Raw genomic sequence first — 288358 nt, 5'->3', positions numbered from 1 at the left:
GTATATTCTTAATTATTAAGGTTTAGATTTTTTTTTTGACCTTTAGGAATTTCTGAACCTAGATTTAAATTTAAACCTACTTTAAGGGCATTGAAAGAATGCCTAAGAAATATTTTGAAATTGAGATCTAATATATATTACATCATTACGTATAACACAATGTGATTATTTTAAAACTGTACTTCTTTGATACACTTTTGGTTACAAATGCATATTGAGGTTAAAGAATGCCTTACAAAATGATAGGTATGTTCTTGAGTAAGAAAGAGATTTAGAATATTCCATTTCCACTGAAAGATGACATGAACTTCATCTTCAGGCTGTGCTCTTCTAATTATTTGTACCTAAATTACCTGGTCTTCCCCAATGATAATCCCTTAGAGCTTTAATTTTTTGACCACTGCTTTAATACCACTCTTTTAAAATACTACAATATGAATGAAAATAAAATACAGATTTACCCAGCATGTTAAACTACTACTTCCAAAATATTGTCCTATGAAATTACATGTATGATGATAAATATACATTTAAAAACCATAAACTTATATAAATGCTTAATAAATGCAAAATGTTATTAGACAGAAATCAGTCTGCAAAAATTCCCTTATATTTGTATCAAATTAATTATTGATTTTTCATCACAAACATGGCTACCTCTATCAGTCAGAGTTTCTCAGAGAAGTAGAATGAACAGGATGTACACACTCAGAAAGATCCCCTGGAGGAGGGCATGGCAGCCCACTCCACTGTTCCCGCCTGGAGAGTCCCATGGACAGAGGAGCCTGGTGGCTCCCATGGACAAAGAGTCGGTCACGACTGAGCAACTCACAGACACACACACACACACACACACACACACAGTAAATACTATTTATTTCAAGGAACCGGCCCTCACAATTGTAGAGGCTGGCAAGTTCAAAATTCTCATGGAAGTCCAGCAAGCTAGGAATTCCAACAGTATCTGAGGCTGTTGCCTTGAGTCTCAGGGCAGTCTGAATGCAGAATTCCTTCTTTTTCGGAGAACTTCAGTCTTTTTTTTTTATTGACATATATTTGATTTACAGTGCTGTGTTTATTATTGCTGTACACAAAGTGATTATGTTAAATTATATACACATTTTAAAAATATTACTTTCCATGATGGTTTATCACAGGACATCATAGGATATATCATAGCATAGAAAATCCCATGGACGGAGGAGCCTGGTAGGCTGCAGTCCATGGGGTCGCTAAGAGTCGGACACAACTGAGCGACTTCACTTTCACTTTTCACTTTCATGCGTTGGAGAAGGAAATGGCAACCCACTCCAGGGTTCTTGCCCAGGGACGGGGGAGCCTGGTGGGCTTCCGTCTATGGGGTCGCACAGAGTCAGCCACGACTGAAGTGACTTAGCAGCAGCAGCAGCAGACTACAGTCTCTGTGCTGCCCAGCAGGACCTTGCTGTTTATCCATTCTGTGTGCAAAACCTGACATTTGCTAACCCCAACCTCCCACCACAGCCCTCCCCCAACCCTGTGCCCTAGCCACCACTGGCCTGTTCTCTGCGTCCGTGGCACTGTCTCTGTTTCGTGCATAGCTTCATTCTGCATACTTAAGATCCCACATATAAGAAATAGCACATGGTATCTGTCTTTCGTTTTCTGGCTTACTTCAGCTAGTGTGATGGTCTCTAATGCATCCATGTTGCTGCCAATGGCATCATTTCGTTTGCTTTTATTCCATTGTATCTGTGTACCATGTCTTCTTTACCCATTCTGCTGACAGACATCTAGATTGTTCCCAGGCCTTGGCTTGTGCAGATACTGCTGCTGTGAACATAGAGGAGCATGGATGTTTTCTAATTAGAGCTTTGTCTGGATATATGTCCAGGAGTGGGATTGCTGGATCCTATGGTCATTCTGTGTTTCGTTTTCCGAGGAACCTCCATACTGTTTGCCACAGTGGCTGAACCAACTTACAGTCCTACCAAAAGCATAGCAGGCAGAGAACCTCAGTCTTTTCTTTTAAGGCTTTCAACTGATTGGATGAGACCAATTCACAGTGTGCAGGCTAATTTGCTTTATTCAAAACTTACTGATTTAAATGTTAATCACCTCTAAAAAAGGGCTTCACAGGTGGCTCAGTGACAAAGAATCCCCCTGCATTGCAGGAGTTGCAGAGATATGAGTTCGATCCCTGCCTGGATTGGCAAGATCCCTGGAGGAGGGCAAGATAACCCCCTTTAGTAGTCTTGCCTGGAGAATCCTATGGACAGAGGAGCTATGGTCCATAAGGTTGCAAAGAGCTGGACGATTGACACGACTGAGCATGCATGCACACACATCTAAATAACAACTCCACAGCAGCATCACCAGAGTGGTATTTAACCAAACAGCTGGGCACCGTGGATTAGCCAAGCTGACACATGAAATTAACAATCACACTAAGTCAGGACATTTTCCTGGTCTTCCTGAAAATCACACCAAAGCAACAAGGAAAGGGCATACCATCTGTGACCTCAATTTTCAGGAGAATCAGGACGAAGCTATAATAAGTTGCCTCTCTCATATATGTGAAAGCTGCCAAAAGGAGTTTAGATGGTTACAAGTCATGAAGGAAGAAATCAGGGTGAGTTGGTCAGGCTGTTCTGTGACAGCAACAGGTGAGGGGCTCACTCAGAAGTGCAGAAGCCACATCTCTTGAACAGGAAAGAGCATGACCTCTGCACCAAGGTTGACAAAAGAGCAGTAGACAGGGGACGTTTGGAATGTTGTGGCAGCACGCAGAGACGCACAGAGGAGCCAAGGAGACTGCCAGGTCGGAAGGGGTCTGTTTCTACAGCAGCAGGAGCAGAGACTTTGAGTTGTGGAGTCTGGAGTGTTGCCTGAGTTCTTCTCACACCCCACATCTACACGAAGAATCTGTAAATAGCTAGTTTAGACAAATCCAACTAATTCTGTGATATGTACTCTAAAAGTATATGGCCCAAATCAATATATGAATGTTGTAAAAAATGTAGTAAAGATCCCAAAATTAACCAGAAAATTTTTTAAATCTCAAATTCTTTCATCTTCTACTCTATATACTCAAGAGTGCTCTCTCCATCTCACTCAAGCAAAAGCTAAACTTTAAAAAGCCTAGAAGACCCTATATGATCTCATACCCCATTACCTCAGACTTCCAAATCTCTGTGTCTCTGGCTTTCTTTCTTTTCCAAGAAAATTTCAAGTAAAGTAGTCTCTCAGGGACTTTTTTCTTGCTCTTTTTCCTCCCTAGCACATTCTTCCCCAAATATCTATATGGCTCCCTCACTTAGCTCCTTCAAATTTTAATCAGCTATCACTTCCCAGAAGTGATTGTCACAGGTGACCTTATCTTATAACTGAGACCAACACATGAATATTCCTTATTCCTCTTCTCTGAGCTGTGTTTTCCTGCATAGCAGGAATTTGACATATTAAATATTTCAATTTGACATATTAAATATTTTCACAATTTGACATATCAAATATTTTCATCAGCTTTTGTTGGATTTGGTTTTATTTGCTGTTGTATCCTCAGTGCCTGCTTCAGTGTAGGAACTCACAATACATTTGTTAATTACTGAATGGTTGAATGAATGAATGGACACTCTTCAGAAAATGTTTCCACATAGCAGATAAAAAACATGGCCAAGTGTATTACTAAAAAATTAAGAAAACTGACTTAAATCATGACCCGAGAAAGGAAACTTACAAAGGACAAATATCAGAACTTAGAGCAGAAATAAGGGAACAATAGCAAAAGATGCAACAAGAACTGTTGCAAGAAAGGAATAAGGAGGGAAAAAAGAAACATCACATATATAAAAAACAAAATTGGAAGAACAAAGATAGACACCTCAGATAACCCAATAAGTAACATATGAAATAGAGATAAATAAAGCAAGGAAAAAGTACTGGAAATTAACTGTTTATATAGACTAGATAAAGAAAATGTGATATATCCATGCAGTGAACCATCAAACAGAAACACACAAGGAAAAAAACTATGCAGACAATATAGATGAAAGAAACCAGATCTAAAGCATAAAAACCATATGATTTCCCTGGCATGAAAATCTTAAAAAAATGAAATGCTAGTATCAGCATAGACTGGAGATTGCCTGGAGCCAGAGTGGAGGCAGGGACTGACTGCAGGCAACATGGCGGCAGTCTTCAGGGGTCCTGGGAGTGTCCTGAAGTTTCCAATTCCAGTTCCACTCCATTTGCCAAAGCTCGTGGAACTCTGTACTTATGCTAAAAGATATGCCTCAATGTATTCTTTCTGTTTTTGCATAAGAATGAGAGAGAAAAATAATTGACTTAGAAACGAGGCAAAGAACATCTAATACACACATAATTGAAATTCTCTGTGAATAAAATAGAAATAACATTTAAATACATAAAATCAAGAAAACATTTCTGAGATAAATGTTTATTTATTAATTTAACTAAATGATGTATTTACTATGTATTAACCATTAAGCATTCTTTATGGATTAACTCAAACTCATAACAACCCTCAAAGGTAAATCTTAATATTTGCCTATTATACAGATGAGGAGACTGAAGTGCATATAATTATATCCAGCTTCTCAGCTAATAAGTGGCGATGCCCTAGCTATTCACGCACTAAAAGGACACATTATAAGCCAAAGCAAACTGAATAGGATGCTAAACAGCCAGACATAGGCTGGCCAAATTATTAGACTTTAACTATAAAGCAACAAAGAGAAAATAAATAATATTTATAGGGGGTAAAATAAGCCTGGCTTCAGATCTCCACATAGATGCCAAAGACAGTGGAAACATAACAAAAAAAAAAAAATAGAAAAATGAAGAAAAACCATTTACAAGTTTAATAGTAACTATAGATGTCTTAAAGGTATATACTAAAGGTAATACTAAAAATGAAAAAAAAATCAGAAAATGTTGCCCACCTGGAGTTCATCTTACAGCTAAAAATTCAGCAAACAAAATGATAATAGGGAAGTGTAGACTAAAATGTTGGAGAAGGCAATGGCACCCCACTCCAATACTCTTGCCTGGAAAATCCCATGGAAGGAAGAGCCTGGTAGGCTGTAGTCCATGGGGTCGCTAAGAGTCGGGCATGACTGAGCAATTTCACTTTCAATTCTCACTTTCATGAATTGGAGAAGGAAATGGCAACCCACTCCAGTATTCTTGCCTGGAGAATCCCAGGGAAAGAGGAGCCTAGTGGGCTGCCATCTATGGGGTCGCACAGAGTCGGACACGACTGAAGCGACCTAGCAGCAGCAGCAGCAGCCTAAAATGTTGGGTGAGGTGTTAACAGAGTCCTCCAGAGAAAGTGGACCAGTAAAACTCGGGGATTTCTGATAAGGAACAGACTCACGTGATTTTGGAGGCTGAGAAGTCCAACATCTGCAGGGCGGGTTGTCAGGCTGGGGAACCAGGAGAGCCAGCGTTTCAGCTCAAGTCCTCAGTCTGTGCTGGAGAGAGTCTGAGTGCGGCCTGCTGGAGGATCCTCACTGGCTTGGGGGAGACTCTTCTGTCCTTTTGCTCTAGTCAGGTCTTCAACTGATTGAATTGTTGGATGAGACCCGCTCAAATTATGGAAGACAATATTCTTTACTCAAGTCTACTTATTTAATATTAATCTCTTTCAAAACTGTTTCAGAAATATTCAGAATAGTGTCTGGATAGTATCTGGGTAGTCCATGGACCAGCCAAGTTGATACATGAAATTAAGCATCACGGTTGGTAAAAACAATATTATGATAAATAGGCAATAAATTAGAAGTTAACAAAAAGAGTAAAAGTATGTATAAACCTGGTTACAGAAAAAAACTTCTCTTAACTCCAATTAAATGCTAATCAAAACTGTAAAACCTCTAAGAAAGCAAAGATAATACAAAATACTCTCTATTTGTGTATGTGAAATGTAAATATGCAATGCTCAGAGAAAAATGCACAACCTTAACTTTTATCAGTTAAAAAGAATGGATTAAGTAACATTATAACCACGTACAGAAATAAATTTAAAACAAGCATAAGGAAAGAATTAATAAAAATGAAGGAATTAGTAAAGACAAAATTCAAATTTAATAAGAAAAATAATCAAAATCCAAAAACTGCTTCTTTGAAGAAAAAAGTCAGCACTAAAACAGAAAAATCTAGTTAATTAAGATCACTTGGAAGAAAGCATATAACAGGAAGGCAAATGATGAAATGTCCAAAAAGACACAAAAGTAGAACAACTGATGACTGATAAATGCTGTGTTGACACTATAAAAACACATTCGACGCAGCCGTTAAAAAGAATACATTTGAGTCAGTTCTAATGAGATGGATGAAACTGGAGCCTGTTATACGGAGTGAGGTAAGCCAGAAAGAAAAACACCAATACAGTATACTAACGCATATATATGGAATTTAGAAAGATGGTAACGATGTATGCGAGACAGCAAAAGAGACACAGAGGTATAGAACAGTCTTTTGGACTTTGCGGGAGAGGGAGAGGGGTGGGATGATTGGGGAGAATGGCATTGAAACATGTATAATATCATATATGAAACGAACAGCCAGTCCAGGTTCGATGCATGATACTGGATGCTTGGGGCTGGTGCACTGAGACCACCCAGAGGGATGGTACGGGGAGGGAGGAGGAAGGGGGTTCAGGATGGGGAACACGTGTATACCTGTGGCGGATTCATGTTGATGCATGGCAAAACCAATACAATATTGTAAAGTAACTAACCTCCGATTAAAATAAATAAATCTATATTAAAAAAAAGTAAAATAAAAAGCATTTGAAATCTGAATAACAGATATTTTTCCTAACAAAAATAATTTGTCAAAACTGATGTTGAAAGCCAGAAAATCCAAAAAGGTTAATTCCCATAAAACAATTAAAGCAAAATGGTCAAAGATTAATCCTCCTAGAGAGCAGTAGAATCAAAGGGATTCATAGGAGAATTCCAACAAATGTTTAACAATCAGGCTATTGAAATGCTATTAAACTGCTTCAGGCATGAAAAAGAAAGCAAGTTTATAAAATGAATATGACATTGATACTAAAGTCATGTTAAGACTGTGCTTTAAAAACAAACTATGGAACAATGTTACTTATAAATATTGATGCAAAAATCCTAAATAAAATACTAAAAAAAGAAATTAGAGCAAAATTATAAGATAATTTTACCACGACTGACTAAGTTTTATCACACAAATATAATGATGTTTTAAAATCAGGAAATCTATAATATAAGTAATATAATCACCAGCACAGATAATAAAAACCATTTGAAAAAAAATTGAGCAACCACACTTAATTTTTAGTTATTATATGGAATGTCATTTTTGTAGGTGAAAAAATAAATGACATATTGTCCAACCTAATGATATCAAATGAGATAAAAGTCAATATATTAATCGTAAAAATATATGTTTCTGTTCACAGGTCAATGAGTTTAATAGAGGAAGAAATCAGAGGTAAAACATTTTAGAAGGAGCATGTAAAAATTTATTATTTACTAAGATATAATGGTTTATCAGTAGAACCCAAGAGAATAAATTAGAAAATTCTTACAAAAATTCATTAAATTTAAGGAATATTATTAATCAGTCAGGCAGTTCAGTTACTCAGTCATGTCTGACTCTGTGACTCCATGGACTGCTAATATTCAGGATCAAACAGCTTTCATATATGCAAATAACCAGTTAGAAAATATGATTCAAGGGAAAGAAACCCTATTTACAATATCAAGGTTAAACAGGAAAAAGTAACCATAACAAAGATGAAAAAGATTTCTTTCCAAAAAATTTTAAAGCAGCATTGAATGACAAGGCATAGACATTAGCAAGTGTAACAGCATACTGGCCATGGGATAGGCATGCTGAATATCAAAACGATCTTAACTCTATAATTTTTGATACAACCTGAACAAACATTGTTGTTTTCCAGTCACTACGTTGTGTCCAACTCCTTGTGACCCCGTGAGTTGCAGCACGCCAGGCTTCACTGTCCATCACTGTCTCCCTGAGCTTCCTCAAACTCATGTCCATTGAGTCAGTGATGCCATCCAACCATCTCATTCTCTGTCACCCCTTCTCTTCTTGCCCTCAGTTTTTGCCCTCTTTGCCCTCTTGCCCTCTCCTTGCTGTCCAAGAGACTCTCAAGAGTCTTCTGCAGCACCACAGTTGGAAAGCATCAATTCTTCTGTGCTCAGCCTTCATTTTGGTCCAACTCTCATATCCATGCATGACTACTGCGAAAACCATAGCTTTTGACTATACAGATCTTTGTTGGCAAAGTGGTGACTCTGCTTTTCAAGACAATGTCTAGGTCCAACATTGCTATTTTTTGAAGCAGCAAGCATCTTTTAATTTCATGGCTGCAGTCACCATCCGCATTGGTTTTGGAGCCCAAGAAAATGAAACCTCACATTGTTTCCACACCTTCCCCATCTATGTGCCATGGCGTGATAGGACTGGATGCCATGATCTTAGTTTTTGGAATGCTGAGTATTAAGCCAGCGTTTTCACTCTCCTCCTGAACCCCATGAACAGTAGGAAATAAATATAGTAAGTATGCATTGGGCTTCCCTGTTGGCTCAGATGGTAAAGAACCCGCCTGCAGTGAGGGAGGCCTGGGTTTGATCCCTGGGTTGGGAAGAGCCCCTGGAGGAGGGCGTGGCAGCCAACTGCAGTGTTCTTGTCTGGAGAACCCTCATGGACAGAGGAGCCTGGCTCACTGCAGTCCACGGAGTCACAAAGTGTTGGACACCACTGAGCGACTAACACACACACACAATATAAATTTGACAAGCTAATGATTATAATCACAACTAGCTAAAATGTTTAAATAGAAAAATATACAAAGAAACAGTTTTAGCAAAGCTATTTAAAGGGAAGGAAGACAATAAGGAAGACCAAGCTTATGAGATAGCAATTTATTTATCATACAGTTCATATTAGTAAAGCTTCAACATTAAAACAGTGAGGTATTGGCTCATAAATAAACAGCGAGAATAGAGCATCCAGAAATCTATACAAATATATAAATGTATATGTGTGTGTCTTTGAAAGATGATAAAGTTAGCATATCAAATTGGTGAATAAAAGATGAACTATTCAATAAATGGCATTGAAATAACTGGAGAAAATTAGGCTATATCCATACCTCATGGTAGATAATAAGATAAACTCCAAATGAAACAAATATTTAAATAATACATTAGCATACCTTTAAAGGAAAGATAGATATATTTATCCATGTAAATTTGAAGAACTTCCATAAGGCCACATAATGTATATAAGTATAGTCAAATGGGGAAAACAAAAACATGAAGAAATAATATTTGTTAAGTCAGGTCAAAAATGTCTCAACAAAAATGTCAATATTAATATTGAAGAATATTGTAAGAAAGATAACTTAATAGGTCTTCGATGTAAGAATATAATCAAAGAGTTCACAGGAAAGAAAATGCTCTTTTAAATGTGAAAAGCCAGCATAAACTCAGTGTTTAAACTCAAAGTTCAAAAAAATGTGCACTGGTGACACGGAAACGACACTTTTTTAGCCCTTTGAATTGGAAACCTGAATGAAGCTTTATTTCACACTGTTAGTGATGCGCTGCAGAAGTCAGACTCATGCATTTCCACAATAAGTGTGTGTTCAACACTTTTATTATGATCAGTTGATGTCCATGAAAAATGAAAATGTATATGTAGTCTGACCTGGTTAATCTTACATCTGGAAATTCTTCCATGGATATACCCTTGTTTTATTTTTTATTTTTTATTTTTTTAATTTTTTTTATTTTAAAATCTTTAATTCTTACATGCATTCCCAAACATGAACCCCCCTCTCACCTCCCTCCCCATAACATCTCTGTGGGTCATCCCCATGCACCAGCCCCAAGCATGCCTTGTTTTAAATAATATAAGTCCCAGGTTATTAATTGCATTAAAATTTGTTAAAGACAAATTTTCATCACTAGGTAGCTGTTTAAATTATGCTGCGTTCATATAGTACAAAAATGTGCAACTGATAAAATGAGAAAGCATCTAAAGTGTGGATATGGACAGATTTAGCGTTAAGCATCATGCTGTAGAGAGCGCGTATAAAATTCTACATTTTTGTGAAAATTGAAAAATGAAATGCATAGCATATTTACCTGTACATGCATAGAGAAACCGCTGATAACTGGCCCTCCGTGGGGCAGAGGTGATACCTGGGTAGATAGAGAATAGGGATATGGGAGGGTTTTTTTCTCTATAACTTACACTCAATATATTTTTAAAAGTTTTGGCCAGGTAAAAAATTTATCTAGTAAGATTATTAAATTTTTAAAAATATAAATTTTAATGCTGAATATTGTGTGAATATCCCTGAAACTCAACTTCCTATTAAGTCTAAGTCATAAATCTAGAGTTACGCCTTTGTTTTTACATATCCATGCAACAGCTGCAATTCTGTGCTTATTTCTGCATTGTTCTCATCTAGCTTAAATTGTAGATATCTCATCTTACACGTCTACCCAAATGGTTTATATTTAGCATGATGCATGCAATTTGGGTTCATATTGATTAGGGAATCTTTTTTTTTTTTAATGTTTTAAAACAGTTAAAAAAGCTTTAATCAAAGCCAATTTATTTTAATGTGAAAAATGCACCATTTAAGTCACCAAATTTACATTCCTCCTACTCTCCTCCCCCGCCCCACAAAAAAAAAAAAAAAAAAAGAGAGAGAGAGAGAGAAAGAAAGGAAAAACACATAATATAGGGAACTTATTGAAAAGTCTGCTCCAGCCAAGCCCCTTCTCTGCTTCCCACCTCCGCTACCATCATACACACCCATTTGGAAGTGGAACCCCAGGGTATACTTATTGGCAATGCCTTCTCAGACAGGAAACAAAACTGAAATATCGAGTTGTCCAAAAATATTAACTGAAACTTCTGTGTTTGATACGTGAAGAATATTTATAGTTTCGATGCCATGTTGAAATGGGGATTAGATGTATCACTGATACCAGCAATCAGTAATTTAGTAGCATCCCTCGGCTCCATTGGTGATTAACCGGTGTGTGCAGATATGACCCAGTGATGAGGCCAAGGCTCCATGGAGAAGGAAGAAGGCATGGGCCCAACTTCCACTTGTCCCCACAAGTCACTAGCCATCTTGGACCCTAGACTGGACAGGCCATATTCTAGATACTGCCAGGTGAAGCAGAACAGCACAATGCAGGATGGAGGAATTGCCCGACCAAGTCCTACCCAGGTTACTGACCCTAAACTTTTTGGGGTATAATAAAATCACTTGCTATTTTAAGACAGAGTTTTGGGGTAGTGTGTTACATAGTATTATATAGCTGCTGCAATGAATATAAAAAACATTATTAACTGAATTAGAGATATATTCAATATATTTTTAAATTTAAAAAAAATGTGGAAATTGTTTTCACTTTCCATTTTCGAATGAGCCAAAAGCCCTCTCCTAACAAAGTGCTATTTAACTAAGATCAATTTACATCTCCCTTTGAGTCTTTTGTGACTATTCAACCTCCACACAATTAGGCTACTATGTCTCATATCAGTTAAATGTGTATTTTTATAATTCAAAGAAAACTAAACAGTTTGAAAATTGAGAGATTATTTTCCCAGGGTTTGACTAGTTATTCACATCATGACAGTGTCAAAGATTCACAGTGAGCATGTTTTATTAAATATTAATTCCAGTCACTTCAACAATAATAATAATTTTTCAATTAGTCTAGTTCCTTTTCATTTTTCATCCTATAAATCCAATATTCCTAAGACTGAAGATCTGGCAAGCCCCTGGCAGCCTGACGAGGCCCCTTTAATAACTTCTGCTTGCTAGGAACAGCGCTGCTGACATGGGCCTGCCTGAAAAAGCCACGCTGAATATTAACTTTCCATCTCAGTCCAGGGATGTGACCGAGACTCTGGGCTACATCGCTTTAGGCCTGCTGGCAAGAGAAAACCTGTTTAATTACCTGCCCCAGCTGTACTTACTAAGTGGAATGATTATTAAATCTGTCTCTCTATTTCACAGTTTCAGCACACAATTCAAATATATGCCAAGAGAAATGGAGGACATAGCTCCTACAGGAGTAGACAGCTCATCGCGATAGGTGTCTTGAGTATTGTTGCCCAGGGCTCAGCCAAACCTCTGTTCTCTGATATGAAATTGGAAGGTTCTTAGATGCTCTGCCAACCCTGTAACTGAATGTAGCCTTTCATCATTTATCCGTATTATCATCCAGTTCATGCGCAAAGGAAGAGAATGCTTGGTCTTTTCCTTCTTTACCTGCTGGAGGATAATTTGAGTCCTTTCCTCTGAAGTCCAAAGACATGATAAAGCCACAAACTTGTGCTGATCCACTTTGTAAATTCTTTCCATCTGTTTCTCTGAGTTCACTGCTCTCCTACTGTTAATGACAGAAATAATACAAATCCTCAGAGACCCCTGAGTGACCCACTGTCATTAGAATTCTTGCTGTATCATAAAGAGTTATGCAATCTCTATCCATGTTCATAATAACCTTGCACCTTTAAATAGCCTCTGCACACTCCTCAGAGACAGGCACCAAAATTTGATAAGTACCATCTACCTTTCAGTCACCTTTTTCTAAAAGCATTTCTCCATTCATAAACGTCTTTTGTTGTCTAATTTCATAACTTGTATCTCTTTTTTGGTATCACGTATCTATTTTATAAATCACTGGTAGATTAAATCTCCTTTCTTGCCTGGAGACCTTACATAGTTTCTGTTAAATTCTACTGAAAAGTAAACTAGCTTGTACATTTACTCAATTTGTACCAGTGATTAGGCATCTCAACCTAAGTGCCCGTTTAAATAATTCACGTAACCTCCTGTAGCATTTAGTAATTAACATCCATTCTGTTTTGCAATTGTGTTTGGAATTTTGAGGCAGAAATTTATTTAATTGTGTGACGGTTATTAGGTGAAGTGGACATAGTAACCCATGAGAACAGAGGAATGCCGTCTTTCCTTCCGGTCAGAATTTGCTATGACAGTGTCAAACACAGCTCTGAATCATAAAGAGAGGGGCTTCGCTGATAAGCGTCTGTGGGGTTAGTCGTGGGGAAACTGCACTCTTTCTCACCGCACTAAAGCCTGTGGGTTTCAGTACAAATAATTCATTATCATCTGGAATATCTGTTAAACCCGCATGACCAGCCATGTGCTCCTGAGTAAATCATAGAGATTATATCAACATTTGAGAAAATGTAAAACTGCAAGTACATTCCTAGACTCTTCTCTTCATCGTATGCTCTTTACAGAGAGGTTTATAGCAGTGATTTTGTCTAACTCTACGACATGAGACAGAGCCTTCGTGCAAGCTTCGGTCTCCAGACCATGGAACATGGAGGAGAGTGTGATGAAAGAAAACCTCTGTGAGCTTAGAGTTCATTCTGAGCTTGATTCTTAATTCTGTGATTCATTTTTTATGTTATCTGAGACTCATCAATTAGCTTTTTCTCTTGTTAAATTATTATTATTTCTTTTGGATGAGTCTCTGTGATAAATAAAAATGCCTGGGTCTCCTGTTCATAGGATGGTCACTACTGTCTATCAGCCTGTCAACAAACTTGGTATTTTTTTTTTTGAGGGGGGTCGTATTTTTCAAATTGAGGAAAAATTGATGTAGAACACTATATGAGTTTCAGTACATAATACATACATATGTATTTAATACATCCAGTAAACTTCCATCACCATACATAGTTGCAAATATTTTCCCTTGGGATGAGAATTTGTAAGACCTATTCTCTCCCAAGGGCCTTATTTATTTTATACCTGGAACTTGTACCTTTTCATTTCATTTTTCTTAAGATCAGTTCTTCATCTGCAAACTAAAGGGTTTGTTTTAGAATAACCATTTGAATGTTCTCTTTGAACTTTAAAATTGAAAAAGTCATTAAGTTTTTTGTATTACTGGATGGTTATAAGGATGAACTTACTGAATGCTCTTGATATGCACGGGTTAATCACAAGCCCTGGCACAGAGCAAGTTGGCACAGAGTGAACGGCCGGAATATGGCCACACCTAGCCTGTCTTGTGCTGCGTAACTTTACGCCAGAATAGGTCACCATCCCTCTAGGTCTCACTGCAGCTCACTAGTTGTCATCAATATTTGGTTCTTCTTTACCTCTGGGAACCCTGAAGACTGCATTTAGCAGGCTTGTAAGGTGGGTGTGGCGCTAGTTCTGACCAAAGAAACACGAGCAGACCAAAGGTGTTACCTCGTGACTGAGTTAGGACATGTCTGCGTACACTTTTCCAGGCTGCCCTCTGCTGCTGGTTCAAGACTCAGCTGCGAGCACAAAATGAGCCCCCAAGTGCTTGTGTGGAGCAGAGACTCCTCACAATCCAGGGTGCGAGCAAGAAGTTAACATGCTGTTATGTCACTGAAGTTTGGGTTGCTTTACTGCAGTATAAAGATCCCCTGGAGGAGGAAAGGGCGACCCACTCCGTTATTCTTGCCTGGAGAATCCCATGGACAGAGGAGCCTGGCGGGCTATGGTCCGTGGGGCCGCAGAGTCAGACACGACTCAGCCTTTGTGCAGAGAGAGCACAAGTTGTTGTTCAGTCTCTCAGTCAAGAAGCTGAAGTTAAATAGTTCTATGAAGATATACAAGACCTTCCGGAACTCACACAAAAATAAAGATGCCCTTTCCATCACGGGAGACTGGAAAGCAAAAGAAGACGTCAAGAGATCCTTGGAGTAACAGACAAGTTTGGCCTTGGAGTACAAAGTGAAGCAGGGCAAAGGCTAATAGAACTTTGCCAAGAGAATGCATTGGTGACAGCAAACACCTTCTTCCAACCACAGAAGAGACGACTCTGCACATGGACATCACCAGATGGTCAGGACTGAAATCAGATTGACTATATTCTAGCAGAGCACAATGAATAGCACCCTGCGTGCCATTCAGATGTGTCCACGCACTTTCTGCCTTTTTCCATGACACTTAGATAGTTATCTGTTTCCCGTCTCTCAAGCTCATCACTAAGCTATAGCTCAGTTTGGTTATATGACTCACATATTTACCACCTAAATCTCTTTCAGGTATGCCCCTTGCTCTCAGTCCTTCAATGCCCCTGGGCCAGCCTCTCAGCCTTCCTCCCTAGGCTCCTGCTGCATCCTGCTGACTGGGTCTCTCTGCCTACAGATTACCTCGTGCACATCTCTGCCTTTGATTACATGTGAAGTGTAAATTTGCCTTATCCATCTCCTTTTAAAAAATACTGAAAATATCAGGAGTCACAGCCCAGTGGTGTGACAAACAAGCCTTTCCGATGAGTTAATCCCTCCATCCCCTACCTTTCTTTGCCCAGAATGCTGATGTTTAGCAAACACCGCGTTACCTGTAGCTCTGGGATACACCCTGCTGTTACACACCTTGCCGACATCTCTTATGTTATTCTTTTTACTTAGAATGACCTCCCCCCATCCTGGAAGATTTGCTCGTAAACCTCGTCCTTGAAATCCCAGGATTTCTGTGTTGCATCCCACTGTGTCACTACACTTGCTCTGTGTATACTCCTAAGCCTGTTGTTATCCTATTATAATGAAACCGTTGGTGTCTTTTCTGCCGGCTCGATTCAGAGCACCTCAAGGCAAGGCCATGCATGTCGTGTGTCTTTCTCAGCTGCCTGCACAGTACCTGCTGGTGCTTTGGAAACGTTGGTGGGATATTCCCAGCTGTAAGAGCCACTGTTCTGAACGCCTCCAACCCCTGTGCTGTTCTCTCCAATTCCGCGGTTGCTCGTCACCCCGTCTGCCATCGCTGGACCTCTTCACTCAGCCACCCTGCCGACTGGCTTCTGTTTCAGATTTTCTGATGAGACAGAAGTCATGCCAAGCTCTCTGCCCTTGGGCTGTCTAAACCCTACTCTTGTCACTTCCTCTTTGCAGAGCTAAACTTTGTTCCCCCCGCACCCTGCTAAGAGGAGGACTATCACCAGAACAAACCCATCTCTTGGGATTTGTGATGCAACCTTCTTTCTAATGTCAAGCTTCCTTTACCTGTTGTATGAAACTTTTCATATCTAGCTGTAACTCGTCAGGCCCAGAGGACCATAGAACCATCTTTTGCTTTTCAAAGGGACTCTTTCTCCTGTAACAGAAACAAACATTTTGAGCATCGGCTTTTGCCCCTGCACTTGACAAAAAAAGTTTAGCGGGTCTAAAAGATCTTTCCACTTTGGGGGGGGTGGGGTAGGAGGAGCAGTTAGAGGAGCAGTTGAAGTGGTAGTAGATGACACAGTGATATGGTTCAGAATAAAAGGAGTTTGAAGCAAAAACAAAAACTAGTGCATAGAGAAGCTGACATCAGCTAAATCGTGTATCTTTTCAAATTAAAGTCTTTTTAATATGGACAATGACCACTTTTTTCAGGTACTTCATGCTAAAATTTTTACAAAGAGGAATTTTATAATTAATAAATTTTATGATTAAAGTGCATTTATAATTAAATTTATAGTCCTAGTTTATGTCACAGAAATTACTCCACTGATCGTCCCTTTTCTCTGTACTCAGAAGGGTCCAGCATGTCTCAGTGATGGCTGAGCAGCATCGTTGATGATCCGTTAATGTTCACAATTCGGGCTCCCCTGAAACTCTTTCAAGAAGCGAACCCACTCTTCATCTGCAGTTCATCAACATCCATTCAAAAAAGAGAAATCCCAGGTTAACCTCACCACGGCAATATCAGGAGATAGGAGAGCCCCGACCTCATGACTGAGGGACATGTGAGACTCAGAAGTGCTCCACAATGTGTCGAATGCTCTGTTGCCAACCTCCTGAAACTCTTGCAATAGTTTTGAACCAAAGGTCCACATTTTCATTGTGCATCGGGTTCCACAAATTATATAGTTGATCCTGGCTGAAGCAGTGGTCATGGGTTTCTCATGAGACCTTTCATAAAGATGTCATTTATCATTTGCAAAGAGTCTACAGCATATGAATCCAGGAGTACCTGTGGAAAGTCAGAGTTAGTTCTTCCTTAGCTAGATTCTTGGATCTCTCGAAAACTCTCAGGAAATATGTATAAGCTAGACAAAAAGAAAAAAATACATGTTCCAGAAAACATAGCTGGTCTCATCGTCATGTGCGTGCATGTGTGCGGGCATCCTTAGTTGCTTCAGTCGTGTCTGGCTCTTCGCGACCCCATGGACTGTAGCCCTCCAGGCTCCTGTGTCCATGGGATCCTCCAGGAAACAATACTGCAGTGGGTTGCCATGCCCTCCTCCAGGGGATCTTCCTGACCCAGGGACTGAACCTGAGTCTCATGTCTCCTGCGTTGGCAGGCAGGTTCTTTACCTGGGAAGCCCCCTGGGAAGCCCCTTGTCATCATTATCTATACCGCATATTTAGCTTTATGTGTGTTGGGAAGGAAAAATAATTTTCCCTTTACCCTTCTAGGTTCTTGGCTGAGACCTGCCTCCCCACCCCCGCCCCTCCAAAAACCAGCACCACGTTATAAACATCAGATGAACGGGAGAAAAGCAAACAGAAGTTTAATAGCATCTATGCCTCCTGTATACATGGTGATCGATACCCAGGAAAACTGAGTAACTCCTAGAAATAACCCAAGCTTCTACCCTAACTACCGCCTCCAGCAAAAGACTTCACATGTTGGGAGTGGGGAGAAAGGTTATCAGGCCAAGCACATACACAAAGGTGCACTTTTAGAAGGCTTGGAGTCCAACTCTGTTGATAGGAATTTCTAGGGTTTCATCATCTTCCTCTTCCTGGTCCTGGAAAAAGACATTTTTACAAATGGAGATTTCCCTTATAAATGCAAATATCTCTTAGAAAGACCTCTGGTTTTCGGAGTTTTTCCTATGCCTGCTGTCTCTTAAAAATGATGAGCCCAAAATAATCCTTGGGCTTCCCTAGTGGCTCAGATGGCAAAGAATCTGCCTGCAATGCAGGAGACCTGGCTTCCATCCCTGGGTGGAGAAGGAAAGGCGTGGCAACCCACTCCAGTGTTCTCGCCTGGAGGATTTTATGGGCAGAGGAGTCTGGTGGGCTACAGTCCATGGGGTCACAAAGAGACAGGCACGACTGAGTGTCCAACTCTCACTTTTCAAAATAATCCTGATGACAATGAGACATATGGAGTTGAGTCGGGGGGGGGGTGTAAATTATGATATTAACAGAAGATTTGGTTAGGAAATTTGAAAAGGTAATTTCCAAGCTCAAAGACTCTTGTTTGGAAAACCTATAGATGAGAGAGTAAACAATTATCTTGACAACAGTTAATCTGCTCCCCTTCCTTTGTAATCTAAATTGGAAGAAGTGTTATTAAAACTTTAGTTACCATATCAGTATAAACTTAAACCATTTTCCTTATCATTCATCCAACTGCAACCCAGTTAAGAATTGTTGCATTGTGAAGAGCTGTACTTTGCTCACAATTAATTCATTGAGCCTTCCTTTTCGTAGCCTTGATCAGAACAATTTCATTTGTTATTCATTCTGATTTACATAAATACTTCACAGCATTTCACTATTAAAGGACACTTAAAATGAAGAACAACATTTATTTCTCTCCTCTTGTATGCAATTCTTTATTTCATGTTTTATTTGAAGAGGGTTGTTATGATCAGCAGACAGGAGCTAGTGAAAACATAATTTAAAGTCTTAAATGGTGATCATTTCCAGTCTTTTAAAAACTGCTAGCATTAATTGATTTGTCTCCAGTGTGAATTGAACTGTTATGTCTGAAAAGAAATGTCCTTTAATCTCTCTTATACTCTGAGGATCTAAGCATAATTAATAATTTGCTTTAAAAATGATATTAGTAACCCATCCATTCATTCATATAGTCGCTTGCTCAGAAAGTACTAGTTAGGTATCTGCTGTGTGCAGAGCCTTACCATTAGGCGTAGGGGAAAAAAAGATGAAAAAATAACAAAACAAACGAAAAATGCAACATGTTCTATAACCTACAAAATCAATTCTGGTGGAAGGAATAGCACATAATGAAGTAGTCATAAACATAAATGCAAACAGCGTCTGTGTTAAGTATGTGAAAAAGAGGTACCCAGAGTGAGGAAACATAGGCAAGAAGTCAGATGGGTTTGAAAGTAACATACATAAGTAAAGATCTAAACAATAAGTAGTGAATAAAGAGTGACTACATTTATTTACATCAGAAAAAGCATTTAGAAAGTATCTTTTAAAAGAAAATATTATCTCCAGTTGTAATCAAACCTAAGACAGACCTAGGAATGTTTCTGTAAAAAACATATGCAAGAAATTTATGGAGAAAATTAAACAATGAATTTAAATACACAAAATAAAAATTTTAAAATGTCCGTGAACTAAAAATCCCCTGTCAAGATTAGATAAATTTTCCAGAAATTTCAAATAGAGGTTTTGTTGAATTTTATAACCTAACTCAAAAATGTATATGAAAGAATAAAGGGCCAAAAATAGCAAAAACATTATTGAGTAAGAAGAAAACTTACCCCATCAAATATCAAAACTCATTTTATATAAAAATTCTAATATGTTGAGTATTGATACAGGAATAAATTTTTTAATAGATCAAGCATAAAATTCATGGTATGGGACAGATTTGATACTGTAAATTAGTGGGGAAAACTATAAACTACTTAATAGATGATACTTAGACACTTGTTTGCTTCTGATTGTAAAAATATATCCCTGTTTCACATAATACATGAACATAAGTTTTAGGTTTAAATCCAATATTAAAGCATGATTATGGAAAACACTAAAAATTTGACAATATGTAAGAGTGCAGCAGCAGCAGCAGCAAGAACGTGTTCTTACAACTTTAGGGTAAAGAGACACTTCTGGAGAAGAGACAGGAAAGGCAATCTGTAGGTAAAAAACTGATCAATTCAGTTATACTAAAATTTAAATTTTTGTTCAACGAAATATATCATAAAGTAAGCTAAAAGTGACATATAGGAAGAAGTTATTTGAAACCTATGTAATGACTGTATTTTAATATCTAGATATAAAGCATTTTTATAAATTAATATGAAAAAGAAAAATAGTCCCATGTAATTTGGGTAAAACAGGTGAATAGGCAGATCTAAAAAAATAAAACTAGCCAATAAAAATATTAATATACCTAATCTTGTTTATTATCAGGGGAATGGAAATGAAAAAATATAATATATGTTGATATGACCAAGTTTTGGAAAGCAAATAAAGAATTGTGAATCCCCATGATGTTCAAGCTGGTTTTAGAAAAGGCAGAGGAACCAGAGATCAAATTGCCAACATCCGCTGGATCGTGGAAAAAGCAAGAGAGTTCCAGAAAAACATCTATTTCTGCTTTATTGACTATGCCAAAGCCTTTGACTGTGTGGATCACAATAAACTATGGAAAATTCTGAAAGAGATGAGAATACCAGAACTGCCTCTTGAGAAATCTGTGTGCAGGTCAGGAAGCAACAGTTAGAACTGGACATGGAACAACAGACTGGTTCCAAATAGGAAAAGGAGTCTGTCAAGGCTGTATATTGTCACCCTGCTTATTTAACTTTTATGTAGAGTACATCATGAGAAACGCTGGACTGGAAGAAGCACAAGCTGGAATCAAGATTGCCAGGAGAAATATCAATACCCTCAGATATGCAGATGACACCACCCTTATGGCAGAAAGTGAAGAGGAACTCAAAAGCCTCTTGATGAAAGTGAAAGAGGAGAGTGAAAAAGTTGGCTTAAAGCTCAACATTCAGAAAACAAAGATCATGGCATCCGGTCCCATTACTTCATGTGAAATAGATGGAGAAACAGTAGAAACAGTGTCAGACTTAATTTTGGGGGGGCTCCAAAATCCCTGCAGATGGTGACTGCAGCCATGAAATTAAAAGATGCTTACTCCTTGGAAGAAAAGTTATGACCAACCTAGATAGTATATTCAAGAGCAAAGACATTACTTTGCCGACTAAGGTCCACCTAGTCCAGGCTATGGTTTTTCCAGTGGTCATGTATGGATGTGAGAGTTGGACTGTGAAGAAGGCTGAGCACCAAAGAACTGATGCTTTTGAACTGTGGTGTTGGAGAAGACTCTTGAGAGTCCCTTGGACTGCAAGGAGATCCAACCAGTCCATTCTGAAGGAGATCAACCCTGGGATTTCTTTGGAAGGAACGATGCTAAAGCGGAAACTCCAGTACTTTGGACACCTCATGTGAAGAGTTGACTCATTGGAAAAGACTCTGATGCTGGGAGGGATTGGGGGCAGGAGGAGAAGGGGACGACCCAGGATGAGATGGCTGGATGGCATCACGGACTCGATGGACGTGAGTCTGAGTGAACTCAGGGAGATGGTGATGGACAGAGAGGCCTGGCGTGCTGCAATTCATGGGGTCGCAAAGAGTCGGACACGACTGAGCAACTGAACTGAACTGAACTAATGTATTATAAGTGCAGGGTGAATTTGTAAATATACATTAGAGAGCAATTGGACAGTATCTTGTGAAACTGACGATGTTTAAGCCCTCAGTCAGCCATTGTATTCATAACTATATATCCCACTCTTACACTTAGGCATAAGTAAAATATGGAAAAATGTTCACTGAGCCATTACGTATATCATAAAATAGGAAGATAATGACAGGATGCATAATTAAATAATGAAGTAATTATACAATAATATAAACCAATTAAAGTAAATAAGTCAACATAGATAAATCTACAAAAAACATACTGTTTCTAACGTAGCAGAAGTCATGTACGCCACATGAATCATTCATTCATTTGCATTTTTAAAATGCAAATTATACACACACATATTCAAAAAATCCCTCCTTATCCAAACTCTTGTTCTTCAAACATAGGAACTGATGGATTCAGGTAAATTTTTATATAAAACTTTCTCTGTTTAAACTCTTATTGCTGGCTATTTGAAATTTCAGAACCAAATAAATTGAGATAATTTGCTATTCTTTGTTCTCTAACCTTCTATACAAATTCTCATTATCCAAATTCAGATAAGACCATGTAATTATATAGATAGGGGGACTCATTGCTCTAAAATCGTTAATGGGAATACATTAGGTTCAAAATAGTAGTTGATTTGAAGTTTAAAAGAAAAACAATGAAATAATAGCTATACAACTTACTTTCAATGTTTCTATCAATATAATCCAGTGGTTTTAAACATTCAGAAACAAATTTGACAAAATATTTAATCCAATAAGTAATGTTTAAACAATAATATTTGCTTTATTGCTCTAAGTATGTTTCCTAATGTTTAAAATAATTCAGAATGTGAAAAATGTAAAGAAATGGCTAGGAGAAGAGGTGAGCTAAGAACCTTCCAGATGGAGCAGCATGTGCAAGGCCTTGTGACTTGGGAGGAACACAGTAGCCAAAGGGACTAAGGCAGGCAGGGATTCCCGAAAGGATTATGCAGGAATTCCAGGGTCCACTAAGATCTGGGGGCTTCATTCTAAGAGCAAAAGAGGAGGTAATAGAGAATCTCAGATATGTGTATATGGGGCTTAGGGATGGTAATAATTTGGATATTTTTTAAAGTTTAATTCAGTTACCTAAGATATGAAGATGTTACCACCCTAAAGGCAGAAAGCGAAGCAGACCTAAACAGCCTCATGTGAGGGTGAAAGAGGAGAGTGAAAAAGTTGGCTTAAAACTCAAAACCCTAAGATCATGGTGTCTAGTCCCATCACTTCATGGCAAATAGACAGGGAAAAAGCGGAAAACAGTGACAGATTTATTTTCTTGGGCTCCAAAATCACTGCAATGATTGCAGGCCTGAAATTAAAAGACAGTTGCTCCTTGAAAGGAAAGCTTTGACAAATCTAGATAACATTAAAAAGCACAGACATAACTTTGCCAACAAAGGTCTGTATAGTCAAAGCAATGGTTTTTCCATTAGTCATATACTGCTGCTGCTGCTGCTAAGTCACTTCAGTCGTGTCCGACTCTGTGCGACCCCAGAGATGGCAGCCCACCAGGCTCCCCCATCCCTGGGATTCTCCAGGCAAGAACACTGGAGTGGGTTGCCATTTCCTTCTCCAATGCATGAAGGTGAAAAATGAAATTGAAGTCGTGCAGTCATGTGTGACTCCTTGCAACCCCATGGACTGCAGCTCACCAGGCTCCTCTGTCCATGGGATTTTCCAGGCAAGAGTACTGGAGTGAGGTACAGATGGACCCTAAAGACAGCTGATCACCAAAGAAATGATGCTTTCAAACTGTGGTTCTGGAGAAGACTCTTGAGAGTCCTTTGGACTGCAAGGAGATCCAACCAGTCCATCCTAAAGAAAATCAGTCCTGAATATTCATTGGAAGAGCTGATGCTGAAGCTGAAACTCCAATACGTTGGCCACCTGATGCAAAGAACTGACTCATTCGAGAAGACCCTGATGCTGGGAAAGTATGAAGGCAGGAGGAGAAGGGGACGACAGAGGATGAGATGGCTGGATGGCATCACCGACTCAATGGACATGGGTTTGAGTGATCTCCAGGTGTTGGTGATGGACAGGGAGGCCTGGCGTGCTGTGGTTCATGGGATCACAAAGAGTCGGACACGACTGAGCAACTGAACTGAACTGAACTGATGGATGTGGGTGGACATTTGGAAGACATTGTAGTTCTCCAGGTAATTAAGGAAAATAGTAAAAAGTATAACAACTTTAGCAGAAAAAACAACAAACTCTATGCGATATAGATGTACATCTTGACACACTGATAGGCTCCTTGGAAGACGGAGAGATGTATGCAAAAATAAATGGGTCTGAACCATAGAGTTAATGCTTCCTGCACCTTAAATTGGAAATTATTACCGAGAATAACATCTGGAACCCAGTTTCAATTCCTAAATCCCAAAGAAAAGGTGATAGTGTAGGGTAGTATCTCCACATAGAGGATTTAAATCAGACAGTGTCCCCAGATAGTTATTACACTGTTTATTTATAACTCACAGACCCTAAAATAAGTTTTTAAAGATCTGGTTTTTACAGGGATTGTATCTCATCATTGGAGTCTCAGTCTAAATAGCACCTTGAGCTTTAAGCTTACATGGTGATATATGTCAATTATTTCTCAACGATAGTGTTAGTGGCTCGGCTGTGCCCTATTCTTTGCGACTCCATGAACTGTTATAGCCCATCAGGCTCCTCTGTCCATGGAAATTTCCAGGCAAGAGTGAGCTGGGTAACCAGAGCATCTTTCTGACCCAGGGATCGAACCTGCTGCACTGCAAGCAGATTCCTTACCATCTGAGTCACCAGAGAACCCCTTATTTCTCAATAGAACAGTGACAGAATAGGGTTTTAACATACGACTTCCCCTAAGAAACCTTACTTGATCACATCCTACAACGCATCAACTTTATAGCGGTTATGAAGTCATCACATGTATTTATCTTGTTGATTGCCTCTCATAGAATATAAGCTCCATGAGAGCAGGGAAATTGTTTTTCAAATGTTCTGCCTCATTACCTGGCACGGAGTAGGTACTCAGTGATAGTTAAGTATATGAGCACGTGATGTCATTGGCATAAGGGAAGAGAGTACAATGGAGGGAATGTCTTTATGCCCCATGCACTTAAATTTTGAGAAAAAATAAAACAGAAAAAAGTGCTAAATAATGCCTTTTAATTCACTTACAGATTTTTTTTTTTTTCTCAAAAAGCATAGAGTCATTTTCAGAGATGTCAACTTTATTATCCATTACACCTCGATGTGTACGCTGGCATTCAGTACGGAAATTCCACATGCTTGTAGTCCATCTCATAAATTTTGGTGACATGCTTTACAATTAATAAATATTCACTACCACCATTGTCTACTTCAGATGCTGAAGAGCATATTTAAGACTCCTCGGGAGACATAAATATTTCATGTTAAGCATTCTATATGACAGGTACAAAATATAACAACAAAATTCAACGGGTGGAGCACATTTCACATAATCAGTCATGTCCTAAGACAAGTGTTACAAATAAAATGGATGAGTTCAACATTTTGGGTCAAATATAATTGCCACCACTCACCGACATATTGATAGCAGTGAAGTGAATAGAAACATTAGGTATAAAACATATTTTAGATAAATATAATAATGTATATGAAGATACATTATTAAAATTATCATAAATGTATGTTGAGAAGCACTTTTTTTAAAGTGGATTCAATCAAAATAGTATCTGAAGAACAATAACACATACATTCATAAACTCCCTATTGAAAAATAAAAACCAAATTTGGCAGATTTCTCAATGTATTTGTGAGAAGGGTCGGTGCTGCAGTAACAGAGGTGTCAGTAGGTTTCTCAGTCTCATCCGTGTGAAGTCTGTTTGGGCCCAGGCTACTTACCAGGGCACCTGTCCACCCTGCAGTGGCTCGGATATCCAGGGGCTTCTAATCCTGTGATTCTGACATCTCAGCTCAGGATGTCCACAACCAAAAAAGGAAGGAAAGGAAGACAGAGCTAATTGCTAGGAGGCTTTTCATTTCATTGCCTGGTGGTGCACACATTATTTTAACACACATTTTATTGTCCAAGGCTGAATATATGGTCTCACCTAACTTCAAGGATTTGGAAGCTATAATTTTTTGTGTGCCCAGGGAGAAGTGACAACCACACTTTGATTTTTTTTTTTTTAAGCTCTTAAAACTCTTCATACTTGGCATGATAACATATTACAGATCCATCACAGATTAAACCAAATAGATTTCTCATCTAAAAAATATATTCTGTATAATCATGGTAAATTATCATTCAAAGAGTTTACAGAATACAGATGGCAAGAAACAGTCCTAACATCTAATTTGATGTATGATAGAATTTAGTTGGCAGATGTGAGAATTACTTTTCAAGAGAACATTTGGTCAGCATCAAATGTAACCAAATAAGCAGGCTTTTACTTTGTGGCACAACTGAATCAATCTTCCAACAAAGAAAAAATTTAACGTCACTCGCTAGAACCAAAAGCAAATTACCACTAAAATGTAGAAAACGATCGGGGCAAAGAAAGATCTTTCAGCTCAGAGATAGAATGCAAACGTCATCTCATTATTCTAAGACACTAAAGACGAGGCGTGTCTCTGTTTTCAACACGGCTCTTTCTCTGCTCCCGCTACTCCCTCCCGCCCCTCTCTCTCACCAGTGCGAGGATGGTCCTAACACTGACTATGACTAATGGCGATTCAGCACCCGATGCCACCAGGACTTCCTAAGGAGCTTTATAAAATGAACGTCAGAACTGCCCACCCAGGGGACAAGTGAAAGAAGTGTTTATTAATCCATTGGCTCCTAGTCCCCGCTGACGAAGTGTTGCCCTGAGGAGGTTTAACGCTCCCACATTTCCAAGCCCTGCATGCAGAAAAGATCAAGGCTTCCCAGCCGGGTTCCTACACTGTGTGTTCAGAAAAGCCCCAGAGCAGGAAGTGAAACGGCGCAAGGAATGCAGATAAGGCTAGGTGCAGCCAGGTTAACCTGTGCAAAGCTTGGCACAGAACCAGTGCCTCATAGCTGGAATGGTTGCTAAGGGCAAGAGCTATGAAGTCCGCGCAAGAGCTCTTCAGATGTTCATTACTCTCCAGGGGTTAAGGGGGACATGGTGGAAGTGAATTCTTAGTATGTAGTTACTCTGCCGATATTTCCTTCTCTTCCTCCAAGATGCATCAGGTTGAGCCTTCAATATATCCTATAAATATCCAGACTTGTATAACGATTATATGGCAATGACAAAAAATATCACTTTAAGAAAATAAATGGCAATTACAAGAGACGTCTATGATATGCAGGTATTCTGAACTGTTTTCTTAGCCTGTGGGGGAATTTGTTCCACTAAGTTAGTAGATAACTTCTTTTCTTCTAAAAATAATATTAACTAGCCATGAAAATTGATTTATTCTCCCACATAAATATTTGAGTCTCAAAGCAAAGAATAAGAGGATGCCTATTAATTTAAGGGAAATTATTTGTTAAATTTTTATTTTTTTTCACCTTTGACCCTCGTTATCCAATTCTCCCACCTCTCCCTGCTTCTGGCAACCACCAATTTGCTCTCTGCATCTATGAGTTCAGTTTGGGGGAAAAGGAGTTAGATTCCATGTGTAAGAGAGGTCACACAGTATCTCTTTTTCTGTAAATTATTTCAGTTGGCATAATGCCCTCTAGGTCCATCCATGTTGCAAATGGCAAGATTCCCCTCTTTGTATGGCTGGATAATATTCCACTGTGTGTGTGCATGTATGTGTGTGTGTGTGTGTGTGTGTGTGTGTGTGTTTCTTTGCCCACCCACCCTTCAGTGGGCACAGGTTGCTTACACATCTTGGCTATTGTAAATGGTGCTGCAATGATCATGGGGTGCACCCATCTTTTCAAGTTAGTGTTTTTGTTTCCTTTGGATAGAGTTCCGAAACTGAAATTGCTGGTAGTTCCATTTTTAAAAAGTTCAGAAGTAAAACCAATGAACCACCGAAGTGGTAATTAGTAAAAGTTTATTGTACACACATCAGAAATACAATTTGCAAACCAGAAACACTCAGACCAAAACATGGAATGAGGTACAGGGGTATAATGTCATAAAGCAGCTTAATAGTGAAAAAGCAGTGACTGTTCATTCTTCACAGTGCCTGGTTATAAAATTAGAATTCTCTTAAATGATGGGGAATTAGTTAGTGGTTATTTCATATCAATCAACCTTGGGAAAAAGTTTTAAATTTTGCTTCTGATTTCTAGAGACGTAAGCAAGAAATGACCCAGGTCAAGTTAGTCTTTCAAAATAAAATGCATTTTAGTTCTGCTTGTATAACTAGACCAGTTTTCTCTATGCAGGGAGTTTTAAAGGCTGGTGTTCATTTGTTTTTGGTTTTAATAGGAACTTCCACAGTGGTAAGTATAATGCATGGCTGCACCAATGTACACTGTACATTCTAGTAACATTGCACAAGGGTTCCATTTTCCTCGCGTCTTCAGCAACACTTGCCTCGCTTTGTCTTTTTTATAATAACCATTCTAACAGGTGTGAGATGATATTTCACCTGGTTTCGATTTCTTTTTCGCTGATGATTATTGACATTGAGTATCCATTCCAAATACCTGTTGGCCAACTGTAATGCCTTCTTCAGAAAAATGTCGCCACTTTTAAATCAGATTATTTGCCTCTCTGCTATGGAGTTTAACAAGCTCTTTTACATTTTGGATATTGAGCCCTTATCATATATATTGGTGTGGCTCGGTCGCTCAGTCATGCCCGACTCTTTTTGACACCGTGGACTGCTGCACCCCAGGTTTCCCTGCCCTTCTCTATCTCCCAGAGTTTGCTCAAACTGATGTCCATTGAGTCGGTGATGCCATCTAACCATCTTGTCATCAGTCGTATCTATGATCTGTGAATATTTCCTCCCACTCAGTAGGCAGAGTTTTAATTTTATTCATAGTTCATCATGTGGAAGCTTTTTAGTCTGACATAGTCTTACTTGTTTATTTTTGTTTTTTAACTTTTATTTTTGGTGTCAGATTAAAAAACAAAAATCACTGCCAACCTATGTAAACGAGTTTATCACCTCTTTTTTTTTTTTTCCCTAGGAGTTTTATCATTTCAAGTCCAACATTCACGTCTTTAATACATTTTGAGTTAATTTTGTGTACGGTATAAGGTAGTGGTCCATTTTCATTCACTTACTTACATGTGACTTTCCAATTTTCTCAATACCATCTCTAAGATGCTCAAGATTAGGTATTTCCCTATTTTCCACATTAGTCTTTCTTTTAAGTGTTAGTCTCTCTTTAAATAACAGAAGTAAATATGCTCTTTAAATATCATCTGAAACTTGAAAATTGGTAAATTTGTTCTTTTTCAGAAAAAAGTTTGAATCCCCAGCAAATATTTAACATAACTTTTGACCAGAAATTTTAAATTGTGGAAGCGTATATAGAAAATAATTCAATTTTTATTTGACTTTTACAGTTTAATTTGGACTTCTGATTTTAATGGATTCCAAACAATTATTTCCACTTAGGAACTAATTGTTTTTAGGGCAGAGTAAAATGTTATTTTCATAATTTTAATTTTAAATGCATTTTTAATTTTATCAAAATGCTTTGTTTTTTGGACATTTATACTAGTTGAATTTATCTCATTTATATTTTAATGTTGATGGTATGAATTACAACTTGTTATGGCTTTTCTATCTTTCCAACAGTTATCATCTGAGCTTTGCTTTATATTACATTTCCAATAGACATATGAGAATGAAGTATGTTAGTCAGTGAATAGAATAATATTAACTTAAAAGAGATATTTAACATATGCAAAACAAATTTTAAAGCAATTATAGAAATTTTTAAACTCATGTAATCAGTCAAATAAAGAAGGTAATATATGTAGAAAAACAAAGAAAACAAATTAAATAATATGGACAATGAATTTAACTGATAATACATGTACATCTAGTCCCATCACTTCATGGAAAATAGTTGGGGAAAAAAGTGAAAACAGTGACAGGCTTTATTTTCTTGGGCTCTAAAATCACCGCAGATGGTGACAGCAGCCATGAAATTAAAAGACACTTGCTCCTTGGAAGGAAAGCTGTGACAAACCTAGACAGCATATTAAAAAGCAGAGACATCACTTTGTTGACAAAGCTCCATCTACTCAAAGCTATGGCTTTTCCAGTAGTCATGTACAGATGTGAGAGTTGGACCATAAAGAAGGCTGAGTGTTCAAGAATTAGTGCTTTTAAACTGTGGTGCTGGAGAAGACTCTTGAGAGTCCCCTGAACAAGATCAAACCAGTCAATCCTAAAGGAAACCAACCCTGAATATTCATTAGAAAGACTGATGCGGATGCTGAAGCTCCAATACTTTGACCACCAGATCCGAAAAGCCCACTCTTTGGAAAACACCCTGATGCTGGGAAAGATTGAGGGCAGGAAGAAAAGAGGGCAACAGAGGACGAGATGGTTAGATATCATCGTCAACTCGATGGACATAAGTTTGAGCCAACTCCAGGAGATCATGAAGGACAGGGAAGCCTGGCTTGCTTCAGTCCATGGGGTCACAGTCAGACATGACTGAGTGACTGAATAATAATAACATCCTATAAATAGAGAATACACAGCTTTTCAGCTATATGAAATGATTTTTAAAATTTACAACATTGTTGACAAAGATAAAACTCAGTGAGTACAAAGAATTTAAAATATGTAACCACATTTTTATCCTGTATTCAGTAAATCAAGAATTTAATAACAAAAATATAAATGAACATTAAGAAAATAAAAACTTAAAATTATTTAAGCAACTTAATTCATTTTAGCAACTAATTAGTGATGAATGTATTATATTCATATACTATTTATAAATACAAAAATTTTAGCATATTTTAAAAGTTTATGAATATGTGAAATGGGATAACAACTGGAGAAAATTTCCAAAGTTATGAAATGCTAATATCCATGAACTTATATTCATACATTTTCATCTTAATCTAAAGGAATTTTCTGACAAAATTGAAATTCCCATAATTATTTCAATAAGTAGAAAAATAAATTAAGCCAATGACATCAAATGAGAAAATCCAAGAAGGAATTATCCTAAAATAATATCTCCATCCATATATATTTTCTGGTGAATTCACACAAATATTAAACATTGAATAATTCACACTCTTATAGTGGGGATAAAAGTTGTATCCCCTGGTATTAAAAAAAATAGACAAGTTGGCATGAGTAAAAAATTATAGAATGAGACATAAAATATATGTAAGAACGCCACATAAAATACTGCAAATTGAATTCAATAATTTATTAAAAAATAATCCAATACAATCAAATAGGGTTTTCTCCAAAGTGCAAAAATATTTTTGAATAAATCATTAACACAAATCGACCCTAGACAAAAAACTACATGATCATCCTGAAATATCCAGAATTGATGAAATAAAATATCCAGGGTGATGAAACTTGACAACCATCCTAAGAAAGATTCTTAGTAAAATAACAATAAATGGACATGCCTTTAAAAATATATCTGCTTTAAATGTGCAAACATTAATGAATTAGCATTAAAACTAATGCTAATTAATTCATTAGCACATTAATGAGTAAGCATTAGAGGCTTTCCAACAGTATCTTCTTAAGTTTCATATTAAGGGTATCTGCTGTGCTAATTATTATTTAACCTCATTATATCCTATGCAATAAGACAAGAAATAGAAATAGATAAAAATTTTATAAAGTCAAAATTGTTATTTTTAAGATTCATGGTCTATGTGGAAGACCTAAGAAAACATACTAAAATATAATTATATTTTAAAATTAAGTTTATTAGAATATGGGCAAGAAAATGACAAGTTCCAAATATATCTAATAAAGCAGCAATAACAATTCACAAAGGACTTCTGTGCTTTCAATGGAGGGGACACAGGTTAAATACCTCGTTGGGGAGCTAAGACCTTACATGCTTCAGGGTTTTGTTTTGTTTTGTTTTGTTTTGTTAAGTCACAAAACACAATTAAAAAGATAACAAAATATAAAGTAAATAATCACAATAATGTATAGAGAAATGTATCACATCTTGCTAAAGAAATAAAAAAAACCAGGTTTGACTGTATGAGAGATACAGAAAGTTCTTGATGGGAATAATGAGTGTTATGAATATGGTAATTTCCTCCAATTAACATCCTCATTAAATCAGTTTGAATTTGATAAAAATCACATTTTTAAAAATGATTATGTAAAACAGAAGAATTTTGAAAAAGAAAGTCATAAAGGGAAATAAGAATCAAATTAAATCCCAATGAATTCATCCACATATTTCATAAAAAGAATGTTCTTAAAGTTTTAATTAAATTGTGCCTGGCGAGAAGACCAAAAAAATGTTCTAGGTCTTCTCTCAATTCATCATTTTGCTGCAAGTTGGTTTACTTCTGGGATATGTCAGTTGCTTTAAAAGAAGCATTGAAAACATAGCATGCAGTGATGAGAAACAGGTTTAGAATTTCATTAATGCCTACAGAAATTTTAAGAGCCTGCCCACAGAAATTAAAATTTAAGCCAACCATAAAAGACAGTTTAAAGTAAAAGAAATTGTTTATACCTTAATCAAGGAAAGAAAAAGTATTTTTCTCACAAAATAAGATTATTTTTAAAGATAATTGCTTAATGGTTTGTCACTGGTGTAACATGATTTTAACCTTTATTGCTCATTTGGAATAAATGCAAACTTTTATGAAATGTCTATAATTTTAATCACTTCCTTTGTAAGGTCTATATATTTATTTGCAATTTAAACATGAGTGAGGAAAATTTTAACAAATCAATCCACCAAGGAAAATGGAGGATCATATGGACTTTAAAATTCACTGTCCAGAGAATATACATTATATCATAAGCAGTATTCTCCTATAATTCTTCTGTCATTCTGAGAAATGATATTTCACAGACATAATTCAAATTAATATTTAGGCTGATCAAATGTATAATTACAATTTAAAAAATAAAATAGTACCTAAAGTCATGTGTAGCTAGAATTCCCTGCTAAGATTAACCACTTTCAAATCTTACCTATTATTTCTGCATAATGTTGAGATAGCCAATATAATCTATTATTTTACATTAAGAAAGCATATGTATCTCTTACAATCTAATAGTTATCTGCCACACTGTTTCAGATATATTTGCATCTATGATGTCTTCTTCAGTTGTATTACTTAATGTATACAGTGTCCCTCCTAACCCTCTTTAGTGCCGTTAACTTTAAACCCCAGCTTGATGGACAGTAACTTCACCATTTTCCCCTTTCTTTCAGTTTCCGATACTTGGTGTCTCTTTGTGCACTCTGTGTTTTCCCCTTCTTCGTCTCTGATTCCTTCTTCCCCTCCTTCTCCCCCTCTTTACTACTATTATTATCGTTTTAAGTATATTCTTTGGAAACAGCCTGTATCTGTGTTTTCTTTCTAGTCTAATCTTTGCCTGTCTTTTAATGGATGGTTTTAATCTATTGTCATTTAGTGTAGTTAATATCTCTGATTTTATTCATTCTACTTTAACCTGTTTATTATAGTCTACATTTTTTTTCTTTTTAGCCTATTTTTGTCAGCTGTTTTATTGATTTCAAATCTAAATTTGTTCCAATTAGTTTGAAGGTTTTGTATTTTTCCTTCCTTTAGTGATGATCCTTATTACTTTGTTAACCACTCATATTAAAGTCTATTATTATTTATTCTATTAACAGTTATTCCCTCACCAAAACTCACTGCCTCTCTCACCATGACTTCTAATTCTCATCTTCTTTTGCTTTCTCCTTCCTCCCATAAAATAAAACCTTTAAAATAGTACTTTTCTCTTTTTTTCCCCATTTTTGTCCTTCCCATGATGAGTGGAATCTTTAGGACATTTTTCTTTCCTCCTCCCCAACATCACGGGCAGGTGAAGTTTGTAGTTAGAATTCCTCTCACAAAATATCTCTTCTGTTTTAAGTGATCTTATTTAGCACTTGTTTACGTATTCCTGGTCTAGTGTTAATCAACATATTTCTTTGTATTGATATCTGTATTTTTATATTACTATCCACTGTTCATTAATATTGCCATTTGGGGGTTTCTGTTTATTTGCATTCTGGTTAGAGTCTTTGCTCTGACCTCAGATGGAGATGGCAACGTTCATTATCCATCCATTGGACCGTCTTCCTTCTCTCCAGGCACATGGTAGGGTCTGTGCCTCCCTCTCCATGCAGTTCTGTAGGATCTTGACACTGGTCTAGTCAATGAGCCATAAGCAGAAATGGTGTATTTCATCTGTTTTACTGTGAGAAACTCCAGGCATCTCTTGTCAAGGACATTAAACTTAGTCTAAGCAATGATCATACATACTAGTTTGACTCAAACTATTTTTTAACCCAAAATACACTTATACTTTCCTGTTGCTTGTAGTGTGTTTGAGTTTTCCCAAATGGATATATCAATTCAGCTATCCAGCTGTCTCCCTAGGCATTCTATGTCATTAGGCTTGTATCTAGGTCTTTCAAACTGATTGTTCTCCCTCTCTTAGGCTTCCTAGATGGGTGACTGATTTTCCGTGTCAGCTCAGTTTGGTATAGACCTCACTGTTGTAATATCCGAAATGCTGGGACTCCTATAGGTGTGAAACGTGAAATGGCATTCATAGACTCACCCCCATCCTAAAGGTACCAAAAGAAACCACCTGTTCTCCAGTGTCCCCACACTTTCTTGGCTTCGTGGGTAGAGGGAGCTCAGCCGTCTGGCTCGACTTTCTTCCAGTCCTCTGGAAATCTGTGTTATCCAGCACACTGACAGAACTCCACATCCACTCTCCCTTTGGGTTCACAAGTGGCTTGAGCAAAGGTTCTGCTATGAACTGCTGCCCTCAACACCTCATCCCTGGTCTCCAGCCCCACTGGCCACGCCAGTGCTAAGTTCAAAAAGATAGAGCCTAATCCTAGGATAGTGCAAAGTGTCAACAAAAGCCAAATATCTCATGCACAGGGACTTCGGGCTTGTGGAGTTGTCCGATGGTTTCAGGAAGGCATGTAGGTTGGAAGTGGGAAGTAGAAGATAAGGGGGACAACAGGAAGAGGCCAACTCCAGACTATCAATTCCAGAATTCCCTCCTCTGATGCCCTTTAAGCCTATTAGCTACCTCTTCAGTATTCATCACCGTTTTCTAAGTAAAATACGTAAATGTCGTAGGTCTTTATTTGGGGCCATAACTATTGACTGCCTCCCTGGAGAATGGAATGGTAACTCATTCCAGTATTCTCTCCCGAAGAGTTCCATGGACAAAGGATTCTGGCAGGCTACGGTCTGTGGGATCACCAAGAGGCAGAAACGACTGGGTGAGTAACACAGTGTTGACTTCCTATTTTAGCATTTGAGACTGAAGTTCTCTTATTCTGATACCTCCACTTCCATGTTTATTTCCCATTGTGTTACAATATGACAGTATTATTTCATTACATCATTATTAAATTTTATATAGTCACACTAGAAGAGCTACAGGCCCGCTTGATGACAGTGACAGAGGAGAGAGAAAATGTTGGCCTAAAGCTCAACATTCAGAAGCCTAAGGTCACGGCCTTCGGTCCCATCTCTTCACGACAAATAGATGGGGAAACAATGGAAACAGTTTTATTTCTACAACAGACTTTTATTTTATAACAAACTTTATTTCTTTGGGCTCCAAAATCACTGCAGATGGTGACTGCAGCCATGAAATTAAAAGATGCTTACTCCTTGGAAGAAAAGTTATGACCAACCTAAACAGTATATTAAAAAGCAGAGACATTACTTTGCTGACAAAGGTCTGTCTAGTCAAAGCCATGGTTTTTCCAGTGGTCATGTATGGATGTGAGAGTTGGACTATAAACAAAGCTGAGCACTGAAGAATGGATGCTTTTGAACTGTGGTGTTGGAGGAGACTCTTGAGAGTCTCTTGGACTGCAAGGAGATCCAATTAGTCCATCCTAAGGGAAACCAGTCCTGAATATTCATTGGAAGGACTGATGTTGAAACTGAAACTCCAATACTTTGGCCGCCTGATGCAAAGAACAGACCCATTTGAAAAGACTCTGATGTTGGGAAAGATTGAAGGCAGAAGAAGAAGTGGACGACAGAGGATGAGATGGTTGATGGCATCACTGACTCAATGGACATGAGTTTGAGCAAACTCTGGGAGTTAGTGATGGACAGGGAGGCCTGACGTGCTGCGATTCATGGGGTCACAAAGAGCTGGACACGACTGAGTGACTGAACTGAAATGAACTGAAAGCTTATTTACTGCTATACTGAGCAGTTTATGTTTCCTCTCAATACAACTGTTTTTACTTAGAATGCATTTCTGTTTTTCAAAAGTTTCTTTGGGGTTTGTGTATCTATTGTTGGTATTTGTCCAAATGTTCCATCAAAGCTATCAAATGCCTAGTAATAATTTTTCAAAATACCCAAATAATTTAGAAATCTTGAAATTCTTCCACATAGCCCTCTAACCACCTGCTCTAAAATGAAGGATTACTTCTTTCTGGGCATGAAACACAGCTGTTACTTGGAATTTCAATTTTTCACTCTCTTGTATTGTGTAAAATTTTTCCTGGATAGCATGCTTTTTTTGTGCATGAATGGGTTTATCATTTATTTCTCTTGGGTACATTCTCTAGAACCTACCCTAGATAGATTATATAAGAGCTAAATTATTGAGTCATTTTTGAGATTGTGTTTATACTCCTCTCACAATTGATTGGCATTTAGCCAGACGATAGTATTATAGGATGAAAATTATCTTTTCTTAGAATTTAGAGGAATCATTTCAAGGATTTCTAGGGGATGGGTTAGCACTGAGAGATGAATGACATTTTGATTTCCTATCATTTGGAAGGAGCCAGTTTTCCACTCATACAACCTTTTGAATCTTTAAGAAATGCCTCTTTAGTTCCAGCGTGCTAAAGTTACACTGATATGCCTTGAGAGTCCATATCATATACAATAATATGACTCAGTGTGTTTTCTTTATTTTACTGGACATTGAATGGACACTTGATCTGAGGACTGGTGTCTTTCAACTCTGGGGAGTTTCTTCTAAGATTTATTTGACACTATTCCCTTGTTTTCATTGTTGTCCTTTCACTAGAGCTCACATTATTTGCAAGAATATAAACCTTTTATTTCTACTGTCCAGAATGTTAAATGGTCAATTTGCTAAATCTTTGAGGAGACAAGCTATAGAATTAATAACTTTGATTATGGACAAGGATTTATATTAGAAAGCCTGGGAAAATAATTGAAGCATATAATTATTAAGCTATGGATGAAATATAAGATAATTATGCCAATGCTAAATAATTAATTTTAGAATCTAGAGATTACACAACATAAATGAAAATAAATATATTATAAGTTATCATAATTAGGCCTTAAGGATACATGAAATGAAGAAATAAGAAATATAGATTTGGTCTCTGCCCTCAGTTCCTGAATCACTGCTTCTAAAACCCTTGTAATTCCCTGAGTAATCGTCATGATAGTAGCACCTTACACAACTCTCAAATCTCCTGAAATTGTCTCCTTAAATTTCCTGGGTGAATGGGTAATCTTTTGTTCTAATTAGACAACACTGCTGGGCTTCTGGATGGAGAAAGACCAAACACGATTAGAGGTCTGGAACTTTCAGCACCATCTTCATTGCTCCGAGGGGGAGGGATTGGAGACTGGCCATGCCTATGTGATGAAGCCTTTATTTAAAAATAAAATAAAATCCTTGAATTATGAGGTTCAGAGAGCTTCCTGGTTGGTGAACAGTACATACGCTGGGAGGATGGTGCACCCCAAATGGACACAGAAGCTCCTGAGCTCAGACCTTGCCCTGTATTCTTCACATGACTATTCATCTGGATCCTTCCTTCACTGTATCCTTTAGGTTAAACTGGTAGATGTAAATAAGTCTTCTTTGAGCCATTATAGCAAATTATGAAACCTAGGAGGAGGTTGTGGGAACCCTTGACTTATAGCGAGTTGATCAGAAGTACAAGTTAAAATCTTGGATTTATGATTGGCATCTGAAGTTGGGAAGAGGGCCCATATAAGAGAGGGCCTTTAACCCATGCAGTCTGTGCTAACTCTGGGCAGTTAGTGTCATAACTGAATTGTAGGACAACTACTTGGTATTGAGTGACTTGGAGGATTGGTTGATGTGGGGAAAAAACATACATTTGCTATCAGAAGTGTTTGTAAGTAGAAGGAAAAAACGTTTCCCATCAATAGCACGTGTCACTTCAGTCATGTCCAGCTTGCAAACCTGTGGATTGTAGCCCGCCAGGCTCCTCTGTCCATGGGACTCTTCAGGCAAGAACACTGGCGTACGCTCCATTTCCTCCTCCCGGGGATCTTCCTGACCCAGGGACTGAGCCCACGTTTCCTGGACCTCCTGCACTGTCACGCAGGTCCTTTACCACTAGCACCACCTGCGAAGCCCCATCAGTAGCATTTCAGTTGAGTCAGTTCAGTCGCTGAGTCACGTCCGACTGTTTGCGACCCCATGGACTGCAGCACGCCAGGTCTCCCAGTCCATTACCAGTTCCCGGAGTTTACTCAAACTCATGTCCATTGAGTCGGTGATGCCATCCAACCATCTCATCCTCTGTCGTCCCCTTCTCCTCCTGCCTTCAATCTTTCCCAGCATCGGGGTCTTTTTAAATGAGTCTGTTCTTTGCATCAGGTGGCCAAAGTACTGGAGTTTCAGTTTCAACATCAGTCCCTCCAATGAACACCCAGGACTGGTTTCCCTTAGGATGGACTAATTGGATCTCCTTGCAGTCCAAGAGACTCTCAAGAGTCTCCTCCAACACCACAGTTCAAAAGCATCCATTCTTCAGTGCTCAGCTTTCTTTATAGTCCAACTCTCACATCCATACATGACCACTGGAAAAACCATAGCTTTGACTAGACGGACCTTTGTTGTCAAATTATGTCTCTGCTTTTTAATAGACTGTCTAGGTTGGTTATAACTTTTCTTCCAAGGAGCAGGCGTCTTTTAATTTCATGACTGCAGTCACCATCTGCAGTGATTTTGGAGCCCCAAAAATAAAGTCTCTCAGTTTCCATTGTTTCCCCATCTATTTGCCATGAAGTGACAGGACCAGATGCCATGATCTTAGTTTTCTGAATGTTGAGTTTTAACCAACTTTTTCACTCTCCTGTTTCACTTTCATCAATAGCATATTTCATCAGGATATAGGACCAGAATATAGATATAGGATATAGGACCAGAATATAGAATATATTACCAGTAGAATATATAACCTGAACATTATATCCAGGTATTAGGCTAAGTTCCTTAAGTAAGTTAAGTGTTACTCAGTTGTGTCCAATTCTTTGTGACTCCTATGGACTATTGCCCACCAGGCTTCTCTGTCTATGGGATTCTGCAGGCAAGAATACTGGAGTGGGTTTCCATTTCTTTCTCCAGGGGATCTTCCCACCCCAGGGATCGAACCCCAGTTGCCTGCACTGCAGGAAGATTCTTTACCATCTGAGCCACCAGGGAAGCCCTAAGTTCCTAACAGATCTCATTTACTTGAGTTAATACAGCCGTTTTAAAGATGAGATCATTAGAGAAGGTTGGAGAATAATGGCATGTGCTCATGGAATAAGCCACAGAGCTAGCAATGCCACCTAGGTCTGATGGCATGAAAGGTCTGTGCCCCACATACTCCTGCCTCTATGATTTCTGCGTTGGCCGTTCAGTAGTTTCTGTTATATGAGGATAACCTTACGAGTAGAATAATATTTCATATGTCACTACATGGCAGAACAGAAGCGGCCTAGTAATATTTTAAACTTGCTCGAGTCATGAAATGTAGTGTAAAAGAAATATACTTTCAGAATGAGGTATTTGAAGGAACTAATTTGAATAGCTTGGGCACGCCCCATCAGCCTGAGCCTTCAGACCGAGAAAGGTGAAGAACTACCCTTTTTGCTCACACAGTTGACATTTCTTTTCTCCTTTCTTCCATTCTTCTAACACATTTTCTTCAAATGCATATCCTATGCATTATGGGGGATGTAAAATGAATCAGATGGCGGATTCTGCCCTCAAAGAACGTAAAGGGCTATGAACTATCAATTCTCATTAGGAGGGTTCAGAGAAGGTGAAATGACTTCTGGCTGAGATTAGTTTGAGAAAGTGTGTAGAGCTGGGTGTGGAGGAAAGCAGACAGCGCCTTCCCTGTAGCAGAGGCACAGGGAGCATGAAAGAAGAGCTGAGGGAAATTATGATTGGAAAGCAGAGTGGGCTCAGATGCCAAAGCCCTAGTATGGAAAGTAAGGACTTTTGGCCTCCTTTTGTGAGTCAGGGGCCTATATACTTTTTGACTAAAGACCTCCTCTCAGTTAAAAAATAAGTTAGTAAGAATAAAATCAGACGCACTAAAAATGTTTAGCAATCAGTAAAAAATAGACTACCACTGCATGTACAGTGTGCATAATAGAGGATATAGAGATGGCTGTGACTATCACTTGTGCTTGCTCAGGCGCTCAGTCGTGTCCAACTCTGTGTGACCCTGTGGGCTGTAGCCCGCCAGGCTCCTCTGTCCATGGGATTTCCCAGGCAAGAATACTGGAGCAGGCTGCCATTCCCTTTTCAGTGGCTCTTCCTGACCCAGGGATCAAACCCACATCTCCTGCGTTGGTAGTTGGATTATTTTACCACTGAGCCACCTGGGAAGCCCATAGCTGATATTTAGCTGATGTATATAGGCAAATATCCACTTTAGAGTAAGGTGAAACGCTGAAAATAGTTACTGTAAATTCGTATTTCAAATAATCGTGATTGTTTTAATAAATACTTGGTAATTTCTCATGGTGTCATATTGAAAGTAAAAATTGCTCAGTCATGTTTGACTCTTTTGGACCCCATGGACTCTAGTCCATGGGATTCTCCAGGCCAGAATACTGGAGTGGGGAGCCTTTCCCTTCTCCAGGGGATCTCCCCAACCCAGGGATTGAACCCAGGTCTCCCACACTGCAGGCGGATTCTTTACCAGCTGAGCCAGCAGGGAAGCCCTTGTGTCATATTGGGGCATCCTTGTTTTCATCTGGTAGCAAGCCTGACAAAATGCCCATGAACAAAATGGAAAGAACCAACATCATCACACTTTTCGTGTGTATTTACAATATTTATGATTCCTTCCACCTGCAACTTCTTTTTAGGTGTATCTTAGCTACCTTAATTTGTGAAAGTTCACGTGGTTAAAACAATAGTATAATTGATAACTCCGTGAAGTCTGGCACAGAGAAGCTGCATTAGTAACAGTATGCCAAGAGCAAAAACACAAATTCATAAAGAAGACTCTACTGTGGCCCTCTATCCAATGCGCCGCTTTCATTCTTTCTTCAAGGCAGCTCTCAAATTGTATATGATATGTGATGTGCTGGAAAACTGACCCCACTTGTACACAGGTATTGTGTTTACATTATTAGTAAAGATTTGTTTCCTATTGGTAGATAAATATAATAAGGTTTACTGATTCTTCCATGCCTCGGTTTACTGTCTTTCAGATATCTAGAGTGTACGTGTATCTACTTTGAAGACTTCCGTAGGCAGAGATGAAGCAGTGAGGAGTCTGTCACAGGAGACATAGTGGAGCTATGGCTGAAACCGAGCAAGCTGACTGCAGAGTGTGCAGAAGTGCTGAGCAGGAATATGGGAGTGATACTGTTAGAGCCAGCTCGGGAATACAGCATCCAAATCTAATGGTGGTTTTGGTTGCGGCGGTTTAGCCGCCAAGTCATGTCCGACTCCTATGACCTTATGGACTGTAGCCCACCAGATTCCTCTGTCCATGGGATTTCCCAGGCAAGAATACTGGAGTGGGTTGCTGTTTCCTTCCCCAGGGCATCTTCCTGACTCAGAGATCAAACCTACGTCTCCTGCCCTGCAGGCAGATTCCTTACCTCTGAGCCACCAGGGAAGCCCAAGATGGTTTGACTGGTGTACAAAGAGACTGTGCATATCGAATGTCATCATTACAACTAATGTTTCTATTTGTTCTGATTTTCCCCTTTGAGATGAAAAATAATCCTGAAGTATCAAAAAGATACAACTAACAATTTTGAGGTGAGACAAATAATAATATGAAATCAAATCACTTCATATATGATGTTGACGATTCTCACAGATGGGTGTTAGGAGCAAATGACAAGCTCTCTGTTTTTTCAGTTGAGGTATAATTGACATACGTCATCAGTTATTATATGTATTATATGTATCAGTTTCAGGTGTACACTGTAATGATTTGATATTTGTATACACAGCAAAATGATTACCACAATCAGCCTAGTTACCATACCTTACCATAGTAACAATTTTTTGTTACAACTTTTTTTCCTTCTTGTGATGAGGACTTTTGAGATTTACTTTCTTAGTAACATTTAAATACATTTACAGTATTAGTAACTATATTGCTGTACATTATGTCCACATGTCTTATTTTATACCTGAAAGTTCCCACCTTTTGACACCACTTTACCTACCCCCGCCCACTTCGCTCTGGATCCTGCTGATCTGTTCTGTATCTGTGAGCTTGGTTGATTTGCTCTTTAGATGCCGCATGTAAGTGAAGTCATACAGTATTTGTGTTTCTGTGCCTGATTTATTTAACTTAGCATAATGGCCTCAAGATCCATCTGTGTTGCTGCAAAGAGCAAGATTTCATTCTTATTTTATGGCTGAATAGTATCTGAGTCACAGAAGGCGATGGCACCCCACTCCAGTACTCTCGCCTGGAAAATCCCATGGACAGAGGAGCCTGGTAGGCTGCAGTCCATGGGGTCGCGAAGAGTCCGGACACGACTGAGCAACTTCACTTTCACTTTTCACTTTCCTGCATTGGAGAAGGAAATGGCAACCCACTCCAGTGTTCTTGCCTGGAGAATCCCAGGGACGGGGGAGCTTGGTGGGCTGCTGTCTATGCGGTCACAGAGTCAGACATGACTGAAGTGACTTAGCAGCAGCAGCAGTATTTGAGTATATAAAACACATCATCTTTATCCATTATCCATTGATGGACACTAAGATTGCTTCCACGTCTTGGCTTTTGTAATTAGTGCTGTAATAAACACAAGACTTAAGTTCTTAGATTATTTTTGCTAACTAAATACTAAGTTCACTTATTCCTAGATGCAAGAATCTGTGTGTTGCCCAACACTAGCATTACAAGAAAGTACAGTCTTTTAAAAATAATAGTTCTAATGAGATGGATGAAACTGGAGCCGATTATACAGAGTGAAGTAAGCCAGAAAGAAAAACACCAATATGGTATACTAACACATATATATGGAATTTAGAAAGATGGTAATGATGACCCTGTATGCAAGACAGCAAAAGAGACACAGATGTGTAGAGTGGACTTTTGGACTCTGAGGGAGAGGGAGAGGGTGGGATGATTTGGGAGAATGGCATTGAAACATGTATACTATCATGTAAGTATCGAATCGCCAGTCTATGTCCGATGCAGGATACAGCATGCTTGGGGCTGGTGCACGGGGATGACCCAGAGGGATGTTACGGGGAGGGAGGTGGGAGGGGGGTTCATGTTTGGAAACGCATGTACACCCGTGGTGGATTCATGTCAATGTATGGCAAAACCAGTACAGTATTGTAAAGTAAAATAAAGTAAAAATAAAAATTAAAAATAAATAAATAAAAGAAAAAAATAAAAATAATAATTTTACAATGTCTCAATCTCTTATAATAAAATTGAGATTATTTGAATTACAATGAAAAGGATAGCTGACAAAATATAAACGTAAACCAGGAGTTCTTGAACTTTAGTGTGCATAGTAACGACCAAGAGGGCTTGTTAAAACAAAGAAGGCTTGGTCCCATACCCAGTGTTTCTAATTCAGCAAGCTTTGTGGAGAGGAGAGAGGGGGAGAATTCTCCTTTCTAACATGCTTCCTGGTAACACTGACTTTGCCGGTCCGGAGACCGCATTTTGAAAATCTCTGGTTTAAATTTGTCGGAGTCCCGGAGGCAGGTATTTTCTTTGTTGGCTCAGCCAGCAGTAACCGCGTCCTTGGCCGTATCCCATGCTTCCCATCTCTCCTCTCTCCGTTTCTCCTGGTTTCTGCCTTACTGTCACAAGACACCTGCTGTCGCTGTTTGCATCAGGCATTCATGCAACCGTCTCCAGAAGCAAGGGTATGAGGTGCTTCTCCTCTATCATCAAAGAAAGCCTTTCCTCATGACCTTCAACAGGCCTTTCCCCCTGTTCACGTCAGCCAAGGTGTGACGAATTTTATTGCCTATTTTTAAGGAAAACTGGTGAAGGAACTATCTGACATTTAGGGCCTTATATTTAAAAACCAACTTTCTCAGCGTAAAAGTAGAGAGGTAACCTTCCACAAGGTTACTACAGCCTTGCCTACCCAAGCTGCCTTCATATTAGCCCCAAGGGAACATTCAGCTGTAAAAAAGAAATTAAAAAATAAGACTGAGGTTTAAGGTAGTCTGTGTTACGTTAGCCCATGCCCTAAGAACCCTCATTATGAAAATCAGTTTTCTAGAAAAAGCAAAAAGTGTATCTCGTATGAGACACATTCATAAAAGAAAGTGAAAAAAGTCTCAGTCTAATTAAATAAATGCTAATTTTGTAAATTAACCTCAAGCCTATGGAATAAAGCATCCCTAGTGTCCAAAAACTCAGGGCTACAGGATATAAGAATCATTACTGCTATTAAATAGCTTTACACAGTGTTTGGTACATTGGTTCACACCTAGGAATAAACCTAAGACACTTGATTGGCAATACTTCACTATATTTACCTCAAGATTTGGACTAAATTAAAGAAAATGGAGTGTTGCTCTCCAGGACTGACTATATAATTTGCAAATCCAATGTTGTGCAAAAATGCAAGCCGCTTGTTTGGTGTCTCAGTGGTAAAGAATGTGCCTGCCATGCAGGAGACCTGGGTTCAATCCCTGGGTTGGGAAGATCCCCTGGAGAAGGAAATGGCAACCTACTCCAGTATTCTTGCTCGGGAAGTCCCATTTACAGAGCATCCTGGTGGGCTAAAGCCCGTGCAGTTACAAGAGTTGGACGTGACTTAGCAACAAAACCACCACTACCTGCTCAAAAACCATTAAGAATTTCAAGACAGTGACAGCAAAGCACTACACCAAGCATGGAGCCCGCTGAATGCCGCAGCTGTGAAACGGCCAGGATGCGCTCTCCTTCCTGAAATGCCTGGGAAAGCTCCAGCTTCTTCTCACTGTCTTATGCATTTTCTTATTTGCCCGCACTCAAGTAAGGGTATGTGTGAGCATGCTCAGTCGTGAACAACTCTCTGAAACTCTATACGGGGTCCTTTGTCCATGGGCTTCTCCAGGCAAGAATACTGGAGTGGGTTGTCATTTTCCCCTCCAGAGGATCCTCCCGACCCAGGGATCGAACCCGGGTCTCCTGCGTCTTCTGCACTGGCTGGCAGACTTTTTGCCACTGAGCCACTTGGGAAGCTGGGTCCAAGCAAGGGTAAGAAGCACTAATTGTGGCTCTGTGTCGTGAAATTTTAAATCATTATAACTAGACTCAAACAAATCTTTATTAATCAAAATAGGGGCCATTATGATCAACACATTTTTGCCAACAAGAAAGAAGCTTTTTTTAAAAAAAATTATTCCTATAGTGTAAAAAATCAGTGTTTCAGGATTCAACGAACTCTTGGGAAGTGTTTTCTGCCTCCTGCTGGTTGCGGAAGCATTTTCCCTGCAAAAAGTTGCTGAGATGTTTGAAGAAGTGGTCGTCGGTTGGTGAGAGGTCAGGTGAATATGGCGGATGAGGCACAACTTCACAGTCCAGTTTGTTCGACTTTTGAACAGTGACTTTTGAACACTGGTTTTGTGGGGAGTCGGGCCCATTCTGTTGCCAATACTGGCTGCAGAGGTTGCAGTTCTCAGTGTATCTTGTCGGTCTGCTGAGCACACTTCTCAGATGTGATGGTGTCACTGGGCTCAGAAAGCTGCAGTGGATCCGGTGGGCGGCAGACCACCAGTCAGTGACCACGACCTTTGAATTGTGCAGTTTTGGCTTTGGGACATGTTTTGGAGCTTCCCTTCAGTCCACCCACTGAGACGATCCTCTCTGGTTATCATTTAAAATCCCCTTTTCCTCAAACATCACAATCTGATTGAGAAATGGTTCATTGTTGTTACATAGAATAGGAGAAGGCACTTCAAAATGATGACTCTTTTTGATATTTGGTCAGCTCATGAGGCACCCACTTATCAAGATTTTTCACCTTTCCAATTTGTTTCGAATATCAATGACCTTAGAATGGCTGATGTTGAATTCTTCGGCAACTTCTTGTGTGGTTATAAGAGGATCAGCTTCGATGATTGCCCTTAATTGACCATTGTCAGTTTCTGATGGCTGGTCACTTCACTCCTCATCTTCAAGGCTTTCATCTCCTTTGTAAAACTCCTTTAACCACCACTGAACCATATGCTTGTTAGCAGCTCCTGGGTCAAACGTGTTGTTGATGTTGTGAACTGTCTCCACTGCTTTATGACACATTTTAAACTCAAATAAAAAAATCACTTGAATTTCCTTTTTGTCTAAAATCACTTCTATAGTCTAAAATAAGTATAAAATACACATATCAAGTAATAGGTCATTAGCAAGAAACCATAAAGTGAGAAATGTGCATTAAAACGATGTATAGCATAACCACATTTAAGAATATATTCCAATATCAAACAGCAAAGTTGAACAATGTAAAACCATGATTATTTGTGCACCAACCTAGTAAATCATCCCACGCAGAAAATGCAGGTGACTTTGGTTTAAACAGCTGTAGTTTTCCATCTCACTGTATATGGAGAGACATCTGGATGGACTGAGTGACCCACTCAGTAGAAAGATCTTGTCAGCTTGATATTATAGCACATATGTGTGTAGAAGGTGAAAATTTTGGACCTAGAATCAAAGGGGAAAAAAATGAAACAGGTTTATTTGCATTTGAAATGTGAATATCAACGAGGGTCATCAGTTATGCTGAGAGTTATAGAGCAGCCTTTTAAAAGTTAAAGCACTCCACCTCCATGTCAAGTTCAATGTAGGGGCAAACTTTATCAGTCTGGTGTCCTTGTAGCATCAAAGGAATATCCCTCAGTTCCCCTTTGTAGCACCAAGGGACAGGGCACGTTTTGCTTTTGTAAGGAAGATGAAATGCTGGCCTGATAAATCACTTGTCAATTGAATCGATGGAGATGATGTAGAAGCTTAATGTAGCTAAACTGAGAGAGGAGGAAGGCCTGAAAGGAAGAGGGATAGAACAGGCATTTGGCAACTACGCAAATAGTGCTCTTAGTAACTGGCTTTTTGCTTTAGGGAAAGGATGTATCAGTGAGTTCTCTGAGGTGTATTTTCTCTTCCTCCTGTCTCTTCCTTTAAAGTATCTTTTGTACAAGCTGCAATTTTCATATGCACTCAGCTTCCTTGAATGGAGTAGGAAATGGCAACCCACTCTAGTATTCTTGCTTGGAAAAGCCCATGGACAGAGGAGACTGGCAGGCGTGGGTGGCAAAGGGTCTGACGTGACTGAGCACAGACACACACACACACACACACACACACACATACACAGACACACACACACACAGACACACAGACACACACCGACCACACACAGCTTACTTGAAATCAGATAACTCCTATACACCAGACCAATCTCCAGTCTGCTTCTGAAGAATTAATGACACTGCCCTATTTTCGTACATCCATTACCTCATAGTACCAAACACAGTATTTACTATACCATCTGAATAGTTATGAGGGTTAAATCCACTTAATGACTTCTTAGAATATAACACCATTATTGTAAGCCAATAGATGATCCTTTATTATGCTACCGTGACACTTCTAAGAGGTAATGGTTTTTTAATTTCTGAGATAATTTTGGGAATTAGGTCTGGGAAACTAGATTGCTGAGTTTAGCTCTTATCCTGTACCCAACAGCTTGGAAAGAGGAGAGCTATATTTTGTTTTTTGTTGAAAGTAGAGACTTTGGAACATTTGTCATTCAGTGGTTTGAATGATTTTTTTTAAGGAGATATTCAAGAAACATTAACTGAATGCTTACCACATGCACAAGAATCAAACTGATTGTGTGGAAATGAACAAAAATAGTTATTTTCCTTAAAAAAGGTATAATCTGGCTGGAAATAGTAACATAAGAAAATTATCATGCAAAAAAAAAAAAATGGGAAGTATAGCAACTTTGAAGTTAACCAAATTGTACAAGCTAAAGGATGGTTCCAGGCTAGGACTAAATAGCATAAATTATGCCAAGATCCTCCTTTACTCCAGAATGCATATCAAAATTAAGGAAAGAAAAGGAAACAAAATTGTCCTTTGGAAAAAATTTAAAAAATCAAACATGGTCGAGTGAAAGATAAGCTACAAGTTAAGGAAAGCTTTATTACAGTTAAAAATTACTGCACTGGCTTAAACCACTGATAAGAAAAACATGCACAGAAATATTAGTTAACCAATTTTAAAAAATGGTTTCAAAATTTCCAAATCAAAGAAAGGAAAAAAATATATATATACATAGATCCTTAGTGTTTCAGTTCAGTTCAGTTCAGTCACTCAGTCATGTCCGATTCTTTGCCATCCCATGAATTGCAGCATGCCAGGCCTCCCTGTCCATCACCATCTCCCGGAGTTCACTCAGACTCACATCCATCGAGTCCGTGATGCCATCCAGCCATCTCATCCTGCGTCGTCCCCTTCTCCTCCTGCCCCCAATCCCTCCCAGCATCAGAGTCTTTCCAATGAGTCAACTCTTCGTATGAGGTGGCCAAAGTGTTTAAGTCATAAAATTATTTCCAGCTAAAGTAAAAAAAAAAAAAAATTTAAAGAAACATATTTCCACAAGGACTTATAAGTATTTGTAGTTTATAATGTAAGAGCATGATCTTAAGAAAGTTACACCATCTACAATCTTAGAGGCTTCTCTGTATACTAACCCTCTTTACGTCTTGAAACTTTATAAAAGGGCCACTGTGTCTGTTGAGAGAATTACTTGTTTCTTATTCTGTAGACCTAAATTGGATTTAATCATCACTTCATATATAACACATCCCTTTCCCCTTCAGCCCCCCACCACACACACACTCTAAATTTAATTAAAATAACTGAAATGAAACTAGAGATAATTTGTTTTTTAAATAGACTGCCACATGCTCCATTTACATAAAACCCATTAGTCTGCATTAAATACAAATTAGCTGCTGATATGAATTAAATCACATATAAATAGTTCAGAATAGCCACAGAACCAGGCATTTTAATTAATATAACAGTTAACCAGATTTATTTGTAGGGTAATCAAGACTGTTACTCATTTATCCTCCAGTACAATAGGCCAGGCGATACGGGCTGCCCTAGAACAGGGCGATCATTTTATAGGAATACAAATCTAGGAGGAAGATGGATTAGATTCCCTGACTTCAAAGTGTGCAAATGCTCAAATTTAGAAATTATGACATCTGAGAGGATGAATGCAGAATCCCCTCAAATAATTAACTCATACAAATTATTGATGCCCTGAAATACCCTACTTGTGTTTTTCCTTCCATACTTAGTTCTAGATTAATTTCAAGCGAGATATTTTTTTCAAGTATGAAATAAGTGTCTTTCGTTGCTATTCTTTATTTGACTAATTCACGCATCACTAATAAGTATTTCATAGTGAAGAAGAACTTTCCAGACTAATTAGAATTTGGAATTTAGCAAAAGTGTCTGTTACTCGAGACTCTTTTTGTACCAAGTAATTGTGCCTCAAAGTGATTCTCTCTGCACATAATTCACATAGATAGGTGCACAGAAATGAAACCCCACATGCTGACTTTAGGCACAGCCAGATCCAGGTCTCTAATCAGGTCACCAGAACGGCTATAGCTCTTACCATTCCCGAGAAATGCTTTTCTCTGTAGCTTCCTTTCCCTTTCAGACTACGCTGTCATAGTGGAAATATGGCTGTCAGCTGCTCCAGGTTTAACACAAGCTCTCAACAGCCCCGATTTTTTCCCAAAACTTTCAATGAATATCCCTCAAAATGAGACTTCTTTGCTTCAATCGTGTATGCCTCTGTCTATGAAAATCACTGTGAAAGAGAATAGAATGCCCTGATTGGCTTGAGTTACATGCTTGCCCCAGGATCTGGAGAAAGGACCAACCTCAACCAAATCATAAGAATTAAGAGTATGTGTTTATCGGCGGGGGGGGGGGGGGGGGGAGATATTTTGATAAAATAGAAGGTTAATTGCATTCCTACAAAAATGATGGGGGAGGAATATTGATTCAATAAGTGCAGGAAGGAGCAGCTATCCATTACAGTATTGTAATCCTTGCTTTGATGCTAAAATGTCAGGCTTCTTCAGTCACCTCATTTAGGAACTGATTTATCAATCAGTAAAAAATCAAAGATAGGCAATCAATATCTACCTGCAAAAATCCCTGATGCAAGCAAGCACAGCTTGTAAATAGCAGCCATAGATTTGCAGCAAATAAAGGACCTATATAGAAAGGCTTCATCAGCCTTAAACCATGCTGTTAGACATACAGTCTTAAAATATCAATGCTACATTATGCGTGCATTCTAACTGAAGTCTAGAGAGGAGTAATGAGACAGGTTTAATTGACTGTAACAAAAAGTCCTGGGCCTTTGTAAAAGGAAAAGGCCGCTTAAGTCATAATGTTAAAATTTTGACATAAAAAAGCAGTGTCTCATATTATTAATAGCTGCTGAATCTAGGTAGTTGCTTATATTTTCTGCCAATTTCAGTAACAATATTTCATTCCAATTTTATCCTCTTCCTTTCAGTCTTAAGTGTTACATAACATATGACAAATATTGACATACCAAAAAACAGGCATTCTTAACATACTGCAAGACATAAATACCTCTGGTAACTTTATGAAGCTTATGAACAACACAGAACTCTTCTAAAAATACTAAGTTTTAAAAAGGTTATAGAATACAGAGGAGGCCAATTATACTGAAATATAATTATCTCAAAAAATTAAAATTGTAATATTTGTTTTTCAATAACACATTAAACAAAAAGCAATACCATTGAATTATATAATACCTGATACTTTGAGATACTATAACTTTAATATGATGTGAAACTATCTAATATTTCAATTGGGTAAATTGTTACAAGAACTACTAATACTAATGTGGTCTGTGGCCTATAATCACAATTGAAGGAAATGTAAATTTTAGTTCAAGGTTACTGAAAATAAAGATGTAAATTTTCCCATCCTCAAGCATGGAACTCTGCCAAAGGACATTTGGTCATGACTTGAGGAAAAAACTGCAAATCATTGTAATAAGGCATGCTATCCATCAGCTCTTGGACCGTTATTGCAATTTTCTTATTCATCTGTAGTTGATTCCCTGCCATATTTTCACAGTAGCAATTCTAAACTTTATTACACATTTCTATCCCAACTTTTTTTTTTTTTTCTATGTGGTTAACTTTGCCTTCCACCTTACTTAGGAAGTGAAAGCAAACTGTCTCTAGTTTCCTTCTTCTGTATCCTAAAATGATCTGGATCTTGGTGTTTACCCTTTTCTTTAAGAATCTTACAGATTACAGAAAAATGCATGCCTGCCAGTTAATTGGTGCTTAATGAGAGAACAAAGAAGTGAAAAGAAGAAACCATTCTAGCCATACTGTAGTTAGGACTCATAAAGAAAGAAAGATGCTATTAAGGATAAGAGAGGACCTCTAGCATTCACCCCCTTGCTTGAAATTCAGTCCTGAGTATGCAGGGCCTCATTTTCTCGTGTTAAAGATAATAAGAGTGGGCCCACAGTGTGAAACTGTGATAGTTCATTTATTCAAAGATGGCAGATGAGAAACAAGAAAGAGAAACCATTTGGAAGATTTAGGGTGAAGCCACAGAGGAGATGTGCTTCCCCCATCCAACACCCCATCTCTCCCTGGAGGTACCCCTAGGTGACGCAGAAGCTGTGGGCGCACCTCTTCCTTCCTCATGTTGACTTTGAGAGACATAGTTCCACAGTTATGAAGTATATTTATGTTCTTTTAAATTTTTAACAGAATATTCATTTTATCATGAGTGAGTGAGTGAGTAAGTGAAGTAGCTCAGTCGTGTCTGACTCTTTGCGACCCTGTGGACTATAGCCTACCAGGCTTCTCTGTCCATGGGATTCTCCAGGCAAGAATACTGGAGTGGGTTGCCATTTCCTTCTCCAGGGGATCTTCCCGACCCAGGGATCAAACCCGGGTCTCCCGCATTGGAGGCAGACGCTTTACCCTCTGAGCCACCGAAAGAGAATGAATTTGTTTTATGGCCGTTTTTGCTGAGATGTATTTACTCACCAAGCAAAACCCCTATGGAAGTTTGAGGCTTTTCTTTCCCTCGAAGGGAAAAAGAATTGAATATTCTGAATTATGATTACTACATGACCACGTGGCTCTCTTGCTACCCAATTCCTTTGATTTTTAAATACAAAAACACTTAAGAAATCCTGATAATGTGTCATTGTTCTTGCCAAAGGTTTTTTGTACAAATAGAAGATTTTCACAGGCAAGTAACTGGAGAGAAAAGTTTATCCTATTTAGGAGACCTGTTTAGCCCAAGAGTACTGGAGTGGGTAGCGTCCCCCTTCTCCAGCGGATTTTTCTGACCAAGAAATCAAGTCAGGGTCTCCTGCATTTCAAGCAGATTCTCTACCAGCTGAGCTACCAGGGAAGCCCCTGTCCCATGTAACATACCTTTCATTCAAAGATCTGTTTGTCTCAAGTCTTTGAGCCTACTATGGGAGAAAGGCTATGCGAAGTTTTTATTTCTGTAGAAATACTGAGTGTGGTAACACAGCTTAGGCTTACTTCTTAATTAAAGTTGGTACCACCTGCTGCCAATGGATGCTTGAGGGTTGGCCTTCAGAGCCCCAGAGTCCTGCAGTTAAGATGACTCAGCTGTCCCTTGTGCCCGCTGCTGCTCCCAATAACATCCGTCTAACCTCCTTGTCTCTATTCTGCGGCTCTTCCTTGTTGATTGATCTGCCACCTGCCAGATTTTACTGCCTTCTTTTTCTTCTCACCCCGTGGATTCCACTGGCTGGTGGCATACCACCTTCTTTCAATGTAAGTACCATTTTTGCTGCCAGCTGCTACGTCTGTCAATATCTCCCATGGAAACCTTTCAAGGGAATGGTGCGTTGGGTCAGTGAGTCACACTTGGTTTAGGGAGCATTTGCTTGTTAGAGCTCTGGGGCCAAGCCACCTCACTGTCTTCCAAGATGGTTTTGGAGTCGAATTGCTGATCCAGTCGTCAGTTGCCGGAGTGGTGGGGTAATCTGGCACAAAGCAACGCAACCAGGGCACAAGGGGCTGCGAGGGATGGATAAGGGGTTAGCACGGCTGCTCAACATGTATGTTTTCTGATGATTTCATGGGACAAAGTTTGCCTGTCCTCTAGAGTTCAGCTTTTCCCTGACCACAGTTGGACGAGTTTAGGCCTCCCCAAATACTTGTTTTCCTTTGAAATTAAAAAGACTTATTTTCCCTACGTGTTCCTTACATGGATCCCTTCTAAGAGCTCACATCACTCATTCTTTTTCAGCACAGTTCTTTCAATATTGCTGCTGAGTCACCCTGATGAGAAAATATGGCAGCTTTGCAAACTAAACAGATTAAGTATTAAACTGGCAATTTGTTTTTGTTGTTTATTTGTTTGTATTTATTCTTAACCTCTGAACAATTACTCACATCCCATTTAAGTTCTCGAAATGTTTCTCCTTGGTGCTGTGCTTTCTCTGGCTTTAAAGCTCATGAGAAGACTGAAATCCATTACAGCTAGAGACTCTCGTGTAATCATCATTTTTATTTTCCAGTGTCTGATATTGTGTCAGATGCAGGGAATATTCACCATAAATATCTCATGAATGGGAATAAGCCTAAGCAAAATGAATTAGGATGGAAGTCTGTTGGTAGAACAATAACAAAGCCAAATACAAGTAACTGTCTGCAGTTTGGGATGGTCCAGCTAAGTGGTGGTCATCCGCTGAGCTGCAGGCTCTCTGTCTTTCAGAGACCGAATTGTAAGTTCACCTATGAAAATATTTGTGTCTCCATATGTCATCAGTTCCTGGACATATACTTTCTCCATCACTACTTTCTATACAGAGTACATTGGAAATACATTTGGTGTAAAAGAGAATCGTTCTTGTTTACCTGGCTAAAATAAATTCTACCTGTGGGTAAGGTCACTGTAATTTTTAGATACAGATCAGGGACATCTAATTGTGGGGTGTGTGTGTATGTACGTAGATGTACATAAATAAGTAAAAAAGGAAAAGATTGGAAATACTAAAAAAAAAAAGACTGTAAGATTGGCCCATAATAATGTTCATTTATTTTCTTTGATGCTTACATATGTACTATGTGATGCTAGTCCAACATGTTTTCTGCTGTGTGCGAGGATTAGTTAGGTCGCAGTATCAATAAGGGGATAGACGTAGGCATAGGTGCCTAGAAAACTCCATCCCTTCACAGTCAGCTGACCTTATGAGTTGGAAGGAAATCAGTCCAGTTACATAAAACATTGGCAGAGCATGTAATAACTGAAGTGGCACTAATAGTGAAATACAGCAAATGCTCCAAGTCCTTTTAATAGCAAAAGGAGGTCAAGCTTCCAGATGTTTCCACTGATTCATAAATAATTGACTACTGTTACTGTTACACTGCATTGTAATGGAGTTAGACCATGTAGCTAGTATTAGTTTGAGTAGTATAAAATAGTTCAACTGGTACTTAAGAAAAATGTTAAGCCAACTTAAATATCATTTATTTATAATGTCCTTAGCATCCAATTTTATACCAACTTATCTTTCCACCCAATGTAGTATTTATATAGTAAAGGCTTTCAAGTAATAAAATTATTAAGTAAGTGGAAAATTACAAGGTATCTCTTGATCCCAAAGATCTCTTGATCTGAGCATTGCAGTTCTTGTTGAAAATGTTTATTCTGTTAGCAATCCACACACAATACCTGTAGCCCCTCTCTGCGGCTTGCATTTATTTGCTGTCTGTCTTCCCTTCACTTTTTTAACCTAGTTGTTGTTCAAAGGACTCTGGAAACAAAAACAAAAAAAAAAAAAGAAAAGCATTTTCTTTTCAATAGACTAACTGCCATTGACTTTCTTAAAATCCATGCTCCACTAAACTATCCTGCCTTAGAATTTATCTGTCACACCCCTGACCACATCCTTCTCCAGCCAAGCCTTAATTAGCATTTTGATACTTTCTCTGCAAAGATTCAGTAAAGATTGATAGCAGCTGCCTAGATAGCTATTTTATATTGAGTGGTCAAGAAAACCTGCATTAACGTGAAGACATTTAAGCTGATATCTGTGTGATTAGAAGTCATGCAAGAGCAGGAAGAAGCAGAGGTCCCTAAGGAAAGAGCGATTTCACCACGATCAAGAGGCAGATGGAAATCCAGGGTGGCTCAAGAGCAGTGAGCGAGTGTCTAGTGGCAGGAAATCGGGACAGGGCGTGTGTGAGCCAACCATGACGAGCTTGGAAAGCCAGAGCAAGGCGTTCAAGACGCACTTCACAGGTGATGGGAAAGCACTGTGAGTCTAATGCAGTGGAATGAGATGGAATTATGCACATATATATATTTAAAGTATTCCACTGCTCAGTAGAGAATCGATTGTGTACGAGTAGAAGCAGGGGCGTCTATGAAGCAGTACCGTGGGAACTCAGGTTGGAGACGAAGGGATCTTGAACTCAAATATATGAAATGAAAGTAAATGGATTCCGGAAACACACACACACACACACACACACACACACACATATAAGAGATATAATCTCATTGCTGATTAGCTAGCCATGAGAATAGGGGAAGAGGAAGGAAGGATGATAATATGCAGTATTTGGCTTGAGCAGCTTAGAGGATGAGGATGTTGCAGTCGCTGTTTCCATGAGTCCAAAGGCAAGGAAAAAAAGAAACGCTTGTCCCCATCAAGGCAGTCAAGCAGGAGGGGATTCCCCCACACTCAAAGGCATATCAGCCTTTGTGCTCTGTTCAGGCCTCAGCGGACTGGATGAGGCCCACTCACATTGAGAAAGAACAGTCTGCTTCACTCAGTTTACCAATTCCTATCTCAATTCTGTCTAGAAATGTCACAGACACATCCAGATAATATTTGGCTACGTTTGTTTGGGCACCCTAGGGCCCAGGCAAGTTGACACGTAAAATTAACCATCACAACGGCTCCATATTCATTTCTCATGCCTTGCATTTCGTTGCTATAGGTTCAAGGAAGATGGTTCTCTCTGAGGGTATATATTCCACAGATGCACTGGGGACAATTCTGATTACCTAGTCAAGAATAGCTCTGTGTAAATAATCAGCAAAGATTTCACCCATCCTCTTCCGCCTTCCTTTGGTTATTTTCACAGTAGCTATTCGTATAGGGGAGGTGAGTATAGCCTGGACTCTAAGGACAACACTACCCAGTGTCTGAGAGGACCCCAGTACCAGGATACCTAAAATTTGACCGAGTTCTTCTAATTCAGTTCAGTCAGTTCAGTTCAGTCACTCAGTCATGTCCGACTCTTTGCGACCTCATGGACCGCAGCAGGCCAGGCCTCCCTGTCCATCACTGTCTCCCAGAGCTTGCTCAAACACATGTCCACTGAGTCAGTGATGCCATCCAACCATCTAATCCTCTGTCGGCCCCTTCTCCTCCCACCTTCAATCTTTCCCAGCATCAGGTTCTTTTCCAATGAGTCAGCTCTTCCCATTAGGTGGCCAAAGTATTGGCGTTTCAGCTTCAACATCAGTCCTTCCAATGAATATTCAGGACTGTTCTTCTAATTAGGTGGTAAGTTTATGGAAATTGGTTCATAAATGAAATTTGGACCCATGTTTCTTTATACCGGTTCTGCACTGTGGATGTATATAGTGGTGCTTGTGATTAGTTATTCTACCCTGTGGCTATTCAACTGGTCACCTGAGTATACATACAATCACGGCGTGTGTGTGTGTGTGTGTGTGTGTGTGTGTGTGTGTATGTGTGCATGTTGTAACTGGCAGAACTCTCCCATTGCCTCTCCAATTGGGGAGTAAGCATCATTATGGAGGAAAGTTCAAGTGAGAGATTCTGAAACTGCCTACTGAACCCACCTTGCCTTGGCATAATAGTAAATTGAAAGCAATAGAGCATCTCAGGAGGAATAGTGTTGCAAAGATTAGTGCCTCATTGGATTCAAGGATATTTCCCACCATCCCATTCAATTCACCTCTCTGACTCTTAAAAAAAACAGATGAAATGTGGCAAATGACAGTGGAGTAATGTAAACTTCGCCAGATAGCACTCCCAAGCTCCGCTGCACGCTAACGGTGTTCTCACTGGAGCAGGTCCACGGCCTCTGTCTTTTAGGAGGCTGTTGATCCAGGGGCAAAGGCTTTCTTCTTTAACCCAAACAAGAGAGAAGCAGAAATCAATTTGCATCCACATGGCAGTCATAGAAGTTCAGATTCAACGTATTGTCCCAGAGCTATTTTATCTTTCCTGTGTTTTTAATAGAAATACAGTCACAGGGATAAGATCATCTTTACATTCTATAGAATGTCAGCTAGCCCACTGAATTTATGGCATCAAACAAATTAGATCTGGCAAGAAGGAAGCAAAAAAATACTCTGGACACCCTAATAAAACACTTCCGTATCAGTGAGAGGGAAATAAACTCTCCAAAGGCCCAGGGGACTGCCATGCGTTAGAAGATTTTAGGGTCCAGTGTCCACTGGCATGCCAGAATATCCACTTGAAAGCAAAAAATAACAGTTGTTCTACTTTGCCCTTCCTACACTTCCTACTAATAAAAAAGAAACAGAGATTGGTGGGCTTCATTAGATTTTGAAAGCAAAACACATTTTGTAGAATATAGACATGGCTTAGATTCAAGGAATAAAATCAGCAGACTGTTATGACTACATCCTGGTCCCTGTCCGAACGTTGAATCACAAGTTATCATGAAGGCTTTAGGGTCAATCAACTCTCCACTACCCAGCCCTATTCTCTGCATTCTCCTGCTGAACTTTCTCATTTCCATCAGATACGTGTTCCCCAGGACCTGATGGTATGTAGGGATGCTAAGCTTCCTTAAGTAAATAGTTTTGATGCAGCAATGGCTATGCTTCTCAAAGTGGCTGTGCTGATAGAGATGACCTGCCTATTGGCTTGAAGGCAATAAATGGGAGGGGTATATCCTGCAGAGAGCAAGCATCATCTTGCAAGGTGCCTGCCTCAAGTAAGGCGATCGCAGGGTTTTCCTGGCAAACGAGTCTTCTTCTGCAAACAAGCCAGAGGAAAGGTGTTGCTTCTGCCAGCCAGAGGTTTCAGGGAGTCGAGGGATCCCAGAATCTCAGTCTTGCCCAATCAAATGGCCTCGTGATAAGTGTTGGAGTCCCTGTCCTTTTCTATTAGAGACCTGATTTTGACACGGAGACCTATTTAGGATGTTCAGTTGGTGCAGTCTGTGTTTTGGTTTCAGAATAAGGGAGTTTATTAAAAGCTGCAATAGAGGTTCTTGGGCTTCAGTAGGCATTTGCTGTTCTTTAGTCTATTGCTGTCTTCTGTCACAGATTCCAGTGCCAATTCTAAAAGCCAGCCCACTGCACAATTCTTATAGTTGTTTTTGCCCCGTTCTATTGAAAACCAACTGCCATTGTAAAATATAACACCATACCTTCTATCTGAACCTTATCTTATTTAAAACTGCAAATCAAACCCTTAGAAACTGCAAAGCTACTATACACCATAATGTATCGTTTTCCTGCTTACCATCAGTGAATACATCGTTACTGCTGATAGACCTATGGGTTTTGTCTTTGAGGGCCATTCCTGACACCAGTTTTAATCTGAGTTCTCCAGAAAGAAGGGCCTGAAACCTTGACATGTTACTTGAGTTTAATGCAAGACAGTTATAGAAAAGCATCTATTTCTGCTTTTGACTATGCCAAAGCTTTTGACTGTGTGGATCACAATAAACTGTGCAAAATTCTGAAAGAGATAGGAATACCAGACCACCTGACCTGCCTCTTGAGAAACCTGCATGAAGGTCAGGAAGCAACAGTTAGAACTGGACATGGAACAACAGACTGGTTCCCAATAGGAAAAGGAGTCTGTCAAGGCTGTATGTTGTCACCCTGCTTATTTAACTTCTCTGCAGAGTACATCATGAGAAACGCTGGGCTGGAAGAAGCACAAGCTGGAATCAAGATTGCCAGGAGAAATATCAATAACCTCAGATATGCAGGTGACACCACCCTTATGGCAGAAAGTGAAGAGGAACTAAAAAGCCTCTTGATGAAAAGTGAAGGAGGAGAGTGAAAAAGTTGGCTTAAAACTCAACATTCAGAAAACGAAGATCATGGCATCTGGTCCCATCACTTCGTGGAAAATGGATGGGGAAACAGTGGAAACAGTATCAGACTTTATTTTGGGGGGCTCCAAAATCACTGCAAATGGTGATTGCAGCCATGAAATTAAAAGACACTTACTATTTGGAAGGAAATTTATGACCAACCTAGATAGCATATTCAAAAGCAGAGACATTACTTTGCCAACAAAGTTTCATCTAGTCAAGGCTATTGTTTTTCCAGTGGTCATGTATGGATGTGAGAGTTGGATTCTAAAGAAAGCTGAGCACTGAAGAATTGATGCTTTTGAACTGTGGTCTTGGAGAAGACTCTTGAGAGTCCCTTGGACTGCAAGGAGATTCAACCAGTCCATCCTAAAGGAGATCAGTCCTGGGTGTTCATTGGAAGGACTGATACTAAAGCTGAAACTTTGGCCAAATACTTTGGTCACCTGATGCGAAGAGTTGACTCATTGGAAAAGTCTCTGATGCTGGGAGGGATTGGGGGCAGGAGGAGAAGGGGACGACAGAGGATGAGATGGCTGGATGGCATCACCAACTCGAAGGACATGAGTTTGAATGAACTCCAGGAGTTGGTGATGGACAGGGAGGCCTGGCATGCTGCGATTCGTGGGGTCACGAAAAGTCAGACACCACTCAGTAACTGAACTGAACTGAACTGAATGCCAGGGAGAGGGAGTGAGGGGGGGGAAGTGAATCAGAAAGAGATATCACCAGTAAAAGGATGTGTTGTTTAACTTGGGATTGCATTGTATTGTGTGACCTCTTGATGGATTTCACTGAGACTCTCTTCCAAAAGGCTGTATATAAACAACTGCTTCTCAGTACAGTCTAAACTCAGATGGAGAAAATGTATTAATTGCTTCCTAGGTCACTCCATAGACCTCCTGTCTCACTGGTTCAACCCACAGTTTTAATTTGCATATATCTGGCTCGTGCACGCAGGGACACTGAGGGGCCCTGGATGTCCCATGCTTTAGCGTGAGTGAACCAAGGATCTGCAGGTATAAGGCTTAAGGCATGCGGCCCAGACACGTGGTGAGGCAATCGGGTTATGCCATCGTGAGGCTGGTTGAAATTTGGGCAGAACTGGATTGTCTCAGCAGCACCCAAAGCAAAGACAAAAGGCTAGAAAAATAGGAAAGATTATATATAAGAAGTGTTTCTTAGATAGACCAAAATGTGGGCTGGAGAACCTATCGATGGCTAGAATAAGACTTACCCAGTACAATTTTGACATTCATATTTGTGTTGACATAGCTTATGAATATATATGTCCTGCTGTTTTTATTTGGATTTTCAATTTGCATATTAGAAGTACAATATAAGTAAAAAAGGATTTCTCTCTAGATGCATGAATATCTTCACAGTGGTGTTAATTTTTCCATTTTAAAATAGATATGAATCTACCTGTCAATAAGAAAACTAAAGAAAAATAAAGCTTTTGTTTTGCTCTCTGTGGTCACCCACATGCATGCGCGTACATACACACCCACAGAGAGGCAGATAACTGTTATTTCCACTAATAAATGAAAAAGTGTATTAAAAAAAGAGATAAACCATGAGCCATTCATATTTTCTATCGATCTCTTCCTGGATATCGTGGTTGCATAGACCATAGGGAGAAAAAAAGCATTTTTTAAGGAATTTTAAATTGCAGAAACACCCAAAAAATATATAGAAACAGAGGTAGTCAGCTAACTGGGATCAAAGGCATGTGTGTGGATGTGTCTGTGTGTGCACACATGCATGTGTGTAAGTGGAAAATCTGTTTCTTTGTCAGACCGTTGTTATTCTCCCACCTCATGTTTCAGACAACTCTCGAACAATTCAGATACAGGCTTGGATCCATTCTGGCAACTGACAGTAATAGCTATAGGTATTTGTAAGTACAGGTAATTATTGATTCTTGAATAATTAAAACTGATGGCATAAATACTGTGCTTGAATATATAGTAAATACTTTCCAAAGTGTAATACATGTTAAAAAGTATGGTGTTTGTATGTGTGCGTTGAGTTTGTATTGGATTGGATAGTACAATATCAAGTCAACATATTTTCACAAACAAACATCAAGAAATGAATAGAAAATGATGTCTATGTGGCGAAAATTGCTGGAAAAGTGGGTTACCAAGAGCAAACCATATAAGTATCCGAGAGAATTTTCAGCCCTTTGTGAAGGGTTTTTAATGTTTAGGTTGTCTATTAGACTTTTGAAATCAAACATGCTAGACCTCTCGGGAACATCCTGAGAATTAAAGGAAAGCTTTATTACAAACCTCCAATAAAGTAGAATTCCGCCTCAAGAGCTACGAAGTTTTGATCAAGATGGAGAAGTTAAAGTGAGCAAGTGTCAAAATGAACAGAAGTTTGTTGGAGTCCTAACTTCAACCTAGAGAATTAACAAAATCTACAGTACCATCTATAGTATATTTAGGATGCACATGTATTTTACAATAAAATTTTGAGTGATTTGCTTTAAGGGATTCCAAGTTACCTGTTATTGGAAAATTTGAAGCAAATAAAGTGATACCAAATTGTAAATGGTATTATTAAGTAGAGATAATCTAACCTGAAATGCAAATAATATCAAGGTCCATATAAAAATTTATTTATGACTCTGAGAAAAGTTATTAAGCTCTGCCATTCTCAGGTTGACATAAAACAAGTCCTTTGTCTAGACATTCTTGATATAACCAGAAGAAAAGCATGCTGGTTGAGGCAGATAATGGGCCATATAGAAGCTTCGGTAGTGTAACTGGGGGGGAAATTTGCCGTTTGCCTTCCATTGTGGTTATTATGAACGTGTAACTATACTCTGTACAGTTGCTTTTTCCAGAGAGTTAGGTAGCCACGAACAGCACTTCACTTATAGAAAAATTTAATAGCTTGTGTTCACAGGTGTCCAAATGTGGCATTGTGTCATGCCATCAGACGCATCGCAGTCTGAAACTGGTAGATCTGTTTTGTGTTTAACAAAACCCAAATGTATTTATCAACGAACAAGTGTTTGCACAAGGAAAGGTTTGTGTTTTCAAAGTTAAACCACCCTATGATTTTTCTAAACCAAAAAAAAGTAGACTTTTGATGTAATCTTGACTAACTATAATTAAATATTTATTCTTCTTTTAAAATTCTAAAGAACCTACGTTAGGCCAATCATCGCCAGTGGATAAAGTAACCATCATATAATCATTCCATGCTGTGCTCTGAATTGATAAGACTTTATCCTTGTGTTCTGCTCCATTCAACATCTCATATTAGGTTTGATGTCACCTCACTTTTCAACCAAAACTCTTCAGGCATCCGTTTTCCCAACAAATACAGTTCATATTTTTATAAAGAACTAAATATTTAAAATAGATTTACGTAAACTTATGCCTAATTGAGCTTCCCTGGTAGCTCAGTTGGCAAAGAATCCTCCTGTGGTGCAGGAGACCCCGGTGCGATAACTGGGTCGGGAAGATCCGCTGGAGAAGGGATGGGCCACCCACTCCAGGATTCTTGGGCTTCCCTGGTGGTTCAGCTGGTAAAGAATCCTCCTGCAGTGTGGGAGACCTGGGCTCGATCCCAGGGTTGGGAAGATCCCCTGGAGAAGGGAAAGGCTACCCACTCCAGTATTCTGGCCTGGAGAATTCCAGGGACTTTATAGTATAGTCTATGGGGTCAACTGCAGCGAGTTAGCAGCAGCATGGGGTTGCAAGGAGTCCGCACAACTAAGTGTATTTCACTTTCACTTTCATGCCTAATTTGTTAACACTAATGAAGTTTGTTATTTTTTTCTTTACAGCTGCTGTTAGTGAATTATTTGAAAAGAAGTAGCAAAAGCTGGAAGGGTGACATCTGTAATATCTTTAGCCTAGCAACTCTGTGAATATATACCTGAATAAATGGGAACGCGAAACTCATTTTTAGTCACGATGTTATACAATGACATATTTCAATATATTTATAGATAAGTATAAATGAAATGAGGATTAAGTATTTCACATGAAATATGAGTAATTAGAGTACATCTTTGGCTGGAAACGGTGTTGAGTCACCTTTCTCTCAGGTTTTGGGTTTATTGCTTTCTACTTCAATCGGTGGTTCCACTAGTTGGTGTGACTTTCCCATCAAATATGAATGTTATAGGAGCCTATAATTTTCTCATAGTTTCATGTTTTAGATAAATAGAAGTTCACAAAAATCTTCTTAGAAGGGAAATATGAAAATCCTTTCAACAAGTCTAAGCGAAAGTTGAGTATTTTACAATCCAGAAAATCAGAGCCAAATGTTTAATTACTGATGCTCACCACCTATTAATCACAGATGCCAGTGTTCAGAAAGAGCCCATCCCTGTCAGTAAGCTCACCAACCTTTAAGATTTTTCAATACACTTAAGTCTCCTGGTCTCCTGGCATTAACTCCGTAGATCCTAGTCCTTCAACTGAGTGTGTCACGAAGACTAGTTGCTAAATTATTACATGATATACTTGGGCATTAGCAGTGACTCATGTCATTAGAAAATGAGATGGAAGGGCACAAAGTTTTAAAGAGAAATACCATTCGATATTTCTTCTTTATTCTTCTCTTTCTCTCTCCTTTTCGCTTGTGTAATATTCCAGTAGCCCAGAGCTAGTCAGTCACTCAGTCGTGTCTGACTCTTTGTGAGCCCATGGACTGTAACCCGCCAGGCTCCTCTGTCCATGAACTTCTCCAGACAAAAATACTGGAGTGGGCAGCCTTTCCCTTCTCCAGGGGATCTTCCCAACCCAAGGATTGAACCTGGGTCCCCTGAACTGCAGGCAGATTCGTTATCACCTGAGCCACCAGGGAAGCCCACAGAAGACACAGTGACATCTAAAGAATTTCTCTCCATGTGTTTCCTCTATATCACCCTTCACACCAAGTCTCAGCATATATTTTTCAGCTGATTTCATAAGGTTTTTTAAAAATTATTTTCAAAATTCCTTTCTTGTTTCCAGTTTTATTGAAAAACAATTGACATATATCACAGTATAAATTCAAGATATCGTATGATGTTTTTACTTTCATGTATTATAAAATAATTGCCACAATAGATTCAGCAAACATGCATCATCTCATATAGATACAATCAAGAGAAAAGGAAAAAGGAAACAATCTCTTCCTTGTGATGAGAACAGATCCTTTAACTACTTTCCTATATTTCACACAGCATTGCTAACTCTAGGCATCGTGTTGTATGACAACCCTACCACTTACTTATCTTAGAAATGGAAGTTTGTAGCTTTTGACCATATAAGGCGATTTTTTTTTTTTTTTAGAAAGAACAACACAGATGTGTTCAAATGAAGGAAACAGTTGGAAGCCGTATCAGAATATAAAGATATTTCGATCTTACTTTAAGATCTGACCTTCTCTCCACCAAATATTTGTGAGTCCTTGCAAGAATTCTAATTCAGTTGACCTGTCACCACTCACTAGTAAATACATTATCTGCAAACCATACTGCTATCGATGCTGGAGCACTGCCCATTCCCTGTGGTTCTTTAAAAAAAAAAAAAAAAGACTATTTCCCACTCTGGGAAGTGCAATCATTTATTCTATACAGGTTCTAATTCTTTTTTTCAGCAACATTTTTGGGGGTTAAAGGAATGTAATGATTACCAGAAGAACCAGAAGTAGTAAAAAAAAAAAAAAAAAGGATAGAAAAACTCAACCACTTTAAGTAATAGATGTTCACTTTCTTGTGCGATTTTTGCAATCCAAGTTGCTTCATTATTTCTAGCATTTATTCCTTCCTGAGACCCAGCTGAAATGTTTGCCCCAGGCTTATTAAATATGGATTACTCAACTTCTGCATAATATCCCACCTTGTGAAAGAAATTTAGGCCTTCCCCCTCTTTCCTTTCGTTTCTTCAATTTCTTTTAATGCAGTGGTGATTAATTTGCATTCTTTCCTATTAGAGGTTTACACTTTTCATCCCTACTCATGCACATATTTTTAAAGCATTTATATTTATTTAATCCTAATTCAAGGCAAAGGCTTATTTCGAGGGCAATGATCCATTGCCTACTACTGAATGATAGAAAGAATGAGGAGGGCATGCCTTTCTGAAACACTGGAAAGCCTTTGCTCTAAACCAGGTACTATATTAGGCATCTGCAGAGACAATATCTCATTTAATCCTAATGTCACAAATATAGGAGTGTGCATCATTACACATAGGTGCTAATTTCAGAGAAGTTAAATACTTTGCCCAAGATCAGAGAAATAAATAAGTAAACTGTAGGTTTGAAGCTGGTCTTCCAGTTAAACCTTATGCTTTTATACTTAATAACTGGGCCTCTTGGTACCCAAAGTAGTTCCAAGCAGACAAAGCTTATTCATGACATTTCAGAGACTTTCGCTGAGTCCATATCAAAAGCTTTCCCTACCAGTAAGAATTTCAGAACGTCTTGGTTTAATGTCTATAGGATTTGAAGTAATAGTAACTATAGACACCACACACTTTCGGTTACTTCACTCCCACATTAGCATTATCAAAGCACCCTTCCGAGCAAATCTGGCTTCATAAAAATGACATTGTAGCTACACTTGCTTGGTTGTTGAACAGCAGTTACAGTATAATTAGGGCCACTTAATGGAAAGCGTTACTGAAGTGCATATCGTTATTAATCAAACTCCAATATAAAGCTGGCTACAGTAATAATGAGTGCAATTATGGGCTGATGAACTGTTAAACTTGAAAACTGACCCTAACCAAATTTTCTTTCTTCAGAAAATAATAAAACTCAAAGGGCTGAAAATCAGTTTATTTCTCTGGGCTCTCTTGCCACAAAAACAACCTGGGAGATACTTTCTCATGGTCCGTGTTTTATAATTTCATGCACACTGGAGCTTGTAAAGTGGTGTGAGAATTGGAAAATGTGACCCTATAGATAGGGTCAGCTCTAATCTGGACCTGACAAGATTTGATCCAGTCCAGACTCGTCACCTACCAGACACTGTGGAATTTTATCCAGCTACTTTGCAGAGTTTCACACACATCAATATTAAACATTAAAAAAATGGCCATTAAGCTTGAATTAGCCAGCAGGCAAATTCAAGTTCAGGATAAAATACTTGTTCCTTTAAAAATATTTGACAAAAATCCCTACAGACTTTTGTAAAATGAGAGTCCCGAGTTGGTCTTCTCTAAATCTTGGACGGGCTATTTGACAAACCGTTAATGACACCTGTATTTCTTAGTATCAGAGAGTGTGTTTAGAGTTTATATAACACTTGACGTGTTTAAAGCATGGTTTATTACCTTGCCTTACTTTAGCTCCACAAATCTTTCTACTTAAGCTCCTTTATAAATGAAACAACCTTGTTTCCCCCAGTAATGATTAGAATGTCTTCTCACTCTTAAGGCTTCTTTAGAGTTTTTTGCAGATGCATGGGATGGCTGTCTCATGTCATTTGATCACTGAAGAGGAAAGTTCCTGGTCTGAACCAGGGGCTTACATATTATATATACTGTCAAAACTGGCGATTTTATCAAGTTAATAAATACCAATAAGGAGAGTTAGGAGAGATTTGCTAAATTTACTAAATTAGGCATCCCAGTATTATGTCCCATTGACAGATGTGAACTAGATTTGAAACACATTAAAAATACAGAAGGGGGAGGGACAAAGAGAAGAGAAAACCAGAACATAAAAGCAACTGCACAATCTCCTGAAGATGGGGATGAAAAAGTTCCCCTAAAACGGAAGCAGAAGTGTCGAGGAGGAGCCTCGAGCATTCTATAATTGTTATCCCCATCATAGATGAAGGATTGAGCCAAGCTCTTTAACACCACTCACACAGCCTTTTGTGGCTTGGCAGCGGCCTCAACCTTCCTCCCATATGCATAAATGCATATTATTGCATGGATAAATGCGCCTTAAGGGATGCTTTCTTTGCCTCATTATCACACATTATCTCAAGTGTCTTTTCAGCAACATTGTTGATTCTGCTGCATACCTGTAATCTTGAGGATTCTGCTCGGGGCGGGAACATGGTGAGGGAAGAAAACTTCAGACCCGCCTGATGAGAGAATGCAGCTCGGTCTCTCTGATTCAGTCTCCTCTTAGCCCCTCTCACTACGCCTAAGCATAATCAATAATTCCAGATGTGTTCACCAATAATTTTCTCTCTCCAGTCAGCCCAAATGGGCACTATCTCCTTACTGAATAAAGAAATAGATGAAAAGCCTTTTAAAGACAAAAATATTAGCTAAATTACCACTATTACAACGTAGCTTTTTTTTCTGTCATGTTTCAAAATATGATGTTTTCCACTTTATGTATTGAGTTAGTTTGACTCTGAAATTATTCTTGGACAAAACCCTTCATCTCATTTAAGGCACATTCATTTCATATATTCAATAACCATCTATAAGTGATGCAGTTAGCAGAATATACTTTAAAGACCAAAAAGGGCTATTACAGTTTTATATGAGCCCTTTCAGCCATCTAACGGCACTAAAAGCTATCTGTATTTTTTTTAATAATTGAATCTTAACCAAAATATTATCACCACTTTCTAATTGCACATTTGCTATTTTTATAAATTTCCAACAATTTTAACAAATATTTTAATTGGAGTATTTTTATTTCTACTAAAATTTGTCAGAATTGCTTCATTCAAAAGAATCAAGTTATATATGAAAACCATCAGAAATTCTGCCTTTTTTGCAGCCGTCTTAAGTCTATTCCAACAGTGGAGTGTCCTCTAGGTACTCAATGAGAGGTTCCTCTAACTAGGTTTTTTGGTTGTTGTTTTCTTTTAATTTTTTTCATCTGAAGTAACTTTGTGCCAAATAAATACATTTGCTAATGGATGCATCATCTTCAAATTTGTAGTTAATATTTGTATTGTTCCTGTGCAACACATGCTTATGCTTAACTTCCCCAAAGCTCTGTTGCCTGGATGAAGTAATGCGTCTCTTCATTGCACTAGAGATGTACCCAAATGAAACTGCTGTAGATTACACAGAAACACCAGATTGCTTGGGATGAAAAATCACTGCTCAGTTGGCCTGCCTGGGTTTGGGGTTTCCAGTCAGAGGTGATTATTATATCTCATAAAGTAACCTTACTTTTAGCTACTTAACTTACTATTTTTCTGATATATCCTGCAAGTTTTAAATAACTGTTGTAGCTTCCCAAGCTTGAGGCTTGTCAAGCGATCACAAGATGAACAACTTTTACAGCTTTCAACTAAACTATAAAAATGGAAGAAAAGCGGCAGAAATGTGTGAAAGAGAAAGTGACGGTATAACAGTCGCCAAGTTTTAAGTAAAACCCCAAACACAGCTACACATACTGAGAGAGAATAGATAGATCATTGTACTTCATTGCATGAGGGGAAATCCGAGGCAGCCCATTCATTTTCCTTCCCACAAAGGACCCTCTCCTAGTCCTTGCTGCTGCTGCTGCTGCTAAGTCCCTTTAGTCATGTCCGACTCTGTACGACCCCATAGACGGCAGCCCACCAGGCTCCTCCGTCCCTGGGATTCTCCAGGCAAGAACACTGCAGTGGGTTGCCTTCTCCTCTCTTAGTCCTTACTAAGCCTGATAGGAAGGAAGAGGTGACCCGAGGTTACTGCTTCTCTAACTGCATTAAAGTATCAATAACCTCAGACATGCAGATGACACCACCCTTATGGCAGAAAGTGAAGAACTAAAGAGCCTATTGATGAAAGGCAAAGAAGAGAGTGAAAAAGTTGGCTTACGGCTCAACATTCAGAAAGCTAAGATCATGGCATCCAGTCCCATCACTTCATGGCAAACAGATGGGGTAACAGTGGAAACAGTGTCAGACTTTATTTTTGGGGGCTCCAAAATCACTGCAGATGGTGATTGCAGCCATGAAATTAAAACACGCTTACTCCTTGGAAGGAAAATTATGACCAAACTGGACAGCATAGTAAAAAGCAGAGACATTACTTTGTCAACAAAGGTCCGTCTAGTCAAGGCCATGGTTTTTCCAGTGGTCATGTATGGATGTGAGAGTTGGACCATAAAGAAAGCTGACCGCCGAAGAATTGATGCTTTTGAACTGTGGTGTTGGAGAAGACTCTGGAGAGTCCCTTGGACTGCAAGGAGATCTAATCAGTCCGTCCTAAAGGAAATCAGTCCTGAGTGTTCATTGGAAGGACTGATGTTGAATCTGAAACTCCAATACTTTGGACACCTAATGCGAAGAACTGACTCATTTGAAAAGACCCTGATGCTGGGAAAGATTGAGGGCAGGACGAGAAGGGGACAACAGAGCATGAGATGGCTGGATGGCATCACTGACTCAATGGACCTGAGTTTGGGTAAACTCTGGGAGATGGTGTTGGACAGGAGGCCTGGCGTGCTGTAGTTCATGGGGCTGCAAAGAGTCAGACACAACTGAGTGATTGAACTCAACTGAACTGCATTAAAAACTCAGCACTCATTATTCAGATAAATTAAAAAGTATGATGGAAGTTTTGTGTCTATACTGAAATGAGTAATCATGTCACCTACTCCCGAAACTGAACCAGTGCGTATATGTATATAAGCCTGTATGCGTGTGTGTGTTTTCTTCATTTTCCCATCTGAAAATGTTTACCACATATAACTACTGCAAAAATTAAATCAGTTTCTCCTGCAAGGGTCATGTGGGAGTTTGAGAGGGTACATCTCAGAAACCCTTTTAAATTCAGGCCTTATACGACATGGACAGAGGCTTTACAATAATCTTTACTGAGGGTTTATTTTGTGAAGACTCCTTTCCTTCAGGTAGAAGAGCAGTGTTCAAATTAATCCCATCAGTCCAGGGCCCAAACAATTGTTAGATCTAGCTGTAATTCCTAGAATCACTTTAACTGAACTGTTAGAATGAGAAAGTATCTTAAAAAGCATGTGATTCAACCACTTTATTTGTACAGAAGAAAATACTAAGAAAGAAACAGAAAAAGAGAGAGAATAGTTAACAGAAATGTCCTAAATCTGTTCCTGGTAAAAGTAAGGGCTAGAGACCATGTCCCCTGGAGGCTGCTTCTGAGTGTTTTCTACCCTTTTAGAAAATCAGTATTTAAATTATGTAATGCGTTATTTGCCTTTGAACAGTTCTTTGCTGGGGTCCTTTAAGCAACAGATTACTGCATTTAAAACACAGTTTGATATAAACACTTTCTACTCTCACAAGAGCAACATGATCTGAGCAGTGTGGTTTAGGGTAATGGCTTGAGAACTGAAAGAATCAAGATTTCACCCCAACTTTGCCAGTTATAAGCTTGGACTTGATCTTCAATGTGCTTTGGCCTCGATCTTCATGGATGCAAAATTAGGGATCTTTGTAAGACTGCATTTATGTCCATTCTAGTATAATTTATGTCATTGTTTATCTACATTTGCAGTCACTATTTGTTAAAGATAAAACTGTAACTAAAAGTATCTCAATCAAAACATAAAAGGATATTTGTTAAACCTTCATTGACAATTTTTACATAAAGACCGCAATTATTGTAATCATCATACTTAGTAGAGTTAGTATTTTCAGTCAAACATGATAATTTTAAAACAGTAAGATTCATCTTTTCCAAAAATTTTGGTGACATTTCTATGAAATATGGGGGCATTTTCCTCTAAAAAAATGTCCATAGACATTCGCACACACACACAAAAATTACCCTTAAATATTTAGTCTTTACACCTTAGAAAGAATGCAAATACTGAAATATCCTTTTAAATATAAGTTTGCAATGCAAGAATCCCAATTTCCTCAAATGCCTTACTTTAAAGTATTTTAGATTGTTCATAGTTTAAGTGTTATCTCACCAGGCTTAAGATACCACCTAAAATTTCCATTTCCTTGAAGATTTTATGAAATAATTGTTTTTGAATGTCTTAGGAGGGAATACTTTTTTAAATGACTTGAAGTTTTTTACTTGTTTGTTTCATTTACTCAGATTCGTTCGGTTAGGTTTTTTGGCTTTTTATTTTTTGTTATGAATATTAATGTAGGCGTTTTACAGAAGATTTATACATTACATTTATTCATCATTTACTTTATATAAGATGATCTTGACTTTTCTGCTTCTCTCATGGAAAACAAGCCACACGCATCACTTCATTTTTTTAACTTCAAAATGACTGCCTGAGATAGTTACAAAGAAGTATTCCTGAGAGCTGATGCTATGCAGGTTTTCTTTGATCAGTGCAGGCCCCGTTGAGTTGTAAATACCCCAGTGCTGTGAGAAAAAGATTAAATCATTGTTGTTTAGTCATGTTTCAAATTTTCATTGTTTCAATCAACTCAGGAAGTTGCTGCCACTTAATACAACCCAAATTTCTCTTAAACTAGGGTTTATCAGGGAAAATAATTCTATAATAACAGAAGAAAATCCTGAGCTAAGAAGAGACAAAAACTAAATAATCCCAATGAAATATTTCTTGGCTCCCTAGCAGTTTCTAGTGAGCCTCTCCCACCCCAGAACAGCAACGCCCTGAGAAGCCCCCATCTGTTGCATTGTGCTGTCAGTAAACCCAACATGCCCAAGACATTCCGAAGTACGCAAAGGACACGATCGTGTTCTATTTCACTTTCTGAGTTTTTCACACCAAGAATTATCATTTTCGTTTTGCCTCTCATGTTTTCTCAACCTGCTTCTGTGTTAAATTCTATTATTTTTTAAAAAAAAAATCATATTAATAACAGCATGATCCGAGAAACCAATTTGTGTCCTCAGAACAAAGTGAGATAGTGTAAACATTATCAGCTGAAGAGGAAAGAAACATGCTGTAAAATGAAGTTTCAGATTCACGTTTCTGAGATTTATGCTACTTACAACAGAAAAAAAAAAAAAAATCAGTGGAGAAGGTATCACTAACCTAAATTTTCAGTCCTATACAAAGGCTGCCAAAAATGCAAAAATGTTGGCATCCAACATTATAGTATGTTTCATATCACATGACTCAGATGAGTTGTGGGAGGCAGCCTCCTGACGCTACTCCCTCCCTTCCTTCCGTGACACATGCTACTTTGATTTTCCAGTTTGGCATTTAGCTAATTGGTGACTTGTGGACCAAGAAGGCAGAGACAGCATTGAAATGATTTGAGGGGACTGGCTAAAGGAAAAAAGGATAAATGCATTTAAAGTGGGCTGTCCTCTCTTAATATATATTGTTATTTTTCAGTCGCTCAGTCATGTCTGACTCTTTCTGACCCCATGGACTGCAGCACGTTAGTTTCAGGAGTAGGTGACATGATTACTCATTTCAGTATAGACACAAAACTTCCATCATACTTTTTAATTTATAATTTTAATAACGAGTGCTGAGTTTTTAATGCAGTTCAGTTGAGTTCAATCATTCAGTTGTGTCTGACTCTTTGCAGCCCCATGAACTACAGCATGCCAGGCCTCCTGTCCAACACCATCTCCTGGAGTTTACCCAAACTCAGGTCCATTGAGTCTGTGATGCCATCCAACCATCTCATGCTCTGTCGTCCCCTTCTCGTCCTGCCCTCAATCTTTCCCAGCATCAGGGTCTTTTCAAATGAGTCAGTTCACATCAGGTGTCCAAAGTATTGGAGTTTCAGATTCAACATCAGTCCTTCCAATGAACACTCAGGACTGATTTCCTTTAGGACGGACTGATTAGATCTCCTTGCAGTCCAAGGGACTCTCCAGAGTCTTCTCCGACACCACAGTTCAAAAGCATCAATTCTTCAATGCTCAGCCTTCTTCATGGTCCAACTCTCACATCCACACATGACTACTGGAAAAACCATAGCTTTGACTAGATGGACTTTGTCAGCAAAGTAATATCTCTGCTTTTTAGTGTGCTGTCTAAGTTGTCATAACTTTTCTTCCAAGAAGCAAGCATCTTTTAATTTCATGGCTGTACTCACCATCTGCAGTGATTTGGGAGATATATATATATATATATATATATATATGTATTTTAATATATAATGTATATTTAGTTATATATGTGTTTTAAAATTTTCCACTTTTGTTGATTACCACTTCTGCTCAAATTGAATATTGTGGCTCTGTTGAAAAACAAAAATCTGCTAACTAACCCTTTACTTCTATTGCCAATTACTTTTTTGTGTATATTTGTAATTAAACCCATTCTGGGATTCATGTCAACCCTCCAGCACAGCGATCGATGCTAAATTGTAACAAAGGGAAAGGGAGGATCTCTGTTGTTAGTAGGTTTTTGCCTGTGCTTGTACAAATAAGATTAGAAGCAGCATGTAGAGTGAGCTGTGAGTACATGACATTTTCCCAATAACCGTTTTCATTGTTTTGAAGTGTGCCTGAAACTCCTGCCGCTCTGGTCCTCTCGGTCTTTCCCACATGTCCCTGGGGATTCTGCTTTGGTTCATCTTCAAGTCTTTGACACTAAACAAGGACCCCTTGGCACCCACCATCCTAACCACACCAAAGGTCACTGTATTCCCAAAAAACACACAGTTACATCTTTCCAATATGAATACTTAAGAAAAGGATGAATGTACAGATATGATTATAATTTTTAAGTCATAAAATAAGACACAATACCAACTTGCTTGAAACATGAGTTCAGAAATCAATTCGGATAGACAGATGTCCATAAAATAAGACTGGCACAAATGCACTGAAAACTGTCTCTATCCTGTTATATTTTTGTTTCATGAGGATATTTCATGTTACCAAGTATTTACATTATTTGGGGAAAAATAATATTCACTGAAGGTAATCTAATATCCTGAATTTTCAGAAAGAAAAAGACAGATTTATTCCCCTTAACCTTTAAAAAAAAAAAAAGGCAAAATCTGTGGTAAAGTAGCTTTACTTTCCAAATAACAGCTGTGTTAAAATACCAACTATGGTTATAGCATAATGCACGAGGTCAGTACTCACTTTACAGTTACCAGAATGCATAGCTCACAATTCAGAAACCTTTTACTATCTATATTACATTATCTTGGGTTAAGAGCATAATGTCAGCTCCCTGAACTTTCCATTTCATTGCTTTTGTTCATTTTCATAAGGCTAACCCTTAGAGGTAAGGATGCTTACATCTTGAATTAAAAAATTTATGCTTTTTCCTCAGTACCCAAGATTTATATTCATCAGTGAGTGTTAAAGGATTTTAGATGTATAAATCTCTGAGGATCAAGGTAAGAACACATACCCAAAAGGGATTTCAAATGTCCTCTTTATATTTACTGCTAATGTCCTTATTACCACGGCTGTGTGATTTGAGTTTGTATGCATACGTATTACAAAGGAGAAATATTAGCTGTCACATTTCTTTCATTGCTCTTGAAACAAGATAAAAGGAAAAAAGTAAATGTGAGATCTGTGCCTAGGCAAATGTGCCTGTATTTCCCTTTGTACTATAGATGCCACTGAATCACACTCATGGCCAGAGATGCACTCCTGCCTTCACAGACCTGCCCGACATAGACAGTAAGGAGCTGTAGATGGAGCGATTCTGCGTTCATCATTCGGTGAACGACGTTGCTGAATTTAAAGCTTGCCCTGTAGCTTTCCCACGAGGAGCAATATGTTTTGCCTATTTGAAAAAATGGAAAACAATTGCTGACCAATGTATTCGGTTCTATTTCTATAAAAAGAGTTTCTTTTCTTTTAAAAGTCCACAATACATTTGATTTTGCCGCAATTCTTTTTCATGCTGGCAAAATATAATTCTATTTTCAAGCCAAAAGACACTTTTTTCCCTTTCACTCTTCATAGGCTTTCGATATTGTAATAAGGGTTTCAAGACGTAATTGTCTCCCACAGAGCATAAAGCGGCTGTAGTGGACATCATAACACCATTAGGATCTACTCACTCATCCTTGTTTTTTCAGTTCTACAAAATAATTTGAGCTGTCCATTTTTTATTGTCTGAGTTATTAGATGAAATATAAGATCTATAGTTAAATGAGTTCCAAATAAAGAAAGTATGTTTCATTCGATATTTGGTCCATATGTGTACTAAAAATATATATATATTCATTTATTTCAAATTCAAATTTAACAGGGTTTTCTGGGTTTTTATGTGCTAAACCTCACAAGCTTTTTCAATCACCTATAATTTTTTACATGGAGCAAGATTCTGGGGTGTTATCACATAGTTTATTTTCATTTGGTTTGGTTTTACAAATTTCTGTTGCAGTGTTCTTCAATTTTAATAATGTCGTACAAAATCAAACACCTAAAAGGACAAAACTGTTTAAATTATCAGAATTTTTTGGCTATCTGAAACAAGGGCAGTTTTTAAAATAATGTCACTTTTCTACTTGAAAAGGACAGTACCATGTGGGAGAAGAGAGAACTCAGGGGACTGATAATGAGATACAGGCCTTTCATTGGTTTGAATATAGCCCTAGGTGGTAGTGACTGAAGGTTTTTGCCATCTGGTACCTGATCAGTAGCTGATGTGAAGCTGTTGATTTCACTTAAAAAAAAAAAAAGTCAAGGCAAATAACAAGTGTTTAAGACGAAGAGTAATCTTACTGTCCACCACAACTCTATAACCTTGACCAAACCATTGCATTTCTCCTTCTGCCTCTCCAAAATAAAATATAATACTAGTCATCTGGTCATTCATCTTTGTATTAAAATATCAGTGGGTATTGAAGGAAAATTTAAAGATACATACTTTAGGAAGTAATTCTTTCATTTCACTTGGGAAGCAACTAGCTGTGCTGTGCTGTGCTTACACACTCAGTCCTGTCTGACTCTTTACCACCCCGTGGACTGCAGCCCGCCAGGCTCCTCTGTCCATGGGATTCTCCAGGCCAGAATACTGCAGTGGGTTGCCACGCCCTCCTCTAGGGGATCTTCCTGACCCAGGGATCGAATCCAGGTTTCCTGCATTGCAGGCGGATTCTTTACCAGCTGAGCCACCAGGGAAGCCCACGAATACTGCAATGGGTAGCCTGTCCCATCTCCAGGGGATCTTCCCGACCCAGAAATGGAACTGAGGTCCCCTGCATTGCGGGTGAAGTTTTTAACAGCTGAGCTATCTGGGAAGCTCTGGCAAGTAGCTACAGCTTTCTAAGTTGTATTAAATAGGAAAAGCCTCCCAAGTAATTTTAAAGAAGTATCTTTTAAGATTTTTTAAGAGCCTGTAGTACCCCTCAAAGTTGAATGCTAGAAATCATTTAACTTGTTATTTGGAGATGTTTTAAGGAAGCTGCTACGTGAGAAATATGGAAGTCTTTTTACCAGTGGGGCCCCAAACCCCTACCTTCGCCTCATGTATTTTTTTGTCCCTTCTCCCATTCCCTTGTTTTAAGAGCGCTTGCATTCCAGTTATGATGAAAGACAGGAGCCCTGTGTTTACATAAGAAGACCTGAATTTAAGATCCAGGTCTGCTTTTATTCCTTAATGGGCAACCTTGAGAAAATAAACTTTGACTCTCTGAAATTATTAGTATAATTCTTGAATCTATTTGTGGCAAGGTTAATTTTTTTCCCATCAAAACCTTATAAGGAACACCAACCCCGTGTCTATTGTTTAAGAAGAGAGATTTGGCAATATGTGGCAAAGGCCTGACAGTTTCTCATCTCAGGTGGAGCATGGACAGAGAGGCACAATGAAAGAACTAGGAGGTTATACACAGGAAACTGATATAATGTTTAAACCAATGTTGCTTCCGTAAAACAAAAATAGCAACAAGACAGCAACATAGTCAAATGTCAGGAAGGATGCAGAGAAACAAATCTTTGTGTTCGTAGTGAGAATGTAAGCTAGGATTCAGAAATTCTATTTCTAGTTAAAAACCCAAATAAATCAAAAACAGAGATCAGCTACTTGTACAGCAACGTTCATAGCAGCATGATTCACAGTAGCCCCACAGTGGGGGAAAACCCCGAATGTCCATCAACAAATGAATAATTACACAAAATGTGATAGGCACACACAATAGAATAATAACCCATCTTAAAAAGGAAGAAAATTCTGACACATGTTACCACATGGACGAATTTTTGAAAGCATTAGGCTAAATGAAATAAGCAAGTCAGAAAGGGACAAATATTGTATCATACTGCTTACATGACGTACATGCAATAGGCAAATTCATAGAGAAAGAATGTGTAATAGAGGACGCCAGGGGCTGGGAAGAGAGGCGATGAGAAGTTATCATTTAAAGAGTAAAGGGTTTGTTTGGTAGCTCAGCTGGTAAAGAATCTGTCTGCAATACAGGACCCCAGTTCGATCCCTGGGTTGGGAAGATCCACTAGAAAAGAGATAGGCTGCCCACTGCAGTATTCTTGGGCTTCCCTGGTGGCTCAGCTGGTAAAGAATCCACCTGCAATGCAGGAGACCTGGGTTCAATACCTGGGTTGGAAAGATCCCCTGGAGAAGGCAAAGGCTACCCACTGCAGTATTCTGGCCTGGAGAATTCCATGGACTGTATAATCCATGGGGTCACTAAGAGTTGGATGGACATGACTGAGCAAATTTCACTTTGTTTGGCACGATGAATAAGTTTTGGAAATGAATATTGCTAGTGGATGTATAACACTGGTAATCTATTCAATACCAATAAACAGTACACTTAGAATAGTTTTGTTTTTTTGTTTGTTTTTTTCAATTTTGAATTGACTTCTCTAAAAATACTGAGAAGCCAAAAGACAGACTAGGCGCCGTTTACCTTGCCTCTGAATGTGCATAATTTAGGGACCAAATATGAGGACCTCTACAAGAAAAACCAAAGGCATGTCAACTTTGCTTGAAGGGAAGATCCATGTAAATTCCACCTGAATCTACCTTGAAATGCTTATGTGGTGGGTTGACTTCACAGAAACTGTCCAAATACCTAGAGTTGCAGGAGTATTTGGGAAATACAGCTTTAGCTCTCCAGCCTGTAATCACCCCCTTTTAAACAGAGGATTGCACTGATGTTCAGTGAGTCTGTCTGCCACATATTTCAAAGAAAGCATGAAGATAAAAATGGTATTTTTAAAAAAATGGTATTTAAAGAAACTGTTGTGGATATCAATAAAAGACAATATATGCATTCGGAAAGAAGCAAGCAAGCAGTAAAGAAAAAGATGGCCAAGGACAGCAATCAGGAGAATATCAGCATTTAAAAAGTACAGAGAGAGGAAGGAGGTGAAAGACTGAGATAAATGTAAGGAAACTGGAGGGAGGAAAAGAGAAAAAAAAAACAGCAATTGGTGCCTTGTGTGTCAAAGAAAGAGACATTTTCAAGAAGAGAATTTTCAAGATGTATACTACATCTTAAAAGAATCACTGTATGTGTCTATTAGCGTGCTATTAATGACCTTTGCTAGAAGAGATTCATTAAAGAGGTGAAAGCAGAAACCAGACAGCAGGAGGTTAAAGAGTAAATTAGAGACGATGATACACAGACAGCTTAATTCTAGGAAGGAGAGAGATAAAGCGATAGATGTAGGAGAGAAGATAAAAAAGAGACGAGATCTTTGACGAGTGAAGAAAGACCTGACCGTATGCTTCTCTGCATATGTGAAAGATGTGGATAACAGAAAGATTTGAAACATAGTTCCAGGTTAATGATGGAATGAATGAAGCAGCCAGATCCTAAAGGCAAGAGAGAGTGTTTAAGAATTCACAAGATGAGTCACTTCTTCCTCTAAAACTAAAACCAAAAAAGAAAAAGATTCACGTGAGTACGGATTCACCCAGGTTTGAGAATAGGGATGTAATATTGAGGGATTTATCATAACACATTCAGCTAACCGCTAAGGGACAGAGCATTTACTTAAGTGACTTGAGTGTGTGCTCACACTCCGGAATAATCCTAATGAAATCGAGAGGAGACCCAGAAACATGTAAAGATATTGGCATGGAGCAAAGTGGCCCAGAGAACTAACGATGAGGAACACGGACTTCTGGTTACCTGGTCTCCATTATGATATGACTTATTCCACGTGCTATAGAGCAGATTGTCAAAACGACCCAAAATTGAGTTAGCAGAGTAATTGTAAAGGTCAGGAGAGTGAGAAAGTGAAGATGTTGGCAGAAAAGCTTTCATTATTATTTTTTTTAATGCAGGATTTCTTGAGAGAATAATACATGTTAGACATGATGCTGAGTATTCTAAAGTTATTATTTCATTTTATCTTGAGTAATATTATTATTCCCATTTAGCAGTAGAGAGAACTGACTTTATTGGATTTTAGAAAGGTGCATTTGTTATGATGTCATTTTAGCTACTGTAAATGAGTCATCAAGCTAAAAGGATAAAGGGTCATTTTTCTCTCTGATACAAGATAGTTGAGAAGTTCTCCACAAATTTTCCAAGAGACCAGCTTCCTTCTACCTTGTTACTCTGCCATCTTCAAAATACGGCTTCCGACTCAGGGTGCAAGACGGTTGCTCCTGCTCCCAACGTCTTGATCTCATTCCATTTAGCAGGAAGTCGAGAGCATAGCTATACGGTTATCCCTAACACAGAAAAAAGGAAAGCTGCAAAAGTCTAGTCTAGCTGGGTAGCCCAACTAAGACTGAGGAATTCTATTACTGAAAACAGAAAGTCAGCAAGTGGTTTGTACAGGAAAGTAGGACTCTGAAAGCATTTTTGAGGAAACGTAGCTTAGGATAAAATACTGAACATTTTTCACTTCCTTCCTAATTCCTATGATTTTATAGAACTTACTTCCAGTACTTTTGCCTGGAAAATCCCATGGACAGAGGAGCCTGGTGGGCTGCAGTCCATGGGGTCACGAAGAGTCAGACACGACTGAGCGACTTCACTTTCACTTTTCACTTTCATGCATTGGAGAAGGAAATGGCAACCCACTCCAGTGTTCTTGCCTGGAGAATCCCAGGGACAGGGGAGCCTGGTGGGCTGCCGTCTATGGGGTTGCACAGAGTCGGACACGACTGAAGCAACTTAGCAGCAGCAGCAGCAGCAGTATAGAACTTAACAATAGCATCAATGCCTCTTAAATTTTTTGAGGATGGGGTAACATCTGCAGAATAAAGAAACGGACTGAGCCCCAAGTTTATGCCATAACCAGTTGTGTGAGGCCCTTAGTCCCCTATTGAATATTTTTACTTTTTTTTTTTTATAAATTGCAATTAATGTAAGCCAAAAATATGAAAAGGTCACCCACTTTTCCAACTTGGTGGTAAACATTTTCTACATTCCCCCATTCTCTTTCTTCCCACTCCACCCAGTGAGAGAGTGAGCAGAGAGAGAGGGAAGGAAAGAGGAGAAGGGGACTATTTTTTGCTTGTCTCTGCTTGGGCAGACAGCGGGGCGTCCCCTGCTTTCAGCTGGTTCGTATCCCAGGGCCGTCCCAATTTCCTCAAGAAATTTCCAGCACCCAGTATTCTTACAGTCAGGAAGCTGTTCTGGAGACCTTTAGGACCACATTCATCTCACTTCCAGTGTTATCTTCAACCCCCGGCTGATTCTGCTGCAACACCACTCCTATGCAGACAGCCTGGCCTCTTTCCATGTTCCTCGTCCCTCATCCCTTACAAACTCCTCTGCACCCATCCATCATCTCTTTCTTTCATCAGCTCTATGTGCACACATCTAGACAGTCTGTCTGTATCTTTTGGATCCTGGATGGCCAAAGGAATGGAGACTTTTCTCACTAGTGTCGCGAGGAGAGGAAATCTCACCTTTCCCTCCACTGGCACTGTTCTCATTACTTCACAGGAGCTTTCCATTTCACTTACGAGTGAAGAGTGAGCATTGAAAACTGAGTCTGTGATAACAGGTTTGCATCATCTTTATCATTTCTCCTTTCTATTATCTGACAGATTGCATCTATACCAGTTTAAGGTATATAAACACTCTATATTATGTAACTTTGATTTGACGCCGCAGTTTCACTTATCTACTGTATGGTCAGTCACTCCTTTTTCTCTCCTTTGAATGCTCATCAGGAAAGAATACTGCCTCTCTCCCCAGCCTCACACCGCTGATGTCCAGGCATCTGCCTGCCTGATGGCACATTAAATTATGCTCTGCCAGGTCTGGATTCGCTATAAACTCTCTGAAGCTTCTCCTCATAGCAGGACCCCATACCCACTTAGATAATAGTTTTTATCTAATTGAGAAGGAGAACTAGATGTTCAAAAAACAAAAATCTCAATCCTAAAAAGAATTTTAATTCAACCAGAAGGTACCTGCATTCATATAATTCAGAACATCAGTGAAGAGCCTGGATACCCAGCAGAACCTCTCGTTAAGGGGAGTTTCAAAGCCCGAAAAGTAAGTGCCTGTCACATCGCTCCTCGTTAAACGTGAACTCCTGACAAATCTCATTTGCTCAGTCTCCGAAGGTTACACAAAGGATAACTAAATAATAAAATTAACGGTAGCAACAGTGGTGAGTAATACACAGAGTACTTCTACATGTCAGGCAATTCACATATTACGAGTCTCTTACTGTAAATATGAGGAAACTGAGACGCAGAAAAACTAAGTAACGAGCTAAGTAACCTTAGCTTATATGGCGAGTGGTGGAACTGTAAGTCAAAATCAAAATTTGACTCCAGAGTTTGTACTGTTAACCACTGTGCTGTCGAGATGCACAAAGATAGATATTTTCAGCATATTAATCATCTTTCCTTTGTGATTAGCTAGCTGTTAAGAAAAAGGTAGTCAAAAAAAAAAAAGAAAAAGGTAGTCAGACAGATGGAAGAAAGCGACTCGAGATGGTCATCCATTCTGTGTAGATGGCAAGGAAGACAAAGGAGTGCAAAGTCAGTCACTACAAAGGACACTGAGCCCTCATCTTAGTATTCAACACCATCTGTCTCCCAATAAATTGGTGATCACTTTTAAGTTTACTGACTATATAAATACTCTATTTTTAAAATAATTTTCAACCCATGCATTTTATAATGATAATAAAATTCCTCATATTTATGATGCTCTTGTTAGGTCAATTATATTTCTGTTTCTTGCAACACCTTCCGGTCTAGCTCAGGCTGTAAAGTTCTTCAGTGTGCTAGTCACAGATTCTTTTTAAATCGCTAATAAATGATAAATGTTAAAAATGATCAGCCCTGACGCCACCTCCTGTAGCACCCCCTAAACGCCTTACAGGTGCATTTCATTGCCACTTTATTCTTATGCTTTATTTATGGTTTTGGAGCTACTTTTGAATCCATATGACTATTTTCACATCAACTCTAAATTTGAATCACTTTGGCAAATAACACTTTTAAAGTATGTCATCAATTTTTCCTATAATCAAAACATTGAATATCCTTTGGATTTACTTTAGCCAATATTTATTGGTATATCTTTTTTTATTTATTTTAATTGGAGGCTAATTACTTTACAATATTGTGATGGTTTTTAAATTAGAAAAAAAAAAGACATGAAAAAATGTTCAGCCTCTCATTCATAATATTTACTGAGTTCCAACCATTTCTGTTGAAGCATGAAGCTAGGGGCTAATAAAAATAATATTGTTATGGTAATATAAAAAATATTGTAATATTTTATACTTGTGTTCAACTATTAGGGTAATATATCCCCCAAATTCTGACCACCACACACTTAAAATTGGTCACATAAAACAGACAAGAAATAAACAGACTCAACAGCAACAGTATAAAATGGGAAAAACAGCTACTCATATGAGTATTTGACACCTAAAATATTAACAACATAAAAGAGGCTTGAATAGCAAAAATATGTGAATTATATGTGATCAAAGTGAACAAGATGATGAAAATGCGGTAGCGATTTTAGCTACAGAAATATCAACTACAGCTTCCGTGTCACCTTCTTCATATATATCGTAGTTACCGATTCATATGGGATGTACGTGTCAATACTTTCTAAGACTCTAAATTCTTACTTCAGCATGGCTTTCGTAGGCCCTCATCGCCTTTCTTTTTTAACTGTTGGTTTCATTAAAACAAAGTTTTTAATGGTATTTGGGGAATTGCAGTACTTTACATAGATGATGAAAAAAGGGGGATAATTAGCTAGAAACAAACATATTTAAATCTCAATCCCAACAAAACTCCCATCCATCAAAACCATTATAATACTGGCACCAAATAAGGATATGTACACTTCTGCTGCTGCTGCTGCTGAGTCGCTTCAGTCGTGTCCGACTCTGTGCGTCCCCATAGACGGCAGCCCACCAGGCTCCCCCGTCCCTGGGGTTCTCCAGGCAAGACACTGGAGTGGGGTGCCATTTCCTTCTCCAATGCATTAAAGTGAAAAGTGAAAGTGAAGTCGCTCAGTCGTGTCTGACTCCTAGTGACCCCATGGACGGCAGCCTACCAGGCTCCTCCACCCATGGGATTTTCTAGGCAAGAGTACTGGAGTGGGGTGCCATTGCCTTCTCCACACTTCTAGCTGTTCATAAAGGCATTTGTATAATTTTAGAGGCCAAAAGCCAATATGCTGACTAATCATGGAAGTTAAAGCTCAGAATCAGTCCCATCATTAATACTTTCATAATATCCTGTATTCTCCTTTGCAAAACACCCCACTATCACAATGAACATTATCTGTTACGTTACTCCCTTAGTATCTTCTAGCCTTAAGGAAAGTATAGGTTATTTCAGTGCTGCCCCAGTTGTCTAGGAAAGCCAGGATCTAAATAGGCCACAAAAATGGAAAATGACCACCAAAGACACAGGCCCTCTTTATAACATGGAAAAAAGGTAAGACTTCTCCTTAATTCTGATAAATATTTGTCCAGAGACTGAAACCCTCACACACAACACCAGGGAAATGTCGGTAAGAAAGATCAACGCTGCTCACACCACGCAGGAGGAATGTCCAAATCGTACTTGGCAGGTTCAGGCAGAGGCTTTGGCAGCTGCTTTTCGGTCCAGTCTGTAGATTCAGAGGGTCAGGCAGAGGGTAGAGAAGGTGCCGCCTCAACTCACAGAGTCACAATGGAAACAATGCCACCTAGCAATAGAAAATTAGAGCTCGGTGTATTTGCCTGCTCTCACTTAAAGATAGAAAATGGTATCTGATCAAGTAAACAGCATTCAGACTCTGTCTGGTTGCAAATACTCAGCCTTCAGAGTTTTCGTTTTTATTGCAGGGTAAGAAAAGAAGAAACAAAAGCATTGGGGAAAAAAAAGAAATGTCAAGATTTCACTTATTTACATTGAGGTATAGTTGATTTACAATCCTGTGTTAGTTTCAGGTGTACAACAAAGTGATTTGATTATATATATAAATACATATATATTAGTCTTAGATTGTTTTCCCTTATATGTTATTACAAGATATTGAATATAGTTCTCTGTGTTATACAATAGGTCCCTGTTGCATCTCTGTTTTGTATATAGCAATGTGTGTCTGTTAATCCCAAACTTCTAATCTCTCCCTCCCCGCCCCTCACTTTGTTAATTAAAAGTTTGGTTTCTATATCTGTGAGTCTGTTTCCATTTTATAAATAAGTTTACTTGCATCATTATTTTTAGATTCACGTGTAAGTGGTATCCTATGATATTTGTTTTTCTCTGATTTACATATTGTGATAATTTTTTAAGTCCATCCATGTTCCTGCAAAAGGCGTTATTTCCTTTGTATGGCTGAGGAATGGTCCTGAGTGTGTGTCTCTGTGTGTGTCGGTATACTCCTCATATTCCTTATCCATTCATTTGTTGATAGGCATTTAGGTTGCTCCTGTCTTGGCTATTTTGAACAGTGCTGCTATGAACAGTGCGGGGCACATGTCTTTTCAAATTAGAGTTTTTGTCTTTTCCGGATATATATCCGAGTGGGATTGCTATATCATATTGTAATTCTCTTTTCAGTTTTTCTTTCTTAATTTCTTAAAAAGTCATTTAGCATTTATCTATTCATACAGTAATAACCCAAATTTTAATAAATGGGATAGGATTGTGACGTCAACAGTAAAAAGAAATTGGTTGAAAAATTAGTATGTGTTATCATATATAATAGGCAAATGTTTAAAATTCTGGTTAAAAGTATAATAAAATAAAAACAAATGATAAAACAGTTATGGACTGGGAAAAATAATTATAGCAGTATCTAGTATTGCTGAAAAATGAAAAAAAATTGTATAAAATATGAAATATGAATAGTGAAAATGATATAAAAGTATTAACTCCAATATAAGCCATAATATGTTAGCATGTTTTTATCTGTTAAACCCACACTAGTGGTAATTCTGAGTGATGGTCCCTCATATTCTGATGTAGGAGAGTTTCTTAAAACATTTCTGGAAAGCAATTTGAGGTTGTGTATCACAAAGTCCTTCAAAAACAATGAGATATCACAGTCTGACCCAATGGTTTCTAAATATAGCAGTGTGATACATAGGGTGAATGCACTAATGAGTGAATATATGAATTCTCAACCTGATTATTGCAGTGACCCAAGTCACTGCAATAAAAACTCCCCAAACCATTAATTAAGCACCTACCTATTCATAATCTGCCAGTTCACTAAGAAACTAAATAATTATCTGTCAATAGCTATGAGTTACCTGGCTGCTGTGAGTAAAAATTTATCCAAATTTCATGACAATATACTTACATAACATTGCTACCAAATTGTTGCTTTGGAAATTGCCTCAACTTTATTTACTGAAAATGGAGTAGAATCTTTAGAGGTGACACTTGGTTTTAAAAGTCCTTTTCGTTCCACATGTTCTGACTCTAGAAAATTAATTCACTGTTAAGTAGAATTCTTTTTCAGGGGGAAGAGGGGATAGTATTTTAAGAGACACAGGCTTTCAGTTTACGCCCACAGAAATGTTGTGTTCAAGTTCAATCTGCCAGAGGGCAGGTGTCATGGTTTAACTTGTATTATAGTATGAAGTTTAGTTAAGAATGACAATTATTTGAAGATTAATTTTATTAGACTAATTAGTATACTAAATTCCTATTAGAAATCTTTCCCTATTATATATGCCTTAGGGGAAGTTTTTTCTGAATATGGTTGAATAATGTTACTTCAATGTTATCCAATGAATTGAATAATGTTACTTCAATGTTATCCAATGAACTGAATAATGTTACTTCTTGTGAGCCATGCCATACAGAAGATACTTTGCCATACAGCTTCAAAATAAGTTTCCCTTAAGTTCATGAGAAACCCCAACTTCACCTTTCTGGAAGAAATCATTATAGAAATTAAAAAGTTAAACTGATGCTAAAAAGCATGGATGAAGACATTTGGTTAATTTGAGCAGATAATGAATTTTTAATAAGAAATGTTTTGCCTACCCATTACACAAAGTCTTACCTTATCAAAGTTTCTTTGATTAAATGGCAGCCCATAGTATTCAAATTGGTTTCTGGACAGTTTCATTATCATTCCTTAGAACATTAGGGGATGTATTAGATGTATAATTCTTTGACCTTTTGAGTAACATATTGAATTCTACAATGAAACACAGTATAAGCAGCAATAATTTTCTTTCATATTATTTAAATTATATTGCATTTCATTTTTCTCCTTTTATCCTGATGAATCCTTAGGAAAAAAAGATGAACACGCTGTGTACAAAAGACAGGTCAAAAGCATTTCTCTTGAAGATAGAATACTTAGAAGTAAATCTGTAAATATCAGGCTTAAAGAGAGCCAGTAACTACGTATATGTGGCCAGAGAGATAAAGGGATGTGTGTTGGATGTTTAGACCACTGCTTCTCCAACTTCTTCCATGGGAAATACCCGGACTCTTGCTTAATATCTGATTCAGTGAAGCCTAAGGTGGGATCCAAAAGGTTCCTCTTCCAACGAGCTCCCAGGCAATGCTAATGCTCTGAACCAACAGATCATATTTTGAGAGTGACCGTTTTCACTCACCCGTTTACTGAATTTCAGCTCCATATAAAGACTCTTCAGACAGCAGAATAAGTGAAGCTCTCATCAGCATCCTTGTAAGGAAGAGATAGTTTCTAGATCCAGTGCAAAGGTTTCCCCAAGTCCCTGTCAATCCTGGAGAAGCTTGCTTTGAATCTTCCTGCAGGTTGTTGGGTTTTGTTTGTTTGTTTGTTTGTGTTTTTAGCACATTACAGCTCAGAAAGTCTCTCTTCCAGCCTCAATGCATGAACACTGCCACCAAAGTCGCTGTTATCAAGCACATATTCAGTGATCCCTGTGAATGAGGAATAATAACCAGAGCACAAGCAGAAAAGGAAGCTGAGGAAAGCTCTGCTCTTGGGTGCTTAATCCAGCTGCAGACATAGGGCATACACAAAAGGGAACAGCTGTCAATGTGAGACCACCAGCTGAAGAGGCACAGAGTACTTGAGGGTCAAGAGGAGAATGATACCTGGGGGAAGATGAAACTAATAAGGAAGAGTTAAAAGGAAGCGACAGGATACAGATCTTAAAGAAAGAGTGAGACTTGGTGGAAAAAAAATGCATCACTTTCCAAATACGTGTCTCCTTATAATGTATGTGTACTATTGTATTCTGAAAAACTTTGCACAATTGTGCAAAGAGATGCGCCTTCTCAAAAGGTCCTGCTGAAATACGGCATTCATTCTTTAACAGGGCAGCTGAAAAGGACAGGCAATCCAGACTTCTCGGGCAACGGGCACTTCAACAATCATCAGGCCTTCTCACTGGCCCAAAGTTGAGTCTCCTTGGAGCATATTGGTTGCTAAGTTGCTCCAGGCGTGTCTGACTCTGTGCGGCCCTGTGGACTGTAGCTCACCAGGCTCCTCTGTCCATAGGATTCTCCAGGCAAGGACACTGGAGTGGGCTGCCATGCCGTCCTCCAGGGGACCTTCCCCACTCAGGGACTGAACCTGCGTCTCTTACAGCTCCCACACTGGCAGGCAGGTTCTTCACCACTGGGGCCGCCTGGGAAGCCCCTGGAGCATGTTAGTCTTGCCTTTACGAGGGGAGAGGCAGAGACAGTATTCAAGGCAGACACAGAGATGACACTGTCGGTCTGCAGAAGGAGTCCAGATCCTTTAGGGGGAGGAGGAACCAACGGTGAAAGAGACCAGGAAGTGAACCAGCGCAACCTGATAGGAGTTTCCTGGCAGAAAAAGACCCTAAAATACAAAGATCAAAATCTACTCAGAAAACTTGAAATTGGGTCTGGAAACCTGGGCACCTCAGGCTACATAGTAGCTTACTTGTGTGGCTACTGATGGAATTTTTATAGACCTAAACACTCTGGGATAATGGTTTTGCTTGAAGGACAAATGGCTTCATTTAGGAAGATGAAATAATAATAGAAGCTATAATCCTTGCATCAGAGTGAGGTACCACTGCGCCCTGAGCAGCAGCAGAGGGAAGCCATTGTCCCCAGCTGTCCACGTGACCATTTTCCGCTCATTCTGTGTCAGCAAACGCAGCCTTTGTAGTTGCTCGTGCTCTTACCGTACCAACTTTCAAAAGCAATGTTTTACCCACCCACTTCCAATTAAATATGTTCCTCAAGTTTTTGAACAAATCAGAAGTTCAGGGGAAGTCATTAAAATGAAGATAATTGGACTTCCTGCTAGCATGTCATGTATAATTAATTAGAAAAATTACAAGGATAACACAGTTAAATAAGTTTATAGAAATTACAGTTCATTCATCCACAAACACATAGAGTGACAGGCTCCGTGCTAAGTACAAAGATGAAGCGGAGAACAGGAGAAACACAGGCCCTATTTGGACAGAGTTTGCTGTTGCGAGAACCAGTCTATAAGGCTGATCCCAGAAGAGCTCCAGAGAGCTTATGGCCACCTGGGCTGAGTTGCTCTGGGATTAAAGCAAACGTGCTCACCTCCTATTAACATTTAGAACAGTGGAACCCTCAAGTTCTTTATGAGCTTTCTCGATTTAGAGTGTTAGTCGCTCAGACATGTCTGACCCCTTGCAATGCATGAACTGTAGCCCAGCAGGCTCCTCTGTCCTTGGGATTTCCCAGGCAAGAATACTGGAGTGGGGTGCCATTCTTCCTCCAGGGGATCTTCCCGACCCAGGGACTGAACCCACGTCTCCTGTGTCTCCTGCACGGCAGGTCGATTCTTTACTCACTGAGCCACCTGGGAAGCCCCAGTTTAGAGTAGATTCTACTAATGTCGAAAAGGTTATATCCCATAAAGGAGAGCATAGACCCGCAGTCACTACAAGAGAAGCAGACGAGGGGGTGTTAAGGTGGACACATGGCAAGCAGTCTTGATTGCATGAAATACATATATAATATAAATATACATATATGATCCGTTTTTAAAGAATCAAGCAAAATCAGCATAATTGTCATCATGAAAACACCAGAAGACAAAGAATGCATTGAGAGGCCAGCTGGCCTCAGCGTTTTTAGCCCTGAGATAAACTATGCACATTAAACTCATTCACATTTGCTTTTCTTCGTTCTGTGGCTGCTGCCACCACATATCAAACGATTAGTGAACTCAAAGGCAGGTTTCAAAGATACGAAATATTGGCCACGAAAGCACTTAATGACTGGCAGATGCTCAAAACTAACAGCACACTTCAAGTTACAATTTAACAAGTTTAAAGCTAAATAAGCACAAATTATCTTCTGGGGGTGGTGTGTCTAAAAACAATTTAAGACATTCAATTTTTCATTTTCGGTGTCTGGTTTATATTTTCAAAAGCATATCAAGTAGCAGCTGATAAGGAGACATGATATGTACTTTGGGTAAAATATTTGTTCCATGCCAAGGTTCTACTCACTCTAAGTGACTTTCATAAAGGTATGTGCTGACAGCTGGATATTTATTTTACTATATTCAAACACAAGATTTTTTTCATTCAAGCTAAATACCGTAAACCATTCTCCAAAGAACCTAATATATAATCCAAGGAAAGTGGTGGCAGTGGGAATGAAGGGGTGGGGAAAAAATGGCAGAGAAGAAAAGAACATTTATTTAACTCCAAGCTAGGAAAACCATGGTGAAATTCTCAGACTCCTATGCTTATTAGCAAGTTACATAAAATGTCACTTATCAGCAACCTTAATAATCAGACCAGCTATGATAAGAATTCATTTCCATTGCCAGTAATCCCAACCAACATACTAGCTCTTTCATTAAGGGACACATTCTAACCATCACCTCAGAGAAGACTTGCAGGACATAGATGCAAGGTTAAGCATCTCTTCCTGGCCTCCAAGATGCTTTGTTTACATTGAGAGTAAATTCAGTGACAGTACACTGTTACTGCTTATTGACTTTAAATCTTGCACATTCCACACAGACACAACAGTCAGCAGTGAGCAATCCAACTGACGGATTATGAATTCAGCTTTTGAAGATTAGCTCTAATTTACATCGTCGGACTGGTTCAAAATTGGGAAAGGAGTACGTCAAGGCTGTATAATGTCACCCTGCTTATTTAACTTCTATGCAGAATACATCATGAGAAATGCCAGGCTGGGTGAAGCACAAGCTGGAATCAAGATTGCTGGGGAAAATATCAATAACCTCAGATATGCAGATGACACCACTCTTATGGCAGAAAGCGAAGAGGAAATAAAGAGCCTCTTGATGGAAATGGAAGAATAAGAGTTAAAAAGCTGGCTTAAAACAATGTTCAAAAAAATGAAGATCATGGCATCTGGTCCCAAGACTTCATGACAAGTAGATGGGGAAAAATGAAAACAGTGAAAGACTTTATTTTCTTGGGCTCCAAAATCACTGTGGGTGGTGACTGCAGCCATGAAATTAAAAGATGCTTGCTCCTTGGAAGAAAAGCTATGACAAACATAGACAGCATATTAAAAAGCAGAGATATTACTTTGCCAACAAAGGTCAATATAGTCAAAGCTATGGTTTTTCCAGTAGTCATGTGTAGATGTGAGATTTAGACCATAAGGAAAGCTGAGCACTGAAGAATCGATGCCATTGATTTGTGGTATTGGAGAAGACTCTTGAGAGTCCCTTGGACTCTAAGGAGATCAAACCAGTTAATTCCAAAAGAAATCAATCCTGAATATTCGGTGGAAGGACTGAAGCTGAAACTCCAATGCTTTGTCCACCTGATGTGAAGAACTGACTCATTTGAAACAACCCTGATGCTGGAAAGATTGAAAGCAGGAGAGGGGACAACAGATGAGGAGATGGTTGGATGGCATCACCAGTTCTATGAACATGAGTTTGAGCAAGTTTCAGGAGTTGGTGAAGGACAGGGAAGCCTGGCATGCTGCAGTCCATAGCGTCTGAAAGATTTGGACATGACTGAGCCTCTGAACAATAGCAGGGTTGTCCTGGACAAAGCTACTGTCAGTGGTATTTCTGCTATTCTGGGGTTCCATTCACCCCCTTTGACACGAGCAAGCCTAGTTCATCTAGCACTATAAGTTACCTATATTACTCAAGCCCTTCCACAATAGCCAAGAGAATAAGGAGTGTATTGGTTAAGAGCATATACTTTTCAGCTGAACTTCACTGTGTTCGGTGTTCAAAATTGAACTATGTTCAAATCCTGGCTAAGTGATTTTGTGTGACATTTAGTAACTCAGTTAATGCATGCATGCCTCGATATCTCAGCTGGAATAAAAGGAGTAACTGTATCTCATAGGGCTGAAATGTGGGTTAAATGGGACGAAATATGTGAAGCATTTAGCACAGTGCTTGGTACATAGTAAATACCCAAAAAATGGTAACAACCTTTATTACAACATGTTCTAAGCAGACCAAAGCCTCTAACAAAGTTTTAATTTTTGTACCGTCCCTTAACTTTCATTTTAGCCTAAGTTTTATGCTACTTTCCCCCAAATTCTTTTCTCTACTGACAAGAAAAAAAATTGCCTGATGATCAGAAAGAATGTCAAACTGTTTCGGTAGGCAATTTAGCAGTTGGAATCAAAATACTTAAAAATGTACATAACTTTGGATTCAGCAAGTTCATTCCTAGGAAATAAGCACAGGGGTCTATAAAGATTTTCTGTAGGAACACTTGTTTAAACATACTTATAATAGTAAACCTTTAGAAAACAACTAAATGTCCAACAGTGCATGCTACTTCAAATAAAAATGAAACACACAATGGCATAATTAAAATGATATAAAGAAGAATTATAAAGTGACATGGAAAGGTGACCAATAAATAAACAGCAAAATGGGACCACCATGATTCCAATTTTTTAAATAAAATAACAGGATGTGCACAAATATATTGAGCACAGAACAGGATTTATCTGGTTAAAGGATTTTTGGAAGTTCTGTGTAAAATGAGCATGTATTAATGTTTGGGTTTCCCTGGTGGCTCAGTGATAAAGAATCTGCCTGCAATGCAGGGGTTGCAAGAGAAGCAGGTTCGATCCTTGGTCGGGAAGATCCCCTGGAGGAGGGCACGGCAACCCACTCCAGTATCCTTGCGTGGAGAATCTCATGGACAGAGGGGCCTGGAGGGCTACGGTCCACAGGGTCGCAAGGAGTCAGACATGACCGAAGCAACTTAGCACATACGCACAGTGAATTTTTAAACTTGCAAGTTTTCCAGAAAGTCCTTGCCAAGCGTGAACCTAGCAGAGGTGTTATCAGGCCACTGAAAGAAAGACACTGCTTTGCTGCCCAAACTATATCACCCCAAATCTTCAGCAGCAGTCCGCAATCTAGCTCATTACTAGATGAGTCCTGTTGTCACCTAAAGTTAGATGAATCCTATCTGTATAAAACTGATATTCTTGGCAAACTTAACAAATGTTTCCAGTTCAGTTCAGTTTAGTCGCATAGTCGTGTCCGCCTCTTTGCGACCCCATGGACTGAAGCACGCCAGGGTTCCCTGTTCACTCATGAAAAAATTTCCTGTATATCTTTAACTTCACACATTTATTCTAATCACTATCTTAAACTCATTTGTATTTAAATATTCCTGTTATATTATTTAATCTAAGTTTATGTTACCATACAGAGAACTTTTTGAGAAACATAATGCAGCCAAGTTATAAAGCATATGAATGGCCATAATAGTTACCCACTCTGGAGGGTTTCGTATAATAGCAAACACTGTCTTTCATCTCACCTTGCCTTTTCACTGGGACATCTCTAATTGCGGCAAAGTTTCATGGGGGAGGAGAAGGATTAAGGCTTTGAAGGTCATCACCACTTTAAAATGTCAGTATCTCATGTACACACATGCACGCACCATAAATAAGTGTATGAATATTCAACCAACTTTAAAATTCTTCACAATGAGAACTTCCTTAGTGTGTCATTTGACATTAACTTTGTTTCAAAATACTTTTGAAATTGTTTTGTTTCTTAGTTCTGTTTTCTTATACTAACCCTACTTGGTTAATGTGCTAAATGTTTTCTCAGTTTACCCCTGGCAGAATCACGAGGCAGCCTAAACAATAAAGTAATGAAGTAATAACGAGCGCCGGGAGAAATGTCAATCACCTCAGATATGCAGATGACACCACCCTTACGGCAGAAAATGAAGAGGAGCTAAAAAGCCTCTTGATGAAAGTGAAAGAGGAGAGCGAAAAAGTTGGCTTAAAGCTCAACATTCAGAAAACTAAGATCATGGCATCTGGTCCCATCACTTCATGGGAAATAGATGGGGAAACAGTGGAAACAGTGTCAGACCTTATTTTGGGGGGCTCCAAAATCACTGCAGATGGTGACTGCAGCCATGAAATTAAAAGATGCTTACTCCTTGGAAGAAAAGTTATGACCAACCTAGATAGTATATTCAAAAGCAGAGACATTACTTTGCCAACTAAGGTCTGTCTAGTCAAGGCTATAGTTTTTCCTGTGGTCATGTATGGATGTGAGAGTTGGACTGTGAAGAAGGCTGAGCGCCGAAGAATTGATGCTTTTGAACTGTGGTGTTGGAGAAGACTCTTGAGAGTCCCCTGGACTGCAAGGAGATCCAACCAGTCCATTCTGAAGGAGATCAACCCTGGGATTTCTTTGGAAGGAATGATGCTAAAGCTGAAGCTCCAGTACTTTGGCCACCTCATGCGAAGAGTTGACTCACTGGAAAAAACTCTGATGCTGGCAGGGATTGGGGGCAGGAGGAGAAGGGGACGACCGAGGATGAGATGGCTGGAGCATCACGAACTCGATGGACGTGAGTCTGAGTGAACTCCAGGAGTTGCTGATGGACAGGGAGGCCTGGCATGCTGCGATTCATGGGGTCTCAAAGAGTCAGACACGACTGAGCGACTGAACTGAACTGAACTGAACTGAATGTGTGCAGAATCATAATTTTTGAAGGCAGATTTCTTAGGGCTCTGAAGGCTCTATTTTGAAGTTTGGATTTTTTTTTCTAAGTGTGATGTGAATCCATTTCAGACTATGGGGTTAAATTAGATCGTGTGTTCAAGCTATCTATCTTGCCTCATGCCTAAAATGCCAAAAGTCTATGGTTTTAATTACATGCTTAATACTCGATATAAAGAGATTTACATATTAATCTGACTCCAGTCTGGCCAAAAGATAATTACTGCAGGTCATCTGAGACCAAGAACCTCCAGACCCAAGAGAAAGTCCTTGGTGGCCTCTGAGCCACACAACACACAGCTAGATTGACCAGTTGCTTTCCTAACAGCAGTAAGACGTGGGGTGGTCATTTATCTGAAGATTCAGAGGTTGAGTTCAGGAAACCTGTCTATTTACAAAAGGTTTTTTTCCCAATCCTAGTACAAGCAAAAGTAAATTCCATAATACGAACGTCTGCTCCCTCAACATGAACAGCTCCACAGGATCAAATAAAAAGTGTTCTCTCTACTCAATTTTTTTTTTAACACAAAGTGCCTTGGGAATAGATTGGTGTTAGTGCTACTGCAAAGTTAAATTGCATTCCCATTTAACAAAAATGTGCCTTATTAAAAAGCAAAAGAATGGCTATTTAGAGTTATGCCAGCTACTGATGAAAAAGAAATTGTGAGCCCAGGGCAATCTGAGCCTGCTGCTCACCAAGTCTCCTCAGAAGCAAACTCCTCTGAAAGAGCCCCAGGCCTTCTGGACTGGTGATGCTCTGCACGTGAGCCACCAAGCCAGGGCCAGGGTGGTAGAATATGCCACGTGGGTAGTAGACACAGCCCTGTGTTCCCTCCAAAGCCAAACCTTTGAAACTCAGAAAGAAAAGGCAGCTCTGCATTGCAGTACTTAAAGCATACACACAGCATTTTAATATGCAAGTTACATGGAATCTGACCAGCATATAACCTGACAGCATTTCTCTCTAGAGGTTACAGAAGAGTGTGGCCTCGGGAACAATCTGACGGCTAACACCTAGCCCTTTATATAATATATGAACCAGGGTTCTGGATTACCAGTAGTTAGCAATGTCTAAATACAATCAATTCCTGTTACTCTAAAGAATAAGTTCCAGTGTTAGAGAAATGTAAGCCTTAAAGCTATCCAAAGACAAGCATAATGTAATATACAGATGAGAAGGTAATATAGATACTATATTTGTAAGTATGCATTCATCATATTTTGTTAAGTCTAAAACACAGGTTTAAGATTAGCCCATATCTTATAATACCATTTTTAGAAAGTATATTTCATTTAGATTGGAATAAAGGCAACTCTGCAAGGATACACGTTAAACTGTTAACTGCTCTTTTCTGTTAGAAATGGCATATCTTAGTTTCTTCTCTTTTTTTCTATTATGTGTGATTTTTGCAATGATATGTGTACATATTTATATGATATAGATAAAACTACAAACTCTCCCTAACAGGATAAAGACTAGCCTGAACCATCCAAGAATTTTGGAAACTGGAATTCTCAGAACAAAGAGATTCGCAATAGATAGAAATGCTTAGTTGCAGCATGAAAACATCTTCAGAATCCATTTAAGGCCATGCTGAATGCAGACACCTTTGCTTCTTATTCCTGTGCTGAGCCCAGCACTGAGCTGGAGAGGGCTTGCTGGGGGGAGAGGAGCATGCTGGACAGCATGCTCTTCTGACCATCTTTCGGGAAATGCTGTTCACTGACAATGCTGGAAACACGTGGCGTCTAAGCCCAGGCGAGAGATCTGGATCAAGGCCAGCACGTCCTTCTTCCCCTGATGTCCAGGGAACGCTAAATTAATGCTTGCTGAATGACTGGCTATTTAACCAAGATGTAATTGGAGAAACCTTAGACATTGCAACAGATGCACCTCTCCGGCAGGATGCCTTAGAGAGCTCTGAGATTTCACAGGCAACTGCTCACGCGTGGCGCAGTCACGTGCTCTGCACCTCGGCACCGGCTCCCCTCCGAGTGGCTGGAATCAGTCTGTTATTGGTGAGACACTGTAGTTACCTGGTGCATCGTTTAGAACCCCACCTCTGAGTATTGCTTACCCACACAAGCTGCGTTAATCCAAGATTCTGTGCACATTGTTCAAACACACTCATTTCTCCCCAAAACAGATTTCTGTTGCAGTAGAGTGAGAAGCTCCCTTTCAAGATTTCCAGAAAGGTACTGCAAATGTACAGCCGTATTATGGCTTTACGATATACCTCTTAGAAAACCAACTTTGCTATTTTCTACTCATAAATTTCTTGCCCTATAAATATAGAAAATACAAATTAATTTAAAAAATAAAGTAACACAGAAATGTATAAAGAGTAAAATGTCCCCTCGTTTACCCAGGACTCCCATGACCCTGTAAAGCGCCTTTGTGTGAATTTAAAATAGGCACCCCTTTTCTCAAGAAGCAAACATTTACATTAGTGCTTTTCCATGCACCTTGAACAGCACACGTATTTACGTGATGCCGTGTGGGGTTTGGACAAGAGTGTCCATGCCGACATCCGTGTCAGTAAGGACGCGTGTGTGCTATCCCTAGCATGTGAACACTCATACCAGGCTGGCTGTCCTCCACAACTCCAGCACTTGAGCAAAACACCCAGTATCTCCAGACGCTGCATCCTCCATGGATGCCCGTCCACTCTCCTCTAGGTTAAACGTGTGTGCAGTCTTGCTGATGGCCGCACAGATACAGCCCCCTCACAACTTGAACAAATTCAGGGATTCACACAGGACGTATCCAGTCTTCTTGGTCCCCCCACCCCCAATCCCGTTCACCAGAGATAACAGCACTCTACATGTGGCGAGAGTCATTTTTAATTTGGAAATTAATGAGAGAACCCGTTAGAGACTCTCTTTTGTATATGTAAAGTTCCTCTGGGCCTACCTTAAGGGAGGATGTATTCTCTACTACCATCTCTTTGAAAGTTTGAATGCCACAGTACAGTTTCAAGTGGCAGATGTTAATACAGCTTGTACTTTCCCAACTTACACTTGAAAGCACTCTTGCAAACTCAAGGGAAACTTTTCCATTCTATATTCAAATGGCAATAGGGAGATTTTGTAATACATGTCTGTATCAAATTTGGTGTGAAAATGTGTTTTATGGAACTTGTGAAAACTCACATTTGAGGCATCTTTCTAAATAGGACCATGCGGAGCACATTTTATACCCACCAGGTTCTTAGACTTGATCTCTCTAAATGACAGCATATGGGTTTCAGATCAAATTAAATAAAATGCTTAGGGTCTTCTTTTCATGCGTTCTAAGATACTGTTCTCAATAGGAGTACAAGAGCTTAACACTGCATTTCTATATGAATAAAACAATCTCTGTATGAATAAAACAGATAATAAATGTTTTGCTTTAACACTCTTTCCACTAAAACATCAGAACTGGTTTCAGATACATTTGACATGTGTATAGAATTACGGTCATACATTCTTTAAAATGTACCTCTCTATGTACTGAGTATAAAATCCAAGAATTTTTATTTATTTCTCTTTTGTTTTCTTGAAATAGCCTAGCTATCATCAACAGAAAAAGTCTTCGTTAAAACTCTGCAGAAATATAATAAACAGAAACCCATGCAATTAATTTTAAAGAAAGAAAAAAAAACTGGTTTTTTTTTTATAGTCACTTGTTCGCACCAGGATTGATCTTAGATCAAGTTCCGAAGGAGTCCTTTTTCGCCCACGGCCCCCTCACTAACTCCCCACATCATCCTTTCCGTGGCTTTTTGTTCTCCCCATCCTGTTCCCTGAGCCCTTCAGCTCACCCTGCTTTGCTCAGACATTGCTCCCTCTTATTTCCTGAAGCTCTCATTTCCACCAGCTAATCTGATAAACTAATGCAGATTGAGACAACCCTAATGAGCCAAAATATATTACTGTTCCAGCAACATTAGATTATATTTATCAGTGGCCAGAAATGGTTACCACCCAAAAAAAAAAAAAAAAAAAAAAGAGAGAGTAATGGCTGGAATTTGGAGTCTTCCAAAAGTCTATGAAGAGAGTGACTTAAGGGTGAGGACTCTTCAGTTTACACTACGCAGACACATACACAATTTACACCATCTTCACGGCTGTGTATCTTCCAGCTCAGCAAAGGCACTGCTACTTAAAAACCACAACTGGTGATTGATCTCCAGACCAAAAGCAAGACTGGGGGACTCGGAGGCATTGGAAACAGGTCTGGCAGACACGACTAGGGAAAGAAGGCTCATTTTCACAGGTGGGCCTGCTGCCCCAATTTTGGCTAGTAACCGAAATAGATTGAACTCTTTTTCTAACTCCAATGCTAAATTCATAGAAATTTGGCAACTCCAGTCTGAGTGCTGAAGAAGCAATTTACTAAACCGTGCCCCAGCAGCCTGGAACCACGGATGTTTTTCCCAAAGCCCCAAATTTGCATCTCGGTATTTCTTGACTCAGTATTTCTTGTTAAAAAGAGGTGATGGAAATGCCAGTTTCCCTTGGAATCCTAATATCAGTATTTCCTATTTAGTTTCAATTGTCGTTTGAGTGAATTTTCAATTCATTTCAAAATTTGACTACCAAATCTTAGAATTCAGTAATGGCAGCGGTATGTAAGGTTGAAACTGGAAAAGTCAAATGTCAGGCTCTGTATATCCACATTCTTAGTAAAAGTCTTATTCTTTATTTACTTACACATTTATAACTAAAACTTAAATTATGACCCCTGTATTATCCAGTCAGTGCATGGAGTAGGATTCAAGGGAGCAAAATCCAGCTATTGAATAAGTTAAAAGGAAATCCAATATTTATTTCAGGTTTTAAAAGAACATTAAGAGGGATCCAGTTTTTACCTTACGGAAACACTTTGTCGGATATCTTTTTCCGAGACCCGTTCCTTTGTCTTGGAACCGACGCCTTACAAACCCGGGATTCTCACACACCTGGTCTTCTGCTGTCTCGCAAGTCCCCTCTCCTTGCTCTCCGTTAGAACACCTTCCTCCCCGGATTAGTGACCCCAAACTCTAGGCCACATCTCTACTCTGGTTTCCCCTTCCCCTGACTGTGCATAAAAAATATTCAGAAACAAGGGTGTCAGAGGGTAGATATACCCAGAGGCTAAAAAACGATTGTTGTTATTGTCCAGTCACTAAGTTGAGTCCGACTCTTTGCGACCCCATGGACTGCAGCACGCCAGGCCTCCCCATCCATCATCAGCTCCCGGGGCTTGCTCAAGCTCATGTCCATCCAGTCGGTGATGCCATCCAAACATCTCATCCTCTGCCGTCCCCTTCTCCTCCTGCCTTCAGTCTTTCCCAGAATCAGGGTCTTTTCCAATGAGTCAGTTCTTCACATCAGGTGGCCAAAGTACTGGAGTTTCAGCTTTAGCATCAGTCCTTCCAATGAATGTTCAGTGTTGATTTCCTTTAGGATGGACTGGTTTGGGATACATATATCCTTTCTTTCATTCTTAAAAAGCATAAACTCAGTGCAATCAAAGAAACAAAGTCTCTAAGGGCAGAAATTTGGGTCAGTCTCTGTCTTTAAACTTACTCATTGTACGTCAGCCATTTGCTCCTAAATAAGTCATCCCATTGTATCACTATTTCCACTTACCCAGCACTTTTCACCCTACCAAGTCCTCTCTCGTCTCTGATTCAGTAACACTGCAAATAGCAAAAGCAGACGTTGTCGCCTGTGAAAGAGCAGACGACACCTGCACAGAGAGGTCCTACGACATTTAAGCAGACACAGACATGGGATCCGTATCCTGCCCAATGGGATTGCCCCTGTCCACTTACCTCTTATCCGGAAGTTCCTTCTGTTATTTTTCCTGCAAGGTTAATTTTACCCCACTCCTCATCAAGAAGAGATGGTGAAGGGAGCAAAGAGATACCGAAGGCCATCCTGATTGAAAATGCTAACTTTCCTTGCTAGAAAGAGACAAAGACTACTCAGAAATGCCATTGACATAAATCGCACCTGTAAATAAGTAAGCAAAATCTGAGAATGTTTTACTCAGAAGAGCCAAACTGTGCATGGCACACCAAAGAGCACCATCAGCTCCACAACAAAGCAAGAAGAAGAAGAAGGGCTAGAGTAGAGGAGGGTGTCTGACTAAGCCGCTGACGGCCCGCGGTTTCCCACCGATCCGTAATGGAAAAAGCATAGACATCGTCAGAACTTGAGTATATTGATTTGAAACAAGCAACTGTAGAGGTAACTAGCATCACTCTGTTTTTATTCTACAGTGTGAGTTCAGCCTTGCTATTTAATGCTTCTCTTATCATCATAAAGCTCAGAAGCAATGAATCTTTTAAGTTTTGTTTACGGTACGGTATCTAAACCAGATAGACTCCTCTTTATCAACCATTCATTTATTTACCGTGGACAAGCCAAAAAAGTATCACCTTTTGAAGAATACTCTTTCACGGTCTTTATTCCTGTTTGAGTTTTCTGCACATGGCAGAGTCATGACTCCAGAGGGAATTTATTCAACAAACACTTGATGAAAGTGCCAGGCCTTACGCTCTGTACCAGGCACACAGACAGGACTCCTTGCAGGGCTTACTGATTCTGGAGATAGACCTGTATGCAGATAATACAGGGTGCAAATTCTAAATGCTACTACTGACTGTAAAAGGCAAAGCCGTGGAGCAGACAGAGTGGTCGGTGAGAGAGTGTGGTGGGACGTTATTACAAAAGTCTGAATCAAGAAACAGCATCACCCTGCTTTCTTTTATCCACAGCACTGAGCATCAGCTTAAATTATTTTGTTCATTTTTAAGGATAATTTGTCATCTGTTTCTCAGCCCTGGATTTTAAGGTCCACGAGTTAGAAATGTTTCCCCTCCACATGTGTCCCCAGTGTCTAAAACAATGTCTCACACATAGTAGGGGCTTGCTTTATGTTAAACAGTGTCACACCATATATATATATATATATGCATTTTTTCCAGCTCCCAGTACCTCAGCATCTGCTCTTATTTGAGAAAGGATCTTTACAGAGCTAATCAAGTTAAAGTGATGTCATTAGAGTAAAACCTAATGAGAATTCGATGACCTAATCTAATATGACAGGCGGCCTTACAAAGCATGGAGATTTGGACACGGAGGAAAGGTGATCTGAAGAGACACAAGGAGAATGCAGCCAGCACCGGTCTCAGAAGGAACCAAGTCCACAGACACCCGGATTTCAGAGCTCTAGACTCCAGAACCATCGGACGGTGAATTTCTGTTGCTTAAACCACCCTGCTGTGTGTGGTACCTCGTGACAGCAGCCCTCCCAAACCAACACAGACCTCAAGGTGTGTCTGTGCAAGGAAGGGGGAATGAGATCAGCTATATCAGAGAAAACAGAGGACAAAAAAATAGTTCTGACCGGACTTCGTCATGAATTGGGTCTGGGAAGTAGGGAGGGTGAGGCATCAAAGCCAATTTAATGCTAATTACTATAGGAAAGATTAAGAATGCAGAAGAGAAATAAGTTTCTATTGAACATGGGCACATTTGTATGTGCATAGGAGGCAGAGCTTCCCAGGTGGTACTAGCGGCAAAGAACCTGCCTGTGGATTCAGGAGACATAGGAGGCACGGGTTAGATCCCTGAGTCCATGGAGGACTCATCCCTGCCACGCTGATTATACCCAACTCATCATCAAGAAGAGGAGGAGGAGGAGGCATGGCAACCCACTCAGTATTCTTGCCTGGAGAATCCCAGGGACAGAGGAGCCTTGTGGGCCATGGTCCATAGGATCACAAAGAATCGGACAGGACTGAAGTGGTTCGGTACGCAGGCAGGCACGTAGAAAGGTAGCGAGGTTCAATGCAGGAGAGTTTAGTTATAGGTAAGCGTCCACAATACCAATGCGAATATTGCCAGCAAGCAATGGGGAATGTGAGTCTGGAACCAGGAGAATCGGAAATGTATATATGAGCGTCCTTCAGAACTGTAAATGTTGCTTGACGTCATAAGTGCCAGTGAGAGATGCTAAGGAGAACATACCAGTTGTGGGCAGAAATTGATCAAAGGTGAATCTTTCTAAGGAAAAAAAAAAATTCTCACTTATGTATAATGAATAAGGATAAGATTAATCAAACATCACAAAGAATGGAGGGAAAATGGGAGAAAATGATTCTGTAAGACTCAAGTGAAGTGTGATTTTCAAGAAATTAGGTCTGTCAATTGTATCAAACCCTGAAGCTGAGTTATAAAGGATTGGGAGCGATAATACCCTTTTATGTTGGACAGTATGTGGAGCGTTAGAGTTGAAAGCCAGCATAGGGATGACTGAGAAGTGAAGGGCTTTGTAAAAAAGAAACCACATTTCTAATATAATGTTACGAGGGTTCTGAATGCTTTGACTGATGATGCCCAGGACCAATGCAACAGAGAATCTAAAACATTTAAGCAACTCTTCGTTACTGCAGGGTCCAATCTGAGGGATCCCCCAGAATTTAGGCTATATGGGAGGCACCGCCACTCCCCAGAATTTATGAACAGTTTCAAAATGCTTGGACCACATTTGCTCAAGAAAATACTTCATCAATTTTAATTCAATGCTGGAAGATGATTTTTGTTAATGGAATTAGAAATTTAATTGTCAGCAATATATGTATTTTGCTAATTTTGGAATACGAATTTTATTTCTTAAGATGCAGAATCTGATTCATCAGCAAAGTCTTAAAGCATGATGTCTTTGAGCAGGACATTAGGAAGACAGAATTTAAAAGATCCTTGATTAAAAAGAGCTTGCAGTACCTTTGGCTGACTTTAGAACAAATTATTTATTTCTAATAGCTTCCAGTAATGGTATTAGACAGCATGCTCCATGAAGACAGAAATCTCATCTGCTCAGCACATGTTATATCCCCATAACTTGACACAGAGCCAGGTTCAAAATGGGTACAAAATAAATATATAGTTAATATTTATAGTGCTTAACTCTGCTACAATGTTAATTTGTATGTGTATTCTCCTTGGACCAAACTATATCTAAATTCTTTTGTTTTGGAAAGAGGAAGACAAAAAGCTTCACATGTATTATATTAAAATTAATGTGTGTCCAGACTTATCTACGAAAACATCAGAAAGCATAAATGAGTATTTGCAGAAATGTTATTGGCATTACATTCCAGATAAAGTGTGCTAAAGCAGAGCAATGTGAATCTAATTCAATTTTTAAACTTCAAGTTTCAATAAACAACATTAAATGTTACTGCAACAGTATCATTCTCAGCACAGTATGACTTCTTACAGCATTGCAGAGAAAGATAACCAAATTTGGGGGCAGAGTAGGTTTGTTCTTATGTTAAGCTTCATAAAACTCACTTCTCTCAACACACTTAAGGTGGAGTTGGTTACTTCAACTACCAGGCTTCTTTCCTTCACTTCCAAACTTAGTAGAAAAACTTTAACTCCCAAAACCTTTGATCAGTAGGTGTCATTTTTACAGAGAGAGAATCTTATGAATATGAAACAAAATTTATAGAGACATTTAAATTTGCGAAAATGTTCAAATTTCATTCTGTATACCTCTGAAGCATCTTCAGAATTATAGGCTAGGAAAACAGTTCATTTTCACTGAGAGTTAAGGGCCTGGATAAAAACTTGGGGTAAGGGCACAAAAACATCTGTTTTCTTTACATTAGTTCAGTCCCTCATTGTTTGCCGGTAGAAAGGCACCAGGATAGTGAGAATTATTTATGAGAAATGATGTGTTAAAATTTAAAGCTTCAACTAGGTCTTGGAAATCGTCAAACTCTTCTTAATGCTTTATTTTAAATAAACTAATAGGACTACTCCCATTTAAATAAATGCAATGCAAAACTCTTATCTATTCAGTATGGAAAAGTATGTAGAGAAATATACTACCAATTAGCTTAGCTTATATACCCCTTTACTAAACTTACTTTAAAGTGAGAGGTATGAATAATTCTCCTGTGTGCACGCCTTCACACGCATTCACGCTGTCTTTTCTGTGGCATAAACTAGTATTACAGTATTTTCATGAATGGATGCATTAATAATAATGTGGCCATTTATATTCAGACTCCAGCAAACCTCACCTTGAGGGACCCTTTGTCTCATTGACTTGATTCATTATGAGTCTAACTAACAGGATTCCAGTTTCTCAGTATCAGTGTCCTATTTAGTTCTAATTTGTAACATCATAACCTTTGCTTAACCTCTCATTCAGAGAAGTCTTACAGTTCCTTTCCTAGACTGAAAAATTGCATAAATATTTAAATGTTAATTCAGAGAGAGTAAGAGTTATGTCAAAAACGTCCCTTAGAGCCAAAATTTCTGTGGATCTCAAATACTACCATTATATGACCTAAAAAATTCAAAAAAGTATCAATTTTTCCCCTCTGGCTTAAATATTGGTTGTTCATGAAAGATGCTTTAAAATACCTGGAGGGTCAGAGGTCATTCTCCCCATAGTCTTTTTTATTTTAAAGACAAATGGGAACTTGTCAAACAGCTCAGAAAATTCTGCAAATAATTATGGAAATGCCAGTCAAGAAAGCTGCATTTCCTTACTTCTAAAAATGTGGCTTTGATAAGTCAAAAAACTTTTCAACCTGCTTATCTTGTACATTACGCCCACAAAATCCCTGAACTAATCATAGCTTATGAAACCATGTTGTCAAAATAAAAAATATATATATACAGGTATATAAACTTGAGATTAGGTTAATTTCAGCAGTCATTCAAAGTAGTCATTTAAATGGAGAATTTAAGATAAATGCTTCCATTATTAGGTAGATATCTTATTTTAGAAGAGTAGTGTGAGTTTCTTGACAAGCCAAGAGATCAAATTTAAAAGTACTATATACATGTGAGAGCTTTAGATTTGGCAAGATTGTACACTCAAAAATAAATTGGCACTCCCCCTGAAAATGTATTCCAATAAAAATTGTATTAAACTCACCAATTTTCATCTTTTATTCTAACATTTCCTAGAGTAAAAACCCTTTTGATTCAAAATATGGAGAGGTAATCATTGCTCTTCCTTCCGTTTTGAAAGGTTACTTCTCTTTGTGTTTCCTTCAGGGTCCTGGATTCTTGCTGAGCTCCTTAGGACTGGCAGACTTGAGGATTCTGGTTTCTAGACTGTATAGCTCACTCTGTAATCCACATTGGTTGGCGTTCAGAGTGCCACGTTGCTGTGTCACTTAGAGAGCTGAATGAAAAATAACATAAATTCCCAAACAAAGTAAAGCATTATGACGACAAATAACACAAGTTCAGCCTAAAGTAGGCAGCATAAACCTTACACACAGACCAAACCGCTGTCTTCCCAAATGTTGATGGTAACTGACACCTCTTACGAGAAAGCCTCTCCTCTTACAACTGAGAGGAGAAAAATAAGTTCAGAGACCATGTGCTCAGGAAAATTCCTTAGTCCTAGAAGCAGGACTGATTAGAGAATAATAAGGTAGTATCGTAACTGTACGGGATGGTCGCAGAAGAATCAAGGAAGTTCCCTGTGGATTTCATCAAGCGGGACTGCAAGGTTTAAAGGGAAGTTAGCCCAGAGTGGCTGATTAATACTCTTTCAATCAGATGGCTTTAAAAATGAAATTAAACAATAGTTAGTGTAACATAATCCTCTAAAGTAACAGTGGCAGTTAGAGAGCAGGTCCTTGACAAAGACAAATGCTGTATCATTAATGTACTATTGTCTATGGACTTAATACAGGGCCCATTTTATAAACAAAGGACTAGAGTCAGACACACTCAAGAACACACAGCTATTAATTGCCAAATGAACCCCAGTTCTTTTGACAGTTAGTCCATCTTCATTGACAATTGACCACTTATACTCATTGAGTTTCATGAATTCAGAAACTTTCAAAAAGTATTTTGGAGGCCACTATAAGATTGCTAAAGTTTTATTTTGCAAAACACATCAAAACAAAAACAAACCCACATAACAATAATCATCAGTTCACAAAAGAAGGGGCATTTTATTCTTTAAACTGGAAAAAAAATGTTGAGAAAATTCATTATTTCCTTTTTTTTTTTTTTCACTTCACCATACGTGGGTGAAAAATTTGTATCAAAATGGTAGAGACCCCTGTTTAGAAACCCTGATTTCTGCCATAGCTGCATGTTAGTATCAGCCCAGGATATGTACTAGAATTTTATTATAGTTGAATCACCTGGAAATAAATTTTTGAACACTTTACAGAAGACGTAGCATATATCTTTGATCCTAAGGCACACTAAGCATTTTAATTTTTTTTAATTGGAATGGAACTAAAATGTTCAATAAAAATATTTAATATCATTATATCCTTTTTTCTTCACAAAAGCAGTATATAATTCATCGATGCATATTATAGTCATTGATAGCACAGTCTTGCATCCAGTACTGTAAGTTTTGAATGAGCTGATATACATTCAGATAAAGAATGTAAACATTATTAGACAATCCCCAATCCTCAATATCCAAGGACATGAAAAATACAGGCACTCAAGTGAAAAGAACAGGCAGATTTCTATGCTCTCAAGATAGCTTCACAGGATTTTAATTTCATAACCAACATCCTCCAAGAAATTGAATGCTAACAAGAAGTAGTTGAAGTTGAGGTTTAATTTCTTTATTTTTGCCTATAAGTAACTTTTATCTAGGGGATCAGGAAATGTGCTCTGGTTAATCAAATATTCTGGTTAATAGATAATTTCTCTACTTAGTTCTATGTATATATGATTGATTATGAAAAATTCAGTTCAGTTCGGTTCAGTCACTCAGTCATGTCAAATTGTTTGTGACCCTATGGACTGCAGTTCGCCAGGCCTCCCTGTCCTTTACCATCTCCTGGAGCTTGCTCACTCAGGTCCATCGGTTCAGTGATGCCATCCAACCATCTCATCCTCTGTCATTTCCTTCTCCACCTGCCCTCAATCTTTCCCAGCATCAGGGTCTTTTCCAATGAGTCAGTTCTTCGCATCAGGTGGCCAAAGTATTGGAGTTTCAGCTTCAGCATCAGTCCTTCCAATGAATATTCAGGACTAATTTCCTTGAGGATGGTTGGTTCTCCTTGCAGTCCAAGGGACTCTCAAGAGTCTTCTCCAACACCACAGCTCAAAAGCGTCAATTCTTCAATGCTCATCTTTCTTTATAGTCCAACTCTCACATCCATACATGACTACTGGAAAAACCATAGCTTTGACTACGGACCTTTGTAGGCAAAGTAATGTCTCTAAAATTCTGTCTAGGTTTGTCATAGCTTTTCTTCTTTTAAAAAGTGTCTTTTTAAAAGGAGTGTCTTTTATTTTCATGGCTGTAGTCACCCTCACAGTGATTTTGGAGCCCCCCAAAAATAAAGTCTCTCACTGTTTCCATTGTTTCTCCATCTATTTGCCATGAAGTGATGGGACCGGATGCCACTGGATGCCGAACTTCATTTTTTGAATATTGAGTTTTAAGCCAGCTTTTTCACTCTCCTCTTTCACTTTCATCAAGAGGCTCTTTAGTTCTTCTTCACTTTATGCCAAAAGGATGGTGTCATCTCCATATCTGAGGTTATTAATATTTCTCCTGGCAATCTTGATTTCAGCTTGTGCTTCATCCAGCCTGGCATTTCACATGATGTACTCTGCCTATGAGTTAAATAAGCAGGGTGACAATATACAGCCTTGAAGTACTCCTTCCCCAGTTTGGAACCAGTCCATTGCTCCATGTCTGATTCTAACTGTTGCTTCATGATCTGCATACAGATTTCTCAGGAAGCAGGTAAGGCGGTCTGGTAGGCCCATCTATTTAAGAACTGTCCACAATTTGTTGTGATCCACACAGTTAAAGGCTTTGATGTTGTAAATAAAGCAGAAATAGATTTTTTTTTTCTGGAATTCTCTTGCCTTTTTGATGATACACCGGTCATTGGCAATTAGATCTCCGGTTCTTCTGCCTTTTCTAAATCAGCCTGAACATCTGGAAGTTTGCACTTCAGGTACTGTTGAATCCTCTCTTGGAGAATTTTGAGCATTACTTTGCTAGCATGTGAGATGAGTGCAATTGTGCTGCAGTTTGAACATTCTTTGGCATTGCCTTTCCTTGGGATTGGAATGAAAACTAAGCTTTTCCAGTCCTGTGGCCACTGCTGAGTTTTTCAAATTTGCTGGCATATTGAGTGCAGCTCCTTAACAGCATCCTCTTTTAGGATGTAAAATAGTTCAGCTGGAATTCCATCACCTCCACTAGCTTTGTTTGTAGTGATGCTTCCTAACGCCCACTTGACTTCACAATCCAGGATGTCTGGCTCTAGGTGAGTGATTACACCACCATCGTGGTCATCTGGGTCATTATGGTCTTTTCTGTACAGTTCTTCTGTGTATTCTTGCCACCTCTTCTTCATATCTTCTGCTTCTGTTAGGTCCATACCATTTCTGTCTTTATTGAGCCCATCTTTGCATGAAATATTCCCTTGGTATCTCTAATTTTCTTAGGGAAATTTCTAGTCTTTCCCATTCTATTGTTTTTCTCTATTTCTTGGCATTGATATGAAAAATTAAACCACAATAAAATATACTTAGCACAGAAATTCTGCTGAAGGAAATTATTATCTTTGATGTCTCAAAGTGTACTTTAAAGTCTCATGTTTACATTGTGAAAAATCAATGCTGTGGTAGAGGGAAGAGCCAGGTAATAGAATTCTTTGCATAACAAGACACCAAGTAAACTATACTTTTTCACACTTAATCCAGAGTAACATTGTAATTGTAAAAACAACATGATCTCAAAACTGGCTTTTCTTCCAGTGTTGCTCTCCTTTCTATATGCTTTGCAGACACATAAGGATATACTTTTATCCCATTTTTTTTCACTAAATATTGCATCATAAGTATTTTCAGTTCAGTTCAGTTCAGTTGCTCAGCCGTGTCCGACTCTTTGCAATCCCATGAACCGCAGCACACCAGGCCTCCCTGTCCATCACCAACTCCCAGAGTCCACCTAAACCCATGTCCATTGAGTTGGTATTTTCTGTGTTTACTGGCAAAATCTTCTTAATAGTGAATAATGCATTCAAGGTGATTTACCATCATTTAGTTAAACTTTTCTCAATGTTAGCCATTTAGTTGTGCTAAGATTAACATGTTGTCTTGTTATATATTTCTTAAAAGCACTTACCACTACCTGAAATTGTTTGTCTAGTAAATTATTCTTCTCTTTCCTAATAGAGTTTTCATGAGAGCAGCAGCTGTGTATTTTTTCCATCACTGAATCCCCAGAATGTAGCAGAATACCAAGACCCATCATATGAGGCCATAAAGATTTGGAGGTTATATGGATGAATGTGTTCTCATACATATTTTAATATGCTTAGGAATCGTTTCCCACAATATGACTTTGGATCTTACTGGTTTTTGCTTGTGGTTGCATGAGTTACATAGAAAAACGAAGTCTACATAGGAAGGCAGAAAGCCTGACTGGCTCTTGTAAAAACGCTTGGGGAACTCAAAGTTGGTAATGGAAGTAGCATAAGAAGCAGACATAGTGAGTGTGAGAATGACAGGACAGGGTGCAGACATCCGAAGAAAACTTAGGACCCTGAGGGAAGCTATAGTGAACAAAGTGAAGAGAAACCAAGAGGCTCACAGACTGGGAATTCAGGTATTTAAAGTGTGATTTCTGTTTAGAATTGAAAAGTCTAGGGGGGAAAAGTGGGGAGCCTAAACCAACAATAGAAGATCTTCAGCAAATTAAGTTCAATGAACCCCCAAACTGAGCTAATTATCAGAATCCCCCAGAAACTTTTATTTTTCTTTTTAATAAAATTTCCCAGTTGTCAGTCCTGGAAATTCTAATTCAGCATGTCTGAGTTTTGGCCTGGTAGTTTGTGTTTTGAAAATTTCCCCTGGATACAAATTACATTCTGCTTCATTTATTATGGAACACAAAGGATATAAAATAAAAACTAACGTTCATTTGTCTATGGTTTAGTCATACTATACATAGATTCTGTATATTTTTATAAAATTTACAGAGTTCTTTAAAATGTTATATTTACTTTGATATCTGATTGTCTGAAATATGTCTAAATCTTTTATTCAAACTATACTACAGAGAACAATTTCTGTTAGTGTCTTCAGCATGTTTTTCTGAGCTCTAAGGCATATTTATTCAACTGACAGAAGAACCTTGATGTTATCAGTCCATCATCAAATTTTTATTGACTTCTTACTTTGTACAAGTAACTTCTATTAAAATCAATGGGAATCATACCAATGATGCCTCTGAAAAATCTGAAAACATTAATACGAAGTGCCTGTTAGTTGAACTGCCCCAGTATTTGACTGTTTTTAGTTTGTCGTAGCTTCAAACTCAAATCATCCAAATTACTTTCTGTAAAATATGACTTCTTGCCCAGTTCAAAATTATTGTCAGTCACAAACTGCGTTTTATTTATCTTCCCTAACACATCTAACTGATGAGAAGGTAATGGTCTAGCACTGAAATCTCTTAGGAAGGCTGCTCTCACAAGATTTGCAGTCCTGCTTTGTAGATCTATGTATTTGCCTTTGCCCTGAGTACACAAACCCCCAACCTCTTAGAACCTATAATTTTTGAAAATGGGAATCAAGCTTACATAGGAATTGTTTTGAAATGACACTAGAGCCTATGCTGAAGGTTGAGCTATACTTCAGGAAACATATAAACTCAATGCTTTAAACTAACCTTAGTCATTATTAGCCTCAGAAAGATTTTCAGCCGTCTCATTCATAAATACTTTGTGTAGCTTTCATTAAATGAGTAAAAACCATATTCAGTACTACAGAGAACAAACAATATAAGAAATTATAAAGCAATTTTCTTTCAAAACTAGAAAAGTTATCTTCTATTCGTCTTTTCATTTTTGATTATCAGAGTGACCATAAACTTGGAACTTTATATCTCTATGTGTCAGTGCCTCAAATGTAAAATGGGTATAATTTCATCTTCCCTACCCTAGGCCATGTCAATACAATGAAGATCAAATGAGCCAATATGAATGGAAGCACAATAAAAATGCAGAGAGTTACACAAATTTAAGAAATTGTTGTTGTTGTGTTCTGGAGTTTTATTGGATGTAAATGTAAATATAAATGTAAATGTCTGGAGTTTTATTGGATTTTTCAATATATTTTCACAGAAGATTTGATAGTGGAGGGTTTCTATAAGAGATTCTGGAATAAATCAAGAGTGGTAATGAAAGTGTTTCCATTAAGCATGTGTAGTTCATTAAGTTATTCCACATGGCACCCAAATCATTAGTATCTTAAATGTAGCAAAGAAGATTGTGAACCAGTGATGACAGGTATAAATCTACTCCAGAGAGGAGGTTACTTTCCATGGACTAAGTGTTCTGCTAATTCTTCCTATGACTATAGCACATGTCTATTTATTTGTTCTTTTACCAAGATTCCCCACTCAGTTCTGAAATCTTAAAGAGTTTCTTGCAAACATAGCTTGATTTATTCTTTATGAAACACGTCGTGCAAATTGACTGTTAAACTTCCACCTCTAGTTCATTTAGCACAGAGCACTGAATCACTGTCTTGGCAATAATGAATTTGCTTTCCAGATTAAATCAAACTAATTATATTCTGGCTACTTGACTGTGAAGTCATGTGATGCCATTTTTAATTCATTCACGCCATGTCACTTCTCGGTTAAGGGAAGATCTCTGCATACAGCGTTCAGTGGAGAAGGTCGCTACCATTATACACACATAGGCATGCTGATGATTCAAAAATGTTACTACTGATGGTTTTATTCCCGCCTGTAAGCAAGGTCTGAGATACTTATACCAGTGATACTCTTAACTGCATAATTCAAATATCACCACGTGCAAAACTGTAGCAATCTGAATGCTATAAACTTCAGTTAAACTTTGTCAGTGCCATTTTTAATTCATCTTTTAAAAAAAGAGAGAGAAAGAGGAGAAGAGAGAATTTATCATAGCTAATATATATGACATGAACATCTGCTCATAATAAGCTAGTCAAAATCAGTTTAAGTCTATCAGGCACAAGGAGAATATAAATAGCCCAAGACAAGGTATCCAGGCCGACAAAGAGACTGCTAAAAGAATATCACTGAGATTCTTCATTTTTTATTATCTGCCAGCCCTGGTCCTCTCCTGTCTTAAATCCTGGGTTCAGACTGTCACCATGACCTCCCAAATGCCTCTCTACTTCCTAGGCTGGCTACCAGACCCAGCCAAGAAGTGCTGCATAGATTTTTCTTCAGTACTCCTCTTTCATCTGTTTTTCCTTCTCAACTCGACTTTTCCTCTTTCTAACCCAATCCTATAATCTTCCTGAATGCCACCACAGGATTTGTCCCATCAATCCATCACTTTAAACAAAGCGGTAAGGCCACCATACTAGAAAGCGACAGGTTCTCGTAATTTGAGGGGACAGCTTTAGCGAAGCAAATATGCTTGCAAACTTCTTTTCTTCATAACATTTCTTCCACTCTCCCACGACTTCTAAAGGCTGTTTGCTGACGTTCAGTCACTAAGTCCTGCCCCACTCTTTGTGACCCCATGGACTTCCCTGTCCTTCACCATCTCCTGGAGTTTGCTCAAACTCATGTCCATTGAGTTGGTGATGCCATCCAACCATCTCATCCTTTGTTGTCCCCTTCTCCTTCTACCCTCTGTCTTTCCCAGCATCAGGGTCTTTTCCAATGAGTTGGCTCTTTTCATCAGGTGGCCAAAGTATTGGAGTTTCAGCTTCAGCAGCAGCCCTTCCAGAGAACATCCAGGGTAGATTATCTATAGGATTGACTGGTTTGATCTCCTTGCAGTCCAAGGGACTCTCAAGCATCCTCTCCAGCACCAGTTTGAAAGCATCAATTCTTCAAGGTTAACTAAAAGCAAAACAGAAGAATTTCAAATTAGCCTCATGAGGTTTAATCTGGCAATACCACTTGTTAAGTGTTGTGGCCTTGGATAAGTTACTTTCCTATTATGAATCTTGATTTACTCATCTATAAAGCCAAAGAATTGATGCTTTTGAACTGTGGTGTTGGAGAAGACTCTTGAGATTCCCTTGGACTGCAAGGAGATCCAACCAGTCCATCCTACAGTTGATCAGTCCTGGGATTTCTTTGGAAGGACTGATGCTAAAGCTGAAACTCCAGTACTTTGGCCACCTCATGCAAAGAGTTGACTCATTGGAAAAGACTCTGATGCTGGGAGGGATTGGGGGCAGGAGGAGAAGGGAATGACAGAGGATGAGATGGCTGGATGGCATCACTGACTCGATGGACATAAGTCTGACTGAACTCCGGGAGTTGGTGATGGACAGGGAGGCCTGGTATGCTGCAATTTATGGGGTCACAAAGAGTCGGACATGACTGAGTGACTGAACTGAACTGAAAGTTAAGATAATATCTACTTTATGAGATAGTGGTTTGGACTAAAAGTGATCATCTATGTAAAAAAATATCATAGTACATGACATTTAATATATACCCTTTAAGTTGTTTCTTTTGAATTTGAAGTTAATATCCTCTTTCACTTTAATTGTTCCAGTTCTCTTTAATTAATAATTCTAGAACATTCCTTACAATTTATCACACACTTTTTATTTCAAAATGGTAGTATGTTATCAGTCAACTTCTGCTGCATAACCGTCAACCTAAAACATAGTTACTTAAAACAATGATGAATAATTATTTCTCTGTATTTACCATAACCTTTTGAACTGGCCAGTCTGGTCTTCTAGTATAACCTCAGTAACACAGGATGGTCTCAACTGGAATGGCTGGATAGTTGTACTAGAACAGCTGGGGGTCTTTCACTTCTGCATTATCTTCCAGGAGGCCAACTCAAGTTTCTTCACATAGTAGCAGAAAGACTCCTCTGCGCAAAAAAAAAAAAAAAAAAAAAGAAATAATGCTTAAGTCAGCTTAGTGTCATAGCTTTAGGCACAGATGAAACACTCAGAAAAATGCAGGTTTTGAATTCTGACCGTGCCAGGTTGAAATTCAGTTTCGACTCCTTGTTCACTGAGTGATCTTGAGCAAGCTGTTCATGTTCTCTATAAATGAGCCTTCCTTTCCTGCAGTGGGTGTCAATAGTGCAGGGGCAGTCACAGAGTCACAGAAGACAATATGTATAATTTGATCCATTTTTCCCAGGTGGCTCAGTAGGTAAACAATCCGCCTGTTATGCTAGAGACTCAGGAAACAAGGGTTTGATCCTTGGGTTGGGAAGATGCCCTGGAGAAGGAAATGGCAACCCACTCCAGCATTCTTGGAAAATCCCATGGGCAGAGGAGCCTGGAGGATGCGGTCCTTAGGGTCGCAAAGAGTTGGACATGGCTGAGCGACTCGGCGCACAGCATCCAACAACTGGTGGAATGCGTGTTCCTTTCCTCCTGCCACCCCCTGTCCTTTCAGCTTTATCTGCTTTCACCACCAACACAATTACTACTCCTAAATTATACTACATAAAAAGCCCAAGACACCACAGAATTCCTTATCTGAGAATTAAATATTGCAACAGTTATTACAATATCAGATTGAAATGTGCATCTAGAACCATGAAATCCACATTTTGTTTTACTTAGAACAGGAAATAATATCTATCAGAACTACGGCTAATTATCAGCTGCTCTAAAGCAGGATCCACGGGTCAAAATTAAAGGATTCAGAGCACAGTGAAATGAGTCTAGTTTCTGTAATGCCTTAAAATAAATAGACTTTTTTTTAAAGCGACAACAAATAAACCAGAAAGATTATGACCAAAATTTTGAGAAATGTTTTCTTTACTAGAGATCCTTAAAGATACATTAAAATCCTTATTTTAGAACATGCTAAGATGTGTTCGATAAATATAGAAAAGTATTTACAAATAGAATATTATTATAAGGTATTTTCTGTTGACCTAGTACTTCAAGGCTATGTAGATTAATAGCAAAGAAAATTAATGTACACATGAGTAAGACTAATATTAAGAATATTTAGACCTTAGAAATGAAAAAGATAGTCCAATTCTTTACAATTTCTTTCAAGTACATAACATTGGTTCAGGCCATTGTACACCAGTAATGATCCAAACATCCAGGTGTTAAACTACTTTGTGTCTAAAAATATGATTGATCTCTTCAAGAGAACGCATGTTTTAGCTTCTACTGGGAACAAAACCCTGCCTTGTCACTTCTTAAATTGAAGATGGCTTTCTTCTCTCTTCATCTTTCTCCCTGCCCCACGTATCCTCAGAGCAGGAAAAGCTAATATGCTTGGTCACATTTAGGACCCTACCTCACTGGATGTACTACTGCATGGAAACCCACAGCCCTCCTGAGGGTGGAGAGGATAACAAGACCTGAAGTTCCCCAGCATCGTGTCACCTTGCTCTCTTTCCTTCTCCCATGAAGACTCGGACCTTCGGGAGTTCTCACTGATGTGGACCTGAAAGCTAAGTGGGAAGTTGCTCAAGGGAAAGGTTGTCTAGGCCATGAGCCTGAGCCTGATACCCTTGACACAGCTGAGCCAGAAAGCTCAGCTCTGGGGCAGGATTGCAGGTGAGCGCCCTGTAAACAGCCACACTCCCTCCTTTGCCACTGTGTCTGGTGTGCAGAGCTGCTTCAGGAACCTCGTTTAAAAAGAAAGAAAGATGGATGAGTCCTTACTCGGGCATATGCTATTCCCTGACTATAACACAGAATATCAGCACAATCCCCCTAGTGTTCGTCCATATGTATTATAGACGAAATTTTAACACTTCTTTAATTCAAAGTAGAGATAAAATGTTATCAGAATATCTAAATGATGATGCTCTATTTCCTCTGGAACTCTACCCCATATCAAAGGAAAAGTAACATTCTGTAGATAAGAATCAAAGGAACATACAGAGATAACAATGCCTGGCCTACTGGAACACAGAGGTAAAAATAAAAGTTATCTATGCCCAAGTATTCCATTATGATCATGGACGTATAGAAAGAAGTTAAAATCCCAGACTTAAGATTCTATCAGTGTAACTTGTTTGGCCAGAAGACAGAGGCAGGACGAAAGCAAACACACCCGGAGCATTGCCTCCGAGCTGGTGCAGCCCCAGGACAGCCGTTCACGCCACGCTTTATCCCAAGATGTGCATGGGGCCTCGGAGAGGTTTTGCGATTAATCAAGAAATGTATATTTTTCAAAAGACATCACATAGGAAAAAATGAGGGTTTTGTTTTGCAATAAAGTTTGCTTACTTTACAGTAGGTAGCTTGGATTCAGGAATTGAAATAAGCTAGCAAAAAAAAAGAAAAAGACAGTGGTGAAACCAGGATTCAGTACTGGTCTAACTCTACAGACTTTAATCTTCTCCACAGTGCTGCTGCTCATGAACATACATTCTAATGGATAATACTTATTCAATTACTGGAAAACGAGGACCTGCCATGTCCAAAGCAATCCAACAGATGAATCATCGAGAGGTATGGTTCATTAGTTATGGTGCCTGTCCTCAAGGAGTGCACAAACCTGTAATACACTGATATCTTACATCAGAAGCGTATGCAAGGGGCTCACCTGGTGGATCAGCGGTAAAAAATCCACCTGCCAAGGCAGGAGACACAGGTTTTATCTCTGATGCAGAAAGATCCTACGTGATGTGGAGAATGAAACTGACCTTTTCCAGTCCTGTGGCCACTGCTGAGTCTTCCAAATTTGCTGGCATATTGAGTGCAGCACTTTCATAGCATCATCTTTCAGGATTTGAAAGAGCTCAACTGGAATTCCACATCTCCACTAGCTTTCTTCATAGTGATGATTTCTAAGGCCCACTTGACTTCACATTCCAGGATGTCTGGCTCTAGGTGACTGATTACACCATCGTGATTATCTACGTCATGAAGATCATTTTTGTACAGTTCTTGTGTGTATTCTTATCACCTCTTCTTAAAGAATGCCAAAGAATGCTCAAACTACCACACAATTGCACTCATCTCACATGTTAGCAAATTAATGCTCAAAACTCTCCAAGCCAGGCTTAGGCAATATGTGAACCATGAACTTCCAGATGTTCAAGCTGGTTTTAGAAAAGGCAGAGGAACCAGAGATCAAATTGCCAACATCCCCTGGATCATAGAAAAAGCAAGAGAATTCCAGAAAAACATCTATTTCTGCTTTATTGACTATGCAAAAACCTTTGACTGTGTGGATCACAATAAACTGTGGAAAATTCTTCAAGAGATGGGAATACCAGACCACCTGACCTGCCTATATGCAGGTCAGGAAGCAACAGTTAGAACTGGACATGGAACAACAGACTGGTTCCCAATAGGAAAAGGAGTACGTTAAGGCTGTATATTTTCACCCTGCTTATTTAACTTCTATGCAGAGTACATCATGAGAAACGCTGGACTGGAAGAAGCACAAGCTGGAATCAAGTTTGCCGGGAGAATTATCAATAACCTCAGATATGCAGATGACACCACCCTTATGGCAGAAAATGAAGAAGAACTAAAGAGCCTCTTGATGAAAGTGAAAGAGGAGGGTGAAAAAGTTGGCTTAAAACTCAACATTCAGAAAACTAAGATCATGGCATCTGGTCCCATCACTTCATGGGAAATAGATGGGGAAACAGTGGAAACAGTGTTAGACTTTATTTTGGGGGGGGCTCCAAAATCAAACAGTGGAAACAGTGTCAGACTTTATTTTGGGGGGGGGGGCTCCAAAATCACTGCAGATGGTGATTGCAGCCATGAAATTAAAAGATGCTTACTCCTTGGAAGGAAAGTTATGACCAACCTAGACAGCATATTAAAAAGCAGAGATGTTAAGTCAAAGCTATGGTTTTTCCAGTAGTCATGTAATGGATGTGAGAGTTGGACTATAAAGAAAGCTGAGTGCTGAAGAATTAATGCTTTTGAACTGCAGTGTTGGAGAAAACTCTTGAGAGTCCCTTGGACTGCAAGGAGATCTAACCAGTCCATCCTACAGTTGATCAGTCCTGGGTGTTCATTGGAAGGACTGATGCTAAAGCTGAAACTCCAATACTTTGGCCATCTGATGCAAAGAGCTGACTCACTGATAGGACCCTGATGCTGGGAGGGATTGAGGGCAGGAGGAAAAGGGGATGATAGAGGATGAGATGGTTGGATGGCATCACCGACTCAATGGACATGAGTTTGGGTAAACTCCTGGAGCTGGTGATGGACAGGGAGGCCTGACATGCAGCAGCTCATGGGGTCACAAAGAGTTGGACACGACTGAGCAACTGAACTGAACTGGACTGAAGGCAGTGATTAAGTTATGCGAATTGTACAGGAGGGGCTATTGTCTGCAAGGAAAACCTTGGCTAAATTATCTTCAGGAATTCCTTCACTGTGATAAAGAAAAACTTACATAACAAGTTAAATTTTAGTACTCAGTTCAGTTCAGTTCATTTCAGTCCCTCAGTCATGTCTGACTCTTCACAACCCCATGACCTGCAGCACGCCAGGCCTCCCTGTCCATCACCAACTCCCGGAGTTCACGCAAACTCAAGTCCATCGAGTCAGTGATGCCATCCAGCCATCTCATCCTCTGTCGTCCCCTTCTCCTCCTGTCTTCAGTCTTTCCCAGCATTGGGGTCTTTTCCAATGAGTCAGTTCTTTGCATCACGTGGCCAAAGTATTGAAGTTTCAGCTTCAGCATCAGTCCTTCCAATAAATATTCAGGATTGATTTCCTTTAGGATTCACTGATTGAATTTCCTTGCTGTCCAAGGGACTCTCAAGAGTTTTCTCCAACACCACAGTTCAAAAGCATCAATTCTTCAGCACTCAGCTTTCTTTAGAGTCCAATGCTCACATCCATACATGACCACTGGAAAGACCATAGCTGTGACTAGACAGACCTTTGTCAGCAAAGTAACGTCTCTGCTTTTTAAGATGTTGTCTAGGTTTCTTGTAGCTTTTCTTCCTAGGAGTAAGTGTCTTTTAAGTTCATGGCTGCAGTCACCATCTGCAGTGATTTTGGAGCCCAAGGAAATAGTCAGCCACTGTTTCCACTGTTTCCCATCTATTTCCCATGAAGTGATGGGACCAGATGCCATGATCTTAGTTTTCTGAATGTTAAGCTTTAAGCCAACTTTTTCACTCTCCTCTGTCACTTTCTCATCAAGAGGCTCTTTAGTTCTTCGTCACTTTCTTCCACAAGGGTGGTGTCATCTGCATATCTGAGGTTATTGATATTTCTCCTGGCAATCTTGATTCCAGCTGTGCTCCCTCCAGTCCAGCATTTCTCATGATGTACTCTGCATAGAAGTTAAGTAAGCAGGGTGACAATATACAGCCTTGACGTACTCCTTTCCCATTTTGGAACCAGTCCTTTGTTTCATGTCTGGTTTCTAACTGTTGCTTCTTGACCTGCATACAGATTTCTCAGCAGGCAGGTCAGGTGGTCTGGTGTGCCCTTCTTTTTAAGGATTATCCACAGTTTGTTGTGATCCACACAGTGGCTTTGGCATAATCAATAAAGCAGATGTAGATGTTTTTCTGGAATGCTCTTGCTCTTTCTGTGATCCAACGGATGTTGGCCATTTGATCTCTGGTTCCTCTGCCTTTTCTAAATCCAGCTTGAGCATCTGGAATTTCATGGTTTACATACTGCTGAAGCCTGGCTTGGAGAATTCTGAGCATTTCTTTGCTAGTGTGTGAGATGGGTGCAATTGTGCAGCAGTTTGAGCATTCTTTGTCATTGCCTTTTTTGGGATTGGGCTTCCCTGTTGGCTCAGAGTGTAAAGCATCTGCCTGCAATGTGGGGGAACCGGCTTCGATCCCTGAGTCAGGAAGATCCCCTGGAGAAGGAAATGGCAACCCAGTCCGGTATTCTTGCCTGGCAAGTCCCATGGTTGGAGAAGCCTGTAAGGTGCAGTCTATGGGAGGCTACAGTCTATGCGGTCGCAAAGAGTCAGAAAAGACTCAGTGACTTCACTTTCACTTTTCACTTTTCTTCAGGGTTGGGATGAAAACTGACCTTTTCCAGTCCGGTGGCCATTGCTGAATTTTCCAAATTTGCTGGCATATTGATGCAGCACTTTCACAGCATCATCTTTCAGGATTTGAAAGAGCTCAACTGGAATTCCATCACCTCCACTAGCTTTCTTCATAGCGATGCTTCCTAAGGCCCACTTGACTTCACATTCCAGGATGTCTGGCTGTAGGTGAGTGATCATACCATCATGATTATCTGGAACATGAAGTTCTTTTTTGTATAATTCTTCTGTGTATTCTTGCCACCTCTTCTTAACACCTTCTGCTTCTTAGATCCATGCCATTTCTTTCCTTTATTGAGCCCATCTTTGCATGAAATGTTCCCTTGGTATCTCTGATTTTCTTGAAGAGATCTCTAGTCTTTCCCATTCTATTGTTTTCCTCTGTTTCTTTGCATTGATCACTGAGGAAGGCTTTCTTATCTCCCCTTGCTATTCTTTGGAACTCTGCATTCAGATTAATATATCTTTCCTTTTCTCTTTTGCCTTTCACTTCTCTACTTTTCTCAGCTACTTTTAAGGCCTCCTCAGACAGCCATTTTGCATTTTTTCCATTTCTTTTTCTTGAAACAGGGCAAAAGCGAATAGAGTTTTACCAGGAGAATGCACTGGTCACAGAAAACCTCTCTTACAACAACACAAGAGAAGACTCTACACATGGACATCACCAGATGGTCAATACCGAAATCAGATTAACAATACTTTTTGCAGTCAAAGATGAGAAGCTCTATACTGTCTTCAAAAATAAGACCTGGAGCTGATTGTGGCTCCTATCATTAACTCCTTATTGCCAAATGCAGACTTAAATTGAAGAAAGTAGGGAAAATCACTAGACCATTCAGATATGACATAATTCAAATCCAATACAATTATACAGTGAAAGTGAGAAATGGATTCAAGAGATTATATCTGATAGACAGAGTGCCTGAAGAACTACGGACGGAGGTTCGTGATATTGTACAGGAGGCGGTGATCAAAACCATCCTCAAGATTTTTGTACTCTACAAAAGTAAATGACATGGCTTTTTCTGTTCCACAGCTGTAGAGGATTTGTCAGGAACATGCTGTATCCCGATTGAAGTTAAGAAAAGAATAGCTAGTCATTTCATATTTAGATGTTTCTACATATGATGACCACATGCGTTTTGAAGTATTTATTAATCAAATGTAAATAAGTGAATAACATCAAACTCTTCACTAGCTACTTGGCTTTGATGACTTGTCATCACCTACTTCTGTTCTCTATAAATAGGTTAGGCGCAATGACTTCATTCCGTTGCAGAGGTATTCCACGTCTACTGTGTACAAGGCATGGTGGCATGCCTGGTGGCAAGGTAGTAGGGCACATAAAGTGAAACAGATCAGTGATTGCCTCAGGGGGATTACACAGTAGTCTAGATGGCTGGCAAGTAAATGGAGTCATTTTAAACATGACCAAAAAATGGGGAAAATAGTTCTTCAAACAGTTGGAACACCATCTGCCTGTATTCTTTTAATCTGGGCTGCAAACTTGAGTAATTGGTATTAATGGGGTGATCCTCAAAGCTCTTTGATCATACCAAGCAAACCATGATATGAGTTTAGTAAGTGAGCTCTGGTTATTTGTGTGAAAATTAAGGATGCTATCTTATATATAACTATTGTGATTTTCATAATTGTCTTGGGCTATGTTAAGTCATTATTATTTACAGTGCAATAGCTTTCTAAGAGTTTGCTTTTGTCTTTCCTTTGCCTTGGGGGTCCCAGTCAGCACTGTGATCTCCTCATTAGCTCTTTCTGCTTCTCAATAATTTCTTCCCATTTGTTGTTAAAATTTCTTTTTTTAAGTAATTTTTATTGCAGTGTAGTTGATTTACAATGTTGGAAATTTCTTGAGATTTAAATTTTCATCTTTCCTTTCCACATGTTGCCTATTGGAATGTTCCAGAGACCTACATCAAAATAATAATAACAGTAAGCTCTATTAAAAAAGCATTACTTAAATTATATGATCTTTCAAAGTTTTTAATTTCCCAAGTTTTTTCAGAAGTTGCTATAAAAAATCAGCTCAAAGGTGAAACAGCAAGTGCAAACTAATCTAACCTGGGAATACTCAAGAAGACATTTGCATAACTCTGGCAACCCACCATTAAAGAAGCGTTGCAAAAGGCAGGACAAGTGATCACACTTGACTACATGACTAGCGTTTGTCATTCTAAAATGCCTCATCTTCATGTTTCTTTCAGAGGACTGATAAAAGAAAAATAAAGTTATTAGTAGAACTTACGACAAGCTGTTCTCTCCTTAGTATGTTAATAACTAGCTCAGAGCAATCAATAATCACTCAATAAGAGAAAAGGAGGAAATGATTCCTGGTATTCTATGAAGGGAATGAAATCTTACACAAGGAAAACTATCAGCAGATTTTGCAATTTAGTGGACAGTCTGCTCCAACTTTTCATCTAAACATATGTTAAGCCCTGCGATTACCTTGGAGACAAAAGGAACAATCTTTCCTGAGTCTCCCCATCCATGGGGTCGCAAAAGAGTCGAACAGTACCCTGCAACTAACTAACAACAACAACATACACCTCCGGCTTGTCTTAAGTTCAATTTCATTTCCAGGGATAGCTAAGTCTTCCACTCAACTATCGCAAAGTGGGAATGGAAAAGAATTACAGAAATGTTTCTGAAACACTGCTATTAAGATGTAAAAAGAAGTCAGTATGACTTACTTTAATAATCAGATTACCATATGCCTTGATGAAGATCAGGAGGAGTCCAAACCTGGATTTTCCTTAGGCTAAGTGAAGTCGCTCAGTCGTGTCCAACTCTTTGCGACCCAACTCTTTGCGACCCCGTGGACTGTAGCCTCCCAGGCTCCTCCGTCCATGGGATTCTCCAGGCAAGAATACAGGAGTGGGTTGCCATTTCCTTCTCCAGGGGGTCTTCCCGACTCAGAGATCGAACCCGGGTCTCCCACATTGGAGGCAGACGCTTTACCCTCCTTAGCCAGTGACAAAACTGCTGTTTCTTTTAGACATGTGTCCTCACCCTCTCTATATTTTGTTTCAGGTGTACATATATTCACAAGTAACAGAAATGCAACTTTTAAAAAGCAGTGCTACAATAAAGAAAAACTAAACTCAGGAAAATCACTGATTGTCCATGAATATGCCTGAATCAGTACAGGCTCTTTAAGAGTAAACCCTGAATATGATCTATGCACCTTTCGGATATTCTACCATCTGATGTTTTCCCTCAATCCTTTGTTGTAGGGAAGGACTGCTGGCTACTCATTCCACTGCCTAGGATGAAAAATGACATCTGTTTACACCAAGAATTTAATCAAATGCAGTTTACACTGGATAATGTCAACAACAACAACAAAAAAAAATTGGCAAGGGATAATTTTAAGATACCTAGTGGGAACACTTTACACGGAAAAGGAGTACCTGAGATATAGGTCACTAAAGGAAAGTTATGACAACCAACCTGGACAGCATATTAAAAAGCAGAGACATTACTTTGCCAACAAAGGTCCGTCTAGTCAAGGCTATGGTTTTTCCAGTGGTCATGTATGGATAAGAGAGTTGGACTATGAAGAAAGCTGAGCACCAAAGAATTGATGCTTTTGAACTGTGGTGCTGGAGAAGACTCTTGAGAGTCCCTGGAACTATAAGCAGATCCAACAAGTCCATTCCAAAAGAGATCAGTCCTGGGTGTTCATTGGAAGGACTGATGCTAAAGCTGAAGCTCCAATACTTTGACCACCTCATGTGAAGAGTTGACTCATTGGAAAAGACCCTGATGTTGGGAGGGACTGGGGGCAGGAGGAGAAGGGGACGACAGAGGATGAGATGGCTGGATGGCATCACCGACTCGATGGACATAGGTTTAAGTAAACTCTGGGAGTTGGTGACAAACAGGGAGGCCTGGAGTGCTTCGATTCATGGGGTCGCAAAGAGTTGGACATGACTGAGCGACTGAACTGAACTGAACTGAATCATAAAAGTAATAAAGTAACACTTGAATTGCCAAGTATCACAACAAACTGGAGCTGGAGACAGGTTCAAGTTAGACAGCTTTTGACACCAGTTAAGGGTTGACTAGTTTCAATGTTGTTGTTTCTTAATTTTCTTCTTTTCTTCTTCATTGAAATAAGCTTTTCTGTTTGGTCATTGTCCTAAGATGACTTTACACTTATTACACTTAAGTCAATCAATCTTCTTAGTTCTAAGACAAATTACCAATTAACTGTGGACCAATGTGCCTAAATGATCTGTTAACCACAATAAACCTCCAGTCAAAAATTCTCCTTGTGATTTGTTTATGCCAATCCATACAGCTCAGATGGTAAAGCATCTGCCTACAATGCAGGAGACCCGGGTTCGATCCCTGGATCGGGAAGATCCCTTGGAGAAGGAAATGGCAACCCACTCCAGTACTCTTGCCTGGAGAATCCCCTGGACCAAAGTGCCTGGTAGGCTACAGTCCATGGGGTTGCAAAGAGTCAGACACGACTGAGTGACTTCACTCCACTTCATACATTTTCAAATAAAACCAGAAGTTTATAAACAGGAGAAATACATGCCTTGAAACTGTATGAGCAAAAAACTGAACGAGATTAGAATTACTATTTTGCCACAATACAAAGAGAATCCAGTCAGGCAGAAAACCTGGTCTCATATGTGCAGAAGATCCTAAGCATGTGTACTGACGAAACACAACTTCATGAAGTCAGGTCTGCATCCGACAGACACTAGGAGAGACCCTGGTTAAGGTTTGTTCCTGGAAGAATGAAGCAGAGCATTGCTTTTTAGAATACCAAACCTACACATTTCTGGACAAATTGCCTTCCTTTGCTCATCAGCCATACACAGGATCAGCCATAAACAGGATAAATAGGATCTTCTCATATCTGCTGGACCCCTGAGAATTACCCAAACTGAGCCTACAACAGGCCTCTCAAGACCTCCCAGCAAACCACTACCACCTGGGTACACACCAGAGATCCAGCTTTGGGACCACATCCATATCTACTATTAATAGGTCAGAAATCCTGAGGAATGGGCCCAGAAAGCTATATTTCCACGAGCACTCCAGGGGATCCTGGTGTTGAGATTTGAGACCCACTGAACACAGCGCAGTTTATCATTCAAAGGCAAACCCAGACTACAGTTATGTGACCTGCTGAGTCAGGAACTTAGTTGGTTTGGCTATCCCTCCCATAAATGTCCCTGGCATTTACCTTGGCTCCTAAGGATTCCATAGTCTCCTTGGCTCCATAATCTTTTGGTACAAGTGAAGATTTATACTGCACCATTTCATTTGCTTTTGGTCCTTTTTTACTTATGAACTAAGAATAATTTAAAGCAGCTTAAAGGAAAATAAAAGTTTCCATGCATAAATGGTGTCTGGCCAATCTAATTTTTTATATCTTTCTCTTAAGCAAAGAGCCTCAAAAATATTGTTATTACATTTAACTTAATTGGCATACATTCTAAATGAACAACTTACATATTTTTTTACCCCAAATCACAGGCCAGGCCAATATTTCTGGCTTTAAAATTATTCTTCAGCCAGAATAGAGTGATACTGTTTGGTTTTGTTTTACAGACATCACCCAAATAAAACAATAAGCTACATCATGAGCAACATTGAAAAGAGATTCTATGATTCCCGAATTACTCTTTCTTCAGAATATTTGCATAATCTTAAACTTCAAGAACAGCTTGAGGAAAACGCTGTGTAAAAGGAGGTGTGGCATACTCAACACATTTACAGCAGTGACTAGAATCACAGCCCTCTTCAGTGTATCTCAGAATGTGCATGATAGACACCGTGCATCAGAACATAATGTGCTCGGTGACTGAGGTGGGAAGCATGGTCCTAGGGCAGTGGTGCTCAAAGCATCGTCCTCAGATCAACAGCATCAGCATATGCAGGGAAGTTGTTACAAATGCAAACTCTACATGCCAGACCTCGTGCATCACACTCAGAGGATCGGGCCCAGTATACAGGGTGGTTTCAACAATCCTCAGGAGAGTCTGTGCTCACTGAAGTTTGAGAATTACTTTGATGTTGTTGTTAGTCAGTTTCTGAGTCATGTCCGACTCTTTACGACCCCATGGACTGCAGCACACCAGGCTCCTCTGTCCTCCACTATCTCCCAGAGTCTGCTCAAACTCATGTCCATGGAGTCGGTGATGCCATCCAACCATCTCATCCTCTGTCATCCCCTTCTCCTCCGGCCTTCAATGTTTCCCAGTATCAGGAGCTGTTCAAATGAGTCACCTCTTCGCATCAAGTGGACAAAGTATTGGAGTTTCAGCTTCAGCATCAGTCCTTCCAATGAATATTTAAGACTGATTTCCTTTAGGAGACTGCTTTGATCTCCTTGTAGTCCAAGGGACTCTCAAGAGTCTTCTCCTGCACCACAATTGAAACACATCGATTTCTTTGGTGCTCAGCCTTCCTTAAGGTCCAACTCTCACATGCATACATACTACTGGAAAAACCATAGCTTTGACCATATGGACCTTTGTCAGCATGGGATGTGATGTCTTTGCTTTTTAATATGCTGTCTAGGTTTGTTGTCTCTTTCCTTCTAAGGAACAAGCATCCTTTAATTTCATGGCTTCAGTCAGAGTCTACAGTGATTTGGGGATGCAAGAAAACATAACCTATCTAGTCCCGTGAAATCAGTGTTTTCTATGACACAATGTAACTTTCTTATGAATTATGATACCTCCTCTTAAAACAAAATTCCTGATTTTTTCATTCATTCAGCTAGCGTTGATTGACTACCCACTTGATGCCAAAGGCAGTGCTAGGCATCAGGATATGTTTATGAAGAAAACCACCCTTGTCCTTACCCACACTGAGCTTACAAACTATACTGTCTGGGGGAGGAGAGAAACACACACGGTAAAGCAGCTAATACTAACTCTAAAGGAGGATTACGATGCATGTGAACAGGGAGTAGGAGAAAGTAAAACGGGAGAGAGAGTTTACTGTAGATGCATAATCTGTTTGTCTGTGGAGGTGACATTGGAAGGAAGGCACGGCAGGAATGAGGGCCACAGATCTGGAAGGAGCCCGGGAGTGGTAGGACCTGAAGGAGGTTCAGTATGAATAAAGTCAAGCAAGTAGGAGGACAGTGGCACGATGTGAATTTGAAGACTCTTGAAACGAGTTTTCGTTTCGTTTACTGTGCGCTTGTTAATTGTGTAAGGCTTTATTACGTAAGCAGCAATGGTAGATTTCCCTTTTCAAAGATCACTGTTTTGTTAAAGGAGGAAAGAGCCAGCGAGAGATACGCATGGAGGAGAAAGAATCAGTTAAGAAGCTGCAGCAATAATGAGAAAGAGTGAGAAAGGAGGATGATGGTAATGGGGATGGTGATTGCTGAGCTGCAGTGATGGCAGAGAAGAGAAGTGGAGGAAGGGAATTTGCGCTCACTGATACCCCGTGTGAATATCTAATACTCTGGTTGTACGACAGCTTTCTAGTCACTGCTATTCAAGGGAGATGCAGAGGCTGCTGTCCCGGTCTTCCTGCCATATCCTCACCCTGATGGCCTCAATTTACCACCGCTGAGAGCACGAATGAACAGGAACACGTGTGAAAACTGCTTTTCCCAGATTCTCAGCCTGGAATACAGATATACCCATCATGATGAGGGTCGAGCAGTGTTTTAGGTAAAAGTTCACCTAGTTTCTCCAAAGTCAGAGAGAATCTAAATGAGAAATGTATACTTTTTCATTTTACCAGTCAAAGAGGACCTCACCTCCAGGAATTTGGATTAAAAGTCCTATATGAACGCTCCGTAAGGCTTCCGAGGCGTCCCAAATAGACATCCCTTCACTCCGAGTTGCTTCTCCCTTCCGCTTCCTGCGGTCCATTCCTTCCCCTCCAGTGGTCCCGCTGACCCACATCCTGATGCTTGGAGCGACCGAAATGTAGCGGAGCACCTAACAGAAGTCCGTCCTCTCTAGGAGTGACGCCCGGGGGAGGGCCTAATGGCCTCTGTAAGAACGCAGAAAGCTAATTAGTGAGGCGATGTTAAAGCGGATCCTTCCTTTACTCATCTTCAAATTTTTAGTAAAATCCAGTCACACCAAAGCCTTCTGTCGCTGGCAGGATGGTATCTAACGTTCAGCAAAATGAGGGCTGGTGACAACGGCTTGTGTGTGAATGCAGTTGGTCGTTCTGAGCAGACCTCGGGAAGAATGCGGACGTCACTGCAGCCGTCCCAGTAAAAGCCCGTGGCCACTTAAAGTCCCTAGGGCCCCCTCACACGCCGTCGTCAACACGGAGCCGTGGGATCTCTCTGGATTCCAAGCGCACCGGAAATGCGCTACCTAGACGCCGGAAGTGGGTTGAGGAACTGAGAGGGAGGAGGCAGAGGATGAGACTGGAAGTCCCTGGTCCCGCCTCCAGACAACGTGCGCCACGGCAGTAGCTGGGACAGTGTTGCTGGCTGATTCTTCAGAATCTCCAGGTATAGAAAGCACCATATTTGTGTGTGTTTCACTTAATAGATTCACTTTCCTTTTTCTCCGGGGCTTCCCAGATGGCACCAGTGGTAAGAGAATCCGCCTCCAATCCAGGAGATGCAAGAGCCGCAGGTTTGATCCCTGGGTGGGGTAGGTCCCATGGAGTAGGAAATGGAAACCCACTCCAGTATTCTTGCCTGGGAAGTTCCAAGGACAGAGGAGCCTGGAGGGCTACAGTCCTGGGGATCGCAAGGAGTCAGACGCAACTGAGCACGCGCACACGCATGTCAGGCGGATTTACAGAATTATGTTAGCGTCCATTTTTATAGACTGTACCCCATTTAACCTTATTATAAAATATCATCTGTGTATCCTGTGCTGGACACTATATCCTTGTTGTCTCTTTTAAGGCAGTGGTTTCCTTTGTTGTGCAAACACTTTCAAGTTTAATTAGGTCCCATTTGTTTATTTTGGTTTTCATTTCTTTTGCTATCAAAGACAAATCCAAAATACTATTGCTACAATTTATGCGAAAGGGTATTCTGCCTATGTTTTCTTCCAGGAGTTTGGTGGTTTCTGCTCTTAGAGTTAGGTTTTCCATCCCTTTTCAATTTGTTTTCGTATGTGGTTTGAAAAAATGTTTCAATTTTATTTTCTTACGTGTAGCCGCCCAGTTTTTCCAGCATGACTACTGAAGAGACTGTCTTTTCTCCATTATATATCCTTGCCTCCTTTGTCATAGATGAGCTGACCGTAGACATATAGGTTTTCTTCTGTGATGTCTGATCTGTTCCATTGATCTACATGTCTGCTTCAGTGCCAAAATCATACTCGTTTGATTAGTGTAGCTTGGTAGTAAAATCTGAAGTCAGGGAGCATGATACCAGAGCATCATATTTCTTACTGGGAACTTTGTTATTTTTATTTGCAAAAATACATGGCACAGCAGCTATGCTAGAAAGAGCAATTTCATTACTTCTTTCTGTTTTCCTCAGATTTTATGAGGATACATATGTATACATATAGGGCTTCCCCAATAGCATTAACGAATCTGCCTGCAAAGCAGGAGACATGGGTTCGATCCCTGGGTGAGGAAGATCCCCTGGAGAAGGAATTGGGAATTCACACCAGTATTCTTGCCTGGGAAATCCCATGGACAGTGGAGCCTGGTGGGCTACAGTCCATGGGGTCACAAAGAGTCAGACATGACTTATCAATTATACAGCAACAGCAATGTATACCTATACATCACATTATATATATATACATATATATATGTCCATATATATGCATCTACATATATACATGCATATATACTTGTACATTCTTTTCAATACCATGCTCACACTTCATAATGTTTGTATGAAAACAGTCAGTGAATTTACAGAATTATGTATAACTATTCACCCAGATTTGAGCAAGCTGGATAACACCATCAGTCATGCTAATGTCTAGTGCGGCCATGAACATTCAAAGTTATATTTTTTTATATCTTGCTATAATAAATGTTCTGCATTTGTGTTTTTAATTCATTTGCCATTTATCCATTGTTGTATATAGGCACACACACATATATCTCTCTCAAACTTCATATGGCCAAAAGTATTTAAATTCAAAAATAAATATATGCGACTTAATTATCCTGTCTTACTTGCTTTTCTCCTGATCAGCTTGACAAAGTAAATGACACCACTGTCCACTCAACTGCTGAAGTAAAACGTTATGTGTTTTCCCTGACTCTCTCCCATTAACCTTCTCTCCCTTGTATCTAGTCCATCATCAAATACTGAAACTCTGTTTGGAAAGATGCTCCTGAAAGGAGCCGTTCTAGTGCAAGCCTCTGTCGCCTCCCCCCGTGAGCTGGCGCAGTGGCGTTCTAACAGACCCCCTCCTTCTGTTCCTGCGGCCCATGCTCCGCTCACTACCCAGCAGCCAAAATACTGTTTTTAAGAAAAAAAGTAGATTATGCCACTACCTTGCTTAAAAGACTCCAATAATGCCCATAGCCACTTAAAAAATTATTAACTTTAATTGGAGGCTAATTCCTTTGCAATATTGCAGTGGGTTTCACCATGCATCAGCACGAATCAACCACGGGCACACATGAGTCCCCCCTTCCTGAATCCCCTCCCACCTCCCTCTCCATCCCATCCCTCTGGGTTGTCCCCGAGCCCTGCTTCATGCATTGAACTTGCACTGGTCATCTATTTCACATATGGTAATATACATGTTTGGGCTTCCCTTGTGGCTCAGCTGGTAAAGAATCCACCTGCAAAGCAGGAGACACTGGTTCAATTCCTGGGTCAGGAAGATCCACTGAAGAAGGGAAAGGCTACCCACTCCAGTATTCTTGGGCTTCCCCTGTGGCTCAGCTGATGAAAAATCCACCCGCAATGCGAGAGACCTGGGTTCGATCCCTGGGTTGGGAAGATCCCTGGAGAGGGGAAAGGCTACGCACACCAGTAATCTGGCCTGGAGCATTTCATGGACTGTATAGTCCATGGGGTCACAAACAGTCAGACATGACTGAGCGACTTTCAGTTTCACTCACTTAATACACGTTTCAAAGCTATTTTCTGAAATCATCCCATCCTCACCTTCCCCCACATAGTCACTTTGAATAACAACCAAGCTTCTTTCTTTCTCTTACAAACCCCTACATGATCTGGTCTCTACCTGTCCCTCTGACCCGTGGCCTGAGACTCACCGTACTGCTCACCTCGTACTCAATACACTTTGAATGTGAAGTGAAAGCATTAGTCACTCAGTTGTGTCCAACTCTTTGTGACCCCATGGATTGTAGCCCACCAGGCTCCTCTGTCCACAGAATTCTCAGCCAAGAATACTGGAGTGGGTTGCCATTTCCTTCTCCAGGGGACCTTCCTGACCCAGGGATTGAACCCAAGTCTCCTGTATTACAGGCAGACTCTTTACCAACTGAGCCACCAGGCAAACTCAGTGCACTTTAGACCTGTGCTGTTCAAAATGCTAGTTAGATTTCAACTTCAGTTCAAATCCATTAAACTTAAATAGAATTAAAAACTCAGGCCCTCATTTGCTCTAGTTACATTCTAGGTACACAGCAATCCTAAGTGGTTAGCAGCTATTCACACCGCACTGAACAGCTCAGAGATTTCTGCAGCCACAGGCAGTCCATCGCACAGTGCTACTTTAGACAGATTAGTATGCCCCCGTGTGTCCTGAACATATCAGGTGTGTTCCCACAACAAGGCTTTATCCTTGCTTTTCCTTCTCCGTGGACCTCACAATCCCAGTGTGTCTACCCAGTTCCTTTTCACCTATATCTCAGCGTAAATGTCATTGCTATAGTCTGAATATTTGTGTCCCCCCGATATTTGTATATTGAAGCTATAATCTCCAGTGTGCTGGTTTTGGAGGTGGGGGCTTCGGGATCTAATTCATTCATGAGAGTGGAGCCGTCATGAAGGCATTAATGCTCTTTTATACAAAGGCAGAGAGGTGATCTCTCCTCCATGTGAGGAGGGTTCTCACCAGACACCAAATCTGCTGGTAGTTTGATCTTGGACTTCCGAACCTGCAAACTGCAAGAAATAAATATTTGCTGTTTAAGCCATCCAGTTTATGATAATTTTTATGGCAGCCCGAGCGGACTGAAACAGTTATCTTCCCAGACCACTTAGTCTAAAATCACCACTCAGGCACTCCCTTTACATGACCGGATATAAATTTCTGCACAGCATTTTTAACTTTTTTCTAGTTTTCTTAATCATTTTTTGTTTGTATTCTGTCGGCCTCCCCTATGAGAATTTAGGCTTCATGGCGCTGAGACTTCATCTGCCTTTTGTTCACAGCTGTATCATTTACCTAGACTTGTATTTAGCAACTATCAAAAAATACTTGTGGAAGGAAGAAAGTCAGTAGGGAAAAATGTTACTATTCATTGTATGTATCGATTCCAACATATTAATATTTAGAAGAAAACTTCTCAGAGAAAATGAAAAGCATCCAATATAAACATAATAATGAAATTAGTAAATTCATTTTGAACTAAATTTAAAGTCCAGTGATCCTATCTAGCTCTGATTCTATCTTGGATATATCATTCTGCTTCTAAGAACTTCCATCTTATTTATAAAAGGAAGAATTAAGACTAGACTGAAAAAAATTTCTTACAGTTCTAAAGTTTCTGTACTTCTGAAGGTATTGAACCGAGATGTACTTCTGAAGGTACTGAACCCAGGAGAAATACTAAATTCTCTTAATATACTGAAAGTGCCTATTCAAGTAGCCTTTCTTATTATGTGAATATTCTGTAAATATTATACCTGCACTTTAAATCACCATCGTATTGTATGGTCTTGAGATGTCTAAGTGTTCATGGGGTGAAAAATTTAAAAGCAAATTTCATCATATAAGAAGTTTGTTATTAAGAAACTAAGCTAGTCATTAAGCCAGAATTTAGGGATATATTCACTTGAAGATATCAAATTAACTATAACCTGGGTGATTATTTAACAACTGATCACACCAAATTAAAACAGTTGACTTAAATTATTCTGCTGTAGGCATATCAAGTCATACTCATATAACACAAAAAAAGTGAAAGTAACCCTGTTCTGATAAGAACTCCTCTAAGTATGGAAACCACACTTATTTGTTCAAAGAGAACAGGTTTACATAGCAAAGATTTTATATATTAGGTCTTCTTAGGAGACAGTCCACTTAAAAGAAATAAATTCTCCAAGGAACATATTTAGCAGGGCATCCATGTCACAGTACTCAAAGTCCAACCTGAGGAGACTCCACATAGTTGATTCATATGGAGATTTTCTGAGGCCCTTGTAAGCCAGGGTTTCCTCATATTCCCATTTGTATCTTCCCCAGGATCTACATATCACATTGAATGCTAAATAGGCTACAAATATTTTAACAATCAATATTTAAAAGGCAAATGAAGTAAAAGAGCATACAGTTGTTTTTTAGATGAGGCTATATAGCTTTGATGAAACTTTTGGCCATTCATAAGGCTTCTCTTAATTTTTCATATCCCCCTTAGGCACTCAAGAAAGAGGCTGAGACTATTTTCAGAAAGAAATGTGGGCGGCATCTTCCAGTGCAGTGTCTTCAAATGAGAACATAGTGATGAGATAAGATTATCTTCATATCCAAACTGCTGAATAAGAACAAGCTCCAAAACCAGAGAGAGGCCCACACCGCCAAAGATAGCTTGTTACTAGGGCATTGTAATGCTTAAGATTTACTGCTTATTAAAATGCAAAAGGCCATTACTTCCCCCAGAACAAATTTTGTGAACAGAGATGAACCTAGGAAGCTTTTAGCCCATTTCCTGAATCATAAACAAAGAGCTCCATACACAGCAACTCTATGAGATCTAAAAGGGAGTATATTATATGATTCTTATTGAATTACTCAAAGCCTCAGTGAAGCTCCTTTCAGAAGTGATATAAATCAAAGCTAACTGCTTCCACAGAAAAGCAATCAAGTTTTTAAGAGAATATCTTTGTTCCTGGGGTAGAACAGTAAGATTTAAATGCTTCTATTAGGACCTTTGCTTTGGAGCATACTTAAGTAATTATAAAAATTCATCCTGGAAAAACACCTGGACAGACTCCCAAGGGAATTAAATCTTTTGGTTTCAAGTTTTGGATACTTTCTAGAAGTATTTCCCAATCTACCTTATGAAAACACTCACATACACAGAGACAGACACTTTCCTTGTATATAGCAAAGTAGTATATTAAATAGTATGAGTTATAGAATTTTTCAAATTTCATGTGCTTCTATAAATGAAGAAGAGCTTAGCATTTTGAAAAAAAAATTAAACCAAAAGAAAATTATTTTGGGGGAATATTAGAGAAGATGTTTTAAAATGTGAAATCATTTCTTCTCCAGAATCTCTTACATAATTCAAGATGGAATTCCACAGACTTACTGTGAGATATCCTTAAAATGAGACAAAACAATAGTGACATCCTGACTAAAAATAATTTCCCGCAAGATGTAAACATCACCAGGGCATCCATAAGAAGGCTTTCAATTCCCTATCACTGCCTTGGAGTTAAATATTTAACAACACTCTGGATTTAAAAGCACATGCAAATCTTCTTCTTCTTTTTAGCTGACTTTTGCCACTTAAAACCGTAGCAATCACTTTCCAGAACTGCAAGTTCAAAGAACTAGCTTTTTATTGGTCACTTACCTGAGAATCTGACCACATCAGAATACCTTCCAAATTTTGTCTTTTTCCAGAAAATATATCTGAAAAATCAAATATGGATTTTCCCATGAGGAAGTCTCCCGGAATGAATTATCGACTGGTACTTTTTTGCCTACAACTTTGCTAGATTATGAAAAATACAAAATAACCACAAGCCATAGTTTATGGCATCCAGGAGCCTGTAGTTTAGTGGAGTAAGATAACGTATGAAAATATGAGGAGAATATAAGATAATAAATATGTGTTAAATCTTGGCAAGATTATAGGTGTCCTAAGAATTCAGAGACCTGAAAACTGGAAAATTGATAGGATTTATCAGGTTTGGAGAATTTGTCAAGAAAGTGCATCATTGGTTGGACAGAGGGATTTATACTCGATGTGATGAATTGTTCAAGGTAGTTGCAGGATTTTGAGCCAAGAGTGACAGATGAAACCGACAGGGGAAGAAAATTTACTAGGTATCAGTGCGCAGGAAGTCTTAGATGATACAAGCGCCTATGCTAACTCCGAGCTGAACACCACGCCTCAGGGACAATATGCTAAAGGCCTGAGCTATGAGGTAGGTTGTAGGAATAGAAAATTGGCATTTGGAAGGAAAAAATGATAGGTTTTCATAACTAAGTGAAATAGTAGAGAGTGATTATTACTGAGAATATATATTACAAGAGTTAATAGCCAGGTACTCGTAAAACATAATAACCACTGTCTTAGTCTGTATTCTCCTGAAAGCACTCTCCTGAGGCAAGGGCATGGATGTAGTCATTTATTTGGGAGAGAAATTTCCAGGAGGGAAAGTGAGGAAGTGAGAGAGTCAGGGAAAGAAGAAAAACTAGCAAAGAGAACTTTTTAACGGGCTAGTTAACGGGGTGATGAACACAGCACTCAGTCCTGTTGGAGACCTGCAAAGACACCATAAGCATCATAATTCCGGAGCAACATCCCACCAAAAGCTAAGGAGGCTAGGGAATTTACCCGCTGACTTCCGTACCATTGGTGGAGAGTGGCTCCCAGTGGCATCAGCCGCCCCATGCTTACATTCTTCAGAGTTGTACCTACCTGGGGGCTAAACAGCCACTCTGCCTTGGAGAAAGCCCCGAGTGCAAAGCAGAGGGACTCAGTGGTGCAAACCTGAAGTGCAACACTAGCAATCACAACAGCTGCACTGAATCCAGGTGGAGACAGAATGCCACACGGGAGCAGCCGCTGTGATCACACATGCCATCAAACCCCTCAAACATTGAAGGGATCCGCAGGAAGAGATGAAACTTAGTAACTCACAACTCAGGTTCTGGATAAATAATATTATAAATATAGTTATAATTATTCATAATAATTCTGGATAATAATTCATTACTCAGGTTCTGAGTAATTCAGACTCAGAGATCTTTGGGTAGGAAATTGCAGTGCTCTGCTGTGAAACTTTGAATAAGTTCCTTCCTCTAACTTCCTCAGTTCTTACCTAACTTGTATCAGTGTTATAAGAACTGAATATGTTAATGCATATAAATTAATTCTGTCAGTGCAAAAAAAGGTCTCCAAAATGTTGGGTCTTAGAAATACTTTTAAATTGGAGTCCCTAGGAAATTTGCACAAAAACATTTAAATTAGTAGTAGTTTTCTATATAGGACACACAAAATTGAAATCAGCATTTTGTGATGCATTTTTATTGTAGTGACAGGATTGTTGATGGCCCTAATAAAAGTACTTAATAAAGCCCTGGAATAATACTAGTGAAGAATGTGCTTAGTAGCTGAAAACCACCTCATCCAGTTAAAATCCTCACTTTCATCGAATGATGGTAAAGAACACTCCACAGTCACTGCCCCCATCTCCTGTCTCTGACAAATGCTCTGATTTCTCCAGGGAACTTCGCAGGCAGTGCAACCGTGTCTCCTAAGAGGCTGAGATGCCGTCAGCACCAACCAGGGTAGGGTTTACTCTGCAAACGCTCCACAAAGACTTTTCCTAAAGTAAGCTCTCTGATTTTCAGACTTACCAGAGAACTGCTACTCACTCCAAGGATGATAAACGCATGTCACTCGTTCCGTGATACACTCCAACCTGCAGCAAATAGTACGAAGGGAACCAGCTGCAAAGCTAAGGATCAACTGAAACGCAGTCTGCTGCGCGATCACGGTCAGGGTCCGCCTCCTCCTCCATTCATGGTAAGTCTGGAAGCCAGTAAGTTCTGTGGAGGTGCAACAGCAGTTCAGCTGTAGGAGTTCCAGAGAAATATTCACAGACACACAAAGGGAATGGCAACCCACTCCAGTACTCTTGCCTGGAGAATTCCATGGACAGAAAAGCTTGGCAGGCTACAGTCCATGGGGTCGCAGAGAGTCAGACACGACTGAGTGTCTAACACACACACACGCAAAACAAACGTCCAGAACACAATCTTACGAAATATCGGGCCCCAAATGACCTGCGTCACACACACTGCTTGTTATAAAGGGAAACAGAAATCCTAACATGTTAAATTATTTACCCCTCGTCTCACACTGGTCCAGAACCAAAAAGACCACATAGACTTCATTCTACGTATTCTTCTGCCCTCCAAAGCCTCCTGTCCCGAGTTGAACCATAAATTTCTGCAGAGTACTGATAACTGTGAAAAGCTAGATTGAGCAAGATTAATAGAATGGCAGTCTCAACTTAATGCCAATCACTACTTCAAAAGCTTCAAGTAATGATCAAGTCCTAAACATTAACAGTAAAAGCAGATATTTCATATTTTCATCCCATAAGCACTCATCATGCTATTATGTCTGGTGCTGTGAGATATAGCACTGGATAAGAAAGTTACAGTGTCTAAAATCTATTTTAATGATTTTATTTTTATAACTGTGTACTATTACAAGTCCATGTCCTTATGAATAAGAACAAGAACAGATAAAGCTCATTGGATTCCAAATTGATGCTCCAGTATGCCTGCTACTGAGGCTTTTCCAGGCAAACCTACATAGTCACACAGTACAGAAAAACTGATAAAAATAATCTTTACAACTCAGTCAAAGTTTACCGTATGGACTATCCTAAATGTGTTTTATGTTGGTTACATAAAGCTACACTAAGTCTAACAACATTTGAACTTATGGTCCTTTAGAGATATTTTTGACAAAAGTATTCATCAAGTTATTTTTAAGATTATTTCTGAACTTAAAACCCTATACAAGTAGGAACATTTTTCTTTGACAAAATTAAAATATTAAATGAAAGGTACCTAACAGTGGTTCTAAATATATGTAGTGTCAGGAGGTTTTTACTTTCAAATCAATTATCCAAGTTTAAATGAGCTCTTTTTCATTAACTGGTCATTTTTCTAGATTATATATGAAAGTTGTAGAAAGTTATTACAAGAATTTTATTTCCTTTGGGGCAAGAAAATATTAGGAAATGCATTTATTAAAGATTTCAGAAAAAAACTGTGTTAATTTTGACTTTTCTTACTGATTTCCTTTAAAATTGAAGCAGTCTAGGAATCACTCATAATAACAGAAGGAGTAGTGTTTTCCCTTTTTTTAAAATTATTTTTCCTTTTATGCACAATTGACAAGCTGTTTCTAAAATGCGTAAGGAAATGTAAAGAACCTAGAAGGAAAAAAATCAATCTTGAAAAACAAAACAGAGGACATACCCAACCTGGTTTCAAGGCTTACTAAAACAAAGCTAGAGTAATCCAATAGGTGTAGTATTAGCCTAAAGACAGATAGACAAACAGACAAGAAGAACCAAATACAAATTCTAGAACTAGACCTGCCCTTAGGAAACTACTTGATTTTTTAACAAATGTGCCAAAGCAATTGAATGGGGGAAAGAAAGCTTTATGAAAAATAGTGTTGGGGAAAAAAGTGAACTGACACCATCTCACCCGATTTATTAATTCAATAGAAAATATAGATGTAAGTATAAAAGCTAAAACTCTAATACCTTTGGGAAGCAAACAAAAGAAAATATCTTTGCAACCTTGGCCTTACAAAGTTCTTTTTCTTTTTAAATACAAAGCACAGAAAATACTAAGCCATAAAAGAAAACAACTGATGAAATAGACTACACCAAAAGTTAAAAATCTTTGCTCATCAAAGTAAATGGTAAGTCACACTTGGAAAAAGGCTGTTCTCCAGAATATATAAAGAATTTCAGCAACTTAACAATAATTAAATACAAAGAAAGAAGCCAATTAAAATGGATAAAAGACTTGAACACTTTACAGTCCAATAAGCAAACAACAAAACCTCAGCATTATTAGACATCAGAGAAATACAAATTTAAACCACACTAAGATACCCCTATATACTCACCAGAATGGCTATTAAAATATTGAGAATGCCAAATGAATAGGAAATGGAACTCATATATTGTTTGCAGACATGAGAAAATGAAACAACCAGTTTAGAAAACTATTTGAAAGTTTTTTATAAAGTTAAAATGCACCTATCCTAGTAACTTCGCTCTTGGTAATTTACCCCAAAGAAATAAAGCTAATATCCACAACCAACAAGACAGATTAAAGAATGATCACAACCATTTCATTCATAAGAGCAGAAGTTTTGGGTTTTTTTTGTTTTTATTTTTTTAATGTCCATCCACAAACAAACTGTGCATTCAAACATTAGACTACTACTCAGCAATAACAAATGTATAGGTTGGTGATCACAACCACTGTATGAAGCCTGACACAGAAGAGTGTGCTCCATATAATTCCATTTATATAATGTTTTACGACAGATAATTAAACTATGGTGATAAAAGTCAAAACAACTGAGTATTTGGGCTGGGGAGGAGGATTAACTAGTAAGGAGACACAAGAATTTTCTTGAATGATAAAAATATTCTATACATTGTTATTGATGTGGCTTGCATAGATGTCTGCATTTGCCAACATTTATAACGTATTCTTAGAAATGGCAACGCACTCCCATATTCTTGCCTGGGAAATCCTATGAACAGAGGAAACTGGCAGGCTACAGTCCATGAGGTCACAAAGAATCAGACACAGTTCACAACTAAACAACAACAGACAACAGTGCCAACCTTTGGCATGGTTTTTCCTCATGTTGCTGATCACACTGCTGCTGCTGCTACTAAGTCGCTTCAGTCGTGTCCGACTCTGGACGCCATAGACGGCAGCCCACCAGGCCCCTCCGTCCATGGGAGTTTCCAGGCAAGAGTACTGGAGTGGGGTGCCACTGCCTTCTCCGGCTGATCACACTGGTACTGATCATATTGTACACTTAAGACATGCGCGTTTTGCTCTGTGTCAAATATATTCCATTTAAAAATGAAAAAAAAAAGGGAAAAAAGACGTGATGGACATTAGAGATCTCATTTTAATAGCTCACATCTTCTAAACACATATTAAACAAAAAAGAGTGGTCAATCTTTACGCGCCTGTTTTCGTCCCCTCCTGTAAAGTATAATTAGTCCTTCATTGCCACTCAGTGATCTGCCTCTAGGACTGGAAACCACTGAGAAGAGCTCTAAATGCTCTTAGTTCCTAAGATTTAATGGAATAAACCTAGCTTGGTATCAGGTGAAATATATTTGAATTTGTTTTTAGCCAAACAAGTTGTAACTTTCACATTATGCTCTAACGCTAAACAAAAATTTCATAACAGTGCTAAATTTTATGCCAAAATAGGTTTTAATAACTTAAAATATGATTGTGTGTTTCTGAACATCTTTGGCTAACTATTTACTAATCCTACCTTAAACGCTGACTACATTTACTTAGCATCTTTCATTTCCCAACTACTCCTTCATACCATTATTTGCAAAAAATTAGCCAATCATGATTTCCCATTTAGCCATATTTGGACACACTAGGTGATTTGGGTTGCCTTTACCTATGATTATCTATTAGAAAAGAAAAGAAAAGCTAAATTCAGCCGCCTCTTTTAGGGGCTTTCATTCTTACAGTCAGAGACCATTTGTTCATTCAGTGCTCCTTTCTTTCCATTCCATATTCTAAGGTGTCTGAGGGTGGTGATGAGACCTTTTAATATAAAACTAAGGTTTTTCCATCTGTATAACAGGAACAAATTAGGGCATTCATCTAAAAAAAGCAAAGTGCTTGAATAGTGCAATCTCTGATGAAGAATGGGCAAAAATGGTACTTGAGTCCTCTAAATTAGAGCATTAGTCCTTGTCCTTTGGAAGAAAAAAAAAAATCAGGAGAACATTAGACTGAACGAAATTGAACAGAGAAGTCAGTGGTGAAGAATAAACTGGAAGGTGCTCAAATCAGGGGAGTAAAGGTGAGTGCTGAGAACATAACAAGTTTCAGAGGCAAAATGTTTAACACCCAGGGATCTGAATCATATGACACGCTCTGTTCCATCTACCCCGATCTAAGCGTCGCAGTTTCTCAAGACAGAAAAACAGCGCTCCCCATTCAGGCTGCAGGTAGCCCAAGAGAAGCTGGAGCTAGGGCCAAGACCAACTGAGAAAGACACCCAGACAATTCAGGTTAGAAATAGGGTTTTGCGTGAAGTAGCCATACATTTGGGCAAAGGTACATTTTTGGCTCATGGTTTTATTTAAAAAAGGGGTTGGGGGGGTGCTATCAGCTTTTCCTCAATGAAATTAAGCAGATTAGAGGATTTGTGAGTCCCTTCTAATTACTAGAATCTATGTTTATTGTCTCAATTATCTGAGTATTTCAAGCAAAGCTGTTTGGGGCTTGGAATCTTCACATAATTACCACAAATTTTCATTTAATTTTGCATGTGTGGACACAATCTTAACGTGATTTGTATTCCATCTGGGGACTCAGTTTAGCGAGACTTTCCCCAGTGAATGCATTCTGTGGAAACCTGCCACCATGAGCCACTACCAGAGCTGGGCTGGCATGGAACCGTACAAACTTGAGGGCTATCTACTTTCTGTATAATCAAGGGCTGAGAGCTCTGGTAACCAAGATTTTGAATTTAAAACTCAAATATTCCTTGCTTTTAAAAATACTTCCCAAGCTGAGATTTTCAATATCAAGTAGCTTGATTACAAAGATAAGCAATAGAAACTTTCCATTTCTGAGAGAATTTAGGCCTTTATTTAATAATTCAGAGAATTATGTATCTCAAATCAAAACCTAACAGAGAAGCATAAATATTATGATTACACATTTAATAAAAATAATTTTATATTTGGAACAATATAAATCCAGATTAAATATAGAAAATACACAAAGCCAAGGAAAGAGACAGCTTAAACATTTTTTGAAAAACCAAGTGTTTGGTAATCAGTACTTTTAAATGTACATTTTGTAAAACCAGACAATCTAATCATAATGAGGTCTCCTAATAAGATGGCTAAGTAATTACAAGTAGTTTGAGAGATGCTAGAGGTGTCTTTCATTTACCAAGGGAAACTTTTTAAAGGCAGGGATCCAACTTTATTCCTCTCTGAACCTCCCATAGCACAGCACTTTCTCACAGGAACTGCTCAATAAATGATTGCTTATCCAAATAAAAGATGAAGCGTATTCCCACAAGGAAGAGAGACACTTGGCAGGTTGTTCAGACATACTCCCCAAAGAATAACTTAAAGCTCACTTTAAAGATTTAGAATCCTGGGTCCTCTCCATACAACTTCAAATCGGAATTTTTGGACGAGCCAGGAAATCTAACAAGCATCCTGTATGACTTTTATGATTAAACAAGTCAGGACATAGGACAGTGTGATATGAAACTGGGAGAATCAGAAGAAGACAACGGTCTATGAAATTCCAGCTTAACATTTTAAGGCTCTCCCTAGCTTAACCTCCCAATGTTAGCTCCCTAAATTCTCAAGCGAAATTGTTTTGTGACAGTGAGGCTGCCCTACTCACAGAAAGCATATTGGATTAAAAAAAAAAAAAAAATGATGGCACGACCATAAATATACTTTGGTCTGACTCCTGGCTTATACCAAAATGTGATTCTGGCATCATTAGTAACCTGGCTTGTCTCTGCTCACATCGGTTTGGCTGTTATTAATGGCTAGGCCATCCACCCCGCACTTGACATTTCAACTGAGGGAAAATGTCCTGGCTCTCATTGCAATTAAGACAACTAATCTAGGCTTGCCCTGCGGCCTGAAGTCAAGCCAACTGCTGCCTTCCCTTCCACCTCCCTTCTTCCTCCTGATGGATCACACGCTCATACTGGTCAAGGCTTACTTTGCTACTGGTCACATTAAGTGACAACCGCCTTAGTTTTGCCAAAACCAAGAACCTTCAAACAAAGAACCTTGTTATTTTCTCCTAGTTATGTAGAGACAGGTCGCCTCAGCACGACAGCAACAGTTTCTGATTTCCTACCCGTGGCACCATGCTACGCCTGGATGCCAGACTCACGATGATCACGCACTTCTGATACAAGAAGCATGAACTGCTCCAAGACGCACGAAAATCCCCAAGGCCACAGCTGGGATCTTAAATCCATGTAATGAATACGGCATGTCTCATGAAGTATTTCATACTTTAAATCATGCGCCCTCTTATTTAAGTGTCACAAAATTAGGATCACCAAACTCTCCAGTGAAAAGAAAAACGCGGGAACCACTAGGGAAGCCCCTCGGAAGAAGAACCCACTTCTAAAGCCAGCGCCTAATCACAGGCCTCCTGGGCTGCAGTTGAGGCAAAACATTTATCTGAAGAGATACCCGTTTGTGAGTCATAAGCAGATATGTTTGGGTAAGAAAGTAATCGAGTCTCACTGTGACCCCGTAAAGGGAGAATAAAGAAAGAAAGTGAAGTTACTCAGTCGTGTCTGACTCTTTGTGACCCCATGGACTGTAGCCTACGAGGTTCCTTCATCCATGGGATTCTCCAGGCAAGAGTACTGGAGTGGGTTGCCATTGCCTTCTCCAGATCTTTCCAACCCAGAGATCGAACCCAGGTCTCCCGCACTGCAAGCAGAGGCTTAACAGTGTTAATATGGTGGTAGTGTTGAATAAAATGCCTGTCATAGACATCAGCTCATAATGGGAAATCTGTAATTGTTAATTCCTTTCCCTCTTCCCTTACCGTATCCTAAATATGCCCTGCCCATTTCCCATTTTTGAAGATTTGCTCATACTAAGCCTATGTCTAGGCCTACCTCCATCAAGCCTATTCAAGTCAATTCAGCTTAACAACCAATTAAACCCTATAAGATGACCCCTCTGCTTATGTTCTTCACGTTGGGCCCCAAGAATCTTTCAATATTCTGTAATTCATAGTGTTATTGTTAGAAAAAAATAGATTGTAATCAAAGATTGATTTAAATGTCTGTCTAATGTATCATACATGTACGCATATTCTACTGAGTGAGTTTGTAAAGAAAGGGACAGGATCACATGCTTCTGTTTACCTCCCAAATGCAAGGACTACGAGCTACACAGGAAACTGCTGGCTGTTGTGCTGCATGGATCAGAAAGGACGTTTGCACCAAAAAGAACCCTTTCTTCTTCTGAGAGAACACTCAACTCTTCAGATGTTACTTGATCGTTGAACTGGTGGACAATTCTGTGAATATCTGGAGATCCTTCTAACGAGATCCTGAAAGACGCTAAAGAGATCCGAGAATCAAGACATTCTTATCTGAGGCATTAATCAGGCATGGACACATTCTCCCAACATCAAAAATAAATTAACAGAAATGAAATCCACTCACAACTGAGTAAAAATGTTCATAACACACAAAAGGCAAAGGAAAAAAGGGGAAAATTATAGCACTAAAAAGACAGAATCTTCTTTGGGAAAACGTTTACTAAGAAAGCAGATTTCAGATAATATCTGTTCATGTCCTCTTTTAAATTCAAGAGAACATTTGCCCTCTGAAACAAAGATTAACTGTAGAATATAAAAAGATAAGAGCTAAAGGGCAAAGAGAAATTAAAAAAAAAAAAAAACTAAGTGAAATGTAGCAAGAATGTAAGAAAACTAATAGTTCCAAAGCAGAATTAGAAACTGCAAAAGGCAAGACTTCACTGGCAGTCCAGTGGTTAAGACTCTGTGCCTACACTTCACCAGGCACAGATTCAACCCCCAGTTGTGTAATTAAGATCCCACATGCTACATGGTATGGCCCAAAAAAGTGCAAAACGCATTGACAAAGAAAAGTTTAAGAATGTAAGAGAAATCTGATTCATTTATCAGTTACATTATATGTGCCAGACATTACATGACCACCCTGCATTAATTATCTTGTGAATTTTGACAACAAGTTATAAATGAAGTGCTGTGTTTAATAATGAGAAAACAAAGGCTTAGAAAAACTATCACAGCATATGGTAGGCTGGCATTGATGAGTTTTTTTTTTCTTCTTTTATTAAATACACAGAAATGCTTAATAGAAAACACACTTTTGAAAGAAAGCTGAACACCCAGAAGTTAGAAATGAAGACAAAAATAAGGGAGATGACAAAGTGTGCAATGATGCCGCAGGAGCACAGACCAGGTTTCTACACAGATTGAGGCTGTGTGTTGGCAACTTGAGCTCCAAAATCCACTCAAAGCAAGGGATATAGAAGTCTGTATAGGGGTACAGAGTTAAGTCCCATAAAGAGAGCATAGTTCACCAATCTAGGGGAAATGGCCAGGAAGCTGACAAAGCTACTTGTGGACAGTAAAAAAAAAGAAAAAAAAATCTGCAAGAAATGTAATAACCAATGCATAGTTCAAAGACTATTCAACATAAACCATCTTTGCTCCCAAAGCCCAACCTAAGAAATTAAGATAAGAACTCAACCAAAAGTTTAATCCCATACATCTCCATCAGTATCCAACATAAAACTTCTCTCAAAGATGCTCTGACACCCAACCCTCACAAGACAACTCCAGAGAGCTGCCAGATAAAATACAGGGAATCCCCAGTTATATATGAATTTTAGATAAACAATGGATGAACATATACCAGATATTGAAGGTGGAAAGAGGAAACTACACTAAGATGAAAGAAACATTTACATGTGACTTACTTATACTGAAAAAGGTAATAATTGTTTATCTGAAATTCAAAATGTAACCAAGCACTCTGTATACTATTTGCTAAAGCTGGCAAATCTTCCAAAAGTGGACAGTATCTTTCTTAAGATAAATTCACACACACGCATATAAAGAAGGACAAAAAGAACAAAAAATCACACAATAAAACAAAACACAAACAATAGAAAAACAATAGCAAAAGCACAGATTACCAGTATTTACATAAATGGATAAAAATAACATTGTAAATGATTTTTTAACACAAAATTAAAAACTTAGGTGAAAATCTAGCTGTGGAATGTAAGGTTGAGTCAACATTTGAAAATTAATGCAATTCTCTGTTACTTAAAAAAAATAGCAAATAAAATCAATCATACTGTCATCTCCACAGATATAAAAAGCATTTGGCAATGTAAAACCTATTGGATACAGTTTGCTTCATATAACAATGTTGATATCTTGAACGTTTGGGTGCAAAACAAAGATATTCATTCTCACTCCATCTATAACATTGCAGTGGAAGTTGTTGTCACTATAATAAGGAAACAGTTCAGTTCAGTCTCTCAGTCGTGTTGGACTCTTTGTGACCCCATGGACTGCAGCATGCCACGCTTCCCTGTCCATCACCAACTCCAAGAGTTTACTCAAACTCATGTCTATTGGGTTGGTGAAGCCATCCAAGCATCTCAAACTCTGTTGTCCCCTTCTCCTCCCGCCTTCAATCTTTCCCAGCATCAGGATCTTTTCCAGTGAGTCAGTACTTCGCATCAGGTGGCCAAAGGATTGGAGTTTCAGCTTCAGCATCAGTCCTTCCAATGAATATTCAGGGTTGATTACCTTTAGAATTGACTAGCTTGATCTCCTTGTAGTTCAAGGGACTCTCAAGAGCCTTCTCCAGCACCACAGTTTGAAAGCATCGAGTTTTCAGTACTCAGCCTTCTTTATGGTCCAACTCTCACATCTGTATGTGACTACTTGGGGTATAAAATGAAGCAGGACAAAGGGAAGAGTGGGCAGTTGCATAGATATGGGATAGGAAGATATAAGTAGTAAACTGGGGGAAACACTTACATGACTGTTTTATGAAACTTTTCAGCGGAGAATGGTGGAGGAACGGGCAAAGTGACCGTCCTGCTTCTGCCATTTTCCCAAACTCCTTTGGCTTAAACTATTCAATATGCCAGGGGTCAATATTTTGGGGTAGAACTCCATCAAGACAAACTTGGGGGAAAAATTACATTAGTTTGCATATAATTTATTTAATATTTCAAGAGCAATTTCAAATATGACTTTTAAAGGATAAATATAACACATTAGAACAAAAAAAGAAATATTTTCCAATTACATGTGGGAAATGTTCAACCTAATTTGAAATAAATTAATTCATATTTTAAACTGCTGAGATATTTTCCACATCACTTCAGTTCAGTTCAGTCGCTCAGTCGTGTCCCACTTTTTGTGACCCCATGAATTGCATCATGCCAGGCCTCCCTGTCCATCACCAACTCCTGGAGTTCACTCACACTCACGTCCATCGAGTCGGTGATGCCATCCAGCCATCTCATCCTCTGTCGTCCCCTTCTCCTCCTGCCCACAATCCCTCCCAGCATCAGAGTTTTTTCCAATGAGTCAACTCTTCGCATGAGGTGGCCAAAGTACTGGAGTTTCAGCTTTAGCATCATTCCTTCCAAAGAACACCCAGGGCTGATCTCCTTTAGAATGGACTGGTTGAATCTCCTTGCAGTCCAAGGGACTGTCAAGAGTCTTCTCCAACACCACAGTTCAAAAGCATCAATTCTTTGGGCCTCAGCTTTCTTCATAGTCCAACTCTTGTATCCATACATGAGCACTGGAAAAATCATAGCCTTAACTAGATGGAACTTTGTTGGCAAGGTAATGTCTCTGCTTTTGAATATGTTATCTAGCTTGGTCATAACTTCTTCCAAGGAGTAAGCGTCTTTTAATTTCATGGCTGCAGTCACCATCTGCAGTGATTTTGGAGCCCAACAAAATAAAATCTGACACTGTTTCCACTGTTTTCCCCTCTATTTCCCATGAAGTGATGGGACCAGATGCATGATCTTCATTTTCTGAACGTTAAACTTTAAGCCAACAGTTTCACTCTCCTCTTTCACTTTCGTCAAGAGGCTTTTGAGTTCCTCTTCACTTTCTGCCATAAGGGTGGTGTCATCCGCATATCTGAGGTTATTGATATGTCTCCCGGCAATCTTGATTCCAGCTTGGGCTTCTTCCAGCCCAGCGTTTCTCATGATGTACTCTGCACATAAGTTAAATAAGCAGGGTGACAATATACAGCCTTGACGGACTCCTTTTCCTATTTGGAACCAGTCTGTTGTTCCATGTCCAGTTCTAACTGTTGCTTCCTGACCTGCATATAGGTTTCTCAATATAGTTGGTTAAAAAAATGAAAAAAAAAGAGCTAAAAGAAAGGAAATGAATCAGTTTTGTTAAGGGAACAGAAAAATAATCCCTTGTATTACTGAAATAAATCATTTAAAATGTTTTTTAGGTAAGTGAAGTCGCTCAGTCATGTCCGACTCTTTGCGACCCCATGGACTGTAGCCTACCAGGCTCCTCGGTCCATGGGATTTTCCAGGCAAGAGTACTGAAGTGGGTTGCCATTTCCTTCTCCAGGGTATCTTCCCCACCCAGGGACTAAACCCAGGTCTCCTGCATTGCAGGCAGACACTTTACCATCTGAGCCACCAGGGAAGTTTATTGGAAATATTTATGAAAAGTCTTAAAAAATATTTTTTTACTTTTTGACATAGTGATTCCAATTTCAGAAATCATGCTAAAGAAATAATGAAGAAAATTAGAAAGTGAAATTATGGTACATATACACAATGAAAATTATTCATCCATAGAAAGGAACACATTTGAGTCAGTTCTAGTGAAGAGGATTAAACTGGAACCTGTTATACAGAGTGAAGCAAGTCCCAACGAGAAAACCAAATGCTGTATATTAACGCACATATATGGAACTTAGAAAGATGGTAACAATGACACTATATGCAAGGCAGTGGGAGGGCACGTGTAAAGGACAGACTTTTGGACTCTGTGGGAGAAGACGAGTGTGGGATGATCTGAGAGAATAGCACTGAAGCATGTATATTACCGTATGTGAAACAGGTGACCAGTGCAAGTTCCATGCATGATGCAGGGCACTCAAAGCCAGCGCTCTGGGACAACCCAGAGGGATGGGGTGGGGAGGGAGGTGGGAGGGGCTTCAGGATGCGGGGGACACCTGTGCACCCATGGCTGATTCATGTTGATGTATGGCAAAAACCATCATGATATTGTAAAGCAAGTATCCTCCAATTAAAATAAATTAATTAAAAAACAAAATAATGAAAATGAACACAAAGTTATCTGCAAAGGTCTAGGTATTAAAATGTTAATGGTAGCAATTCAAACTTACAAACATCATTAATGTTCAACAGTAAGAGGTTTATTAAGGAATAAGCTATAGCCACACAACTATGTATGCTTTAGTCATTAACAATCATCCTACAAACTAATATTTTTAATGAAGTTATATAGAAAAGTGAAAAAAAATTTTTTTAAAACATTATATGCAAATATATTTGTCATATACACAGAGGTAAGTAAAGTTTGCAAAAATGTACATATCAAGTCATACATATAACTCTAACATGCAGGTTTTATTACCTGTTTCAGGGGAGAGCACTGAGGAAAAAAGTCAAAGTGATCTTTTTCCTGGATTTTGTAACAATAAGAGTTACTCTCTTTTTTCACTTATATATATTCTCTAATTTAGTTAAAATCAATGTCTATTGATTTTATTAAAATAAAATATTTTTCTGTTAATACACAAACATAAGTATGTGTATTCCTTTGGAAATACATTGTAAGAAGTCAACAAGAGGTGTGTGTTCTGATTTAGATGCATGTACGATTCACCAACATTTTATTTATCTAACAGTAGAGGACTGATCAGAAATCCCAAGAAGACTTTCGGTATCATATAGTAGAAAATATCATTATGTGGTAAATTGTTAATGACAATGATTAAAAGTAAATTATAAAGTACTATGTAGAATAAGAGCCTATATATTTTTAAAATTTCTTTTACTGAAGTTGAGTTCATATACAACATTGTGTTAATTTCTGCTGTACAGCAAAGTGATTCAGTATTTTGCTTATATATCTATATCTATATATATCTATATATCTATATATATATATATGAATTGCTTTTCATGTTATTTTCCATTATGGCTTTTCATGGGATATTGAATATAGTTCCCAGTGCTGTACAGTAGGGCTTGTTGTTTTTCCATCCTGTCAATACTAGTTTGCATCTGCTAATCCCAAACTCCTCCCAATTCATTCCTCACCCAGCCCTACTCCATGCTGGCAACCATAAGTCTGAGCAATCTATATTTTTAGTATGCAGCATGGAAAGGGCTGGAAGGAAACGTACTGAATATGCATGGTAGTTTTCTATGGAGAACAAGATTATACATAATTTTAGATTGCTTTTCTTTGATTTTTTTGTTTCCAAGAGTTTTTTTTACAATTTTACTACATTGATTGATATTGTAGCTAAGTATAGAACTATTAAGAAGTCCAGTCTGGTGATAAAGAGACTCAGAAGTAGGGGAGCAGATTTGGGGAAGAAAGCCAGATAATACTTAGTGGAGAATGCTAAGGAGTATATATAGAATTCCATAATCTATTGGACTGAAGAAAATGCAGGGATTTGCTTGGGTAAACATTATCATTATTTTTTTAAATTAAGAGATTCAGGCAAAATAACAGACTACAAACAAGAGTTGAAACTCCATGGGTTTTGGTTTGTAGTCTTTTGGGACATCTACGTGGATGTGCCCTCTGGGCAGAAAAATAATGGTGTAGGGGGCATATGGTAAGTCTGGTAGGACTCCAGATTTGAAAGCCAACAATGTATTCAGAACAGTTCAGTCACTCAGTCGTGTCCGACTCTTTGTGTCTCCATGAACCACAGCACGCCAGGCCTCCCTGTCCTTCACCAACACCCGGAGTCCACGAAAACCCACGTCCATAGAGTCGGTGATGCCATCCAACCATCTCATCCTCTATCGTCCCATTCTCCACCCGCCTTCAGTCTTTCCCAGCATCAGGTTTTTTTCAAATGAGTCAGGTCTTCACATCAGATGGCCAAAGTATTGGAGTTTCAGCTTCAATATCACTCCCTCCAAGGAACACCCAGGACTGATCTGCTTTAGGATGGACTGGTTGGATCTCCTTGCAGTCCAAGGGACTCTCAACAGTCTTCTCCAACACCACAGTTCAAAAGTATCAATTCTTTGGCGCTCAGCTTTCTTTATAGTCCAACTATCACATCTATATTCAAGCTGGTTTTAGAAAAGGCAGAGGAACCAGAGATCAAATTGCCAACATCTGCTGGATCATGGAAAAAGCAAGAGAGTTCCAGAAAAACATCTATTTCTGCTTTATTGACTATGCCAAAGTCTTTGACTGTGTGGATCAAAATAAACTGGAAAATTCTGGAAGAGATGGGAATACCAGACCACCTAACCTGCCTCTTGAGAAATCTGTATGCAGTTCAGGAAGCAACAGTTAGAACTGGACATGGAACAACAGACTGGTTCCAAATAGGAAAGGGAGTACGTCAAGGCTGGATATTGTCACCCTGCTTATTTAATTTCTATGCAGAGTACATCATGAGAAACCCTGGACTGGAAGAAACACAAGCTGGAATCAAGATTGCTGGGAGAAATATCAATAACCTCAGATATGCGGATGACACCACCCTTATGGCAGAAAGTGAAGAGGAGCTAAAAAGCCTCTTGATGAAAGTGAAAGAGGAGGGAGAAAAGTTGGCTTAAAGCTCAACTTTCAGAAAAAAAGATCATGGCATCCGGTCCCATCACTTCATGGGAAATAGATGGAGAAACAGTAGAAACAGTGTCAGACTTTATTTTTTGGTTTCCAAAATCATTGCAGATGGTGACTGCAGCCATGAAATTAAAAGATGCTTACTCCTTGAAAGAAAAGTTATGACCAACCCAGATAGCATATTCAAAACCAGAGACTTTACTTTGCAGACTAAGGTCCATCTAGTCAAGGCTATGGTTTTTCCTGTGGTCATGTATGGATGTGACAGTTGGACTGTGAAGAAGGCTGAGCACCGAAGAATTGATGCTTTTGAACTGTGGTGTTGGGGAAGACTCTTGAGAGTCCATTGGACTGCAAGGAGATCCAACCAGTCCATTCTGAAGGAGATCAACCCTGGGATTCCTTTGGAAGGAATGATGCGAAAGCTGAAGCTCCAATACTTTGGCCACCTCATGCGAAGAGTTGATTCATTGGAAAAGACTCTGATGCTGGGAGGGATTGGGGGCAGGAGGAGATGACAGAGGATGAGATGGCTGGATGGCTTCACAGACTCAATGGGCATGAGTCTGAGTGAACTCCGGGAGACGGTGATGGACAGGGAGGCCTGGCATGCTGCGATTCATGGGGTTGCAAAGAGTCGGACACGACTGAGCGACTGAACTGAACTGATGACAACTGGAAAAACCATAGCCTTGACTAGACAGACCTTAGTCGGTAAAGTAATGTCTCTGCTTTTTAATATGCTGTCTCGGTTGGTCATAACTTTCCTCCCAAGGAGCAAGCATCTTTTAATTTCATGGCTGCAATCACTATCTGCAGTGAATTTGGAGCCCCCAAAAATAAAGTCTGACACTGTTTCCACTGTTTCCCCATCTATTTCCCATAAAGTGATGGGACCGGATGCCATGATCTTCGTTTTCTGAATGTTGAGCTTTAAGCCAACTTTTTCACTCTCCTCTTTCACTTTCACCAAGTGGCTCTTTAGTTCTTCTTCACTTTCTGCCGTAAGGGTGGTGTCATCCACATATCTGAGGTTGTTGGTATTTCTCCCAGCAATCTTGATTCCAGCTTGTGTTTCTCCCAGCCCAGGATTTCTCATGATGTACTCTGCATAGAAGTTAAATAAGCAGGGTGACAATATCTAGCCTTGACGTACTCCTTTTCCTATTTGGAACCAGTCTGTTGTTCCATTTCCATGTCTAACGTTTGCTTCCTGACTGTATACAGGTTTCTCAAGAGGCAGGTCAGGTGGTCTGGTATTCCCATCTCCTTCAGAATTGTCCACAGTTTATTGTGATCCACACAGTCAAAGGCTTTGGCATAGTCAATAAAGCAGAAATACATGTTTTTTGGAACTCTCTTGCTTTTTCCATGATCCAGCAGATGTTGGCAATTTGATCTCTGGTTCCTCTGCCTTTTCTAAAACCAGCTTGAACATCTGGAAGTTCAGGGTTCACATACTGCTGAAGCCTGGCTTGGAGAATTTTAAGCATTACTTTACTAGCATGTGAGATGGGTGCAATTGTGTGGTATTTGAGCATTCTTTGGCATTGCCTTTCTTTGGAATTGGAATGAAAACTGACCTTTTCGAGTCCTGTGGCCACTGGTGAGTTTTCCAAATGTGCTGCCATATTGAGTGCAGCACTTCATAGGATCATCTTTTAGAATTTGAAATAGCTCAACTGAAATTCCATCACTTCCACTAGCTTTGTTCGTAGTGATTCTTCTTAAGACCCACCTGACTTCACATTCCAGGATGTCCAGCTCCAGGTGATTGTGAGTGATCACACCTTCATAATTATCTGAGTAGTGAAGATCCTTTTTGTACAGTTCTTCTGTGTATTCTTACCACCTCTTCTTAGTATCTTCTGCTTCTGTTAGATCCATACTATTTCTGTCTTTTATCGAGCCCATCTTTGCATGAAATGTTCCGTTGTTATCTCTAATTTTCTTGAAGAGATCTCTAGTCTTTCCCATTCTGTTGTTTTCCTCTAATTCTTTATTGATATCTGAGGAAGGCTTTCTTTTCTCTCCTGCCCTTCTTTGGAACTCTGCATTCAAATGCTTACATCTTTCCTTTTCTCCTTTGCCTTTCACTTCCCTTCTTTCCACAGCTGTTTGTAAGGCCTCCTCGGACAGCCATTTTACTTTTTTGCATTTCTTTTCTTGGGGATGATCTTGCTCCCTGCCTCCTGTACAATGTCATGAACCTCCGTCCATAGTTCATCAGGCACTCTGTCTATCAGATCTAGCCCCTTAAATCTATTTCTCACTTCCACTGTATAGTCATAAGGGATTTGATTTAGGTCATACCTGAATGGTCTAGTGGTTTTCCCTCCTTTCTTCAATTTAAGTCTGAATTTGGTAATAAGGAGCTCATGATCTGAGCCACAGTCAGTTCCTGGTCTTGTTTTTGCTTTCCATCTTTGGCCAGAAAGAATTCAATCTGATTTCGGTGTTGACCATCTGGCGATGTCCATGTGTAGAGTCTTCTCTTGTGTTGTTGGAAGAGGGTGTTTGCTATGACCAATGTGTTCTCTTGGCAGAACTTTGTTAGCCTTTGCCCTGCTTCATTCTGTAGTCTAAGACCAAATTTGCCAGTTACTCCAGGGGTTTCTTGACTTCCTACTTTTGCATTCCAGTCCCCTATCATGAAAAGGACATCTTTTTGGGGTGTTAGTTCTAGAATGTCTTGTAGGTCTTCATAGAATCATTCAACTTCAGCTTCTTCAGCGTTACTGTTTGGGGCATAGACGCGGTAGTAGATATAATGGTCATCTGAATTAAATTCACCCGTTCCAGTCCATCTTAGTTTGCTGATTCCTAGAATGTCAACGTTCACTCTTGCCACCTCTTGTTTGACCACTTCTGATTGGCCTTGATTCATGGACCTATAATAATCAACAATGTATTCAGTTCAGTTCAGTCACTCAGTCGTGTCCGACTCTTTGTGACCCCATGAATCGCAGCACACCAGGCCTCCCTGTCCATCACCAACTCCTAGAGTTCACTCAGACTCATGTCCATCGAGTCTGTGATGCCATCCAGCCATCTCATCCTCTGTTTTCCCCTTCTCCTGCCCCCAATCCCTCCCAGCACCAGGGTCTTTTCCAATGAGTCAGCTCTTCACATGAGGTGGCCAAAGTACTGGAGCTTCAGCTTTAGCATCATTCCTTCCAAAGAAATCCCAGGGCTGATCTCCTTCAGAATGGACTGGTTGGATCTCCTTGCAGTCAAGGGACTCTCAAGAGTCTTCTCCAACACCGCAGTTCAAAAGCATCAATTCTTCAGCGCTCAGCCTTCTTCACAGTCCAACTCTCACATCTATGCATGACCACAGGATAAACCATAGCCTTGACTAGACGGACCTTAGTCAGCACAGCAATATCTCTGCTTTTGAATATACTATCTAGGTTGGTCATAACTTTTCTTCCAAGCAGTAAGCGTCTTTTGATTTCATGGCTGCAATCACCATCTGCAGTGATTTTGGAGCCCAGAAACATAGTCTGACACTGTTTACACTGTTTCCCCATCTATTTCCCATGATGTGATGGGACTGGATGCCATGATCTTCATTTTCTGAATGTAGAGCTTTAAGCCAACTTTTTCACTCTCCACTTTCACAGTGTATTAGAGAAAGTTAAAATCATGGATTACATGAAATTACCTAAGGATGATGTAGCACAAGAAAATAAGAAACCCTATAAGAGAGCCCTGGAGAAGCCTCAACAAGTTACCAGAAAGGCTGCAACAGATATGGTAGGCATTGCTGCATGTTGGTCAAGAGTTGAGCTTCAGAGTAAGGCAGAACTGTGAAAAATCTTCAGTCCCCACCTTTGTGGCCTTTGATAACTTATCCAAACTCTCTACGATGCAGGTTTCTCACTTTTTAAGAACTAATACCTGCATCATAAGTTTCCAGAATGTCTTCACAGTGGCAGGTAGTGCTCAATAAAAAATAATAGCTAATGTTAATAGTAGTCGCTGTTCTCTTAGTGGGAGGAGATGTAAAAGTTAAGAAAAATAAGGAACAACCGGAAAAGGAAAACTTGTCAGGATAAAGGTGTCTCAAAAGGCAAAGGAGGAGGATTTCAAGCCAGCAGTAGTGGACAACAGAATTAAATCTACATAAGATGCAAATCAAATTCAATGGCCTTGGTATTTAGGAGGTCATCTGAGATTTGCAAGAATTATTATATCAGGCTTGTAGTCATATTTTTCTTTTTTTTTAAGAGTGATCTCTAAAGAGTCGATACTCTTTTTAATTGAGAGACAATTGGCTTATAGTGTTCTTAGCTTCAGGTATAAAACATGATTCAATATTTGTTTGTATTGCAAAACGATCATTCACGATAAGGCTAGTTAGCAAGTCTCACCACATGTGAGTGAGTGCTAAGTTGCTTCAGTTATTATGGACTGCTTCAGACCTTACGGACTGTAGCCTATTAGGCTCCTCTGTCCATGGGATTCTCCAGGCAAGAATACTGGAATGGGTTGCCATGCTCTCCTCTAAGGGATCTTCCTGACCCAGGGATCAAACCGGGGCCTCTTGCATTGGCAGACAGGTTCTTTAGGCAGGCCACTAGCGCCACCTGGGAAGTCTATCACCGCATGTAGTTACAGTGTTGTGTGTGTGTGTGTGTGTTTGTGATGAGAATTTTTAAGATCTACGCTCTTAACAGCTTGCAAATACATGATAAAATATTATAAATTATAATTACCGTGCTGAACATTGCATCACCATGACTTATTTAACTGGAAGTTTATCATTTTGACCCCTTTCAAGATTTTATTTTTTGACATTAATTTTGCAGTTCATTCACCTGGTTCATAAAGAAACAATGAGCTTTTTTACCAAAATGAAAGTGATGAATATATTAAAACAAAATCTGCCACTGAGCATTGTGAAAGAGTAAAAGTCACCTTCGATGTGTCATTTTCGTTTCTTTTCATCTAACACTACTAGCAAAATCTTTTCAATAGGGCCTCACAAAAGTTTCCAAGTCTTCAGAATTCCTGGCAAGAAACACTTGTCACAGAAAGGTTTCCTCTTAAAAATACTGATATCCCCTCTCCTATATCAAACTTTCAGCAGAACCCATGGTGAGAAAGAAAGAGACAGGAAAAAATATCTCTTCAGGAAACTTCTTTCTCAGGGTGTCTTTATTTTATTTTTTAAGGCAACATAGCGGGAAACACCTTGCATCAGAAAGGGATTAAGAGAAAAATGTCACAAAGCCAGAGAACACCCTAGGATATTTGAGGTAGGGTGGGATAGTTCATGGACCAAAAGTAGATACGCAAGAGCAAACAAACAATTGGCAAAAAAAAAAAAAAATCCTTGGGAACATTGAGACTCAGCCACAACTTGGAGCTGCCTCCCCAGCCCACGTACAGTGGTGACAAGTTGCTAAGGTGTGGACTGAGGAATGCCTGGCACCAGCTTCAAGCACAGCTGAGCATCTCCAAAGTGAGAAAGGAACGCTTCATGTGAGATGAGATTTCCAAAGCTCTCGAAGCGATAGTCCCCACACTCTTCTGTGTCCCTTTGTCACTGAGGTTGGAGAGGCCTAGGAACCGAAAGCAGGACAGCCAGACCCAAAAGACACACAGAAGTCCATTGTCAGACGTACCATTTTCAAGCTGAGGGTGCGGATAATACATTCAGAGAAGGGATACCAGCCCTAATCATAATGGAGATGGTTATTTCACATTAAGACCCCGAGGGAGTGTGAAAAGCAAATCCATCCATGATTCACTTTTATCCCACACGTTCTTAATTGAAGAGACAGAAAGATGCTGTTCTTTAAAAATATAATAATAAACTGTCCAGCTTAGAAAGTATATCTGAAAAATAGCAGTCGTTTATATTAAAATCAATGGAACAAAAAATCTGTGTTCCATATGACTGTGACGGCTCCTTGTCAGACTCCAGATAAAGCCACAGAAAGCCATGCTCTCTATCAACTTGCAAGCAGCTCTGAAACCAAAAGAAGCAGAAGTCGGAGGGGGGAGTTATTCTCACGCCCCACATCCTTGGTTTGTTAAATAAATACTCCACTTGTTTCCTCCCTAAAACTTGGCACATACAACAACTATCTTACATGATGAATTTTTACATTGATTTGGATTTATATTTTCTGCTTCAAGTACATTTCTAAATTTAAAATGTTATGAAGTATTGCAAGAAACGAAACTCACCTTCCGTGACAAGAACACCTCATAACATTATCGGGAATGAATGTGGGAAATGCGTAGCAACAATTGTACTTTGGGCACAATGGACTCTTGGGATTGCCACAAAACAATTTTTCACCCATAAAAGTTTCTTCTTTCAAGTTTTCCCTTTTGGCTGTCACTACACCTAAAATTCATTTTTGAAATATTAATACATATTATTTCCTATAAGAGATTCTGAGTTTTCACTTTTTATTTATGTGTATTCTTTTTTTTTTTTTTTTTTTTTTGGTGCAGGGAGTCATCCTGAGAGAACGTTTTTCTGATATGTATGTCCTTTCTTCTAAAGTGTTCTATTTTTTCCCCCTAAAAGTAACCCTTTCATTGTGTTGATAAATAAAAATCCAAAGAGCTTTACTTGAGGGTTTTAGACATTTTAAAAATCTGTCCTATTGTAATAGGAAACCTTGGAGACTCATTGAAATAGCAGCAAAGACACGAGTTTCTCTTCATTATGAAAGATGTTTATGTGAAGAACAAAACAGGCAAGAGAAAGTGACTGCTTCAGAATACTTGATGGGCACTTTAATCTTCTATTAACATGCAAATTTTGTTCTTTAGAACCCCCAGTAAGAGATTTTTTTTTTTTTCCAATCAGGCTATTTAAAAGTAGTCCCATTCTCCCAAAGGTCCTTCTTGCATGAGTCTAAGTGAAAGTGTTTTTTATGCTAATTCCCAAGATGCACTTGTATGCATCATTTTCTTTTGAAATTATATGGAGTTTATTGAACCACGTTTGTAAAACATTCCACAGTTGATGTCATTCTAAAGATCTCCTCTAATGGAACCGATTCCCTTGTTGATCTGTGTCAGAGAATGTTTAAGAAAATCTGTTTTAACAACATGGAAGAAATAAGAAAGGACTTGTGGACAGAAATGAAGATACACATTTATGAACAGGAAAACGACATTTTTTTGTTGAGTAATTAACCTCATCAAGGATTTGAGCCTACCAGAAACTGTTACACTGGTGTTACAATTGTACAATGCCTCTTCATAAACATAGATCTCAAGAGTAATCACCAACATACATGCCCATAGGCTGTGGCTTTTTTTCAGGCATTTATTCTTCATACTATGTTTCTTTTCAATACTTATCCTCTTCAAAAAGGCTATAATTATAACAACAAAGCAGAGACAATTCCCTTATTGGTGTAGAAATTAGGATGAATAATAAAATTCTTTTGATATAGTAATGTTGTTATTCACACACCAGCCACTTCAGCTACATCAGTTCAGTTCAGTCTCTCAGTCATATCCAACTCTTTGAGACCCCATGGACTGCAGCACGCCAGGACTCCCTGTCCATCACCAACTCCCGGAGTGCACTCAAACTCATGTCCACTGAGTCGATGATGCCATCCAACCATCTCATCCTCTGTCATCCCCTTCTCCGCCTGTCCTCAATCTTTCCCAGCATCAGGGTCTTTTCCAGTGAGTCAGTCCTTCGCATCAGGTGGCCAAATTATTGCAGTTTCAGCTTCAGCATCCATCCTTCCAGTGAACACTCAGGACTGATTTCCTTTAGGATGGACTGGTTGGATCTCCTTGCAGTCCAAGGGACTCTCAAGAGTCTTCTCTAACACCACAGTTCAAACATCAGTTCTTTGGTGCTCCGCTTTCTTGACAGACCAACTTTCACATCTGTACATGACCACTGGAAAAACCATAGCTTTGACTAGATGGAACTTTGTTGGCAAATAATATCTCTGCTTTTTAATGTGCTGTCTAGTTTGGTCATAGCTTTTCTTCCAAGGAGCAACTGTCTTTTAATTTCATGACTACACTCAACATCTGCAGTGATTTTGGGGCCCCCCAAATTAAAGTCTCTCACTGTTTTCCATTATTTCCCTATCTATTTGCCAAGAAGTGATGGGACCGGATGCCATGATCTTCGTTTTCTGAATGTTGAGCTTTAAGCCAACTTTTTCTCTCTCCTCTTTCACTTTCATCAAGAGGCTTTTGAGCTCCTCTTCACTTTCTGCCATAAGGGTGGTGTCATCCGAATATCTGAGGTTATTGATATTTCTCCTGGCAATCTTGATTCCAGCTTGTGCTTTAGCCAGCCCAGTGTTTCTCACGATGTACTCTGCATATAAGTTAAATAAGCAGGGTGACAATATACAGTCTTGACGTACTCCTTTTCCTATTTGGAACCAGTCTGTTGTTCCATGTCCAGTTCTAACTGTTGCTTCTTGACCTGCATACAGATTTCTCAGGAGGCAGGTCAGGTGGTCTGGTATTCCCATCTCTTTCAGAATTTTCCACAGTTTGTTGTGATCCACACAGTCAACGGCTTCAGCTACCTAGTTCACAGTAAAAGAAGATGAAACATTTTTACATTATTTCCATTCTTGCCATACTGATGGAGAAGGATGTCTCAATATGTTATCAACATGGTGATAGGATCTAATATTCTTTCCAGAGAATGAGTATTTACTATTATCTACTTTGTTAGTTATAGAAAGCGAAGTCTGTCAGATTTTTTCAGTGAATAAATGTTTGTTCTGGACTAACAGGACTATTCTGACTTTTTTAAAATTTATCGATTAATAGAAATTGTGACCCCCCTTACTCCCCAAAATATCTATCCCTACTTCAGGAATATCAACTATGTATATTTTCCTAGCATAAAACTTCTCCTGAGAGTATGTCACAATTGAGGTGTAAAATTCAAGCTCATCATAACTTTTGTTTATTCATTTTTACCAGCAACAGCACCCTTTATCTTTTTCGCTTGTCTTATACACCTAACGTGTGCTTAGTCACTTCAGTCGTGTCCAGCTCTTTGCAACCCCATGGACTGTAGCCTGCCAGGCCCCTTTGTCCATGAAGGAGTCTCCCGGAGGGAATAGTGGAGTGGGTTGACCTTTCCTTCTCCAGGGGATCTTCCCGACCCAGGGATCGAAACTATGGCTCGTCTTTCTCCTGCATTGGCTGGGAGGCTCTTTACCAACTGTGCCACCTGGGAAGCCTCTTATACCTAATGGAGGATTCCAAATGAATGCTTTTTGCCCTGAAGATTAAATCTCATTGAAAGAGAAGTTTCACCAACATGCTTTCTCCTGACTCTGCGCCTTTTCAGATCACCAATAATTTCACTCTGACTGCGGTATTTCTCCATGTACTCTGCCTGGCAAAGTTCTTCAAGGTCTGTGTGATACATCTTTTCTAATGCCTTCCAAAGACCATTTCCCTATCCCCTATCCCTAGGTAAAATGGGTTAGTCTATCTGTTAAAAGCAAAACAGCAACCGCTCACCCTTGTCTCTTACACATCTCTCCCACAGCAGGGAATACAGATGCAGAACTGTTTCGTTTACAGGCCCATTTCCTCTACGAAAGTTCAGACATCTGTCTTTGTTATCTTTTTAATTACTAGAACATAGTGAAAATTCAATAATTTACTTGCCTAGTCCACTTCATGTACTTAACTACTAATATTGAGACAATGAAGATATACAGAGGGGTAAAGTTTCAGGGGTAACAGTTTATCCCGATTTCTATATTTCCTGACTAGGTTAATCAAAAACTCTAAAGAGCTACCAATGTTATTTTTTTAAAAGAAGCCCACTTTCCCACTGTAAATATTAGGTAAATTTCCTGAGGTGTTTTCAGTTATATAGTGTTATGTTGATTAGAGAGAGAAAAAAGCATCCTTAGAGCACTGAAATCTATAGTAAATTCTTCGAAATTTGCTGGTTGATGTCTGGAGGAGAACTAGCCTGACAATAAAAAAAATCTCCTTCCTTAGCAATAACAACTGTGGAGTATTGATAACCAATAGGTTAAATCTCTCTGCAGATTTAACAAGCAGTACCTACTGCTTTGGGACCTAGAGGCAGTGAAAGGCACGTGATTTTAGCAAGAAAGAGAAACTAACAACAGTCACACACAAAAATTGATGGAGTGGGTTTGAGGATTGGTTTAGAAAGCACAGAGCTGACTGAGTTATTACCACTTGGTGCATTAGGGATAATAACTCTGCAGACCCTGTTTAGTTATAGATACCAGCTCAGCAAAATCTAATCTTGCCCGGAGAGAAATATTTATATTTGGTATATAAGTTTTTTCAAAGGCAAAAAGAGTCCACAATATACACTTGCAGGGAATTTGTTCCACGGATAAAAGTAAAAAAATACTATCTCAATTGATAAGTGGATTACCCTGGGGCATTAGAACCTAGTAGCTAGTGAGGCTGCTGGCTGATGCCCTGATCAAAATCTCATCAGTATAACTGTGTCCCCAGGATAAATCAGTATAAAGAATTCAATATATTGTTCTCTAATAACATTCTGGAGAAAGCCCCTACCAGGCAAATATGACTCACTTGGGATGAGAGATACATCTCATGTATTTAGCCACAATTAATACTGGCTGTTTTCATCAGCTTTGAAGTTGAAATAGTTGGCCTTCTGTCAACCCTTAGTCTTCAAAATGAAAAATGTGTCATATTTAAATTTTTCAACCATGACTAAATGTAATCCTCAAGGATATGTGTTTCTGCCACTGAATTTTCTGGAAAAAAAAAATCTGTGGGCCAGCAGAGTAAATGATAACTTTTAATTTTCTTTTTCCAATGAAACAACTAACGTTTGGTTTAGAAACTCTGTGGAAATTAGAAACTAGAGACAATGAGGTAGGTAAATTCCTTCCCTGGAAATAATATGAACAGCAACAACAAAAGCGACCGGTGGCCATGGGCTGACATGGTTTCTTCTGTCTTTGACATTAGATACATCATTCGCACTGTGTGTTCATTTCCACTGAAGCTTCTGGTTGGAGGAATATGTTAAACCTGTGGTCTGAGAGAAAAGGTAATTCTAGAGAGATTTATATGATGAACTTTGCATGTCACCAGAATGCAAAAGAAGTAAGAATCAACCCTAACATGCACCAAAAAAAAAAAAAAAAAAGACATGACACAGTGTGTCTTGTTTTGATAACATCAAGCATAATATTTTAAAAGATTAGAAAAAAAATACAACCAGGAGTATGTTAGAGGCATTGAGTTAAGGCTGTCATGTGTATCATAAGGAAATTTCTTAGTAAATGAGAAATTCTTCACATAGCTTGCCGTGTCCTTACCAGCCAACCAGAGAATTAAACTGCTATTCGTGCTTAGCAAAGTTCAACAGGGCAGTTACTGGGGTCAAATTTTCCAGGACCTTTGAAGCTAATTAGTATGAATTCAAAGGTTATTCTCTGGAACTCTAAGGAAGTTGCTGACTAGTCCCTATTTCTCCTTTCTGGCACTCTTTCCTGTAAGCTAAGGCATTTTAAAGGACTTTTTTTTTTTTTTTCATTTCCACCATTTAAATTCAATCATAATCTGTACATGTAATTCAACTCTGAATACCAATCCACTTTTTCTAATCCCATACTGAAGTGAACCTGATTTCAGACATAAAAAGATGAACAGCACATTTTTAAGATGGTGTGTACATATTGGGGACATTTGTTATTATAGGCCAGTAATTTATCTTTCCACAGGTAACCACTGACTGTGCACAGAGGCCTAACTATTCTTTAGTAGTATTATGGTCAGACCAGCTCACTAGTTCATCAAAAGCAGTGTTAGGATGATTGTTCAAAATTCTGAGACCAGGAATGTAGATGTCTTGTTTTAAGGAGAGAGATCACCTTTTAAACACATGAGATTCTTCATCCACATATCTCTCTTGTAACAAGTTTATGTTTACATAGTCGAAACAGAATTCCTAGTTCCACCATCTCCACGTCTATCCCAAACCATTCCTCTTATATTCCCAATTTCAAAGGGTGCTCTCCACCCAGTTGCATCAGATAGAATACCTGAATCATTCCTGATTCTTCCTTCACCCTGTTTTCACACCCAACTAGTAACACTGTTGGAAGCATCACCAATAGAGTTTGGATCCATCTATCCATCTTCATGGTCAAGACCTATCATTCTGACGTCATCATTTCAAAGTCACCCACACTCCCTATTTCTACCACTGCCCTGCCTCCAACATGTTCTTTAAAGGCTGTTATTTGTCACTTAAAATGCCAATCATCTAAGCTTACTCAGCTTTCGAAAACACTCCCACAAGTTCCCACTGGACCTAGAATCAAACCAAAACTCATTAGATCAGTGCCACTTAAAATGTGGTGCCAGTTTGTGACATAAGTGCAAAAATTAAGAGCAAATATTTAGAAATATTTTAAGTATTTATACTCATGTTACAGTGCTGTGACATATATATGTGAGCACTCAGCTTGTTTTGCTGCAAACGTGCTAACCAGCTCACGCTGCCAGAAATCAGGTAGTGAGTTGTATGTGGCTCAACCGTGCACATGCGTTTTAAACAGTAGAATCTTGTGCTGGTCTGTTATGGATTAGAAATACTTTTTAAAGAAAATTAATAGTCCTTTATTATAAATATTTTGAGAAACTCTGCTGAACATGATCTAACACCAATCTCCTCTCCTTCCCCTCTCTAGCCACTGCCTCTTTCTTTAATCACAGGAACCTACTGACTTTGAGAACATGGTGGAGAGGTCTGACAGAATGTGGTCCACTGGAGAAGGGAATGGCAAACTACTTCAGTATTCTTGCCTTGAGAACCCCATGAACAGTATGAAAGGCAAAACGATAGGATACTGAAAGAGGAACTCCCCAGGTCCTACTGGAGTTCAGTGGAGAAATAACTCCAGAAAGAATGAAGGATGGAGCCAAAGCGAAAACAATACCCAGCTGTGGATGTGACTGGTGATAGAAGCAAGGTCCAATGTTGTAAAGAGCAATATTGCATAGCTACCTGGAATGTCAGGTCCATGAATCAAGGCAAATTGGAAGTGGTCGAACAGGAGATGGCAAGAGTGAACGTTGACATTCTAGGAATCAGTGAACTAAAATGGACTGGAATGGGTGAATTTAACTCAGATGACCATTATTTCTACTACTGTGGGCAGGAATCCCTTAGGAGAAAGAGAGTAGCCATCATGGTCAACAAAAGAGTCCAAAATGCAGTACTTGGATGCAATCTCAAAAATGACAGAATCATCTCTGTTTGTTTCCAAGGCAAACCATTCAATATCACAGGAATCCAAGTCTATGCCCCAACCAGCAACACTGAAGAAGCTGAAGTTGAACAGTTCTATGAAGACCTACAAGACCTTTTAGAACTAACACCCAAAAAAGATGTCCTTTTCATTATAGGGTACTGGAATGCAAAAGTAAGAAGAAACACCTGGAGTAGCAGGCAAATTTGGCCATGGAATATGGAATGAAGCAGGGCAAAGGCTAAGAGTTTTGCCAAGAAAATGCACTGGTCATAGCAAACACCCTCTTCCAACAACACAAGAGAAGACTCTACACATGGACATCACCAGATGGTCAACACCGAAATCAGACTGATTATATTCTTTGGAACCAAAGATGGAGAAGCTCTATACAGTCAACAAAAACAAGACCGGGAGCTGACTGTGGCTCAGATCATGAACTCCTTATTACCAAATTCAGACTTAAATTAAGAAAGTAGGGAAAATTGCTAGACCATTCAGGTATGACCTCAATCAAATCCCTTATGATTATACAGTGGAAGTGAGAAATAGATTTGAGGGACTAGATCTGATAGATAGAGTGCCTGGTGAACAATGGATGGAGGTTCCTGACATTGTACAGGAGACAGGGATCAAGACCATCCCCAAGGAAAAGAAATGCAAAAAAGCAAAATGGCTGTCTGGGGAGGGCTTACAAATAGCTGTGAAAAGAAGAGAAGAGAAAAGCAAAGGAGAAAGGGAAAGATATAAGCATCTGAATGCAGAGTTCCAAAGAATAGCAAGAAGAGATAAGAAAGCCTTCCTCAGAGATCAGTGCAAAGAAATAGAGGAAAACAACAGAATGGGAAAGACTAGAGATCTCTTCAAGAAAATTAGAGATACCAAGGGGACATTTCATGCAAAGATGGGCTCGATAAAGGACAGAAATGGTCTGGACCTAACAGAGGCAGAAGATATTAAGAAGAGGTGGGAAGAATATACAGAAGAACTGTACAAAAAAGATCTTCACAACCAAGATAATCAGAGCCAGACAATCCTGGAATGTAAAGTCAAGTGGGCCTTAGAAAGCATCACTACGAACAAAGCTAGTGGAGGTGATGGAATTCCAGTTGAGCTGTTTCAAGTCCTGAAAGATGATCCTCTGAAAGTGCTGCACTCAATATGCCAGCACATATGGAAAACTCAGCAGTGGCCACAGGAATGGAAAAGGTCAGTTTTCATTCCAATCCCAGAGAAAGACAATGCCAAAGAACGCTCACACTACCGCACAATTGCACTCATCTCACATGCTAGTAAAGTAATGCTCAAAATTCTCCAAGCCAGGCTTCAGCAATACGTGAACCGTGAACTTCCTGATGTTCCAGCTGGTTTTAGAAAAGGCAGAGGAACCAGAGATCAAATTGCCAACATCTGCTGGATCATATAAAAAGCAAGAGAGTTCCAGACAAACATCTTTTTCTTCTTTATTGACTATGCCAAAGCCTTTGAGTGTGTGGATCACAACAAACTGTGGAAAATCCTGAAAGATATGGGAATACCAGACCACCTGACCTGCCTCTTGAGAAATCTGTATGCAGGTCAAGAAGCAACAGTTAGAACTGGACATGGAACAACAGACTGGTTCCAAATAGGAAAAGAAGTACGTCAAGGATGTATTTTGTCACCCTGCTTATTTAACTTATATGCAGAATACATCATGAGAAATGCTGGACTGAAAGAAACAAGCTGGAATCAAGATTGCCGGGAGAAATATCAATAACTTCAGATATGCAGATGACACCACCCTTATGGCAGAAAGTGAAGAGGAACTATAAAGCCTCTTGGTGAAAGTGAAAGTGGAGAGTGAAAAAGTTGGCTTAAAGCTCAACATTCAGAAAACGAAGATCATGGCATCCGGTCCCATCACTTCATGGGAAATAGAAGGGTAAACAGTGGAAACTGTGTCAGACTTTATTGTTTGGGGGCTCCAAAATCACTGCAGCTGGTGATTGCAGCCATGAAATTAAACGACACTTACTCCTTGGAAGAAAAGTTATGACCAACCTAGATAGCATATTGAAAAGCAGAGACATTACTTTGCCAACTAAGGTCCGTCTAGTCAAGGCTATGGTTTTTCCTGTGGTCATGTATGGATGTGGGAGTTGGACTGTGAAGAAGGCTGAGCGCCAAAGAACTGATGCTTTTGAACTGTGGTGTTGGAGAAGACTCTTAAGAGTCCCTTGGACTACAAGGAGATCCAACCAGTCCATTTTGAAGGCGACCAGTCCTGGGTGTTCTTGGAAGGAATGATGCTAAAGCTGAAACTCCAGTACTTTGGCCACTTCATCTAAAGAGTTGACTCATTGGAAAGACTCTGATGCTGGGAGGGATTGGGGGCAGGAGGAGAAGGGGATGACAGAGGATGAGATGGCTGGATGGCATCACTGACTCGATGGACGTGAGTTTGAGTGAACTCTGGGAGTTGGTAATGGACAGGGAGGCCTAGCGTGCTGCGATTCATGGGGTCGCACAGAGTCAGACACGACTGAGCGACTGAACTGAACTGAATGATCTTTCTCTCTTAAGCCTTCATGTGCCATCCTAGGTGTCTTCACCTCACCTCATCTCCTGCTTTGCTGTTATTCTTATTTTAAAGAGTTGGCTTTGTACCTTTTATTGAGAAAATTCCCATGTCCTGTTTCCCTTCCAAGTGAACATTTTTCCAATTTCCTTTCTTGTTTTGAAGAACCTTGTGCCTTTTCCTTTGCTTTGAAGTTTCCTTTTTCCTCCTGCTTTTTTTCCCCAATGCCCTCTTTTCCTCAGCAGTGGTCTCCTAGACACACTTTTGCACTTGAGGCGGCTTTTCCCCTGCTCTCCACCCTTAGGTTGACATGTGCCCATTTCATTCTTTCAGCACTCCAAAATATAGTCAGCAAAAAAATAAGTTTCCTTTTAACTTTTCCAATCTCAACTCTTTGCAGGTAGCACATCAAGTGGCTTCCAGGATTTGCCTTTGTTGCTCTGCTGGCATGAAGAGTTAAGTATCCAGAATGCTGCCTGCAAAACAATCCAGTTTGTGGGGGAAAGAAGGCAGGCAAGGGCTGTCCTACTTTGGTGGTGGGGAGGGAGGCTCTAAAAAGGAAACTAATGAGAAAAAAGTGAAAGCTCCGGGCAATTTCATCATTTCATCCATTTCATCATTTATACATATAAAAAGCTGAAAATGTTCCTTTAGTTCTTTATTGCTTCAAAACGTTTGAAGTAAATTCATGGAACTCAACCAAAATGGGTTGCTGACCTCTGATTCTGATAAGTGGGATATTCTGCAGGGTCAAATATAAATAAAACTAAGCCTTGGGTAAAATCTGTGTGAAGACAATTTCTTGTCAATTATATGGCTTTGACAAAACATTTGTAATTAAATATAATACCTGGATACATGTAATATTACTGATCTAAAGCAACGCTTTTTTCTCACTTAAACCCACTATTTCAAGATCACAGTAATAGGTAATGATGTTATATTTATATATAGGTGGAGATCATTTAAATACCTCAAATTTTTAAAAATTTAGATGTTATAATTCTTTAGGTGTATAAGAGTAGGAAATGCTAAATATATCCAGAGTTCAATTATTTCTCAGTCGCTCAGTCGTTGTGACCAAGTCTTTGTGACTCAATGGACTGCAGCAGGCTTCCTTGTCTTTTACTCTCCCAGAGCTTGCTCAAACTCAAGTCCACTGAGTCGGTGATGCCATCCAACCATCTCACCCTCTGTCATCCCCTTCTCCTCCTGCCTTTAGTCTTTCCCAGCATCAGGGTCTTTTCCAATGAGTCAGCTCTTCACATGAGGTGGCCAAGGTATCGGAGCTTCAGTTCAATAACAGGAGAGAAAATTTTGTAATTCTCAAATTTTTAGAAATATCACCATAAAGAACAGGATAGCATTATCTATAGGCATGCCAACTGTTGATTGGTAGGCTTAGCAGTATTAGAGAAAACAAGGGGAAATAAGATATTGGACAGTACTTTAATTTATAAGAAAAACATTGTCATTCTGTTATAAAACTGTTTAAGTAACTCATTTAGGGGGCTTCCCTGGTGGCTCAGATGGTAAAAAATTCGCCTGCAATGCAGGAGGCCCAGGTTTGATCCCCGGGTTGGGAAGATCCTCTGGTAACCCACTCCGGTATTCTTGCCTAGAGAATCCCACGGACCAAGGAGCCTGGCAGGGAAGAGCCCATGGGGTCCCGAAGAGTCAGACACCACTGAGCAACTAACACTTTCACTTTCACTTTAAGCAACAACATGTATCTCCAGTTGGAAAGAATGGGATCAGGAAAAAGAAAGCAAACCTTTGTCCAAGTTCTTTTTTCCAAGGGCCAGTCTGTTATATCCTAAGGTCAGAGGAAGAATCACGGAGGACTCACCTCATCTTGCCCCAAACCATGAAAACTTCTCACAAACCGTCCTGTTCCTTCCTGCTCCATTCACCAGCCTTCTCCTGGACCTCTGCAATAGTCTACTCTCAGTCTCCTTGCTTCCAGAACATTCTGTCTCTAATCCATTATTCCCCTGAAAGCACAATTCTCTGTCTGAAAGATAAACGAAATCTGCTAAAGTCCTGCCGTTACTTTACCATCGTCCCTATGCCCTTTCATGGGCCACAGGAAGCACGTGGCGTGTGTGGTACGGGCCATGCCTCTCCCTCCATCTGGTTGCATCGCATCCTTCCCTGGAAAGCCAGGGGTGAGGGGCAGGGGGTGGGAGGGCGTGTTTCTCAAAAAATAAAAAATAAAATAAAATAGGGCAGAAGAAAGAAGGAGGGGATTAAGGGGGCCGCTAAGGAGAATTATTAAGTACGAGAGCATAGAGGGAATGTTGGAGAGCAATATTTGAGGAAAGATACGTGTCCTGTTTGTTTCTCAGATGGTAAATTTACTGCACACTAGCCCATGTCTATTTTTCCCTTCATGGAACACTGAGGGCCCTAGACACACAAGACACTTCATAAAGGTATATTCATGAATGAAGCAATGGATTTGTTCTAAATTTTCAAAACCTAGTGAAATAGAGAATCTGGAGCACTCTTGTAATCAATTTTCAATAGTTCTGTCTATTGAACAAGCAGTATAGCATTTATAGACATCTCAAAAGTATACAAAAGCAGAAGTGAAATCAATACTACTGGCACCTCCTAGAGAATAATTAAGACTAGCATTTGATACACATCCATGAAAATGTCACTAGTCAAATGTTTTTTCTGCCTGTTTTGCTTCCTTTTTTAAAAAATCAACTACATGCAATTATGTGTCCTTTCCACTTCCCCCAACAGCGCAACATAGATATTTCCAATATGGCACACATCTACTAAGAAGACAAGCAAAAATTGCTTTCTTGAACTAAGTAATATTTGAGGTCACTTGTTTTAACTCCAAATAATTTGGATGAGTTCATTAACCCTTTGTCCTAGCACTTCCTAAACTTTGCCACCAGACCTGCTTCTGCTGCCAAGACTGTGGTGTCTGCCAATGGAAGGTGGAGAAAGAATCCTCGTTTCTCCATACACCCATCTGTCCTGGTCAGGAAATGCCATGGCTGATATTTGGAATCAGCCAGATCTCTAGAATGTATCCCAAACCCTTCTACTAGATATGTGAGAGAATTTCAGGCCTCCCTGGACTCCTAACAAATAAGGCTCTTCTGCCTGAAGAAAGAACTATGTTTGAAGCCCAGCACCCTTCCTTCCATCTCAATCATCCTCCTTCTAAGTAAGGAGTTAATGATAGCCCGCAGGACCTTGTCTGCCCTCCAGTTGTCTTGCCAGGTCTTTGGGGAATGAAACACTGAATAAAAAAAATTTTACATGTTAAAACCTAGATTTTAAGTGCAGAAGTGTGGAGGTTCTGTCTTATTTTATATTTTCAGAGGGAAATTTTAAGGACCATTTACTTTTTATTAAAGAAAGTTATTTATAAGAATAGAGAGTTAAAAGGAAGAAATACTGTTCTTAGTCACTCATTATACTTAAACACATAGTAAAAGGGCAAAGACTGAGTTTAAATCCTGAATCAACAACTTAGTAGACTTGTTCAGTTCAGTTCAGTCGCTCAGTCATCTCCGACGCTTTGCGACCCCATGAATTGTAGCCCGCCAGGCCTCCCTGTCCATCACCAACTCCCGGAGTTCACCCAAATCCACGTCCATCGAGTTGGTGATGCCATCCAGCCATCTCATCTTCTGTCACCCCCTTCTCCTCCTGCCCCCAAACCCGCCCCCCCCCCACGCCCCGGAATCAGTCTTTTCCAATGAGTCAACTCTTCCTGGGTAAATTATTTAACCTTTCTAAGTGTGCAGTTCAATGGCATTCAATGTATTCCCAGTGTTATGCAACCATCATATCACATCTTTCTAGTTTCTAAACTTCTTCATGACCCTAAGAAAACGCTGCACACCCAGTAAGTTATCATTCCCCTCCTAGCAATTACTAATCTGACTTCTGTTTCTTTTTACCTTTACTGAATATTTTACATGAAAAGAATCATACACAAGGGAATTTTTTGCCTGTTTCACTTAGCATGATGTGCTCAGGTTCACCCATGTAGTAGCATATACTTTTCCTTTCTATGACTGAATAATATTCCATTGCATAGATATTCCAAAATTTGTTTACCCATTCACCTGTTGGTGGACATTTGGGTTAATTTCTTTAATGGAGAGATTAAAATATTAGTCCTTATCTTATAGAGTTGTTATGAGTATTAAATAATATTTGTACAACTAGGGTATTGTCTGTTTCTATGTTTTGCAAATTGCATAAAAATGATTCTCTGTTTGTAACTATATATATTATTCATATTATATAGTATGGTAACAAATAGCCATAAATTTTTCCAAATAGTTGAGTTATTTTCCTAAATGTTAGTATTGTGAAAGATTTTCATTTTTTCTGAGGTTTTTTTCCAAATTGTAGGGACCTAACACATGCCATGATAGGCTTCAGGGACTAAGGGAGGACTCACAGGAAAGGCTGAGTCATTGCCCCGTGAGGTCATCCCCGCGGATGCCAGAACTTGTCTAATCAGCATACTCCCCGTAACCTGGTCTGAGTTTATCAGGACGTAAAAGACATCCCCCTGCAGCCAACAGCCAATTAGTAAACACCAGGAAACCCCTGCAGCCAATAAAGATTAGCCAATTAGAAAATACTAGGAAACTCCTGCAGCCAATCAGCCCTTGCCAACTCTCTGTTCTAAAACCTATAAATACTGCTGTAAATCTGGGCTCTGGGCTCTTGCTCCACTCCATTGCGTTGGATGTGGCGGGAGCCCTAGCTCGAGCTAGAAATAAAACCCCTTCATGCTTTTGCATTGCTGTGGACGTCGTATTCTCTCAGTTCTGGGGACTCGGACTCTGGGCATAATAGTAACTGTATATATATTATTCATATTATATAGTATGGAAACAACTAGCCGTAAATTTTTCCAAATAGTTGAGTTATTTTCCTAAATGTTAGTATTGTGAAAGATTTTCATTTTTTCTGAGGTTTTCTCCAAATTTTATTTAAATGTTATATGTAACATGTGAAAATTAAGTTTTTTGTCACATACCCATAATAATTACCTTTATGTAATTTCAGAGTCATTTTTATCCATTTGGAATTTGTCTGACACAAAGAAGTGGCTTAATAGGTCCATAGACAACCAGAATTTAAGAACGTTCTTTTTAAACAATGCTTATCTACCTTTCAAGTGATGTCTGTAATAAGTAAGATTTGCTTTAAATATTCTCTGCAGCCTTTCCATTCATGCATGCTATTCTTGTCACGTTCATGACTTGGGGACTTACCATCGAAGCCCAGACCTGGTTTCTTCGTACTCGTGGTCCAGGAAGGATATGAGGGACGCTGCAAAGACACACTGAGTGAATTTTAAGCTGCCGTCACAGAGCCACCCTGCAGGGGCAGTCACGAGCCATTTTTCCAAAAGGGATCGTTGCTCTGACGGCAGACAGAATTGTAGTGGGATCGTTCTACCAGTGTTAAAAGTCGCAAGTGAGGCCTGTTAGACAGCAGGTAGGAGAGTGAGAGAGAAGAGGAGCTTGTCCAGGGCTCATCTGCCTATACGGGGCCCACGACAGCAGGAGGCATTCTCGCACCAAGTTCTGGCTGCAAATATGTGACGCAGAGGATCTGGTGTCTTCCGTAGGCAATAGCCTAATCATTGCACCAAATCTTAGTCTTCTATAGAACAAAGTTTAAATACGGAAAACAGTTACACTCCTTTTTCTTTTGTTACTGAATCCACACATGCAAGTTAAGGAAATCAGATGATATCCTTGTCATTTTTCAAAAGTTAAGTTTAGAGAATAATCTTTACACCCCTTGACTGTGGGTCCAGAAAGCAAATAGATGTCACTTAATTATAAGGCCTGGCTTTCTGTGGTGCCAAATATTCTATTTTCCATTGTAATGAACAGAGCAGGCCAAAGGGATATTCTGTGATGCATGGAAAAATGTGCATTCAATTGCATCATTTTTTTTTCTATTTTTCTACAGCATACTTGAAACATAAGCATCAAGAATAATTTCTATCAATGTCGCTTGGGACCACTTTATATAAAATTTTCTGCATGCTGTCCTTCGCAGTTCTTTTCTATCAATAAATATATTCCTACTGGACCTTAAAAACTATGGCTGTTTTATTCTTTATTGTAGCTATTATGAATAAAGGATAAAGAAACCACAAAGTTACTAGAACATTTTCATAAAACTAAAGAGTTATGTCAGTAATAATATTCCTAAAGGAAAACAGATTTCTTAAAAGAAAACAAGATCAAGTGAAATGTAGGGTCACTTTCAGATTAGACAAAAATGTCTTTTTACTTTCTTTTATTTTAATTAAAATAAATGAAAACAAATTGGAGTTAGCAAAATCATACCTCACTTCCTACACTGTCCTTCAGGCAAGTCTACTATGTGACACCAGGCAAAAGTGAGCAAAGGGTCTTATAAATCACACTCTTGGATTTTGTGACATGATCTCGTGTTCCACGAACATGATTCATAAGAAGGCAGGAAATTGCCCAGCCCCATAATGCCACTGTATACTAGCATTAGGGACAATGTAACAATCCAAAAGCATGCTACATTAAAGAGGCTCAATGACTTTAGCATACCAAAATGCCCCCTTAGAAGTAATCTGCTATTATATCATGCAATACTAGGTGTCTTGGAAATATCTGTCATCTCAGCATGGATCTAACAAATAATCGTCAAAATTCAAATATCCCTAACTCTAAGTGGCACCAAAAAAAGTGTTTATTCTACCTAGATTAAATCTTTGAAAATGTAATTAGCAGGGTGTATGTGTCAAAGATTGCTGGAAAAAAATGTTCTGTTCCTTCACAGGAAAGGATGGATAGAGGTCAAGGTGCTCCCTTGTGTGTACTTGCCAGAGGTCAGCTCAACAAGCCCACAAAGGACACATGTTCTTTCCCCATGCCTCAGTTACCACTCTCCACACTGAGGCCAGAATAGATTATTTCATATTATTCCCTGGCTTAAAATCCTAGGATGGCTTTAACTCACACTGAAAAGAAATACAACTTCTTCTTCTTTTTTTTTCCTGCCAGTGAGGAGCTCTACATCTGGCTCCAGTCTGGCATTCTGAATTCGTCTTGTAACACCTTCCCCTTCATTTGCCTGTGCTAAGATCATGCTTCAGGACTGAGGCTGAAGCTGAAACTCCAATACTCTGACCACCTGATGCAAAGAACTGACTCATTAGAAAAGACCCTAATGCTGGGAAAGATTGAAGGCGAGAGGTGAAGGGGATGACAAAGGATGAGATGGTTGGATGGCATCACCGACTCAATGGACATGAGTTTGAGTAAACTCTGGGAGTTGGTGATGGACAGGGAGGCCTAGCGTGCTGCAGTCCATGGGGTTGCAAAGAGCTGGACACGACTGAGTAACTGAACTGAACTGAAGATCATGCTAGCATTCCTGATCTTGAACAGGATTAGATCTTGCATAGCTAAGGGCCAATAGCATAGGCCAACTAATCACTGATCTATCTCCATCCTTGGTTTTCTTCCCAGACTGACCACCAACCGAAAATTCATTGTCTGTCCAACATTCTCCTCCCTCCTAGTCCCTCCTGAACTAGATATTTAGGAATGGAGGTTTTCCTGTCTTACTTTACTTTTGGCACAGAGTAAATTCTCAGATCCTATTTGCACTATGAACAGCTGTATACAATGACCAATGAATTTATAATAACTTTCATTTTCAGAATATTCCTCCAGGAAACATTTACCCAAGTATGGGATCAAATAACCATGATGGAACAATGAGAACTGACTAAGGAACTCTTCCAATTATTTTTAAAGTGATGATCTTACATTGTTAGTGGAAGTTAGCACCCTTAACTAGGAAAAAAATGCATGCGTACTGTCACTTCAGTCACATCTAACTCCTTGGGACCCTATGGACTGTAGCTAGGAAAAAATATTTGACAATAAACCCTAGAAAGAAGAAAAGTCAAGACCACGATTTCCTGTATGACCAGAAAACAGAAAGCCTCCTATCACTATTTATACGTTATCATCCTATGCAGATGTATATGAGAAGTGGAAAAGGTTTTTTTTAAAGGACTCAAAGTGTAGAGCTTACACAGTCTAGAGTGAGAGACAGACACTAAATAAGTAAAATGTGGAGGTTTCAGCTGATGGACAGTACTGCAGAGAGTCAAGTAAGGTAGAAGGCGTGCCAGGGAAGTGCGGAAGCTGCAGCCCTAATCAAGTGCTTTCCTAATATGGTTAGCCATGTTCAGTGAAAGTCTCCACAGAAAGGCTGCAGATTTGAAACGAGCCTTGTGAGCTACTGTGGGTATCCTGAGGAAGTTCTTTCCAGGGAAGGGTAAACCCTCATAGGAGAGGGACATTTTCAAGGACACAAACGGCCTGAAGCTGGCGGGAGTAGAGCAAGAGACAAAGAAAATGGGAAGTCAGATGGTTCACAGCCTTGCAGTCCAGTTCAGTTCAGTTCAGTCGCTCAGTCGTGTCCTACTCTGCGACCCCATGAATCGCAGCACGCCAGGCCTCCCTGTCCAACACCATCTCCCGGAGTTCACTCAGACTCACATCCGTCGAGTCGGTGATGACATCCAGCCATCTCACCCTGGGTTGTCCCCTTCTCCTCCTGCCCCCAATCCCTCCCAGCATCAGAGTCTTTTCCAATGAGTCAACTCTTCGCATGAGGTGGCCAAAGTACTGGAGCTTCAGCTCTAGCATCATTCCTTCCAAAGAAATCCCAGGGCTGATCTGCTTCAGAATGGACTGGTTGGATCTCCTTGCAGTCCAAGGGACTCTCAAGAGTCTTCTCCAACACCACAGTTCAAAAGCATCAATTCTTCAGTGCTCAGCCTTCTTCACAGTCCAGCTCTCACATCCATACATGACCACTGGGAAAACCATAGCCTTGACTAGACAGACCTTAGTCGGCAAAGTAATGTCTCTGCCTTTGAATATGCTATCTAGGTTGGTCATAACTTTTCTTCCAAGGAGTAAGCATCTCTTAACTTCATGGTTGCAGTCACCATCTGCACAGCCTTGCAGGTCATTTTAAACCCTTTGATTATCTTCTAAGTGAGCTGGAAACCAAGTGGAGAATTCCATGCAGAAGAGTGGCATGATCTGACTATGTTTCAAAAGGATTACAGCAGGATAACTCTCAATGCTGAACTGATTGGAGTGGAGGGAAGGGACCAGGAGGCAAGGGCAAAAGCAGAGAAATCGACTTTAGAAGTCTCCTGCAGTAACCCTGGGGAAAGATGGCAGGGGTGTGGTCCAGGAGATTAGCAGAGAAGATGGTAAGAACAGTTAGAATCTGATTACATACAGAAGTCAATAGAACTTGATGATAAATGAGACATGGGGTAGAAGAGAAAGGGACGAGTCAAGGCTGATTGGAAGGGCTTGGTCTTCATACCCTAGAAGAATGCCGTTGCTCTTAACTAAGATGGAGCAGCCTGCTAGAAGACTTGGGTATAGACGAGGATATGGGGGAGATGAGGCATTGGATTTCAGACATGCAAAATTTGAAATTCAGAATAGATAATCTAAATCTACAGTGAAGGACAGAAAGTCAGGACAAAATAGAAGCTTAACATATACCTGTATACACACACTATACACTGTATACACTATTTACCATATTATAATATTTACATATAATTATATGTTATGTGTAGAATAGTTAAGATCAAGACTCAAAGAGAACAGCAAAGAAATGAAAAGAGAAAATGGAAGCAGGTCAGGGCAAAGAAGAGAAGCAATCAATAACTTGGTTTATGTTATGATTGATGTAAGCAAAAGTTATGTTAAAGGACAGAGTAGGGCCATCACTAAGTCAAGTTTATACAATAAGATATTTATATAATGGTTTGTTGAAGAAAGCTATAGAAATGTTGGTCGATTCTTAATTCCACATTCCTACCATTTATCCAGGTTTCGTGGGCAAATGGCAAAAATAGTGCCATTTCGAAGTGGGCAAAACAAACCATGGAAAGATGAAAATGTGATCACAGTGATATAAACCTTAAGATCAATAACATAAAATTTCCTAGGACTTCCCTGGTGGTCCAGTACTTAAGACCCCACGATCCCAATGCAAGGGACATGGGTTTGATGCCTACTTGGGGAACCAGGGGGCTTCCCTTGTGGGTCAGCTGGTAAAGAATCCACCTGCAATGCAGGAGACCTGGGTTCGATCCCTGGGTCAGGAAGATCCCCTGGAGAAGCGAAAGACTACCCATTCCAGTATTCTGGCCTGAAGGATTCCATGGACAGTATCAATGGGGTCACAAAGAGTTGGACACAACTGAGTGACTTTCACTTTCACTTTGGAGAACTGAGATCCCACATGCCGCAAGTCTCAGCTAAAAGAGAAAAAAATAAAAACAAATAAGAATTTCCTTCACATCATGCAGATAAGTGAGAGCTGGGGCATTTTCAGTCAATTGGTTGGCTAGGAAATGATACTTACGGTGCATGAAATAGCAAAGGCGCGACTTTTTTCTCTGTCCTAGTAGGTCTAACCACGGTCATTCTATACTGAAAAGAATCAGTCATAGACTTTACTCTTCCAGAGAATGAAGCCTAAGTGTATTCCAAATATGACTGTATGTAACTCTAAATTCATTTTACAAGCTCTGGAGGAGAATTAGAAGTAGGATATCAGGAAACTGGCTTCAGATTGGTTTTGGAAAATAATCCTCACTCTTTTAACCTACATGCTTGCTACTTCCCAAAATCTCCACTTAAGCCTTTTTAGAACATTATTACATGGCCCATTAATAATTAAAACATAATTCGGATGAGATTAAGAAACTCATGTTCTTTCTTTCTAATCTAAAAAGGCTTAAATTATGAAGGGTGAAATTATAAAGGTAACTGTAATATACACTTAAGTCTTCCCAGATGGCGCAGTGGTAAAGAATATGCCTGCCAATGCAGGAAGAAATATGCATTTGATCCCTGGGTGGGGAAGATCCCCTGGAGAAGGAAATGGCAACCCACCCCAGCATTCTTGCCTGGGACATTCCGTGGACGGAGGAGCCTGGTGGGTCACAGCTGTCCATGGAGTCACAAAAGAGTTGGACGTGATTTAGCCACTAAACAACAAGCAATACCCATAAAAGGTATATGGTAGTGGGTACCAACTGAGCAAGCGTTACAAAATTTTGAGAAAAAATAGCTCTGCCTGAAGGACCAATGTAAAAGTTCCATTTAAGAAAGCAAAAAAAATATCTCTTTGAGCACGAAGTTTTTTCAAACCACAATATGTTTTTTCTCTTAACCTGATTTCTATTTAATCATTCAAGTCTCATGAAAGCAGAAGAAGAACAGATACGGCACAGAAACACAAGTTGAACATTTTCCAGTGATTCGTCTATAAGCACATTCACAAGTCTATTTTTCTTTTATTTACATACAATGACGATCGATTTATATTCGAAATGCTCTTCTCTTGCCGCCTGCACATGGACAGAAACAAACCAAAAGGTGCAGACGATCTCCGTACGACTTCCAGTGGAACATTTATGAACTGGGCCTGAACACAGCCCTGGATAAAACTTTTTCTGACTTAGCAATGCTTAAATCTCTCTTCAAGTTCAAATTGCTACAAGATACTTTTTTTTACCATACAACCCAGTTCAGCAACCTAAAGATAACTGGGAATAAAATGATCCCCCCAGTAGAAGGAATTTTCTGGGGTCCCAAGTTATCCCTATACTCAATATTCTCATGTATCTATTGTTGTCAGAAAATGAAATCATGGGATGTGTCATTTTTGCTTTCTTCCACAAGGTAACAAATAATTAAGAAGAAAAAAATAAAATATATAATATTTCCAAAAATTTATCAACACCAAAAAGTAAAATCTTAATTTGGTACAAAATGGGGAGAAGTACACATTATTTTTCTAAATCAACACAAGAACATTTACCTTACAAACACTGGTACCTGGGGTGGGGCAGGGGGCAAAGAACGCCACTGATTTCTCGTAAGTTATACAAGGAGTCAATGGCAGGTGTTAAGCATGAGATAGAAATGAAAAATCTTCAAAGCAATAACAGACATATGAAACACATCCCGAAGGGAAATAGAAGAGCATCAGGAAAGAAATAAAGTGAACTGAATACAACCTCACAACCAGTGCAAATCCCTCAGGAATGCTCCTAATATGAACGGTTAAAGCCATGTGTTTAACATTTGATAAATCTAAGGTCTTCTTTGTCAAATGGGGAAGCTCCAGGCACAGTAAGCATTAACCTTATCCCATAAAAGGCATTATATTGTCTGTCTTTGCATTTCATTGCAAAATGACTTTACAAACATGTACATCCAGATCTTGCTTCTATGTTTCATTCTTATGAGTTAAATAAATAGATGGCTTTCTTGTATGAATAGTAAGTTCAGTGAGTTCACTCTTTTAAAAGATCGTTATTGAAATATATCATGACCATGCCTACATAATGGAAACATCAGAAAAAAATCTCCCCCGTACTTTGTTCTGCATCTTTTTACTCAAAGTGACATGCCTAAATGGTTCAATGAGAAAACATCGTATCTTTACAGCAGATATGTTGCCAAGCATGTGTTTCACTCCCAGTGAGAAGCTGCCAAAAATAAAAACAGAGATGTATAATAAGAATATGGTATGAAAAGAAGACACAGGACTTAGAAAATGAACGTGGATGGTCTTGTTCCACATTTTTCACTATGTGGCCTTGGGAAAGTCATGTTCCTACCACAGATTTCAGCTCTTCCTGTATAAAATGAAATTGTTCACTAAATAACCTCTGAGGCCCTCCCATCTCTAAAACTGTATAGTTCTAATTATTCCAAATGAATATTAAGCAGAAAAATAATCAACTATGATTGTAAATCACTGCAAAGAAATAGAGGAAAACAACAGAATGGGAAAGACTAGAGATCTCTTCAAGAAAATTAGAGTTACCAAGGGAACATTTCATGCAAAGATAGGCTCGATAAAGGACAGAAATGGTATGGACCTAACAGAAGCAGAAGATATTAAGACGAGGTGGCAACAATACACGGAAGAACTGTACAAAAAAGATCTTCATGACCCAGATAATCATGATGATGTGATCACTAATCTAGAGCAAGACACTCTGGAATGTGAAGTCAAGTGGGCCTTAGAAAGCAAAGCTAGTGGAGGTGATGGAATTCCAGGCGAGCTGTTTCAAATCCTGAAAGATGATGCTGTGAAAGAGCTGCACTCAATATGCCAGCAAATTTGGAAAACTCAGCAGTGGCCACAGGACTGGAAAAGGTCAGTTTTCATTCCAGTCCCAAAGAAAGGCAATGCAAAAGAATGCTCAAACTACCACACAGTTGCCCTCATCTCACATGCTAGTAAAGTAATGCTCAAAATTCTCCAAGCCAGGCTTCAGCAATACATGAACCATGAACTCCCTGAGGTTCAAGCTGGTTTTAGAAAAGGCAGAAGAACCAGAGATCCAATCGCCGACATCTGCTGGATCATGGAAAAAGCAAGAGAGTTCCAGAAAAACATCTATTTCTGCTTTATTGACTATGCCAAAGCCTTTGAGTGTGTGGATCACAATAAACTGGAAAATTCTGAAAGAGATGGGACTACCAGACCACCTGACCTGCCTCTTGAGAAACCTGTAAGCAGGTCAGGAAGCAACAGTTAGAACTGGACATGGAACAACAGACTGGTTCCAAATAGGAAAAGAAGTACGTCAAGGCTGTATATTGTCACCCTGCTTATTTAACTTATATGCAGAGTACATCAGGAGAAACGCTGGACTGGAAGAAACACAAGCTGGAATCAAGATTGTTGGGAGAAATATCAATAACCTCAGATATGCAGATGACACCACCCTTATGGCAGAAAGTGAAGAGGAACTCAAAAGCCTCTTGATGAAAGTGAAAGTGGAGAGTGAAAAAGTTGGCTTAAAGCTCAACATTCAGAAAACGAAGATCATGGCATCTGGTCCCATCCCTTCATGGGAAATAGATGGGGAAACAGTGGAAACAGTGTCAGACTTTATTTTGGGGGGCTGCAAAATCACGGCAGATGGTGACTGCAGCCATGAAATTAAAAGACGCTTACTCCTTGGAAGAAAAGTTATGACCAACCTAGATAGTATATTCAAAAGCAGAGACATTACTTTGCCAACTAAGGTCCATCTAGTCAAGGCTATGGTTTTTCCAGTGGTCATGTATGGATGTGAGAGTTGGACAGTGAAGAAGGCTGAGCACCGAAGAACTGATGCTTTTGAGTGGTGTTGGAGAAGACTCTTGAGAGTCCCTTGGACTGCAAGGAGATCCAACCAGTCCATTCTGAAGGAGATCAACCCTGGGATTTCTTTGGAAGGAATGATGCTAGAGCTGAAGCTCCAGTACTTTGGCCACCTCATGCAAAGAGTTGACTCATTGGAAAAGACTCTGATGCTGGGAGGGATTGGGGGCAGGAGGAAAAGGGGACAACAGAGGATGAGATGGCTGGATGGCATCACGGACTCGATGGACATGAGTCTCAGTGAACTCCAGGAAATGGTGATGGACAAGGAGGCCTGGCGTGCTGAGATTCATGGGGTTGCAAAGAGTCGGACACGACTCACCGACTGAACTTAACTGAACTGATGATTGTAAATTCTAGTGTTTTCCATCCTTCCCCACATGGCACCTTGAGCACTTGTGTCAAGGTGCCGTGGCAAACTCTTAACAAAATATTTGTTTATTGAATCTTCATAACAACTCTATGAGCAAGGTATTATCATTTTCTCCACTATTTTACAGATGACGACACTTAGAGAAGTGAAATAGTTTGCCACAAACTGTATATTGAATCCCGTATAATAATCCATAATAACTCCATTCTTTACTGCCTCCCAATCAGAAAAAATAAGCAATTTTTCCAAGAAAAAAAGAGTTTAGCCAATCTCTTTGAGATAGCTCAGTTAGAAAATGAAGTGATTAAGAGCCTTATTTGAAAGTCAAGAAAGCAAGATTGATTCCATAAAATCCTGATAAGCTTATGTTATGGTCTTCTTGACAGACTGGGACCTGGGGACGGGAGTCAATGAAAAGAAGGCGAAGAAAAGAAGGACGCGGGGACCCAAGTCTCTAGTGGAGCAAGGGTGCTTTAATCATGGCGGCGTGGGCTTACATATTGTTATACAAGGAAGCTTTAGGCAGAAAAATAAAAGTTGAGCAAAAACACCGAAACCAAATGCATAACAACAGTAACTAAGGGAATAACAATGGTCACAGGGCCAGAAGACAATCCATGTATTGGAAACAGGAACACGACTAAGTAGTTTTACGGAAAAGTAAAAGGTTCTGAAAGGAATCCAGGTATGCGTTCCGTCTCATGACCTCGGTCCTGAGAACTGCGGGCAGCTCTGCTTGTTCCTGTTTTCCAGGAACCGATAAGGAACAGAGGGCCCTTGAGAAACAGAAAACAGAATATAGGATTCCGTAAAATTAAACATTCCCTGAGAGACTTACATGAATTAGGACTTTCATTGCGAATTGGTTTTCTTGTTTGTTTGCTTTTTTAGTTGCAGGGATTTTTGCTACCTGGGGATTGCTGGGAGCAGTGACCCCTCAGTTCCATGAAAAGTGAAGAGGTGACTGAAGTGAAAGCAATAAGGCCACTTTAATGGGCTCCACACATTAGGATTTTGGACTAAAACAGGAGAGGCAAGTAACATACATTCAACATTTAATATTGTTCAATAACTTGCCTGTCTCAAAACCCAAGCCTCCTTTCTTAAAGCATTTAGACTTTTTCTCCTTCTCTCACTATAATTCCCTCTGCCAGCATATAAAATATCTGTTCAGTTTAGAAATATATGACATAAAGAACAAAAACTACCCATGGCCGGAGTGTCCACCCTGCCTCTGTATGTTTCCAGAATGCTCAACTTCTGGGATAGTCCTGGTGGAGGGTATGCTTCTTCACAGAAACATTTGCAGTCCAGAAGACTTGGTTTTTATTTCTAACGTTGAGGTGGGAATAACTAGAATTTTATTTCAAAGAACTTAAAAATAGTCATTTAAATAGATTTAAATTATGATACATAATATTTCACAAACCACTTGGAGGAGACCAGGGACAAGAGAGAAATTAGTGGGAATTCTTTTTCTTTACTTGAAGAACAAGCTATACAAAGTTTCTCTTCATGAAACACTCTAAAAAATTATAATGTAAAGTCCAAAGAATCATGACAGTGCTTTTTGTAGACTTTTAAAAGTTAGCATCCCTTTCCTTGAAAATACTTCAGTGGGCTCTCCAAAACAGTAAGACAAGATGCTTTCACAGTGATTTATATGGTATTTTCCATCTTAACAGCTGGACGATTTATGTTTGTAGTATTGCCATGTGGCTCGCTGTTCAAAGCAATGGAGTTTTAGAAGTCCTGAAAACAGGATGTTCACTTAAGGACTGTATAGAACATGCTACAAATTTAAAATATGCAAAGGAAAAGAATTCAGTTGCAAAGAGCATGAAACCTGAATCTGCAAGCTTTTCCAATGGTTTTTAATGCCGTCAAAGGGGAAAGAGAAATCTTCCTTCCAACTGTCAGCAAACATATGTATGGAGCTTAACTGGCTTCATAACCCCCACAGGGCTTTTCCCTTGGTTAGCTTCACTTTCCAACAGGCTTTAAGAATCAGTAATGTTGTTAAGCATTCTTTCTCTCTTGCAACAAATATCACACTTTCTTTCCTTCCAAAAGGATGTCTATGTTTTAGATTAGCATGTGGACTCTTCAAAATATTCTGAATGTCTAATTTGCTTACATTTACCTATTTTTGTAATATATACATACACAAAAATTGTAATACAAGTTGAACAGATGAATACAAGTGCAAAAATGTATTTTGATCACAAGGAACAATAATCCTTTTATTTTTGGAACAGGAGTCTAAAATATTGCATACTATAAACTCCTAACACAAATTCATTACTTTAATAAATTTAACACAAAAGAATACATAATTTCTTGTCTTTGTTGCTCAATAACTAAAAGAAGTAACTTCTAGAATTAAAGTAGAAAAAATTCTTAGTCTCAAATGAGTACTTCTCTTAATATTAAAACTGTGTACAGGACAGATTATGCAAATACAAAACTAAAAATTAAACTACTTTATGCTTTTGGATCTAAAAATCCCCAAAGATCAAAAAATATTAGTGTTAATAGTCAAGTTTAATTACTTGCTTTAATCATGTTTAATCATTTATATCATGAACTGTAAGACAAGAAATCCAAATATTTTATGGATCATATGTTAGAAATAATTGAATATGTGACATAAATAACCTATCCAGATTTTTAAAAATTTATCTATATCCCTTTAAATATTCAACAGCATATATAGATGGCATAATATGACCAAAAAAGATATCTCAAACTGTATGCTTTATAAAGTAGTAGCTGACTTGATCTGAGAACACTTACTATGCCAAGTTCAACTTCTTGCATAATTGATTACCAAACTATAATACAAGATAATGGCTAAAAGAGTGACAGAATTATTTTTTCAAACACCCAATCGTGATTTATATCATGGAATTTGAACATGTTAAAAGGAAACTCACCATATAAAGAGTAATGACTAATATATACACATGGATAACATGCCAAATCTAAAAAAAAATTCCACCCCAAATTTTTTTCATCCCTCTTTGTAGTATTGGTTTCTTCAACACCAACACCAATGGTCAAAGCTGACAGTGATCTGAAACCCAGCCTATCTCCAGCTTTTATTTTGTCTGCAATCATCCTCAACTCAGGAGATTTAAAAATAAACCATTTTATATGACGTTTACATATATTAACAGAAAGTGATTATTAGATGTGATAGGAGAGGAGGGAGATTCCTTTCACAGTATCCAAAACCTCTGACACAACCTCAGATTTGAAGTTTACTGTAATTCATGGATTCTCAGTCATTCTTGTATTAACAGAGAGTTATGGAGCACCCCTTTTGTGATGGTGCAGTGGGTTCTGTGGGTAATGGTTCTGCTCTTATGATAGTATACTACATAAAATAATCAACAGACAAATAAGACGATTCAGATAGGTGTAATAGTTCTAAAGAATTAAAGCTGGGAAATGAGACAGAATGATTTCAACATCGCCGTTAGATGAACAGGGGACATGCCGTATTTGAGCTGAATCACGGAGGACAATAAAGTCGTGGTGAGGCAGTAGGGAGCACAGCACTTGCACGCAGCAGAGACAGCAAATGTACGGCTCTTACACACGGCGAACATGTGTTCAAGAAACAGAAAGACAATTGTAGCTGCTGGAGCGTAGTGTGTAAGGCAGAAAGAAATTATAGCATCAAGTCAGAGAAACAGGCATATATGTCTCCTGCTTGTGGTTCGGCATCTTGCCTGAACGGCGCTTCCTAAAGTCTTTAAGAACACAGAAGAGCTCAGTAGAGGGATACGCTGAGCATCTCAACTTGAAGAAGCAGGGAATTAAGATTCAGCTCTTATCAGAGCTCCTTCCCAGTATGTCAAATGTGCAAAGTTCACGAGTTCTTACACCAGACAGAGCATCAGGGAGATCCCAAAACTCCTTGGGGGGTCTATTCATACTACTTACCATGGATAAATATTCTGATCTATGGTTTTGCTTTGTTTTTGTTTTTTAACAATTGATGGCTCAAGAGCTTTGGGGCTGGGAAATCTTACACATGCTGGGAACCCACAAGCCTAGGATCCGGTCACCTGGCTGTTATCTGCTGACCACTGTCAATTTCTCACGTGCTTACCATAGATCAGAGGATAGTCTGTTATGCCTCCTCAATTTTAGAGTATGTCAAAGTCTTCTTGTTCATCCTCGCCCGTGGATTAACATTCAAGGTGCTTGTATTTGCTTGCTCCAGTTTCTAATCATTACTCAAAAAGGAAGATTGTGAAGTAATTTTGAATGACTTCTCAAATGTAAATTATCCAAATCCACCCTGGAAATTTCTTATTTCAATACACATTCTCAAATTTTCAGAAGATACAAATATAGATTACATATAAATTGGTTGCTTAAATATAAAATATTTGAGGTTTATGATAAAACCAAAGAAATTTGTAAAAATTGCATGCACCTACGTGTTAACTATATATTTTTTCAAATTATAGAAGACATATAATGATCTTGCAGAAAATTTAGAAAATAGAAGAGAAAAAAATAAGAATCAAACTGAATTCCAGCAAATGGAGATGAGCATTCCTTGTTGTTGTTTTTACATTAATTTATTCATTTTAATTGGATGCTAATTACTTTACAATATTGTAGTGGTTTTTGCCAAACATTTTGACAACATTTTGTAATCCCTCAATGATTTTTCTTTTAACATCTACGTATAGTAATAAGTACTAGATGGAGAAACCTGGAGGAGGGCATGCAACCCACTTCAGTGTTCTTGCCTAGAGAATCCCACCGACAGAGGAGCCTTGTGGGCTACAGCCCATGGGGGTCACAAAGAGTTGGACGTAACTGAAGCGACTTAGCACGCATGCACCACACACTTGATGGAGACTACAAGTTCAAAGCCTATCACCTGCTTTTATCACATAACCATTGCAGAAAGCATCCCCACATAATCTAAAATCCTTTAGAACCACTATCTTGATGTATACAGAATATTCTACTGTATGATTGCACAATAAATTTTATATATCTCCGCTTCCTTAGTGTAAAATTTATTTCTGTGTTTTCTCATGTTGCTTATATTAATGAGAAAGAAATCTTCCATGAGACATTATCTTCTATTTTTGGTGTAAAGTAAGGCTGTGTGTTCATTTTGTATCTTACAATTTTACAGAATTCTATGTTATAAAATTCTGTAAGAGTTTTCAGCAAATAAAAAAGTTATATTTTGTCTTCTTCAGCCAATCACTGTATCTCTTATTTTTGTTTTAAATAATATTATATAGATCAAAATTATTATAAAATATCAAAAATTAAAAACTGTATGCATGCTGTGCTTTCATTTATCTCAGTGGCTATAATTCCTTTGTTTTATAATGAATTATCATGTTGGCTCTGGACATAAAAGAGAGTCTTTATTACAGAATGAATATAGGCTTAATTATCTAAATTTTAAGGGAAACAGTTCTTACAAATAGTAGCTAATATTTATATTCCATTTTCAAGCACTGGTCACATATTACCTAGATTAATTTATTTAATCCCCACAACAAACCTCTGAGGAGCATACTGCTGTTATTTACATTTTACAAATGAGGAAGCTAAGTGTAGAGAAGTTGCACACCTATTAAAATTCGGTATTAAAGAGACCTATTAAAATTCTCATACGGTTTATTTTGCTTATAGTGTCGATGCAATTATCACACATAAGAGAACTAAAATTAATTGCATTTTGGGGGTAAAGTCAGCTTGGTTTGATAAGTAATTCTGCTAGTGTTTCCATGTATTCCACTAAGGATTTTTGTGTCTATATCATCATGCAAAATTATTCTTTAATTTTTTGTGGTTTCTTTTTCCTGGTTTTGGTAATACTAGATTCACAATATTATCAGCTAGATTTCTACCCTTTTTCTGTCTTCTGATACAGCTAATATTTCCTTAATACCCTACAAATGCTGTTTTGATCTTCTCTTTGATCCACAAGTTATTTAGAAAAGTGACTTTAGATTTCATAGTGGTTTTAAATAGAAATCAATTAACAAGAGCTCAACTGAACAAAAGTCATTTACTTTGTTGTTTAAGCTTTTGTTAATAAAGGTCATTTATATCACATTATGAGCAGAAAATATTGACTAAATAAATACTAGTCTCTGGATAAATTGAAGATTTTTTTTTAAACCTCTGTCTATCAAAAACATGCCAAAAAATCTATCTGCTTATAGAAAAGCTACATAATTTGCTCGTATATGTAAAGAGTGCTAAGTATTTGTGTTTGATATATGTGCTTATATGAAATATCAAAACTTGTTTAGTTATATAAGCTTCAATTACTTTATTTTTATCCCATCACCTAAGAATTCTTGTTCTTTTTGGTTTTTTTTTTTAAGTCGCTCAGTTGTGTCCTACTCTTTGCAACCCCATGGACTATATAGTCTATGGAATTCTCCAGGCTAGAATACTGGAGTGGGTAGCCTTTCCCTTCTCCAAGACATCTTCCCAACCCATGGATCGAACCCAGGTCTCACTCATAGGAGGCAGATTCTTTACCAGCTGAGCCGCAGGGGAAGCCCAAGAACACTGGAGTGGGTAGCCTATCCCTTCTCCAGCGGATCTTCCTGACCCAGGAATCGAACCAGGGTCTCCTGCATTGCAGGCGGATTCTTTACCAACTGAGCTATCAGGGAAGCCCCATAAGAACAAGCCCCACCTAACAATAGACTGTTCCTATCTATTGTAACAACTTTATAAAATAATGTGTTTTCTCTCTTTTTTATTTTATATAATTTGATACTCAGTTCAGTTTGGTTCAGTTCAGTTGCTCAGTCCTGTCCGACTCTTTGCGACCCCATGAATCGCAGCATGCCAGGCCTCCCTGTCCAGCACCAACTCCTGGAATTCACTCAAACTCACGTCCATCGAGTCGATGATGCCATCCAGCCATCTCATCCTCTGTCATCCCCTTCTCCTCCTGCCCCTAATCCCTCCCAGTATCAGTCTTTTCCAATGAGTTAACTCTTCGCATGAGGTGGCCAAAGTACTGGAGTTTCAGCTTTAGCATCATTCCTACCAATGAATACCCAGGACTGGTTTCCTTTAAGATGGACTGGTTGGATCTCCTTGCAGTCCAAAGGACTCTCAAGAGTCTTCTCCAACACCACAGTTCAAAAGCATCAATTCTTCAGCGCTCAGCTTTCTTCACAGTCCATCTCTCACATCCATACATGACCACTGGAAAAACCATAGCCTTGACTAGACGGACCTTTGTTGGCAAAGTAATGTCTCTGCTTTTGAATATGCTATCTAGGTTGGTCATCACTTTCCTTCCAAGGAGTAAGCATCTTTTAATTTCATGGCTGCAGTCACCATCTTCCGTGATTTTGGAGCCCCCCGAAATAAAGTCTGGCACTGTTTCCACTGTTTCCCCATCTATTTCCCTATGGGTCACAAAATCTATGTTTTTATCCTAATTGTAGATCGTGTGTTTTATCAACATGAAATTATCCTGTTTGTTATATTGACTTTTTGGTTACCAGCCAAGTTTCTCTTTTTTTCATTATTCTAATAAATCTTCAAAATTATTTTGTGTTTACCCAGGTTGTATTTCAGCTTTAGCTTTCTAGTGTAAGTATCATATAGTCGCATGTCACTTTTCAATTGAACACTTGAGATTTTAACTTTCCATAATATCACTTTATCAGTTTATATATTTTAAAAACCATTGACATGTCTATTTTCTATACCTGACATCTGTACTTTGGTTCCTATGTTCCTAGGATTCTTCACCCTTTCTGTTGTTTTCTGTTCTATGATGGATGCACTACTTTATGTTTTCCTTTTTTTTTTTCTTTTTTGCACTTTGCATTTCTCTAAATACTGCCTAAATTAATTAAAATAATGTCTCTTGATTTCCTCTAACATAAACAGAGAAATACTTTTACTTCTCTGTCTCATTCATAGCATTAATTGATAAAATATGATATTTGAGGTTTGCTCCTACTGCTACTAAGTCGCTTCAGTCGTGTCCAACTCTGTGCAACCCCATAGACGGCAGCCCACCAGGCTCCCCCGTCCCTGGGATTCTCCAGGCAAGAACACTGGAGTGGGTTGCCATCTCCTTCTCCAGTGCATGAAAGTGAAAAGTGAAAGTGAAGTTGCTTCAGTCGTGTCCGACTCTTAGCGATCCCATGGACTGCAGCCTACCAGGCTCCTCCGTCCATGGGAGTTTCCAGGCAAGTGTACTTGCCTTCTCCATTTGAGATTTAGTTTTCTGTAAAAATTAACATTGAACATTGTGTGTCTTCTGTGAACAACTTTTAAATTTGTATTTATTGTATAGACATATTCTCAGCCAATTACACTTTTAACATTTTTTTATTCCACTTCCATTCTTTTTTTAAAACTTACTATATGATGAATTATTTTAAGCATACAGAAAAGAAATACTAATATCTAACATTGACTGAACACTTACAATGTACCAAGCATTATTCTAAGTACTTGAAAATAATTAACAATAGTTTTTGTAATAACTTTTTGAGATAGGAGATATTTATGTTTCCATGCTATAGATAAAACTATGTCATTTGCAAAAAGCTTGACAGCTAAAAATGATGAGCTCATATTCAAACCTGGTCTCATCCATTTGTGTCCTCATCCTCTCGTCTGCCATTAAGCCTTCTACAATCAGGAATATACCACCAACCCCACTCTAGGGTCATTCTATATGCAATTTTTTAAAATGTAAGCTTTCTTCTTTGATTTTACTTATTACTTTTGCTTTCATCATCTCTGCCTATGTGGTATTTTTCCTTCTTTAATTTCTTCAGAGTCCAGATGAATTTCAACATTTTGTAGCTCTGTAATTTTTTTCTCTGATTTTAATGTATTCTCCCATGGCTTTTGATATTCTGATATTGTTCATTTTTATGTTTTTGGTTCTATAAATTTATTTTCTTCATGGATTTTAGGGTGTGGGTGTTTTTTTAGGTACATTGAACTGGGAAGTACCTCCTTCTTTGTAATTGCTGTCTCTCTTTCTCTCCTTCTACTCTCCCCTCCCCTGCCCTTCCCTCCCCTATCCCTTCCTTCCCCTCCTACTTTTTCTCTTCCTCCTCTCTTTCTATCTTGCTCCCTCCCCCTCTTTCTCTCCCTTTCCAACCCCTAATCTATCTAGGACATTCTGGCATCAAGAACTGCACCTTGTTCTGATAACTAAGAGACCCTCACTGAGTAACTATGGTGACTCCATTATAGGAGTATATTAGTAACAAACTATCATAGCTTGGGAACCTCTCATTGTCCATATCTGTCTCTGCCCTAGAGCTTCAAAAGCTGATTCACAGCAAAGCATACAGAGAACCTGAAAACTAGGGAAATCTGGGAATGCTAATTATTAGACTTTAGAATGCAATTACCACTCCTTTCCCCCTAGACGAATGTGACTGAGTAGATTTGCTATTATCTGATATGGAACATCTAATCTGTGGGGCAAATTTTTCTTACAACTGATGTGTTGGACCATAAAGAAGGCTGAGTACCAAAGAATTGATGCTTTTGAACTGTGGTGCTGGAGAAGACTCTTGAGAGTCCCTTGGACTATAAGAAAGGAGATCAAAGCAGTCCATCCTAAAGGAAATCGGTCCTGAACTTTCATTGGAAGGACTGATGCTGAAGCTGAAGCTCCAATACTTTGGCCACCTGATGCAAAAAGCTGACTCATTGGAAAAGACCCTGATGCTGGGAAGGATTGAAGGCAGGAGGAGAAGGGGTTGGCAGAGAATGATCAGAGAGCAACACCAACTCAGTGGATATGAGTCTGAGCAAACTCCGGGAGATAGCGAAGGACCGGGAAGCCTGATACACTGCAGTCCGAGGGGTCGCAAAGAGTCAGACATGACTTAGCCACTGAACAACAGCAATGGCTAAGCCTTTGTCTCCAGGACAAACTTTTGCTCTTAAAACAACTAAAGTTGAAGCAGACTTATATGGCATAAGCCGCTGCACCTATTAACCACAGGGATTCCAAGAGTTGCTTTTCTCGAGGAAAAGCTATGACTATGGCCAACACAGAGTTTTGTGTATACTTCTTGGCACAGTTTTTCCCACTCTCCTAATTTAGACTCACTTCTAAGTATCTTTGATACATTTATTTTAGTTTATATTTGTATTAGTCACAACCTCATTATTATCTTCACTGCTCTAAGTGTACCCATCTGTTCTGTAGTCTCCTTGGACAAAAAAGTTTGGGAATTCTGGCTTGTAGCAATGACTAATTGCTAGACTGATTATGTTCACTTTATTTCTGTTGTGAATCTACATAAATTTATTCCCCTAAATTTCACAACCAAAGTTATGGTCCAAGAAAAAGAAGGATTACATAATTAGCTGGTAAATGTACTAGGAACTAGGAAAATGTAAATATCAACTTTAATGCAAATCATCTAGACTGGCTAGGCCGGATGTCTGAACTTCCGTGTGTAACTGCCCACATTTATGGTCCTAGCTGTGTGACATGAGGTACACATTTTCATAAAGGACTACAGACATTTATAGAGCTAGAAAATTATTCTTTTGAAAGAAAACTAAAGGTACTTGTTTTATATAAATGTTGGACCAAATGTTCATCCTTTATTATTCTCCCATAGGAGTTTTACAAGATGAGAATCTGGCATTTATTAGCAGGTCATTTAGGGGTCAGTGGCTATGGGGACCCAGACTCTTTGTCTGCATTTTATCTTCACCATATGATTTTGGTATGAGTATTTAAGTCTTATAAAGCATAATATGTCATGAATATTTAATAATTACATTTTTTAAATAATACAAATTAAATCACCTGCCTATTACAATGTTACACCATCAGTAAAGATGCATTTAATTCTTCATTAGGGATTGAAAAAATATTTTTGGTTTGAGCACTCATTTAGTTATGGATATGTGTATGTATGTATTATATATGACAGTATGCTCTGAATAACCTCAGTTGTATTGAAAATGATTTTAAGTTTTGTCTCCTTAGTTGAATGTTTGAATATACAAGTAATTTTAATCCATACAAAATTTGTAAATGGGTTTAAGATAAATAATATGGTATAGGTACAGAATGTTATTGCTAAACTGCTAGATAATCAGATAAATCTGCTCTGAATTATTTCCACTAAATTAAGAAATTCGGCCAAGTCTACCACAATAAACTGAAGCCGAAAGAACAGTCTGTTGTTTAAAGAGGTTCATCCAATGTTCTTAGAAAGCATTTATCTGAACTTTGTGCTGCATTCATTCAATGCAACCCGGGAAGACATGATTCCTGACGTGTGATAAGTTTAACAAAAGAAAGACCACAAAGGCATAAACAGATATTAAGGCAATCTAGAGGTGAGCACAAAAAGGCATCTTGATTTAAAACACAAGACTTTGGATCGGAAGAGGAGCTTCCGAGCTCTGGTTTTGCCACTTACTGTGCAATCTTGAGTCGGACACGACTGAGCGACTTCACTTTCATTTTTCAGTTCCGTGCATTGGAGAAGGAAATGACAACCCACTCGTGTTCTTGCCTGGAGAATCCCAGGGACGGGGGAGCCTGGTGGGCTGCCGTCTATGGGGTCGCACAGAGTCGGACACAACTGAAGCGACTTAGCAGCAGCAGTGCCATGTTGGACAAGTCACCACCTCTTGATTTCAATTTCTTCATCTTTTAAATGACTCTTGGAATTGTGTGGATAACATATGTATGCAAATCTGCTACTTGGCCCCTTGTTTACAGTGCCCCAAACATGCTGACCTCCTTGTTGTTCCTCAAAAACACCAAGAACCTCCAGCAGGGGGCCTTTGGAGAGGCTCTTCCCACTTCCTGCAATGCGCTTTCCTGAAATTTCTCCATGGACAGTTGCTTCTCTGCCATCACGTTCAGCTTAATATTCCCACCCGCCTTTGCTGCAGCTGGATAGAAAGACCGCAAAGCAGATAGGTGGTGCCTTCATCTTTCTTATGCGAGGCTGGCTCTGCATCCCTTCAAGATCTGGAAGATGCAGAATTCCCTCAAGTAGACAAAATATTAACAAATTTCCACTTATAGTGTCAAGAAATTCTGCAAAGTCTTCAGACAATTACCATTCAGCAGCACAGGCAAACTCAGCAACCAGTAAGAAGTGAGCAACAATGCTTCAGTTACCGGTGTGCGCTGCCGCTGCTGCCGCTGCTGCTGCGGCGCCTCAGTCGTGTCCGACTCTGTGCGACCCCAGAGACGGCAGCCCACCAGGCTCCTCTGTCCCTGGGATTCTCCCGGCAAGAACACTGGAGTGGGTCACCATTTCCTGCTTCCTAGGATCTTCCCGACCCAGGGATAAAACCCGTGTCTCTGGCATCGGTGGGTGGATTTTTTACCACTGTGCCACCAAAGAGATGACCAAATAATAATACAATGTAACTATTTCCATATATGCATACACATATATGGAAATATTTTTCATTTTAAATTTCCTTCCCATTTAGGTCACTGCAGAGCACTGGGTAGGTTCTCATTAGTTATGTAATTATACTTAGTATCAATAACATGTATATGTCAACCCCAATCTCCCAATTCATACCACCACCTCACTTTCCCCCCTTGGTATCCATATGTTCATTCTCTCCATCTCTGTCTCTATCATTGTTTTGAAAATAAGATCATCCATGTAATTTTTCTAGATTCCACATATATGTGTTAATACACGGTATTTGATTCTCTCTTTCTGACTTACTTCACTCTGCATGACAGTCGCTAGGTCCATCCACGTCTCCACAAATGAGCCGATTTCTTTCCTGTTTATGGCTGAGTAATATTGCACCCTGTGTCTGTACCACACCTTCTTTACCCGTGTATCTACTGATGGGCATTTAGGCTGCTTCCATGTCCTGCCTGTTTCGAACAGTGCTGCAGTGAACGCTGGGGCGCCTGTGTCTTTTGGAATTCTGGTTTTCTCTGGGCACATGCGCAGTAGTGGAGTTGCTGGGTCATATGGTCATTCTATTTCTTGTTTTCTTCTTCCTTAACTTTTAATTTTGTATTAGGTATGTGTACCAGCTCGTCGCTCAGTTGTGTCCAGCTCTTTGCAGTCCAATAGACCGTGGCCCCCAAGCTCCTCTGCCCATGGAATTTAAGCAAGAATACTTGGAGTAGGCTGCCATTTCCTATTCTAGGAACTCTTCCCAGCCCAGGGATCAAACCCATGTCTCTTGTATCTCCTGTATTGGCAGGCAGATTCTTTACCACTGTGTTACTTGGGAATCCAGGTATATGGGTATAGCCAATTAACATATAATGTTGTGATAGTTTCAGGTGAACAGAATCAGGGTCTTTTCCAGTGAGTTCACTGTTTGTACCAGGTGGCCGAAATACTGGAGCTTCAACTTCAGCATCAGTCCTTCCAATGAATATTCAGGGTTGATTCCTTTAGGATTGACTGGCTTGATTCCTTGCAGTCCAAGGGACTCTCAAGAGTCTTCTCCAACACCACAGTTCAAAAGCATCAACTCTCTGGCTCTCAGCCTTATTTACGGTCTAACTCGCACATCTGTATATCACGACTGAAAAACAGCTTTGACTAGATGGACCTTTGTCAGTAAAGTAACGTTTCTGTTTTTAATATGCTCTCTAGGCTTGTCATATTTTCTTCCAAGGAGCAAGCATCTTTTAATCTTATGGCTGCAGTCACCATCTGCAGCGACTTTGGAGCCCAAGAAAATAAAGTCTGTCACTGCCTCCATTGTTTCCCCATCTATTTGCCATGAAGTGATGGGACTGGATGTCATGATCTCAGTTTTCTGAATGTTGAGTTTGAAGCCAGCTTTTTTGCTCTCCTCTTTCACCTTCATCACCATTTGACCTCACACACGTGGCAGTGTGCTTCTTCTAAGTATTCAAACGGTAGGGCAATCGAGTGTGCCAGTAAGGCAGAAGTCACAGTCGTCAGTAATCTCACCATGCAATTGACATCCCACCCCTGTGCCTTATTTTATTTATTAGAAGCAAGTCATTACCTAACCTCAAGAAGAGGGATGGCACAGTCATGGGTAGCAGGCAGTCGGATTTTACAGCTTTCTGAAGTCGGATTGCTAAATTTAATTATTAAAGGCTGGTTGAAAAGCAGTCTGCCACGTATGTTCATTTACATAATTGGAAAGGTGCGTGTAGCTTGTCTGCATCCTAAACCTTAAAAGATGCATCAAATGTCAGTGTCTCTTCATCACCGTCACTTCTGTTAGTTTCACTAGAAGACAAGCAGCATCAAGAAAAGATGAACTTTTGGTAACACACCTAGTACCCTTGTAGGTGTCTAAACACAAGGGAGCATGGATTCTTTTCCAGAGCGCCTTTCTCCTTGTTCATTTTAATGGCAAAGGAGATAGTCCTTAAACACATAAACGTTTAGAAATACCTTAAATGCACTCAACAGTTAAGTACTTAAAAAAAAAACTTTCTAGAAAATGTATGGGAAACAACAGAAATGAGAAATTCTCCTAAAATAGGGAAAAAAAAAAAGAAAGAAAGAAACATTTTTCCCTAAGGAGAATTGAAAGAGCAAGTAGGAGAAAAAATGAAGACGTTTTAGAGGTAGAAAATGGAAATTCAAGGTTTTTTCTTACAGAATCAGAAAACCTCTACATAATAAACTGAAAAAAACTTTTTTGATGTTGGGGACATCTTGATGTAGGGGATGTCTACCAAAAGACTGAGTACAGATGATGGTAGAAATGGCACCTCGGTTGAAACACATAGATGAAGCAAATGTGTACCTATAAACAGATTTAAGGCATAGCTCAAGTCCTTTCTACCAAAAGGGGCCTCAACATGGTTTTGATCCAATCTAATTCATACTATGGGTGAGAAAACTGTACCTGGAAGAGTTGAATTACTTTCTAAAAATCAATCAGTAAATACAGAGCAAGAATTGCTCTTTTATCTTTAACCTCCAAGTCCATTTTTCAAAGAAATCGTTGCAGCTGTACATTGCAGATATTTATGATTTACAGTGCCTTCAGAGGATTGACAGGGAGGCCCACAAGAGCTCTAAAATTCTGGGATTTCCTTGTCCCACTTTGGGGATTTATCCTAAGAATTGAGTCAGAATCTCAAAGAGATACTTACACTCCCGTTTTTAACATTATTCACAATAGCTAAGATATGGAAACAGCTTAAATGTTCATTGGTTGGCGAAAGGAAATTAAGGTATGACATATTGAACCCAGATCTCCTGCATTGCAGACAGACTCTCTACTGTCTGATCCACCAAGGAAGCCCCACAGTGGAACATTATTCAGTCTTAAAAAAGGAAACCTTGTCATTTTCAATGATATGGCCGAAGCTGGAGAACACTCTATTAAGTGAAATAAGCCAGACCTAGAAATACACATATTGTATGGTCTCACTTATGCGTGGAATCTAAAATAGTCAAATTCATAGAGAAAACAGTGGAATGGTGGCTTGCCAGGAGCTGAGGAAGGAGGAAAAGGGAAGATGATGGTCAAAATGTATAACGTTTAGTTACACAAGATAAACAAGTTCTGGAAACCTACTACAGAGCACAGTGCATGCTAAGTCACTTCAGTCGTGTCTGACTCTCTGGGAACCTATGGACTGCAGCCCACCACGTTCCTCAGTCCATGGGACTATAGCATAGTACCTATAGCTAAAACAGTATTGTATGACATAACAGAAATTTGCTAAGAGTGGAGATCTTAACCATTAAGCATTTTTACCAAAAATTTTAATAACGGAAGTGGGAGGAAACTTTGGGAGATAATAGATAAGTTTATAGCTTTGATGATGGTAATGGGTTCATGAGTATAAAACTTATCCCAAACTCATTGAATTGTATACATTAAATATGAACAGCTTTTTACATGCCAATTATACATCAATTAAGTGGTTTGTTTTTCAAAAATTATTTTAAAGAAAGAGAGGTGAACTTAAGTAATTCTCTCTCAAACCAAAGTTAACAGAATGCACTCTGGGAGACATTGTCTGAGAGAGATACAAAAGGAAGTTCCTTAGGATAAAAACAAGTGATACCAGATTCAGTTCAGTTCAGTTCAGTTGCTCAGTCGTGTCCGACTCTTTGTGACCCCATGAACCGCAGCACGCCAGGCCTCCCTGTCCAGCACCAACTCCCGGAGTTCACTCAGATTCACGTCCATCAAGTCCATGATGCCATCTAGCCATCTCATCCTCTGTCGTCCCCTTCTCCTCCTGCCCCTAATCCCTCCCAGCATCAGAGTCTTTTCCAATGGATCAACTTTTTGCATGAGGTGGACAAAGTACTGGAGCCTCAGCTTTAGCATCATTCCTTCCAAAGAAATCCCAGGGCTGATCTCCTTCAGAATGGACTGGTTGGATCTCCTTGCAGTCCAAGGGACTCTCAAGAGTCTTCTCCAACACCACAGTTCAAAAGCATCAATTCTTCGGTGCTCAGCCTTCTTCACAGTCCAACTCTCACATCCATACATGACTACTGGAAAAACCACAGCCTTGACTAGACAGACCTTAGTTAGCAAAGTAATGTCTCTGCCTTTGAATATGCTATCTAGGTTGCTCATAACTTTTCTTCTAAGGAGTAAGCGTCTTTTAATTTCATGGCTGCAGTCACCATCTGCAGTGATTTTGGAGCCCCCAAAAATAAAGTCTGACACTGTTTCTACTGTTTCCCCATCTATTTCCCATGAAGTGATGGGACCAGATGCCATGATCTTTGTTTTCTGAATGTTGAGCTTTAAGCCAACTTTTTCACTCTCCTCTTTCACTTTCATCAAGAGGCTTTTGAGTTCCTCCTCACTTTCTGCCATAAGGGTGGTGTCATCTGCATATCTGAGGTTATTGATATTTCTCCCAGCAATCTTGATTCCAGCTTGTGCTTCTTCCAGTCCAGCGTTTCTCATGATGTACTCTGCATAGAAGTTAAATGAGCAGGGTGACAATATACAGTCTTGATTAAAGCTCAGGAAATGCAGCCAGGAAAGAAGGTCATCAAAAAGGGTAAATGTATGAGCAAATCTAAATGAAATCTTGACTGTTTAAAAGCGATAACATTATCATGTGAAGTTTAAAATACAGAGACAATTAAAATATTCAACAATAGTATCCAAATGCAGTTGTGGGAAGACTGAGAAACAGTTAAAACATTCTAGGTCCTCTACATGTCTAGAAGGCTTCCCAGGTGGTACAGAACCCACCTGCCAATGCAGGAGAGGCAGCTTTGATCCCTGGGTCGGGAAGATCCCCTGGAGGAGGAAATGGCAACCCCATCCTTTGTTCTTGCCTGGGAATTCCATGGACAGAGGAGCCTGGCGGACTACAGTCCAAGGGGTCACACAGAGTTGGACACGACTTACTGACTGAGCATTGGAAAGTTAAATTAAATATATTATTTAAGGCGGATTCTAGTAGCTTAAGGATGCTTGTGGTGGGGTCAGAGGTAATCACTAAAGTAATTGAATGAATAAAAGAATCCTAATAGAAGCAGAAATGAAATAAGGAGGGAAAAAAACACTCGATTATAGCAAGAAAAGGCAAGGAATGAAAGGAAATGGAAGAAAAACAGATGACATGGATATTTAAATGGTAGATTTAAACTCAGGTTTTTCCTTGACTCTCTTCAAATGGTTTCCAGTTCATGACCCCCAGTAAAGTTTTTATTGCCTCCTTTTTGCACTGAACTCGCCCTCTCCTACACATCCCACCACGGAGCTCAGATTCTTCCTGCTCTCCCTTAACTCCTAAACTCTCTCTCTAACAACTTCACAGCTAAAGCTGTGAATCATGAACAGAAGTTAAATAATATATGAGCAGATATAATAAAATCAAAAGCACCATGTTCGTAAAAGTGCAGAAGAAAAAAAGAGAAACAAAGCATTCACAACTGTGCTCCCCCTAATCCCCTCTTCCTCTACGATATAGCTAAATATTCCACTTTCGTTTCCTTCACTTTAGGGAAGGTCACCAGCCCTGATACCAGCACTCAGATTCTGTCCACAAAGGAGCATTTTCAATCTGAAGCAACGAGTAAGTCTCTCCCTTCCTTTGGGGAGTGTGCTGAAAGGGGGAGGGCTGCAAATACTTATCATCCAGCATTTATACCCATCCTATTTGCATATCCGCTTTCTTCTTTCTATTTCCCAGAGTCCACTTCTGTATCCCCAATACCATTAAACTACGCAGTATAGCAAGCAAATGCACTGATTTTTACAGCTGAAAGGAAAAGAGACATGCCCTTTACCCCCGTTTTAAAAACTGCAGAAGTGATTAGAAAGTTTTAGTTTATAAAGTCAGTTTTGCATTCTTCGATTTACTGCCTCTGGAAAGCCATAACTTTCCAGTCAGACTCCTGGGTGGGACTCTTGGACTTTGCCACTTGCCTAGATACATGACTTTTGTGCAAAGTGACCCCACACTTGTAAACCTCACTTTCATCATCTGTTAAATGGGGATAATAGAACAACTGAGGCGAGGATTTAAAAAGACCTGTAAAGTACTTCTTTTAGATCCGAATGTATGTCCAGTAAAGTTTAGCTCCGCTTCCTTTGCATAGGCTGGTCAATGTTTGAACTAAGTGGATATGATTTTTTAAATTCATTTTGAGATCCAGGCCAGCAAAGCACACACAGCCCTCTGCTTCTCCTCCATCTGTCTGCCAACTGACATTCTCTGTTGCTAATCTAAGACCACACCATATGTTCCCCGTATGGATGACTCTTTCCTGCCCAGGTGGGGAAACAGACACAGTGATCTAATAAGTCTTTGCTGTCTCACTAGGGCAAGTCTTGGGAAAACTTCCAAACATTGAGAGGTTCTGATGAGACACCACCAGCTTGGGTGACCATGTTGTACATCAAAAAAAATTTATTTTTTTACTTTCTTTTTTCCTCCCAAGATCCCCAAACTATGTTCCACTCCTGTCACTACCTGTTTCCTTGTCTCTGTTTAGTCTAGCAGACAGGTCAAGACTCTGAAAAAGGTTTCAACATGGGATGTCTGTGTGGTGTCAAGGACGGTATAGATGAAAAGTGTATTATTAGGAACCGGAGGACTGAGTTTAAAGTCAGGCTCTGATCTACAAATCCCAAGCCTGTGGCATCCCAGTGAAGGAAATAAGCCACTTTGAAAGGGATGTGAAATGTACTCATAGCGTCTAATATCGCCATATTGCACCTCCAGCATGATGGAAAGTGTGGAAGGGCTTGCAGAAAGAAAATAAAATTATATTCAGGATTCAATTAAAAAGGAAATAGCAAATTGAGAAATAAATATTTAGCATTCCACTAATGCTCTTCTTCACTGGGTCATAATAAAACCGCATAACCCCAGAACGTTAACACGACGATAACAGATTGGGAAAGAAATCTCTGAGACACCCATGCTATTTTGACAGTTATATAAAACAAAAATGAGGCTTTCACTTTCTATTTACTTATGTTAAGCTAGTGTTTGAAAATATTGAAGAACTCATCTTTAATGTTATGAAGTTAATTAATAGCTAAATTCAGCAAATTGGGGTAGTAACCTTCAAAGTCATTAACGGCAGAATGAACACAGGTTTCAATAGCTAAATGGTCTCCTTGTTCTAACCTGTTGCCTTCTACCTTCCAATTTTTTAATTCAGAGTGTGGTAGCCCACACATATGTCCTAGGTAAACTACTTAGCATTTCTGAGTCTCAGTTTCCACATCCACAACATGGCAATTAAAAATCTCTGCCAGCTAATTGTCTCATAGGGAGTGTAATAATAAAGGCATTTTTACACAGTGTTTTACCTCTTATGAGGAATTACACTAAGACATTTATTATCATAGGAAATAGGCAGGGATTTATATATTCCTTTCATTGGCTCCCTGCAAAGGGTTTGACAGGCCTGACCTCAAACCGTGTGACCTGGCTAGGCATATGCAACCTGGTTTAGATCTGTGTGCTATATCCTAACTTGTCAGTATACCATCATAAGTTATATTTCTCAGAGACATGAGGTCTTCAGAAAGAACTGGAAATCAGGATCAGTTTCTCAAGGGAAAGCACCACAAATTTGACCTTTCTACATGTATGAGCCTATTGAGGAAGGTTCCTGTCCTTTCTCCCAGCTCGTTTCACCATAAGCTGGCTTGCATTTTGCTACCACTTCAAAGAAATGCACAGTTAACAAGAGCACATAATTAGTGTTTATGCTCTCTCCAGCCCATGTTGATGCTTCTCACAGGGAGAGACAGGCAGTATACATTTGAAACCTGCAACATATCCAGGAGGTGTGCGTGAATCTTCATATTTTTCATTTATACAGCTCCAAAAAGGAAATTCAACAGAAAGGTGTCTGCAGCGTGTTCACCAACTTATGCCTCTGAATTTATCTGAGGCTCTGTTCTTTAAGCATTCATACCACTGTTCACAAATCTGGTAATAAAAATTACTTCTGCATTAGCTAGGGAGCTCAGGGTATTTACCTTGTACGTGAACTTGCTTAGCTCTACCCACCAGGTCTCTACAAGGATGGGGAAAAAAACGAGAGAGATCTGATATTATATTCAAGTACTTCATTTCTTTCCCAAATTAGTTCTCCTTCTGGAAGATAATGCTGGATAGTTATCCATGTAATACTTTCATTATAACAGAATGGAGAAGAATTGCATTAGCTTCAAAAGAGATATGAACTGGAAAGGTCATTTTTGTGATAATGGAATTCATCAAGGAGACTGAACAGACACTAGGAGAGATTCACAAAGGATGTCATTTTCCCCCTCTGTCTGAAATTTTTTCCTGATTATCAAAAGACCTTAGTACTTTACAAAAAGTGTATTTTTTAATTCACCTGGAACCATGCTTGTAGTTTATTATTGGTCTTACTAAAAAGATATTAGCCATTTAAGTCTAACTGTGAATTACACTGGGTCATCAAGAGGACCTGAATATTTAACATTTAGTAAAGAGGGTTCTCCATCATGTTTGATTTCAAACCATTTATATTCCAAAAATAGCTTTTCTTTTCCAGGCATGAAAGTAGTGCTTTGTGGGGATGTCCCAGTCTCTAGGGTTCTAAATTTATCTCAGATCTTTCAGGTTCTACATTTGAGATTAGCCTTAAACCTTGGAGGTCTGTTCAACCTATGGAACTTCAAATATTATCAGAAGCAATTTAAGTATGTGTTGAAGAGCTTTTGTGAAGCTCTTCTAAATTAATTATCAGGAATATGGATTTTCATAGTCCTTGGCAAAGCTCAATTAATTTTGACTAAAGTCAAAACAATGATAAATATTTAAGATAGAATTTTCCACTCTTGTCTCCATGTTGCTAACCTGCAAACCCCCTCAGTTCCAATCTCTGTTGATCCTCACTAGCCATGTAAACTACAGGAAACAGTTCAACTTCCTGGACTCTGTTTCTTTACTTCTGAGATGAATAAGATATTCCTGTCCTTTCTGTCTCATAGAGTTTTGAGGGAAATGGCATGAGATTAGGTGTATAAAACTTAATGGTAAACTGTAAATTGTCTCTTATAAACTGCCATTATTCTTTTTTTGTTATTCTTTATCTTTCATTTTAAGTAATGCTTTGGTCTCCACACAAGCCTGAGAAGCCAGTGTTTACCTAAAGACTATACCTTTGATGACAATTAGAGCAAAATAGGGCAAGCAATTAACACAGAATTGGATGAAACAAAAATAATTATATCCTTGATCTTGGGGGAAATTGGGTTTATTTAGAGAGAATAGATGGGGAGCTTTTTTTAAATTCTAGAAGAAATTTAAAGATAGTTTCTAGGACTTACAAGGTTTTGTACATAAATTCTGATTTTTTTTTTCAAATGAAATCTATGTATTTCCTTAAGGTGGTGTGCTCACTCACCTTTAGTTTTGATTAGAATCATTTGAGGCCTCACAATTAAGAGGAAAGAAGCCAGAAGAAAGAGACTTTACAAGAAGGACCTGGGCAAGAATTACAGGACAAGAGAAAAGATGTATTAAAATGAATATATGGCTGCAAAAGAAGGGGGATAAAAAGCCCAAAGTGGTGTTGACTGATCTGAAATGTCCTGAAAGAAAAAATAAGCCAAAATAACTGTGAACTTAGCACGATTATTCCATGTACCAGCTATGAGAAAAGAGCATCCTCTAAAGAAAGTTACTTCCAGAAGCAGGCTGGGGATGAGAGGGTCACTATTTGAAAGGCAAGGGAGAAAAGCTCCAGAGCCAACAGTGCAAGGACGGGATGTTTGCACATCAGGTGCTCGTGACTTGGGAAATGCCTGCACTTTATGGAATAGCAAGCAGGAAACCGGAAAAGCTGACTGAGTAAATATATGATAAAACATATATCATAAAACATAAATATATGATATTAAAATAGATGTTGAAAAGTTAGGATGCTCCCACACACTTTAAAAATGTTTTAAACAAAAGGAAAAGTAAGCATGAAGAAAGAGCTCAGTGGAAGAAAGTGCAAATGTATAAACCATTAAACCAATAATAGCACCTGGCATTGTCGGTTGTCATGAAACATCTTGATATATTTCAGTGGTTAATAAAAGGATGTTACCATGTGATAACTGATGGTTTTATACCACCTTCTGACTAGCCTACAAGTTGCTGAGACAGCACATCTTTCTACGAGCACTCTAACAAGCAAACACTAGAAGAATCCTGTTTCCGCACTGTGATTTTAAGAGAAAATAAAGACTGCCTTGCATGCCTCCTAGCTTTAACGTTTCCCATCAAGAGGGCTGTAGCTGAAAGTCAAGGGAACACTAGGCATTGGTGAATGTGACAGGGAAGAAAGGGCCCATTCGCAAAGAGGGGAAACAAAGGAGCTGGTGTGACATCAATCTACCCATTTTAGTCACAGAAACAGCACTTTAATGTCCTGACAGTTCCCTGTTGTCTCGAAGTCATTTCATTTGTATTTCTTGACAAGGTTGATATTTAACTGTTGGCATTATTAGTCGAACTTGATATATAGCAGTAAGAGGCAGTCACTGAGAATCATTCGCCAAATATTATGAAATATTACTAAAATCTTTAATCCAATGTGGCTAATGATTTACATCCACCAAGTTGCACTATCACTATTTTGCAAGTGAACCTGGTATTTCTTTATGAAAAGAGTAAGAGTTATGTTTAACAATTAACTTCAGTCTACTATGCTTTACAGAATTAACATTCCAACTAATAAGATTTCAATAGGTACACAAAAGCCATCACAGGGCGTGGCAGAAAGGTTGCATACCTGGCCCTATAGGAGGATCCCGCAGACAGAGGAGCCTGGCAGGCTGCAGTCTATGGAGTCTCAAGAGTAGAACATGACTGAGCAACCAAGTACGGCACACAGGCAAACATTATTATTTATGATTATTTTGTTTTGCAAACAATGAATTAGCCTGTTAAGAAGTCTTATCCTGTAGGCAAAAACAAAAAACCAAACAAACAACCACTTATAGTGGGCAGGACTTATTACTCTTATTATTAATAAAAACTAATATTAAATCTATAAAGTAAAAAATAAAGCACATCACCTATTTGGGTTCTATTCTACAGCATGCATCGGACCTTTTCCTGCACCATTTATTGCTCATAACTACCTTGTGCAGAAGGTGTTGCTGTGTTTCTACAAATGAGAAAATGTAGATAGAGTAACTGGCCTGATGTCACTTAATCAAGGTGGAAGTCCAAGTCCAGACCTGCCTGCATTCAAAACCTGGGCTCTTTCTCTTAGGCTGTAGGCATGTATCGATAGGATTACCATCAGAGTTTAATGTACTTAGATTATGAAGACTTGAAAAGTGGGAAACTGAAGTATTTGTTTCTTCTGACGGTAAGTTTAATCATTTTGAACAAACAGAGGGCAGGCTCCCTATAAGATGAGCACGTACCGTTGTACCTGCTGATTCCACTTAGCTGACCTGTTTCCCTGGTGCTTCCAGCCCCAACGCAGCAAAGGGGAACAGTGTCACCATGCCTGGACCCTGCTGTCTCCTGGGGTAGGGAAGATACCCCACTGAGGGGTATAAATTCTGGGTCCTTTAAGAACATGATTTTATTTTATCTTTATTCATTTATTTGTATTGCTGCTAAGTCACTTCAGTTATGTCTGACTCTGTGCGACCCCATAGATGGCAGCCCACCAGGCTCCCCCGTCCCTGGGATTCTCCAAACAAGAACACTGGAATGGGTTGCCATTTCCTTCTCCAATGCATGAAAGTGAAAGTGAAAGTGAAGTCGCTCAGTCCTGTCCAACTCTTTGCGACCCCATGGACTGCAGCCCACCAGGCTCCTCCGTCCATGGGATTCTCCAGGCAAGAGTACTGGAGTGGGGTGCCATTGCCTTCTCCGTTTGTATTGACATATAGTTAATTTAAAATACTATATTAGTTTCAGGTGTACAGCATAACGATTCAGTATATTTGCAGACTATACTCCATTATAAATTATTATAAGATGATGGTTGTAATTCCCTGTGTATACAATATATCTTTGTTACTTTACTATTTTATACAAAGTGATTTTTCTCTCTGAATCCCTTACCCCTAACGTGTCCTTCCCCTCTTCCCTCTCTCCTTGGGTAACTGCAAGTTTGTTTTCTATATTTGTAAGTCTGATTCTGTGTTGCATAAACTTTCATTTGTATTATTCTTTACATTCCACATATAAGTGATATCATACAGTATTTGTCCTTTCTGTGATTTATTTCACTAAGCATCATATTTCTAGGTCCATCCATCTTGCTGCAAATAGCAGAATTTCATTCTTTCTAGTGGCTGAGTGATAGTCTGAGTATTATTGTACGCACGGAGCACATCTTCTGAAGGCATTCCTTTGTGGATGGACACTTAGGCTGCTTCCCCATCTTGGCTACTGTGAACACTGGGGTGCATGTTTCATATTAAATTAACGCTTTCATCTTTCCTGGCTATACCCAGGAATGGAGTCACTGGACCACGCGGCAGCTCTATTTTAGTTTGTATTAAGGAACCTCTATACAGTTTTCTATAGAGGTTGCACTAATTTACATTTCTGCCAACAGCGTAGGAGGGTTCCTTTTCTCTACATCCTCTCCAGCATTTGTTACCTGTAGGCTCTTCAATGATAGCCATTCTAACAGGTGTGAAGCAGTATCTCACTGTGATTTTGACTGCCTTTCTCTAATAATTAGTGATGTTGAGTATCTTTTCATATGCTTGTTGGCTATCTGTTTGTCTACTTTGAAAAGGTGTCTATTCAGGTCTTATGCCCATTTTTTAATTGGGTTGTTCCTTTTTCTTTAAATATATATAGATAGAGTTGTGTGAGCTGTTTATATATTTAAATATTAACCCCTCGTTGGGCACATCATTTGTCAATATGTTCTCATTTCATAGGCTTTTTCATTTTGTGGCAGCAGTTTCTTTCAAGCTTAATTAGGTCCCATTTGTTTATTTTTGCTTTTATTTTTTTTTATTTTTTGACTGAGTAGACAGAACTCCCGCCAAAAAAATTACTACAATTTATGTTAGAGTGCTTCCCCTCCCTGTGTTTTCTTGTAGAAATTTTATGATTTGGGATCTTACATTTAGATCTTTAATCCATTTTGAATTAATTTTTGTAAATGCTGTGAGAAAATGTTCTAACTTCATTCTTTTACAAGTATCTGTCCGGTTTTCCCAGCGTTGCCTATTGAAATGACTGTCTTTTCTCCATTGTCTATTCTTGATACTTTAATGATAGATTAATTGACCATAGGTGCATGGATTTATTTCCGGGCTCTGTGTTTCGGTCCATTGATCTACGTGTCTGTTTTTGTGTCAGTAACATGCTGTTTTGATTACAGTAGTTTGGCAGTATTGACTAGAGTCTAGGAGGTTTATACCTCCAGCTTTGTTCTTTTTTCTCAAGATTGCTTTGTTAATTCAAGGTCTGTTATTCAAGGTTCCTTATGGATTTGAATTATTTTTTCTAGTTCTGTGAAAAAATGTCATGGGTATTTTAGTAAAGGTTGCATTAAATCTGGGGATTGCTTTGGGTATTATGGCCATGTTAACAGTACTAATTCTTCCAATCCAACAGCACAGGATATCTGGTTCTGCCACTTTCATACTGTATCTGCTGCTGCTGCTGCTAAGCCATGTCAGTCATGTCCGACTCTTAGCGACCCCATAGACTGCAGCCTACAAGGCTCCCTCCTTCATGGAATTTTCCAGGCAAGAGTACTGGAGTGGGGTGCCATTGCCTTCTCCAGACTGCGTATCTGGGAGTACATTATCTAACCTCTCTGAGTTTAAGCATTCTCATCAAAACATACGGAAAGCTAGCACGGCCTTTCAGCGTTGTCATGATTAGGTACCTGTATGGAAAGTTCCTCAGCAGTGGTTGCAACAAAGGCGAGTGATAAACTGGAACCTCTATTGTTCTTTCGAAGGCTGCAGCTCTTGCTAAGGCCGAATGCCAAAGGCTGAGGTAAGCTTGACCTTGGTTCCGCACACTGTCTAAGCTGTCCTCTGTTGGAGCTCACTTACAAAGAAATGGAGAGACGGTTTGAGCCTAAAATGGGACTCCTCTGCTGGCAAATGTGAACAAGCCGGTCTTCTTCTTTTAGGCTGGGAAAAGTTGGCAGTTGGATCTGTCGACTTGTGCCGCCTACGTATTAACTGGCTTCTTCACGTGGCTGTGGCTGTTTTCTCTCAGAACTAAGTATTGAGGGACACCCTAGGCAGAGTTGCAGACCTTTCGATCAACCAATCTATCACTGGACTAGTCGTCTCATTTTGATACTTTACTTTTCTAAAAAATATAAACAATGTGCATGGAGTATATCTGTTTTGCATAAAACTATATCTTTCCAAAACTCAGAGAATTATCTTTGTTTGAATCATCTAAAAGGTAGATAAGCCAGTCAGTCAGTTCAGTTGCTCAGTCATGTCCGACCCTTTGCGACCCTATGGACTGCAGCACACCAGGCCTCCCTGTCCATCACCAACTCCTGAAGTTTACTCAAACTCATGTCCATTGAGTCAGTGATGCCATCCAACCATCTCATCCTCTGTCGTCCCCTTCTCCTCCTGCCCTCAATCTTTCCCAGAATCAAGGTCTTTTCTAATGAGTCTGTTCTTCACATCAGGTGGCCAAAGTATTGGAGTTTCAGCTTCAACATCAGTTCTTCCAATGAACACCTAGGACTGATCTATTTTAGGATTGACTGGTTTGATCTTGCAGTCCAAGGGACTCTCAAGAGTCTTCTCCAACACCACAGTTCAAAAGCATCAAGTCTTTGGCACTCAGCTTTCTTTATGGTCCAACTCTCACATCTATACATGACTACTGGAAAAACCATAGCTTTGACTAGAGGGACCGTTGTTGGCCAAGTAATGTCTCTGCTTTCTAACATGCTGTTTAGGTTGACCATAGCTTTTTGGAAATACACTATCTAAAAGGTAGATACTGTTATTATTTCCAAACGGAATGTTTTCACATTAATCTTTTAAGTAAAATTCCCCATGGTAAAATAAAGAGTAAGACAATAGGAATATCAGAATTACTTTACCCATATTTACTTCACAACTTCCCTGAAACTCATCCTTTTCATGAAGAGTTAACAATTATATAAACACTGAGAATGATCTAACAAAGCCACTGGATACTCCTATTTTTGTTATCAGTGTTTATCCTACAACCAAGCCATTTTAGAAAACTAAAATAAAAGTTTATAAGGATCATGGTGGTGAATGAAAAAACCATGTCAACATCGAAAGCCTCTGTCATATTTGAAAGAGGTGGGTGTCCCTGGACAAAGCTGATGCTAAAGGAACATATATGAATAATGGGAACTATATGGAGTATGTAAAATGTTATCACAGTGAAGTAAGTGGAATTCTGATTTTAGGTAAAGCATCTGCCTGCAATGCAGGACACCCTGGTTCGATTCCTGGGTCGGGAAGATCCCCTGGAGAAGGAAGTGGCAATCCACTCCAGCACTCTTGCTTGGAAAATCCCATGGACAGAGGAGCCTGATAGGCTACAGTCCATGGGGTTGCAAAGAGTTGGACATGACTGAGCAACTTCACTCATCACAGACTACTATGAAAATCCCCAAATTTCTAAAGTATCTTAGTTTCTCCTCAACTTTAAGAGTGAAGAACTGGGAGACAGCTCTCTGCCCAGACTTTGCTGGAAGATTCCTCAAATTATACTCCCTTTAAAAATGAGAAACTAATATGAAGACATTTTGAACAAATTAAACTAAAACAATGACAGCAAGCCCTGGCCTTTTTCCTGAGCAGTTTGTTCTGGAAAGAAGGAGGAAGCATGTGCAGAAGCTGATGGAAAAGCTAAAAGATGTGTTCTATGCAAAGGTTCCTGTCTATTACGAAGGAAAATGATCTTGAATTATAGAAGAAACATTTCAAGATAGATTTTTTAAATGATGCTGAAATATGCTTTGAAGAAAGGATGTAGGAATTTTAAAAAGAAAATTATTGAAAGCTCTTTCTTGCTGTGGTTTAAGCGCTAGCTGAAGACAAGCTGAGCTATATGACTTCCTGAAATTCCTGTGAGCCTGGAGGCTTTGAAATTTAACCCACATCTTCAGGCCCCACAGTTGTTTTCTTCATTTATTGATTCACAGCTTAAACGTTTGCTGAGTGTCTACTACATGCTTGCTGCTGCTCCTGCTGCTAAGTCGCCTCCGTCGTGTCCGACTCTGTGGGACCCCATAGACGGCAGCCCACCAGGCTCCCCCGTCCCTGGGATTCTCCAGGCAAGAACACTGGAGTGGGTTGCCATTTCCTTCTCCAATGCATGAAAGTGAAATAATGTCGCTCAGTCGTGCCCGACTCTTAGCGACCCCATGGACAGCCTACCAGGCTCCTTCATCCATGGGATTTTCCAGGCAAGGGTCCTGGAGTGGGGTGCCATCGCCTTTGGTTCTGTGCAGAGCTCTGAGAGGAGCGTGATGAACATGACGCGGGAAGACAACGCCCCGGCCTGCAGACGCTGGCGCAGAGACTGTCCTGAGGGCGGGGCGGAAGTGAAATGCGGACCGCAGGCGCGCCGTCTGCGTTCTCTTTTCACCAGTCTGCCCTGTAACCCGCTAACTCAGCCTTCGCTTCCTTCTCTTTGGAGTCCCCCACGCGGATCTGGTCTGTTTTGCAGAATGCTTACCCCAACCACCCCCTCTTTCCACTTCCCCTTTCCTGTTATAAAGGACTCGAATAAGACCGCATGGAGTCTTACTCATCGCTTTCATAGTGAAAGTGAAAGTGAAAGGGGCTTCCCTGGTGGTGCAGAGGTTAAAGCGTCTGCCTGCAATGTGGGAGACCTGGGTCCAATCCCTGAGTCGGGAAGATCCCCTGGAGAAGGAAATGGCAATCCACTCCTGTATTCTTGCCTGGAGAATCCCATGGATGGAGGGGCTTGGTGGGCTACAATCCATGGGTCGCAAAGAGTTGGACTCGAATAAGAGCACATGGTGTCTTACTCATCGCTTTCATAACAAACCTGTAATTCAGAATCGTTCCTGTAATTCAGAATCGTTCCATTAGAGGAAAGGGATTTATACTTTGAAAGATGGTGTTTATTACCGTGAATACCATGAACAGTGGTTCTCTATGATATTGTATAGATAATAAGGCAAAAGCAAGTTACTTAGTCCAGATGTGGGAAATCGTTGGTGAGAGAAGGAATTCTTGGTACTCTTCAAATTGCTCTACCATAAACTGTTCTTCCAGCGCCAGCCCTTGGTCTATTGCCCTGTTTCTTCGGGGTGCCAAAAATAAGTGCCAAATAGCGGAGGCACCTAAGTGTCTTACGCCAGCCCCCTGCATCATCCTGAATGAATTAATGCAGCATAGGTTTCGGTTTCGTGTGTTTTCCTTCTTTTGGGGAATCCTAAAAATGTGCACTTCCATTATTTAATTTGAAGCTGTCTCAGGGGAATCAAAACATATAGAGCAATAAAAAAAGGTGTTGTTGAAATTCTGTTCACCCCTTGCCTGTTCAACTACCATATAATTCAGACTGCACAGAAGACATAGGCTAGGTCTAGACCATTTGAATGACAAGTTCAAAATGCAGTCAGACATCTGGATGATTCCAGAGATCCAAGTGTTTGGCATTATATAGACAAATACATGGATGGCGGCCAGTTTGTTAAAATGCTGGAGGTGGTTTATGAAAACCCCTCCTCCTTACCTAAAGTATTCCACCAAGGGCAAAATAGCTTCACCCCAGTTTTCCTGTGAAGACTGTGCAAAAAGTGATTTTGAGAAAAAAATTATAAAATAAACGGGGGGTCTGTCTTCCTGCATAGTATCAGATACTGGCCCAAAATAAACGCTTTTGGCTAGTCCAATAGGTAAAATTATCTGCTTCTAAATTTTAGTGTCTGGCATTTCTCCATTGTAGCTGACCTCATGGCACTCTATTCCCTAAGAGACGTTTTCTTTCTTCCCTTAGCTTTTCCCATAGCCTGGCAAGTAAGGATAGGAATGGCCCCCAAACATAGGTTTCTTAATAGCAAAGACAAACATAAAGCTTTAGTTCATTCACATTAATTTTCAAAATTTCTACGTTTGGATGATATTAACCCTGTTTGCAGCATGAAGCTGACAAGTTCATACAGACTTTTAACACCCCATTAATCTTACTTTGTTAGACTAGGGCATACACCAGCCAAAAACTGGAAATTTGATTAGCTGGTCCCATGCATTAGCTATCTCATTGCTATGGCATTTTAAAATATTTTCCAGATATACAAAGCCGTGTTAGTTTTTTGAAGGTCTTTAGGGGGTTAGCAAGAAACATACCAAATAACCTCTTTATAAAACACTTCTACTTTGGCTACCAAAAAAAAAATTGATTTAGGAATTTTTGTTTTCAACTGATAAATAATAATCGTAAAGAGAATTATGCAGCCTGAACTTTGATTTGTGGTAACCTTTCAGCTCTGGGCATTTTTTTCCCTAAGCCTCTAGATTTATCAGGATCTAGTACATTTTTTTTTCCAGTGGCAATTTGATAATAATTTTGAATTTCATACAATATGCTGGGCTTTTCAGAAAATCCTTCTGATGGACATGAATCCAATTGGAGTCATTTTGAAATGGATAGTCAATTTATTGGATTAGCTGATAAGGTGATGAAAATCTCTTTTAATCAGATGGATATCTTTAATGAATCAAAAAAGGCTTTTTCATCCATCCCTATCTCATTAAAGCCTTTGTAAATCTCATGGAATGACTTAATGGTACATTTTATGTCCTTTTCTTCTTTTGTGATTTTAAACAGCTTAGCAAATTGTTCATAGAGAGAACTGTGTATTGCAGCATAAATGCTTCAATTCAGAGTCTAATGCAGCCCCCTTGCTCACAAGGAGCTGGCCAACCAAGCCAAAATCAGGAAGACACCAAGACTAATCTATTTTAGATTCTCTGAGACCAGAAAAATAAGTTGTAATGCACAAGGGCATTTTCTCCTGGAGGTTTCACCTGAGATTTCCATCTTTTCTCTCATCTCCGCATTAAGCAAAAAGAAAAGAAGCGTGGCCTGAGGCAAAGCAAGGCCTTTTCCTCTAAACTCCAGAATAGTGTCACAGTTGGTGAAAGCAGCTGATTTAACAGAGTGACTTACAACAGATATATTCACCTGAGGATTATTTCAGCTTCTCAGCAAAATGACTGGACAGTTAAAGGTATATGCCCTTTTTCGTTATCTCATTCCATAACTGATAATCAGTCATTAAATACTTCTACAGTAACAAGTGTTAGCCCTAATGAAACCAACACCCATTTCCATTTTGTTAGTATTCAGATTAATATCCACTACTTTTTCTCTTGTAGAAGCCTATAATGTCCCGTCTCTGCCACCAAGACTTTGGTATGCCTTGGGAGCTCGTGGCTCAAGAAGCAACCTCAGTTTTCTGAACAGGCATCTGTATTCACTTCAAGCAGGATCAGGAAGACAAAGGCAAACTTCACTGTGTTTCCTGTGCATCGGGTCACTTCCCATACTTCCCATGTCAGCCATGTGGGGCATTTCCCATCTGGTCCACCAACACCCCCTTGAGCCTCTCATCTCACCTGTTAGCACCTCATCCCGATCCTACTCAACGGCAGAGTCACCAAAGCTCAGACTGAAGCTGCCAACTATTTTTAATCACAAAAGGTGTACAGCTATTCTCCTGCAATACAAAACATCCATCAATCTCATGACATTTTAAACATATGTCATTCTAAAATTCACAAAGTTTTAAGGTTAGCTCCTTTTAAGCAGAAGAGTCTTTTCTTAGAACTTGCATTTCAGAAGATAAATCTAATCACGCCAGAAAGCACAGCTTTTAAATTGGCAATTGCCTGTAGAAGTTGGCTCTGTGACTTTTTAAAAGGAAATCGGAAACTTAAACAACTCCTATATAGTGAGTATATATTATTTCTCTCCAAAAGCATTCAATTTCGAATAAGCACTTTATTCCACTATTTGCATTTTTAAATATAGATTTTAAGATTGAATGTTAATCTGTTTCCCTGGTTCACGCAGCTCGTGTCTGACTTGAAAGCAGCTACATGAACTTTAGCTGAGGAGTTTCACTTATTCCCCTCAAGTGCGATCTCTGGGGAATAATTTCCTGTGGGAAGTAACTGGAGGAGTATCTCCATTGTTCTATGGAAAGCTGAGAACAGCTGCAACATTTTTAAGAAGAACCTATATAGAAAGTGTCAAATTAGGGGCATTCCTTCTTTTGCCTTGACTAAACACAGCCATCTTCTTTAAGCACTGACTAAAAGGGAATTTGTTAGCCATGCTGATGTCTCTAAAACAGGCCAGATATCACTAAACAGAAATTCAACATTTTTTTTTTCAGCATTAAAGGAGATAACTGTTAAATACCATTTATCTAGTCTGGGTTAATGATTAATGAGGTGTATATATCCTTTTTCTTCCCTCTATCACTCTTTTTCTTTTAATCAGTGTTAGCATACCAAGGTTATACTATCTTCTGGATTTCTTATATGGCAAAAGTATGTGCAAAGAGATGCTCATCCCACTATATCACATGGGAAAAAATCAAAAAAATATATTGTTTTTTCTGTAAAGAAATACATAATATCCATATGTATACACAGAGATACATAGTTCCTGATAAATTTTCCTTGTTTGATAGTTATACTGAAATACAAAGAATAATTTATAAAACATATACAGAGAACATTTTGCAAAATAACTTTTGTTTAGCTCTTTTGTTCACAATATTGAAACATGATGGTGGGCAGCTATTTTAAGTAGGATTTGCTGTTTCTCTGGTAAATTGTCAAATAGCACCTAAATATTCTCCTGGGGATTTCTAAATTGTACTTAGAATTTTGAATACTCTACTAAAACATCTGTAAACAGTCTGATACCTTAGACCACCTGCAAACATAGCCATATTGATATTCTAAATAATCACCCCAGAATGTTTTTAAAATCATTTTGAAATCAGCCATCACAGCTAGGAGGTATGTGTCAAAATTAAATGCAAATGGTGATGATGTCATTACTTAGACTTTTTTTTTTTTAATTTTATGAGGTCCTTTTTTTTTTTTTTTTTAGGGATCATGTTTATATTGTCATTCCCTTTTGAAAGATGAGAAAAACAGATGATTCTGAACACTGTGCTATAATTTTGACAGCATTGTCAGAGCCAAGCTAACAGCTTCATTTCCACGAAATATACTACAATGCTGAATATTTTACCTGAAATAGACATCTAGGAAGAATAAAAAATGTCCATATAATGGCAAAAATGAAGAGTCTTACAGGTTTTCTCTTAACAACAACACAAAAATGAAGAGAAAAATCCTGGGAGATATTGAGAAAGAATGTGTATACTGTATTAATTTAGCTCCTTGTATGTCTGTCCACTTGTATGTCTCGAACCTCAATTAACAAAATTGAATCTTTTACTTTCTCTTTGAAACTGAATCATTTCAGAAAAAGAGAAAACTAGATCCACAAAGCAGCTACTATAAAAATCATCAAGTGTTGACTGATATGTTACAATGTAGGGTAGAAACCACTGACAGGGCATGTGGAAATAATGGGGGAAAGTTGGAGGAACAACATACACAAGGCTTTAAATGTGAACACCATACCTCGCCTAAGAGAGACGCAGTTGTGGAGTTCGGCATGTAGTAGAATCACACCGTATTAAAGGAGAGGCAGAGAGCCCCCATCTCACCTTAGGACGATGCATAAGAGGCTGGAGAATTCACTGGACCTTGTGGCTTTGTTCTGTTTAACAGAAGCATGGTCTCTGATCACATAAAACTTTAGTCTACCCAATTACTGAAAGGGTTCTTTTGGTCTTACCAGGGTTTATATTAAATATTATCGATAAATTTGCCCATCAAAAGAGGATTAGTACTTTCAGTAGTCCAATGGTGCTACTTTTGGCAGTTCGTATCTGTGGATTAAATTTAGAAGTCATGTAGCTGTGCCTTTTCTTTATTCTTCCTGGTGCTTAGTGCTTGGCAAACAGAAGGTGCTCAAACACTTTTCTGCTTCCAGCTATTTTAACACCCACGAGGACTTTAGATACAGGAAAAAAGGCTGAGGAGAATCTAGAGAAGCATTCTATGATGTGATCACAAGTTTGAAGCCTGCATGAAAATTTTGGCATAAAGAACCTCACCAAGGGATGATTTTAATAGCAAAAAGTAACTGAAAAATCAAAAGTAAAATGGAAAATATTATAAAAATAGACCTTTTATTGTGCCTAGAGAAAATTTCTTTCACTTGAGGAGAAATATATTTCAGTGTTTAGAAGGTGTTGTTGAAATTTCAAAATGATATGTTTAAATGAAACTGAAAATTTTGCAACCATGTACCAACACTTTAAAATGGCACTTGTACTGATGGTGATTTATATAAAATATCTAATATTAAAAGAGAAATAAGAGAGGGAGATGAAACAGGGCAAGAAAGAGAAAAAGAAATTAGCTCCATATAATACTCTGAGTAAAATAATTTGAAAGAGTACACTTTGTTCTTTTGTTTGATCCAAAATTCTCATAACTGATCATCATATTTTCTTTACATGTATCCACTAAGTGAATAAATGTAAATGAGTACTAATGTGAGGAATATTCTTTTCCATGTTAAAAGATGAGGTGGATAACAGATGAGGCAAAGAAAAGTACTTGAGCAGTAATGGATATGCTATCTCTTTATCTGAGCTTGCAAATGTAGTACACCTCAAACTATTGGCAGTGTATAAATAGATTTGGAAAAAAACTTTGTGTAGAATTCACTATGAAGAACCACACTGATCCAGTAAAAACCAGGGTTGGTAAATGTCTCAGGAATTGCTCCAATATAAGGATTGATGCAGAATAGCTGAGTAGCGCTCTCAGTAGACACTCTTCTTTTGGGGAAGAGCTTTATGAAGGGAACCACAGAGTGAAAATGAGGAAAATAGTGTAAATATCCTCTTCTTGGTAAAATTTAAGAGTGCTTCACTCAGAACCTCAAAACCTGCACTGCTAAGTACCTACAGAGTTGAAAAACAAAGCCATATAACTCAGATGTCTTTTAAGGACAGTGTCAAAAAGCTAATGCAGTTTTACACTGAAGCATTCGATCAGGTCTCCACAGTTTAAAATATGTAATCTAGTCTCCTGTGTCTCTTAATCCCTTGCATTTATGGATAGTTCCTGTTTATGTTAGCAAATAAAAAAGATGTAATGTAGGTCAAAGGTTCTCTGAACTTATTTCCCTTTAAAAAAAAATCAATATCCTGAACAAACTTAACTTTTATGATACCTGTCCATCTCTCAATAGTTGATGATGATATAATAATAATAATAAATGTAGATTAAATTCCCTGGTTGTAGCAGGAACTGGGTTAGTCAAAAATTCAAATAAAATAAAAGCAGGTTATAAGGGTCAAACAAATTAAGCTTTCTTTGAGATTTGGATCAGCATCTGAGCCTTGTAACCAGGCTTCGTAATTGAATATTAAGAACTATCACTCAAGTGTGAGGAAAACAGTGATAATTATGTAATGGCCTTCTATTGAGATTATTCCCGTCCAGCAGATGGACTATTTCATATCACACTTCACAAGTTTTGATACTTCTGACATCTTAATCTAAAGTAGATACTGTTTAAAATCCTGTGATCACTAAAGTGCTCTAAAATATGAGCTATTTAAATATGTATTTCCTGGCAATTAATGCCTACCGTGACAATAGCCAAATGTTTCATTACAGGACGGTTAATGAAAGGCAGCCACAACCAGAGAGAACTAACCTGGATATTTTTCCACTTGTAACCTTTCTCCTTGCCACAGAATAAACAGATTTAACACAGTAGTTCTTTAATCTTCTCTAAAAGCTTGATGATGGGAAATTTCCTACATAAAATATGTGATCCTGAATATGGTTATTAATCAAATTCAACATCCTATTCACAATTTCATGAGAGGTTGCCAAATTTACAGAGAAAGGGTCAAATTAGATTATATACTATGGGTAAATTATTTTCCCATCTGACTATATGATTTTTTAAACTCACTGTTTTCTGAACCTTAACAGAAAACAGGATATTGGCTCACAAAGGGTAGAGGAAGTATGAAGTCTCTGAGTTAATGCTATGTCTGTTTTAATTAACTACTTCATAAAATTTTTTCACACAGGCTACAAACAACATGCAGTAGGATTACAACTATGAAGACAAAAAAATTAACCTTGGGAAAAATGAGAACAGGAGAAAACGTGTCTGCTTAATGAGACTGTCAGTGATATTTGTCTCTCTTAGTTCTTTTCTTGTGCTTTATTTTCATCTAAATAAATGTGAATTCATTTAAAGAAAAATTATATTATCTTAAGTACTTTAATTGAGACATTTCTTCTTATGTAAGAATTTGTTTTTGCTGATACTTTTCAAGAAATTTGAGAACCACCTTAAACTGTTGTTTGTTTTAGTGATTATTTCTACAGGAAAAAAAAATGGAAGTGTTAAACAAGTGTAGCTTAGTGGGGAAGACAATTCCTCTTAGGCAGTGTCTGAATTTAAGAATTCTAAGGTTCAAAAGTGAAACGAAAGTCACTCAGTTGTGTCTGATACCATAGTGGGCAGCCTTTCCCTTCTCCGGGGGGATCTTCCCAACCCAGGAATCGAACCCAGGTCTCCCACACAAATTAAATCGCTTCCAGAAACTTATTTAATATACACAAGATTAATTCTGTGTTTCATTTTACTTCTCCAAGTATGTTGTCTTTTCAGTGGTAAATGTTGGCATCTTTTCAGTAAACAGCGCATTTGGCAAGAACAAGCATTTTCTTGGCTATGCAAGTGATGATTAAGGATTTAGTGTTCAAGAGCATCATGATGGATTCTTGTTAAAAGGGAAAGCAAGATTCAGCTAAGATTACACAGCATAAAGATAGAAAAGACATTTAAATAAAATTATTTCATATTCCTGAATCCGTTCTGCTTTCTCCACTTCCCCCAGTTCATGGAAAATACAATATTGTATTTATATATTATGATGGCTGAAACTTAAGTAGCTAAAAAATAAAAATAAGGATACTTCTCCCTTTGATACAAATAATGCTTATACACGTACACATAAAAGCAATCATTTTTTGTGACATGAACACATTCTGAAAATATACAGATATATATAACAGTAATCACAGTAGTGGTTATTATTTATCGAGTGATTATGAAGTACCATCCAGGCACTGGGCTACATGCTTGTAGATATAGGTCCTTGAGGCTTTCTACATCTCTGAAAGTAAGAGTTGCTGTGCGCACTTGATAGCTGAAGAAGCAAAATCTCTAGAAAGACTTTGTTTACCAAGACTTCGTTTTGGTTTACTTACTTAGACTTACCAAGCTTCACAGCTCATGAGAGGTGGCACAGGCATTTGAAATGCATCCTGTTTGATTTCAGTATCCAGGGAATTCTGTGTACCTGCTGTGGTGCTGTCTTCATGTTGCTTGAAGAGGCCTGAATTGGGTGGTGGGTCTGAGTCAGAGCCTTCAAACAATCTCATCATCTTAACTAAGATACTCATTTCTTCTGTGTGTGTGTGTACCTGTGTGTGTGCGCTCAGTCATGTCTGACTCCGTAAACCCATGGACTATACCCTGCTAGCCTCCTCCATCCATGAAATTCAGTCCAGCAAAGCTAAAGAGAAAGCTGTCCCTTACTAGAAGAAAACTGAATGTTCATCAGTGAAGAAAGATTGAATAAAATGGGACTATACGCTACAGTAAGAAGGAAATGGCAACCCACTCCAGTACTCTTGCCTGGAAAATCCCATGGACAGAGGAGCCTGACGGGCTGCAGTCCATGGGGTCCCAAAGAGTCAGACACGACTAAGCAACCAGTATATGCATGGGGTACTGATGGAAGTGTTCAGTGTGTATTAATTCATTTATTACTATTCATTCAGGAGAAGGAAATGGCAACCCACTGCAATATTCTTGCCTGGAGAGTTCCCTGGACAGAGGAGCCTGGTGGGCCACAGTCCACAGGTCACAGAGTCGGACACAATGGCAGCGACTTAGCAGGCACGCGCATGTGACCGGATGGCTTACAGGGGCTTCCTCGAGAGATTTTTAAGGGGAGAGAGCAAATTTCTTCCCTCAGCTTCAAATCTAGGGAAGGAGAATTATAAAAATAGTTGACCTGACCTGACCCTTCCTACTGTGCTGAGAACAGCTTTTAAGAAGTAGCTTAAGCTATTCTTTTTAGTTACTTCTGCCTCTTTAACATTAAAAAAAAAAAAATTGACCCTCAAAGAAAAAACAGACCAACATAAGATGGGAAAAACATGTTTTCAAAACAAATATTTCTTACAGATGAGCATGCTTGTTTCTTTTAAACTAGCTAGTTAATTGATTGATTTAGTTCTTTGACTGGTGTTTGATTTGCCAGCAGTTTGGACATTTTTATTATCTCTAAAAGCCAAGAAGCTAAGCGTTTAATTTTCAGAATGAATACTTACAATACTTTCCCTTGGTTCAGTCCTAGTACAGTGGATGAACCTAGACCCTGTTATGCAGAGTGAAGTAATTCAGAAAGGAGAAAAACAAATACCGTATATTCATGCATATATATGGAATCTAGAAAAATGGTTTCGGTGAACCTATTTGCAGGGAAGGAACGGAAATGCAGTCATCTAGAACGGATTTGTGGACGCAGTGGGGGAAGGACAGAACGGGACAAACGGAGACAGGATCGGCGACGTATGTGAGCTATCGTGTATAAAGCAGAGAGCTGCGGAGAAGCTGCTGTTTACCGCAGGGAAACCAGCCTGGCCCTCTGTGCCGACCTGGAAGGGAGGCAGCCTGTGAGGGAGGCGCTCCATGTATAACTACGGCCGGTTTGCACTGTTGTGTGGCAGAAACCAACACAGCATTATAAAGCCATTTTTATTTTTATAATTAAAAAGTTTTTATAAAATTTTCATTTCTATAAAGCAATTTTCCTCCAATTAAAAAAGAAACTTGAAAAGAAATCAATAAATCAAGTCAATGTAAAAACTGAAGTGCTTAAAACAAGTCCAGATAATGCAAACAATGTAAAGAGGTCAAACAATACATAAAAGTGAAAACAAGTAAAATATATACAGTATTTGGGTCATTCTGTGATAACCATCACTAACATTCTGGTGACTCAGCTTTCTTGTAGGACTTTGTACATGTTAGGTAATAGGTAGGTAGGTAGGAGAGGAAACAAAGAATTTTGCATAAGTAGAAGAAAGCACATAGAGGTTTCCTTTTTAATTATCATTAATTGTTACTCTTTTTTAACCTCTAACCTATAGCCAGCCACATGACTGCCCCTCAATGCTAGCCATCAGTAATTCGTATTCAGTTCAGTTCAGTTCAGTTGCTCAGTCGTGTCTGACTCTTTGCGACCCCATGAATCGCAGCACGCCAGGCCTCCCTGTCTAGCACCAACTCCTGGAGTTCACCCAAACTCCTGTCCATCAAGTCGGTGATGCCATCCAGCCATCTCATCCTCGGTCGTCCCCTTCTCCTCCTGCCCCCAATCCCTCCCAGTATCAAGGTCTTTTCCAGTGAGTCAACTCTTCCCATGAGGTGGCCAAAGTATTGGAATTAGTAATTAGTAATCTTTTCTTTTTCCCAATATTTAGTCATCTGCAGTGATACATGAGGATTTTGTAACTGTTCTTTTCACAAAAATTGTCAGGTATTACTTTGTTATTGCTTTTTCTCCTTGCAAATGTCTTGAGGAAACCTCTGTGAATTCGTTTAACATAATTTATTCTTCTTAAGAGCCGAATGTGTCATAGTGTAAAAAAACAAGTAACGGTCACGCGGTGTGTCTTTTCTCTTTAAATAGCTCTAAAAGGATCATCTCTGGACCTTTCTGTGATAGACATATAAGGGGGCTACTTTAATGAGATAGATTTTCAGAAGTGCATGTGCTGTACATGGTTGCTTGGTCATGTCTGACTCTTTCAACCCCATGGACTGTAGCCTGCCAGGCTCCTCTGTCCGTGGGGACTCTCCAGGCAAGAATACTGGACTGGGTTGCCAGGCCCTCCTGCATGGGATCTTCCCAACCTAGGGACTGAACCCAGGCCGCCCGCATTGCAGGCGGATTCTTTACCATCTGAGCCACCAGGGAAGCCCTTATGTATCAGAAGTGGATATGTAAGTAGGATAATTACCATAAATGCATATTTTTTAGATATTTCCAGATAGCTTTTATAAAACGCTGTGAGAAGTTCCATTTAACATGGAAATGTTAAATGACAGGAGAGTATATACTGCTTTCCCATAATGGGAAATAAGGGATATTAAAAAACATCTCCCATTCCTTGTTTGAGGTAATTGTATATTTACTGAACACCTGGATGCCAGCCTCGAAAACAATGTATCACTTCACTTAGGATCACCAGTTCAGTCACTCAGTCGTGTCCAACTCTTTGCGACCCCATGAATCACAGCACACCAGGCCTCCCTGTCCATCACCAACTCCCAGAGTTCACTCAGACTCACGTGCATCGAGTCTGTGATGCCATCCAGCCTTCTCATCCTCGGTCGTCCCCTTCTCCTCCTGCCCCCAATCCCTCCCAGCATCAGAGTCTTTTCCAATGAGTCAACTCTTTGCATGAGGTGGCCAAAGTACTGGTGTTTCAACTTTAGCATCATTCCTTCCAAGGAAATCCCAGGGCTGATCTCCTTCAGAATGGACTGGTTGGATCTCCTTGCAGTCCAAGGGACTCTCAAGAGTCTTCTCCAACACCACAGTTCAAAAGCATCAATTCTTCAGTGCTCAGCCTTCTTCACAGTCCAACTCTCACATCCATACATGACCACAGGAAAAACCATAGCCTTGACTAGATGGACCTTAGTCCGTCGGCAAAGTAATGTCTCTGCTTTTGAATATGCTATCTAGGTTGGTCATAACTTTCCTTGCAAGGAGTAAGCGTCTTTTAATTTCATGGCTGCAGTCACCAGCTGCAGTGATTTTGGAGCCCCCCAAAATAAAGTCTGACACTGTTTCCACTGTTTCCCCATCTATTTCCCATAAAGTGATGGGACCAGATGCCATGATCTTAGTTTTCAGAATGTTGAGCTTTAAGCCAACTTTTTCACTCTCCTCTTTCACTCTCATCAAGAGGCTTTTTAGTTCCTCTTCACTTTCTACCATAAGGGTGGTGTCATCTGCATATCTGAGGTTATTGATATTTCTCCCGGCAATCTTGATTCCAGCTTGTGCTTCTTCCAGTCCAGCGTTTCCTATGATGTACTCTGCATAGAAGTTAAATAAGCAGGGTGACAATATACAGCCTTGACGTACTCCTTTTCCTTTTGGAACCAGTCTGTTGTTCCATGTCCGGTTCTAACTGTTGCTTCCTGACCTGCATACAGATTTCTCAAGAGGCAGGTTAGGTGATCTGGTATTCCCATCTCTCTCAGAATTTTCCACAGTTTATTGTGATCCACACAGTCAAAGGCTTTGGCATAGTCAATAAGGCAGAAATAGATGTTTTTCTGGAACTCTCTTGCTTTTTCCACGATCCAGCAGATGTTGGCAATTTGATCTCTGGTTCCTCTGCCTTTTCTAAAACCAGCTGGAACATCAGGAAGTTCACAATTCATGTATTGCTGAAGCCTGGCTTGGAGAATTTTGAGCATTACTTTACTAGCGTGTGAGATGAGTGCAACTGTGCTATAGTTTGAGCATTCTTTGGCATTGCCTTTCTTTGGAAGTGGAATGAAAACTGACCTTTTCCAGTCCCATGGCCACTGCTGAGTTTTCCAAATGTGCTGGCATATTGAGTGCAGCACTTTCACAGCATCATCTTTCAGGATTTGAAACAGCTCAACTGGAATTCCATCACCTCCACTAGCTTTGTTCATAGTGATGCTTTCTAAGGCCCACTTGACTTCACATTCCAGGATGTCTGCCTTTATGTGATTGATCACACCATTGTAATTATCCGGGTCATGAAGATCTATTTTGTACAGTTCTTCCATGTATTCTTGCCACCTCTTAATATCTTCTGCTTCTGTTAGGTCCATACCATTTCTGTCCTTTATCAAGCCCATCTTTGCATGAAACGTTCCCTTGGTATCTCTAATTTTCTTGAAGAGATCTCTAGTCTTTCCCATTCTGTTGTTTTCCTCTATTTCTTTGCAATGATCACTGAAGAAGGCTTTCTTATCTCTTCTTGCTATTCTTTGGAACTCTGCATTCAGATGCTTATATCACTCCTTTTCTCCTTTGCCTTTTGCTTCTCTTCTTTTCATAGCTATTTGTAAGGCCTTCCCAGACAGCCATTTTTCTTTTTCGCATTTCTTTTCCATGGGGATGGTCTTGATCCCTGTCTCCTGTACAATGTCATGAACCTCATTCCATAGTTCATCAGGCACTCTGTCTATCAGATATAGGCCCTTAAGTCTATATCTCACTTCCACTGTATAATTGTAAGGAATTTGATTTAAGTCATACCTGAATGGCCTAGCGGTTTTCCCTACTTTCTTCAGTTTGAGTCTGAACTTGGTAATAAGGAGCTCATGATCTGAGCCACAGTCAGCTCCTGGTCTTGTTTTTGTTGACCATATAGAGCTTCTCCATCTTTGGCTGCAGAGAATATAATCAATCTGATTTCAGTGTTGACCATCGGGTGATGTCCATGTGTAGAGTCTTCTCATGTGTTGTTGGAAGAGGGTGTTTGCTATGACCCACGCATTTTCTTTGCAAAACTCTATTAGTCTTTGCCCTGCTTCATTCCGCGTTCCAAGGCCAAATTTGCCTGTTACTCCAGGTGTTTCTTGACTTCCTACTTTTGCATTCCAGTCCCCTATAATGAAAAGGACATCTTTTTTGGGTGTTAGTTCTAAACGGTCTTGTAGGTCTTCATAGAACCGTTCCACTTCAGCTTCTTCAGCATTACTGGTTGGGACATAGACTTGGATTACCGTGATATTGAATGGTTTGACTTGGAGACGAACCGAGATCATTCTGTCATTTTTGAGATTGCATCCAAGTACTGCATTTCGGACTCTTCTGTTGACCATGATGGCTACTCCATTTCTTCTAAGGGATTCCTGACCACAATAGTAGATATAACGGTCATCTGAGTTAAATTCACCCATTCCAGTCCATTTTAGTTTGCTGATACCTAGAATGTCGACGTTCACCCTTGCCATCTCCTGTTTGACCACTTCCAATTTGCCTTGATTCATAGACCTGACATTCCAGGTTCCTATGCAACATTGCTCTTTACAGCATCGGACCTTGCTTCTATCACCAGTCACATCCACAGCTGGGTATTGTTTTTGCTTTGGCTGCATCCCTTCATTCTTTCTGGAGTTATTTCTCCACTGATCTCCAGTAGCGTGTTGGGCACCTACTGACCTGGGGAGTTCCTCTTTCAGTATCCCATCATTTTGCCTTTTCATACTGTTCATGGGATTCTCAAGGCAAGAATACTGAAGTGGTTTGCCATTCCCTTATCCAGTGGACCACATTCTGTCTGACCTCTCCACCATGACCCGCCCGTCTTGGGTTGCCCCAGAGGCATGGCTTGGTTTCATTGAGTTAGACAAGGCTGTGGCCCTAGTGTGATTAGATTGACTAGTCTTCTGTGAGTGTGGTTTCAGTGTGGCTGCCCTCTGATGCCCTCTTGCAACACCTACCATCTTACTTGGGTTTCTCTTACCTTGGGCATGGGGAATCTCTTCACAACTGCTCCAGCAAAGCGCAGCTGCTGCTCCTTACCTTGGATGAGGGGCATCTCCTCACCTCCGCCCTTCCTGACCTTCAACGTGGGATAGCTCCTCTAGGCTCTCCTGTGCCTGCGCAGCCACCGCTACTTGGTCGTGGTGTGGCTCCTCTCGGCCGCCTCCCAGGCGTGGGGTTGCTCCTCTCGGCCGCTGCCCCTGGCCTCGAACGCAGGATGGCTCCTCTCGGCCGTCCCCCCAAACCTCGGACGCAGGGTAGCTCCTCTCAGCCATTCCTGCACCGTCGCAGCCTGGCACTCTCGGCTGCTGCCCCTGTCTTCAGACGTGGGGTAACTCCTCTTGGCAGCTGCCCTTCAGACATGGGGTCCTCCCAGCTTCTGCCCCTGCCTCTGACGTGGAGTAGCTCCTCTCCACCGCGCTTTAGTGCGCCGGTCGGTGGCAGCCGCCTGCGCTTAGTGCGCCGGTCAGTCTGCTGGGTTCAAGAACTGTCCCCATAGTTTTAGCTACATTCAGATATGTCTGCCAGAAGAGCATTCACTCATCGTCTCTTTCACGTGGGCTGGTGGGTGGTTGCTCATTTTCAGTCTACTTCTCCATCCACAGCAGCACTCCCACCGTGTCTCTATTATTCACTGGAGCTTGCTATATTCTTCAAGCGTATAGGCCGGAAACAAGATTGAGAACCAGTACTGCAGGCGCTTATCTACTCGACCAAACTCACCGCAGTTTACTGTCTGATCGAAGAGCTACATTTCCGTCCCAGAAACCAGAAGGCTTGCTTTTCTGCATTCATATCCCATTCATATCCCATTATCTTAGAAATGTTTACAACATTTCACTAACCAGGCTTCTTGAGATAAACTGACTTTAAAACAATTTGATAAATGCCGCCCAAGCATAAATGTATCATTTAAAATACACATAATAGATTCTATAAGGTGTCTTAAATTGAAGTTTGATAGCAGCAAGCCCAGAATTCAATAAAGAAACTTTGTAGAATCAACATAACTTACATATTGCTCTTTGTCTGATCATATCATATAAAGCTATTTTGGATTTTATTTTTAACTGACACAGAGGAGAAAATGCTTTATTAATTGAGGAAAGAAATCTTTGAATAGGAATAGCATTGACTTTTAAATTATTGGCCTTATCTTGCTCTTTTATGTATGCTCAGAACAGTGACAGCATTTTCAACAATGTTCCCAAAGCCATTTAGCTTACAAAGTGGAATTATTGTGATGCGGTACACTTAATGCATTTCTTCTTCATAGCATCTTATTTCATAAAAATCAATTGGATTTTATGCCTTGCATAGAAGGCTCTTCTTCCACAATGAAGTCAGAGTTATTATGGGTAAGCTGGCCAGATATCATCAAATGCACTAGAACCTTTCTATAGCATTTACTGTTCTACAGTGTGCAGCATAAGGCACTCCAGCACCGTTCAATGAGCAGCAGTTTCTCTAGCACAGCTATTGTAGGAACCCTTTATAGGAAGCCGTTAATATCACAAAGGTAGGCAAGGACGTCTTGAAGTTTTTCCAGAGAGGAGATATGCTGAAGTAACAGTAAAGCTTCCCTAATGCAGCTTTACGCATGCAGTGTACCTAGCTCAGTGGCTGGCCCGTGGTGGGCATTCAAAAGACACTTGCTGAGTGGACAAACGAAGGCGGTTTACTGAAACAGCCTATGCAATGATGACGCAAAGGTAAGACACCAACAGACACAGACAAGGGATTCAAGTCCTACCGATGTTGGTAAGGAAATAATACTACATTTTTTTTAACAGACAAATAATCAGAGCTAAGAGAAACAGGAACATATTTCAAATTGGAGAGACAAACTTCCATGCCCTTGGGAGCCCAGCTGCCAATGTGGTTTCAGATTAAAATTCCATCTGGTTCTTCCGAAAAGCTTATTTCCTTCCATTCTTAAGAGGCTTAATAACCTTCTGACTCCTTTCAACTCTTGTAAAGAAGCATTCTATGTGCCTGCTTGCTCGCCGAATGAAGGAAACTGAGAACAGCAGCATTGTGTTCTTGACCATTTCTTGAATAAAAGAAACCAAGAAAATGTTTTTGTGTTTTTTTTTTCATTTTTTTTCAATTTAAGATCCCACATGCCAAACAAGTAAAAATAAATAAATAAATACTTTGGGCCAAGATATTTTTTTTAATACTGTTTTTATAAAATACAATTTTTAAAGATTACTCTACATTTGCAGTTATAAACACTGGCTGTTTCCTCATGGTTTCCAATACACCCTTGAATCTCTTCCATCCAGTAGTTTGTGTCTTTTGCTCGCCAAACCCTATTTTACCTCTCTCAGCCCTTCTCCCATGCCTGCTGGTAACCACTAGTGTTTTCTCTTTGCCTGTGGGTTAGATTCTTTTTTGTTGTGTCCACTAGTTTTTGAATTTTTGAGAAATATCCTTCAACTTACCATTTCCCATTTTTAATGGGTCTGGACTGCAAGCATTCTTCAGGTCTATTGCTACAGTATGAATTCCAAACATGGAGTTTTAACAAAGCCCCAGAACATGCTAATTTCCTTTATAGAAATAGATGTAATATTTTAAAGGTATTTCTGCCAACATTGTGACCAAAAGTAAATAACAGCCTATATGTGATAAAAATAAAATGCTCAAAACATTTCACCCTTTTTTATGGCACTCACAGTATAGACATCTTTCCCAGCTTCTTCTCTTTGTTTTTATTAATTTCCTTTAAGATTCCATAAATGTCGATATATATGGCTTCACATCAGCACAGAAGTAGAATTATATGTGTTATGCTTTTCTTATTGTGTTTTTCTCCTTTTTTCCCCCCACTTATTTCCTCTTTGTTTTCCTTCCCTATAAGTTGTAGGATATTAACTACTTCTTATGCACACTTTCATGCTGTTTTCATATCATGCAATCATGTAGGAATATACATGTGCATATACATACATGCTAAATTGCTTCTGTCGTGTCCAGCTCTTTGCGACCCCCATGGACTGTAGCCCACCAGCCTCCTCTGACCAGGGATGCTCCAGGCGAGAATACTGGAGTGGGTTGTCATAACCTCCTCCAGCGGTTCTTCCTGACTTGGAGATCGAGCCTGCGTGGCTTATGTCCCCTGCATTGGCAAACTTTCTCCTGCTGGCTCCTTACCGCTAGCACCGCCTGGGAAGCCCCGTATACATGTAACATAAACATATATGAGGTTGATCATGGTTTCCTTCAGAAAAGGGATATGGTTTACATAATTTTCTCCATCTTGCTTTCTCTTTGGGAAAACACATCATGAGATCATTTCAGATCAGCTCATGTGGTCCTGTTTCATTCTATGGCGTGCTCCACCATGACTTAGCATGTATCCAGTGTTTTGTGAAGATTAATTCATAGATAGTTCACTTCCTTCTGGATGCATCCAAACACATATTTTTCCCACCTCAATGGCATGGAACCCCAGGAGCAGGAATGTCAAAATCAGATAGATAGGAAGGACAGAAGTAGATTTGAGTAGTGTTTTAACTGCTGTGCAAAATGATAAAACATTTCACATTTCCGTCAGTAACTCTCCACTCATATCATTACATCAAAGGTAGTTATTGGTCTTTTATTTTTCTTCAAGTAATGAATATTAGCCTTATCACATTATCAAATTTCCCTGGATACTAGTGAGTTTACCATTTTTTCTTTTAATTGCAAGCTGTTTGGTTTGGTCTCCCATAAATTGCTATTGCATATTCCTTCTCTCTTGGGGTTTGCAAATACAATTTTGTAGTAAATTTTCAAGAGATGCATAAATGCAGTATTTTTTTTTTTATTGAAGTATTCTTGATTTGCTCTGGAGGAGAGCATGTCAACTCATTCCAGTATGCTTGCCTGGAGAATCCCCATGGACAGAGGTGCCTGGTGGGCTACAGTTCACGGGGGTCACAAAGAGCTGGACACGACTGAGTGACTAAGCGCACACACACGTGCTTGATTTTCGCTACTGTGTTAGTTTTAGGTGGGTAGTACAGTGATTTTTTCTGATGATATTCCGTTATAGGTTGTCACAAGGTACTGAATGTAATTCCCTGCGCTAAACAGTCAGTCCTTGCTGCTTTTCTATTTTGTGTATTGCAATTTATATCTGTTAGTCTTGTATTTCTAATTTGTTTCTCCCCCTCCTTCACCCGTTGGTAAACCAAAACTTTGCTTTCCATGTCTGTGAGTCTGCTTCTATTTTGCATACAGATTCTTTGTACCATTTTGAGATTCCATGTGTAAGCGACATCAGACTGTATTTGTCTTTCTCTGACTTTACTTCAGTAAGCATGATATTCTCTAGGTTCATCAGTGTTGCTGAGCGTGGCAATATCTCATTCTTTTTTGACATCTGAGTGGTCCATTGTGTGTGGTGTGCAGCGCATCTTCTGAAGCCGCTTGTCTGGGGTGAGCACTCACGTTGTCTCCAGGCCACGGGTTCTGTAAACAGCGCTGCTGTGATGCGGGTGCGTGTGTCTTTTTGAATCGTTCTTCTCCTTGTTTCTGGGTATATAGCCAGCAGTGGGCTTGCTGGACCATACGATATGATGCTATCCCTGCATTTGTCTTATACATTCAAGTCTTTACCAAGCTCTACTATTTATTATTATATGTCATATCTCTCTGTAATTTTATATGGTCTACAATGTATAGACACATCTTTAATTTCATCATTTCCTGTTTTCACTTGAGTGAAAAGTTTTTCCTTCTCTTTTCCCATACTTCCCAGACTAAAATAGTTTCCCTATGTGTTTTTTACAAGGTTTTATTGTTTTCCTCTTTATATTTCAGTTTTTGCCCCAGATGGAATTTAGCTTTTGTATGCTCTAAAATGGAGAACTTAACTTATTTTATTGGCTTCCAGATAGATAATTAGTTGAGCAACAACCTCTCTTTTTACTCTGAATTGAAATGTCATTATATCCTGTATTTTAAGTTTTCATATACATTTGGATCTTTTTCTGGATTCACTATTCTGCTCTAAGGTGTGCTGAACTATACCTATACCAATACCATACAAATTGGAGTTGAATGTTTTATGTCATGACGTTATTTTATAGGACAAGTCTCTATTACTTTCTTTTGTAATTTTTCTGATTATCTTAAAATGGTACTTCTTTCATGTAAGTTTTACATTGACATTTATCAAGTTGAAAAAAATCTTGAGATTCTATTTAGTAATTTGTCCATTTTATTTTCTATCATAGCATGTTTTTTCCATCCAGTTAAATAACATTTCCTTTGTAGACATATCATTTGCATATGTGTGTGCTAAATAGCTTCAGTTGTGTCCAATTCTTTGGGATGCTATAGACTGTAGGCCACCAGACTCCTCTGTCCATGAGATTTTCCAGGCAAAAATATTGGAGTGGGTTGCCATGCCCTCCTGAGACATATTGTTTATATTCCACATATGTCCTTCAGTAATATTTCTTTCCTATTTTTCTATAGATATTTTTCCCTTCTTTTTAATTCCTAAGAATTTTGTGATTTTTTTTGTAGTATTATTGTTAATAAAACAGTTTTGCTATATCTACTTCCAACTTATTTTTAGTATAGAAAAAGCATCTAATTTTGTGTTTTGTATTTTATGCAAGCAGTGTATCACATACTTTTATGAATTCTAGTGAATTTTTTAAATCAGAGATTTGGGGATGTAGTAAGATTTATTTCTACTTTCTCTAACACATAACGATCTTTTAATTTTATTGTCTTAATGTTTTATCTAGCTTTTCCAGACTGATGAATAATAATAAAAATGGCAGATATGCTTGTCACATCCCTGCTATTAATGGTAATAATTTTTGCTGCTTAGAAAAATGCTGATCTTTTAAAAATAAATCACCTTTATCATCTTTTAAAATCTAATTATTTTCAACTTTTTTCTTGAACGATTCTTTAACTTCTGTAGTGCTTTACAAATTTCAAAACTTTCACACACATGATATCATATATTCCACAACAATCTTTTTTGCTCTACCCCTGTATTCCCCTCCCACCATGTTCCCTCTCTCCAGTGATTCAGTTCAGTTCAGTTGCTCAGCCGTGTCTGAGTCTTTGCGACCCCATGGACTGCAGCACACCAAGCCTCCGTGTCCATCACCAGCTCCCAAAATTTACTGAGACTCACGTCCATCGAGTCGGTGATGCCATCCAACCATCTCATCCTCTGTCGTCCCCATCTCCTCCTGCCTTCGATCTTTCCCAACATCAGGGTCTTTTCCAATGAGTTAGTTCTTTGCATCAAGTGGCCAAAGTATTGAAGTTTCAGCTTCAGCATCAGTCCTTCCAATGAATATTCAGAACCGATTTCCTTTAGGATGGACTGGTTGGATCTCCTTGCTGTTCAAGGGACTCTTAAGGGTCTTTTCCAACACCACAGTTCAAAAGCATCAATTCTTCAGTGCTCAACTTTCGTTATGGTCCAGTTCTCACTTCTATATAAGACTACTGAAAAAAACATATCTTTGACTAGACAGACTTTTGTCAGAAAAGTCATGTCTCTGCTTTTTAATATGCTGCCTAGGTTGGTCATAGCTTTTCTTACAAGGAGCAAGTGTCTTTTAATTTCATGGCTGCAGTCACCATTTTGGAGCCCGAGAAAATAGCCCATTACTGTTTCCATTGTTTCACCATCTGTTTGCCGTGAAGTGATGGGACCAGATGCCATGATCTTCATTGTTTGAATGTTGAGCTTTAAGCCAACTTTTTTGCTCTCCTCTGTCCCTTTTATCAAGAGGCTGTTCACTTTCTCCACTTTCTAGCTTGTTCTGTGTATCCGAGAGTCTGCTTCTCTCGTTTTGTTCACTGGTTTGTTTTATTTCTTAAATTCCACATATACGCTGTATCACATAGTGGCAAGAATGGACATCCTGGTCTGGTTCCTGATCTTTTCTAATTGAAGTACAGTTTATTTAAAATACTGTTTTAGTTTAAGGTGTACAGCAAGGTGATTGAGTCATTTTTTTTGCATTATATTGCATTGTGTGTTCGTATAAGGCCTTGAATATAGTTTCCTGTGCCCTACAGTAAATCCCTGTTGCTTAACTGTTTGTGTAATTAGCATCTGTTAATCCCGCACTCTTAATTCTTCCCTTCCCCGCTCTGTTCCCCTTTGGTAGCCATAAGTTTGCTTTCTGTCTGTGAGTCTGCTTCTGTTTTGTATATAGATTCATTTGTATTATTTTTAGATTCTATGTGTGTGTGACATCATATAGCATTTGTTTTTGTCTGACTTCACTAAGTATAATATTCTCTAGGTTCATTGATATTGCTGCAAATGACAGTGTTTCGTGCTTTTATTATGCCTGAGTGGTGGTGTGAGAGCCCATTCTCTGCGGGATAGGGCACAACTTCTGAAGCCGCTTGTCTACTGATGAGCACTTGGGCCGCTTCCATGCCCTGGGTTTTGTAAGTAGTGATGCTGTGATCCTTGGGGTGCATGCATCTTTTCAAATTGCTGTTCTCATTTTTTCTGAATATATACCCAAGAGTGGGATTGGTAGATCATATGATAGCTCTTTTTTTTTTTGCTCAAGGAATCTTCGTAGAGTTTTCCACAGTGTTTTCACCAATTTACATTCCTGCCAGCAGTGTAAAGGGTTCCCTTTTCTCTACACTCACTCTGGTATTTATTATGACTTTGTAGATTATTTTTTTGTCTGAGAACCATTCTGACCAGTGTCAGGTGATACCTTATTGTAGATTTTAGTTTGCATTTCTCTAATAATTCGTGATATCAAGCATCTTTCCATGTGCTTGTTGGTAATCTGTGTCTTCCTTGGAGAAATGTCTCTTCAGGTTTTCTTTCCAACTTCTGATTGAATTATTTGCTTTTTCAATATTAAGTTGTATTAGATGCTTGTGTGTTTTGGGTATTAGCCCCTTTACAGTCACATTCTTTGCAAATATTTTTTCCCATTCTGTAGATTGTCTTTCGTTTTGTTGATGATTTCTTTTGCTATGCAAAAGCTTTTATGTCTGATTGGTCCATTTGTTTATATTGCTTTTTTTTTTTTTTTTTTGCCTTGAAAAGCTGATCTAGGAAAACATTGCTATGATTCATGTCAAAGAATGTTTTGCCTCTTCTCTTGTAGGGGTTTTATGGCGTTGTGTTTTGTATTTAGATCTTTAAACTCCTGTAAGTTTTGTACTGTAAGTTTTGGTGTGAGAGTGTGTTCTGACTTCATTGATTTACATGTAGCTATCCAGCTTTCCCAACACCAGTTGTTGAATAGACTGTCTTTTCTCCATGCATAGTCTTGCTGTATTTATTGTAAATTAATTGATTGCAGGTGCGTTGATTTGTTTCTATGTTCTCTGTTCCATTGATTCCCCAGTTGATTTTGTGTCAATACCATGCTGTTTTGATTATTGTAGGTTTGTAGTATGTTTGAAGTCTGAATGGATTATGCTTCTAGCTTTTTCTTTTTCCTCAGGATGGCTTTGGCAATTCTAGGCCTTTTGTGGTTCCATATAAAATTTTTGACTATACGTTCTAGTTCTGTGAAAGATATGGGTATTTTGATAGGGATTACATTAAATCTGTGGATTGCTTTCTGTAGTATGAACATTTTAACCAGATTAATTTTCCAATCTGAGAACATGGGATATCTTTTCATTTCTTTAAATCACATTCGGTTTTCTTTATCAATGTTATATCGTTTTTAGCACATAAGTCTTGCTGATTCTTGGTTGAGTTTCTTCCTAGGTTTTTATTTTTGTGCTATTTTAAACACGATTGCTGTTTTACTTTCTCTTTTGAATATTTCATATTTGTGTAAAGAAATGCAAGAGATTTCTGTTTATTCTACTTGTACATTATACTTTATGGAATTTGTTTACTAGATTTGATAGTTTTGTATGGATTTTAAGGATTCTCTATCTATCTATCTATCTATCTATCTATCTATCCTCTCAATCTCATGCTATCTACAAATAGTGATAATTTTACCTCTTTCCTTCCCATTCAGATATCTTTTCTTCCTTTCATCTGATTGCTATGCTAGGACTACCAACACTATTTTGAATAGAAGTGCTGAAAGTAGGAATTGTTGTCTCATTCCTGAATTTAGCAGGAATGGTTTCAGCTTTTCATCATGGATTATTATGTTGGCTGTGGGTTTGTTGTAAATGCTTTTATGGTGTTCAGATATGTTCCCCCTTTATCCACTTTATTGAGAGGTTTTTTACAAAATCATGAATGATTACTGAATTTTGTCAAACATTTTTATCTGTGTCTAATTGAGGTGGTCATTCAATTTTTGCCTTTCTTTTTACTAATATGGCGTATCACATATTGATTCATCATATGATTGATTTGCATATGTTGAGCCATCCTTAGACCATAGAATGAATCCAGCTTGATCATGGTATATGATCCTTTTTATGTCTTGTTGGACTTGGTTTGCTAATATTTTGTTTAGGAATTTTACATCTATATTCATCATAGATATTGGTCTGTAATTTTCTTTCTTTCTTTTTTTGTTTGTATGTCTTTGCTTTGGGAACAAGGTAATGTTGCCTTCACAGAAAGAATTTGGGAGTGTTTGCTCCTCTTCCTTATCTTGGAATAGTCTGAGAAGGCTAGGTGTAAGTGTTTCTTTGTATGTTTGGTATACTACTCCAGGGAAGCCATCCAGTATTGCACATTTTTTTGCAGGGAGGTTTTTCATTACAGATTCTATTTCACTTCTAGTGATCAGTTTGTTCAAATTACTTCTTAGATCAGTTTTTACAGGCTGTATGTCTAGAAACTTCCCCATTTCTTCTTTCCAATTTGTTGTCCAATTTGTTGGCACATAACCGTTCCAGTTTTCTCTTATGTTTTTCATATTTATGTGGTGTCAGTTATTTCTCCTCTTTCACTTTTGATTTTGTGTGGGTCCTCTTTCTTTTCTTCTTGGTTACTCTGGCTAGACTGTTTGGATTTTATTTATCTTTTCAAAAAATCAGCTCTTGGTTTTATTGATCTTTCCTGTTGCTTCTTTTAATCTCTGTTCTGCTTTTTCTCTGACCTTTAATATCTCCTTCCTTCTGCGGATTGAGTTTCGTTTGTTCTTTTATTACTTTTGTATGTAGTATGTTTGGTTGTTTATCTGAAGTTTTTCTTGCTTTTTGAGAAATACCTGTATCACTATAAATTTTCCTCTTAAACTGTTTACTGTACCCGAGACAATTTGTATGATTTTATTGCCATCTTAGTTTGTCTTGAAATACTTTCTGATTTCTTCTTTGATTTTATTTTGTCCCATTGGTGTTTTAGTAGCATGCTGTTCATTCTCCATATGTTTGTTCTTTCCCCATTTTTCTTTTCGTGGTTGATTTCTAGTTTCATACCATTGTAGTAAAACAAACAAACAAAAAAAGATGCTTGAAATAATTTATGTCATCATAAAGTTTTGAGGTGCGTTTCATGACTTGGTGTTTGATCTGTCCTAGAAAATGTTCCTTGTGTGCTTGAAAATAATTTGTATTTTTATTGGATGTGATGTCCTATATCTATCAATTATGTCCACCTGGTTTATTGTGTCACTGCTGATCCATCCATCGATGTCGGTGGGATGTTAAAATCTCCTCTTGTTGTAGTTTTCTTGTTCATTTCTCCCTTTATGTCTCTTAGTATTTGTTTCGTATATCTAGGCGCTCCTACACTGGATGCATATATGTTATGGAGTGTAATATCCTCATCTTGTATTAATCCCTTCATCATTATCTCATGTCTTTCTCTATGGCTTTTGTTTTAAAGTATATTTTATCTGATATAAGTAATGCTACCCCTGCTTTGTTATACTTTCTATTTCCACAAAGTATCTCTTTCCATCCCTCACTTTCAGCTTAGGTGTGTATTTTGCCCAGATGTGAATGTGAATCTCTTACAGGCAGCGTATTATAGACTCTATTTTGTCGGTCCACTCTGACTGCTTTGATCAGGGCATTTAGTCCATTGACATTTAACGTAACTATTGATAGGTATGTAATTTTTGCCTCTTTAATCTGTGTTTTCTGGTTGTTTCTGTAGTTCTTCATTACTAATTCTTTTTGTTTTCCCTTGTGTAGTTTGATGGTTTTCCTGTCTAGTACACTTGAGTTTCGTTCTTTTTAGTTTTTTAAAATCTGTTGCGTATTTTCGATTTTTGGTCACCGTGGATTTCAGTAGGTTGTCTCATAACTATATCTACTTGCTTTAAACTAATAGTCATTCAAGTGGAAATACATTATGAAAGCTCTGCAATTTTATGTATTCTTCTGCCACATATTATGACTTTGCGCTGTCTTACATCTTCACGCGCATCTTTCAGCTATTAGCTGCAGGCATACTTGCTTCTATAATTTTCTGGCCTTTTAGTAGACTTACTGGCTTAGTTAAGTGCTCTTCAGTTCTTTTACATACTTCCCTCTCCTTTTGTGATTTTCCCTTTGCTATGGATTCTTCTTTTCCATTTAAAGAAGGCCCTTCACTATTTATTTTAGGGTAAATAGAATACTGCTGAACTCTTTTAGGTTTTGCTTGTCTGAGAAATTATTTCTCTCTCCATCTGTTTTAATGACAGTCTTACTGGGTAGAGTATCCTAGGTTTCAGTTTTTCCTTGTCAGGACTTTGAATATATCATGATATTCCATTCTGGCCTGAAAAGTTTCTGCAGAGAAATCAGCTGATAGCCTTGTGGGGGCTCCCTTGTAACTGACTGACTATTCTTCTTTTGCTGTCTTTAGAATTATGTATTTTTAACTTTTGCCATTTTAATTATGGTATGTGTTGAAGGAGGTCTTCTTGGGTACATCTTGTTTGGGATTCTCTGTGGTTCCTGTACCTTGATATATGTTTCCTTCTTTAGGTTTAGGAAGTTTTCAGTCATAATTTATTCAAATACATTTTTGATCCATTTATCTTTCTTTTCCCCTTCTGGAATTTATAATATACATAGGCTAGTACATGATATTATCCTATAGACCTCATAAGTTACTTTCTTTCTTTTTCATCTGTCTTTTTGTCTGTTGTTCTGATGGGATGATTTCCATTATTTTATCTTCCAGATCACTTATTTCTTCTTCTGTGAAAAGCAAAAGTGAAAGTCACTCAGTCGTGTACAACTCTTTGCAGTCCCAAGGACTATATATTCCATGGAATTCCCCAGGCCAGAATAATGGAGTGAGTAGCCATTCCCTTCTTCAAGGGATCTTCCCAACCCAGGGATCAAACCCAGGCCTCCCACATTGCAGGCGGATTCTTTACCAGCTGGGTCACCAGGGAAGGCCTCGTCTTCTTTGGTAGTCTGCTATCTATTGCTTCTAGATAGGTTTTTATCTCAGCAATTTAATTATCTACTCTTGATTGATCATCTTTAGTTTCTGGCTCCTTGTTATAGTGTTCTGTATTTCTATTGATAATTTTTCTTAATTCAGTTTACGTTTTTTTTACCATAGTTTTGAATTTGGAGGTCCAGTAGACTAGTGATTTCTGTTTCACTATTTGTTCTTTTAGGGAATTTCTCTTGTTCTCTTAGCTGTGAGTAGTTCCTCTCCATTTCCATTTTACTTAGCTTTCTAGTCCTCTATAAATTTAGAAGATCATTATCTACTGTGGTCTTGAAGGTCATGTTTTTACGTAGGAGTATCCCTGTGTATGGGACTGTGTAGGTGGCGCAGTGGTAAAGAATCCACTGCCAATGTCAGAGACGCAGGGGACATGGGTTCGACACCTGGGTTGGGAAGATTCCCTGAAGGAGCAAATGGCAGCCCACTGGGGTCGCAAAGAGTTGAATGCGATAGCACGCACGCATGCATCCCCGTGCAGACAGTGTGGGTCCAGTGTTATGGCGTGAGGCCTGGTTTTGGTGTCAATGATGGCCATGGCTACCTTGGGGTGTGCTGGCCAGTATCCCCTTGATAGGGATATGGTTGGTGTAGTAACTACAGTCTGTGCTGGACATGAGGCAGGGCTTCCTCTGCTCTGTCTCCGCCTTGTCAAGCATGGGCTCTACTTCCCAGTTTTTGGCATACGAACCCTGAGAGTTGGTTTTAGTCGGTTCCTCTGCCTTTGAGTATGTGCCCTGCCCCAAAAGAGGTGACTGCTGAAGTAAGCTAGGCCCATACAGTCACAGAGGACCGTGGGCCACCTGTGTAGGGATCTGCCACTTCTGCTCAGAAGCAGCCCAAGAATGTACTCCTTTCTCTGTTGTATTCATCCCAGATCTATTGTGAGGCCATGCTGTGGAGGCTGTGGCTGGGAGTCAAAGTACTATGGCTGCAAGAGTTGAGCCTGCTGAACCACCACCTGAGAACTGGGTAGCCTCTTCCGCAGACTTCTCCTAGGACCTGTCTCTCTAGATCTAATGCTAGGCTATGAGGTGGAAAGGGTAGAGCTAGGGTTCACTGCTAAAGCATCAGCCATTGCACACCCCTAAGTGCTCTGACAGGGGTGGTCACCCCCCCATCTGGACTACACCTGGAGTCCTTTGGGCCGTGTCTCTGCAGCTAGAACGAGCCCTGTCCCGGGCCCTGCTTGCCTGGGCTTGAGCACTTAGCTGCTATGCACTTCTGTAGCATCATTCCTCATGCATGTTGACGGTTTCTTTCACGGCTACACCCACCACCCCTTGCAGGTTCTAACAAAGGCTTCTGCAGCTTTACTCTGCCATTCCCTGGGCATCCTGGTGTCTGCACAGGTGGATCAAGTCTCTGCCCAGGTCGTGCAATAGGTTATGCGGTGCAGTTAGTGGGGCTGGAGTGTTCACCCCTCAGACTGCGGAGTGCAGGGAGGTGGTATTGCCAGTGCAAGGCTCTCTCCGCCCCGATTGTCAGCAAATCAGCATAAGTACCCTCCTTGGGAGTAGAGTCTAGGTTTCTCCAGCCCTTCTATCTGTCTCAGAGCATTTCCCAGCAGATGAGGGGGCCCACCTCCTCCATGCAGGACCCCAGGACGGAGGTGCTCGGTTGTGGCTCAACTTGCTCACACCCCAGGGTGAGAGTCCACCCATGCAGACTTTCTCCCGTTGAGGAGACCAGGTCCCTCCCGGGGACATAGATCATGCCTTGATGCCTTTGATTTTTTTTTTGTCCTACCCAGTTACAGGGAGTTCTTTCTTGGAGCTTTGATTATATAGGATTTCTGCCAGTTTCCAGTTACTTTCACGAGAATTGTTACACATATAGATGCATTTTTAATGTGTTTGTGGGAGGAGGTAAGTTCTACATCCTCCTACTCTGCCATCTTGATCCAGGTTTTATGATCTTTAATATCTTTAAGCGAGTTTCTTCTGTTACTATTTAACCTAATGATTTTCTTACTGACTGGCAAATTTAAGCAAATTATTTTCCTCTTCTGTGATTACGTTGTTTCTTTAATTCCTTTGTGTAGTGGATTATGCCATTAGATTCTTGATATTTAATCACCCTTGTATTCCTGGAATAAATTATGACTCATTTAAGTGCATTATTGTGTTTCTGTGTTGGCTCTTTTTACCAATAATTAATTCAAAATATTTGTATTTGCATGACTCTTTTTTTTAAGGCTGCACCATGCATGTAATGCGTGTAATTGGACTTCCCCGGTGGCTCAGATGGTAAAGCATCTGCCTACAATGCGGGAGACTAGGGTTCTATCCCTGGGTCAAGAAGATTCCCTGGAGAAGGAAACGGCAACCCACTCCAGTACTCTTGCCTGGGAGATCCCATGGACAGAGGAGCCTGGTAGGTTATAGTCCATGGGATTAAAAAGAGTTGGACATGACTGAGTGACTTCACTCACTTATGCATGTAATTAAAAGATGCTTACTCCTGAGAAGGAAAGTTATAATCAACCTAGACAGCATATTAAAAAAGAGACATTACTTTGCCAGCAAAAGTCCGTCTAGTCTATAAAGAAAGCTGAGCACTGAGGAATTGATGTTTTTGAACTGTGGTATTGGAGAAGACTCTTGAGAGTCCTTCGGACTGCAAGTAAATCCAACCAGTCCATCCTAAAGGAAATCAGTCCAGTATACGCACTGGAAGGATTGATGTTGAAGCTGAAACTCCAATACTTTGGCCACCTGATGTGAAGAACTGACTCACTGGACAAGACCTTGATGCTGGGAAAGATTGAAGGAGGGAGGAGAAGGGGACGACAGCGGATGAGATGGCTGGATGGCATCACCAGCTCAATGGACATGAGTTTGAGTGAACTCCGGGAGTTGGTGATGGACAGAGGCCTGGCGTGCTGCAGTCCTTGGGGTTGCAAAGAGTCAGACACAGCTGAGAGACTGAACAACTAAACAGTTCCAAACTAACCGAAGACAAAACCTTCTTTTCTACCACGGGCAGGAACGGTGGCAGCAGGAAAGTTGCCATTCCCTTAAGACAGTGAGATGGAACTTTTCCTGCTATCCCGTTTTCTCGCGTATTCTTCCCTTCAGGAATATGGTGAAAACAGCCTTAAGTGAAAGTGAAGTCACTCAGCCATGTCTGGCTCTTGGTGACCCGATGGACTGTAGCCCACCAGGCTCCTCCGTCCATGGACTTCTCCAGGCAAGAATACTGAAGTGGGCTGCCATGCCCTTTTCCAGGAGATCCTGACCCAGAGATCGAACCTGGGTTTCTTGCATTGCTGGCAAATTCTTTACCATATGAGGCACCAGGAAAGGCTGAAAACAGCCTGACTTGTCAGCAATTTCTCAGGTTCTTTTTAATCAACCAGACCAGGCCAACTCCTGTGGGTCTGCTAAAACTAATCTTTGCGTCTCCTAGACTCTGACGGCCAAGCTTTTCACAGCATCTGCCATAGAGAAACTTGAGACTTTCTGTTTCTGGTCTCCACGTGATTGCCTGATCATGAGTGAGAAAGTCGTTGACTGCCTCTTACTATGAAGTCTTGCCTGACTCACACTCAGCTGGCCACAGTCTCAGAAACCACCTGCCTTGGGAGACACTGACTGACTGAGCAGTGAAGAGAGGTGAAACACGTTCAAGGAGCCATATTCCCAGAATCCTCTTCATTGATTAAAATAGGAAATAAGCTTATTCTATAATCATTCTATCATATAGTACTAAAACTAAATTACTAAAAAGGATAGGGTAGTCAGTAACTTTCTTCCTTGTCTGGTCTGCTTAACCTGCTTGCCTCTCATTTCCCCTGGAATTCTTCACTACTCATTTCTCAGTACTTCACGGCATCTGGTAGATGCCACAATTGCTACAGCATTTTGACATGTTTTTTTTAATTAGTTATGCACATATCTAGCTTTGAAAAATAAGTGTAACTTATCCATGAACCCAAAGCAGTTACTGTACTACTTATAGTGAGTGTCCAAGAAATTAAATTCGTTTATTAGTGAGTTGCTTTTGCTATCAGACTGATTCCGTAAAATCTAGCTTTGAAAAATATTTTATTTTAAAAGTTTAAACGTCAGCTTTCCAGAATTTTATCTACAGCACTAGGAAATCACATTTGAAGGAGGGAAAACAGAATTTTCCAAAAGGAAAGAAAGCTATACGTGTTGCTGCAATCAATCAATAACAATGGTAATAATAATAACGATAAAAAGGAGGAATGGGAGGGAGGGGGAGAGACAAAGTAGTAGTAATAGCAGCAGCAGTGAATGTTACTTGAATTAATTTTACTTAGAGCCTTGGACTGGTTAAAACCACAAAATAGATGATAGATGATACACTGAATTACCAGCTTGAATGTGTGATTCAAACTGTTTATTCCAGCAACAATGAGCTTATACCCTCAACCTTATCACCAGTAGTATGCAAGCCAGCTCCCCTGTCCATGGGGATTCTCCAGGCAAGAGCACTGGAGTGGGCTGCCGTGCCCTCCTCCAGGGGGTTTTCCCAACCCAGGGATCGAACCCAGGCCTCCCACACTGCAGGCGGATTCTTTACCGTCTGAGCCACCAGGGAAGCCCGTCACCGGTAGGATGTATACATAAAACGAACGGTTAATGCCAGGGTCTGCATGGTTGCCATAGGAAAGGATTTCTCTCTGATGGACTTTGGAGTCATGAAAAATGGGGCTCACATCTGATTTTCTCATTACAAGCAATGTGGGAATGTCACTTAACCTTCGGAATTTCAGTTTCTTTACATATAAAGATTAATAATTAAAATATCTTATAGAGTTCTTGTAAGGATTAAATGTAGTAGTCAGTTAAAGTATCTCACACATTTTAATATGTTGTGATTGTTTTTGCACTCTTGATGTTGCAGTATTAATTAAGCAATCTTCTGCATAGGGGAAAAGCCAATACATTGTCCCAGTAACTGCATTGGGAATAATTCCTAGACAATAAAAATATATCAAGGTAAATTACTGAACCAGAGCACTTAAAAATAAAACAATGGTAATATTTTAAACTGAAATTTGATGACAAGAACAAACAAATTTTGCTTATCATCAGAGCAACTTCAATAGAGAATAAACTTGGATATATTGTTTATATGTAATTAGATGGTGTAGATATATCTTTAATTTTCACAATATTTACATACATTTTAAAATTTCTGTTATGTTTAAATGTGTTTACACATAACACATGTAATGTTTAAATGTGAACATCTCACATAATAAGTATAGCAACAAAAAAAAAATTCCAGAAAAAATATTTTCTAATCTGGTGAATATGTTTTTCCCCAACACATACACATTTTCTCTCCCCCTCAATTGCTCCCTTTAAAAGGTAAGCTTGTCTACATTATCAGAGGACTAAACTACTTTTCTGAAGCAGAAATATTGAGGATATGAAAAGAGTACAGTTGTCCAACTCATCTGTCAAGTAGATAATTTTAAAAAAGTAAGTTAAGCCTTAGAAAACTATTCAATTCTATTTATTAAGTACCTGCTTCACATAGCATTAAAATATAGTACAGTGGCTATAAAACACATTTTTGGTACAGTCTCTTCAGTCCTTTGCCAGGATTATTCGATTTTGGTATTGCCTAACGAAGTAGTCTCCAAACATTTTTATACTAGCGCTTTTACAAGATACGTATTATAGACTCTGGAGAACTAAGGACCATACATCTTTATTGAATTACAAATTCTGAAAAGCCCAATTACAAATACTAACATCAGCAGCAGCAACATCATGTTATGTATATACATTTTAAATTGAAGGATAATTGCTTTACAGAATTTTGCTGTTTTCTGTCAAACCTCAACATGGCTCAGCCATAGGTATATATATATCCCTTCCCTCTTGACCTCCCTCCCATCTCTCTCCCCATCCCACCCCTCTAGGTTGATACAGAGCCCCTGTTTGAGTTTCCTGAGACATACAGCAAATTCCCTTTGGCTATCTGTTTTACATATGGTAATGTATGTTTCCATGTTACTCTCACCATACATTCAGCCTCTCCTCCCCTCTCCTCATGTCTATAAGTCTGTTATCAATGTCTATTTCTCCACTGCTGCCCTGCAAATAAATTCTTTGGCACCGTCTTTCTAGATTTCGTATACATGTGTTACTATTGCCTGGAAAATCCCATGGACGGAAGAGCCTGGTGGACTGCCATCCATGGGGTCGCGAAGAGTCGGACATGACTGAGCGACTTCACTTTCACGTTTCACTTTCATGCATTGGGGAAAGAAATGGCAACCCACTCCCGTGTTCTTGCCTGGAGAATCCTAGGGACGGGGGAGCCTGGTGGGCTGCCATCTATGGGGTCGCGCAGAGTCAGACACGACTGAAGCGACTTAGCAGCAGCAGCATGCAATATTATCTTTCTCTTTCTGACTTGCCTCACTCTATAATAGGCTCTAGGTCCATCCACCTCATTAGAACCGATTCGAAGGCGCTCCTGTCTATGGCTGAGTAATGCTCCATTGCGTATATGTTCCACAACTTCTTCATCCATTCATCTGTTGATGGACATCTAGGTTGCTCCCATGTTCTAGCTGTTGTAAATAGTGCTGCAGTGAATATTGGAGTACATGTCTTTTCCAGCTTTGGTTTTCTCAGGGTATATGCCTAGGAGTGGGACTTCTGGGTCATCTGGTAGCTTTATTCCTAGATTTTTAAGGAATCTCCACACTGTCCTGCACAGTGGCTGTATCAAGTTACATTCCCACCAGCAGTGTAAGAGGGTTCCCTTTTCTCCACACCCGCTCCAGCATTTATTCTTTGTAGATTGTTTGATGACGGCCATTCTGACTGGTGTGAGGTAACATCTCACTGTAGTTTTGATTTGCATCTCTCCAATAATGAGCGATACTGAGCGTCTTTTCATGTATGTGTGTGTGTGTTTTCTGACATATTTTGGAGGAGTAAATGAACTGGAGCAGGTACTGGGGCGGCGGGAGACACTTTAGAATCTGAGGACTTGAAAGGCCAGATTTCTGACCTCACCCCTTCCCCGGGTTTGCAGTTAGTAAACTGAGATAGGAGAAGCACCCCTTACAAAGCTCTGAGCTGAAAAAAACCCAGCTGTGCTCACGTCTTCTTTGAAGAAATGTCTGTTTAGGTCTTTTTACCACTTTTTGATTGGGTTGTTTGTTTTTCTGGCATTGAGTTGTATGAGCTGCTTGTCTATTTTGGAAAATAATCCCTTGTCAGTTGTTTCATTTGCTATTATTTTCTCCCATTCTGACAGTTGTCTTTTCACCTTGCTTATAGTTGCCTTTGCTGTGCAGATGCTTTTAAGAGTAATCAGGACCTACCTGTTTATTTTTGTTTCTATTTCTGTTACTCTAGGGGTTGGGTCATAGAGGATCTTGCTTTAATTTATGTCACCATGGGTTCTGCCTATGTTTTCCTCTAAGAGTTTTATAGCTTGTGGTCTTACGTTTGGGTCTTTAATCCATTTTGAGTTTATCTTTGTATATGGTGTTGGGAAGTGTTCTAATTTCATTCCTTTACAAGTAGCTGTCCAGTTTTCCCAGCACCATTTTTTGAAGAGGCTGTTTTTGCCCCATTGTATATTCTTGCATCCTTTGTCAAAAATAAGGTACCCATAGATGTTTGGGTTTATTCCTGGGCTTTCTGTCTTGTTCCATTTGTCTATATTTCTGTCTTTGTTTTGATGACTGTAGCTTTGTAGTGTAACCTGAAGTCAAGAAGGTGGATCCCTCTAGCTCCATTCTTCTTTCTCAAGACTGCTTTGGCTTTTGAGGTCTTTTGTCTCTCCATATGAATTGTGAAATATTTTGTTCTAGTTCTGTGAAAAATGCCATTGGTAATTTGATAGGGATCGCATTGACTCTGTAGATTAAATTTAGTAGTGTAGTCATTCTTCCAGTGGTCATGTATGGATGTGAGGGTTGGACTGCAAAGAAAGCTGAGTGCTGAAGAATTGATGCTTTTGAACTGTGGTGTTGGAGATGACTCTTGAGAGTCCCTTGGACTGCAAGGAGATCCAACCAGTCCATCCTAGAGGAGATCAGGCCTGGGTGTTCATTGGAAGGACTGATGCTGAAGCTGAAACTCCAATACTTTGGCCACCTCATGCAAAGAGTTGACTCATTGGAAAAAACCCTGATGCTGGGAGGAATTAGGGGCAGGAGGAGATGGGGATGACAGAGGATGAGATGGCTGGATGGCATCACCGACTCGATGGACATGAGTTTGGGTAAACTCCGGGAGCTGGTGATGGACAGGAAGGCCTGGCATACTACGATTCATGAGGTCGCAAAGAGTTGGACACTTCTGAGTGACTGAACTGAATCATAGATGAGTGCTGAATTTTGTCAAAGGCTTTTTCTGCATCTATTGAGATTATCATATGGTTTTCATCTTTCAGTTTGTTAATATGGTGTATCACATTGATTGATTTGCATATATTGAAGAATCCTTGCATAAATGCAAGATTGATCCTGGAATAAATGCAACTTGATCATGGTGTATGAGCTTTTAAATGTATTGTTGAATTCTGTTTGCTAGAATTTTGTTGAGGATTTTTGCATTTATGTTCATCACTGATATTGGCCTGAAATTTTCTTTTTTATGTTGTCTTTGTCTGGTTTTGGCATCAGGGTCATGGTGGCCTCATAAAATGAGTTTGGAAATGTTCCTTCCTCTACAATCTTTTGAAAGAGTTTTAGAAGGATAGCCATTAGTTCTTCTCTAAATGTTTGATAGAATTCACCTGTGCAGGTCATCTGGTCCTGGGTTTTTGTTTTCTGGTAGATTTTTGATCACACTTTCAATGTCAGTGCTTGTAATTGGGGAGTTCCTAATTTCTATTGCTTCCTAGTTCAGTCTTGCAAGATTGAACTTTTCCAAGAATCTGTCCATTTCTTCCAGGTTACCCATTTTATGGCCATACAGTTGCTCATAATAGTCTCTTATAATCCTTTGTATTTCTGCATTGTCTGTTGTGACCTCTTCTTTTTCATTTCTAATTTTGTGGATTTGATTCTTCTCTCTTTTTTTCTTGATGAGTCTGGGTAAAGGTTTGTCAGCTTTATCTTCTCAAAGAACTAGCTTTTAGTTTTATTAATCTTTACTATTTCTTTCATTTCTTTTTCAATTATTTCTGCTCTGACCTTTATGATTATTTTCCTTCTTCCAATTTTGGGGGTTTTGTTCTTGTTTTTGTTCTTTTTCCAGTTGCTTTAGGTGTAAAGTCAGGTTGTCTATTCAATGCTTTCCTTGTTTCCTGAGGTAGGATGCATTGCTATAAGCTTCCCTCTTAGAGCTGCTTTTGCTGCATCCCATAGGTTTTGAGTTGTCGTGTTTTCATTGTCATTTGTGTCTGGGAATTTTTTGTTGTCCCTTTTGAGTTCTTCACTAACCTGTCCATTATTTAGAAATGTATTGTTTAATCTCCATGTGCTTGCATTTTTTACAGTCTTTTTCTTGTAATTCATAGCTAGTCTCATAGTGCTGTGGTTGGAAAAGATGCTTGATACAATTTCATTTCTATTTTCTTAAATTTACTATGGTTTGATTTGTGACCCAAGATGTGATCTATCTAGGAGAACGTTCCATGTGCACTTGAGAAGAAGTGTATTCTTCTGCGTTTGGGCGGAATGTCCTAAAGATATCAGTGAGAGTCATCTTGTCTAATGTGTCATTTAAGGCTTGTGTTTCCTTATTAATTTTCTGTTTTGATTATCTGTCCATTGGTATAAGTGGGGTGTTAAATTCCCCTATTATTTTTTACTGTCAGTTTCTCCATTTATGTCTGTTAGTGTTTGTCTTATGTATCGAGGTGTCCCTATGTTGGGTGCATAGATATTTATAATTGTTATATCTTCCTCTTGGATGGATCCCTTGATCATTAGGAAGTATCCTTCCTTGCCTCTTCTACTTTGCCTGATATGAAGATTACTACTTTAGTTTTCCTTTGCTTTCCATTTGTGAATATGTTTTTCCATCCTCTCACTTTCAGTCTATCTGCGTCTTTAGGTTTGAAGTTGTTTTCTTGTAGACAGCATATATATAGGTCTTGTTTTTGTATCCATTCAGCCTGTCCGTATCTTTTGGTTGGAGCATTTAATCCATCTACATTTACAGTAATTATTGATAGATATGTTCCTATTACCATTTTCTTAATTGCTTGGGGTTGATTTTGTAGATCTTTTTCTTCTCTTGTATTTCATGACTATATAAGTCCCTTTAATATTTGTTGTAAACCTGGTGTGATGGTACTGCATTCTCTTAACTTTTGGTTTTCTGAAAAGCTTTTGATTTCTCCATCAAATTTGAATGAGATCCTCGCCGGGTACAGTAATCTTGATTGTAGATTTTCCCCTTTCAGTACTTTAAACATATCCTGCCGTTCCCTTCTGGCCTGCAGAGTTTCTGCTGAAAGATCAGCTGTTAAGGGTGTGGGGTTTTCCTTGTCTGTTACTCGTTGCTTTTCCCTTGCTGCTGTCACTATTCTTTCTTTGTGTTTAATCTTTGTTAGTGTGATTAGTATGGGTCTTGACATTTTTCTCCTTGAGTTTATCCTGTATCAGACTCCGTGCCTCTTGGACTTGATTGACTATTTCATTTTCCTTGTTGGGGAAATTTTCAACTACAATCTCTTTAAAATTTTTCTCATGTGCTTTCTTTTTCTCGCCTTCTTCTGGGACTCCTATAATTCTAATGCTGGTGCGTTTGATATTGTCCCAGAGGTCTCTGAGACTATCTGTGGTTCTTTTTATTCTTTTTACTTTATTCTGCTCTTCAGACGTTATTTCTACCATTCTGTCTTCAGCTCACTGATTCATTCTGCTTCAGATATCCTGCTGCTGGTCCTTCTAAGAGACTTTTAATTTCAGTAATTGTGGTGTTTGTCTCTGTATGTTTATTCTTTAATTCTTATAGGTCTTTGTTAATTGATCCTTGCGTTTTCTCCATTTTGTTTTCAAGGTTTTTGATCATCTTTGCTGTCCTTATTCTGAATCCTTTTTCAGATAGTTTGCCTATTTCCTCTTCATTTATTTGGACTTCTGTGTTTTTAGTTTGTTTCTTCATTTGCGCAGTATTTATCTCCCTTTTCATTTTGTTTTTTAAACTTACTGTGTTTGAGATTTCCTTTTCCCAGGCTTCAAGGCTCAACCCTTCCTTCCTTTTGGTTTCTGCCCTCCTTAGGTTGGTTCAGTTGTTTGTAGAAGGTTTGTATAGGGTGAGATTTGTGCTGAGTTTTTTTTTTTTTTTTCCTTCCTCTGATGGACGGGGCTGAGTGAGGTGGTAATCTTGTCCGCTGATGATTAGGTTTGTATTTTTGTCTTGTTTGCTGTTTGGATGAGGCGTCCTGCACAGGGTGCTACTGGTAGTTGGGTGATACTTGCTGTTGTATTCAAGTGGTTCCTTTGTGGGAGTTCTCACTATTTCATACTCCCTAGGGTTACTAGTTTTCTGGTCTAGGGTCTTGAAGTCACTGCTCCCACTCCAAAGGCTCTGAGTTTGACCTCTGGCCAGGAGAGGAGATTACACAGCAGTTTTTTTTTTTTTTATGGCATTAAATGAGATTTTTAAAAATACGTAAAACGAGAAACCAAAGGTGAACCCCAGACAAATGGCAGTTATAAAATCAGGCAAATAATAATTAAATTAATGGAATATACACCCATAAGCAAAATCAAAAACAGTCCAACAAAAATAAAGTACAATAGATTGACCCAGCAAACAAAGGAAACCAAAAATGATATCCACCAATTAAGAACAAAACTAACAACTAAAGCACAAACTGGAAAACGAAACTAAAGCCAGATGTCAATCGGGAAATACAGCAATGAAAGCAAAGCTCACAAATAAGGTGAGAAAAGAAAGAAAAGAATACAAGTGCAAAGTTATATATAGGTAGATAAAGAAGATCTATATACATTAAAGAGGAACTGAAAGGGGAAAAGAACAGTTGGAAAAGCAAACAAAAGAATAAATGTAGAAAATATAGTAATAGGTTTTAATTTTTTTAATTAAAATTAAATAGAGGGGGGGAAAAAAAAAAAAACTCCACGGAACTGCAAAAGGCCAACGTAGAGGCTGAGGTTTATAACAGCAATAAAAAATGTGATTAAAAAAAAAGAAAACAAAGCCTTGATTAGATTTCATAGTGCTAATAAAATTGGCAACTATAACAGAGGAGGGGGAAAAAAACCAACAAACCTAAGGAAACTACAGAACAAGTCAAAACATAAGAATAATAAATGTTTTCCTTGAGTCCTTGCTGTCAGGGTCCTTTCCCTCGCTGGGAGTCACAGTCCACCTCACCTCCCTAGGATGCCCTCCAACACTGCTGCTCTCTGGACCTGCTGTGGGGACAGCTCAGACTTGAATCTGGTCCTACTCTTGTGTGTTTCTGCCTCCAATGTCCACAGCCATCAGAACTAATGCATTTTCTTTTGTGGGAGCTCTCAATGTCCTTTTATATCTTCCACAGACACAGTCTGTCTCGTTGGTCATGTAGATTTAATCTGCAGCTTGTAAAACTGGTGAGAATGTTTTGGGGCTTCTTTCTTCGCCACACTGCCCCTGGGTTTCAATTGTGGTCTTATTTCCACCTCTGCCTGTTGGTTGACCACTGGGTTTGCTCCTGAGGCTGCCCTGGAGGACTTGAGTTTGTCCCTGTGAGGGCCAAGTGTGGAGGTGGTGCAGCTGCTTGAGTTGCAGGGGTCCTGGCAACACCAGGTACTCAGGGGAGTTGGCGGCTAGGGCAGCAGGAAACATAGTGCTCTAGGAGAGTATGGTAACCGGTATTGGCCAATACCCTCCAGCATCCTTGCCTGGAGAACCCCAATGACAGAGAAGCCTGGCAGGACACAGTCCACGGGGTTGCAAAGAATTGGACATCACCAAAGCAACTCTGCGTGCATAGATGCAAGACTTTTTTTGACTGTGGCAGCTCTGCCCCAGCGAGGGCTGAGCATGAAGGTGGTACAGCTGCTTGTGTCACGGGGGCCCTGATGGTGCCAGGTGTGGAGGGGCATGGACTGCTTCAGCTGCAGGAGTTATGGCCCTATCAGAGTCTGTTTTCGAGGCTCTGGTAACTGGCGATCACAAGGCCTCTTTGGTTAGTCTTTCTCCGTAGCTCCGCCTGTTCAGGCATTTAGCGGGCTCTCTTGCCTGGGTCCTTCTCTGTTGTTCAGTGCATCAGGCACATAGAGGGGCCACCCTGGGTGGAGTCCTACTCTGTAGTTCCCAGCTTCAGGTGCTGGATGGGCCAGCCTCTCTATTGTTCAGCTGCCAATGCTGGTGTGTGGAGAGAAGCTATGGTGATGGCTCCATCCCCTACACGTGACTCAGCAGTATTGCCTTGCTTCCATGGCTGCCCCGCTTTCCTCCAAAGGCGTTTTCCACCACAATCTCCTCTCGCACTGCCTTTTGGTCCATCTCTCCACAGTCAATAGCAGCCCTCGCCCTGGGATTGCTTCACAATCCCTATACTCCAGCTCCCAGCTGCTGCACTTTCTAGAAACCTGTGTCCCTGTCTGGGGTATGTATGGCTGCTGCAAGGACTGTCTGATTCTCATTCCATTTGGGCTGCCACAGAGCAGGTGTTTCACTCTCAGCCTTAAATGTTTCTCCTCTGACCCAGACAATTGCTCCAGTGTGGGGATGGGACCCCTGCTTGAGTCCCCCCACCTGCCAAGGGCAGGTCCAGTCCTACAGACACTCCTGTTTTTCCCCTTAGTTGCTTTGTCCTACCGGGTTTTGCCTGGTTCTATATATTCTTTTCCACTAGTCTGGTTGTCCTGTCTGCTCTCAGCTGTTCTGCAAGCACTTCTGTGTCTGAAGGTGTATTCCTGATGTATCCGCAGAGAGCGACGTATTGCATGTCCACCAACTCCTCCGCCATCTTGTTCTCTCCCATGTTATGTATATTTTTAAAGTAATATGAATGTGCTTTTTTTGAAGAATGAAATGAGTGTTAATAGAACTAACGTGCTTTGTTTTTACTTCCAATGGCCTATTTTCCCCTCCTACTCCAGGAGGCCAGGGGCCTAGATAAGGGAAAAAGACTAACTACCTGATGTTGTTTCTGGCACAAGAGTCTTAATTCTGTGTGTTTTTAAGGATGCTTTCCAGAATTGTTTTAAGATGTCATCTCCCAATGATAGAATTCAGTAGTGTCAAACATACTGGCAAATATATATTTTGTATTCTATTCAGATTTTATAAATCAGATGTAGCAGTATAAGCCAGCATATGCTAGCAAATATGGTCCATTATTATCTGATAGCAAATATAAACACATCAAAATCATAAAAAATTATTCTAGCATTTATTAAAATATTCTTGTCAAATATGTTAAATAAATAACATACGAATTCAAACCTGTTGTTAATTGCTAAATCTAAGGCATTGATTTTATAAATTCCTTTTAACCATGATCATTCCTCTACTGAAGATGAAGTGAATAATGCTTTTTTAAGTTAGAAGATACTGAATTACATTGAGCAAATTACAGTACAGAATTATTTATAGTACCTAAACCTCTATATAAGACTTCAAAATCAAGACCTTTATAATGTGAATCAGGTTTTGATAGCTTTTTCTTTTTTTGCATGTTGTATCATTCCAGCTGGCTACAGGCTCAACCAGTTAACAAGATGTTCAGTGATTTGCAGTTATAAAGGTTTATGTTCACAAGCAAAAGGGCTTAATTTAGATCCCTCATTGTCTTTAAATTAGAGCTTAAGAAATAGAACAAAGTCTTTGGATTCAAAGTAAATAAAATTTTGTGGATTTGTAGTGTGCCATATTCATAGATTTAATATATATTATCATAAGACAGAAGTAGAATTTCTCTAGTTTGGAATGTTCCCTATTAATCCTTCAAAAAAGAACACTTCCAGTCAGTAGATTCAAACAGTTCAAGATAATTCTTGGAATCACATCTTAAGTGATTCCAACTCATTACGATCAGAAGTGATTGTTGATCAGATAGTTAAGAAAGGGCTTCCAGAATAAATCTTTTCAGTGATTTGATAAATAGAAAAAAAAAATTGTTGACAGATGAAAATCAAAATTGCTTCATGTGTAATTTCTGAAAGCTAAAAGATGAAAGCAGCTATGCACTCTCACAGAAAACCTCCTTCTCAATCAGGAGACTTGAAGAAAGAGTTACAGTCTGCAAGTGGGTGCTCCAGGAGAATTATTTCTGTAACAGACGCTGCACATCTTGCAGCGGATTCACACTGCCTTGGCAAGCAAATGGGTTAGCTTTGATGGTGCTGCCAATAAAGCCACAGTCCTTTGTTGCTGCGCAAACACATTTCTCTCTCTCTTTATATGGCCTCCAGCAAACTACACATGTTACTTTTGTTTGGGTAATTTACTGTCTTGGAAAAGGAAGTATGAAACTACTTTTCAGAGAAAACCATTGAAACTCTTTGGCTGGCAGCATCAGAGTCACTAGCTTCAAAAATATCACCACAAAGCTTTCTGTGATCAAATGGAAATACTGAGAGTGGGGGAAAACCCTTCTTACATCCAACCAGCAAAATTCCTGCAAACCTTCGTTCATAAACTGGATCTTTACAAGCCATCTGTTTTCCAAATAGACCATATTTCTTGGCCTTAACCATTCTTCTTTATGCTCCTTCCAGCCATGGTCCCCATTATTTATACACAACATTAGTAAAGATCTCTGAAATGAAAGCATCAACACATCTCATAGCCTCGTTAAATTACATTCGGCCATTAAAGAAGATTTTTTTAAAAATTTTAACTTAGATCAGTTCAGTCCAGTTCAGTCACTCAGTCTTGTCCAACTCTTTGCAACCCCATGAATCCCAGCACGCCAGGCCTCCCTGTCCATCACCAGCTCCTGGAGTTCACCCAAACTCATGTCCATTGAGTTGGTGATGCCATCCAGCCATCTCATCCTCTGTCGTCCCCTTCTCCTCCTGCCCCCAATCCCTCCCAGCATCAGGGTCTTTTCCAATGAGTCAACTCTTCGCATCAGGTAGCCAAAGAGTTGGAGTTTCAGCTTCAACATCAGTCCTTCCAAAGAACACCCAGGACTGATCTCCTTTAGGATGGACTGGTTGGATCTCCTTGCAGTCCAAGGAACTCTCAAGAGTCTTCTCCAACACCACAGTTCAAAAGCATCAATTCTTCTGTGCTCATCTTTCTTCACAGTCCAATTCTCACATCCATACATGACCACTGGAAAAACCATAGCCTTAGCTAGACGGACCTTTGTTGACAAAGTAATGTCTCTGCTTTTCAATATGCTCTCTAGTTTGGTCATAACTTTTCTTCCAAGGAGTAAGCGTCTTTTAATTTCATGGCTGCAGTCACCATCTTCCGTGATTTTGGAGCCCAAAAAAATAAAGTCTGACACTGTTTCCACTGTTTCCCCATCTATTTGCTATGAAGTGATGGGACCGGATGCCATGATCTTCGTTTTCTGAATGTTGAGCTTTAAGCCAACTTTTTCACTCTCCTCTTTCACTTTCATCAAGTGGCTTTTTAGTTCTTCTTCAATATTTACCCTCAATTTCTTTGACATTTCTTTATTCTTAGCCCAACTATTGCTTTAGTAAATACCCCAGTTTGCTTCTTTGATAATATTTTGTTTCTTTTCATATAAACATGTATAAACATTTTCTTCATCTTTTAGAATACGTTTTTACCTTATGATAACCTGCTACCCACATAATCTTGAAATGAGAGAGTCAATTAGCAATTTACAGTGTGTAGAAAATATTTTTCCATCATTTCAATCAAAGGAATAGCTGTGATACTCTTATTTATAACGTGAATTTCATTAAATTTTAATTTAATATGCAGTGACTGTTAAGTTTTCCTTTTAAAAAATATAATGTTAGATTGACCTAAATGATTATAGAAAGCAATTTCAACTTTCTGATTCTAGTACTGATGGGAACTAAAAAGCACAGACTTTGAAATTATTTGTTTTTGGAGGTTCAACATATCCAATTGTTAGAGAAATACAAGTCAAAACCACAATGAGGGATCACTTAACGCCCATTAAGTTGGCTATTATCGAAAGACCAAAATAACCAACTTTGGGACGATGTTGAGAAATTTAAATCCTTGTGCATTGCTGGTGGATATGAAAAACGATACAGCCTCTGTGGGAAACAAGGCGGCAGTTCTTGGGAAAGTTAAACAGTGTTACCATGTGACCCTGCAATTCCACTTTTAGGTATATCCACAAAATTAATAGAAGCAGGGACCCAAACAGAAGTTAGTGCCCGTGTCATAGCAGTATTATTCACTGTAACCCAGAGGTGGAAACGCTCTTTGTCTATCAATATATGAATATATTTAAAAGGTGTCATGTGTGTATGCAATGGAATATTAGTCAGCCTTAAAAAGTGATGGAATTCTGACATGTGCTACAATGTGAATGAAACTTGAAGAGATTATTTTAAATTAAGCTAGACACAGAAGAACAAACTTTATATGATTCCACTTATATGAGGTACCTAGAGTAGTCAGTGGAGAAGGCGATGGCACCCCACTCCAGTACCCTTGCCTGGAAAACCCCATGGACAGAGGAGCCTGGTGGGCTGCAGTCCATGGGGTCGCGAAGAGTCAGACACGACTGAGTGACCTCACTTTCACTTTTCACTTTCATGTATTGGAGAAGGAAATGGCAACTCACTCCAGTGTTCTTGCCTGGAGAAACCCAGGGACCGGGGAGCCTGGTGGGCTGCTGTCTCTGGGGTCGCACAGGGTCGGACACGACTGAAGCGACTTAGCAGCAGCAGCAGCAGCAGCAGCAGCAGCAGCAGCAGAGTAGTCAGATTTTAGAAACAGAGAGTAGAATTGTGGTTACTAGGCTTCCCTTGTGGCTCAGCTGGGAAAGAATCTGCCTGCAATGCAGGAGACCTGAGTTCAATTCCTGGGTTGGGAAGACCCCCTGAAGAAGGGACAAGCTACCCACTCCAGTATTCTTGGGCTTCCCTTGTGGCTCAGCTGGTAAAGATTCCGCCTGCAATGGAGGAGACCTGGGTTTGATCCCCGGGTTGGGAAGATCCCCTGGAGCAGGGAAAGGCTACCCACTCCAGTGTTCTAGCCTGGAGAATTCTATAGACTTTTAGACCACGGGGTCTCAAAGAGTTTGACATGACTGAGCAACTTTTAAAAAAAGGATAGGGGGCATTGGCTGGAGAAATTGAGCAATGGAAAATTGTTTAATGGATATGGAGTTTCCGTTTGGGAAGAAGAAAAAGTTCTGGAGATGAATTCTAGCGATGATTGCACAATAATGTGAATGTACCTAATGCCGCTGAGCTGTATTGCTGTGTATACTTTACCTGTAACAACGTTTTTCTTTTCAAGAATAATGTTTCTTAATAGTGATTAAGTTAAATAAAATATTTCACTTTATTTTGAAATTATTTCATCCATGTAACCCAGAAAGTTAATTATCCTCATTATCTACAATGTTGAAATTCTAATTCTCTATATTGGACTTAACAGCCTCAATGGCTATTTGGGGGTTTGGTCGCTCAGTTGTGTCCAGCTCTTTGTGACCCCATGGACTGCAGCCATTTCCTTCTCCAGGGGATCTTCCCAACCCAGGGATTGAACCCGGGTCCCCTGCACTGTAGGCGGATTCTTTACTGACTGAGCTACTTTGGGCTTCCCAGATGGCAGGTGGTAAAGAATCCACCTGCCAATGCAGAAAACACAAGACGTGGTTTGATCCCTGGGGAGATCCCCTGGAGTAGGAAATGGCCACCAGCTCCAGAGCTCTCGCCTGGAAAATTCCACGGACAGAGGAGCCTGGCAGGCTACAATCCATGGAGTCACCAAGAGTTGGACAGGACTCAGCAACTGAACACACACACATGTTCAATTACGCTCTTTACTCTGAGCCTGTGTAAAGGAAACCATATTTTAAAGTCCTTAGTGAGTTAGATATTCCAGATTCAGGAAACCTGATACCAGAACCCCTTTAGGATTTAGTGAAATTATATCCATCAAGGAATATGCTCACTTTTGTGTCTTAAAAAAAGTCTTGGGAATATTATAGTTGATGCTCTTAGAATCACTTGTAGGAGTTCAGATGAGAACTAAACTTCCGTTGTTCAACGAAGTGAACACCCACCAAACTGTATATTTTTAAAGAAACTTCTCATGAATGTTGTCTGAAGTGCATTTGTGTGGTTAATACGGATCACAGACCTCAGACACTGAAGTGTTATATGTTTGTTTACGTCTCTTAGCCACTTTCGGTTCTTTCTTTTCCTTTTATGTCCATTGTTTGTTTTTGTTTGGCTTTAGTTGGGGAAGAAGTTAGGAAACCATGATGTTAAGTTAGTTTTAAAAGGATTTTATAATAATAAAATCCTGCCACTTCAAACCATGTTTGAAATGTGTTTAGATGTTCAGGAGTTTTTAGTTATTTATAATGAGTTGATAGTCCAACCACAAAAACAAACATTATCTAAGTTATTTTAAAATGACAAAAAGTTCTGGGGCGTGTTTTTGGTTGTTAGTAGTTATAAGTTGCTGTTATTATTGGAAAGAGATTCATTTTTACTATGGTTAAATATCCCTTACATTTACTGTGTAAGAAAATAAAAGGGGAAATGTTGCTTTTCTTCACTTCAGCTGGTTAGAATGTAAGCAACTGTAAAACAGCATTTGTATTGTGTACATTCTTTCCAGAGAAAAGTACGATACAAAGTCGGTTGCTAATAATGGAAGGAAGGAACCAGCCATGTGGACACCATTTTGATGCTTTCTGGCAGTGCAGACTTCTAGAGGAGCACGTGTGTGCACACGCACACACGCCCTTCTTTATTACTCTGTCGCCAAGCACTGTGCATTTATATTAAGAAAACCATTCTTGACTCTGAGGGTGTTATAAAGTTCCAGCGAATCTAGAAAGCAATTTTTCCAATATTTTGTTTTCATAAATGCGTGAATGTTCACTTAAATGCTTGAACAGAAAAACACCCAGTGTTATAGGCTCACATACACTAAATTTCCAGATCACTTTATATTTGTCTGAATAACATATTTTCAACATTTATTCTTTTTTTTGCTGTGTAATAACTATGTGAATTTAGGTTTCCTGATAACAAGAAACAAGAGTGCTGCACATTAGTCGTTGACTTGGTATTTCCAAAGGTTGTCTCTTCTACAGTTTAGCCTGTAGGTACAATGTCATCAGAACTAATAAGGTCATCAGAGCCGTCAATGTCATCAGAGCCATTCCAGGCAGACGTCTGTCTGTCTCACCTGTAACCTTGAAAACTGATCCTGCTTCTTGGGCTTGTGAAATGCTCTATCCAGCTGTCCTCATAGCTTGTTCTGGGGGAACCCCTCCCAAGGATATTACTGCTTCAAACATGTTGCTCTCTTAGTAACTTCAGGTCATCCCGCTAGCCATTACTTCCACTAGTTTCCGCTTTCTCTAGTGTAGATTTTTCCAGGCTTTTGTTCAGGTTGGAAACGGGGAAGATCAGTTGTTTTGAAGGGCCCTTTTGTGGGTAAGCCTCAGACAGCAAAAGCGTCTGCCTGCAATGAGGGAGACCTGGGTTTGATCCCTGAGTCAGGAACGGTCCCTGGAGAAGGAAAGGGCACCCCACTCCAGTACTCTTCCCTGGAGAATCCCATGGACGGAGGAGCCTGGTGGGCTACAGTCCACGGCATTGCAGAGACTCAGGCACGACTGAGCGACTGTGCTTTCTTCTCTTTCTCTCTGTGGTCCTCACTGAGCTGATTTTCATGTCAGTTTACTCACTGCGTTTTCTGTTGCTACCGCTCCTACGGGATGTCCAGGCTTTCTGTGGATGCATTACCTTATTTTTTTTTTTTTTTGTCTTCTATCATTTAAGAAAAGAAGAAAGAACACATCAAGACATTTTAAATAAGAGTATATATCAGTGAGGATTCAGGCAAGAAAGAGAGGGTACAATCAACAGGCTAGTTAAGGAAGGTTATTGACAACGGTGAACCATGAGATATGATGAAACATCCCAGGGCTAGCAAGACAAGGTGCTGTCACCTTCTAGACCTAAAGAGGCGAATGAGAGCATCATGGACCATGAAAATAGTTATGGCTCCTTTAGCAGAGGAACCCACCCAACCAGCAACATTCCAACAGGGAGGAAGCAGAGGAGAAAACACCCTGACATCATTATCCTTAGTCTTCCCAGCCTCCAGGGTGTGACACCCCTTAGGCAAATCTGCCTGAAAGCCTGAGGGCATGGGAGTCAGTTTGCGTCACTGGCAGAAGTCAGCCTCCTGGGGCCCAGAGGAGACAGAACAGGGAGAAGGAGGTAGAGTGGCTCTTGGAGGACAAATACAAGCCATCCAGTCTTTGCAGCTTCTCTCTTATTCTCCAAATCCATTCTTAATCACTAATTTATTAATGAGTATGTTTGTACGTGTGTGCTGTGTGTGTGTAGACACGGAACAATTGAGATAGAGGCACAGAACAAAACACGTACATAAAATGAATGCGGATAAAGCCCTTGGTGTGTACCAGGTACTATCTGAAGCACTATAAATGTATCAAATCATTTACTCCCCATAGTAATTCCATGAGGTAGATGCTGTTATAATTCCCATTTTCCAGATAAGGAAACTGAAGTACAAAGAGTGTAAGAAACTTGCTCGGTCAAACAGATGGTAAGAGGAAACCCTAGGACTTGCCACAGATTGGGACCAATCAGTAGAGCCAGATAGTTGTGTCTGTATCTGGCACGTGCATTTCATCTGAGACAATGACATGTCCCTTTTCTGTTTTGTAATTATAAACTCAAATGTTGATCGCAAATACTCATGCCTCACCTGCCCTATCTCACTCACTTACTTACCTGTCCTCTGAAGAAATGTGCATTTGGGACTAGAAACCTGCCTGACCTATAAGAAAGAGTGGACTGAGTAAATGTCATATGTGTTGTTTCTCCCTTGCTAAGTCTTTTGCGTTTCTCATGAGAAACGCTGGGCTGGAAGAAGCACAAGCAGGAATCAAGATTGCTGGGAGAAATATCACCTCAGATATGCAGAGGATGCCACCCTTATGGAAGAAAGTGAAGAGGAACTAACAAACCTCTTGATGCAAGTGAAAGGAGAGTGAAAAAGTTGGCTTAAAGCTCAACATTCAGAAAACGAAGATCATGGCATCTGGTCTCATCAGTTCATGGGAAATAGAAGGGGAAACAGTGGAAACAGTGTCAGACTTTATTTTGGGGGGCTCCAAAATCACTGCAGATGGTGATTGCAGCCATGAAATTAAAAGACGCTTACTCCTTGGAAGAAAAGTTATGACCAACCTAGAGAGCATATTGAAAAGCAGAGACATTACTTTGCCAACAAAGGTCCATCTAGTCAAGGCTATAGTTTTTCCTGTGGTCATGTATGGATGTGAGAGTTGGACTGTGAAGAAGGCTGAGTGCTGAAAAATTGATGCTTTTGAACTGTGGTGTTGGAGACTACTCTTGAGAGTCCCTTGGACTGCAAGGAGATCCAATCAGTCCATTCTAAAGGAGATCAGTCCTGGGTGTTCTTTGGAAGGACTGATGTTGAAGCTGAAACTCCAGTACTTTGGCCACCTCATGCGAAGAGTTGACTCATTGGAAAAGACTCTGATGCTGGGAGGGATTGGGGGCAGGAGGAGAAGAGGATGACAGAGGATGAGATGGCTGGATGGCATCACTGACTGGATGGACATGAGTTTGAGTGAACTCTGGGAGTTGGTGATGGACAGGGAGACCTGGGGTGCTGCGATTCATGGAGTCGCAAAGAGTCAGACACGACTGAGCAACTGAACTGAACTGAACTAAAGTCTTTTGCTAGATATTAGTTGGCAGAGGTTATAGATTCTCCATCAGCAAGTACCTCAAGTGCGACTGTTCTTTGTTGCCAGTTTTGAAGATATGTCTCTTAAAAGATAGCTTCTCGTCCTCTCCAGATTCCTGAAATCAAGTCTCTTACTTTTCAATCAATTCAAGGGCAACTCAAAACAACTTGCCTGTTGAGTCTTCTTAGAGATTTTTGCGCATACCAAGGAGCTCCTTCTTGTGAAGGAGCCAACTGTGTTGCAGGCATATTTTCTGCGTAGAAGAGGCAGAATCTATAAACTAGTCCCACAATGACAAAAACAATGAGGTTCTCTTCATATGTTTCTAAAAGCTGTAAAGAATTGCTCTTTTAAACATGCAGTTTATAGATCTGAGTTTAGCCAAAAGGAAAAGAATCAGAAAATGTCTTAACCAAATTGCCTCTTCTATCAATTCCTGAAGGATCTGCAAAGCAATGTATTATTTCAATTTTATATTAGGAGTATGGATAGCTTTATATTCCCATGATATATTTAAGCCAATGAAATAAAATACTGTCCTGTTGTTCTATCCAGTTTGGTCCTATTCCTTCCCTTAATTTTGTGTGGTATGTTTTGTTTAGCCTTTAATACGGACTCTGGGGAGCTAAGCAGTGGGTGGTGCTTAGTTTTATTCTGTGTGCGGTATTATTGAGCATTATTAAAAATGTTTTATTATCTTCACATGGAGTAGTAAAAAAATCCCTTAAAATTAAATAAACCACGAGGTAGAATTGAACATAACAAATTGAATTTTTGTGGGAAGTTCCCACTGAAAAATAACTAATGTCGGGATTGTCATCCGTCTCAGCCATGCTGCAAAGCAACAGGCTGGGTGTGTGGTAAAGAAATCCAGATAATTGCTGAGGAAGGTAAGACAGTGATATTAGAATCATAGATCTTGATGATTAATACTACCAAACTCTGTGCCTAATTCTCTCCCTGTTCCCGCCGTGACAACTGAAAAATTTTTAGATATATTCTTAAGCTTACCAAAAAGGAAACTTCTACCAGCATACAATCAACATTTTAAATCTTCATCTGTTCCAGTTTAACTGTATATTCTCTCCCAGGATAGCCTATCATTACAGATACTTATGGAAAGCAACTGACAGCAGAGTCTTAAAAAAACTATCCCTTATAGGGTTCCTACAAGTGCCCAGTGCAGGAAATCAACTTCTGCATTCACAGGGGAGGAAAGCAGAGAGTTCCCAACTGGGACACTTCCCAACTGGGACACTTCCCAACTGGGAAGTATGAGCTACAGCCAAACTTCTCAAGAGCCCTGTAAATATTAAAAGGCTAAATTTATTTTCTAAACAGGCTAAACAACATCAACCTAATGAGACATAGTCACCTTAAGGTAATTAGGAAATCAGTTGGGATCCCTTTGAAGGGAAATTAAAAACAGAATTAATTTGGGAGAAAAGTTTTTATGGGATTAACACTGAAAGTTGTAATGATAGCATTTGATTGGAGGAGGAGAACAGAAATTAATGTAGCAAGACTTAAATAGTTCTTATTTTAACGCTGAAGGATATGGTTTTAACCCGTGATTCCTTTGTTTGTGCACCCGGCTGTGTAACATTGCGCCCCGAGGGTAATTGTAAAGGCACAGATATTGATTCGCTCCCTCTAAAAGAAAGGATGATCTTTCTTGCATTTAGCCAAAAAGAGAAGGGAAATTATTGTAAATGTATTCTATTCTGCTCTAACATTTTTTAATTAAGCTACTTTTCCTTTTATGGCTAAAGTACTTAGATTAATCAAGACCGAAACAGCTGCAGTGAAGACTCTATGAGTTCTTTATTCTAGCATAGAAAAATAAGCCGCTAAAAATAGGAGACTGTGTAACCTATTCTTTTACGAAAAAGCCTTTGATAATTACTCCCAATAGTTAAACATTTCTTTCAACCTTTTACTCTACTAATCTGGATGTCGTATTTCTGCCTTTAATAATAATTTCAGTTACTCATTTGCAAGTGTATCGCCTCAGATTCAGATAATTCTTCATCCCTATTTGACTTATTACCGTCTGCTTCTTCCGCTAAAGATAGACCATGTTTAATGACAATATTATGTAAAATGCCACCCGGCAGGAATTTTTTTGTCTGCTTTATGGGGGCAGAGAAATAATGTTTCTCCAGATTTGCCTGGACATTAAAACCTCAATTTTAGGATAATATCCAGAGTTACCTCAATAATCATTCTGGTTAAAAAAAAAAAATGATGCTTGTTTATTATTGTTTTTATGGCAGAGATATTCAGAGTCAAACCAAAAAAAAAAATGTCAGCTAACCTGAAAACAAATAATCTAAAGCCTGTAATTGTTTTAAGAAAAAAATTAAAATTATAGGCAGCATTTTAAAGAATTATTCAAAAGCCGAATTCTCTCAATTTATAAAAGGCGTGCATTTCTGAAGCAGATTGTCTTAAGATGAATGAATCATGACATGATCCTGGGTACTTAGCTATGACATCTGTTAGGTGGTAAATTGCATCGCACGCCACATGCATAATGAAGGAGGGAACAGTTTTTAGTTCCTAGAGTGTTCCTCGTGTGAAGATGTACAAATAGAGGCAGCGAGGCTCAGGCCAGCTGGAAGAGCTGTGATGCCGGAGACTGCCTGTGACTTGCTGGGAGTGCTCGATGTCTTAAAAAATTCATAACCTGCTGAGGTCCCCAGGGAAATGTATTTATAAGCTGCTCAGTTATTCCAAATGATGGCAAACCGAATCTATTTTATGAGACTTCTGCTGTTACCTTGAAGAATCTGTGTCAAAAGTTAGAACACTCTTGTGAGAAATATTACCTTGTAATGCATTAAATAGTCTCTTATTCTTGACAATGAGACATGTAGAAAATATTCAGGAGGTTAATATATAAAAATAACAAATGCATACCTGAATATCAGAATAAATGAATTACCATTTCAAACCACTTTGAAGATTAAAGACCAGCTCTGTAGTTTCTAGATGAGCAAGTACTGTGTTTCCTAATTAGTTTAATTAGATAAAAATTGAAGAAGCTCATGTTGGGTCGGAGAAGGCAATGGCACCCCACTCCAGTACTCTTGCCTGGAAAACCCCATGGACGGAGGAGCCTGGTGGGCAGCAGTCCACAGGGTCGCTACGAGTCGGACACAACTGAGCGACTTCACTTTCACTTTTCACTTTGATGCATTGGAGGAGGAAATGGCAGCGCACTCCAGTGTTCTTGCCTGGAGAATCCCAGGGACAGGGGAGCCTGGTGGGCTGCCGTCTCTGGGGTCGCACAGGGTCGGACACGACTGAAGCGACTTAGCAGTAGCATGTAGGGTCAATAATAACCCATCTTATCTCACTGTTTATCAGGATAAACATAATTTTTAAATTTTCTAAAGAAGTGTATAACATGCCTTGCATATAATATATATGTGTAGAAATACGGGTATTTGTGTCCTACATATGTGCATATAATGCACTTGCATATTTACAGTTAAGTTATTGATGAATCTCTATTCTTTCTCATGATCCAAGTCTGACACAGTCTATTAAAAAACGCTAAGACCCCGATGTTGGAGCTGGGTGAAGAGAAATCCCATCTTTGGAATGCACATCTAATCCTACTCTGCATTGCCCTCAAGGGAGACTTGGCTGTCAGTCACCCTGGTATTCATGTTCCAGAGCTTTAATTCTGTTCAGTGGTCATAAAACAGAGCAAACTTAGGGACTTTAGTGTGTTCTGGTCATTTGAAAAATTTAAATGATGTGGCAATCATTTAGTGGGGATTTTGAGTATCAGTTTTCAACTTCTTATTCAGCACTTCAGCTTTCTTTCTCTCTTCCCTTTGCTGGGACACAGTACTTAAAAGCGCATGGTCTGCAAACCCTGGTGATAGACTTCTGTGGAAATTCAAAGCGCTAAGCAGGATTTGGAAACTTGGAAACTTTCAAATGAGCACACTAACACAGGTTCATGCCGGGGTGTGGGGAGTCACTGCCTGTTGCTAAAGTTGGCAATTACCGCAATACAGATACAACACAGAATTTATCTTTCAAACAGGATGAAAGGAAGTGCTTTGGAGATTGGGAAACTCTGAGAATCCTTTAGGAGGCAGAATTAGCGACGCAGAGACTGACTGCCACTTTCAGGTATGTAATTCTCCAAGTAAGGTTTGAATTCTTATCATACAAAATTTAAGAAAAAGCCTCAGGATCCAGAGGTAAAAATTTATTTATTTCTCTAACGTAAAAAAAAAGAAAAAAGGCAGCATCAGGATGAATCTTTACAGTGCAGAACATAAATAGTTTTCATTTCATGAAATTAGTTTTTAACCATAAAATCTTACATTATGACTAAAGACCATTTCAAATATATATAAAGAGTACATTTAGAAAGTAACCACCTGAAGATCCTCTAGGCAAACAAAACCACTTTAAATATTTTGATGCATTTCCTTTATTTTTTTAATCTATCAGTGAATGTTTCTCCCTAAAGGACTAATCATAATGTTTATTGAATTTTGTGTCTTTTTTTCATTTATTATATGCTAATCACATCCTTATTATTGTTCGTCTTAGTGCAGTTCAGTTCAGTCGCTCAGTCGTGTCCAACTCTGCGACCCCATGAACCACGGCACGCCAGGCCTCCCTGTCCATCACCAACTCCCAGGGTTTACTCAAATTCATGTCCATTGAATTGGTGATTCCATCCAACCAACACATCCTCTGTCGTCCCCATCTCCTCCCACCTTTGATCTTTCCCAGCATCAGAGTCTTTTCCAATGAGTCAATTCTTCACATCAGGTAGCCAAAGTATTGGAGTTTCAGCTACAGCATCAGTCCTTCCAATGAACACTCAGGGCTAATTTCCTTTAGAATGGACTGGCTGGATCTCCTTGCAGTCCAAGGGACTCTCAAGAGTCTTCTCCAACACCACAGTTCAAAAGCATCAATTCTTTGGTGCTCAGCTTTCTTCACAGTCCAACTCTCACATCCATACATGACCACTGGAAAAACCATAGCCTTGACTAGACGGACCTTCACTGGCAAAGTAATATCTCTGCTTTTCAATATATTATCTATGTTGGTCATAACTTGCCTTCCAAGGAATAAGCATCTTTTAATTTCATGGCTGCAATCACCATCTGCAGTGATTTTGGAGCCCAGAAAAAAAGTCAGCCACTGTTGCCACCGTTTCCCCATCTATTTGCCATGAAGTAATGGGACCAGATGCCATGATGTTAGTTTTCTGATTGCTGAGCTTTAAGCCAACATTTTCACTCTCCTCTTTCACTTTCATCAACAGGCTCTTTGGTTCTTCTTCGCTTTCTGCCATATGGATGGTGTCATCTGCATATCTGAGGTTATTGATATTTCTCCCAGCAATCTTGATTCCAGCTTGTGTTTCCTCCAGTCCAGCGTTTCTCATGATGTTCTCTGCATATAAGTTAAATAAGCAGGGTAACAATATACAGCCTTGACATACTCCTTTCCCTATTTGGAACCGGCCTGTTGTTCCATGTCCAGTTCTAACTGTTGCTTCCTGACCTACATATAGGTTTCTCAAGAGGCAGGTCAGGTGGTCTGGTATTCCCATCTCTTTCAGAATTTTCCTTAAGTTCCTCTTAAGTAGTGTTAAATTCTGCATAATAATCCATCACAATATATATTCATAGGTATCTATTTTCTTATCATTGAATGTGAGGTAGAATAAAAGTTCTTTCATAAATACTGCTGATGTTAATAATTTTAATGATTGAATTTTATTTTACATATAGATTATTTTTCAGGAGAGAGAAAATAATTTATATGTCAATCAAAAGATAACATCTATAAATGTGGTCTCTAGTACTATATTGCTTTCTAAAATCAACACTAACAGTTTATTCACGCTTGTCAGCCTCATGGTTTCTCAGTACCTTTTTAAATACCTTGTGATTCATAGATTAAATGTAGTATATTGTTTTAATTTGTGTCTATTTGGTTCCTAGTGAAATTGAGCATTATCATTCCAGTACTGAACTTATGGTTCCTGTTTCTTTTTAACGTATTTGTTTATGTGTTGGCCCATTTCCTTAAATTTTAATGTTGGTTTGTTTAAAGTATCATTTTTATATAATAACATATTTGATTTGATATTGTATCAATTTAACCCTTATTTTTTATGTTTTCTTTTCTAGATATATTTTTATATATACTCTTCTTAAATGCTGAATGTTTTAGTTTGGTTATTTTATGCAAAAATATTCATTTTTAAATCAGTTTTTTTCTACTTTACTGAAATTTATTGTTTTTTTTTTCCCCCTACCTTTTCTACCTTTCAGAGGCTTTGGAAATTCTTTCCTCTTAAGATTATAGGTAAATATTCATTCTTAGATTGGTTGTTTTTGTTGCTGCTATGGCTCTGGTCGTAGATATTCAGCCTTTTGATAATATGACCTTTAATACTTGGCCCTTCTCTTTCTTTGCAGTTGCTTTAGATGATAAAGTATGACTGTATAAATTTACTTTTGTCCAGATAGCTAATCAGTTATCCCCAGTACATCCTGCTATTAAACTCTGCTTATTTGGAAGCTTGGCTTAAATTTATCACAGTAAAAATTTTTATAGTGAAAAAGTTACTGCATCCAAAGTAAAATGCTTCTCTGCTTTGGACAGTTGTAGAACCAAAAGTAATCACACAAGTATTGCAGGGTCTTGTGGCTACGGAAGAACTCCTCTTCTTCCTAGCATCAGTCAAAACTTTATTCTCTAGGACCTGTGTCAGTTGCTATTCTGACTTTACACAAATGAATCACTTGACACAATAGTCACTCAAGTGATGAACAGCCTTTTAAAGAAACCTGTAAATTGTTCATGAGATGGCTGCTGCTGCTGCTGCTAAGTCACTTCAGTCGTGTCCAACTCTGTGCGACCCCATAGATGGCAGCCCACCAGGCTTCCCTGTCCCTGGGATTCTCCAGGTAAGAACACTGGAGTGGGCTGCCATTTCCTTCTCCAATGCATGAAAGTGGAGAGTGAAAAATGAAAGTGAAGTTGCTCGGTCGTATCCAACTCTTAGCGACCCCATGCACTGCAGCCCACCAGGCTCCCCCGTCCATGTGATTTTCCAGGCGAGAACAATGGAGTAGGTTGCCATTTCCTTCTCCAATGCACAAAAGTGGAAAGTGAAAAATGAAAGTGAAGTTGCTCAGTCATGTCCAACTCTTAGCGACCCCATGGACTGCAGCCCACCAGGCTCCTCCATCCCTGGGATTTTCCAGGCAAGAGTACTGGAGTTGGGTGTCATTGCCTTCTCCACATGATATGGCTACCTTGCTGTAAACTATTAGTGACATGCTACCTTGCATGTGAAAGCATTTGACAATGTCTATCAAACTGCAAAGTGAATGTATTTTTATCCAGAAATTAATCTATTGGGATACACCCTTCAGATAGACAGCTGTCAGTGTGCACTGCTATAGAGACAAGGATGTCCCCTGGAACACTGTTAGCAAAAGCAAATAATCTAAATAGAAACAAACTGAATGTCAGTCAGTGAGGGACTGTTGAATTTTGCAAGAGTGCAACACTGTGAAGCTGCTAGAAAAGAATAAGTTGTGCCAGAATATGATGACATGGAAAGGTCTCCAAGGAGAGTTACTAAATTGAAAATACAAACAGCCAAAGATTGAGAGTATTCCCTTTTACATACATTGTGATATATGTTCATGTGTATCTCTGTCTATGTATCAGTTCAGTTCAGTCACTCAGTCGTGTCCAACTCTTTGTGACCCCATGGACTGCAGCACTCCAGGCCTCCCTGTTCATCACCAACTCGTGGGGTTTACTCAAACTCATGTCCATTGTATTGGTGATTCCATCCAACCACCTTATCCTCTGTCGTCCCCATCTCCTCCCACCTTCAGTCTTCCCCAGCATCAGGGTCTTTTCCAGTGAGTCAGCTCTCCGCATCAGGTGGCCAAAGTATTGGAGTTTCAGCTTCAGCATCAGTCCTTCCAATGAACACCCAGGCCTGATTTCCTTTAGGATGGACTGGCTGGATCTCCTTGCAGTCCAAGGGACTCTCAAGAGTCTTCTCCAACACCACAGTTCAGAAGCATCAATTCTTTGGCACTCAGCTTTCTTTATGGTCCAAATCTCACATCCATACATGACTACTGGAAAAACCATATCTTTGACTAGACAGACCTTTGTTGGCAAAGTAATGTCTCTGCTTTTTAATAGGCTGTCTAGGTTGGTCATAACTTTCCTTCCAAGGAGCAAGCGTCCTTTAATTTCATGGCTGCAGTGATTTTAGAGCCCCCGAAAAATAAACATATCCATTTAAGATGATTAAAAAATTTAAATGCCCAACACTGAACTCCGGATTTTTCTTACTACAACCTCCTCTCATTTTCCCCCATTTCACTAAGTAGAAATGTCATTTTCTCAATTGCTCAGGCAAATACTCTCTTTTCATCTTTGACTCTTTTTCTCGTATCCCATGTCTTATACTATATGGAACTATTATTATTGTACAAAGATGTGAATATGATATTTTCCTTCACATGTTGAGTTTATTTACAGTATTTTCAATTCCAAAATATTCATGATGATCATGTGGGACGATTATTAATCGCACGTGGAAAAATCTCTGACCAATACACAGTTTTATGGGTACATGGCTTCCCTGGTGGCCCCGTTGGTGAAGAATCTGCCTGCAATGCAGGAGACACAGGTTCAGTCTCCGGGTCGGGACGATCCCCTGGAGAAGGAAATGGCAGCCCACTCTAGTATTCTTGCCTGGGAAATCCCATGGACAGAGGAGCCTAGCGGGCTGCAGTCGATGGAACTGCAAGAGTCGAATGTGATTTAGAGACAAAACCACCACCATAGGTACATAGTTTTCATCCACGTCATCTGTATTGGTGCATAAAGTATAATTAGTATCAACTCTAGCTTGACAATTGTTCATACAATGCAAATCTGGGGATGATTCTGTAAAGGATGAGAATAATATTTTGGTGGTATGGGAATGTTTTCTTATTTATGGTAACAAACTCTTTTTCCTTATCCTTAAAATATTAAAAGAGATAAGAATTTATCTCCTATTGAGTCTAATTCCCATAAGGTCTAATATTTGTTAGTTTTCTAAATCAGACTCTCTGGAAATAGTATTAACTTTTCCAGGATAGAAGTAATGCATAAAACCAAGGATGAAGAAGTAAAGAAAAATCTGATTAAATGGTTATCAGAACATTCAGGTGGTTGATCAATTTATCTTAGTCCCAAAAGGACTGAATTGAAAACCGAGTGTTCTCTGCTTTCACTCCTCTCTCCACTCTCTCTGTCTCTCTCCTCATCCTCTGTCTCTCTCCTTTCTCTTGCACACACCTATGCACACCTATTTCCTTCATATTCAAAAGCTAAGAGCCTGTGAACAACTTCGTTAAAAATTTCTTCGCTTTCAGATGAAGACTTGCTGAACAGAAATGTCTCACTAAAAATTTAAATCCCACCAGTACCCCTGAAAGTATGACTCACTTAATTGGGGCCATTTAAATCATAAAGCACAATATGGTTCCAGGCAAGTTAATTATATAGACAGCTGAAGGACCAGGTTACAAGCAAGGAGGCTAGAAGAAGCATTTCCAGAATTCACCGACATGAAGCTTCCAAAAAACACCTTGTAGCCAGCTGAGGAACCCAGCAGCTGCACACCTATTAGCTATTTTCATGTAAATTATGAATCCAGCAGGCAAGTCAAAAAATAGTGACAAACCCTTAAGCTCGAGTTATAGTCACTAATCAAAGGCTTGCCTTCACCTGTGCTCAGCAGGGACTGTGCTTTACTCTTTTATTGGTGTTTACTTTCAGGCTAACAGAACACAATTAACCAGGAAGAAGTGTAAATAACCAAAGAAATCCACCAAACAGTAAGTCATTCGGGAAAACGCCACGCCAGTGTATTTCATTCTTGGTTCCTTCTGTAGCAGACGATTGTATACCATTTTCATTAAGAAGAATAAGGCTGTACAGTGTTTGGTTCACCTTTGCTTCACACCCCTGCCTTTCCTCATGCCTCTGTTAACCCTCCTTGAATTTTCTTTGCTGGTTTTTGTCCCTCTGAACCAAGTAAGAGTGAACAAAAGCCCTCATGGGTCTTCTTGTTCCCTCCTCCCCTCCTTCGCCTGGTGTAGAGCAGCGCTGTGCTTGTCTCAGCTTCCATCTCCAGAAATCACCTGCATGTCTCTGTGTCTAAACACGGACTCCCGAAAGAACTGCTCCCACAGCTCCACCAAACCATGCTCCAGCTCTCTCACACTTGATGCTGAGTATTTAACTCACCTTTTAAAAACGCTGTTGCTCACGTGTTTTCCAAGCTCTAACCCTATGTGAGAGTTAGAGCCCTCAGATGCTTCTCTGGAGGACTTCCCTGCAGCTTAAACAGTAAAGAATCTGCCTGAAATGCAGGAGACCAGGTTTGATCCCTGGGTGGGGAAGTTCCTCTGGAGAAGGCAATGGCAATCCACTGCAGCCTTCTTGCCTGGAGAATCCCACGGACAGGGAAGCCTGGCAGGCTACAAGTCCGTGGGGTCGCAAAGAGTCAGACACGACTGAGCAACTGACACACACACAGAGTCCTCTAGATTCTTCAGAGCCACAATCACAGGTCTGCCTCCTCTTTATTCTGCCGCTCAAACTAATCACCAAATACTGTTGCTCTGACTATAACATCTCCCTTAACCATCAGCTCCCTGCTGTAACCGGCATTATCTTCCAGCTGAAGTATAAAGATCATTATAATTATCCAAATTCTGCCCACCACACGGGGATTTGAGGGTGAAGAAAAATCCGAGTGAATGGCAAGGGGTTCTGCATGGTGGGTGGCCTTCTAGGAGAGGAAAAGGTCAAAGTCTTTTGGGGAAAAGAATGATCCAAAGGACTTGAAATTGGGATACAGACAATCTAAAGGCAAGAAGCAGAAACTAAACATTTGAATTTGGGGGCACAGGTATAGAACAAGCAAGGGAGTCCTTTGCAAAAGCCGTACACTACCTGCGGCCTCCGTGGCCTGCTTTTATCAGTCATTTGGGGAACTCGTATGTACAGCGAGCTGACCACAGCCAAGAAAAACACCACTGAGTCATTTCACTGCTCATTCTCTCTCCTCAAATCCCTTCTTCTTAGTTCTGCTGGCATCGACGTCTTGAAATCTGACTGCAGCTTGGCCATTCCTTTCCTTGATGGGCCCCCTGTGTATGTAGAATAAAATCCGAACCGCTCCTTCTGGCATTCAAGTCCTTCTCAAATCTGGCTCGGTGGGCCTTTTCACTAATCTCCTGTCACTGTGAATGCCTACAGGATGATGAGACGTCCTGGGAAACGTGATAACAGACAAAAGGGTGTTTTCATGTAAATGGTGGGGCGAGGTCTTTCATGCTTTTTCAGTATTTCATCAAAATTAGAAAGCTCTTCCATAAGACGCAGTGTGTGAGCACTAAAAGCCTGTCACTTCAGTTACTAGTTCTTAGCTAACACATGATTGAGAAAGGCCCTAGATAACCCCATCTTCCAGGCCTTCAGAAAATAGTTACGTCTCCTACTCACCAGTGTGACATTTGTACAAAATGGAATGTGTTGGAATCAAAATCTGGTCTTTAGTCATCATCTATTTGATGTAAAACATACTCTTCACCCAAGTTTTCAAGCTTACGTCTTAATCTCTGTCACTTTAAAAATACCAGATAGCATCTTTTTCATCAGTAGCATTCATTTTAACTGTTTTCTTGTCATAGTTCCCCTGAAATGTCTCAAGTTTCTTTTATTAAGACCCTCTAGGCCTTGCTGTAATATGTAATAAGGGTGTATTTACATCACACTCCCACTGAACAAATCAGTACAACATAAGTATATTATTCCAAAAACTTTCTCAGAGTCTGGCTGCTTGGCTAAAAACCATGTGTATCACAGTTTTTACAAAAACACATTCCACTTCCTCAATAGAATAGGGTGGCTCCATCTGGGTGGTTCTATTCAACTATTGTACAGCATGCAAACACATATTTATGAATCATTTGTCCAACAGACCTTATTGGATCCTTAACACCTGCTGTGTAAAACATATCTCCGGGCATATGATGAAAATATTTCAGAACTCATGAGAAGCCAAAACAAAGCAGCTCTTTTTAAGTTTGACACAACAAAAAAAATTAATGGAGTTAAAACATATTCCTGAGCTGGACTTGAAAAAAATCAAATACCACTTTCAAAAGATAATAGTAAATAGACTCTAAGAGGACTCAGAGAGACAACTATTAATGATAGGCAGGCCTCAGAGGACCACAAGGGTCTGTCTGCTTCAGAGTAACCATCCCATGCAAGCTTCCTTTCTCTTCTGTCATCTGCTTTCTCATTAATTTTTAAACCTACGCTCGTCCTTTCAAGGAAGCCCTGCCTCTTTTGCCTTTTGCCTTTGCTCTCCCTTCAGCTTGCTGTTTGTTCTAAAAGAATGCAGGCTGTACGTAATATCCGAAGGTAGTGCTAATACTAATACGGCTAAAATCTCAGTCTCGCACTATTTCTGTTACGCGTAGACTGCTGGGCCGAATAGCATCTGCGCGTCCAGCTGTCTCGTGACCTGAGTTGTTTTGGTTCGTTCACATCTGCCTTTCTCACTGTAGCGTTGCCCGCTGGATGCTGGAATAGCTAATCATTTCCCAGACGGCTCTCTGACTGATGTGTAGATAGAGTACTAAGCCACGGGGTGGCTTGCGATTTCCCCCTGCGTTTCGCCTGCATTGATCAAATAATCCTGAATCACCGCGCTGCAGCCTTCTTTCTCACCTATCGACTCCACGCTCATTTTCTTCTGCACAGACTCTATTTCATTTCCTCTTTATCTGACTCAGCCTCGTTTTCACTTTATCATAGGTAGCAAGTCAATTTCCAGTCACAGGGTTATCAGTAAAGATTATCAGGGTGGACATCTGTCTCCTGCACCAAAAAAAAAAAAAAAAAGAAAAAAAGGAGAGAAAGCACTGAATGGCTAGGTGTATAGGGACATATCACACACACACAATACACACTCATAATAAACACACACACACGAACATGTACTACCAGCCAAACAAAAATGTCAGCTGTCACTCTGGGTGCCTGCTAGCTGTTTCAATTTGAATACCAGTGGCCTACAGATTAAAGGATGAAGAATAAGAAGAGGGAAAAGCACTAAAAAGTTCTTCTGACAACAGAGATTTTACCACTAGCAATGGTATGATCACTAGATTCATAGAATAATAAAAGCTTAATTCTCATTACTCTCCATAGAGAAGATACTTAAAACATTTTAAACATCTGGGATACTGTATATTTTTAAGAGGAAAAAAAAAAAAACCTCTTGTTAGTTCAGGCTTAAACTAGTTTGATACTGCTAAAAATTATTTAGAAGAGTTTACAGCAAGTGTTTGAAATGGAGACAGAGTAACATGATGCCCCAGCATTAAAAACTGTATTTGTATATCGTCCAGGCTCTCAATGCGCCAGCAAATCTGGAAAACTCAGCGGGGGCCACAGGACTGTAAAAGGTCAGTTTTATTCCAATCCCAAAGAAAGGCAATGCCAAAGAATGCTCAGACTACCACACAATTGCACTCATCTCACATGCTAACAAAGAAATGCTCAAAATTCTCCAAGCCAGGCTTCAACAGTACGGGAACCATGAACTTCCAGATATTCAAACTCATTTTAGAAAGGGCAGAGAAAACAGAAATCAAATTGCCCACATCTGCTGGATCATAGAAAAAAGCAAGAGAGTTCCAGAAAAACATCTACTGCTTTATTGACTAAGCCAAAGTCTTTGACTGTGTGAATCACTACTACAAACTATGGAGAATTCTTAAATAAATGGGAATACAAGACCACCTGACCTGCCTCCTGTGAAATCTGTATGCAGGTCAAGAAGCAACAGTTAGAACTGGACATGGAACAACAGACTGGTACCAAATCAGGAAAGGAGTACATCAAGGCTGTATATTGTCATCCATCTTATTTAACTTCTATGCAGAGAACATCATGAGAAACGCTGGACTGGATAAAGCACAAACTGGAATCAAGATTGCCGGGAGAAATATCAATAACCTCAGATATGCAGGTGACATCACCTTTATGGCAGAAAGTGAAGAAGAACTAAAGAGCCTCTTGATGAAAGTGAAAGAGGAGAGTGAAAAAGTTGGCTTAAAACTCAACATTCAGAAAACTAAGATCATAGCATCTGGTCCCATCATTTCATGGCAAATAGATGGGGAAACAATGGAAACAGTGACAGACTTTAATTGTGGGAGCTCCAAAATCACTGTAGATGGTGACTGCAGTCATGAAATTAAAAGACACTTGCTCCTTGGAAGAAAAGTTATGACCAACCTAGACAGCATATTAAAAAGCAGAGACATTACTTTGCCAACAAAGGTCTGTCTAGTCAGAGCTATGGTTTTTCCAGTAGTCGTGTATGGATGTGAGAGTTGGACTATAAAGAAAGCTGAGTGCCAAAGAATTGATGCTTTTGAACTGTAGTGTTGGAGAAGACTCTTGAGAGTCCCTTGGACTGCAAGGAGATCCAACCAGTCCATTCTAAAGGAAATTAGCCCTGAGTGTTCATTGGAAGGACTGATGTTGAAGCTGAAACTCCAATGCTTTGACTACCTGATGCAAAGAGCTGACTCATTGGAAAAGACCCTAATGCTGGGAAAGATTGAAGGTGGGAGGAGAAGGGGATGACAGAGGATGAGATGGCTGGATGGCATCACTGATGAGTTTGAGTAAACTCCAGGAGTTGGTGATGGACAGGGAGGCCTGGCGTGCTGCAGGCAATGGTGTCGCAAAGAGTTGGATGCGACTCAGCAACTGAACTGAACTGAGACAGTTTTGATCATCACACGTTGGTGGTGCTACTGGCCTGCAGTGGGTAGAGGTCGGATGCTGCTATGCATCCTACCATATACTAGCCAGCCCTTTTCCTGCAGCAGAATAGTATCTGGACCCAGCAATCAGTAGTGCCAAAAATAAGGAACTCCCCTACCAAGGGAATCCTCAAGACCCAAGGAACTTTGAACTTTGTTCAAAATGAACAAAGGTAAAATTGGAAAATAAAAGTCCGCAGAATATGTTTATGGTGAGATGAGTTCTGAGCTACCAGTTGCTACTTCAGAAAGAAAGATATCCAAAATTTCATAGAGTTGGAAGAGATATGAGAGGTTATCCAGTTCAGACATCACTTAACAGAAAGTAAGACCACGTGGTGCAGAGGGAAGGCATGCCACACGCTCCCCTGCTGCGTGCACACCCCTGGCTGGCAGGGGTGGGAGGGGAATGTCAGATGGGTTTCAGTGGCTAGTACAGTCCTCGAAGCCCCCAGGAGCCATCTGCAATGGTCAGTGTAATCAGATAAAGAGAGCTTACTCTGAACAGCAAAGAGCAGGAAGGGATATTTCTGAGATTAACAGTGTGATTAGGAAAAACAGGGGTGAATGTTTCTTTATTCATCAATGTTATTGTACAGAATTGAGGTAAACCTTGGAGCTTGAAAGTGATAAACTTAGGGAAAGACAGCCTACACAAACTTTATACCTTTAGTAAAAGTTTGAAATTTGTTACTCTAGAGAGGAAGTCAATGGACATGAGTCTGAGTAAACTCCGGGAGTTGGTGACAGACAAGGGAGGCCAGGCGTGCTGCAATCCATGGGGTCTCAAAGAGTTGGACACGACAGCCACTGAGCTGAACTGAGAGAGGAAGTTTAGATTTTAAAAATCAGTAGCTTCCAAAGATTTTTTTCTTACAAATTTATGGAAGAAAAATTCAGAGCCAGATCCTGAAGGTAACCGAGATGTTTGGAAGCTGGAGTGAGGCAGACTTGTGCTGGGTCTTACCGATTGGGACAAAAAAGAAAAAGGAGTGTATGGAACATGCCAGGCAGTTCACAGAAATGTTGAAAAGGGTGAAGAATAGGCTAAAGGCTATTTTTTTCTTTTTTTGGAAACCGCTCAAAAATCATGCTTGCAAACTGCTTGGATAAGGATTCTGGCCAAACGCCCATCAGCCCAGCTGCCACTTTGACCCCAGGAACCCTGCTTTGTGGCCACTGCATCAGTCCTGATGAAGAGGCTGTTTTTCATCCACGCCGCTTGCCCGTCTCAGGCAGCTCTGCTCTGCGTTGTCTCCACGCTGGGACCCGGGCTGGTAGAAGTCAATTTCTGGAATTTTACCATTCACTCTGGCAGAGGAAACTAGCTCTAGAGAGTCTCTCACCAGCTGTTAAACACCTAAGCCAGAAGTCAGACTCTCATTTCTGCTCATAAGTCAAGACTAGTCACCTATCCTTCACCCAATGACAAGGAAGTCAGCAAGGGTGATCCTCCTATGAATCCAAAAAGGGGAGCAATAATGACCTCAGCAAGCACGTCCACTGCCACCCTGCTACCACCGTGTCCCTGGAATTCCATCTGGCCTACACCAGAACTGTCACCGTCAATGAGAAGGAGCAAGCTCTCGGTCTGTTTTGACCTGTGACGTTACCTCCTGCATCCAGCTTGGACATAAATGAGTCTGCTTAGCAGAGCTCAGTTCAGGTGGCTGTGCTTGTAGTATTTTCAGCTCCTATGAACTCAGAGACTTGCCCCTTCAAAATTCCTAAAGTGGGGAGATTCCTAAACTTAAAAATTCCATAAACAACTATATGCCAGATGTCTGCAAAGTGGTGGCAAATTAGTACCCCAGGAAGGTGACAAAAATCACTTTAGTGTTCCTTGCCACGTGTGACCCTTCAGGCTCCTGAGGAAGTGTTATCCCGGTGGGTCACCCCAGTCAGCCCTAGCAGGCTTTCCTGGGCCCCCAGTCACAGGTGCCCAGCAACAGCCGCTAATACGGAGAAATTAAGTTGCATCAGAAGGAATCATTGGCTTTAACAACACTGAAAAGAATAGAGGGAAAGACTGCCTAAAGTGACTGTGTCCACTTAATATTGGTTCTCCTAAGAGCAGAGCACAGGTGAGAGAGCTTAGAGCAAAGATGAGAAAATTGTAAAAGACCAGTTTATATTCCTGGCGGTGATCTCTGCAATAGCCACAGGCAATCAGCAGTTGGCACCTTGGCGCTGGTCAGGAATATTGAAAGCTGCCCGGAAGACGTGCTAAATTGTGGTCCTTGAGTACCCAGAAGCAGTCATTACTGTCATCAATCTGTTCCTTTTCCTTCTTGACTCTTTACTTTTTCCATGGAAAAGGCAATGCAAAACTTAAGAAATAAAAGGCCAAATTTAGAAGCTGGTCAGAATAACTCAGGCAGCAAATTACATATGGTCAGACACTTCATATTGCCTAAACTGTGAATGGATTTTGCCTCTGAAGTTTCTGACTGAAAGGAGTTATTCTAATTACAAAACTTCCCAACAGTAGCAAAAAAAAGGTATAGTTTATTATATGAAACATTCAAGAGTACACATTGTCTTATAATACTCTTATACCTGACATTTAACTGTAGTTATCCTTTTTATTCAAATATGGAATTAATAGTCTTTTTAAACCCTGGGTTTCTTCCCATTGATATAACTTTTGTCTTTTATACTCCAGTATGTGCATTAGAAAAATCCTACACACCTGGAATTCTTTCAATTTACCGAGCTGACAGCATGAAATTAAAAGACACTTGCTCCTTGGAAGAAAAGTTCTGACTAACCTGGACAGCATATTAAAAGACATTACTTTGCCAACAAAGGTCCATCTAGTCAAAGCTATGGTTTTTCTGGTAGTCATGTATGGATGTGAGAGTTGGACTTTAAAGAAAGCATAGTACCAAAGAATTGATGCTTTGAAACTGTGGTGTTGCAGAAGACCCTTAAGAGTCCCTTAGACTGCAAGGAGATCCAACCAGTCCATCCTAAAGGAGATCAGTCCTGGGTGTCCATTGGAAGGACTGATGCTGAAGCTCCAATACGTTAGCCACCTCATGCGAAGAGCTGACTCATTGGAAAAGACCCTGATGCTGGGAAAGATTGAAAGCAGGAGGAGAAGGGGACGACAGAGTATGAGATGGTTGGATGGCATCGCTGACTCAATGGATGTGAGTTTGAATAAGGTCCGGGAGTTGGTGATGGACAGGGAGGCCTGGCGTGCTGCAGTCCACGGGGTCGCAAAGAGTCGGACATGACTGAGCGACTGAACTGAACTGAACTGACCGAGCTGATAGAAATTTTGAGAATAATCATTTATTTTAAAGTATTTGTACTTATAAAAGAAGTAATTTAAATTAGGGAAAAAAAAGAGTTGTTTCCCATCATGAACACATATTTTCTTTCCCTTCTAAGCATATACGTGTGCAGATGTGTGTATGTGTGTGTGTGCAAAAAACATTCATATCAGATAATGAATTATACATGTATAAATATTTTTATTTTTGACCCCATATGCATTTATAGTGATTTATCATTTCATGTGCTGTGTGTACTACCTTGATCCTCCTTCAGGACTGAGGCACAAATTTTCTCACATGATAGGAGGATTGGCAGGTTGCGGAGCTCACTTGAGACACTCTTAGGGAAATACACTCAGTCAGAGAGGGCAGGCTTGCGAAAATCACACCTCTTCTCTTTTCATACACGCCCGCTAAGAGGGACACATTCACAGCAGGAGTGTGAAGGCCCAGCCCATCACGCTAGCTCAGGAGGTTTCTGCAGGGCCACGCAGCCCCAGAGCTCCCCTCAGGGTCTGCTGAGGCCTTTCCTGTGACCACACGTCTGCAGCATATCTGAACTGATTCCTCTGCTTCCCTTTCAGTGTTTACCCTCGTGGGTGCCCCCTCTTCCTGCATAATTTCAAAATCCTTTCTCTGGGGAGCCTGACCTAAAACTACCTAAGTATTTGTGCTAATATCATTATAAACTTTTCCTTGGGCAAGGTAATGAATTTTGCTTCAGTTTTCTCATCCGTCAAATGAAGAAAAATTTAAATCCTTATCTCACAAAATTATTCTTACAGCGAAAAGTAGTAATACATTTAAAGTTTTTAGAACAATGCCTGGCATGTAATAATGCTGTTCAGTAAAATATTAGCTATTATATTCATTTTGCTATCTGCTTAAATATCTTTCAAATGAATGAGCCATATTGTACGTAATAAATTTAGAGTTTAAACTCTTATTTTAACATATATACAGCAACAAGCTAGTTTGTACATTATAATTTTTTCATTTGCAATCATTTCCAAAATACATTTGTGAAAGTAAAAGTAATGAGTCAAAACATATATGCATTTAACAATAAAGTCTCTTTTACAATTACAGAATCAATACATGTCCATTATGGAATTTTCTTAAGGATGAAAAAGTAGGATTGGTTTTAAAAAAACTGAAATTCTCTAATCTTCCCAATATGAAAATTGTAAAATATTTGGTTGAGAATATCCTTGCATATTGATTGGTCATGATCAATAACAGAAGATATTCTGTTAATAATAAACACTAGGAGGAAAACTTTGCATATTGAATATCCAAGTGTCTGTATTTCTTTTTTAAACTTATAGACATTTGAGTTTAAATGTACAAAGACTAGTTCTGTAAATATTCACAAGAAAGACATCACCATGATTGCTTCCAGGGAGAGGATGTGAAAGTTCAGGAGAAGGACTTACTTTTAACTATGCTGCTAAGTCACTTCAGTCGTGTCCGACTCTGTACAACCCCATAGACGGCAGCCCACCAGGCTCCCCCGTCCCTGGGATTCTCCAGGCAAGAACACTGGAGTGGGGTGCCATTTCCTTCTCCAGTGCAGGAAAGTAAAAAGTGGAAGGGAAGTTGCTCAGTTGTGTCCGACCCTTAGCAACCCCATGGACTGCAGCCTTCCAGGCTCCTCCATCCGTGGGATTTTCCAGGCAAGAGGACTGGAGCGGGGTGCCATTGCCTTCTCTGACTTTTAACTATATTCTCCGTTAAATTATTCTTTGAATGTTATGCTCATAGTAACATTTTTTTCAAACAGCTACTTTAAAACATTTTATAAATTTTGATTCAGGGAAATATAATCAATAAAAGAGAAAATAATTTTTTTGCTATGTCACATTATAGTTTTATTTTTGGTTTGTTGGGGCGACTCCGTACTACTTTCCGTAATGACCATACCAGTTTACATTGACGCTGACAGCATGTGATTTTCTCCTCTGCTCCTCGTTCTTTTTTTTATTAATTAATTTATTTTTATTGAAGGATAATTGCTTTACAGAATTTTGCTGTTTTCTATCAAACCTCAGCATGAATCAGCCATAGGGTATACATACATATGTATACATACATACATACATACATACATACATATACATACGTATATCCCCTCCCTTTTGAACCTCCCTCCCATCTCCCGCTCCATCCCACCTCTCCAGGTTGATACAGAGCCACTGTAAACCGAAATTGAAATAGACACCTGTGTCCCATTGCTCATTGCAGCGCTGTTTACGATAGCTAGAACATGGAAGCAACCTAGACGTCCATCGACAGATAAATGAATAAAGAAGTTGTGGTACATACTCACAATGGAATACTACTCAGCCAGAAAAAGGGATGCATTTGAGTCAGGGCTGATGAGGTGGATGGTCCTAGAACTTATTATACAGAGTGAAGTGAGTTAGAAAGAGAAAGAGAAATACCATACTCTAACACATATATACAACATCTAGAAAAATGGTACCGAAGAATTTACTTTTAAAGTGACAGTGGAGAAACAGACATACAGAATAGACTTATGGACATGGAAGAGGGGAGGAGAGTGTGAGATGTATGGAGAGATTAACATGAAACTTATATTACCATATGTAAAATAGATAGCCAATGGAAATTTGCTGTACGGCTCAGGAAAGAGAAAGTAAAAGTTTTTGATGTTGCAGCGCAAACAGGAACACGTGAGAATGCCTATATCCTTGTTCTTGCCAAACTCAGGGCACAGAAGTGTTCAATCTTTGCTGATTTTATAGGAAAACCATCCAATATCTTATTATTACTTTATCTTTCTTAGATAATGGAGCTGAACTATTTTAAAAATGCATATTAAGCAATTTAATTATTTGGTGAGCAGGACTTACGACTATGGTGACATGAAGTAGACAAAAAAAAACCTTTCCCCCCAAAATAATTATAAAACTAGACAATATTATCAAAAACAACCCTTTCAGAACTCTGCAAATTGACCAAACAGCAAATAGAGAGACGCTTATTAACAAAGAATTGCTGGCCTCCAAGAAAGAATGGTGGAAATCTGAGGCCTTCCTGTCTGGAGTTGCTCCTATCCCTTAACTAGATTTGCTCAAAAGTAGATTTGAAATGACAGAAGAGAAATTTCAAGGAAGCTGAAAATAAATCAATAGAAATAATCCATTCTGAAGAACAGAAAGGAAAAGATTGATGAAATAAAGCTCTCCATTGAACTGTGAGACATCAAGCATACTAATAATATTTTTACAGTGGATGTCCCAAAACAAAAGAAAAAGGTAGGAAAAAAAAAAGTCAAAGAAGTAACGACCTATTAGATGAAAAAAAAAATCATAAAAAGAATCAATAATCTCCAAAACCTCTGAGTAGAATAAACATAAGGAGAATAATTTGTAGATACAGCATCGTGTGAGTGCCGAAACCAAAATGTTCATCAATTTTTGCAATAATTACATTAAGTGTGAATGGGGTAAATACTCCAGTAAAAAGCATTTGTTAAACTGAGTAAAAATTAAGACTCAGCTTTGTTATCTGCAAGAGAAATACCTTAGTTTCTAAGGCGCAAATAGGCTAAAAGGATGGAAAAACACATACCAGGCGCACAGGTCTGTGGGACTGGTGTAGCTATAACAATACCATAAAAAAAGGGATACTAAGGCAAAGAACATTATTGGAAATAAAGGGGATATTTTATAATGATAAAGGGCTATTAGAAAGAAAGAACTTGGATATGTACTTAAAACAGGAACCCAAAGTGCAGGAAACCAAAGCTGACGTGCTGCGAGGAGAACTAGATGACTCAGCAATTGTATCTGGAGAGCCCAGGGCCGCATTCTCAGTAACTGACAATGCTGCTAAATATGAAGTCAGTGAACACAGGGTAGAGTGTTACAAGCAGAGCAACAATGTGAACAGCTACAGCACACTGCATCTGACAACAACAAAGCATACGGTCTTTGCCAGCACAGATGAAATATGTCTTAGGCTAGACCGCATACCAGCCTATGGAACAACTCTCAGTACAGTTAACTGACTTGTGAATTATCTGTCCATGCCTTTGACCCATGTATCTAGTGTGATTATATACTGCTTAAATTTGAATAAATCCCCTATGTACTAACTATACTCTATCCTCTCGTATATGCTGCATGCTTTTTTTTTCCAATTTGCCTTCATTAGTTACTTTATGACACTTAAGAAGTTTTTTAATTTTAATGTGACTCAGAACGACTAACATTTTCATTCACTAGTTCTAACACTCATCTTCTTAGAAATTGCCTCCTACTTTAGAGAGCTTATAAAATTCTACTTTATTTCATTTTTCTTCCTTGCAAGATATTTTCTTTAAATTTTATTATTTAAATCTTTAATTCAGCCAGAATATGTGAATGTTTGGATGACAGACATTTTCCATAGTTTTCCCATAGTTAACCGATTTTTCCAAAAATTTTCCAAGTTTTTCCAATTCATTTCAGTAAACCTTTATTCATTTGTTTCTGAGATCTTCTTTGTTAGGTATTCTTTTTTTTTTTTTTTTTATGTGTGCACACAAATTAACATTTATTTAGAACTAACTAAAACTTTTTTTTTTTTTTTGCGTTTGGTATTTCTTTTTTTTTTTTTAATTTTTTATTTTTTTTAAATTTTAAAATCTTTAATTCTTACATGCATTCCCAAACATGAACCCCCCTCCCACCTCCCTCCCCACACCATCTCTCTGGGTCATCCCCACGCACCAGCCCCAAGCAAGCTGCACCCTACGTCAGACATGGACTGGCGATTCAATTCTTACATGACAGTATACATGTTAGAATTCCCATTCTCCCAAATCATCCCACCCTCTCCCTCTCCCTCTGAGTCCAAAAGTCTGGTATACACATCTGTGTCTTTTTTCCTGTCTTGCATACAGGGTCGTCATTGCCATCTTCCTAAATTCCATATATATGTGTTAGTATACTGTATTGGTGTTTTTCTTTCTGGCTTACTTCACTCTGTATAATTGGCTCCAGTTTCACCCATCTCATCAGAACTGATTCAAATGAATTCTTTTTAACGGCTGAGTAATACTCCATTGTGTATATGTACCACAGCTTTCTTATCCATTCATCTGCTGATGGACATCTAGGTTGTTTCCATGTCCTGGCTATTATAAACAGTGCTGCGATGAACATTGGGGTAATTAGGATAACAGCTGATCTTTCAATAGAAACTCTTCAGGCCAGGAGGGAATGGCAAGACATACTTAAAGTGATGAAAGACAATAACCTACAGCCCAGAATACTGTACCCAGCAAGGATCTCATTCAAATATGAAGGAGAAATCAAAAGCTTTACAGACAAGCAAAAGCTGAGAGAATTCAGCACCACCAAACCAGCTCTCCAACAAATTCTAAAGGATATTCTCTAGACAGGAAACACGAAAAGGGTGTATAAACTCGAACCCAAAACAATAAAGTAAATGGTAACGGGATCACACTTATCAATAATTACCTTAAACGTAAATGGGTTGACCGCCCCAACCAAAAGGTATTCTTTAAAAATTCCCAATTTATAAGACTAAGTATAAAGTATGATTAATTCTCAACTAATTCATAAGCATAATGCTATTCTACTCATGGTTTCTTTGTAATATTTTTAGAAAATTTAAAATGAAATAATTGTAAATATTCATTGGAATCATAAATGAAATATCTAAATAAATTTTTGAAGTACTATTCAGGGAAGGCAAACTCTTACAAAATTAAATAATACATACCTCATGCAAAAAAGAAAAAATATTATCAGTTATATATACCTCTCTCTCTGTATATAGACACCAGATGGCAGAGCACCTAAAAGGTATTCTGTTCAATAAACTGAACTATGACAACTACAACCAGATCAAACTAACTTATGTTAGAGGGGGACATGGAAGATAAAGCATAATACAACCGAACTTCAAGTATGAAACAGTAGATTTCTATTCCAGTTGGAACAGTCTCCAAAAGCATGTCTACATATAGCTATTTTTCAGACACAGAATAAACATTTTCAAATTCAACAGTGAAGAAGGCACAAATTATTTACAGATTTAAATCCTGATTATACACCTTTGCAAGAAAAAGCTGAAATGGATCTAATACTTACATATTTGTTTTTTAAAAACTAAATTAATGCTAAAAAGACTATACATTGCATGGAAATCACTCAGGAAACATGATATGTTCAGTTCAGTTCACTCACTCAGTTGTGTCCGACTCTTTGCGACCCCATGAATCGCAGCACAGCAGGCCTCCCTGTCCATCACCAGATCCCGGAGATCACTCAACTCACATCCATCGAGTCCGTGATGCCATCCAGCCATCTCATTCTGGGTCGTCCCCTTCTCCTCCTGCCCCCAATCCCTCCTAGCATCAGAGTCTTTTCCAATGAGTCAACTCTTCGCATGAGGTGTCCAAAGTACTGGAGCTTCAGCTTTAGCATCATTCCTTCCAAAGAAATCCCAGATCTCCTTCAGAATGGACTGGTTGGATCACCTTGCAGTCCAAGGGACCCTCAAGAGTCTTCTCCAACACCACAGTTCAAACACATCAATTCTTCGGTGCTCAGCCTTCTTCACAGTCCAACTCTCACATCCATACATGACCACAGGAAAAACCATAGCCTTGACTAGACAGACCTTAGTTGGCAAAGTAATGTCTCTGCTTTTGAATACACTATCTAGGTTGGTCGTAACTTTCCTTCCAAGGAGTAAGTGTTTTAATTTCATGGCTGCAATCACCATCTGCAGTGATTTTGGAGCCCAAAAATTAAAGTCTGACACTGTTTCTACTGTTTGCCCATCTATTTCCCATAAAGTGATGGGACCAGATGCCATGATCTTCGTTTTCTGAATGTTGAGCTTTAAGCCAACTTTTTCACTCTCCTCTTTCACTTTCATCAAGAGGCTTTTTAGCTCCTCTTCACTTTCTGCCATAAGGGTGGTGTCATCTGCATATCTGAGGTGATTGATATTTCTCCCGGCAATCTTGATTCCAGCTTGTGCTCCATCCAGACCAGCGTTTCTCATGATGTGCTCTGCATATAAGTTAAATGAGTAGGGTGACAATATACAGCCTTGATGTACTCCTTTTCCTATTTGGAACCAGTCTGTTGTTCCATGTCCAGTTCTAACTGTTGCTTCCTGACCTGCATACAGATTTCTCAAGAGGTAGGTTAGGTGGTCTGGTATTCCCATCTCTTTCAGAATTTTCCACAGTTTCTTGTGATCCACACAGTCCAAGGCTTTGACATAGTCAATAAAGCAGAAATAGATGTTTTTCTGGAACTCTCTTGCTTTTTCCATGATCCAGCGGATGTTAGCAATTTGATTTGATTCCTCTGCCTTTTCTAAAACCAGCTTGAACCTCAGGGAGTTCACAGTTTACATATTGCTGAAGTCTGGCTTGGAGAATTTTGAGTTAATATTACTTTAGTAGCATGTGAGATGAGTGCAATTGTGCGGTAGTTTGAGCATTCTTTGGCATTGCCTTTCTTTGGAAGTGGAATGAAAACTGACCTTTTCCAGTCCTGTGGCCACTGGTGAGTTTTCCAAATGTACTGGCATATTGAGTGCAGTACTTTCACAGCATCATCTTTCAGGATTTGAAACAGTTCAACTGGAATTCCATGGCCTCCACTAGCTTTGTTCATAGTGATGCTTTCTAAGGCCCACTTGACTTCACATTCCAAGATGTCTGGCTCTAGATTAGTGATCACATCATCATGAATATCTGGGTCATGAAGATCTTTTTTGTACAGTTCTTCCATGTATTCTTGCCATATCTTCTTAATATCTTCTGCTTCCGTTAGGTCCGTACCATTTCTGTACTTTATCGAGCCCATCTTTGCATGAAATGTTCCCTTGGTATCTCTAATTTTCTTGAAGAGATCTCTAGTCTTTCCCATTCTGTTGTTTTCCTCGATTTCTTTGCATTGATCGCTGAAGAAGGCTTTCTTATCTCTTCTTGCTATTCTTTGGAACTCTGCATTCAGATGCTTATATCTTTCCTTTTCTGCTTTGCTTTTCACTTCTCTCCTTTTCACAGCTATTTGTAAGGCCTCCCCAGACAGCCATTTTGTTTTTTGCATTTCTTTTCCATGGGGATGGTCTTGATCCCTGTCTCCTGTACAATGTCACGAACCTCATTCCATAGTTCATCAGGCACTCTATCAGTTCTAGATCCTTAAATCTACTTCTCACTTCCACTGTATAATCATAAGGGATTTGATTTAGGTCATACCTGAATGGTCTAGTGGTTTTCCCTACTTTCTTCAATTTAAGTCTGAATTTTGCAATAAGGAGTTCATGATCTGAGGCACAGTCAGCTCCCGGTCTTATTTTTGTCGACTGTATAGAGCTTCTCCATCTTTGGCCGCAGAGAATATAATCAATCTGATTTCAGTGTTGACCATCTGGTGATGTCCATGTGTAGAGTCTTCTCTTGCGTTGTTGGAAGAGGGTGTTTGCTATGACCAGTGCATTTTCATGGCAAAACTCTGTTAGTCTTTGCCCTGCTTCATTCCGCATTCCAAGGCCAAATTTGCCTGTTACTCCAGGTGTTTCTTGACTTCCTACTTTTGCATTCCAGTCCCCTAGAATGAAAAGGACATCTTTTTTGGGTGTTAGTTCTAAAAGTTCTTGTAGGTCTTCCTAAAAC

Source organism: Capra hircus, chromosome 7 (assembly GCF_001704415.2).
Source record: "Capra hircus breed San Clemente chromosome 7, ASM170441v1, whole genome shotgun sequence".
In the NCBI taxonomy this organism is placed as follows: Eukaryota; Metazoa; Chordata; class Mammalia; order Artiodactyla; family Bovidae; genus Capra; species Capra hircus.
Note: the sequence above shows the minus strand (reverse complement) of the source record.